The 288358-nt window shown below is 37.0% G+C and overlaps 4 protein-coding genes and 1 non-coding gene across 14 annotated transcripts; 3 read left to right on the plus strand and 2 right to left on the minus strand.

Annotated features, from left to right (window-relative positions):
• Positions 1–4361: 4361 nt before the first annotated feature.
• On the plus strand, positions 4362–119849 carry WDR17 (WD repeat domain 17). 9 transcript variants are annotated; one of them, XM_008000300.3, is made up of 31 exons: positions 4362–4601; positions 31861–31983; positions 48987–49115; positions 53524–53707; positions 57324–57554; positions 62544–62795; positions 66165–66287; positions 68659–68843; positions 71645–71813; positions 74033–74124; positions 76376–76458; positions 78582–78668; positions 82526–82690; positions 84649–84851; positions 86336–86485; positions 86570–86700; positions 86991–87116; positions 88319–88474; positions 92603–92667; positions 96427–96559; positions 97367–97458; positions 98556–98655; positions 100414–100553; positions 103658–103678; positions 105896–106007; positions 109685–109826; positions 110576–110678; positions 111624–111725; positions 113735–113833; positions 114152–114335; positions 116489–119849. In XM_008000300.3, the coding sequence occupies exons 2-31, from the start codon at positions 31918–31920 to the stop codon at positions 116606–116608; spliced, it is 3945 nt and encodes a 1314-aa protein (XP_007998491.3). In that variant the 5' UTR covers positions 4362–4601; positions 31861–31917; the 3' UTR covers positions 116609–119849. The 9 variants fall into 9 exon arrangements, with proteins under 9 accessions (XP_007998491.3, XP_007998497.3, XP_007998500.3 ...); XM_008000308.3 differs by lacking the exon at positions 4362–4601 and adding an exon at positions 32893–33052 and having other exon boundaries at positions 31904–31983; XM_008000306.3 differs by lacking the exon at positions 31861–31983.
• LOC119624058 (small nucleolar RNA SNORA51) lies at positions 33547–33678 on the plus strand. The gene has a single exon (XR_005240147.1). It is a non-coding gene; the product is annotated as a small nucleolar RNA SNORA51 (small nucleolar RNA).
• A 1623-nt stretch (positions 119850–121472) lies between the features above and the next one.
• SPATA4 (spermatogenesis associated 4) lies at positions 121473–135215 on the minus strand. Its single transcript, XM_008000316.3, has 6 exons — positions 134975–135215; positions 133010–133139; positions 132400–132518; positions 132069–132289; positions 125354–125470; positions 121473–121786 (listed from the first exon to the last, which is right to left on the minus strand). Exons 1-6 carry the CDS (start codon positions 135190–135192, stop codon positions 121674–121676), a joined length of 918 nt encoding a protein of 305 aa, XP_007998507.1. The 5' UTR covers positions 135193–135215; the 3' UTR covers positions 121473–121673.
• An 11486-nt stretch (positions 135216–146701) lies between these two features.
• Positions 146702–208271, minus strand: ASB5 (ankyrin repeat and SOCS box containing 5). 2 transcript variants are annotated; one of them, XM_073017833.1, is made up of 9 exons: positions 208177–208271; positions 207940–208059; positions 206504–206788; positions 156927–157006; positions 153921–154028; positions 153053–153203; positions 152759–152893; positions 149859–150050; positions 146702–148776 (listed from the first exon to the last, which is right to left on the minus strand). In XM_073017833.1, the coding sequence occupies exons 3-9, from the start codon at positions 206697–206699 to the stop codon at positions 148649–148651; spliced, it is 990 nt and encodes a 329-aa protein (XP_072873934.1). In that variant the 5' UTR covers positions 206700–206788; positions 207940–208059; positions 208177–208271; the 3' UTR covers positions 146702–148648. The 2 variants fall into 2 exon arrangements, with proteins under 2 accessions (XP_072873934.1, XP_072873935.1); XM_073017834.1 differs by lacking the exons at positions 206504–206788; positions 207940–208059; positions 208177–208271 and adding an exon at positions 163679–163739.
• A 51765-nt stretch (positions 208272–260036) lies between these two features.
• On the plus strand, positions 260037–272526 carry SPCS3 (signal peptidase complex subunit 3). Its single transcript, XM_008000327.3, has 5 exons — positions 260037–260408; positions 262322–262395; positions 264318–264394; positions 267465–267580; positions 268504–272526. Exons 1-5 carry the CDS (start codon positions 260266–260268, stop codon positions 268634–268636), a joined length of 543 nt encoding a protein of 180 aa, XP_007998518.1. The 5' UTR covers positions 260037–260265; the 3' UTR covers positions 268637–272526.
• Positions 272527–288358: the final 15832 nt, after the last annotated feature.

A 288358-nucleotide genomic window follows, 5' to 3' on the forward strand; every position in this document is an offset into this window, starting at 1 on the left:
CGGGAAAAGGGGTCAGGCTGGTAGGACCAAGGGAAAGGAAAGAGAAAGCAGATAAGCTATAAGCCTGCTTTTCTTAGCGATCCAGGACGCGTAGCCCTCCTGCACAAACAACTCACAACCTTTCTGTGCCCAGCTGTCACTAGACCCACAGCTGATAGAAAAATGAAAGTTAGAAACCTTGGTATTATAAGTACTGCACAAAGCCCTTTTCAGTGCACAGCACAAGCACTATTCTATAAAATCCCCAGCAAGCTTTTGTCTCCTTGAAGTCAGCTCCTCTTTTGCTGGTCTGCCCATTGCACCCTTGTGAAGTATTTTCATACCTTCTCCAATAAATCTGCCTTTTTATCTACAACTGTCTTGGTAATTTCTTCTTATCCTGATGCCACAGGCCTAGGTAGTCATTGATCACCCATGACAGTAAACACATCGACTTCAAGCTACCGATTTCAAGCTATCGGTGTGACATCACTGAATAAGTAGGAAGAAATGTACATTATTATACAGTATTTGTACCATACAGTTCCAATAAACATAAATAACCTCTAAAGCATAGATAAAACACTAGTCAATAATTAACAAGTGATATGTTTTGAGTATTTATTACCTTGATTTTAATTTAATTAGTTTAATTATACATTTATATAATTTAATTTTAAGAATAGATGTGTTTAATAACAAATGGCAAAATTCCTAAAAACTGTTAACAGTTTTCTCTCAAACCAGTGCAATCTGACTTCAGCAGATGACTGACTGAAAACACCATGCCCTTTATTACTATACATAAAATCAGTTGAACTAAAGAAAAAGGTAAGTGAAAGAGAAAATCAAAAGGATCCATTAGTATGAAACTCAGTTTGTGAAAATGGTTATACTGTCAAAGGCAAGGCATTTCTAGTTGCACAAAGGGAAACAGTGTCACAGAAACTAACAGAGTAGGGATTTGTTACTCAGAGTCAGTGGATTCTATGGGAATTTCAAAGATGATCCCTCTCAATTAATATGTGAAATTTATGTAAAGATATAAAAACATTTTCCTGGGAATAAATTAACATTCAGGGAGGTTGGGGAATTTTGCTTTTGAAAATTTGAATATTAAAATTCTTAGCTCTCAGTCAAAAATTTAATAAGCACATTTGTGGCTTAAATATAATGAGTGTAAAACTAAAACCGTAAATCTTTCGGATTCCAAATCTGAATCAGGTAACAGTAGATGAGAATTAGCCTAAGCTGAAAAATGGAACCTAAATGTCTCATATCAGGCTGGGCAGGAGCCAGGATCATCACTTTGAAACTATTTGAAGAAAAATTCATAAATTGAAATACGGTACTGAGTCATACAGAACTCAGCACAAAGGGACAAAGATTCAAACTAGGAAAAGACAAGTGATAAATACATTATGGGTAGAATTAACAACTCTCATATAGGTTCGATAAAAATTTTAGAAGTGAAAAATAGAATAAATATTTAAATATCAATTTTAAGTGTTTTTACATACAGTAATTTTTTAAAATATTTAGTTCACTATTTACTGCACATTAGTTTAAGTTTTTTTTTCTGTTATACTTGTTTCTGCTCGCTTACCATTTTTACATTAAAAATAGTGTGAGATGGCTTTTCAGTCAGGTGACTCTAAAGTCTTTTTGGCTAAATTTTTCTAAACTTTTAGTTTAAGAAGTTTTTTTCTTGTTGATTTCTCACCCAGAATATATATTAAAAGGGCATTTGCCACATTAAATTGCATTGAACACCCTTTTCAAAGCCAGTGCACTCAGAACATGTCTGTCCTTGAAGATGAATTTGACTGGAGTCATTTGGCTTCCCTAATAGCTCTGCTTTTAAATGTAATCATGAAGAACTCCAGGTACTCAGTGTTAACAACTAATGATTGCCCTGAAAATGTCAGCCTAAGTGACTGACAATTTTTTCTTTGTGAGGTGAGTATATGACATTAAATACTTGTTGAATAAAAGAATAAAAAATCAAAGTAAAGAGATCTTTGTTTTATAAATTAGATATATTGCTCCTCTAGAGCTAATCTAACTATAGTTGTGATTATTTAAATCTACTGTTCAAAAGGAATTAACTAAATTATGGTAAAGGAATAAGAGTACTGAACTGGGAGACTGGGATAATTCTATCAAAATCTGCTGGAGATTTAAATATCTTCATCTTTAAATTATGAGTGCACAACCAGATAATTTCAGTTTTCTCATTCAATTTTATGTTTCTTTCTTTTTTCTTTTCTTTTTTTTTTTGAGACGGAGTCTCACTCTTGTCCAGTGGCGCCATCTTGGCTCGCTCCGCCTCCCGGGTTCACGCCATTCTCCTGCCTCAGCCTCCGGAGTAGCTGGGACTACAGGCGCCGCCACCACGCCCGGCTAATTTTTGTATTTTTAGTAGGAACGGGGTTTCACCATGTTGGCCAGGCTGGTCTCAAACTCCTGCCCTCAGGCGATCCGCCCACCTCGGCCTTCCGAAGTGCTGGGATTACGGGCGTGAAACACCGCGCCTGGCCAGTTTTATGTTTCTTAACTGGAGAGCTGGAGCCATTATGAGCAAAATAAACAGAAAAGATTTTTTCCATCCAACCGATGGACCAAGCTAGACATTGTATCTTCAACAACATTTTCTCTTCATATACACCATTGACTATTCAGCACTGTACCTAGCAAATATCAGTCACAAATGAAAACTATAGTCTGTTTTCACAGAAATGTTTCTTGTGATTTTTCCCTCTTTGCTATTCTTATTTTCATTGTCTTAACTCAGGTCGCCAGCATCTTTTCACATGAACTACTGAATTTTTCTCCTAACAGACCATGCTCCTTATCTCCCTGCACCCCAAGTATCTCCAATGTTTCCAAGGTGTCTTTCTTAATGAAAAAGCACGGATTTTATAAACTTCAACCTCTTCCTTTGATTTAGAGGTGAAAGCCTAACCCATATATAGAAGTCTGCATCTTTCCCAATCTAGTTTTCTTATTTTTTTAGTATAGTCTTTTGCCAATTTCCATCTTCCTTCATATCTTTGAATTCACATCCCCAACTCTGGAGAAGGCAAAAACATCAAATTTAGTTACATCAGTGGTTCGTTTTTTCCCACTTTATGCTTTTGGCAATGCTGCTCCTGCTGCATAGTATACACTTTCTCCTTTTTTTAATCAGGTGAAATTCTACCTATTTATAAGTTCCTGCTCAAATACTAATTGTATTGAAAAGTTTCCCTGAATACCTTGGAAGAAAAAGTTCTGCCTCCCTCATCTGAAGTCATCTCATAGCACTTTTATGTAACCCTATTTTAGTACTTAACACATTGAGTTATATTTGGCTGTTGCCCTTATACTTTCTCTGGTAGATTATGTGCTAATTTATTTCTTTCTTTATCCATCTATCCATCAAGCATTTACTGAAGACCTGCTATTAATCAGACACTTTGTTAGAATATAGGGGACAGAGTTGTAAGAACTGAGTTTAGCTTTAACAAGTTTATTTTTTTATACGGAAATCCAACATTTAAGTAAATTTTAATTTACAATACAGGATATTGAGTGCTGTGGTAGGTAGTCGTCTCTGCAGAGAATACTTCGGAAAAAAGAACTTTAAAATTTACTGCATAGGAGGGTAGGAATTGGGTCCAAGGACTTTCTCTGGTTGAGGTCGACCATTCGTTTATTAACTATTTAGAGTGGAGTATAATTAATTCTCGATAGATGTCATTAAATACACTTTATTTCGAGTATATGGAGGCTTATTCTCTCTAGTGTGTTGGATAAAGGCCACAGGTAGTGAAGATATTTCGGAGATGTGAAGAATCCAGTAGGAATGACAACACCCAGCATTTCCATTCAACCAGATCCCACGGGGAAAATGTCAGTTTTGTGAAGGCAGATACATTAGCCACGTGCAACTCCATTAATATAAATAATCTTATCCACTGAGCTCTCCCACAGACCTTCTTGGGCCCAATCAGACAGTAATGAAGTGCAGGCGAGACAGCATTCTGTACTCACATTCCAGGCAATAGTTCAAGCCCCTCCTCTAGGTCCTCCAAGAAGGAGACAGGATGACTGACTTACTGTATATTTGACTCATTTTCCTAGAAAGTGCAGACTCGCTCTAAAATGTGTTAGGTGGTGAGAACGCTGGTGATTCACTGTTTTCCTGCACTTTCAGCCTCAATGCAAACCCTCTGCCCAAAGACTCGCTCCAGCACGGAGGAGCTGCGTCTTCAGCACACTTTCCCTGTTGCCAGGTAACCAACTCCCTCAGCCTAGTCTCCAGGGGTCACGAGCCGCTTCCACCTCCCCCTCCAGGGTGCTCCAATCAGCGACCAGTGTGGCTGTCACGTGGGCATCCAGGGCCGATCCTGGAGGGCCCGGCTCGCGGCGCCTTACACCGTGGTCCGCGCTGGGGCTTGCGGAGCCCGCTTCCCCGCCCCTCGGAGCCCGCGGGCCCGGCCGCCCCGCCCCCGGGTGCCCGGGCCGAGCAGGCGGGGAGGGCGGGGCGGGTCCGCGCGTTGGCGGTGCTAGCCCCGCAGCTGCGCCGGCCGGCTTCAGCACCTTTCTCTGTCCGCCGCTACAGCCGCCTCCTCCTCCAGGTAAGAAGCCGGTGGGGCCGCAGAGATACCAAGGCAAGCTCAGGCTTGAAGAGGGTGATGCTTGAACTGTCGCGGCGTCATGCGAGAGGGGCTCTGACCACCCTGTGGTTGCGGCCAGGGTGATGTACGTCCTGCAGGACTTTGCACACCATGGTGCCTAATGAGATAATCCCCTTGATTTTAGAGCCACACACCTGATTCTTAACAAGGCACAGCAAACAGCGAATATTTATGTATCTAAACTACCATTGCAGTGTAACTCTGGACATTTCGAGGGACATTGTTTATGGCTATTAAGTATATGTCTAGAGTCTAGATTGCTGTTCTCATCCCTCCGCCGGCCAGACACTTCTGGATAGATCATGTACGGTAACCCTTTGAAGATGGTCTTATTAGTAGGGTTGTACTAAGAGAGGTTTGAGTAAAAAGGAAATGTATTCCAGAAAAAAAAAAAAAAAAAAAAAAAAAAAAAACCGGTATTGGATGTAAGACAGGTATACTATGTATTAAGTAGATCGTAAAATAGAATCTTTGCTGTCCTCCCCTCTCCAAAAACAGACTTGTTTTGCTTGCAAAGATTGAAAGGAACAAACAATTTAAGGAGACTTTTTTACTATATTAATTAAAAGCAATTGATTTGAATGAAAAGTAAAGTCCAACCATGTATCAAAAATAAGTTATTTTGCATGTTAATATATACATATACGTACTCTATATATTTAACAAGGGTTTGAAGAGAGATATTGCATTTCTGAATCTTTCATAAATATCCTTTAGAGAAAACTATCCAAAAACACAAGTTCATTATAAAAGGATACGAAACGGCCAAAGTCCAACAATGTGAGGTTATAGTTGCCATTCTTAGCACTGTAGTAACATTTCTGCGTTGTAAAAATTAGAAAATAAATGACAATGAATTTATGAGAATTTATAAATTTGAAGTCCACAAGAATTTAAGCATTAATTTATTTGTAGATTTATGCCTTATCATTACCCTGCTTGCCAGGAGCTGATGCTGGGCGGGTGGTGATTACAAACTCTTTGGAGAAGGCACTCTTACATCCTTTTGAGATTCTGCCTCACTGGCCTAAGTGTTCAAGAAAATGGATATAGTTACATCTAACTGTTTTGAAGGCAGACATCTGAGATAGGTGGTCTGAGAGCCTTTCCCCTCCTATGATCTAAAATTAAATGTAGTTATTAAGTGCTTTTGAAAAGTTGTCAATTCATTAATATTTTGGGATACATCCTTTACTGGATTGTTTGGAGATTAATGTTACAAATGGTAGCTTTAGAGTTCCTGGGAAGTTTTAAAGCAATGACCTATTTCAAAGGGCATATATGGAAAGTAAAGCTCTTGAGTTCCACAAACTTAATTATGTAAAAATAACCGGTTGAATGTTATTGTTTACATTACTCTGGCTTTCTTTTGTGTTGATATTAATAGAACTGCTTAAAGAACTGTGGACATCTGAAGATGTTAAATATGCTTACTTGAAAGTTTTACCATTCTTTATTCTTCTTATTTCTAATGATAAATAGTAGTGTTCTAAATATTTTTAAGTTACCCATTAGTCACATAATAATCCCATAGATTAGAAAGCCATAAATTAATTTAGGCCAGAAAAACAATGCTCCCAGTATAGGGAAGACTAGGGCTAGAGCGCTTTTGTCGTCGCTGTTTTGTGTAGACTCTATCTTGTATCCTTTAGTCTGGGAAAGGAGGGGCAGGGCCAGTGGCAGTTTTTTAATTACTGGGAGAAGTTTAAGAACAGATTTCTGTTTGTTTTATTGTTTTACCCTGATGGATACTAGAAGTCCAACATGAATGATTAGGTTGTCACTATTAATGAAATGTGTAAATTCTCCAGAGTACCTAATTTTGTTGCCTAAATACTTTAATGAAGACTAAAATGTAATTCTAACAGTTTTGAAGCATTCACGTTTTCATCCTGTATTCCAGAATTTCTTTGAAATCTAACGTATGCAAGAAAGGTAACACTTGATCAGATTACTGAATTGTAATACTGAATACTTAGAGTTTACCCAGCCATTCATGATACTTACGTATATGCAAGCATCATTGCTTCTTTTGATAACTGCTGAATTATCTCATTTTACATTTTGTATATCTGTTCCATTGAACAGATGGAAGTATTAAAGTGAAGTCATGTATCTTCCAGTGTGTCTTCAGGAACAGAGATTTCATCAAAATTATATTAATTTATAGAAATCATATGAGGAGAGGCCAGGCGTGTGGGCTCATACCTGTAATCCCGGCACTTTGGGAGGCTGAGGCAGGTGGATCACCTGAGGTCAGGAGTTTGAGACCAGCCTGACCAACATGGTGAAACCCCATCTTTGTTAAAAATACAAAAATTAGCTGGGCGTGGTGGCACACGTCTGTAATCCCAGCTACTTGGGAGGCTGAGGCATGAGAATCTCTTGAACCCAGTAGTGAGCCGAGACTGTGCCTCTGCACGCCAGCCTGGGTGACAGAGCAAGACTCTGTCCAAAAAAAAAAAAAAAAAAAAAAGAGATGATATTGGATGGAATTTCTTATTAATGCGTGCTCCTTTTCTTTTGTATCAGAAACATACGAAACTCAAGATTTGATTGGTACTTTTCAATATCCAAGACTGTGCTTTATCCTCTTAAAATAATATCGTGATTATTTTTTCATTGTTGATAAAACTATTCCTTGAGATTTGTGAGCAAGAAATTAGATAGGGATACCTGAAGAGAATTTTAGAAATTCTCCCAAAGAATCTATTCTATAAGGAAACAAAACCTAGAGAAAAGCATTTTTCTTATTTGAGTTTACTTACAATGTTCACGAAGGACTTGCAACTTTGGTAATAAAAATTGGTAGAAACACTATAAAATGATCCGCTTTGTATAGTAGAAGAAAAATTCCCATCATGATTAATTAGAAAGATTTGAAAAGTTCCCACTTAAAGCATGGGTTGTCACTTTAGAAGACATAGTTCAGGTTATTTTCATCTGATTTCAGTGACTAGACAGGTAGCACTTCAGTGACTAGTCAAACATTTCAAATAGGCTAGATTTTGTAAGAAAAAAAAGAACTTGATGTTGGAGCCACAGCTGGCACGTGCCTTCCAGATGTCACATTATCAGCTACTTGAGTAAAATAATTTTTGTATATAATGATAGAAGTCTTACTTTTTATTGTGCTAAATGTACTTACAATGTGTAGTTCAGTAAACTTCTTATAAAATTCTGTAATTCTACATTCTAATTTTAAAAATCCACCATAGAAATAGACAGTAATATAAATCTATAATTAAGATAATACAGGAGGTAATTTAACAATGTTATTTGCTATGATAAGGATGATTGATAATTGTCATGTTCAGATAAATTCTAGCAAAAGTGTAAGAAATAAATTTCCATGTGTCAGTGAAGATATAACAGTCAATACTTGTTTTGTACATTCAGATGTTCTGAGATGGAGAACTCAAGGTAGAAGTCCTTAAACAATTTTTCTTGTGCTTAGGTTTATTGTTTTCTTCTTCAAGATTCTTCACATTTTTTTTTTTTTTTAGCTGTAAGCATGTGCCAGTATCCCAGGCAGACTCATTTACAGCGATGTATAGTAAGTTCAATTTCATATCACGTACACAAAAAAACTTACTTTCAAATTGGAAAGTAGAAAATAATTTTTATTACACGAAGCACTCATGTTTAATGTGCTATTAAAAAAAAAAACTCTTCATTATCCAATACAAACAGCTCCACATGAAGTCTCAAAAAATGAATAGTTGGTTAATAAGAAATAGCTAATATTTAATTATGTTTGATTTTTTAAGATAAAATATTATGGGTGGCTTTTAATGAAACGAGTTATGGACCATTTTATTTTTAAGGTAAACAGGTTTGAAAGGGTCATTTCGGAATTTATGATAGAAGGATCCTTAAGACCAGTTACTCTAACACCGTTATTTTCTTAATGAGGACACTGAACACATAAAAATTATGTTTGCAAAATTATTAAGGGAAAAACTGGCTTAGAATCTCGGACTGTGACACTCAGCTTTGTGCTCCCTCTCTAAAGAGCTACAGAATGGATCACCAACATGGTTTTCTCATGTATTATATTTTTTCAAGTGACTAAGTCAGAAGTTTAAATAATTAAAGTCTAAATCATTTTCGCATGGTTAAAATAATTCTTGTAGTTAATAAACAATATGCACGTGTTTTGGTCTCATCATATAGAAAGTTTACTTAAAATACTAGTTAAAAATTATTTTTCCAATACTTATGTAATGTATTAGTTTGCTCATTAAAATAAGATTTGCTGCAAAGTCGTTTGTGATTTGAGATCTGGTTACCTTAGAAATGTCTTATCCCAATGCACTCCATGGTACATAAGTAGCCATCACGCCTAAAATTAAACGTTAAGAATATTAGAAATAAGATGCTTTTGGAAGTTATATCTGAAGCCAAGATTATGGTTACCCTTAGGTACAACTGTAAGGTTGAATACGTTTGTTTTCTAGGCTTTCTCCCACTTTGGTACTGGATGCTACGTATAGCACTGTTACTCAAAGTGTACCTTGGACTAGCAGCATGAGCATCTCTTGGGACCTTGTTAGATATACATATCTTCAGGCCAGGTCCCTACCAGATCAGAATTTCTCAGGGAGGGGCTCAGGAATCTGTGTTTTAACAAGCCCCAAGTGATTCTTATGCAATGTGGAGTTTGAGAAGTACTGCTACAGAGTACTTTATGCCGTGCAGGTGAATGGTACATGAACATTACTGGCTCAACAGGCGATCAAGTCTCTTGGCAACTTGGTTGCCTCTTGAGATAGTAATGTTCATGTACTATTCTACTTCTGAAGCTTTACTTGGAAGTACCATAAACTACTAAGTAAATGAATTTATTCCTGAAAATATAATAGTGGATATGTTTCATTAAAATTTACATATCAATAGTGGCTTTTTGGGCATAATATCTCACCTTCGAAATTAATTCATTAGCTCATGTTTAAGGGAAATTTTATGTTGGCTAAGAGGGCAGTATTTGACTTAGGCAGACTAATATGTAGATTACCAACCTATCAGATCTGTGCCTGCACCCTGCCTTGGGTGATATAGCCCTTTACTTAGTGAATTAAAATCAGACTTATTTCAGGCCTCTGTCAATATATTATGCATATATTGAAGATGGTTTTAGTTTAGTTACTTTATGTAGACCCTTTTTTCCCATTTTTTTCACTTCTTTTTTCTTTTCTTTTTTCTTCTGAGACAGGGTCTCCTGCTGGAGTGCAGTGGTGCGATCATGACTCACTGCAGCCTCGAACTCCCAGGCTCAATTAATCCCCCCATATCAGCCTTCCGAGTAGTTGGGACTACAGGCACGTGCCACCACTCGTGGCTAATTTTTTTTTTTTTTTTTTTTTTAATTTTTGTAGAGAAGACATCTCACTATGTTGCCCAGGCTCGTCTGGAACTCCTGGGCTCAAGCGATCCACCCAACTTGGTCTGCATGAGGTTCTGTGCCTGGCCCTGTTTTTTGTTTGTTTGTTTGTTTGTTTTGATATTCAAACTTCTAAGTGCCCATTTGATTTTCTTTCCTGGTTTTCCCAAATTGACTTGCCAAAATAATTTTTAACACCTTTTCCCAGAACATGAATATGCCAGTATTAAGTGACTTTCTGCCATATGGGGAATCCTAAGTTTGATAGACAGAGAAGCATGAAGGCTCATCCTGCTTCAAAAACTCAACATGCAAAACCCAACTCACAAACCAGGTTAATTAGAAGAGGAGCGAGGGTCCTGGGGATTACATAGCAATTTATGGCAGAGGTCCTCAAGTCTTTTTTTTTTTTTTTTTTTTTAATGAGCAGTGATTCTATTTATAAAAATAGGAGTATACTTTCTTGCCACGCCCTATTGAAGAAATAATCTTATATCTTTTCTATGACAAATATTTACTTATTTCCTTTCATAGTGTTCTCTGAATGAAATATTTACTTCAAAAATTCCGAGTTTATACTTGAAAATATGTGATTTCTCCCTTTTCTTTTCTCTCTCTCTCTTTTTTTTTTTTTGAGACAGAGTCTCACTCTGTCGCCCAGACTAGAGTGCAATGGCACGATCTAGGCTCATTGCTACCTCTGCCTCCCGGATTCAAGCATTTCTCCAGCCTCAGCCTCCCAAGTACCTGTGATCACAGGCGCACGCCATTATGCCTGGCTAATTTTTGTATTTTTAGTAGAGACGGGGTTTCACCATGTTGGTCAGAGTGGTCTCGAACTTCTGACCTCGGCCCGCCTTGGCCTCCCAAAGTGCTGGGATTACAGGCATGAGCCACCACGCCCGGCCTCTCCCTTTTCTATTTTTCTTTGGATCACTCTCTCAGAATGGTCACATTGAAAGTATATGAATGAGCCTGTTGAAGTAGAGGTGGATTACTTCTTTGATCAAATCAAAAATTATTTCCATGTTGCAGCACGAAGGCTTCTGTAATCCTCTAAGCATCTGGGTAAGTCTAGTTCCAGGATTCAAATCCATATAATTTTCATTTTCATGGCTAAAATGGAGGAAAGTATAAAAATAAGTACATGGAAATAGATAATAAAGGTAACTCCATTCATCTTTCCATATCTTTGGATCAGTGTCTTGCTCTTTTGATGTTCAGTGTTTGGTCTTACATATAACTCCTGTGTTTTGTTGACCAAGATGGAATTCATACTGGTGTAGTGGTCATTTTGTGAGCCCAAACTAGAACTACCATAATGACCTTATTCTTCTCTACTTGCTACCTAATCCAGGATTTTAATGTAGGCTAATACTGTACTTGTGACCTATTTTGTCTTCTAAGCTTTTAAGAACATCATGATTTGACATATATTGGGAATGCTTAGATAACACTGCCTGCCAAGCATGTAAAACGTTAACTCAGAAATGCTCAGGCAAACTCAAGCATGTAAAAAGTAAACTAGACATTTAAGAGATTAATTTCAGTCAGTAGAAGATACCAGAGGCAGTTTTTCTGCCAACTCATCTTTATAGTCATTGAACTAGGCCAGTAGTTCTTAAGCCTTACTGTGCATTTAAATTGTCTGAGAGTGATATTGAAAAGCTCCACTCCAAGGTTCTCATTTATAAGAGTTGGGATGTGATTCACAATTCTGCATTTTTAGCAAGTGTCTGAGTCAATTCTGATGCAAAATACTTGAGAACCACACTTTGAGATACACTGATTAAGAGATTTTTGAAATCCTGTTTATCCTTAATAATGTATGATGCTATATATCACAATGATAATAATGCTCATTTAGAATTATGGATTCAGACAAGAAGAGCTCAAGTTAGTGGGCCAATGGGTGATTTTTTAAAAATTCCTTTCAGTTTTCTGCATTTTCCAGATGTTTTCCAAAGAGTAAGCACCTATGGATTATATGAGAAGACATATTTTTTGCATAGCTCTGAGCATATAGTATATTTACATTTTAACACTGATATTTCAACAACATGTTTTTAGGGTTTTATTTTTTAGTAAGAAAGGCAATACATTTCCATTACAGAAAAATTACACAATTCAGAAGTGTATAAAAGTGAGTTTAACAAAACTACCTTGAATCTCTGCATCCTGGTATAACTCTGACCTTTGAATAGACATTTTTAGGTACTTTTATTGATTTTTCTTACGATTTCTCAGACATTCCCAGAAACACATCTCAGATTCTTTATTTTTGTGCTGCCTCTTTTTAGCAAGCTTTTTTTCACCGGATATCTTTATATTTTGCTTTCCTTGAAATGTCTGCTCAGTATCACCTTTGAGGTCTTCCTATGCTATCTTTTAAAAAAATCACAATGTGAGCTCTGTCTCCAGAACTCCTTTTCCCTTTTCGCTCCATTATTTTTATTTTTCTCTATTCCACAAATTATCTTGAGAGAGGTGTGTGTGTATATATGTGTGTGTGTGTGTATATATAACTCAAGATAATTGTGATATATATTACACATATACATATATATTTACATATATATGTATAATTATTCATTTTGCTGATTTCCTTTTTTTTTTTTAACGACAGAGTCTCACTTTGTCATCCAGGTTAGAGTGCAGTGGCATGATCATAGCTCACTGCAGCCTCGATTTCCTGGGCTCACATGGTCCTCACACCTCAGCCTCCTGTGTAGCTGGGACTAGAGGTACACGCACCACGCCTGGCTAATTTTTGTGTTTTTGTAGATACAGGTTCTTGCTGTGTTGCCCAGGCTGGGCTTGAACTCCTGGCCTCAAGTGATTCTCCAACCTTATCCTCCCCAAGCCTGGGATTAAATACACGAGCCCTCGTCCTAATTTTGTGATTCCCTGCTACAAGAATAAAAGCTCTGAGCATGCAGGATTTATTTATTTTTTTTTTCAGTTCTTGCCTAGCACATAGTTATTGCTCAATAAATATTTATTGAGTGAATGAGTAAATTGTGCAGTGATTACTGAAAGTTTAAAAAGTCAATGAAATAATAAACTTCCCCGAATTTTACCGTCTCAAAATGCCAAATATTTACCTTGAACTGTATATTCTTTTAGCTTTTAATGTGTATGTGTATATATGTATATATTAATTTTTAAATGCAGAAATGTAACTCTGACATGCCTTTTAAATTAACTGTGTAGACTTTATGAAATGATTGATTTATAACTACTCTTTTCATATTAAGATGTTTTATGTATATGTTAATATTTTTCCAGTTTTTTCTTTCAATTTTATGATATATTTTAACAAAAATAGTAAAATTCAAGATTTCGTTTCATAATTTTTGTAATTTCGTGTTTTTTTAATTATAAGATGACTGTGTCAATTTCTAACATTGTGAGTAGATTTTTCCCTAAATATCAGGAAACAAATTGTGTCTATTGATTACCTTTGTTAAATGAGAAATTTACCATATCTTTGTTTTCTTCTATTCTTCTCCTCAGCTCTAGTACCTGGGAAAACGATATATGATTTTAAAGTTTTGATAATGAACATTTTAGATTATCTGTCTTCTCTTTCAGTCATTACTTTGTCATTTGCATTTTCATAGCCATATTCCAGTTTCTTTGCTTAATACATTTAAAAAATTACATTGACTTTCATATTTGAGCTGTTTGTTTTGATTCATTTTTAAAAAGACTGTAATTTTTTTCAAGTACTTTTTAAAGAAGAATACATGTGTAAATTGCCCTCTAAATCTTCCCAGTATGAGAATGTCTTTCTGTTTGTTTTCCCTTCACATATGGATGATACTTTGGCATCTTATAAAAGAGTGAGATCAGCATTTTGGGAGGCTGAGACAGGAGGGTCACTTGAGGATAGTTCAAGATCAGCTTGGGCAACATAGCGACACCCTATGTCTACGAAAAAAGAAAAAGAAAAAGAAATTAGCCAGAAGTGTTAGTGTGTGCTGTAGTCTCATTTCGGGAGGCTGAAGCAAGAAGGTCACTTGAGCTCAGGAGTTTGAGAGGGTGTGCTATGATCGGGACACTGCACCCCACCCAGCCTGAGTGATGCAGCCGGACCCGGTCTCAAAAAAGAGAAAAAATAAAAAGCCAGAACACAATAGTTCTTCAGTTTAATAAAGTTATTACATCACTGAATGGGGAATTTTGTGCAGTGGTGAAAAATGATGCCAATCTGTTTTTTTCCACTTGTATGTACTATTTTTAGAAAATTCTTAGTTCCTCATTAGAGTGTAAAGAAATAAATTAGCCTTGAATTTGCCTTAATATACTTAGGTATGGATAGTTAACTGTATGCATACATACATACATATATATATTTAAGCAAAATATGTGTACCTATATATGTAAGCAAAATATGTATATTGCTTAAAACAAAAGCACTTTTAATCTGCCTAATTAGAGTCTTTTTTTAAACCCAGTAAATGAGTTGTCGTTGTTGTTGCTGGTTTTTTTTTTTTTTTTTTTTTTTTTTTTTTGGCTACATCTCAAATTGTTGTTTTTGTTTCTGTAGTTTTACTTGTGCTTTAGCTTTTTTCTAAAAATATTTTTAATATTTTAGTTTGAAGTTTCATTCCTTGTGTACTGTGTCTTTCAATTTCTCTCTAAATTAAAAAAAAAAAGTCTATTTTCCAGTGTTTTGGAAGCGTTTTTTCACTTTGTTCTCTGAATCATTGGTATGTTTTTTTTACAATTTCAGTTCGGCTCTTTATTGTTCTTTAATGTGGATTTTTATTCTGCTATTGTCTTTTTTTTTTCATAATCATTATTTTAGCCATCTCATCCTGTAGCCTCTTTATCTCAGCTGATAGTATGCTCATTCCTACTCCAGAATGAGAGATGGCCCATATAGGCTGTTGATTACCAAAGTACAGAATGTGTAGGTTTCTGCAGGCCCCAAACATTTTCTTCTCGGATACTGGATCAGTTATATCACTATGTGATCAATATCAAATCTCCTTCTTATATCAACATTGATAGAAATCTTATGTCAATATCCTAATCTAATAGGCATTGTCTGGCAGACTTTCTATTATCTAGTAGATTCTTTTTTCCTCAATCAGTGACTCAATCAGTGGGGAAATACATGAAAAAAATAAAAATACTTTTTGCTTCCACTTATAATATATTGCTGAAGAGCTACACTTCCTTAGAGTGTAGTACTATTGTCTTACCTCACTTTTTCTCCCAATTTTTTTTTTTTTTTTTTTAAACTAGGAGCCATAGTCACTGAGTGAATATAAGGGCGGGGGTCATGGACTGAGTGAAGAAGGACAGAAAAGGTACATGATGGAAATGAGAAAGACAGTACTACAGCTCCCAGGCCATGCATGGTTTAATAGCTCTGTTACTTTCTGATTGATACTGATCTTGTTTTTCTAAATTGGGGGCATTTGATGAGGCAATGACAATGTACATTTATACATATGTCCTGGGAGAAAGGCTTCTACAATTTCTAGTAGCATTGTGGATGGTCCACCTATGACACTGTAGTTCCTTTCATGTGGTACCTATGACACCAATTATAGTACCTTAGTGTTTAGAGGAAATTCCTCTGAGATTAAAATGTTGTTGATGCTGAGACCTTATTTTATGTGTGACTGTGAGTTTTTTGGTGTATTTTTCCTGTGGTAAGTGCCAATTAGGGTTCTTCCAGCTGTAGGTAACAGAAAATATACTCACTTTACTAGCTCATGTAACTAAAAAAGAACCTAAGGATAGAGTTGGACGATTGTATGTATCATTCATAACTAGCTTCAGTGTTAAATTGATGTCATTGTGACTCAGCCCCTCTCTACTGTACTGACTTTCTTCAAGCTCCAGGTAGTAGCCACAAGCAATTCTACATACCTCCTCATGATAGTGAGATAACTTATATCCTCTCTGATTTCAGACTCTCTGTGGTTTAGTCCACAGAAGAGAAAGCTTCTTTTTCTAGTAGTGCCCATAAAAGTCCTGAATTTCAAGATTAAACACATTTGACCCAGGCAAACACTGATTGCTTTCAGTCACTAAATATTAGTTTGCATTTTCTAGAACTTTCTATAAATAGAATGATACATTGTATACTCTTTTTGTCTGTATTATTCTCAGTATAATTATCTTAATATTTATGCATTTGTTGCATGTATCACTAGTGCATTCTTTCTTATTGGTGCAGAATATTCCATTATATGGATATAGTCCTTTTTTAAATTCCTTTGCCTACTAATGGTTAGTGGGTTGTTTTCAGTTTTTGGCTATTAGAAATAAATCTGTTTGAACATTTATAGAAAAATAAATAAATAAACACATTTGAGCTATTTTCCCATCACTGAACCATTAAAATGGCTAGGGAAATGATGAGTATAAACTGGAATCACCTGCTCTAGTTCAAGGACTGGAATTTTACCTAAACCTGGACTGAAGCAGAGGAGAGGGTCATCAAATATAAATGTAGTGATTGCACAAAGAAGGGAATGGAGGTGGTGGGGAGGCAAACAACAAATCTTCAGTATGGTGTTTAAGTAGAAAGTGGGAAGAGATTCTGTCAGGATCTGCTAGAAATGCTATTTTAACCTGGAACACTTGTATGCCTCTATAGTACAGATGACTCAGGCACAGTGAACCTACAAACAAAATAGAACTTTGAATCTTGAAACTTGTGGGAACAAAATTCCTCAACTGGAATATAAATGTATAATAATTTTCAATTATAATTGTATTTTGCTGCTTATCTCTCCAATTCTCATATTTTGATTTTTGTCATGGGCTTTTTGTCATTTTTAAATTAATTAATTTTGTGATTGAAACATAGTTATATGTACTTATGGAGCACATATTTATGAGACATGCAATATAGAGTAATCAAATCAGGATAGTATATCTGTCACCGCAAATATTTATCATGTCTTGTATTGGGAACATTCAAAGTCCTCTCTTCTGGCTATTTGAAAACATGTAATAAATTATCTTTAACTATAGTCTTCTTATAGTACTTAGAACACTAGAACTTATTCCTTCTATATAGCTGTAATTTTGTACATTTAATCCATCTTTTCTTATCTCCCCTATGCTGCTACTCTTCGTGGCTTCTCATAAGCGGCATTCTACTCTTTAGTTGTATGATACCAACTTTTTTAGCTTCTGCATAAGAGTGAGAACATACGCTATTTACCTTTCTGTTCTTCGGTTATTTCACTTAACATGTCTTCCAGGCTCATCTATGTTGCCATGAATGGCAGCATTTTTTTTTTATGGTTGAATAATATTTCATTGTGTATATATACCACATTTTCTTTATCCATTCATCTGTTGATGGACTTTAAGTTTGATCCCATATTTTGGCTATAGTGCCGCCGTGCTACAGTAAACATGTGAGTGGAGATATCTTTTTGATGTACTGATTTCCTTTTGTCATGGGCTGTTTAATAAGTAAGTAAGTAATGAAATGTAAACTAATAAGAAATGTATTAGAATTGGAAAAATAAAACCCAGTTTTTTATTAGCAGTACTGCAAATAGTCTCTATTTCTTAATGCTTTTAAATATTTACACATAGTCTTTACTAAAATGTCAACATACACATACATACTCATACGTTTCTCAAATGGAATGTCTCTATCACCAGAAGGTGATTCATATTAAATCAAATTAAGGAAACATCAGTTATTCTTTATACCTAGTTGTCTTCATCCATTTTCTGTTGCTTACAAAAGAATACCTGAAACTGGGTAACTTGTAAAGAAAATAAGTTTGTTTCTTACCACTATGGAGGCTAACAAGTCCAAGATCAAGAGGCCACATCTGGTAAGAGCCTAAGAGCCTTCCTGCTGGTCGGGACTCTGAAGAGTCCAAAGGAAGTGCAGGAAATCACAAGGCGAGCAGGGTGAGTGTGCTAACATGCTTAACATGTTTATTGAGGTCTCTTCATATTCTTATAATGCCACCACTTCCCCTCCCATGATAACATACTAATCCATTGAGCCACTAATTCATTAATCCATGAATGGATTAATTCGTTCACGAGGGCAGAACCCTCATGATCTAATCACTTTTTAAAGGCCCCACCTTTCAGTGCTGCCACATTGGGGATTAAGTTTCCAACACATGAAATTTAGGGGATGCAGTCAAACCATAGCAGCAGTCGTCAGTAGCTATTTACTATAGTCAAATTGGTGGCCATTTTACTGAATTAGGAAAAAATAACTAGGAGCGTATTTTGTGGGGAACATCGTAAGTTTTTTTTTTTAATAACTTAAATGTGAGATTCTGTGTAAAATCCATGTGGGGATGTTAAACAGGAAATTATAAATATGAATTATACTCAAGATAAAAACTTGGGGGTAAGTTTATATGGTATTTAATTTCTAAAACTGGATGGGATCACCGAGAGAACGGTGTGGAGAAGAGATCCAACGACTGATCCCTAGGACGTTCTAAAGTTTGGAGTTCAGAAAGATGATGAGGAATCAAAACAAAAAGATTAAAAAAAACGAATGGAGAGAAGGCACTGAAGTAGTAGGGAAACCAAAAGAAAGCACTTTTCTAAAAGGCAAGTGAAAGAGATGTTTCCGGAGGTTGGATTCAACTGTGGTCCAACGTGGCAACTACTGCTGCTAAAGTAGCAAGTAAAATGAGGACTGATCTTTGACTAGTGGGGGTTTTACTAATTTTGCTAATTAACAACCTGTTTCTCAATCCTCAAATGCCGGATGGATACTTCAGTCTTAACTTTACTTGGCCTGTCTGAAATATTTCACCTGCTTGAGAACTTTCTCCTTTGACATTCAGCATATTATTTTCTCCATTATTTTTATTTATTGTACCTCTGCTCAGTTGTCTTTTCAGCCTCTTTTTTGTTTCCTGTACTTATCCCTCAGACATTGGTGTTGCTCAAAATTGTATATGAAATGCTTATCCAGACTTCTGTATTTTAATTTTAGGAATCTCCACCTACATGTCGCACTGACATTTTGCATTCAATATCTCTTTATAGAGCTTTACCCAGACCTGGTGCTCCTACTGAATTCTCTCTCTCAGTGAATGGGGCTAAGCTATTCAGTCAGGCAGAAGTCGACAAATCTTCCTTAAGTTCTCCCTCTCCCTTGCTTCCAGTTAGTTTATTAGTTCAACCCCCTGTCTTTGTCATCTACTTGCATATGTTTTACCACCATGTCCCCCAGAGGCCTTTTCAAAAAGGATGATATTAGTAAATCACAAAATGGGATTTTTGTGTGATTTAAAAATATCGTTAGCATGTTGAAAATGTTTCAAAGACTCCCCATCCCCTATAAAGTAAAATCCACAATTCTTACCACGATCTACATGACTTTCCATCCTTCTGTCTCTGCCTGTCTGTTCGTTCTCGTGTTCCACTACTTCTCTTTATGTGCTATTATACTTTAGGCAGAGAAAAATAATTTCTGTCTCAAAGTTCCAGCGCCACCCTTTTTTTATACAGCCTTCTTGGCCACCTAAATCATAGGCACATTTTTCTTTATGTTCCTCCAAGTATGTGTTCATTCTGTATTAAAGCAGCTATTGCATATTGTTTCATACATTTAGTTGTGTCTATTAGAAATGAAGTTGAGTGCAAATAAACAGAAAATCAGCAACTAAAACAGACTTCCTTTTTTTCATATAACAAGAGGCCTGAAGATGGTACAACAATACCGTTAAAATGGCAGCATCTCTGCAGTTTTCTTGGCCTTTCCTTCGGGGGTGCAAGACAGCTGCTGCAGCGACAGCATCACATCAGTGTTCCAGTCAGCAGGACAGGAGAATAGCATCATAGATTTCCACTCGTATCTCCTTAGCTGAAGCTGGATCAGATGCCCACACTTAGGCTTCTAATTGTCCAAGGATGATGAAATTCCTATGACTGGCATAGACCAATCATCATTCTCTTCTAGGAGGAGGTAAACAGCCTTTCCTCCCTGAGATCAGTGTAATTCCACCTGGACCAAAAGAATGTGGGACTTTGTTGGCAGGGAAAGAGACAAGTGACAATGGTTGTTGGTAGATTAGACAACATCTATGTCTGCTGTGTGTCTAGCTCTTCTGCTGTAAGTTTCTTGAAGCAGCTTTTTTTTTCTCCTTTGTTTACTTCTTGTTTATCTTTGTATCGTAAATAACTGGCTTTAGTTCCTGGCCATGATTTATACTGTGTGCCAATATGAATGAAGTAAAATGATGCAACAAATATATATGGATTAATTTTTTCACTAAATAGTATGTGATATTAATGAGATAAAAACATAGCAAATAATACATTTGGTAAGGCAAAATGACACCAATTCTGCTTATTATATTACTGTAGACAGTAGTGACTGAATTTTAATAACCATGTATGCTCGGGTGATGAAACATGGTAATCATATTTAAAGATGAGGAATTAAGAAGGCTGTAAGTAATTGACATTATTGACTAATTGAGAATTCCACTTTGTAAAATATGATTTGAAAATAGGCAACCTAAGAGTTGACCTAAGATTTGGCTGCATGACTGAGAAATGCAACATTATAGTGGCTTAAAAGTCCAAATTTTCCAGGATTGAGACATCTAACAGTTCCCGTTCTACTGTTCTTTGGTATAACCCTTGTCCTTACGATTCAAGATATTTGCTCATGTGTCAGCCTTCTTTTCCAAGTTCCAAATGGAAGAGAAAGGGTGAGCTGAAAATTGTATGCCTTTTCTCTTAATGCAAACAGTAAATCCTAATGCTTTTTGTTTTCAAAAATTTGTGGAAATGTAGTATTTAAGTAAGGCGCTTTCCATTTTAAAAATTATTTTCTCCAATGTTATATTCATCTGCATTTTACAAAATGCTTTTCATGGAATATTTTGAATTTATTTACTTTAAGTCTTAGGAAATAGCACAGATGAAGATGAATTTGAGACGGGGAAATACAAGCTTATCCAAAAATATAGATACTTTTGAACAGCTTATTATACTTTTTCTGCTGCATCAAGCCACTTTCATAAAAGAGTAAAATGTTTTTCTGTGAATTTTAATAAATACTGCATTTATATTTCTTAGAAATAAAATGTACTTAAGAAACTGCTCAATAGATTTTCTTAGAAAACCCAATTAGATTAAATAGCAATTAACTTAGAAGTCTAATTTTTACTCTAAAAATTAATAATATTTTATTCATGAGGCACTGTGACATATGTGGGACATTTTAGACTTGTTATATTACCCTAATGCAAGTGATTTTTTAATGTTTAGACTAGAACAATTGGGGATTCTGGCTAGGAATTTTGGTTAAATTTTCAGGAGATGGAGGCTGAGTAATTCATTAAAAAGAATTCATTGACTATGATGATTATGATTCATACTACACAAACATACCATCCAGAGGAAATTCTTCCCTTAGGTTGTTTTCATTTTTGTTTTTAAGCATAAATAGAACATTATCAGCACTCACTACCACCACCAAGGATACCACTAGCAGAATAGATAAATATTGTCCATTTTTGTGCTTTGTATTCATGGAATACAGTATTATTTTTATATCTGGCTTCTTTCATTATTTGTGAGTTTCATCCATAGGGTTGCATGTCGTTGTTACTTATTCATTTATTCTCATTATTATAAACTTTTCCACACAGTATGAATATACTGTATTTGTCATTGTACTATTAAAGTATACTTGAGCAGTTTATACTTTATAAATAGAAACGCTGTGAATATTCTGATACATGTCTTTTGACGAACGTTACCCATTGCTGTTGGCCATGCACTTAGGAGTGGAAATGCTGGTCATAGGGCATGTATTTGTTTGGCGTTAGAGGATTCGGCCAATGAGTTGTCCAAAGCAGTTGCTCCACACATTCCCCTGAGCAGTATATGAGTTTCAGTTACTCTGCGTTGTCGCCCATCTGTGGTATTGTGCATTTTAACCCTTCTGTTGGGAGTGTAGCAATACCTCTTTACGGTTTTACTTTGTATTTCTCTTTTTTTTTTTTTTTTTTTTTTTTGAGACGGAGTCTCGCTCTGTCGCCCAGGCTGGAGTGCAGTGGCGCAATCTCGGCTCACTGCAAGCTCCGCCTCCCGGGTTCACGCCATTCTCCTACCTCAGCCTCCCGAGTAGCTGGGACTACAGGCGCCCGCCACTGCGCCCGGCTAATTTTTTTTCTATTTTTTAGTAGAGACGGGGTTTCACCATGGTCTCGATCTCCTGACCTTGTGATCCGCCCGCCTCGGCCTCCCAAAGTGCTGGGATTACAGGCGTGAGCCACCGCGCCCGGCCTGTATTTCTCTTATGTCTAGTGATATTGAGCAACTTTTTATATGCTACTTAGTTATTTGGATGATCCAGGTTCTGACTTTATCTTCCCTTTTATACATTTTTCTATTGGTTTGCCAGTCTGTTTTGTTTTTTTGTTTTTTTGTTTTTTTTGGTTGTAAGTATCCTGTGTTGAACATAGGTGCTATAAACATTTTCTCTCTTGCTTTTCACACTTTTAATGATATCTTGATGAATGCAAGTGTGTTAGTCTGTTTGTGTTGCTATAAAGGAATGTCCAAGGCTAAGTAATCGTTAAAGAAAACAGATTTATTAAGCTTATGATTCTAATGTCTGGAAAAGTTTAAGATGGAGCATTTGGTTAAGGTCTCAGGCTGCCTCCACTCATGGTGGAAGGTGAAAGGGAGCTGGTGTGTGCAAAGAACACATAGCAAGAAAGGCAGCAAGGAGCTGGGAGTGCCAGTGTCTTTTTAACAACCAGCTTTCCTGGGAACTAGAGTGAGAACTCACCCTTTTCCTGAGAGAAGACGTTAATCTATTCATGAGAAAACTTCCCCTATGACACAAACACCTTTCCGTTACCTCCATCACACCTCCAACATTGTGATCAAATTTCAGCATGAGGTTTGAGGGAAGACAAACATCCAAATTATACCAATAAGTTTGTAACCATAATATTGTCCCATATGTCAGTGTTTTCCCTTGTGATTGCAGTTTTTGTGTCCTATTTAATGAGTCTTTTCCTATCCCTAAGATAAGATGTTATCATTAGTTTTCTTTTAAAGCTTTAATATTTTACCTTATGTATTTACTTTTACTATATATATATATACACACACACACACGCGCCACACACCCCCATATTTCCATGAGGGTATTCAATTATGCAGAATCATTTACTGAAAGGTCTGTTCTGTGCCCCACTGAATTATCACCTTCACCATAAATCACTTAACGGCATATGGAGAGATCTGTCCTGGACTCATGCTGTTCCATTAGTCAGTTTGTGTATCTTTGCATCATCACCGCCCTGTCTTAATTAAGATAGCTTTATAATGGGTAGTATAAACATTAGGCTTGTTCATATAAAACCTCAGTCTTTTTTAAGACTGTCTTACCTATTCTTGGGCATTTACATTTTCATATGCATTTTAGAATTAGCTTGGCACTTTTCATACAAAAAAATCTGCTAGATTTTTGATTAGGACTGAATTAAATCTGAAGATTAATTTTGAAAGAATTTACATTTTCACGACATTTAATCTTCTAATTCATTAACTTGATGTATCTTTACTTTGTTTAGGATTTTTATGTTTAATTTATGAGAGACATTGCTCTGTAGTTCCCTTCTTATACGTCTTTTTCAGGTTTGGGGAGGATATAAAGAAGTGAGAAGTGATTTCTTTTACTGTATTCTCAAAGAGTTTGTGTAACATTTCTTGTTGAAATATTTTAAGTAATTCTCCAGTGAAATGATCTGGGCCTGGAAGATTGTGTGTGGGAAAAGTTTTACGTGTAGACTTACATTCATATTCAGGCTAAATATTAGATTTTCTCATTCTTCGATCAACTTTGGTAACTTGTATTTCTTTTTGAAGAATGTGTGCATTCATCCAAGTTATCCAATATATTGGTGTGAAGGTGGATATAGTATTCTTTTTTTTTATGTCAGTAAGTTCTACAGTGATTTTTTTTATTATTCCTGAGAAGGATCTGATATGGATATTTGTATTTTTTCTGTATTTTTCTTGATCAATCTGTCTGCGAGTTGATCTAAGAGACGCAGTATTTTGTTTAGTTGATTTCCTTTACTGTATATTTGTGAACTATTTCGTTGCTTTCACCTGTTTTTGGAATGATTTCCTTTTCTACATTTTTTTGGGCTTGATTTGCTTTTCTTTTTCCAATTTTTAAAGATAGAAACTTAAATCTTTGACTTTTCTTCCTTCTCCTTTTCTATTAGAAAAAAGTAAAATATAATTGATGCTATAATCCTCCCCCACTCAAGCATTGATCTAGCTGCAACCCACAAATTTCTATGTTTAGACTTTGCTATTTAGTGCTAAGTATTTTCTAAATTCCATTTTTATTTCTTTTCTGATTCCAAGATTTAGAAATGCATTCTTTAATTTCTAGGTAGTTGTGGATTTCGCAGTTTTATTTATTGATTTCAGACTTAATTCTCTCCTGATTTAAAAATACACTCTGAGTGATTTCAGTGCTTTAAAGTTTGGTTAAATTTTCTTTATGACTCTGTGCACGGTTTATTTTTATAAGTAGCCCACCCATGTTTGTTTGAAAAGAATGTGAATTCTATCATTATTGGGTACAGTATCATATATATGTCAATTGAGTCCTTTTCTATATGTTGTTCAGATCCTATGGGGTTTTATCTATTTATTCTCTCAGCTATTGAGATTTATTACTTAAAATCTCCCATTATGATTATAGATTTACATAGTTTTCCTTTAATTGTGTCATTCTTTTTTTGTCATTCTTGCTTTATTTAATTGAAAACTGTGTATGTCATTTGGATGCAACCAGTTTTAGGATTATTATATATTTCAGTCTCATTGACCCCTTTATCTTTAAGCAATGTTCCTGTCTTTTCTGGTAATATTTCTTGCCTTAAAATCTATTTTATATTTGATTTACGTAAGATCTTTCTTTTGGTTAATATTTGTATAATTTATCATTTTCTGATCTTTGACTTTCAACCATTCTGTAACCTTTTATTAAAGTGTGTCCCATGTAAAGAGTTGAATTTTTAATGTAGATGTTAATTTTATTTTGATTTGTAATTTTACTTTCTCATTCAGTATATAACTGTTACAATTTTATTTGTATATACAAACTTTTTCTCATTTATAATTTTTGTTTTCTCACTTATAATTTTTAAATAGTTACACTTTCCTTCAATTAACTTGCTAACAGTATATTTATTTATTGTCCTTTTTTGTAATTGCCCTGGAGATTCCAGCATGTAAATTTGACTCATTATAGTTTACAAATGATTAATTTTACCTCTTCTTTAATGCTAATACTAACTCCATTTATCCTGCTGTCTTTTGTGTTACTGTTTTCATATAATTTAGTGCTACAAATATTTTAAATGTCATAAGACATTACAATGATCATTTTGTATAGTTAATATTCATTTATATTTATCTACATATTTTCCCTTTCTGATGATCTTCACTATCTCTAACATTTTCATGTTTCTTTTCCTTCTACCTAAAGAAAGCCCTGACATTTTTCTTTCTAGAATGGGTCTACTAGCAATGAATTTACTAGGTTTTGTTTGTATGAAAACTTACAATGAAAATATTCATATTCTTCCATTTTTAAATAATATGTTTGCCAAGTTTTTAGTTATCCTTTTCTCAGCACTTTAAAATGTAATTTCATTGCATTCTGACTTCCATTATTTCTATTGATCTTTGCTGTAACATGACCATTTTTAAGATTTAATATTTTCTTTTTGTGGTTTTTGGCGTTTATTGTGATGTGCATGAATAAGTTATCACTTTAACTTATCCTGCTTGGAGCTTGGTAGTTCAGAGATCTTAGTTTTAAAATCAGTTTCAGAAATTTCTCATTCTTTAGCTCTCTTTGGTTCCACTATATTATCCCTTTCCTCTCCTTATTCTACTCTTCCATACATGTTTAACTTTTCGGCATACCTTGTATGTCTCTTACGCTTTGTTCTGTTTCTCTTTGTCTCTATGCATTGATTTTGGCATATACCATTTATTTATGTTCCGCTGCACTAATAGTGACTTTTGGGGTATCCAATCAACTAATAAATTCATCCATTGAGATATAAATTTCAGCTATTGTGTTTTTCAGTTTTAGAGTACAGTATATTCATTTTATTTTTATTTTAATCAATTAATTTTTTTTTTGAGACGGAATCTGTGTCACCCAGGCTGGAGTGCAGTGGCGTGATCTTGGCTCACTGCAACCTCCGCCTCCCGGGTTCAAGCAATTCTTGTGCCTCAGCCTTCTGAGTAGCTGGGACTACAGGTGTGTACCACTACATCCAGCTAATTTTTATATTTTTAGTAGAGACAGGGTTTCACCATGTTGGCTAATCTGGTCTCAAACTCCTGGCCTCAAGTGATCTGCCCTCCTTGGCTTCTCAAAGTGCTGGGATTACAGGCGTAAGCCACCATGCCCGGCCTTTATTTTTATATATTCCAATTATCTGGTAAAAATACTTCATTTTTCAACTATTTTACTTTATTTTGTGTGTTACTGCACATAAAAATAGTGTATGGCCTAAGCTAAAGAGAAGCATAGTGTATACTTTGTCACTACAACCTTCAGACCCAGCCAGGAGGGTACTGTGATGCATGCTTGTAACCCCAGCTACTTAAATGGCTGAAGTGGGAGGATTGCTTGAGCCCAAAAGTTTGAGGCCAGTCTGGGTAACATGGTGAGACCCTATCTCTTTAAAAAATTTTCAAACTGGAATCACTGATAATTGGAGAGTGTTGTCAGCTGCACTCTTTTTTTCTTGTTGATAAGGGTGAGCTTGGAATGTCTGATCAAAGTATGAAATATTGAATCAGAAATATTTTTCTATGCAGATTTCTTCAGGCCTTTCAGAACATGATAGTGGAGATCTGCTCAAGTACACATTTTCTGTGGTAATAACAAGAATTAAGGACTCAGGGGACCCGTTATAGATGTGGCATGAACAGACTGAGATAATTATGGCAAAGTCGTCACATTTCCTGTCGGTATTTCTTTGGATCCCAAACACATTTCCTTGATCTAATCCATCCTCAGTTTATTTAGAAAAACTTCTGCTTTTATTCCTGCCCCATCATGGGGATTATTTATTTTTTGTTTCCGCCTTCCTCATCTGCTTGTCCCCTGACACTGCTTCTAAGAATACTTGCAGATTAGAGAAGAATTTGTACTATATCCCAGAGATAGGTTTAAGTTGATGTATGCTGAAATATTGATGGTTGGGGTTGGTGGGCAGCAAACTCTAATGGAAAAGTAGAAAGGAGAAATGAAATTGCCCAAGTGAAGTTACAAAATATAATCTAATTACACTGTATCTCTATGTGGACAAGTTAATTTCCGCATTTTTCCCCTTTTAATTTTGTTAATATTAGAAAACACTACTGTGGAGTTTTAGTATGTTAGATCATATACCTGAAAGCAGAAATTGTAATCTAGTGTTTTATAGCAGCAAAATGTACTCATCAGCATAATTAGCATAAAATAAACGTTGTAAACTCCCTAGAAATCTCCCTGAGGGCTTCTTTGAAGTTACAATTTCTGTTCCCCCCCAAAACTCTTTCACAACTTCTAATAACACAGAATTAATTTGCTTATTTGAACTTACTATAAATGGAATCATGCAATATGTATCCTTTTATCTTCGACTTTTGATTGTAATAGTTCGATCTAATTCTTTTATAGTGCCCTAATGTAGTATTATACTACAATTTTGATCCCCAGTTTATGAGAGTCTGGTTCTTAGCCAACATTTGTGAGTCTCTCCTATACCCCTAAACGCCTTTCTGTGGCAGCCAGTCTCTGCTTTGTATGTATGAGTGTTGAGTGTTGTATATATGAGTGTTGAGTATGAGAGCTTATTTTACATTTCCTCCAACAGTGGCAGATCTATGCTTTGTTTTTGTACAGAACTGGGGACTAAGATTTTTCCCAGCCTGCTCCCTTGGGTATGAGAGCTTTTGCTTCTTCCCTTTTCCTAGAACTGGTGATTTTTCCCTGGTTCCTAGGGTCAGAAAGGAGGGTTTTCTATCCCTCCTCAGAAACAAATGAGGTTTGCTTTTACTCCTTCTCTATTGTTCCTGGAAATGAAGGTGTTCCATTTATATGTAAGTGGAAACAAGCATAACTTGGAATTTCTGTATTTTTGCCTGCCTAGTCATTATTTTATTAAATGCTGATAATTTAATGTTATCTTCCTCCAGAGAGAATGTACTTTTGCTTATGGGGGGTATTAGAGTAGGGCAATGCTATAGATTGGATGTTTATCCCTGAAAATCCGTGTTGAAATTTGATCCCCAATGTTGTAGTTAGGGTATAATGAGGTGTTTGGGTCATGGAAGCAGATCCCTCATGAATTGTTTGGTGTCATCCTTGCAATAATGAGCAAGTTCTTGCTCTATTAGTTTCTATTAGAGCTGGTTGTTTAAAAAAAAAAAAAAGCCTAGCATCTCCTTCCTCTTTTCTTGCTCCCTCTCTCTTTCCATGTCATCTCTGCACACACCAACTCCTTTTCCCCTCTGCAATCAGTGGAAGTAATCTGAGGCCCTAACCAGAAGCAAATTCTGGTGTCATGCTTCCTGTACAGCCTGTAGAACCATGAGCCAAGTAAACCTCTTCACTTTATAAATTACCCAGCCTTGTAGTAAGACAAACAGGCGAAGACAGGCAGGTCACATTATTTTAGTCATTAAATGAATTTACTTAAGTTGAGCCTCAGGCTTTGTGAGAAATTGTCTGTTTCCATTTCTTCCTTATTATTAAGATATAGGCCCATATGGTCCTCACTGAAAGGACATCATTATCACCCAATGCCGAGACCAGCTCGGTCAGGGAGGCCCTAACCCAGCAGTGCTAGAGGAATTAAAGACACACACACACAAATATAGAGTGTGAAGCAGGAAATCAGGAGTCTCACAGCCTTCAGAACTCAGAGCTTTGAACAGAGATTCACCCACATATTTATTGACAGCAAGCCAGTGATAAGCATTGTTTCTATAGATTATAGATAAACTAAACTAAAAGTATTCCTTATGGGAAACAAAAGAGTGGGCTGAAATAAAGGGATGGGCTCTGACTAGTTATTTGCAGCAGGAGCATGTCCATAAGGCACAGATGGCTCACGCTGTTGTCTGTGGTTTAAGAACGCTTTAAGCGGTTTTCCGCCTTGGTTGGGCCAGGTGTTCCTCGCCCTCATTCCGGTAAACTGACAGCCTTCCAGCATGGGCGTCATGGCCATTATGAGCATGTCACAGTGCTGCAGAGATTTTGTTTATGGCCGGTTTTGGGGCCAGTTTTTGGCCAGATATGGGGGCCTATGCCCAACAACCTAGTAGATACTTTGTCCAACAGCTACAGAATATACATTTTTCTCCCCAACACATGCATCATTTGTAAGGGTGGATCATATGTTAGGCCACAGAATGTCTTAAAAAATTCAAAACAGTTGAAATCATGTGAAATATCTTTTCTGGTCACAATGGAATAAAACTAGAAATTAGTAACAAGAAAAACTTTGGAAACTATATAAACACATGGATATCAAACAATATGCTACATTTTTGATGTAGGCATTTATTGCTGTAAATGTTTTTCTTAATACTTTTCATATATCCCATAGGTTTTGGTATGTTGTGTTTCCATTTTCATTTGTCTCAAAAAATTTTCAATTTCTTTAATTTATCCATTAATCCACTGGTCATTCAAAAGAAAGAGATACTTAATTTGAGTCTTGAAAAACTTGCAAGAGCTCACTACTCACAGGAAAAGGTGAAAGGGGCAGCCTGGGCAAAACATTTAAAAGCTTTCAGGCAAAAAGCCTTGAAAGCATAGAAAGACAACATGTATTTGGGAATTATATTGAAAGAAGAGAACAGTACAGGGCAGTACAGAACAGTACAGTGCATTTTTTTAGTTTGTACAGGGCACAATGAAGGGTTTCATTAAAAGTAGTGGCATTAGTAATGAAGATAAGGCCCTTCTGAATAGACTTTTTCAAAGTGATTTAATAAGACTTGGTGATCAAATGTAGTAGTAGGAGGAGATGAGGTTGATGGAATAATCAAAGATGATTTGATATTTTCATCTCAGGTTACTATCTAGAATATAATGATAGTCATTGAAATGGAGAATGTAAGAGAAAGAATATTTGGGGTAGTAGAAAGGAAAACCTTACTTGAAAGAGATACATTAGGTTTTAAATATGTTAATATTGAGATTATCAAGTAAAGGGCTGAGAGATCTAGATTCAGCAGGTAGCTGGAAATGGAGTTTAGGAGCTTGGTATGGCCTGTAGGTTGTGTTATGGGAGACATACTGGAATCACTGAAGCAGAGACAAGGTCGGTAAAGTTGTTGGGCCCGTATTAGATAAAAGTTCAAGCTAGGGTAAAAAAAGCTGATGGCAGGACTTAGATAAATAATTGCAACTCAAAATATGATAAGCAAGAGACAACAATGAAGAGAGGACAAATACAGAGGATAGGATAAGGCAGGCGGTTAAAAACCTGAGCAGATAGGCAGAAACAATGGGCTTTGTAAACTAAAAGGGCAGGGCAGATTAGCCAAGGTAACAGATTCAAGGAAGTCATGAAATGTAAACAAATTAAGCAAGAGATTTTGCCAGTCCTGGAGCTTATTGCAGAAGCAAGAACCTATTCCCAAGCATTTTGACTTGAGGCTTCACTCAGATCTATTATTGAAAATACTTCTAAAGAGTAAGGAATCACATTAGAGATAAAGCTGTTCTCGAGTGGCTGCAGTGATAATTATATTTCATACAAGTGTATCTTCCTATGCCAGAGCAAAATCTTTCTTTCTTTTTGGATATTGAAGAATGAAACACTCAAATTACAAAAAGTGTAATTCTCTCTTTCCGCCCTCCCCTCCCCTCCTTCCTTCCCTCCTTCCTTCTTTTCCTTTGTTGCTTAATTCTCTTTTCATTATTTTACTCATTTTCTCTTTTTCTCTTCCCTTCCTTCCTTCTTTCCTTGCTTCCTACTGTCCATCCTTCATCCCTTTGTCCTTCCTTCCATTATTTTGTCTCTGTTGAAGAAAAGATCACTTAGAACCTGTTGTATGTTGAGTTAAGCATCTAAACATTTTAGAGGATATTTTGAAATCCAAATATTTTCCAGCGTAGAAAGAAATATCTTACTCATCATGGCTAGTAAATATTTCCTTCTAAAAATGAGTAAAACTAAAATTAAATTACATTCATGTGATTTTGACTTTTGAACATATCAGCACTGTATTGGTGTCTTTAAACTTTTTGATGTGGTTACATGGTTAGCAATTAGATGTGAAATGATTTAACTCTCAAGTATGGGGCTGGAAGCAAAGAGAAATATAGGATTGGCTTTATCATTGTATACCTTTTAACTTAGAAAGCTTCAGTTCCTGAGGTTGAAAATATAACTCATTTTCTGCTGCCCATTTTGTGACTTTTATGGATTCCTTATTTTTAACTTGGTAACTTTTATAAATCATTGAGCTATTTCTTATAAAAGTTAAATAACTTTTATAAATCATTGAGCTATTTCTTATAAAAGTTAAATCTAAGATTGTTTTTTAAGAATGTAAACAGAAAGGTTAATAAAATATTTGTTAATAGCATTCTCTGGTATTATCTAACATTATTATTGATTTTTTTCTTATTTTCTTATTTACTTGTAAATAATTAAAATTGTTTCAGCTGAAATATTTGTGCAGTTCTAGCCTTTTGTACTGAACATCATTTCACAAGGGAGATTTTGGTAAATCTTGTTTGGTTGAAACACATTGTTGTTACTTTAGGTGCTGACTATTCTGATGCCGAGTTTCCAATTGCCTTGATTACAGTAGAAACATTCTATGGCTTGGATGACTTACATTTCAAATTGGTTTGAGCAAGATGATTGGTATGAAGGACTGCAAAGAGTAAGATATATTTATTTGTAATTACGATTTCCTGCCATTTTTTTTTTTTCTGCTTTTCTTCTCATATAGTTCTATTTCTGCGTGATTTATATTGTGGACATTTTTGCCTTGCAAAATTCTGAGCGTAAATAAGACACTTGTTTGCTAGTTTTAAAGCAGAAGTAAGAATATAATAAGCGTAACTATATATTGAAGAAAGGGCATTTTTTTCTATCCTAATTTCAGATGAGTTTGTAATGTTTTCAAATTATCTTAGGCTTTAAATATAAAATAACATTTTATATATTGAGATTAATATATGAAAATAGCAGTAATTTCAAGCAAGTCTTTCCCGTAAAGAAAATCATTTAATGAAACAGAAGATAAATGTATGCTGATACTATTTATTATACAAATATTTTAAAAGGAAAATAAAACAATTCTGAAGAAGAGTGCCATGTTGCATGTGTTAAATTTTTAGGCAGTTAATTACATTTGAAAATAAACTGCATTGTTAGTGTGAAAACATTTACATAGTATTTTGAAAACAGTATTCTGACCTGTTATAACAATAATAGAAAAAATGCTATTTAAAATGTACCTTGTCACATGGATTTATTCTAGAATAATATATGATTTCTCTTTGATTATTTTCACTTCTTAAATTTCTTGATTATTTAAATGAAGACAATTTGTGTATTTTTATTTTATTAATTAGTGGGACAAAAAAGCCAGAGTATATGCTATTTTACTAGATTTTTCACCACTGTTGTTCAAGAGCATAGGCTGCCAAAGATATATAGTACTTTCTTTTTCTTTTTCTTGAGATTCCCATCCTAAGTACATTAATTACAGATATTTTCTCAGTATTACTTCTTTTTAGTTATAAATCCTCAACCATTTGAAGCCTTTTGTACTTTTTTTTTCCAGATACTTTTTTTGTAAGCTATGAAAAAATCCGGTAAACATTTCTGGAGCCAGTAAATATCTAACTCTGGAGAATAATCCTCATATTGTAAATCCTAAAGCATTCTTCAGAAAAGGAGTTGAGAGTTAATGAGCAGTTTGCCATCCTGAATTTCAATTTCAGGTATAAATGATGGAAATATTTTAGCTTATGAGTTTAATAGTAATACTCCAAGTCCCACTTACACACACACACAACACACACACACACACACACACACACACACACTGCTAGTATCCTTGTTTGTATTGTATGCAGGAATGGGAACTGATTTTAAGAAAAATGCTTTTTAATGAAACATGTTTCCTTTAAAATGACTTTGGAGCAGCACATGGAGATTATGAGAATTCAAAATCTTTCCCTTCTTGCCCTTTATACTACTGTGGGCCTTTATAAATGAATGCCTGGTTTTGAAAAGTATTAAAAGTACAGCTGTTATTAAAGTATAGAAATAGATTGACCCTAAAATTACTATATTATTGTGAGTTTGAGCTCCTTCTGGCTTAAGTATTGACCAGCTCTCATACGTATGTAGATGGAAATAAAAGCTCCTATTCTGAATGAAAAAAATTGACACATGAATATTGACTTTAATTTCTTTCAGAAATCCAGCTTATACCCTCCTGGTGCTTACCACAGGCTGTATGCTTACACTGAGTGTATAGAAAGAGAAGGTAGAATAAACCTACCCCATATATGCTTCAGCCCAGGACCTGTGCCTGGTCTGTATTGTGAATGGGGAAACATAGAATTGAAAAAAAATTCAGTGTATTATTTTTCATTTGTTATTTGTATATGCATATATATTTGTTATTTGTTATTTGTATATGCCTATATATTATATATAATAAGCATTCAGCATAGCAGATTTTAAAGTTGTTTTTTAAAATGTTCACAAGAAGAGATAAGTTGTGTTTTTGAGTTAAAAATTGTAAATTAGAAATGTAACGTTTGGAAAGTCACATACAAGCGTTAATTTGATCTTTAGAGCACTAAGTTGACATTTGTATTTTGACATAATTACATAATTAGTATTTATGGCATGTGACTATGTTTATACAAACACATATATATGACCTTTAGTTTTATAATTTTTGTCATGATTATTTTATATCATAATAATCTTACATATTTAAAAGTGAGTTTTATTACCTGTGCCAAACTAATGTAGATATATCCTTATCACTTTCTTTATTCACTTTGCGAAAAGCATCTTCACCATGTATTCCCTATTGAACCTAAGAATAAATTTAATATGATTTTTTTTGTGTATGTGTGTTTCATATGGTATGAGATTGAATCCAACAATACAATTTGAGTTAAACAACAACAAAAAAATATATCATTGCAAAGGCTATAGTTGCCAGACGACTGATGCTGTCAGTTCCATGTGGGGTGACACAATGCTCAGAGTTTCTTCCTAAATCCATTATAAATCTGCATTATTCAGTGAGCTACAGTGTTTAGTACTTCATTGACAAAGTGTGTGTGTTGTTTCTGGGCCAAAAAGATTGTATATTCTGAAGCAACAAATCTTTGAAATAGATACGAAAATTCTTGAGTGGTTCACATATTAATGAAACATTCTAAAGTAAGGATAATAAAGGCTTTGTAAAATATTTATCTGCAATATATTGCCTGTCTAAATATGTTTATTTACCTTTAAATGTGACATACTTTGTAGGATTATATTTAAAATATAAATTTATATTTTGAAATGGACTTTCAGTGGACCATTTTCTGTTTTTAGTAATGCAGAATCATGATTGAGTAACAATTGGTGCTGACTACAAAGATAACAAAAGGCTCTGGACATTTTGTTTTATCTCCTTGGCAATTGTAGATATAATTTAATTAAGACTGCATAATTATTGCGTATCTTTTTTAGTCCTTTTGAAAAGAAATCTAGAAATTCACATATTAGACTTTGCTTGAATACATAATTCAGATTTTCAATTCAATGATATTTATATATTCAATAATGTATGATATGCTTTTTATCTTTTATTCAGAATCATAGATTTTTAAAAATATCTATTGTTTTGAAATATCTATTTTGTTTTGAAATATCTATTCTGTTTTGTTCTATTTATTATTTTAACATCTGGTTTAGCAAGTTATTCGACTCTGAATTTCAACAGGATTTAAGTTGCTGGATTGTAAGACCTGTAAAAGCTATTTAAGATCAAAGGTACACCAAATTTTATGTCAACATAGAAATGCTTGTATTATCTAATTTTGGAAACTAAAAAATAATAAATCAAGATATACTCTTAGTTAAAGTCAAAATGTGTTGGCACAAATTTAGAACTTTATTTTTGTTTTTAATAAATAAGCAGAGAAACTGCTGGTTTCTAGTTCAGGATGAAAGCAGCTTAGAAGTTGCTACTCCATTTTAACCAGTAAAAAATTGAACAGTTTGAAAAATCAACAGCTCTTCCTAGATCCACCTGAGAAGTAAGGGCACAAGGCGAATCACTGCCTTCCAAATGATTGAGGTAGAAATGCGGTTGCAGAGAATCACAACTTACCAGAACAGAAATCAATTAGCAGAAACCAACCTGGGCTTCGCTGCCAGAGTAAGAAAATCTGAACCGTAACTGATACATTGATGGAAGCACAGTATGGTCAAGTCTGAGAGTTAAAAACTTCACAGGAACCCAGTAATGGCAGTGCTGGGGGAGCTTTTGTACGTTTTACTTCCAGGAGCTCTAAACTGGTACTCACAGTGAATATTAGAGAAGAATATCCTCTTGCTTCCAGCAGTGGGAGGGGAAAAGAAACCACTTAAATTACACTAGAGCATTCTGTTCTTTATGTTTAACCAACTTTTAAAATAATTCGTATAAAATTATGGAGTACAAGTACAATTTTGTTACATGCATAGATTGCATAGTGATCAAATCAGGGCTTTTAGGGTATCCATCACCTGAATAATGTACATTGTACCATTCAGTCATTTCTCATCATCCACCCCTCTCACTCCTTCACACTTTGGAGTCGCCCTTGTCTAACATTCCACTTTTGCGTCCATGTGTACACATTTTTTTACTACTCACTTATGAATGAGAACATGTGATATGTGACTCTTTGTGCATGGCTTGTTTCCCTTAGGATAATGACCTCCAGCTCCATCCATGTTGCTGCAAAATACATGATTTTTGATGGCTGGATAGTATTGCACTGTGTATATATACTACATTTTCGTTATCCAATCATCTGTTCATAGACACTTAAGTTGATTCTATAGCTTTGCTATTGCAAATAGTGCTGCAATAAACATATGAGCGCAGGTATCTTTTTGCTATAATGATTTATTTTCCTTTGGGTAGATACACAGTAGTAGGATTACTGGATCATATAATAGCTCTAATTTTATTTATTTGTGAAATTTCCATACTGTTTCTCATAGAAGGTGTATTAATTTACATTTGCACCAATAGTGTATGAATTCTCTTTTCCCCGCATCCTCACCAACATCTATTATTTCTGTCTTTTTAATAATAGACACTGACTGGTGGAAGATTGTATCCCATTGTGGTTTTAATTTGCATTTCTCTGATGATCAGTGATGTTGAGCATTTTTGCATATACCTCTTGGCCATTTGTATGTCTTCTTCAGAAAAATGTCTACTCATGTCCTTTGCCCAGTTTTTAATGGGATTATTTGTATTTTTGTTGTTGTCGAGTTATTTGGTTTCTTTGTATATTCTGGATATTAGTCCCTTGTTGGATGAATAGTTTGCAGATATTTCTCCTATTCTGCAGGTTGTGTGTTCTCTCTGTTGATTATTTCTTTTGTTGTGCAGGAGCTCTTTAGTTTAATTAAGTCCCATTTGTCTATTTTTGTTTTTGTTGTCTGTGCTTTTGAGGTCATAGTATACATTCCTTGCCTAGATGAATGTCCATAAGAGTTTCCCCTAGGTTTTCTTCTAGTATTTTTATAGTTTCTGATCTTGCATTTAAGTCCTTAATACATCTTGAATTTTTTTTTATATGGTGATAGATATGGGTCTAGTTTTATTCTCCTGTATATGGATGTCTAATTTTTCCAGCACTATTTATTGAAAAGGGTGTTGTTTCCCCACTCTGTGTTCTTGTTGGCCTTGTTGAAGATCAGTTCACTGTAGGTATGTGGCTTTATTTCTGGGATCTCTATTCTCTTCCATTGATCTATATGTCTATTTTTTATGCCAGTACCATGCTGTTTTGGTTACCATAGTCTTGTAATATAATTTGAAGTCAGGTAATGCATTGCCTCCAGCTTTATTCCTTTGGCTTTGGATTGCATAGGCTATTTGTGCTCGTTTGGTTCTATATGAATTTTAGGATCATGGCATTCTGTTCTTAAGACCTAACCTCAAGAGAACCTATTTGTCCAGAGTGTAACACTCTAGGGTTTTATAAGATCCTTACCTACCTGGGAGAAGGAAAATACCTAACACCAGCCCTTCCTCAGCCATCCTGTCCCACCTAAGCAGGGCTGAGGGGACTGAGAAGCACTGGTCATGGGCACATGACTGAGACCTAATCATAAGACTTTATAATGCTCACTCTACCCCCACATCTTACCACTACATTACTAAAGGCCTGTTTACAGCATTTTCTTTTTTTTTTCTCACAAAAATTTACATGATAAACAAAAAGACAAAAAAATACAGTTTGAATAGACAGATAAAACATCCGAACCAGAGTCAGATACGACAGAAATGTTGGTATTATCAGATAAGGAATTTAAAAAAAAAACTGCAATTAATTTGCTAATAGCTTTAATGGTAAAAGTAGACAACATGCAGGAACAGATTGAAGGAGAACAAAGTTGGAGAACTAACACTACCCAACTTAAAGACTTATATAGCTCCAATAAAAAAGATAGCTGTGGTATCTGCAAAAGGATAGACAAATAGATCAATGGAACAGATTAGAGAGCTTAGAAATAGACCCACATATATATACTCAACTGATATTTGATAAAGAAGCAAAGGCAATACAGTGAAACTAAGATAGTCTTTTCAACAAATGAGGCTGGAATAACTGGATATACAATGTTAAACAAAAAAGAATCTAGACACAGGCCTTATATATCTTACAAAAAATAACCCAAAATGCAACATAGGACTACATGTAAAATGGAAAACTATGAAACTCGTAGAAGGTAACAAGAGAAAACCTGGATGACTGTGGGTTTCGCTAGCACTTTTTAGATAATAAAGGTATGTTCTATGAAAGAAATAATTGATAAGCTGAACTTTATTAAAATGAAAATCTTCAATTTTAACAATATCAACAGAATAAGAAGGCAAATCACAGAATGGAAGAAAATATTTGCAAAAGACACATCTGCTAAAGATCTGTTATCCAAAATATACAAATAATTCATGTAACTCAGTAACTAGAAGATTGAACAGCCTGGTTTTAAAGTGGGCAAAAGAGCTGAACAGATACCTCACCAAAGCATATATATACATGACCAGTGAGCATGTGAAAAGATGTTCAACATCATTTGTCTTTGGGAATTGCAAATTAAATCAATTAGATACCACTACATATCTATTAGAATGGCTAATATCCAAACACCAGATGCTGGCAAGGATGTGGAGCAACAGGAACTCTCATTTCTAATGGGAATACAAAATGGCACAGACCTTATGGAAGGCAGTTTGATGGGTTCTTACAAAGCTAAACATATTCTTACTATATGGTCCAGCAAAAAAGCTGTGTCCACCCAAAAACCTGCACATGGATGTTTATAGCAGCTTTAAGCATAATTGCTAAAACATGGAAGCAACAAGTATGTCCTTCAGTATACTGGTTAATAAATAAACTGTGCTACATCTAGATAGATAAATATTATTCTGTACTAAAAAGCAATTAGCCATTAAGCCATGAAAGGCATTAGAAATCTCTCTCCCCACCTAGACAACAATTGCACCGGTACAGTCTGTCTGATGTAATTATTTTGTAATACCAGAATCTGTGAAGGCTTGCAACTTCCAGGGGAAGGCTTGGATGATAAATTGAAGTTAGTGAGTTTTAGTTCCCAGCACAGTGGCAGCTACTCATCCCTCACTTCAAGCTCCAGGGCAGACAACTGAGCATATACTCCAGAAGTATCTTGCAAGCAGCTGATTTGAACCAGGGTAGAAAAAAAAGCACTCTGTCCTTTGTATATCAGGAATCTACTGCTTCTGATCACAGACATGCAGACAAAGAGGCAGGCAGCCATTGTTTTTGCACCTCCCTCCACTGTTACAATCTCCTCCCCCTCCAGCTGAAGTGATTTCAAGGGGACTTAAAGGGCTGAATCCCTTAATTTTTTTCTTTTTACCCTTTTGGGAGCCAGCAATTAAAGCCTATGCAATTCAAAAGCAACTGCCTATACAAACAAAATTAGGAAGTTACTGTGCATGAACAGAGAAAGACAAAAGTTCAGAATAACCCTGAGAAGTACTTATGTTTATACCTGAGGATGATCCTTGGCACAGACACAGCCCACAACAATTGAAAACAAAAATAATAAGTGAAAATAAAAACAGCAAATCCTGAGGAAGGAGGAGACTCTGATTTCCAGAGTTACCATATTACTAGATTCAAGTGTCCAGTGTTCAACAGAAAGCCACAAGCCCTAAAAAGAAACAGAAAATTATGGCTCTTTCAGTGGGAAAAAAAAATAAACAGATGCTTTTTGAAAAAGACCTGATGAAAGATCTACTAGACAAAGACTTTAAAACAACTGTCTTGGGGTGCTTAAAAACTAAAGGGAGATATGGAGAAAGTCAAGAAAACAATGTTTGAACAAAATGTAAATAATAAAGAGATAGAAAACCAGAAAAAGAATTGTAGGGCTGAAAAATATAATAACTTAAGTAAAATAGAAGAATTCAAAGACATTTAAGAAGAAAATATTAGCAAATACGAAGATAAGACAATAGAAAATATTGAGTCTAAGGAACAGAAAGAGATTGAAGAGAAGTAAGCAACACCAAAGGGACATAAGGGACACTATGAAGCCCACCAATATGCACTCATGTGGGAGTACCCAAGGGGAAGAGAGAGAGATGGAAGAGAAGAAAGAATATTTGAGGAAATAATGGCAGAAAACTCCTCAAATTTGATGAAAAACATGAAGTAAATTTCCAAGAGTTTCAGCAAACTCCAAGAATTTGAACTGAAACAGACCCACAATGGAGGCACATCATAATCAAATCTTGAAAAACAGAGTGAATCTTGAAATCAATAAGAAAGAAGTGATTAACACATACATACAGGGATCGTCAATAGTATAAACAACAGATTTCTGATATGAAACTTTGGAGACTGGAAGGAAATGGGCCAATATAGTTAAAGTGCTAAAAGAAAAAAAAATGTCAACCAAGTAGCTTTTATCCTGCAAAACTGTCTTTCAGAAGTGAGGGAGAAATTAATACATTTCCCAATAAGCAAAAACTGAGGGAGTTCATTATCTTTAAACCTGCTTTGGAAGAAATGCTCAAGGAAGTTCTGCAGGGTGAAATGAAATGTCACTAGACAGTAACTCAAAGCCATATGAAAAAATAAAGATCTCAATAAAGGTAAGTACATGGACAATTGTAAGTGCTAGTATTTGGAAACAGTGGTATGGAATGCTATTGTTTGTCTTCATCATCATTTAAACAAACAAAATATTTTTAAAATTCTTAGTATACAAGTAGTATTATTGTAACTTTGGTTGGTGATTCCACATTTTGTCTTCTCTTAATTTAAGAAACTAATGTATTTTAAATAATTAATTTGTTTGTGTTTCAGGCCACACAATATATAAACATGTAATTTTTTGGCATCAACAACTTAAAGGTGTGGGGTTGGAGTTTTAAAGGAGCTCAGGTTTTGTATGTAATTGAAGCTAATTTGGAATAAATTTAAATTAGAGTCTTGTAACTTTAGCATGTTAAGTTTAATCTCCATGTAGCCACAAAGAAAATAGCTATAGGATATACACAGAAGAAAATGAGAAAGGAATTCAAGGTTTCACTGCAAAAATTAACTTTTAAACACAAAAGACAAAAGTGTTGCAGGAAATGAGAACAAAAAAGCTATGAAGCATATTGGAAATGAATAGCAAAATGACAGAAGTAAGTCCTTTATCAGTAATTACTGTAAATGTAAATGGATATTAAGCTCTTTAAACAAAAGACAGAGATTGGCAGAATTGATTTGAAAAAAGATCCATCTATTAAAGACTTAAATGTTAGACCTAAAGCCATAAAAACCCTAGAAGAAAACCTAGGCAATACCATTCAGGACATAGGCAAAGGCAAGGACTTCATGTCAAAAACACCAAAAGCAATGGTAACAAAAGCCAAAATTGACAAATGGGATCTAATTAAACTAAAGAGCTTCTGCACAGCAAAAGAAACTACCATCAGAGTGAACAGGCAACCTACAAAATGGGAGAAAATTTTTGCAATCTCCTCATCTGACAAAGGGCTAATATCCAGCATCTACCAAGAACTCAAACAAATTTACAAGAAGAAAAAACAGACAACCCCATCAAAAAGTGGGTGAAGGATATGAACAGACACTTCTAAAAAGAAGACATTTATGCAGCCAACAAACACATGAAAAAAATGCTCATCATCACTGGCCCTCAGAGAAATCCAAATCAAAACCACAATGAGATACCATCTCACACCAGTTAGAATGGCAATCATTAAAAAGTCAGGAAACAACAGGTGCTGGAGAGGATGTGGAGATATAGGAACACTTTTACACCGTTGGTGGGACTGTAAACTAGTTCAACCATTGTGGAAGACAGTGTGGCGATTCCTTAATGATCTAGAACTAGAAATACCATTTGACCCAGCCATCCCATTATGGGTATAGGATTATAAATCATGCTGCTCTAAAGACACATGCACATGTATGTTTATTGCAGCACTATTCACAATAGCAAAGACTTGGAACCAACCCAAATGTCCATCAATGATAGATTGGATTAAGAAAATGTCACACATATACACCATGGAATACTATGCAGCCATAAAAAAGGATGAGTTTGTGTCCTTTGTAGGGACATGGATGAAGCTGGAAACCATCTTTCTTAGCAAACTATCGCTAGGACAAAAAACCAAACATCGCATGTTCTCACTCATAGGTGGGAATTGAACAATGAGAACACTTGGACACAGGAAGGGGAATGTCACACACCGGGGCCTGTCACGGGGTGGGGGGAGGGGGAGGGATAGCATTAGGAGATATACCTCATGTAAATGACGAGTTAATGGGTGCAGCACACCAACATGGCACGTGTATACATATGTAACAAACCTGCACGTTGTGCACATGTACCCTAGAACTTAAAGTATAATAATAAAAAATAAAAGGTCCATCTATATGCTGTCTACAGTTGATTCACTTGAGATCCAAAGACACAAATAGATTGGAAGTAAAAGGATGGAAATTTTTTTCCCATGAACAGAGTAGCAAAAAGAAAACAGGCATGCCTATATTAATATTAGATGAAATTGATTTTTAATCAAAAAAGTTTAGAAAAGTCAAAGAAGGACACTATATATTAATAAAGTTTCAATGCAGCAAAATATAACAATTACAATCATTTATACACCCAAAAAACACCATCAAAATATATGAAGCAAAAACTAACTGAATTGAAACTAATTGAAGGGATAGATAGTTCTACAATAATAGTTGTATAATTCAGTACCCCGTTCTCAATAATGAACACATCAGACAGAAAATAAGCAAGGAAACTGAGGACTCAAACAATATATTAATCCAACTAGATCTAACAGACATATACAGAACACCCTACTCCATAGCTGCATACACATTCTTCTCAAGTGCACATGCAACATTTTCCAGGATGGGCAATATGTTTGTCCAAATATTAAGCCTCAGTAGATTTTGAAAAGTAGTTATCATGCATTGTGTCTTCTCTGAACACTGTGGGATAAAGTTAGAAATCAATAACAGAGAACTGAAAAATTCACAAATTTATGGACATTAACACACTCTCAAACAACCAATGGATGAAAGAAGAAATCACAAGGAAAAGTAGAGAACTCTTAGAGATGAGTGAAACAAAAACACAACATACCAAAACTTATGGGATGCAGTGGAATCAATAACAGAGGGAAAGTTTGTAGCCATAAATAATTTCATTAAAGCATTTATAAGATCTCAAATTAGCAACCTATTTTTACAACTTAAGGAACTAACAAAAGAATAAACTAAACTCAAAACTAGAATGAAAGATATAATATCCAAGCAGAGATAAATGAAATAGAGAATAGAAAAAAAAAAATAGAGAAAAAGATCAACAAAATTGTCAAACCTGTAGCTGGATAGACTAAGAAAAAGAGAGAAGACTCAAATTATTAAAATCACAAAAATTGGAACATCTCTACAGATTATAAAGAAATTAAAAACATTATAAGACAGTAGTAGGAACAATTGTACACTAACTAGTTTGATAACCTAGATGAAATGGGCAAATGCAAGAATTATAAAAAACCATCCTAAAATTGATATAGAAACTCAAGAGACCCTGAATAACAAAACTGAAGGACTCACTTTTTCTGATTTCAAAACTTGTTGCAATACTACAGTAATCAAAACAGTGTCATACCAGCATAAAGGCAGGTGCATATAGGCCAATGGAATAGAATAGAGACTTTAGAACTATCCCCTTACATATATGACCAAATATCATTTGACAAGAGTGGCAATACCATTCAATGCAGAAAGGCCAGTCTTAACATATGTGCTGGGAAAACGAAATATCCACATGCCAAAGAATGAAATTGGACTCTTACCTAACACCGTATAAAAAATTAAAATGGATCAAAGACACTAAATTTAAGACCAATATCTATAAAGCTTTTAGAAGAAAACAGAAGGCAAAAGCTTCACAACATTGGATTTGACAGCAATGTCTGGAATATGATACCAAAGGCACAGGCATCAAAAGCACAAAACATGCAAACTGGATTTCATGAAAATTAAAAATTCTATGCATCAAAAGAAAAACACTGGCCAGGCATGGTGACTCACATCTGTGATCCCAGCACTTCGGGAGGCTGAGGCAGGATGATCACTTGAGGCCAGGAGTTCGAGACCAACCTGTGCAGCATGGTGAGACTGTTTCAACAACAACAGAAAATAGCCAGGCATGATGGTGCATGCTTGTAGGCCTAGCTACTTGGGAGTCTGAGGCAGCAGGATCACTGGAGCCTAGGAGTTTGAGGTTGCAGTGAACTATGATCACGCCACTACACTCCAGAAAGAAACCTGTCTGTAGAAAAAGAAAAAGAAGAAGAAGAAAAGAAAAACCCTATCAACAGTAAAATGGACAGCAACCCACACAATGAAGAAAATATTTGTAAATCACATATCTGATATAGGATTAATATCACAAATATAGGAAGAACTCCTAAAACTTAACAATTACAAAGAAACGTGATTTACCTGGTTGAAAAATGGACAAGATACTTAAATAGATGTTTCACCAAAGATGTTACAGAAATGACTGATAAGCACATGAAAAGATGCTCAACATTATTAATCTTCAGGGAAATGCAAATGAAAAGAACAATAAAACACCATCTCACACCAATTAGAATGGCTACTATCAAATAACAGAAAATAGTACCTGTTGGTCAGGATATGGAGTTATCCAAACACTTGTGCCCTGTTTGTTGTAATGTAAAATGGAATTGCTGCTGTGGAAAACAGTATGGTAGTTTTGCAAAAAAGTAAAAATAAAATTATTATTTGATGTAGTATCCCACTTCTGCATGTAAACCCCCCAAAATTGAAAGCAGGGCGTGGAAGAGATATTTGTACATCCATTTTCATCGCAGCATTTTTTTGTCATAGCTCAAACATGGAAGCAATCCCGGTGACAATTCATAGACACATGGATAAGGAAATACGGCATATATGCACAACGGAATATTATTCAGCTTTAAGTCAGAAGAAAATTCTGACATACACTACAACAGGGATGAAACTTGAGGACATTATGTATTCAAGTCCTTTGCCCGTTTTTGAATCAGATAAATCATGTTTCTTTGTCACTGTTGAGTTTTGGGAATTCTCCCTATATTTGGGATATTAATCCCTTATCAGATATGCAGTTTACAGATATTTTCTCCCATTCTTTGGGTACTGTTAATAGTGTCTTTTCCTTCCTTCCTCCCTCCCTCCCTTCTTCCTCCTGCCCTCCCTGCTTGCCTCCCTCTCCCCCACCCCCGCAGACAGCGTCTCTATCACCCAGGCTGGAGTGCAGTGGCACGGTCATAGTTCACTACAACCTCACGCTCCTGGTTGCACATTATGAATTGTACATTTAAAAGTGATTAAGAAGTTATATTTTGTGTTATGCGTATTTTACCACAATAAAAAATGGAGGAAAAAAAAAGAAATGAGCTCTCACGCCATGAAAAGACATGAAGGCAAACTAAATGCAAATTACTAACTGAAAGAAGGCAGTCTGTAAAGGCTACATACTCTATGGTTCCAACTATATGACTTTGTGGGAAGGCAAAACTATGGAAACATTAAAAGAGTAGTTGTTGCCAGGAATTGGAGAAGGGGGGGATGAATAGGCAGAGCACAAAGGACTTTTTTTTTTTTTCTTTTTGAGACAGAGGTCACTCTGTTGCCCAGGCTGGAGTGCAGTGGCACAGTCTCAGCTCACTGCAACCTCTGCCTCCTGGGTTCAAGAAATTCTCTGCCTCAGCCTCCCAAGTAGCTGGGATTACAGGCACCCACCACCACACCTGGCTATTTTTAGTAGAGACGGGGTTTCACCATCTTGGCCAGGCTGGTCTTGAACTCCTGACCTCGTGATCCACCCGCCTTGGCCTCCCAAAGTGCTGGGATTACAGGCGTGAGCCACTGCGCCTGGCCAGCACAAAGGACTCTTTAGAGCAGTGAAGCTATCCTTGCCCATACTGTAATGGTGGATACATATCATTACACATTTGTGAAAACCTGTATGATGGAGAACATCAAGAATGAGCCCTAATGTAAACTGTAGGCTTTGGGTGATAGTGATGTGTCAATATAGGCTCATCAGTTTTAACGTGTGCCATCTGATGCTGAGTGTTAATAGTGGGGAAACTCGTGTTATGTGGTGGGGGGAGGCTATGAGGGGCATATGGGAACTCTCTGTACTTTTTGCTCAATTTTGCTGTTTTTCTAGGAATTGTTTGTTAATTATGAAAAATGTGAAAAAAGTTACCAAAAAGTGAAAATTTTTAAATGACTTTTATTTATGCATTTGTTTATTTGAGACTTGCTCTGTCTTCCAGGCTAGAGTGCAGTGGTGCGATCACAGTTCACTGCAACCTACACTTCTCAGGCTAAAGCAATCCTCCCACCTCAGCTTCCAAAGTAGCTAGGGCTACAAACACGCACCACCACCCCGGCTAATTTTTGTATTTTTGTAGAGATAGGATCTCCTTATGTTGCCCAGACTCGTCTTGAACTCCTGGGTTCAAGCGATCCACCCATCTTGGCCTCCCAAAGTGCTGGGGGATTACAGGCATGAGCCACTGTGCTTAGCCAAATGACTTCATTTTAATTGTGTGTTTAAAGATTTTTCTTTAATTATGTTTCTTTTCCAAATATAAACTCAATATTTGGTTAAACAGAAATCAAAAGACATTTTTACTTAGATGCAAATGTTATAAATAGTAATTTAAAAGATCTCCACATAATCTCCAAAAGTCAATTTAACTCACATTGTGGCTGAAATAATGTACATTTTCAGTGAAAGATACTGTAATATTACTAAGGGTTAAAAAAAAAAAGTATATATTTTTTATTTACCCTGAATGCTAATGTTTGAGGAAATACAGGTGTCATTAGAGGAGGAGGAAAGTTTCTGAATACATAAAAGCACTCAAGATTGGTAGCCCTGTTGCTTTATCATGCCAGCTTATACTTCAAGTAATTTATTTACTTTTTTTTTCTAAATCTATCACTAATTCTGCTCGGATAAGGGGGTTTAATGAGATGAAGACAGAAAGAATTGGAGAAGAACGGAAGAGGAGATGAAAAGAAAGTAAATCCTTTTCAGAAGTGAAAATATGAAGTAGAAAAGATAAAATGAAGAACATAGTTTTGTAAATAAATATGAGTTAGTGATCTATGGGAGAAAATTTACTAATTGCTGAGCATTAAAAGAATTGGATTAAGAGTTGGAAGGTTCAGGGTATACACTGAACAAGCATCTATAAGACTTGAGTTGTAGATCAGATGTGTATATATTTATGTGTGTAGGTTTTGCATGTGTGATATTTTACATGTTGTGGTTTTGACATTAACATTATGCGAAGCTTTTGAGCAGCGTAAACTAAATATTGACTATGCAATATATTAGTCACGTAAAATCAAATTTATTATAGCTCTCAGTTTTCTACTTAACTTTCCAAACCAAATATTTAAGATTATAATCACTACTTACATTTTTTCCTCATTTAAAGATCAGATATGAAATTGACAATAATTGAATTTGCCTGGTAAAACTTTGTAGTAGTGTAAATGGAAGATTGTCTCTCATATTAGGAGCTCCTATCTTTATTTTTAGACCAGTATTTTAGACCATATTGAAAAGATAGCTAATAATGGCTTGGATTCTACCTTTAAAAAGTATTTTTTGTCACTAATTTCGTTTTTGAATGTCATTTATTAGATAACCACATAGTTTCATACTCAGCACAGAGGTGTTTTTTTGCCTTAGTATGATTTTCTTATGAGTTTTCATTATGATCATAGACTTACAACCTCACCATTTACTGTCTGTTCTCTAGTATCTTGGAGGTATTTAGAGTTTACAGATAGATTCATAGCGTTTTTTTTTAATCTGAGAGGAATCTGACAGAAAATATAGTTCAGAAGCTGTATTTTAGATACAAGAAATGGAGACGTATGGTTTAATGCTTGACTCCAACTCACACTCTACGCCTGGTGCAAAGCTTGGTGTAATTCCTTATTTCCTGCCCAGGCCTGCTTCTGCTGCACTACTTTGTCTGCATCTTTGGGGTTGTCTATTCCAACATTCTCTGTCCTGCCACATAAACGGTTTTTATTCAGAAACTTTTCAGCTTCTTTCTGCCCCATCCTAACAGTGAACAGTATTGTTAACCCAGCTTGTATACCTGTCTTATGCACCTCAAATAGATTTTGTGAGGATGAAGAGTCGAGTAAAAACTGAAGTTCTATGACACAGGTCACAACCCTTCCGTTATTGGCCCATAGTGTTTTAAATTCAAATGGGATGCCTTGAATGAATTGCCAGTATTCAAAAAATGGATACATTTCACATAAAAATCTGGATATTTCAGTTTTTCTAGGAAGTTCTATAAATCTTGCAACATGGGATGGCCTTCTTCAGTGATACTATTAATACAGCATGTGCAATTTCTATATCACTGCTTATGCATTTCCCAGCCCTTGGCCAAATATCAGCTGTCGTTCCTTCATTATCGTATCTCCTGCTTTCTTCATTTAAATTAGTTACCTTAGGCTGGACGTGGTGGCTCACGCCTGTAATCCCAGCACTTTGGGAAGCTGAGGCAGGCGGATCACGAGGTCAGGAGATCAAGACCATCCTGGCTAACACGGTGAAACCCCATCTCTACTAAAAATAGAAAAATTAGCCAGGTGTGGTGGCGGGCACCTGTAATCACAGCTACTCAAGGAGGCTGAGAGAGGAGAATGGTGTGAACCCAGGAGGTGGAGCTTGCAGTGAGCCAAGACCGTGCCACTGCACTCCAGCCTGGGTGACAGAGCAAGACTCTGTCTCAAAAAATATATAAATAAATAAATAAATAAATACATAAACAAATAAATAAATAAGTTGCCTCGATGTCTGCAGACATTTAGGGAGTTCTACTGCTGTTCTTTAAAAATAAAAGTCAAAATTAATAGTACTAGTAAAATGTTTTCCAGGGCATAAAGGTAAGTGTTGGGGAAGACAGACATAAAACAGTGAGGAGGTTTATCAATAATGAAAATCACTGACATGTCTTCGAATTTGTTTTTCAAGGCAAACATGTCCCAGGTAAGGCAAGTGGGATTGCTGGCTGCTGGATGTCAGCCGTGGAACAAGGATGTGTGTGCTGCTGGCGGAGACAGGTTTGCGTATTGTGCGACTCTGGCTATCTATATTTATCAGGTAAAATAATAATAATTCTTTTCCATTTCTAATTATATCAGGTAAAATTAATATTTAATGAATACATATTTTAAGTCCTTGTTACATGAAAAACATAATGCTATAATTTCATTTATATTTCTATTTTTAAAGTTTTGCGATTTATACCATATAGGTTTTAAAAGTTAAACCTTTAGAAAACACATTATTAAATTATTAGTAACTTTGATATAAGAAAATTCTTTTATCAGTTGAGAAATGTGGGTAGTCCATTAGAGATCATTATAGTAAAATTAGGACAGATATATTTTGAGATATTATTGGGAGAAAAATTCATATAACTATTTTTTTCATGTCCTAGCTCTATTCAGATACCCCTTATCAGTTCATAATTTATAGAGCCAAAAACAGCCTGAATTTCTTCATATAGAAGTGCCACAAGCATGTTAAATCAAAGTCCAGTCTTTCTCCTTAAATTCAAAGTCAGTATCTCAGTGTCACCAGCTAACCATTCATCTAAACCAGAATTGTGATAGTTATCTTTGACTCCCTCTTCCACTCACATCCTGTGCCTTTGGTAGCCAAGAGTGATTCTAATATGTTCCTGATATCTTTCTCACCTGAATTATTATAATAATCTCTTAATAGTCTCTATTTTTACTTTGGCTCCCACTAATTTTTTGTTCAGTGTAATCAGTTATCTGTAATGCAAATCTAAATTTTAAAGCTTTCAGTTGCTACTCATTCCCTGATAGTAACATCTAAACCTCATAGTATGGCATTCAAATGCTTTTGTGATCTTCCTGCCTCTCTCTTACTCTGTGTTCCAGGTATACCAAACCAATTACATTTTTCTAAGACATCTCAGTCTTTCATATCTTGCCTTCGCTTACACTAATTTTTCAGTTTGCTTACATTGCCTGTCTAGAGAACACTTTCTCATCTTTCAAATCTCAGCTCCTGTATGAACTCTTTTCCATATACTATTTTCCCCTCTTTCTTAGTAGTAAAGGACCTCATAAAAAGCCTCTCTACATGCTTTCATTTATTAGAAGTGAGTCTTTCCCATCTTTTCTCAAATTTTTGCACACTTTCTGGCACTTAGAAGACATTCATTACTTGTCTTAAATGAATGGGTTTAAGGAAAGAATCTTGAAACTCCAACTTACTTCAGTTAAGACTAAGAATAACTTGTTTTATTCTAGAGCAAAAATTCTTTTCATTACTGCATATTAGTTCATTACTAATTGTATTCTGATTTATTGAAAATTTAAGAAATAATAGCATTAATGTATAAAACAATCCATTTTCCACAATATAGAGTAAGATTTTAAGTGGTCCATTTCTTAAAATGTAGAAATATCTTCAAACTTCAGTGAAACTCACACTTCTTCATTTTCACACCCTTCATACACAACACGAGCAGCAAGACTTCTAAATGCCTCTTTTGTTCTCCCATCTACCTCCTTTACACTCTTTATATAATGCCAGGCTTCTCACTCCCAAATCCCTCCTACACAATTTCTCTCCTAATCCTAAGTCCCTGTCTTGTATTTTATTTCCTCCTCAAAGAAGAGAAAGTTATCAAGCAAGTCAAACTATTCTTCTGAGGTAAGGATGGTAAAGAAACTCAGTGGGTGAAACCAAAACTTAATTTTTTCAAGTTTCTATATCTTAAATTTATGATGACATTTTATGATGAATGTTTAAAAATATTGAGATAAAATTATTAATATAAACAATGTACCTGAAAGTTGTCATGTCATTAAGGACTGAAACAAACAAAAATTATCCTAATTTAGAAGGTGATGTAAATAAACTTAGGGGACAGTTCATTACAGTGTCCACTATAAAACCTAGTTTCAAAGTATGCCAATAGAAAATTATATTATTAAATGGTGACATTAACATGAAATTTATGTTAATAAGTATTGTTTTAAATATTATCATCTCAATTAAAGTGCTTTGAAAATTATGCTACGTAAATATAACATGATACAATTATTTTCGGAGGAAATATTTATTAAATAACACCTAGCACTAATGCATAGTCAAAGTCTGATAATTGGTCACACTCTGGATAATGACACACTTGTATTATATTTTTCTGAATGATTAAATGATAATGGGAAATGGTATTAGAATTTTTCCTTAACTGTTGTTTTGTAATGCACTAATATGCTAATGTACCCTAAAAGTAGAGTAATTTATGGTCAATCTCAATGTAATAGTACAGTTTAATATTACTGAATTGTAAATATCATAAGAACGCATTAGTAGATTAATTCTTGCAAATAGTTCATTGTTCTCTAGTGTGCTCACAGTTACTATGTAGATAATTTGTATGGTAATGTCAATGAAGGTCACTCATATGCCACGTAGCTTCTTCACACATTTACTATATTAATAGATTCTTCTATTAATTTCTAACTTATATAGTAGGGCTTTTCTTTTGGATACATTAGATATCCTCACTGTATCTACCATAGGTGACTTAAATTGCTGAATAATTTGAAACTTAAAATCATATTTATTTCTAAAGGTATAGAAAACACAATTATGTATTTAAGTAAGTCAACTTAAAATTGCTATTGCTGCAGTGCTGATCAGATGAAAACTCCATTGGTAATGGGTTATCTTTAATAATGTTTTAATCCAAAGTTGTCCAAGAATAGCTGAAGTTATAGAAAGAGAGAGAAGTTATAGAATAGAAAGCTTTAGGAAATACTTATGTGATTAGTCAAAAAGTTTACATACAATGTTCACTGCAGCATTATCTGCGATGGCAAACATTAAGTTACTTAGATGTTAAACAGATCATAAGTGTTTATTCTTTCAATAGTATTAACTGAATATCTTCAATTAACCAAGCCTTACTGTGTACCAGGATTGCAACTATGAAGAAACAGGCAAAGTTTTTTGTAGAACTTATATTCTTGTAAAGTGTAAGGAAAGGTGATAAGATAAATAAGTAAACAAATAAATAGGTAAAATTTTCAGAAAAAAGTGTGTTCTACAGAGGCTGAAAAAACAGGTATAATAAGATAGAGTCATGGGATAAGTTCTCGGGAGAGTTATGAATTAAGATAACATGGTCAGAAAACATGTCTCAGAAGAGGTTCATTTAAACTCAGACCTCAATAGGAGAATGAGGCCGGGCGCGGTGGCTCACGCCTGTAATCCCAGCACTTTAGGAGGCTGAGATGGGCGGATCACGAGGTCAGGAGATCGAGACCATCCCGGCTAACACGGTGAAACCCCATCTCTACTAAAATACAAAAATCATTAGCCAGGCATGGTGGCAGGTGCCTGTAGTCCCAGCTACTCAGGAGGCTGAGGCAGCAGAATGGCGTGAACCCAGGAGGTGGAGCTTGCAGTGAGCTGAGATCACGCCACTGCACTCCAACCTGGGCGACAGAGCGAGACTCCGTCTCAAAAAAAAAAAAAAAAAAAATAGGAGAATGAATAACCATGAGCAAATCAGTGGATAGGGTGTTTAGAAGTCAAAGGAGCAGCAAGCAGAAGGCCATCAAGTGGAGGTGATTGGCTGTAAAAGAGAAACAAGAAGTTCAGAGGGATCAGGGAGGAACATGATTTCAAATTACTTTGGCTAAATAGCAGAGATTTGATCATGTAGAGATTTGAAGGCTGCTTATCAGTTAGGATTTTATTGCAAGCATATGGCTTTAAAAAGTTTGATGTAATAAATATTTAATATCATAATGATTTTTAAAACTTAGAATAGCACTGTGAAAGGCTCATTATATGCTAAAGGGGAGAAAACTATAACAAAAGGACATAAACAACATATTCCAAAACATGCTAAAAATGATAGAGATTAATTCACTAATTAATGCAGTCTCATTTACAAAAGAAATAGGAAAAAGTAGGCTGTTTATTTTTTCTATTTACATATAAAAACACAATATAATGTCCTGTCCAAAAAACAGTAAAATTAAAAGAGCGAATGACATCATTGCTCTGGAAACTTTGTACATCTTAATAGCGTAATAATGAGCAGTTGGCGTATTCAACCCAAATTTTCTTGATTCAAGTATAAGTGAAAAATTGCAGGAAAAAAAATATTCCAAAACCAAGGGTTTTTCTTCTCATAAATAGATATAGTTATGGAAAATATAATAAAGCTCTGAATTATCATGCATATTTAAATGTGAAACATTTATTTTTACTTATATTTAAAATGGATGTGTTTTTATCCTCTCAGTTTTTAATGTTTTTTTTTTTTCAGCTGGTTGAATATTCCTGAATACACTTGAATGTAGACCAAGGCTTGAAATGTGTTCATGTCTTTATTATTAGGTGAACTAATTTTCATGCATGTAGCTTTAGTTTTGTGTAACGTGACTATTAATAGTATATTATCTTAAAAAGGAGCACTAAAATATGTTATTTATATATTTTGTTTTAGTTGGATCGCCGTTATAATGAATTCAAACTTCATGCAATTATGTCTGAACATAAAAAAACAATCACAGCAATTTCTTGGTGTCCACATAATCCTGATCTGTTTGCAAGTGGCAGTACTGATAATTTAGTGATCATTTGGAATGTTGCAGAACAAAAAGTCATTGCTAAACTCGACAGTACAAAAGGTATAATTATAACTGGGATTTATTTTATGGAATAAAATATTTTTATTTCAACAAGCACTATCAATATTATTAGTTCAGGTTTTAAACTGGTATTTTCAAACTTCCTAATGGCAATCTGTATAAGAAATAAAGTTCACATAATGACTCGTGTCCATAGGTACAAAACTGAAAAAAAATTCATGAAATAATTATACTTACAACATATGACGAACTAAAAATCTAGTCAAAACCAAATAATTTTATTAATGTTTAAATATAATGTAAGAATTTCCAAAATAAATATAAAATTAGTAATCAGAAAGATGTTCTTATTGAGACAAGTAAGAAGCCTTGGCTGTTCGTTACTCTAGTCCAACCTTTAAATTACAAAGAAAGTATTATGCATATATTTGATGCATTGTTGAGCTGGTTTCATGCCTTTGTTTTTAATTTGGTCAACGTAGAACGTCCTTATCACACAAATTGGGCTTTATGAATTGGAATAATAGCATTATACTCTTTGTACTTAGAATTGGGAACTTGTGTTCAATCTTATCCCATCATAATGGTAAAGTTAAGTAATAATTATTCTGTGTTCAGTGTGACAATAATTAACTCTCTTTTTAAGCACTATATTTAGCTCAATTGATTATGGTTTTGAAAGCTACTGCTAGATATGTTTTTCAATTCAGCTTCTTCTCTAAAAAATAATTGTTATAAGTTTGAGGTATAAAACTGAGACATGAAAATCTCACCTTGTTTTGTTCAAATTTCTTTATAATATTCTAAGGCAAAAATACTGGGAATTTATAGGCAATTATCTTTGAATTTGTTTCCATAATAATAAAAAAAACTTTTTCAACTTTTAAACATATTCGATATATTCAGTATATTGGTTTGTCTTTTCAAATTTAGGTCGTTAAGAATGCTTAAAATATCAGTGTAATACTTAAATTTTATTACTCAACTGTTAAAGGTATTTGTCAAATGAAGTTATTTTTCAACTAGAAAAATATGGATCTCATTCCCAAGTTTACGTACCCTGTTTTTTTATTTTTACTTAGAACAACCAGTGTATTAGATAGTGCGTAATGTTTGCTTCAATCTCTGAAAAATATTGTAAAAAGTCAACTATCCAGTGAGCTTCCATTAATGTAATTAACAATTTTTCTTAAGGCTTTCTGTGACAAAAAAAACAAATTACTTTTGGCACTTTTGTGGTATATAAACAGTGATTGATAGCCTCAATCAAGACTTTTCATATCTCGCCATGTTTTCTAGTCGTATCTGTTTGTCTGCCAATCACAAATTCTATAGGTTACTCCATTACTGTTTTTATTGATCGATAATGCATTTCCAAGTACTTTAAATCCAACTTTGTGTGAGATTAATTTTAAATAACACAACAAATTTTTCTTGAAATTCTTTCCATCTTTTATGTGCCATAAACTAAAATGTTGCATATTATTGTTCTCATAAAGGTGTAACACAAAGTCAATGTTAGGTTATAACTGCATATAATAAACATAAATTCTAAATGTTATGCAAAAGTAATGATTATTACCTCCTAGTGTGTCCATGGTTTTATCATCAAACACTATATACATCACATCCATTCACAGGGGAAGATTTTATTTATTCATCAGCTATATGCACCATAGTTCTTTTGTTACTGGATATACAATTAAATAATACTTTCTAATTAACAGTCCCAGAATGATTAGATAATTGTGGAAAACTTTTGGCAAATTTTTCATCTTTTTCCTTTCTTTGAAAATTTTCAGCTATCAATATCTCCCTCCTCCAAATATCTTCCTAATCTGAAGATTAAAAGCTTTGATATTTTATTTGCAAAAAAATTATGACTATTTTTGGTGATTTGCATCTTAAGATAACACTTTTGAAATGTTTTCGGCTCATTTTTCTTTTTAGAATCCAGTTTAAGCAAAGTAGAAATTTGCATTAAGTGAACTTTTTTTTTCAGCTTTCAGATACAGTTGTTAAATTTGATCTCACCTCTGTATTTTTACTTCTTCCTTTTGTTTCTAATAATCTAACAATCCATTTAAAGGAAAATGCATATTAGTTTTTCCAAATGTAAAAACTGTCACCAACTTGAAAAAGTCACACTTTATCTAACAGTGGATGATAATACCACTTACCTATCTCAGAATATTGTTAGGAGAATTAAATGGCAGCGCTCATTGGAAGTGCTTGTACATGTCATTATAAAAGTGTTTTCTATTATTATTTTGTGACACTTTTTCTGGTCCCTTCACTTTCCTCGCTGTCTTTCTCTAAATATATAGTCAGAGAGCCAGTATTCTATTGTCCTTCTTCTACTGTGCTGTGTGGTTTGATCCATACAGAGTACCTCATCTCTTTTTTGGGTAAATTCTACTTCTGTTAATGTATCCTAAAACCACATCAACATTTGTATTGACTTTTTTCATGTATACATTCATTCATTCAGCAAATATTTATGGAGTCCTCATTGTGGATGAGGCCCTGAAGTAGGCATTAGGCTTTGTTTCTGCCTCTTGGAGAGCATAGACTGCTGACACAAACCGAACTTACTATCAGTCAGCGAATTTCGACTCTGTGTCTTTGTTCATATCATTTTCTCTTTCTGGGAAATACTGCTCATTCTATGTATTTAAACTCTACCCCTCCTTCTAGGTATAATTCAAATCTAATTTCTTTCTAGGACAGTAGCACAGTGGTTTCTAAACCTTTCTGCATATCAAAATCATTTGACGAAGCTTGTTAAAAATAAATTCCTTGGCTCAAACTCCATATGACCTGATATGTTATAATCCATTTCATGATTTTGATGCAGCCAGCTAGTATATCAGTGTTGGAAGATGCACGATCTCTGTCTCATAATACTTATTTTATATATGATTTATTTGATTACAATAGCAGGTATATTAACAATTAACTTTTATATTCCATCTTATCGATTAAAAGATACCTTTACATAAATGATTATATTTCCTTGACTTTCATGTGAAATAAATGGTCAGCTATTTTTATTGTTATCTCCATTTTATAGATGAGGAAACAGAAATTTAGAGAAATAAAATGACTTGTTTATCTGAGACAAGGCTTAGATTTGAATCTAAATTCCTGATAAGACATAGATTATAACATTAAGTCCATTGTGTTTAAATCCTTATAGTAGCATTTATCTTTTTATTCACTAATCCCTGTCTCCCTAACACATATTTAAAATTCTCTAAAGCAGGAATGTTATCCCACACTACCTTGTATACCTAGAATGCCTAGAGGTCTTATATACAAATACACAATAAGAATTTATTGCTCTAATCTTTAATATATAGTCTACTAAAATAAAGAAGTCTATAAATGTATTTGACTGTATGAAGCAAATGATCATGTAAGTAGTATTTCAACCTAACTAGATACATTTTCTTTCATCATGGACTTTCCCTACATATGTTCCCTGCAGTCTTATAAATCCAATTCCCAAGTAAGAAAGTAATGTGTCTTAAAAATAATAAACATGCTCTTGTATTTTAATTTGTTTTAGAAATGTAAACAGTGCAAGGAATATTTAATGGTATAATCTTGTGCCATATCTCTTTATTATGTATCTGTATTTAATTTATTCCAGGGATCCCCGCCTCTGTTAGTTGGTGCTGGAATGCAGAGGATGCGGTGGCATTTGTTTCCCACAGAGGCCCACTGTTCATTTGGACCATCTCAGGACCAGATAGTGGAGTGACTGTACACCGAGATGCTCATAGCTTCTTGTCTGATATCTGTATATTCAGATGGCATACAAACAAAAAGGGGAAAGTTGTGTTTGGTCATATTGATGGAAGTCTATCAATTTTTCATCCAGGTAAGAATTTAATTAGTGAGGTATCTTAAATAGTATGTTTTTCTTATATATAATTTTGTACTTGCTTGGTCTTTCCAGTGACCAGTCCCCATTTTGAATAAAGTCAAAAGTGACAAAATTTTCATTTTGATATTATTGTTAAAATGTTATCCAGTATTGTACTGAGTCTAAATATACATTTGACGTAAAATGTATATATATTATAATACGTTCAACACAGCTGTGAATATTTCACTTGGAATTAACCTAAATCAGTCATTTCTCCCAATTTGTATTTTTAATCAATTCTTTCTTTCTGTATATTTACTAAAAGCATCCTGAATGAACAAGGACATACAACTAGAGGATATGATGGCTTACTAATACTAAATATTTTCCCATTTGCTTGTAAAAATACCATTCTGATGCCACGGCTCCTTGGCAGAGGCTTGAAACGGGCATGAAAGAAAAATAACCCTTCGAACCCCTATTAGTTAATTGATTTGGCTTAATGAAAGGGTCTGAGAAATTAGTTTATGTTCTTACATAACTAATTTACAAAAGTAAGATTGAAAAATCAAAAATTACCTGAATTGCTTGCTTCCCCCTCAAAAATAAGTATTTTTAACATTTGGGAAAATGCTTTTAACCATTTGATATCACTGTTGATGTATGTGACTTCTGGCTGGCTAGATGGATGAATGAAAGTGCTTTCTCAGGAACACGATAACTACTTTCACAAAACAAATTACATTTAATTTGTCTGAAATTAATGTAAAATGAAATCGAAATTGAACAAATGAAATTGTGAAAATTTAAACTAATCTTTCTTTAGGAAATAATGTTTCTAAAGTTAAAAAGGATTGTGTAAAACACTGAAACATTGGGGCCATTATATTCTAAATACATTTTAAACAGGGTCTATTTTTACCTTTTAAAGAAAGATAAAAATAAATGTTCATATACTTCTTCCCCAGCTTCTATCTCAGCTCTTTGTACCTGTCCTCTGTTGTTCCTTCTGGTTGTACCAGGTTTACATGGGGACAGTTTCACTGATTTGTTGGAGATTAGGATGAGGAGGGATCAATGACTGGTGCTGCTCCTGGATTTGTTGTATCAGGTACCTGCACTGCAACTTACCTGTTCCATCCTTGCGCTGGAAGCCGATTCTGTTTTATAGTCGGTCGTTAAGGCTCCTAGTTAGGCAATAGAATTCATAGCTTTCTTTGTTTTGATCTGGTGAATACCACTTCTTTCTCTGTAACCTTTATTTCCAGCAGTCTTCCTTAGACTCAGGAATGCAATCTATAATAAACATGGCTGTATGCTGTGTGGTTCCTCCTCTTACCTCTCTGGGTTACGTAACCAAATCTCATTAGTGATATTCCTCCACTTCTTCCCTGGCCTGCACCCAAAGATTTCATCAGGGTTGTGACACTTTCTTTTCAAGCTAGATCTGAAGAAGATGTGAGCAGTGTGTTTTTATTTTATTCTAAATTGCACTCTAGATATTTTTTATATTTTATGATTTGTCATTTTTACCCTCTTGTCACTGAACTAAGGTTGTCTTTTTCTTGCTTTATTATTATTAGGCATCTTTGAACATTTCAAGCCATAGGACATTGAGACTTTTTATTGTGTATCTAAAATACAAAACATTGAGACAGTGCATGTTTATTTTGACATAGAAAGAACAGGAAAGAAAAAAGGCCACTTTTGTTTTCTCTCTCTCAGGTTTAGAAGATAGAATGTTTAATATTTGAACAATCTGAGCTATGTGCCTTCCAGAAGAGACCATTGTTTTTCAATAACCCAATCTTCCAGTTGTTAAACCGAGTGAAACCATCTATACCTAAGTCAGCGTGTGTTATTTTTCTGTTCCACCCATATATTAGTTTACTAGGGCTGATGTAAGAAAACTATAACCAACAGGATAGATTAGAACAACATAAATGTTATTATCTCACAATTCTTGAGACCGGAAGTATAAAATAAGGTGTCAAGAGGGGACCGTGCTCCCCCTGAAGGCACTAAGGAAGAGTCTGTTCCAGGCCTCTCTCCTGGCTTCCTGTTGCTTGGCGCGTGGCAGTATAACTGCAGTCTTCACATGGCACGCGGCATCCCTGCTGTGTGCATGCGTGTGTCTGTGACAAAACTTTCCCTTTTATAAAGACACAGTCATGCTGGATTAGGCGCTACCCTAAGGGCCTCATGTTAACTTTATCATCTGCGAAGGCCCTCATTCCAAATAAGATCACACTGGCAGGTACTGGGAATTAGGACTTTAACGCCTCTTTTGAGGGAGCACAGTTCAATCCATAACAACCCAGTACAGACTTGTTAACCTCATTCATTCTGCAGGATTTATTTAGCAATTAATATGCACAAAACATTACAAAAGGTACAATCCTGATAGGTATTTTCCATTTGCATATACATGAGCTAATGGATCATGAAGGAATCACTGCCTTTGAATTCTAATACTACATTCTGGATTGTGAGTTTGAAACTGTTAGCATGAATACCAGTATAGTTAGGCTTCTTACTGCTCATGAGTTGTTAACCTTATCTTCTTAATGACTTACCAGCACCACAGATGGCTCTATCCCTGTGTTACAACATAGGATTTCTGTCCTCCACGTTCTTGCAGGAACCTATGACCTCAATATCTCTGTTGTCTAGTCCTTCTCAGAAGAAACAATAAATATTCATGGAGAACTGGCCACAATAATGTAGTTCATCATTTTAAATCAGTAATTTTTAAACTATGCTTTGTATGTTTGTATACTTGTGTGTGTATTGAGGGTAGGAGAGCTTCATAGATGATCCAGCTGAGCTTTAAGACTTCTCACTTTCAGCCTGAACAGCACCATGCTATCCTGTATTACTTACTGGATTTTCTTGTAAACTTTCTCATGTGAACAGAAGATTCCAGGGCAAAAAAATTGGAAAACTGCTTTAGCTATCTCAAATGTATTCTTAGGCCACATTCATCAGAGAACCTTTTAAAAAATCTTTATTATAATCATGTTTAAATTGAATTGATTTTAGTATTACTCCATGAATGTGCCTTAATAAAATTTGCCTTCTTTTATTTTAGAAATATTGTTGATGACACTGTCTCTATATAACTGTTACTTAGTGGAAAAAACAGACTCAGTTTCTCCTGCTGTACTCTCACAACACACTTCTGATACTAGATGTGTGAGAGGCTTTCTCCACCCATTAAGCTAGTGGTCACCTCTACAGCAGACACTCGCTGGGTGTCCTCCACTTCAATTCCGACACTATCTACCTGGAGATAGAGTCACATCACACACACTCAGGGATCAGTCGCCATGACTGTCCCCTCTTATCCCAGTTGTAAGCCCCGGCTTATTTTGCCTGTGCTTCTGAATGACTGGCTATAAATTGAGGTTCCCACGCCCCCCTCCTTGGATTTGATTAGTTTGCTAGAGTAGCTCACAAAACTCAGGGAAACACTTCCTTACCTTATTATAAAGAATATTACAAGGATACAAATGAAAAGATGAAAAGGGCAAGGCATATGGGAAAGAACATGGGGCTTCCTTGCTATCTCCAGACATGCAGCCCTCCAGGAGCCTCCACGTGCTCAGCTTTCTGGAAGCTCCCAAATTCTGCTTCTTTTGGGTTTTTATAGAAGCTCTATTACATAGGCATATTGATTAAAACGTTGGCCCTTGGCGATCAGCCTAACCTTCAGTCTCTCTTCCTTCCCTGGACATTGGGAGATGAGGTTGAAGGTCCCAACTCTCTAATCAAGCCTTGGTCTTTCCGGTGACCAGTCCCCATTGTGAAGCCACCTAGTGGCCACCAGCTACCTAGTCAACTCATTAGCATACAAAAAGACACTGTAGAGATTCCAAGGATTTTAGGAGTTGTAATGCCAGGAAACAGGGATGTAAACCAAACATTTATTTCACGATATCATAGTCTCCCTTTTAGAAACACACAGGAGACATGTTTTTCTGGCCTCAATTCTGTAATTATGGGATCGCAGCAAGAGTTGTATTATCTTTCAATTGTGCTTTTTAAAAAGTAAACGCTTCCTTATGATACTCAGGACTGATTGGTACTTTCTGTTAAGGCTGTAGTCTCTTTAACTGTTGCTTCACTGCCTCTCTTGAGAATGAGAGGACTCGCTCAGTGGATTCCCATGTGGCATCTCAGCAGAATTATTATTTTTTCCATATTTCCAGTTGTGTACATAAATTACAAGGAGCAATAAGTTTGTTTGGTGATCCTTTGCTTTATTTAATTAGACTTGTTTTAATTCCATATCTTTCTGGCTTCCCTATTTGTGCCAGTAGTCGGGTGTCAATTGTAATTATGGCTGATGGTAAGATGAATGAGAAAGGAATAACAGTAAATATTAAGATGCCGTTTAAAATGTGCACCACTATTCTAAACTGTTAATCAAATTCATTTAGTCATTTTTTAAAACTCTATGAAATAAGTATTGTTATAGTCTCCGTTATTTAAAAAAAAAAAAAAAAAAAACTGAGGCACAGGGAGATTAAGTATCTGGTCTGAGGCAGCAAAGCTAGTAAGAAGCAGAAGTAGGATTGGACCCAGGCAGTCAGCCAGCTCTGACATTTCTCCTTTTAAATCACTATATGATATTCTTCGTTTCAACAAGTGTTTTCCCTATTTCTGTGCTGCTGTAACCCAGTGAAATTTGTAATTGTGGACAAGATCTGAGTATATTATTTATCTGTATATTTTCTTACCGCTTTTTGGTAACAAATGGGAGATACGTTCAAGGCACGAGAAATTGCCAAAGCAGAGTATTGAGTCTGACTTTCATCAATAGGACAAACAAATTTTTTCTGCATTCACATGTCAGTTATGCCTTCTGCATATAAACACCACGTTTGTATTTTCAGTACCCTCAGAGATAGATATTGTACAAGGAAAAAGTTGACATCATCCAAATTATTGATCTTTTTTGCAAGTTTTTCGGAAATAATTATCTCTGTATTTTAATAGGTAATAAAAATCAGAAACATGTTCTGAGACCTGAATCCCTTGAAGGGACAGACGAAGAGGATCCCGTTACAGCCTTGGAGTGGGACCCACTGTCTACCGACTATCTTCTAGTGGTTAATTTGCATTCCGGAATTCGCCTCGTAGATTCTGAATCGCTTTCTTGCATAACCACATTTAATCTTCCCAGTGCAGCAGCTTCTGTGCAGTGCTTAGCCTGGGTTCCCAGTGCTCCGGGGATGTTTGTAACTGGAGGTAAGCCAGTGCCCATCCCGCAGAGTTTTAAATATGTGTATGTATTCTTTCCTTGAATTTAGAAAATTGTCCTTTATAGGTTTATTTTGTGGAAAATTTATTAATAGCTCAATTATTATCCTTCATTGTAAATTGCTATTGTACTTTTATTTATATTGTGTGTCATTGATGATAAATAAAATGAAATGACAAATAAAAATGAAACTTAAGGTTCACTCTGCCAGGTTTCTGGAAATACCTTGGAATATATTATATATGTGCACACATGTGAGCATGTCTGTGTATGTGCAAAAGACAAAGACAGTTCAATTTCAGGCATAGTAGGATGACAGTGAAGGTGCCAACCAGAAAAACAATGACCTGATCAGAGCTTTATTAGCTTCACTGTCTTAGTCCATTTTGTGTTGCTATAACTGAATACCACAGAATATTCTGCTATAACAGAATACCACAAGCTGAGTAATCTATAAACCACAAAAGGTTTATAGTAATCTAAACTATAAGCTAGATTAGTTTAAGGCTAATCTAAGGAGGCTGGGATGCCCAAGAGCATGACACAGGCATCTGGTGAGGAACTTCGTGCTGCTGAAAGCAAGAGAGGGCAAGAGCATGAAAGCAAGAGGAGAACTAGCTCACTTTTATAACAAAGCCACTCTCACAATAAATAACCCACTCCTACACTGTCTATAGTAATCCATTCATAAGAGTAGAGCCCACATGACCTAATTGCCTCAGATTAGACCCTATCTCCTAACAATGTTGCATTGGGGATTAAGTTTATAACACAAGAATTTGTGGGAGTCATTCAAACTCTAGCACTCACTGATCCATGGGTTGAACGGATACTCCTTCATCGTTTCCTAGTCATGAGAGAATTAGCAAAGCTAAGTAGTGATAGGGGATGGGAAGATGGGGGAATTGAGGAATAATAATTAGAAACTAAATGACTCTACTTTTACCATTTAATTGTGTTCAGGGAGAGAGACCTCTGGAAAAACAGAAAATGTTCAGCTACTGTATAAATACTTCCCATATTTGCTTAATGTAAAATAATAGACAAAGACTCTTTATAGTCTCAAAATTTTAAATTCTTTACTTCTTTAACACTTAACATAATACTGATGCCACCCTGTATCTTTGGGTTCTGCATCCGTGAATTGAACCAACTGTGAACGATAAATGTTAGGGGAAAAAATTCCACAAAATTTCAAGAAGCAAAACCTGACTTTGCAGTGTGACAAGTACTACGTTGAATCCATGTGAATAATGTGATGTGTAGGCATTGGATTAGGTATAGCAAGCGATATGGCTTGACTGTGTCTCCACCAAAGATCTTATCTTGAATTGTCATTGCCATAATCCCCAACTGTCAAGGCCTGACCCAGGTGGAGCTAATTGGATCATGGGGGCCACAGTTTCCCCTATACTGTTCTCGTGATAATGAGTGAGTCTCACGAGATCTGATGGTTTTATAAGTGTCTGGCATTTCTCCTGTTTTGCCCTCACTCCATTCCACTGCCCTGTGAAGAAGGTGCCTGCTTCTCCTTTGCCTTCCACCATGATTGTAAGTTTCCTGAGGCCTCCCAAGCCATGCAGAACTGTGAGTCAATTAAACCTCTTTTCTTTATAAATTACCCAGTCTTGGGTATTTCTTTATAGCAATGTGAGAACAGACTAATACAGTAAATAATCTGGAAATGATGTAAAGTATACAAGAAAACGTGCATAGGTTATATGCAAATATTATGCCACTTTATGTAAGAGACTTGAGCATTCATGGATTTTGTTATCCGTGGGAGGTCCTGGAACCAATCTCCCATGGATAACAAGGGGCAACTGTACATGAAAGTAGATGGATTCTTAATTTATATATCTTAATTGCCTTTAACTTTTCAGGATATAATTAATAATAGGATGGAATTTTTTTTTTTTTTTAAGACAGTGTCTTGTTCTGTCATGCAGGCTGGAGTGCAGTGGTACAATCTTGGCTCACTGCAACCTCTACCTCTGGGTTCAAGTGATTCTCCTGCTTCAGCCTCCCAAGTAGCTGAGATTGCACTGTGGCACATGCCACCACACCTGGCTAATTTTTCTACTTTTAGTAGAGACGGAATTTTACCATGTTGGCCAGGCTGGTCTCAAACTCCTAACCTCAAGTGATCCACCCGCCTCAGCCTCCCAAAGTGCTGGGATTACAGGCATGAACCATCATGCCCAGCCCAATAGGCATAGAAATTTTTAATGTCTATTATTACTATTACTGAAATATCCTTCACATATAAAATTCACCATTTTTAAAGCATGCAGTTCAGTGGTCTCTGGTATATTCACAAAGCTGTGCAATTGCTACCACCGTCTAATTAAAAAACATGTCATTATTCCCCCAGCCAACCCTGTACTCATCAGCAGTTACTCTCCATTACTCCCTCACCAAAGTCCCTGATACACACATGTGCAAACATAAACTGCTCATTACTTTCTGTCTCTGTGGCCTTGCTTCTTCTGGACATTTCATGTAAATGGAACCATTCAATCTGTTGCCTTTTGATTCTGGCTTCTTTCACTTAACGTAAAGTTTTCAAGGTTCATCCATGTTATAGCATGTATCAGTACTTCATTCTTTTTATGGCTGATTAATATGTCATTATATGGATATGGCAAGTTTTGTTTATCCATTCATCTGTTGATAGACATATATATTGTTTCCACCTTTTTGCTGTTATAGATAATGATGCTATGAACATGTATGTACACGTTTTGGTGTGGACTTTTGCTTATTATTCTGTTGAGTGTTTGTCAAGGAGAGGAATTGCTGAGCCATATAGTAATTCTATATTTAATCATTTGTGGAACTGCCAGACTCTTCTCCAAAGCAGTAATTAAGGTGGGAATTTTGGAAGAAAGGAGACTGTCTGATTGGTCTTCAGGTATATCTGACAGTCCTTAATGGCTGAAAGTGGACTGTGGAGCAGTTTATAAACATTTCAAAACTAGAAGGATTGATTATTTAAGGTTAGAAATCGAGGGTTTTCTGTGGCTGGCCATTTCCTAGAACAAGTGTGTGTCCATAGGGTCTTTTTTTGTGGCTGAGTTATTATAATGATCTTTATTGGAGGAAGCTGCCAAGACAGGCAGTTTCTAACCCTATAAAAGGTTTTAGAGCAAAAAAGTAGTGAAACATGCCAAAAATTTAAAGGTTAAATAGTATTTCAGCTGTTTGGTTGTACTACTGTATGGTATTGTTATTCAAAGGATGTCAATAATTAGTCCTACAATATTTCCAGTTGAAATTTTGTTATACTTTTATGTCTAGGCATTTTAGTTTCATACAAAATTTGTTAAAATATGCTTTTTCCCTGATCTGACTAGATTCTCAAGTGGGTGTTTTACGCATTTGGAATGTTTCAAGAACAACACCTATTGATAACCTTAAATTAAAGAAAACAGGATTTCACTGCTTACATGTACTTAATTCTCCTCCAAGAAAAAAGTGTGAGTAAAAATGTTATCATTTAATTTTTAAAAAATATTGTATTTTCTATCAAATAAAATGATATAGTGATATATCAAATACTATATGCCACTGAAAAGCAATTTTTAAAAAAAGGTTTTGATAATATATGTGCTCAAGGAACCATCAAAGCTACACAAGATCTAATATTACCAAATTGAAAATATTTAGAGTCAAGTTACATTTTTAATGCTACTAAATAAGAATATTTAGATAATTTCAGATTACATGGAAAAGATGAATCAATGATATTGATGAAAATAAGTTAGAAATATTAAGAGTGATAGGATTAAATAGATTATCTGAACTGAATTTATGTTTTAAACATGGCCCGTTTAAAATCTGTACAGTTTATAACAAAAACAACCTAAATATTCAAATTATAGGATCTAGTATACATATTACATGTTTGAATACCAGTTGCCACTGGATTAGTAGTTAGTATTATGGATCTTCTGTATCTTCTTTATTTCTGTTTATATTTTCTGTATCATTCATTGCCTCTGTAATTAAGAAAAAATAAAATACACTTAATTTATAAAAAGAAAACAGCTGGAAATTTGGGGGAGGTTTAGAATTAGAACTTTTTTCAAATATAAGGGAAAAGTAATAGACTTCCAGTTACGTCTGTCACGATTGCTCTGTGTGGTTGGTAGCATTCCCGTTTTGTATAATATACCATAAAAAATATGGGGTAGGGAGTTCAGTGACGAAAAATTTACAGTGATTGTTTTCTTCTGACTCTATCTTTATAATATACTAAGTAATTAACAATGGCTATTCAAAGTCATGTCATTTTGGTGTCTAACTGGTAGGCAATGGCAAGTAGTAGAAAATCTCTGTATTTGAACCTATACCCCTTGTACAAAATTGTGAAGTACCTAATAAATCTAGAGCCTGGAAGCTGGAGAGTCTAGAAATATTAGGACTAGAGAAGTAATATGCTGGATGCTGGCTTCCTGTTTAGGGGTCTTGCAATTTTTCTGTCATTGTTAGTTCCTTTGTTTAGAAACTTTGAACTGCCATGTCATGGAATGTCTGATATACCAGATTCTTTTCTTTCACGTTTTTTCCTTACTACAAAAGTAGCCCATGTCCATTAGACAAAGTCAGAAAATATGAAGAATAACATACCAGTCTTGTCATTTTCGAGCAATTCTTTTCAGATTACCTCTTGTTTGACTTCTAGGTTTTTCCCTCAATTTTTTAATATAACAGAAAGTATGGAAAAAGAACAATTCTGAAAATGAAATTTTAAAAAGTAAACATACTGAATTCTGAAAAGCATGATTTACAAATAGATTGGTGCATAAAAGTTGTCTAACCCACCTATAATATCAATTAATTAAAGTGTTAGAAAAACCAATGATGGATTATATTAATTTTTAACCAAAATATCAACAAAATTTTAGTGAACCAAATTCATTGCTACCACATGCCTCTTTCATCATTTGTAGTTCATTCTAGTTTGGACTTTCTTTAATTCTCAGATTCTGAGAAATGAATATTATCCAGAATAAATGAACTAAGAAAAGTTGTATTTTAATTTTAAAAATACTGAGAAATATTTTCCATATTCCAGTGTATAATTTAATAGTAGATTGGTCTCATAATTTGCTGTAGGGTCATTATTTTGGATTATGTTTACGAGAAAATATTTCCATTCACATTCTAAGGAAAAGCTTTTTGGAAGAAGACAAAATATGGGATAAATAATATATAAAAATAAACACAGTGATATTTATGTAATTGAAAGTAGGAGAAATCCAAGTCTATGAACAGTAAAAAGAAAAAACAAACAAACAAACACCTAGGAAGAAGAAAGAAAATTGAGATGCCAATGCAGGTCAGATAGTGTTGTGATTCTTATTTTGTGCTAAATTAAAATGAACTATCCATAATCTCAAAAAATTATTTTCTCTGGCTTGGAAATTATTGGCAGAGAGTTACTTGTTTTAAAAGAAAAAATTATATGCATATATGTTTGTGTGTGTGGAAGGAGGGAATAAGTTATTATGTCAGGATTTTGAAAGAAGTTTATAATTCAGAAACAATCATGCTGTGCTTTAATTTATGGGGTGATAAGAAACCACATATTCACAACAGATTGTGATCCCTCAACATGCTAATTTTCATCTCTTGGCTCCATCTGTACTTTAAAATAATATCCAATTTTGTGCTTATATTTTTTGGCAATCCCAAAGAAGTGCTCATGTGGCGGAAAATATGATCATTGCCTAAAGGGTTTACTGGTACAGATTCTGGAATTTTTTTTTTGTTTAATGAAGAATCTTTCTAAATTAAGTTCTGTGGTTTTATTCCATAAGAATGTTTTCTTTCCTTCTATTTTAGTTTCAGTCCAATCTCCAACCAAAAACCATTATACATCCTCAACAAGTGAAGCAGTTCCACCCCCGACTTTGACACAGAATCAAGCATTTTCTCTTCCTCCTGGTCATGCAGTGTGTTGTTTCTTGGATGGTGGAGTTGGACTTTATGATATGGGAGCTAAGAAGTGGGATTTTCTTAGAGACTTGGTATGTATTTAGTCATTCCTTTATTATACATAACACTTTTTTGTGTAAACCCATGATCTTTACTTTTACCTGTATCTTAATATTATTTGAAATTATTTTTGTAAGTAATCATATATTAGAAATTTATTGTAGCTGGTTGAAACATTTTAGAAAATGCATAGAATGATGGATGATAGAACTACTAAAATAATTTTTAACCACTATACTTTTAAAATCTTAATGTCTACTTATATTTTATGTACAATGGAAAATTATATAGCTGTAGTATATTTTGGAAGCAAAATGAGAATAGAATGTCCTTTCAAGAGAAAAGACAAGTTGATCTCTGCCAGTTACTCAAATCCTTATGGTTCCCATTCGTTAATTGAGTAAGGTTGGATTATGTTTTCTAAGATTTGTTTCTATTGTTGAATCGATATAATACTTAAGTGATTCTATGAATTCTGTTTTTATGATAATTAAACCCCTATATAAGATAAAATACAACCTTCTCGAGATCCCACATTTTTGTCTGGTTGTGTTCGGTGGTACAGCCCCACTACCTAATATAGTATCTGCCACAGAGCAAGACTATTAAATTTTGTTGAATGAATGAATGAAGACATGCAATAATACATATTGTGTTGTAATTAATATTTGTCAAAAACCATCGTCTTTAATTTTCCCTACTTTAGAGTTTCTAAAAATGCCCCTGTCTTTTTCCACTGGTTTGAATTAGACTAATCTGGACATTTAAGAAACTTTTAAATGCTAATTATTTTCCTTTGATCTTAGAAAAAGAATCTAGAACTGTAATTGTCCTTATAACTGAAGGGAGAGAAAAAATCAGTAATATTGTATCTTTTCAAGACTTCTCATTTAATTTTATCCTCAAATGAAAAATTGATTTATAGCAAAAATATTTTTAAAATAATCTGTAGCTTAATTATTTTTAAATTTTCATTTTGTAGATATTCATTTGAGGATGATATAATTTTCTTTTCACTTTAACTTTTCTTTTCATATAAACTGTTTTCTAGTGTGGTAAACTTTTTGTGGACTTCAAATTACCATTTATTTTCAAAAAAATTTATGAAAGGGAAGGGAGAGAAACGTAAGAATACACTTAAGTCTATAAAAAGTAATGTAAGCAGAAGTCATGCAATCTAAATTCAATAAATTTTCTATGATACTTCATATTAAAGTATATTTTACTTAAAATCTGTTAATTTGTAATTCTAATAAATGCTGAATGCTAAATACTAAAAGCTGCTTGATTATAAATTATCTCAGTTGCTTTTCTGACTTTAAATTGTGTGCCAGTCAGGAGGCAGTCATTTTTTCCTTATAGTTTCAATTTTCTTAACATAGACCCAAATTTGAAATTTCTCGAAGTGTTACCAGAAGAAACCAAAACTCTGAACTGCTGTATGTATAAAGCATCTCCAAAGATTCCAGATTACATAGAATAAGAAATATATTATTAATATTTTTTAAAATCTTACATAATTTTAAAAATCTTATTAATAAACATTCCAAAAGGTGTACTTCCATGTGAATATTTGCTTCACTAAAATTAAGAAAAATGCCACAACATTTTCCTCTTCTTACCCACCTTCCTCTTGGTAAGAAGAAAACACGGAAGAAACATTTACAATTTCATTCTTGCTATGGGAATTTCATATTTCAAAAAATAAAAATTTAAGGCATAGCAGTGAAATAACATTTAAAACTGCATATAAGTCCCTGCCTTGATTATGTTCGTAACATTGGAAATGACCACGTGGGACAGCCGCAAGCAGGTGAACCAGTGACTCTAACAACATTTTTCCTTCTTGCTAACCCTTGAGACTTTTCTTTCCTTTACCTCCTCCTAAAGGAGAAACTTTACAGTACTTTTGTAGTTTCCTAACAGTTGTGATTTGTTGTATTAATGGAAGTACAGAGTTTTAAGAACTTTCTTCTCTACCCTTATTCTATTAGTTGAGGACTAGAAAACCCTGTCTTTGTACTTCAACTCCGTCTCTAGATCCCAAATGTTAGTTTCGTTTGCTTAAAGAAGAAATTTCTATTCCCATTCCCCAGCATTAGAATAGTTGTAATTCCGGCTATTTATGTTGGTCTCTTAATGGATTTTCCCAAAGGCCCACAGTAGTTAAGCACTACTTTACTGGTATATGTTTACGTGCATCTGCATATACCACTTTATAGTCTTGTGGGTGTTTGGGATCCAAATCACTGTGTAATGGGAACAAGTATTCAGGTTCCAAAGAATAGACTTGGAAAATTTTGGAACAAGGCTCATTAAAAATTGGACTTATGCCTGATTCTTTTGTTTCTGCTAAAATTATGAGGTGCTTTAGGAGCATTCGTATAAAAAAGGAATATTTGCATTAAATGACTTTTAGTTTGAGTTTCATCTTGGTCTTCTATTATAGTACCCGATGACATATGGTAACTATTACGTTAATTGCTTTATAGATTTCTAGCATAGCATTCTGGAAGTTTAATAAAAATAGAAAATATCTTTTGCACTGAATTGAAATTGAAAAGTGAGACTTCTGAACATCTTTGAGTTTAGTTGCTGATTTGAGGAACCATGGTTGACCAAAATCTAGGTCTGTACAAAATAATACAGTCATGGCACAGAGAAAATTCAGTCACCATAGTGATTCCAGTTTTCTGTTTTTCTTGCCTATATATTTTTGCATTAATATTTGGAAAACCATACTACATGTGTCGATTTGAGTATACATTGTGGTTCGTCTATTAGTAACGTGAAGTTTTCTCAATAATTATGACTCTTTATGCCATATTCCTAGGGACATGTGGAAACTATCTTTGACTGCAAATTCAAGCCTGATGATCCTAATCTTTTGGCAACAGCTTCCTTTGATGGCACTATAAAAGTCTGGGATATAAATACATTAACAGCAGTGCACACATCCCCGGGTAATGAAGGTGTTATTTATTCCCTTTCTTGGGCTCCAGGTAAGAGATATTTTATTGAAATTGGGAGTGCAATGAAATGGCTTTTTAAAGTTTTGTATTCATCTGAGTTACTTTCTTCCTCTTGATCTCATCTTGTTCTAAATGAATGTAGAGCAAATTAGTGTGAACGTATTTGTTGATTCTCTTTTTGCGAGGTTTAAGAAGAGTCTATCTGCAGAGGCACTTTGATTCCTGGTGTCCTCTATGTAACAAGTCATACAGAAAAACCACAGTAAATCAGGATTATCTTCACCCATCTAATATTAGTTGTATTTCTATAGCTACGCCTTTAAAAGTATAATACAATTTACATGATAGAAATTTTCTGGAAAATTTTAATGTAAATCCTGTTTATGGTTATATATCAAGTAACAGTTCATTTGTAACTGTGTAATTCTATATTAAGTTCACCTTTGAAATACTGAAGAACTTGTATACCATAGTAAGATCTTATCTCTGATCTTAGATGCCACCTTATACCTTGCTGTATATACAGAGGAGAGATGTCCTATGAAACCTCTGACATTGTCTCCCAAAACATTATTTTCCCATAACAAATAATTTCACACACTTAAATAAATTTTTCACTTTTAAAGTATATATAATGGTTTACTTATTTGGCCTAATAGTAATATATTAATTCAGTAACTATATGCAATGTGGATATAGCTCATCCTTATTTTTAAAATTATTTCTTCATACACAGGGATTCTTAACTTTGAATATGTGGGCCTCCAAGGGTTTTATATTTCATCAGAGAGTTTGGGAATCTCTTAGAAATTTATGAATAATTTTTAGTGTATGTGTATATATGCCTATATCTGTCAAAGAGTATCATAGTACTCAGATTTTCAGAGTTTCATGATACAAAAAAGGTTAAGGACCACTGCTTTATGTATCCTTCATCTCCTACAATGAGAAGAGTTATAGAAAAAGGTTTTACTTACAACTCTTAATGACAATGTTTGTCCTTTAAGCAGAACATAACTGAGCCTGTTATCTTGATTATTGCAGTATGCACCTCCACAGTGGGTTACCTTAGCTAGCAATATAGGAATTGCACCAGCCAGTGCAGTCACCTTGCACTAGAGCTCTTATTAGCTGAATACTCTTCATCCTACAAAAGTATTTATCTGAAACATAAAACATAAATAAAACTTGTGACTGTAAAAACTATTGTTTCAAATCATAACACAGAAGATCTAATCTGACTTATAGCATTCTTTCGCTCTCTACATTGAGAATTTGCAGCAAGAAAGTAAAAATGTTAGAAAATGGAAATTCTGTCATTTCTGTTATGTGATTACTGGTGAATCATGACTTTGAGGTAAGTGGGGATGGTGTTTAAAAGATACATGAGGGTTGACAAGGATGGAAATAGAATAGGATATAGATAATTACATAATTTCCTCTGTATCTTAGTGTAGATAGAAGATGAAAAGAAAAGAAAAGAAATTTTGAAACATATCCCCAAAAATTTAAGAACCCCAAAAGGAGAGCAGAATAAAAATGTTAGAAATATGATGAGAACATTTTAGTGTGTATAATCGTTTATCAGAAAGTAGTTTCTCCATATTTTTATTCCTAGATAGCTGATGACAGCCGCTCCTTTCTTCTGATGGAGAAAACCTCTTTCACTGTCTGCAAAAGGCACTTATTTAAGTCCTTGACCATTCACTTAGCAGTAGTTTTATTTTCACAAATATTTTTTATTTCTTAAACACGGAAAGCATTGTTTATGTTTTTATGGAGAAACTGTATTTTTCATGTGATCTGTTCGTAGAAATACTTTCATAACCACTAAAATACTACTAATCATGGAAATATGAGTACAGACTGAATATATGACAATATTGAGGAATTATTGTTAATCTCCATGAGAGTCTGGTCTTGGTCAATAAAGAAGTCCCTGTCTTTTAGACATGCATACTGAAGTTTTTAAGAATGAAATAATATGATGTCAGAGATTTACTCCAAAGAACTTCAGCAGATGCTATAGACAGAACAAGATTGGCCATATTTTGATAATTATTGAAGCTATATAATGGATACATTAATTGTATTATTTTATCTGTATTTTATGCATTTAATAATTTCCAAAAAAATTAAAGAACTAGTTCGCAAATCTCAATTCTTACATTTTCACAAGTTATGTTTGTTAAAAAGAATTACATTTGTGGGAAACATTTAGTATAATGTCTAACAAATTGTTTCCTAAGGTGGTTTAAATTGTATTGCTGGGGGAACTTCCCGAAATGGTGCTTTTATTTGGAATGTTCAAAAGGGCAAAATTATACAACGATTTAATGAGGTAAGATTTATTTATTGCTACTGAACAATATGATGTTTTATACTATTTTGTATTTTGTAAATATTTTTATTTCATAATATAATAACACTTAATATATCAGGTGGTATGTATGTTCTCTCAATTAGAAGAAAACCCTAAAGGATACTCACATACTAAAATGAATTCTGAAAATTGTAGCTGAGTCACCTAAAGTTGCATTAGAGAGTCAAAGGAATTTGGGGTCATCCTCCACAAAATCTAGGCAAATACTAAATAATAGGAAGAAGACTCAACAAGTCCCAAATTATAGTCCTGGTTCTGTTATTAATTAGCTCTTGACATAAGGGGAATCATTTTATTGCCCTAAACCTGTTTCTTCACCTAAAAAATGATGAGGGTGGATTATATAGTTTCTTAGATTTCCTTCCAGTTTTCAAATTCCATTCTTCCATGAAGAGCCTTAAAACCTGCTCTCTTATATTTGTAGCATCACAGATTTTATTTCTCCTTTGGCTTGGAGTTATATGGTCATCCTGTATTTTACTGAGTTCCATTAATGTTTGAAAAATACATGTAATCTGATCATAAAATATTAGGTATGAATCAGGAAAATGATCTAAGATTGTCTTGAAATTTCGTTTATTTTAGATGGTTACTGTTGAATCTTATTAAATATATAATTTCTTTGAAAATTGCTTCTATATTTGGGGTTTTAAAAACATCTATACAAAGAGTATTAACCCTTTGAAGATGCTCCTTAATAGTCTTGCTCCCCCACTACTTGTAGCAGTGCAGCAAATGCAGAGTTTTTAGGAAAACTTTATGGACCACTGTGAGCAATTTTGCACTCAAAAAAGGAAACTTTGACAAAGGATTCTAAAACTTACATCCTTCCCTTTCTCTACATACAACACAATACCCTCCCATCACCAAAACAACAATTTATCCCATAATAAATAGTGGATTATAAGAAGAGATGAGCCTAAAAATGAAACTTAGAGCCTAGATTCAAAAATTGTATATCTTTACTTATTAGATCTGTTGATTTTTTCTTATGGCATCTTGGCAACTTGGAATCTCACATATCTGCCCACTGATACCTAAACACTTCCAGCCTGATTCTGGAAACCCAGCATTTTAGTATCAAGGACATGTCTTTTATTTCTTTATGTCTTTCCCAGCATTCACTAGCATAGTTAACATCACTGTTGAAATTGCTTAAATCCTATGTCATGAATAAGGGAAAAATTAATAATGCCAGCTTTAAATAACTAAGCTACATGTGTTCCACAAAAAGAATTACGGGGTAGTAGAGAGTCATAAATGCAATTTTCATGGGAATAAATGAAGCTGACAGAAGGCCTCCACCTCATAAAATGAATGAATAAAGGGACTAGTCCCATTTTAAAATCTGCCTGCATAAACCTACCCTCCTTGATCCCCAAAGAGGCACAACCAGCGAACTGGAGATTGCTTTAAGAAGTTAAAGCTGTATTTACACAGCAACCTTAAGATGCAAGATAAAAAGTCACCTTAGTTTCCCCTTAATGGAAGCCACAATTTAAGTACTATATAAAGTAGAAATGTTTTAATTAAAATTTAGAAATGGGTTGATTACAACTTTTATTTACCGATCACACAGTTGATGAATGACACTCTCATGTGTCATATATTCCTTCTAGTTTTAAAAATTCTTATAATTCCAGCTATAACTATATCCCCTGGCCCTTCCTCAGTCCTAGAAAGCAGAAAATCAAGCAAATATAAAGTGATTTATTATAGGAATAACGTTAAATCTATTCTGATTTCTTTATAAAATGGAACAACTTTGGAACTTAGAGAAACAACCAATAATAACTGCTTACAACATTTCTTATACTGAGGTTGAAGTAGTGCTGTGTTTGGAAGCAGACGGATAACTGTTTTCATCACCATACTGGTATTCATGGGAAAAAGCATTAAGCAGAGCTTAAATCTACAGATAACTTAAGAAGGATATTTTGACTCTTTACCTTGTATCCAACAGAAGGAAATGGAGCCACCTGATTTATGTCTTAAAACAACAGATTGATATCTTAAAACTTTTAAATTGTGACAGCTTTAGACATTTTTAAAGTATATATTCAGGTTTCTGCTCTTGACAGTAATGCCTCTGTTAGTGTCATCTAAAGCACATTCCTAATAGAAAAGTAATACTTAGAAGAAGTAAATATATAAGAGAAAAAAAGGGGTGAATTATTTCTTATTGATAGGTATTTTACATTTTTTGAAGCATGGAACAAATGGAATATTCTGTATTGCCTGGAGTCATAAAGATTCTAAAAGAATAGCAACTTGCAGCAGTGATGGTTTCTGGTAAGTACTATGTATGATACATGATAGGAAATTACACTGTTCCCATTTGATCATTCCAGTTGTGTATCAGTGATATTTCATTTGTACAGCTCTACCAACTCTCAGAAGCATTATTTTTAAGCCCATATAGGCACATATTATATTACTATAATTTATCATCAATAAATAACAATGCAAAGGTATTTAAAATGTGTTTAATGAGCCATTCATTGCTTTCTCAATGAAAATACTACTTGAATTATTATGAAAATACTCATTTTTTTGCCTCAAAGAAACTTTAAGGACTTTTCACATAGTCTTAGTAATTATCATCACATCACATCACAAAATTTGTTTAATAAGCCATTCATTGCATTCTCAGTGAAAATACTACTTGAATTGTTATGAAAATACTCATTTATTAGCCTCAAAGAAACTTTAAGGACTTTTCACTTAGTAATTATCACAATGAGGTCACAGTAGTATTTCAGTTTTACAGGTGATTCAACAGATATAAAGTGCTGTAGAAACTTGTTTACAGTTTTGTAGATGCTGTTATTTTTAAAGGGATAAAAAGCCTTTGCAAGGAGAAATAAGGTCATGCATGTGGGAAATGTCTTTTGTTAGGAAATAACTTCACTGACCCTGTGTTTTAGAAGTATGTGCTTTCTTAATTCTTTAAGTTCCAGAAATAAGTAAGTTTCCAAATAAAAGTATGTAAGCAAACAATGGCTGGTTTAAAAAACTTTTTAAAATCAGATGCTCCTCCCCTGTAGCTATCTATGGATAAAGTCATCTTTGATAGGTGGATACGTGGTATAGACACTCGTAGTTCTTGAGAATACAGAAGTTGTTAGGTTTTGCTAAATCCACTCCAGTCTTCTCTTCCTTACTTTTTAATTTCAGTAGAAAAGACAGTAGTTACGGAAACCAAAGATCCTTACTGGGAAGTTAAAATTTTCAGAAACAAAAATATTAGTGATTTTTTTTTCCTTGAAAGAAACTGTGTGCTAATTGATAGATACCAAAATACAAAAGACCTGAGTTTTTTGATTAAGTGACACAAAATTAGTTTGACCATGTATTTCAGGGCATTATTTATTTGACAGATACCACATTCAGTGACTAAACACCTGTAAGCATAAGTCACCATCACTCCTCAGTAACCTCAAAAGTGTTGGTGGGCCTAATAACATTTAAGACAGTCTTTTCCATACACTTCTAAAACTTCATAACACATTAATTAATACATGCATTTTTCCTAGTGGAATCAATAGCTTTTGCCTTGTGGTACTGATAGAGCAGGGTAGTAGAGCTTTTATTTTTGCAGTTAAATTACATAGAATCCTTTTCTGATAGCAGAGGGTAGGGGATCATCTCTGAATTATAGTTATATTACTGATAATATGCAATGAAAAGTTATAACTTAATGTCTTGGTCTTGAGGCAATGGTACATAAAACCAGCTTTATAAATAGTTGTTTTAAATACTATAAATTTTGAACTACCTCATTTTGAAGCTAAAAATCTAACATATATGTTAGTTATATCATTATGTTTTAAAATGTATTAGACAATGTTTTCCTCAATTTAAAAAAATTCTATAAGAAGGGTGTTTGTTGTTTTTCCATCGCTCAGGCTGGAGTGCAGTGGCGCAATCCCAACTCACTGCAGCCTTCACTTCCTGGGTTCAAATGATTCTCCTGCCTCAGCCTCCTGAGAAGCTGAGACCACAGGTGTGCACCACCATGCCTGGCCACCGTTTTTGTATTTTTTGGTAGAGATGGGGTTTCACCATGTTGACCAGGCTGGTCTTAAACTCCTGACCTCAAGTGATCCACCTGCCTCGACCACCCAAAGTGCAGGGATTATAGGCATGAGCCACCGTGCCTGGCCAAGAAAATACGTTTTAAATAAAAATTTATTACTTTCTATTAATTGTAGGTTACCATAATTAATGTTAAGAGATGCAAATATACTCGTAATTGGTAATATTTACACAATACTGTCAAATGTTCCTTGTGCTTTGTAGACAAAATCTCTGTCCTGGAATATTTCTATTTGAAATTTACAATTCTGACTTTGTTTCCTTGAATAATGTATTAGAATGTTGTTTTTCTATTAACACGTTATAATTAATTCTAGCATTATTCGAACAATTGATGGTAAAGTGCTACACAAATATAAACATCCAGCTGCGGTGTTTGGTTGTGATTGGAGCCAAAACAATAAGTAAGTGGTTTTTTTCTGAAATAAATAATAACTGCATTTTGGAAATTTTAAATAACCATAAAGTTTAGTGTTATTTCCAAAGGTAATATTTATCACTCTATTTATACAATATCCCCTTTGCCTGGCAAATGAGAAACAGCTTTGTAATTGCTCATTTGTTTTAGTTATTTTTATTCCATGAAGTTTTTACATGATTTACAAATATTGATTTCTTACTCTCAAAAAAACTTTCTAATACATAGGAAAAAAAATAATGCTAACTAATGAAAAATGGAAATGAGTCCATTGCATGTATGGCTTCTGTCATAGAAATGTGGCCCTTTTTTTAATCTCACTGAGGAATCCGTGCGGTTCCAGTGTTCCACTGTGACTTTGCATTGTCCCCCACCTGATGCTAATGCCTCTGGCACTGGGTAATTTTCCACGATGTGGAACTTAAGGGCCTGGTTTTGAAAGGTTGATCTTGTTTGACAGCAGAGTTTTTATCATGTAAAAATCAGCTTAGATTTAAAATTACGTCCAAGTCAAATATCCACTAAAATTAGACCTTTAACTCATTGCATTTCTTAGAATATTGTGTTTCAAGCCTCTTTTAATGGGATATAAAATATATCTAAAAATTCAAAGTTATTTAAGATATTGTCAAAAACAATGTGAATTATGTTATTTCATATGAAATGTGGGAAATATAGATTAAGGTACTAAAGCCTAACTATACTTGTGTTCTGAGTCAAATCACACATTTTACAAAATGACAGACCTATGTGTTTCCTCCAGTAAGTGCAGAAGAATGTGTAACACACTGTTTTTTGTGGGTTTTTTTGAGACAGAGTTTCACTCTTGCTGCCCAGACTGGAGTGCAGTGGCGCGATCTCGGCTCACGGGGCTCACGGCAACCTCCGCCTCTCGGGTTCAAGCAGTTCTCCTGCCTCAGCCTCCTGAGTAACTGGGATTGCAGGCATGCGCCACCATGCCCAGCTAATTTTATATTTTTGGTAGAGACGGAGTTTCTCCATGTTAGTCAGGCTGGTCTCAAATTCCCAACCTCAGGTGATCCACCCACCTCGGCCTCCCAAAGTGCTGGGATTACAGGTGTGAGCCACCACACCCGGCCTTACACACTGTTAAAGTTATATGTAAAATAAGCTCACTATCCGCTCATCCTCAGTATTTCCTATCTCAGTGGCCAATATTGCTAACAAGAAAAACTGCTAAAGCCAGAATCCTTAGCCTTTTCTTTTACACATTTTTATGTCTCACTTTCCATTTTCAATCAGCCACCAATGCCTGTAATTTTCTCTGTCTAAATATTCATCTTGGCCGGGTATGGTGGCTCATACCTCTAATTCAAGCACTTCAGAAGCTGAGGCCAGAGCATCACTGGAGCTCAGGAGTTCAATACCAGCCTGGGCAACATAGTGAGACTTCATGTCTTAAAAAAAAATAAATGAAAAACTTAGACTGGTGGGGCACACTTGTAGTCACAGCTCCTCGGGGGGCTGAGGTGGGAGGATGGGTTGAGTCCAGGAGGTCGAGACTGCAGTAAGCCATGATTGTGCCACTGCACTGCGGCCTGGATGATAGAGCCAGACCCTGTTTCAATTTAAAAGAAAAAAATATAAATTTTTCCTATCAACCTGCCACTAAACCAATAACATTTGGGTTTTTTTGAGTCCTGCAGAAACCTTCTAAGTCAATTCTACAGTTTACACCCTTTATCATCACCTCCTCTCTCTCTCCCTCACCTCTCCATGTTGCAGTCAGAATGAACATTTAAGATACAGAACTGAGCACACCATTCTACTGCTTAAATCTTTCCATACTTTCCTATTAACTGTAGGATAAAATGAAAACTTTTTAGCAAGCACTACAAGAAGGTCCCTGACTATAATCTTTTCCCTATTTTATTAATCTCATTCCCAGGCTTGCTTTCCTTTACTTCTTGCATCCAACCACACTGGCTTTCAGTTTATTGAACTAGCCATCTGATTTTCGCCCCAAGGCTTTCACTTATACTGGCCGCCTTACCTAGGATTCTTTTTCCCATCCTACACCACACACCCTACCTGGGTGGGACATAGATAACTGCTACCCATCCTTCAGCTTTCAGCTCAAAAACCACAGAATAGTATTCCTTGACCCCGTATGAAATAAGTTTCCCATATAGTATGCCTTTGGAGCACTTAATATAGTAAAATTAAATTTTTATTTGTTGCCTAATGACTGTCTTACCCTCTGAAATGTAAGCCCTATGAGATTGCCAGGTGTGTTATCTGTGTTAAACAGCATATTCTTAGCAAAATACTCAGTTGCTGACCCTCACTATGCCTTGAAAAAAGGAGATATTCAATAAATATTTGTTAAATATGCAAATGAACAGAATTATCTTGTATCTGACTAATAGAACAGTTCCACATTCCTGTTTCTCTGTTTTATAGAGTTAATAACCCATTTAGCCAGTTGAAATAAAAGTTAGATATTAATATACTATGTTTAGTTATTTAAGAAAGCTTTATTTTCAGATGACACTGGAAGTCCTTTATTTTTAACTATTATGCTTACTACCAAGCATACCTAATACATTTCATTTTTAATTTTAAAAACTTTTAAAATGTTTTAATTGCTGTATTCATACTCCACTTAACATCTTAGTAGGTAAGTGAACCTTGAACATAACAAAGTTTATTTATAAGATATCTCTTACTGTATAATTTCGATATCTTTATGTGCATTCTCTAAATGTTTATGTTACCATTTCTAAGACTTTATATTTATATATCTGCACATACATATATAAAAAATACTCATATATACATGTAAATATATATATATGTAAAATATATTTCCCAAGTGTAGAAACTGTCTTGTTTATCAGTGGGCCTTGAGAAGATGTAATCTTATAACCCATATAATGTAATATAAGTCTTATAACCCATGTGACAAAGTCAACAGTTTGAAGTTTTGAAAGGGTTTTGATGACGGTTGAGATTCACAGTGTGTAACTGCCTTTCTTTATGTTTAGCACGTGGAGACCGTTTACGTGATGGTTAGAGTAGATGTTCCTCAAGTAGACTATTCTGGCAGGTCCGTGATTTCCACAGGTCTGCCTAGTACTCAGAATTCCTTTCCTAGCAGTATTCCAAGTTTGATCACGAAGGTACAAGCAGTTGCTTAGCTTATTCTCACTATTGTGAGAATAATGAGCAAAGAACATTAAAAGATCATATTCTATTTCCAGGGACTCCATAGTTGTATCAAACAGTTAAAACATCTTAAAGAAGGGAAGCCATCAAAAAGGAATGGAAAACTGGACTCTGACTCCCTGTCCAATGAGACAACCCTAGTCTGCAGGGAGCTTTTCCAAAAAACTTTCAGTGAGAATATTGCTGTTTATACCCATGCCACAAAAACAATCTAACAAATGGGCTAAGGCGTGTAATAATAATTTGCCCACCAGCAAGTAAGCAAATGTCATCACTCACCATTTGGGATGCTTCTTAACACCTAAGTGTTGCAAAATGTAAAGTTTGAGAAAAATTCAGAAAATTATGAGTCTGGTCATCTTGAAAAAGAACTTACAGAAATAGAAATACCATGACCTCTGACCTAAAATAAATAAAATAAAAATTCAACCAATTAAAAGGAAACACAGAAAGAAACTCTTTCCATACTGGTGCAGTTTCTGTAAATGAGTAGTAGAGTGATTATACATGATTTTTTACATGCGTAAGTTTTTAATCTAACTTCACTAAGGAAGCAAAAATTCTACTTTTAGAAATTAGAACTACGGTATACCTTTAATTATTAGTTATATATCATATTTATCCTATGTTAATATTCCATTGATGATATTTCAGAGACATGATAGCCACTGGCTGTGAAGACACAAATGTTCGTGTTTATTACGTAGCCACCAGCTCAGATGAACCATTGAAAGTATTTAGTGGGCATACAGCAAAAGTGTTTCATGTGAAATGGTCTCCTCTGAGAGAAGGAATTCTTTGCAGTGGTTCTGATGATGGGTATGTATTTTTGGATTCTAATTTTCTAGTCCTTAAAATCATAAGCTGATATTTTCCTAGAAATGTATGTATTTATAGGATCAAATTATATGTGGAAATATATATATATTTAGACAGAGTCTCCCTCTGTCACCCAGGCTGGAATACAGTGGCGTGATCTCGGCTCACTGCAACCTCCACCTCCCAGGTTTAAGTGATTCTTCTGCCTCAGCCTACCGAGTAGCTGGGAACCAAAGATTTAGTATTGAATGATTAAGCATTTTTATTGAATTTTTGGCATAAATCCAAATTTAATAAGAGAAATAATTATGAGATTTCTCTAGGTTATGACTTGAAATAAGTCAGAATGGTAGGGAAATCAGTTATACTGCTGTACTCATGACAGAACTCACAGATGCTGTGCTTCGGCCTGGAAAGCCTCAGGCACTCATTTGCAGTGGGGCCTGTAAAAGCCTTTCTTAGATTTGACCAAAAAACATGCATTGGGGCTTCAAAGCCTAACTACCTAACATGTCATAAAAGGAAAGATGCCTGTTCTAGTGGCCCCTACAATAGCATTGAATTGTTTTGATACAAGTCCCTTTAATGTATTCTTATTTATGAAAGTATATCAAATGTAAAATATTTAAATGTTAACATATATCAGAAATTAGCAACAAAAAATTTAGATTATAATATACTTTGATATATTGTCATGTTCTAGCTTAAGAGGACGAAGAAGAAATGAAACTTTTTTTTTTTTGAGACAGAGTTTTGCTCTGTCGCCAGGCTGGAGTGCAGTGGTGCGATCTCAGCTCACTGCAACCTCTGCCTCCCGGGTTCAAGCAATTCTCCTGCCTCAGCCTCCCTAGTAGCTGGGACTACAGGTGTGCACCACCACACCCAGCTAATTTTTGTATTTTTAATAGCAATGAGGGTTCGCTATGTTGGCCAGGATGGTCTTGATCTCTTGACCTCATGATCCTCCCGCCTCAGCCTTCCAAAGTGCTGGGATTACAGACATGAGCCCCTGTGCCTGGCCAAAAGGAAACTTTTTATGTAAAGCAGAAAGGGATATGCCTTAAGAAATAAGAATATATCATTTATTTCCTATGTTATATAGTGCAAAATAGTAATACTTTTGAAGTACTACTATTTTGTTGTCAGTTTGGCATTTATCTCTGACTAAAACATTATTGTGAATTGTCTAAGCAAAATTAGCAGTTGGAGGTCTTACATTGATTGTAAGTTAAATTTTAATTTCAGTAACATTTGTACAATCAATAGATACAAGTAATTTCACGAATCCAGTTATATTTAAATTCTTTAACTTGATCTAAGATTTATTCTGCACTGACCAAGCAACTTATATCACTGACAAAAACATGAAGGAATTATTTGCTGTATTGATTAAAGCATAAATATGAAGTGACATTTCAAATAATACCCATCATCATACATGTTATACTTTTATAATTTACAAATAATCTTAATATCTTAAATTATTGTATCTGTATTTTCCACTTTGGTTATATTTTCCACTTTGGTTATATCTGTTTTTGATATTTCATTTTAACAAAGCAATTTTATTCACATAAAAACTGTGAAATAATATATTTGCTACCAGTAATAAATGAAGAGTAAAAGTCAAGAAAGAAAATATGTTTAAATAAGCTAACACTAGCCTAGTTAAATATTCATTTCCATCTACTATGAAGAAAAGTGTGTGAGGGGATGAATTTGTTAATAATTAGCTTGATTTAATTATTCCACATTGTAAGCATATATCAAAATGTCACACAAATATATACAATTATTATTTTTTAAATTAAAATGAAATGAAGAGAACCTTTTATCTTGAGACATAAAATGCTTCTAGATAAGCTAATCAATAATTATTACACTCTATTAAGAATATGTTAATATTCTAGATACATTAGAACTCGAATGTTATCACACCCATAATATTCTGTTTTCAGTACTGTTCGCATCTGGGATTATACTCAAGATGCTTGCATCAGTATTCTTAGTGGACACACTGCACCTGTGAGGGGATTATTGTGGAATACTGAGATTCCGTATCTGCTCATATCTGGCAGCTGGGACTATACTATAAAAGTATGGGACACTCGAGAAGGAACTTGTGTGGACACTGTGTATGATCACGGTGCAGATGTATATGGTAAAGTGTCTTTCATTCTTTCATGTGTTTGTTATATTGACCTACTAATGGTGCTTATAATTTCTGAGGAATACAGTATTTTTGAAGAAGTTATACAGTGTTTTATTTTACAATAACATTTTTCACATTAGAAAATATACATGTTTATTATTATAATACCAGAATATACAGAAGAAAAAGTCAACAAAAATTACCGAAGATGACTGTTGGTAGCACTGTGGTGTCTTTCTCCCCCTCGCCCCGTCTGCACCCGTTTCTGTGTACACACAAACATGCACACAATGCACACATATTGCGATGGGCGTATATATATATGTCTGGCTTTTGTTTTTCTTCCTTCCTTTGACATCACTCCAGAGGTAAGTTGTTTAACAGGAAATCGGTAATAGAGTAGATACCACTTATTTAACCATTCCTCTATTCTTGGATGTTTAGTACAGTGTTTTGTTTTTGAATATAATCCCAAGTTGTTTTAATATAATTAACATAATTATGGAAAATCAGATTACTTACCATTTGCACATCTCTTCACTCTCATTCTTGTTTGTATTTATTCTCATCCTTAAACTTTGATAGGAGTAAATGGGCAGATTAAGAATCCAAAAATGATTTCTTAGAGAAAGTAACCTCAATCTAGATCAGATTCAAATCCATATGCTTAACCACAATGGCCTTTTAGCCAAGACAATGCAGGACTGAGTGTGAGAGAGAATCATATTTGTCAATATTTGAATTGAAACGTCCCCAGCTCTTCGTCTTTTAACTAGAACGTCATCTGCCCATCCATTAACTCACAGATACTATGTATGCTATTGGTTTTATAATATACTTGTTGCTGCTTAACCACACGAAATACAATTTTCACATTTTCATCCATGACCATTTGCTTTCTAATAATTTTTTCTTTTTTTCTTTCTTTCTTTCTTTCTTTTTTTTTTTTTTTTTTTTTTTTTTTGAGACAAGAGTCTCACTCTGGCTCTATTGCCCAGGGTGGTATATAGTGGCGCAAACACAGCTCACTTCAACCTTCACCCCCCAGGCTCAAGAGATCCTCCCACCTCAGCCTTCCAAGTAACTGGGATTACAATCACGTGCCACCACACCCAGCTAGTTTCTGTATTTTTGGTAGAGATGGTATTTCATCATGTTGCCCAGGCTGATCCCAAACTCCTGGGCTCAAGGGATCCACCCGCCTCAGACTCCCAGGAAAGTGCTGGGATTACAGGTGTGAGCCACCATGTCCAGCCTCTAATAGTTATTCAATTTTATATTCATGTTTATAGGATATATGAAATGATTTATTGCATTCTGTTATTATTTTCAGCCAATATATTAAATACAGATACAAGGTTGACTAAGAATCTTTCAGTTACTCATAATATTTCTACATAGCTTCAATTCTGTAGAAGTTTTATGAAGCACATATAAATAAAGAATATTTTTCAATGTTCACTTTACTTAAAATAGATTTTTATTTTCATCAGGTTTAACCTGCCATCCCAGTCGCCCCTTCACTATGGCCTCTTGCTCCCGTGACTCTACAGTGAGACTCTGGTCATTAACAGCCTTAATCACTCCTGTACAAATAAATATTCTGGCCGACAGATCTTGGGAAGAAATTATTGGGAACACTGGTATGGAATATATACATGTATTAGAGTTTATTTCTAAACGTTTTATGAGAAATCTTCTCTCACTGAATTATGTCTGTTTTTCAGATTATGCTGTAGAACCAGGCACTCCTCCTCTACTGTGTGGTAAAGTGTCAAGAGATATTAGACAAGAAATAGAAAAACTAACCGCTAATTCTCGAGTGAAAAAGCTAAGATGGTTTTCAGAATGTTTATCCGTAAGTATTACAGGAATTAAATGCGAATATTTTCCCTTTAGCCAGCATGAATCTTTACAACTATTTTCACATATTTACATGTACCATTCTAATTCATTGGGTACCTCTTACCATAATCTGTACACTATAAGAAGGCAAATGTAAAACTGGAAACAATACATGAAATAACACGTAGTTATTTTATTAATTTTTAAATTTAGATATGCCTGCATTATAATATTTTTGAAGATGTAAAATACTATGAGGTTTTTAATTCACTATTACATATTTATTTTTTATCAACTCTCTAGCCTCCAGGTGGCAGTGACAATTTATGGAACTTGGTTGCTGTGATAAAAGGACAGGATGACAGCTTACTTCCTCAGAACTACTGCAAAGGAATAATGCACGTGAAACATCTGATTAAATTTAGAACAGTGAGTAAAGTATGCAAATATGATGTACTCAAGCAAATTTTTTGCCTTTTCACTATTAAAATATAAAAATGATTTGAAAAATATGTATGATTAGATTGGTAGATTTAAATAAATGAACACTGAGGAGATCTGTCTTGGGTAAAATGAATCATGAAAGTGAATTACTTGGGAACAGATTAAGTCAATCATGGTTATCATCGGTTGAGTCTCATGAAATTCCTTCAAGGTCACTTGGAACTCCTTGAAATGCTTTATCTTTCCCCTATTAGCAGATGATTGTGACATATGGACTATTCTAATTTTAGTCTCAGAGGGCCTAATAGTCTATTCTGGGATATGTTTTATAAAAAATGATCGTATTATAGCTCTTAATGAATTTCAGTAAAAACTAGTAGTTACCTCCTCCCTGGGGCAATCTACAGTACTAACCACAAAACCCATCCTGGGACCAGAAAGAAAAAATTGCTTGTATATTTTTCTGGAATATCTACAGTTAACTGTTAAAGTATGGAGACCGTTGTGCCAGAGATGTGATCTAATGCTCATAAAGAGCAGTTTTTTCCATAATGAGGAAGTACTTTATTTAATCGCAAACTAAACACCTAATGACTGTAACTGCAAAATCTGACAGGAGAGGAGCTAATTAAAGTAAGCCAGTAACTTTTTATTTTTACTAGAGGCCTCTCTGTATTGTTGTATATTACTGTATCATTACCTTTTATCTGTTCTGTGTAACTACAACACCTGAACAGGGTTAAGGAAAATGGGATTCAGTCTCTCCCCTCCTGTGTCCCACACCCCCCCCCAAAATATTATATTTCGAAATCTATCATATTTTATGGAGAAAAATATTTTTAAAATATTGACTTTCCAGAGCTATATGCTTTTGAAGTGTATTCATGTAACGTTTATGTGCTCATTGTTATGAACTCTTGTAAAACAATTTTTAAAATTTTTAATTATTATGGATGCATAATAGTTTATGGGGTATATGTGATATTTTCATACAAGCATACAATGAGTATTGATCAAATCAGGGTAACTGAGGTATCCAGCACCTCAAGCATTTATCTTATTTTGTGTGTGAAGAACATTTCACTTCCTCTCTTTTAGTTATTTTGAAATATGCAACAAATTATTGTGATACGTACAAAACAAAATATGACAGATTTTTTTAAATTCTATTTTCTTTTTTAAACCAGTCTGAAGCTCAAGAACTAACAACAGTCAAGATGTCTAAATTTGGTGGTGGTATTGGTGTACCTACTAAGGAGGAAAGACTGAAGGAAGCTGCTGAAATCCACTTGAGATTAGGACAAATTCAGAGATACTGTGAACTTATGGTTGAACTTGGAGAGGTAATGTGCTATGAAAGTGAAACTAATGAGTTTAACATAGTAGTCTAAATATTAAGAATATACTCAATTTTAAGTATTAAAAATAAAAAGCTCAGCACTTTGGAGGCCAAGGTGGGTGGATCACTTGAGCCCAGGAGTTCGATACTAGCCTGGGCAACATGGTAAAACCCACCTCTACAAAAAACACAAAAAATTAGACAGGCATGGTGGTGCACACTTGTAATCCCAACCTTGGGAAGCTAAGATGAGAGGATCAGTTGAGCCCAGGAGGCAGAGGTTGCAGTGAGCTATGATCATACCACTACACTCCAGCCTGGGCTACAGAAAGAGACCCTGTCTCAAAAAAAAAAAAAAAAAAAAAAAAAAAAAAGGTTGGGCGCAGTGGCTCGTGCCTGTAATCGCAACACTTTGGGAGGCCAAGTTGGGTGGACCACAAGGTCAGGAGATTGAGACCATCCTGGCCAACATGGTGAAACGCTGTCTCTGCTAAAAATACAAAAAAAAAAAAAAAAAAAAAACTGGCTGGGCGTGTGGTGCACACCTCTAGTCACAGCTACTTGGGAGGCTAAGGCAGGGGGAATCGCCTGAACCCAGGAGGTAGAGGTTGCAGGAAGCCGAGATCGTGCCACAGCACTCCAGCCTGGGTGACTCCATCTCAAAAAAAAAAAAGGAAAATAAATGTATATACCCTGTGCGCTGTCTCACACCTTCACACCTGTAAGCCTACCACTTTGGGAGGCCAAGGCAGAAGGATCCCTTAAGGACAGGAGCTCGAGATCAGCCTAGCCAACACGGAGAAACCCCGCCTCTACTAAAACTACAAAAATTAACCCAGCGTGGTGGCATGTGCCTGTAATCCCAGCTACTCAGGAAGCTGAGGCGGAGAATTGCTTGAACCTGGGAGGCGGAGGTTGCAGTGAGCCGAGATCACACCATTGCACTCTAGCCTGGCGACAGAGCAAGACTCCGTCTCAAAAAAAAAAAAAAAAAAGCTTGCTTTTTTACAGATCTAATTGATTCTCTATCAATCTGATATTAAGTGTAGACGTTAGGAGAGTAGTTATCAAAGTGTTCCAGGACAGCAGCATTAGCATCGCTGGGGATCCCTATGCATGTCTCACCTCAGACCTACAGAATCGGAAACTGGGGGGTTGGAGCCCAGCCATCTTACGTTTTCATACGCTCTCCGTGTTATTCTCTTGCATTCTGAAGTTTGAGAACTACCACCTTAGGCTGGAATCTTAACTTCTTACAAACAAACATAACAAACAAAAAACTATGTTGGCTAATTAGTTCACAGTAGAATCCCCTTGCTAATACTACTTGTCATAACTAAATCCCACACTGGCCAGAAAAAGGGTTTCTGCTGAATATCATCTGATAAAGGATGATGATTGTTTAATGGAGGACTAAATCAGCAAAACTGATTTTTACAAAAAGGTTAGGATGAATTGATGCTTTTGCTACCCTTTGGTAGATGGGTAGTGACTACAATGGAACACGGGAGAATGGGGCTTCTGTTTCTTGATCCTGGGTGTTGATTACATGGGCACATTCAGTTTGTGTAAACTGATTGTACCTTTCCCTTTTCTGTATGTGCATTTTAGTTCAGTGAAAATTCTTCCTTTCCCTGCCTCACCAAAACAATGGTTAGAATGGCATGGACTTATAGCTTATCATCTTTTAAAATGTTTAAGTTAGTTAATTGTGTAGCTCCAAAGCATAATATTAAGAATACTTGCAAATAATATAAAGTAAAACTAAGCAATATGGTTACATTAAAATAAATCAAAACTAAATTTAGCTCACCTTTTTACTTTCCACATACTTCAAGAAAACAATGAATTACTGCTTGACCCCAAATAATGTGCCATTTTAAAATGTTATTGAAAAGGCATTATAAATTTAAAAGTATTTTAATTTAGGAGCAATGTAAAAATTTTCCTTGTAAAGTAGTAAATATTTAACTAAAAGTTGCTTTTTTAAAGCACCACTACTGCAGAGAAGATCTATCAAAAGTCAAGGAGAAAAGGAATTAATAAATTTTGATAGAACAGTGTAATTCTTTATCTTTCTGAGTTTTATATTTGATTAAATATAATTGAAACTGCCTTTAACTCAAAGCCTATTTCAATCAGGTATCTGTTTGTGAAGCTTAATAATTTTATTGTTATGCAGGTTCATCAATGTACTTAAAATGATCCATAAAACTGTGCAAGTTGTTAGAAATATGGGTGTCCTAAGCTGGGCATGGTGGCTCATGCCTGTAATCCCAGCACTTTGGGAGGCTGAGTCAAGTGGATCACCTGAGGTCAAGAGTTCGAGAACAGCCCTGACAACATGGTGTAACCCTGTCTCTACCAAAAATACAAAAATTAGCTGGGCGTGGTGGTGGATGCCTGTAGTCCCAGCTACTTGGGAGGCTGAGGCAGGAGAATCACTTGAATCCAGCAGGCGGAGGTTGCAGTGAGCCAGGATCATTCCATTGCACTCCAGCCTGGGTGACAAGAGTGAAACTCCATCTCAAAAGAAAAAAGAAAAGAAAAGAAAAGAAATATGGGTGACCTTAGAATTATTCGTAATCACTTCCTTAGGAATGTTTTTTATTTGTTTAAGCTTAATACTGTGGGATTAGGTAAACATTTAATTTTTTTATTTATTAGACAAGTTTCTATTGAAAGAGTTTGTGGTGAATTCAAAGTTAATTTAATCTACATTCCAACTTCTTTCTTCCGTTAGAGACAGATTTCCCCTGAAAACATATTTTAAGATACCTTTTAGGTAACATGATTTTAAATATGTAGTATTAAAAATTGCCTGTTTAAAATTTAACATACTCTTTTCTGGTTAATTACCAATATTCTAGTGATAATTACAGTAGAACCCTAGTGTTTTGAAGAGCCTTAATTAGAATGAATTTTGATTCATGTAGTGATATTTCAGAAAATTTTCTTCTCAGTTCCACTCTAGACTGGAATTCAGTGAAATCTATATTTTCATATAACAGTAACAATCAGCCTTTATTAAACAATGAGCTTCTTCAACAGAAGTCCAATTTTTAAATATGAAGACAAGTATGAGTTAAATGAAGAAATGACAATAAATAAAATCTATTAAAATGAGTAGGAAAGGATAAAAGAGACATAGATGGTATATTTGTTCATGTAAGTAGCAGTGAAATAAAAATATTAATATTTTGAACACCATAGAACAAATTACTCTGGAGTTGTATTAGAAGATGAGTCAATATATTTTTCAAAGAACATATTTTAGTTACTATTTCTTTTCTCCTCTTCCTTTCTCTCCCTCAGTCTCTCCTTCCATTTTTCTCTTTCTTTCTCTCTGGGTTTAGGACTGGATTTTCCCTAAATAGTATAATTTTACATATTTTATTTTAAAATATTTTAATGTTTTAAAAATTTGTGGAAAATGGAATTAAAAGATAACAGTAAAAAATAAATATTTTTCTCAACTTCTTCAAGCTCCATCAAGTTAAAGACACTTTTGTAAGTGATGACACCAACCATTTAGTCCTTCCCTAAGGAGCTGAGGGGTTGTTGGAATTTAACCATGTCAATACAGTCTTTTTTACTTTGTCTTTTCTTTTGTTTTGTTTTGGGTTTTTTGAGATGAAGTCTCGCTCTGTTACCCAGACTGGAGTGCAGTGATGTCATCACGACTCACTGCAGCCTCGAACCCCTGGACTCAAGCAATCCACTCCACTCCGCCTCCCAAGTAGCTAGAACTACAAGTGTGCACCACCACACCTGGCTAATTAAAAAAAAAAAAAAATGTTTTGGTAGAGATGAGGGCCTTGCTGTGTTGCCCAGGCTGGCCTCAAACTCCTAGACTCAAACAGTCCTCCCACCTCAGCCTCCCAAAGCACTGGCTTTACAGGCATCAGGCACCATGCCCAGCTTCTTTTATATTATTAAGAGGGGTAAAATTAGTGCTCTTTAAAGATTTTTTTTAAGACTATGGAACAAAAAGAAGACAGAGGGTACCAAATCAGGACTCAAGAACTCTGTAATTTCTATATTATAAACAGGAATCTTTTTTAAGTGTCTTAAGAATTATACAGAGCAACCGAAATTAATATGCTCCTGCTCTTTTTGCCTTCTATTCTAGTGGGACAAAGCCCTGTCAGTTGCACCAGGGGTCTCTGTGAAATACTGGAAGAAGTTAATGCAGAGGTAAGGCAGAGAGGGTCCATGTTAAAATAGAAGCAGTATATAAATATGCAGTAGCTCTTGAGATTTCTTATTCTTATGTTGTCTTAAATAATAACTAAATTTTGTATCTACTGATACAGTAAATGAAATGAATCAGTTACAAATAATTTTGCTGTTCTTGAATTTGATTTGGCCTCTGATGAAGATAGCAGAAGGCAAATTTCCCCATGTCAATGGAGAGAAGGACAGATCAGCAAACATACTCACTGATTAATAAATTGGTATTGAAATACAAGTGGCAAGATTTCCTGAAGGTTAGCATAGGTTCGTGAAATACTATTCTATGAATTATCCCAAAAATCTCTGTAGGCACTAATTCCTGCCATTTCTTACCTGTGGATATGAGGAAGGCACTGATGATAAAGAAGGGTCTGAGCACTGAGGAAACTTAACTAAACATTCTTGTTTTAGAATGCAGTAAACCAACAAGATTTGCTCTCAAGTGTATTAGTTTCCTGGGGTTGCCATAAAAAAAAAAAAAATTACCATAAAATTGGTGGCCTAAAACAATAGAAATTTATTTTCTCACAGTTCTGGAGGCCAGAAGTCTGAATCAAGTTGTCAGCAAAGTTGGTTTTTACTGGAGGCTCTGAGAAAGAGTTAGTTCCATGCTTCTCTCTTGATGTCTGGTCGCCTGCAGTCCTTGGCATCTTGTGGATTTTTGATGCATCACTCCAGTCTCTCCCTTATCTTCCCATGGCATTATTCCCTGTGTGTCTCTGTGCCCAAATTTCCTCTTCTTATAAGTCATGAGTCATATTGGATTGAGGCCCTACCCTAATCCAGTATGACCCATATTACTTTAACTAATTACATCGGCTAAGACCCTGTTTCCATAAATGGTTACATTCACAAGTATTGTGGGTTAGGACTTCAACATATTGTTAGAGGGACACGTTTAAACCTACAACATATGATTATTCTCTGTTCTATTTTATTCTACTCTCTTCTATGCTATTTGTTCATTTAACAAATACTTACTTAATGCCTACTCTATGCCAATCACTGTGCTAAACTTACAGAGTACTATAAGTTACCTTGCTTCTGACGTTAAAAACAGAAATTTGGATTTTTCTTTTATGGAACATGGTTTAGTGGCAAAAAATCAACTGCTTCTTACAGACACAAGTAAAGATCAATCAAAGACTAAACATAAAATTCGGAAGGATTAACACATTTGCTGTGGGAAAGTAGACTGTTCCCAAGCACCTGCTCTCCCAACAGTAAGTGAAGCAACAGGCTGATTGTAGCCATCAGATTTTAGGCTCCCTCTCCTGAGCTTTAAGAATCCCCAGTGCTCTAAGTCCCTGTACCCTCACAGCACAATTGTGAATGTTACTGCTCTCACCAAATCCTTAAAGTCAAGTTAGCAGAGGATATTTATTTCACAAAACATTATTTCAATCTCAGCAAAAACTTAATGGAATTCCATTTAAGACCAAGGTGGAGTCACTCAGTGTTAATATTGCAGAATAAAAGTAAACGTAGTTTATATTCTACGTGATTATTGACACATTTTACTAGCATCTAGTCATATTAATATGCTACTACATTACTTTCTATGCTAGCTAGGTATCTATGAATTTAAAATGTGGTGTATCCTCAGATAAATTGGAACAAAGGAAACCTGACCAAGATTGGTGCATATGAACTGAGCTATAAAGAATACGTGGGAGATAACCAAGTGAAGAGGCTAGAGGAAGCATCCTAGGCTTAGGGAGCAGAATACAGGAACTCTGTGAAAGGAGACTGCTGTAGCTAGAGTGCAAGAGCCAGGGGGAAGTGATGCCAAGGGAGAGTAGGCACAAGCTAGAGGTTTTAGGGCACTGTAAATGTAGTAAGCTTTTTTTCCTTATCCTAAGAGGAACATAAGACATTAAAGGGTTTTAATTTTAAATAGGGTAGAAACTGATGTGACCAGTTCTTCATTTAGAATGTCTGCACAAGCTGAAATATCAAGAACAGATTAGAGAAGGTCAATAGCAGATATGAGGAGGCCAGTTAGAAGGCAATTAGAGTAGCTGAGTCAGGAGACAGCAGTAGCGTGGATGCCATATGTAGTGATGCGGGCACTGAGAGTAGTAGACAAATTTGATATGTCTAGGAGTTAAAATTAACTGGATTTGGTAATAGAGATGAGGAAGGTATCACAAAAAATTTTTAGGTTTTAGGTTTGAAAAACTGGATAGGAGCTGTTGCTAATCACTGGGATTTAAAAACAAACAACTAAAACAACAACAAAAGCAAAACCATTAGGAGAGGATTTGAATCAAACAGCACAAAAAAATCATTAGTTCTCTTTGGGCATGTTGAGCTTGAAGTTCCTTGTGATTTTGTGGTATTGTTCAATAGGCAGTCTTGATTTTGTAGCCCAAATAAGAAATCTGGATAACAAGGAGGTTATTGTTGATCTTAATAAGAGCTGTTTTGGTAGAAAGAAGGAGACTGAAGCAAGATTAGAATAGATTTAGTGGGGAAGGAAAAGGAGGAGGCAAATGAGAATATACAAAACTCTTCCAATTCTGTTTCATTTATCTTTGAAAGCCAACTCCTGATTTTCTCTGCCCCTTAGCCCATGTAGCTGCCAGAAAGTAGTCTCTCCACAACTCCTGCATTTGTACTTTATAGATCCAGCCATTCATCCAGATTGGCAGTCTCTCAAGCATAGTTTCAAATGCCCAGGGAAGTAGATCATTATTTGTAACCAGCTTGTTTCTAAACAGCTATAACAAGAAAATCAAAGTCACATAGTAAAAACATAGCTGTTGAGGAATACTTCGATGACCCTATGAAATTGGAGACTGTTAACAGTGAGCTGGCAAATATCATGAAAAATATTTTCCATTTTCGGCATGAAGAATATCTGCTACCCCTACCCAAAGATTAAAAATTGAATTCTGGTTTAATGCAAATGGTAGCATAAATTAAATAGACCAGGTTATTTTTTAAACAAAACTGAGGTTAAACATTGAGGGTAGAATTAACTAGGGGGTTAGTCATTGAGAAAATACTTGAGACTTAGATGAGAAGATATATACACACATACACAGAGAGAGGGAGAGAGATTGAGAGAGAGATGGGTGCAGAGAGACAGAGGCATATATGGAAACAGACACATGTGCACCCTTCACAGTCTCTAAGATTACCGTTCCCTTTCTCCCTTCACATGTCTGGAATATTATTTTTCTGTAATCTTCCCCACTTAGGGCACTTAAAACATTCTACATGTTATTGTTAATATTTATGTTTCTATATTCTCCTTCTTAGTGATTTTTAAGCTACTTGAGCTTCAAGGTTCTCTATTCATTGTTAATGCTTCCTAAAACAATTAAAATTATCTGTCTTTAACAATGTAGATACCCAAATATTTGCTTAATCCACCTGATATCCTATCACACATATCTTGTATAAAACATATTTTTGAATAGACTAATTGCCCATTTTAATAGATAAACTACATTGATTTTAAGATCTAAAATGTTCAGGCATATTTTATGTCCTGTTCTAAGGGCAAACAAATTCCTATAGTATTTATTATTTCATGTAACTTTTATCTGTCTTCCACATGTAATTTGATTATAAAATGTCTTTTTAAAAAGTGATATGCCAAAGGGGCTTATGAAATCTGCTACAAATTTTAGCCATACTTTCAGAAAATCTCAATTCACCTAAAAACCTTCAAAAAATATATTGTTTAAAAACTTGTCCTTATTTTATTAGGAGAGCTGACCAATTAATCCAGGAAGATAAGGATGATGTCATTCCATACTGCATAGCCATTGGTGATGTGAAAAAGCTGGTCCATTTTTTCATGTCAAGAGGTCGGCTTAAAGAAGCTCTGCTTGTTGCACAGGTAAAACCATGTGATTACACAAGTCACACACATGGATGGGGGAGCATGTAGAAGGGAGAAGACTGTGTTGAGTAGCTCACCCTTACCTAATTGACAAAGTCATAAAGGGTTTGGTTTCTGCCCTCCTTCCGGGCCTTCTTTCTCATCCTTTGAGAGCTTACTATTTTTGTTCTGAACACAGTGAACTTATTTTATTTTATTTTATTTTATTTTATTTTATTTTATTTTATTTTATTTTTGAGATGGAGTCTCGCTCTGTCACCCAGGCTGGAGTGCAATGGCACGATCTCAGCTCACCACAACCTCCACCTCCCGGGTTTAAGCGATTTCTCCTGCCCCAGCCCTAGCTGGGATTACAGGCACCCACCACTATGCCCAGCTAACATTTGTATTTTTAGTGGAGATGAGGTTTCATCATGTTGGCCAGGCTGGTCTCAAACTCCTGACCTCAGGTGATCCTCCCGCCTCAGCCATCCAAAGTGCTGGGATTACAGGCATGAGCCACCACACACAGCCAAACTTATTTTAGATCTGTAAACATATAAGCATCTCTGAACTCTAAACTTTTCACATGCTGCTGAATGTTATATACCATGCATTTGAACAACTTATTTTTAGTAATAATTCACTTGAAGCTTTTTTTTGCTACACACAATAACATCTCATTTGTCCTCAAATTCTAAGATTATCTCCAAATTATAGTATAAATTTCAAACATTAAGTATACTTTGCTCAGAATAATATTCTGAAATGTGTCAATTATCAACAATTAGCTAAAGAATAATTCAATCTTTAATTAAATCCTAGGCTGCTTGTGAAGGAAATATGCAGCCCTTACATGTTTCTGTGCCTAAAGGAGCTTCATATTCTGATGATATCTACAAGGAAGACTTTAATGAGTGAGTGATTTATTTGCTCTGGGTCCATATGTTTTATGGTTGTCTTCCCTTTAGGAATTTTCAAAGCCTCTATAATTCATCCTTCTTTGTATACTGAGGACTTGACTGCCTCAACCTTTCTCACCATGATCCAGTTCCGTTACAGCATCTACTCCTAGATGAATAGGAAAATTTCAGGCATGGAGACTCCGTTTATACACATTTTATATAGCTTTCTGAAAAGCAAAATGCATTTTACTAGAGAGATGGCAAGCAAGGCACCTAAACACTTACAAACTAATCAAACCTATTGGAGAGGACCAATGATGAAAATAAGGTAGACTACTTATTCATGTTTTATTCTAAAGTTAGTGTATATAAGTGTATATAAAGTTAGTGTATATAAGTTCACAGGAATATAGTTTATAATCCCATGACCCCAATATTGGTGTCTAGAATAACATTTGGTCATCTTTCAAAGAAGAAATCCTGATAAGTTATTTTAAAAAAGAAAAGGAAATTAGAATTTTTCAGCCCTCTAACCTTTTTTAATCCAATAGTCTGCCTTCCCCCATCCTTTCTATTTGCTCCTATTATTACCTCAGAAAATAGGATATTTAAACTTTTAAGACACTCGTCGAGTAGAAGAGGATCATGAAATGTTAAGCAAATAGTGTGTTGAGAATAATGTATTCTTGCCTGTGTCTTTACTGCCATTCTCTGCCATTTCTCAACTTGACATTTGAGAAAGCTAACACATGCTAGCTGTATTTCGGATACCACCTAAATTTTGAAAAATTTCAGTTCAACCTGTAATTCTTCTACACTTAACTTTCCCTGTGGCTGAGTCATAAATTGTCCAGTGCAGGATGGTAAGCTTTTAAAATCAGGTTTCTCTTCTGACATTTGTGAGGATAGAGGAAGGGAGAGGCGTATCAGACCATATACTTGTAAAGACCACTTTCCTGATTTATTTTTTTCTAAAAACAAGTCTTTAAAGCAAGCATGACAAGTTAAATTGTATTTGGTCTTTTTATCATACCTTTGAAAAAGTATTGGTTTGCTTTTATAATGGAATACTTGTGTTTATACAGAATACATACATTTTTTCTTTCTAGACTCCTGCACAAAGTCAGTAAAGAACTGGCAGAATGGTATTTTCAAGATGGTCGAGCAGTACTAGCCGCATGTTGCCATCTTGCCGTAGATAATATTGAGGTATGACATTTAAAACTGATTTATGCGAATGAAAAGTTTTTTAGATACGTCATGGTGTTTGAGAGGAAAAGATATGGTGACTTTCTGTGTGAGATCTGGTTTTGCATGCCTTCCAATTAAGTAATTACATTCCTAATTAGCACACATAAACTATGAGCTCTTGTTTTAAGTACACATAGACTATGAACTTTTGTTTTCTTTTATTTCTACCACAGGATACCTATTTGTAACAACCTTGTTTTAAACATTTCAACATATATGAGAGGCGCCATGTAGTAAAGGGAAGAATCACTGGACGTGGACCCAAAATATCTGAGTCTTTCCTGTCACATACTGACTTTGGGCACGTCATTTAACTCTCAGAATCTCAAATGTTTTCAATTCTAAAATTAACATATTAATACCTACCTTACCTATTTCACATATAGTTGTTAGGATTATAAGAAAAAAATACAAATGAAAGCACTTATTTTCCAGTGTATTATTCACAAGTTACAGGTTTAAAGTACCTTCCATTTGACTCTAATTTAATAAGCAAATGTTAATTAAAGATATAGATTCTATTGTGCATTTATCCTTAGATATATTGACTTTAGGAAGTAATAGATAACTGTAAAATCTTGAAGAAGCTCTTACAAATTTACATTTTTTGCTCGTCATCACTGGCCATCAGAGAAATGCAAATCAAAACCACAATGAGATACCATCTCACACCAGTTAGAATGGCAATCATTAAAAAGTCAGGAAACAACAGGTGCTGGAGAGGATGTGGAGAAATAGGAACACTTTTACACTGTTGGTGGGATTGTAAACTGGTTCAACCATTGTGGAAAACAGTATGGTGATTCCTCAAGGATCTAGAACTAGAAATACCATATGACCCAGCCTTCCCATTACTGGGTATATACCCAAAGGATTATAAATCATGCTGCTATAAAGACACATGCACACGTATGTTCATTGCCGCACTATTCACAATAGCAAAGACTTGGAATCAACCCAGATGTTCATCAGTGACAGACTGGATCAAGAAAATACGGCACATATACACCATGGAATACTATGCAGCCATAAAAAAGGATGAGTTTGTGTCCTTTGTAGGAACATGGATGCAGCTGGAAACCATCATTCTCAGCAAACTATCACAAGAACAGAAAACCAAACACCGCATGTTCTCACTCATAGGTGGGAATTGAACAATGAGATCACTTGGACTCTGGAAGGGGAACATCACACACTGGGGCCTATTATGGGGAAAGGGGAGAGGGGAGGGATGGCATTGAGAGTTATACCTGATGTAAATGACGAGTTGATGGGTGCTGACGAGTTGATGGGTGCAGCACACCAACATGGCACAAGTATACATATGTAACAAACCTGCATGTTGTGCACATGTACCCTAGAACTTGAAGTATAATAGAAAAGAAAAAAAAATTTACATTTTTTTCTGATATGGAGATTGAAGGACATATTGAGAATATCATAGAGTGTTATTAATTAAGTACAAAAATAGAACTAAGGGTTCTAAACTCCTTAATTCTGACCTGATAACATTTTCTGTATGTCTCAATAACTTTTCCATCTGAAAATTGCAATTACTCTTACATGACTACTTTATAGGGCTATTACAGTCAATATTTTCTAAGAACAATTGATTTATAGGTTAATACTGCTTTATCTGCTCTATGAGCTTGGAGGGGAGTGATGAACCTACCCAGCATCTGTGCAACTGAAGAAATTATTTTCTTATTGAGCAAGCTTGCTATGGCATACCTGATTCGCGGAAATGAACTGGAGCTGGCAGTCTGTGTGGGCACAGTACTCGGAGAGTCTGCAGCACCAGCAACCCACTATGCCCTAGAATTACTGGCGAGAAAGTGCATGATGATTTCAATATGGTAAGAATTTTAAAATTCAAAGAATAATTTCATAGTGATGGAATACATTTTTAAAACATTATAAATTCCATTTGATAAGATATGCATTGGGAGGATATACGATCACCTTGTTTATAAAGGATAAGATTATGGAAGGAAACAATGATATAACAATGTCATAATGATGAGAACTACCATGGTTATATAATGAAATCTGCCATGATCCATTCTCAAGTAGCCCAGTTGTAATTCCATAATGTTTCAAGCACTTAAAGTATCATGAGACAACAAAGGTGCTCTTCTTAAGATGATCAGAACACATATTCCCACATCTTAAAATTCTGCATATCTATACTTTTTCTTGTCAGATCTTGTGTCCTATTTCAAAGTTGGACAATAAAGTCACTTTTCTAATATAAAGCAGCAAGAAAAATGGTTTTGCTGGACACTTGAAACAGGACACCTCCCCCAGACTCTGGCAATACCCAAAGAAAGAGACCCTGGGAATTACCTGGCGTAGCCCGGAAATCCAGGCCAGAGCAATTCCAGCTCGTATCTGCGGAGCCCTGGCCTTAAGTCAAACAATCCATTGTTACAGAGGCTCTATTAGGAAATATGTGATTCTGTCATTCAGTAGATGTTTATGGAATAAAGATTATTTTAGATGTTTATCTTTTCTTTTTCTCAAATACTTAAGACCTCAAGAAGTTTTTAAATGAATTTATCAGGACTGTGACCTTTCCCCATTACAAATCCCATGCACACACACAGCACCCTTGAGGTGGAGCTATACAGATGACTATAACTACTGAAAATGACAGGTGGTAGTGATAATAACTAATGCTAACTAACACTTCTATACTGCTTACTCTGTGCCAAACACAATTTTAAGTGCTTTATATGTAAAACTTCACTAGGTTCCATGTGGTAGGTTTTGATTTTCCTGAGGTCGCAGTAAGTGATAGAGCCAAGATTCAAAGCTACATAAATCAGTTCTGAAGTTTGCATTGTTATCTATCACACTACTCAGGGTGAGCATCCCTAATCCAAAAATCTAATCTCCAAAGTGCTCCAAAATCCAAAACCTTTCAGGTGTTGACATGACAACCACAAGTGGAAAATTTCACACGTAAGTACTTAACACAAAAATTTGTTTAATGCACAAATTGTTAAAAATACTGTATAAAATTACCTTCAGGCTGTGTGTATAAGGTATATATGAAACATAAATACATTTTGTATTTAGACTTGGGTCCCACCCTTTAGATATCTTATTATGTATATGCAAATATTCTAAAATCCAAAAAAGTCTGAAATCTGAAACACGTTTGGTCCCAAGCGTTTCAGATGAGGGATATCCAACCTGTACCACTTTCTTATCTGCAGCCAACTCGGGAAAAAGAACAACACTTACATTCTTCTTTTTTGTCTGAATCTGAAGGTTTTATAGTGAATCGGGAATTTCAAAGTTGTTTTGATTTTTACATATATCTTACAGTAATGTAAGAGCTCCCTCCCCCCACTAAAATGTAGTAGCACCCTTCCATCAGTTTTAGACGTCAGTGTACTTAATGGTGAGTCTCCTCTGAGAGTATCTAGTTATCCCTCTATCAAGAGCTGTAACAGTCAATTACCTAGGGACTTGCCCTCATCTCAAAGCATGAAGCCTAATTCAAATTATTTATTCACGAAGATGGCTGATTTCATGCTAAAAGTCGTCATCAGATGAAAGGGGTTTTGTTTTTAAAAAGTGAAGGTAAAAAGCAGTAAAAGGGCCGAGCCCAGTGGCTCACACCTGTAATCCCAGCACTTTGGGAGGCCAAGGTGGGTGGATCACCTGAGGTCAAGAGTTCGAGACCAGCCTAGCCAACATGGTGAAACCCTATCTCTACTAAAAATACAAAAAAATAAAAAATAAAAAAAAATTAGCCAGGCATGGTGGCAGGCACCTGTAATACCACCTACTTGGGAGGCTGAGGCAGAAGAATCACTTGAACTCAGGAGATGGAGGGTGCAGTCAGCCAAGATCATGCCACTGCACTCCAGCCTGGGCAACAGGAGCGAAACGTCGTCTCAAGAAAAAAAAGAAAAAAAAATTGGCAGCAAAAGGGAAATACGTATACAGTTGACCCTTGAACAATATGAGAGTTAGGGGTGCCAACCCCCCAAGCAGTCCAAAATCCATCTATAACTTCCAACTCCCTCAAAACTTAACTACTAATAGCCTGCTGTTGACTGGAAGCCTTACGATAACATTAACAATTAACACATATTTTGTATCCTTTGTGTATTATATACTGTATTCTTACAATAAACTGGAGAATAGAAAATGTTGTTAAGAAAATGGGCGCGGTGGCTCAAGCCTGTAATCCCAGCACTTTGGGAGGCCGAGACGGGCGAATCACGAGGTCAGGAGATCGAAACCATCCTGGCTAACCCGGTGAAACCCCGTCTCTACTAAAAAATACAAAAAACTAGCCGGGCGAGGTGGCGGGCGCCTGTAGTCCCAGCTACTCGGGAGGCTGAGGCAGGAGAATGGCGTAAACCCGGGAGGCGGAGCTTGCAGTGAGCTAAGATCTGGCCGTTGCACTGCAGCCTGGGCAACAGAGCGAGACTCCCTCTCAAAAAAAAAAAAGAAAAAGAAAAGAAAATCATAAGGAAGAGAAATCTATTTCCTATGCATTAAGTGGAAGTGGGTCATCCTAAAGGTCTTCATCTACATCGTCTTCATACTTCAAACTCGTAACATTGTATGTTACATACTATGACTAAATATTTTTCAATTAACTATATGTCTTAGTTACTTTTAAGAAAAAACAAACTTACTCCTTGTAACACCCCCACCCCAACCATTCTTTTTAATATATCCATAGATAGATGTAACAGAAACTAGGAAACAGTTTAAATGTGGTGCTGATTAGCTTTGTTTTCAGGAGAAATCTGTGATCCTCCTGGCTAGTAGTAGAGCTGCACAGATTTTAAAAAACATAGCTACATCATTTATAAAGATGCGCATAATTTTTAAGCTATAAACACCTCATGTGTTTTACATTTACTGTAAGAGTCTATTTCTTCCTGATACTCATCGTATAATCATGGTATTCATATTTAATATTTTCTTTTAGCTTTCCATCTGTTGGATACAGGTATTATCTACTTTTATTTAAGAACATGTTCATTTAAAATGTATACACTCCTTTATTTTATTATTTGAATGCTTTCTCATATTAAGAAATATTTATCAACTATTTTCACATTGTTTTATAGTATGCCAATTCACATGTATAATTTACAGCACATAAAACCTGACTACAAAGTACTGAGAAAAGTTCCTATAATCACTCATGATTTTATAATTAAAAGTTGTACAATAAATGAAATGTGACTTCCTGCAATACCAAATAATAGCTAACTCAGCTAAGCAGAATGAAATACCTGTTCTGATAGTGAAATTTTATATTTTAGATCATTCAATTGGTCTAAATCATTTTTATATGTACATTTTTCCCCATTTGTGTACTGAATTCTCAAAAAAGGGTGAATTTGATTAAACATTGAAGGAAATTAGCTGGCCTTGCTAAAATTTCACCGTATGAAGATATAATTCTACATTAAGAAAGTCAAATTTTGTAGTTCATTGAAATTTGAGCAGAATTTTAGCACAGCTATTTTATACACAGTAAAAACAAATAATTTCTATATTTTCATGGACATTATTTAAAACTGCTATTAAATTTTGATAGGAGGAAACACATGACATCATTCATACATTTTAGCAAGAACAGCTAAACTACTCTTAACATGGAACCTGCCCAGTGTAATAGAAAATGTGGCAATTTGGAAAGATATTATGTATAATTTTTAAATGGCTAGGGGAAAATAATATGAAAAATTATTGTGATCTTTTAGCAGTTCTCTTTTGATATTATCTAGAAAATTATTTATTAGTAAAATGATGAGTTATCAAAATATTTTATGTAACAAACTTCACTAAAGTTTTTCTTATTCTAAAAACATTAAAGTAAGCCTAATTTAAAATATTACTATCCTGATAGTTTGTGATATGTGTGTATTTTTTATTTTTAGTAACATTTTGGATTTCATACCAGAACTTGCCAATTATCTCTATTCCTATTATATTCTTAATTAAGCACCTCTTAAGTTTTAAAAAGGAATCAATTTACTTAAATGACTAATATAGATTTTACTGATGTCTTCGCAAAGAAGATTAAGTGGGGTTTTACTCTCAGAGGCCTCAGCACACAGCTTTATAAATTCTTATGTGAAATATCACCTAATCTAAGGTCACCTATTCTGTGTGGCTATATATCAATTTCTTAAAAACAATATCTTGAATTATTGAAAGTTAGGTGTTTTCTCAGTTATGATGCATGCATTCATTAACTCCTCACTTAGTGATCTGAAGAGGATTTTACAGAAAATATTTTGATATAAATCTTCTAAGTACATACCATTTTATATTTTTAAAACCCTCTATTGCTTTACTCCACTGATTGAATCTTTAAAAAGTAAATAGGCTGGTCTCGGCAGCTCATGCCTGTAATCCCAACACTTTGGGAGGCCAAGGTGGGTGGATCACTTGAAGCCAGGAGTCTGAGATTAGCCTGGTCAACATGGTGAAACCCCATCTCTACTAAAAATACAAAAATTGCCCAGGCATGGTGGTGCACGCCTGTAATCCCAGCTGCTCAGGAGGCTGAGGCACAAGAATTGCTTGAACCCAGGAGGCAAAGGTTGCAGTGAGCTGAGATTGTGCCACTGCACTCCAGCCTGGGAGACAGAGGAAATGAGACTACGCCTCAAAAGAAAAAAAAAAAAAAGTAAATAAGAAAACTACATTTCCATCTTTAATTTCCACTTATCATTTAAGAAATATGTGGGATACCCAAAATTATGAACTTAAAATGACTCAGTATTCTACTGGTTTCACTGAGCTGGCTAATACAATTTGTCAATATTGACAAGCGTAATAAAAGTTGACGAGAGTTAACTTTCACAATTTTTGCTTTATAATTCACTCCAAAGAACATAGTCAAAACTACTTAACTGATTAGAGAATTATTCTGTAATAATAAAATTAATTCTAAGTGTGTTAAGACTCATGTATGTAAAGTTTAGTTTTTAATATTTCGGAATTTGTAAATATGTTTGCTGTTCATAACCTTTGGTTTGGGTAATCTGCATTTAGAGTAGTTTCATAATTACCTAGGTAATTAATAATGTTTGCATAAATTGAAAAGCAAGAACGATATATTATTTGAATTTCCTTTCTTTGAGATAGTTATGAATGTTATTTTTAAATCTTTTCCTCAATGAAGTGTCCCCTTTTGTTACATTAACAGGAATTTGGCAGCCGATCTTCTCCTGATGATTCCTGATAATGAACTACATTTAATAAAACTCTGTGCTTTCTACCCAGGATGTACTGAAGAGATAAATGACCTTCATGATAAGGTATGCTGATGATGTTAAATATTCTGGTTTGGAATGCAGTGCTATGATTTAATTAATTGTAGATTCAAGCAAATAGAGATGCATGCAGAGAAACAAATATATGGTCCCTTTGGGATACATATATGTACAACAAAAATGGCAACAATAAGAAATAACATTTCCTGAACTTCTGCTATGTGCTTGGCATTCTAAATCTTTACGTATATGTGTATCTTCATTCTCATAAAACTTTGAAAAGCAGGGGATAATTATACAAAGAAAACTTGGAGAGGGTAAAGAATTTACCCAAATTAGTTAGTGGCGGAGTGAGAATTTCAACTTCAGCAAGTCTAACTCCAAATCCCAAGTGTTTTCCACTGTACACTTTGCATCTTGAAGTATGTTGTAGGATAACTTTTGAAAATAGATAACTTAGAATCCTTAAAAAATTAATGAAATATAATGAAATTTACATGCATTTTTCTAAAGTGCCTTAAAAATACTCATCTGCAGAACATAGGAATCTGTACATCAATATTATATATAAAAACAACCAAAATGTTCAATAGGAAGATTATTTATATTAATTTACAGTACTTTTCTATATTTCAGTGCGATTAATCCGTTAAAAATCATGAAGCTCTATTTTTATTGGCATGATACATGGCTATGAAACAGTTAAATAGAAAGCAGATCATAAAACTATGCATATGCCATATGATTTTGGTTTGAAAATAACTGTGAATGTACATATTTATTTATGTTTATAGCATATTTAAAAAGATACCTACAGTTTCTTGTAAGAAAATGATAAGATATAAGTACAATATTTTCTCATCTTGAACCTCTAAAACAACAAAGTTTTGTTTCAATTATTTGAACCATGATTTTTTTATCCCTAGTGGGTGAGTAGCCCTATTCATTAAGCAGATATTTTCTGGGTTTTGTATTAATACAGATTGACCAAAAGTGTGTGAATGAGAATGTGTGGGCGGATATGTGTATGTGAATGTGTTTGTGTTGAGACAGGGAAAATACTTGTGAAAGAAGAAATGTTCAAAGTTACTAGTGGGTTGTGAGATGATGGGATATTTTAACTACTTTATACACTTTGTAGTCTGTGAATTATGTTTTTTAAAAAGCTGGGCTTTGTTTTTTTAGCATGACAACTAAAAACTAATTTATTTTGAAATTCAAATGCATATGAAAGAAAGTGGGAGTTTTTAAATTATACATTAACTGGTAGTGTTTGAATGTACACTAACAGATATCCTCTGAGGTAGAAGGTACAGATGTTAATATCAAGGCTCAGAGAGGCTAAATGACTTGTCTAAGCTTTAAGACTTAAGCTAATGACCTCAGTTATTATTTTCAGATTTTAAAGATACTTTCATAAATATATGCTCTTTATTCAAATACTTTCATTTATATCATTTAGGACAACTTTAATAAGAAAACCACACTAGTAATACTAGAAAAATTTAGTATGTGTACTATGTTTTTATTCCTATAAATTTTACTAACATTGTTGTCAAATCAATTATTTTCTTATTTATTTATTTATTTATTTATTTATTTATTCATTTATTTATTTTGAGACGGAATTTCGCTCTTGTTGCCCAGACTGGAGTGCAATGGCACGAGCTTGGATCACCGCATCCTCCACCTCCTGTGTTCAAGCGATTCTCCTGCCCCAGCCTCCTGAGTAACTGGGATTACAGGCGTGCACCATCACACCCAGCTAATTTTGTATTTTCCGTAGAGATGGGGGTTTCACGATGTTGGTCAGGCTGGTCTCGAACTCCTGACCTCAGGTGATCCACCCACCTCAGCCTCCCAAAGTGTTGGGATTACAGGCATGAATCACCGTGCCCTGCCAAATCGATTATTTTCTAATACAAGATACACACAGTAGAAGAATATATGCAGTTAGCTGCAACAGCTTTTAACGATAGGGGCTAGAATATTATTTACCTCGTCTTTTCATCACACATTCTAAAAGGATATAATTAGACTTTCTGGTCATACTTAATTAATATCTTTTTAGAAAGACTAGTGAGTGTGTGTGAAGGTGTTAATAACTCTGAACAATTTCACAAGTACAGATGCTCCTCGACTTACCATGGGGTTACAGTGAGTAAACCCATCGTAAGTCAAAAATATTCTAACTCAAAAATGCATTTACAACCTAACTTACCAAACATCATAGCTTAACCTAGCCTTCCTTAAACGTGCTCAGAACACTTACATTAGGCTACAGTTGGACAAGGTCATCTAGCACAAAGCCTATTTCATAATAATATCTCATGTAATTTAATGAATACTGTACAAAAAGTAAAAAACAGAATGGTTGTGTGGGTACTCAAAGTTACAGTTTCTGCTGAATGCATGTCGCTTTTGCACTACCATAAAGTCAAAACATAAGTTGGGGACTGTCTGTAACACTGAAAACTACATATTCACATATGATGTTTACTTATATAACTTTCAGAATTGTAAAATATATAGGATAAAAATTATAAGGTGATCATCTTACTCTTCTTCTTATAGTCTAGTTAAAAATGAAATGTAAATGGGAGTGATTTTTTATTTCCTCTATGCCATGAGCATATATCAAGGTGAAGAACCTATGTCTCTAGCCAAGCCCAGTACCTACCATAGAGTAGTTGCTTAGTAAATCCTACCATAGAGTAGTTGCTTAGTAAATAACTGGCATTTCATGAATAAGGATGGGGAAACAATATGAAATGTTCAATATACGAGAGCCCTGTTAATTCAGTTTGTTGTAATTTTTTTGAGAGATTGAGATGTAAAATGTTCATTTTACCTAATTTTTAAACAAGAAATATGAAATGATTGAATGAATGTATTAATAAATAAATTGACACAAACCATGAAACTATCCACATTGTTTAGATGTAAACTTGAACATTTAAGCTTCATCTATTATAAACACATCAGAATTGGATATAAAAGGTAACTTAATGCTTACCTACATTATAAGGAAGCAGACCAACTTACTTGAGAAAGGATCAGACACTCAGTTTTAACAGAAAAAGAATATTTTTAAATGGGGAATGTGGCTTTTTATTTTATAGTAATGAAATTTCATGGATGAAAAAATACCCATTTCATGGCATTTCAAAATGTCAAAGCTAAAAACTTTTAGAGCTTCTACATTTTTTTGTGTCTCTGAAATAAGGTTGCTTTGTTTCAAAAGCCAAGTGACGTTGAATTACAGTGTAGAGGTTATGTAATAATGCACACCCTTTATGTTTGGTGCATTTAATGTAGTTTTTGACAATGGTCAATATATTTTTTCTTAATTATAATTAAATTTTCTTAATTAGTTAATTTAATTAATATATTAATTAATTTCATCATTTGGGTGCTAAATTGCATTTGTAGGTACTAATTTCAGTATCACAATCAGGACAGTTTGCTTCTATTTCTTTTTTAGGTATTTGTGTGATGAAAAACTACTAACTCATTAGCTAATATCCCCACTTACTGTTTTTAGATCTTAAAGGTATTTTCATAAATATATTCTCTTAATTCAAATGATTTCATTTACATCTATTTTAGACAACTTTAATAAGAAAACCATACTAGGAAAGTTGAAAGTATTTTGTACCTACACTATTGCCTTTATCCCTGTGAATTTTAGTAACATTGTTTTCAAATCAATTATTTTCTAGTGTAAGCTACCCACAGTGGAAGAATGTATGCAGTTAGCTGAGACAGCCCATGCAGATGACAATATATTTGAAACTGTAAAATATTACTTGTTAAGTCAAGAACCTGAAAAAGCCCTTCCTATTGGTATTAGCTTTGTTAAAGGTAAGTAATTAGTTGGTAGTATAATTTAAAATATACTCATTTATTTGATCTTCATTTTCATATTGATGATCGTTTTAATTCATTTTTGCATTGCTGTAAAGAAGTACCTGAGGCTGGGTAATTTATAAAGGAAGTAGATTTACTGGCTCATAGTTCTGCAGGCTGTACCAGAAGCATGGCACTGGTATCTGCTCAGCTTCTGTGAGGCCTCAGGAAGCTTTTCATCGTGGCAGAAAGTGATACAGGAGCAGGCATATCACTTAGTGAGAGCAGGAGCAGAGAGAAGGAATGAAGAGAAGGAGGAAGGGAGGTGCCACACTCTTAAACAACCAGATCTCTTGTGGACTCAGAACAAGAATTCACTCATCACCAAGGGGATTGCACTAAGCCATTCATGAGGAATGCACCTCCTTAATCCAAACACCTCCCCACTCCAGCACTGGGGATTACATTTCAACATGAGCTCTAGAAAGGACCAGCATCCTAACTATATCAGTGATCAGCCTTAAAACCAAGAACTAGTCATCCTCAATTTAAAAAGGAGAGTGATGCTGATGTGAAATATGGCATCTCTTCCAATTTTATGGTATGGGGACCTGAGAGAGGATGAATAGGAAAATACTTGTGATCTAGAAAACAAAGAGGTAGGTAGTACTGACTCAGAAAATTCATCATATAAGTTAAAAAATGGATGAATAAATTTTGAGACTGTTATTTAATGAATCTCTCATCTGGTTTTATTTTTCCAGAATACATCAGTAGTTCGGACTGGACTTTGGATACCATATGCCCTGTTCTTGACCTATTAAGCTATATTCGTACTGAGAAATTGCTCTTGCATACATGTACTGAGTGAGTATTTCTTTCTGCAAAATATATAAGTGAATCTATGTGATAAATTTTAAAGTGGCTCCATTGTTTTTGGTATTCAGATCAGGAAATAGGATTATCTTGGACAGATAGCTACACTTGTAGAAAGAGTAGTGTATTTGTGTTTGTTATATTTTTAAGAAAAAAAGGTAGAGGTCAACTTTAAATAGAATATTAAATTTTAGTGGTCCACTTAATATCTGGTATGCGTATGTTTTTATATGTACACACACATACCTGGTTTAAAGAAAGCAAGTTCAAAGCTTTTGGACCTCAAGTCCGTAAGAAACTCATGGTCATATTTATTAAATATCCATTGTATGCAAAGCATCATACTGAGCTTGTGGGAAAGAAGTAAAAGGCTAGAAAGTACAAAATAGACATCATCCCTGGATTCAAGTCCTATTAAAAGACATTGTTATCTATATAACTAAAGCCGTTAGAGACTCTTATATAATTTACAAGAGAAACTTCGGGCTCTACTTGTTTTAAAGCCTGTATGGAAAAAATGATGCAGAAGCCTGGGCAACTGGCTAACTCCCTGTGTAAGAACTGCAGAAGGCATTCTTTGCCCTCTCCTAGAGTCGACACAGTATTCCGGGACTCCCTCCACCTGACCAAAGGAGTTATTTAGGGATAAATTACATGAAGAAACAGCCAGGAAATAGAGAAAAACAAGCAGGCAAGAGTGAAATATTATTTAAAGACTCTTATTTTATATTATAATTCATGATACGGTATAAATATCTGAATAGGAATTAGGAACTGATGGATAATTTTCCTTAAGTTTAGAAAATTTTCTAAACATATATTGCTATAAATGTCACCTTTCAGAATATAGAGATACAAGTACATGAACTGTGTGTCAGAGTAATGTTCTATGCCTCAAATTGTGGAATTTATAAAAATAAGTATATTCTCTTTTAGAGCTCGAAATGAGTTGCTAATATTATGTGGTTACACTGGTGCATTATTGGCTATCAGAAGACAGTACCAAAGCATTGTTCCAGCACTTTATGAGTACACAAGGTAAAAAAGATTTTTTCTTCGATCGTGACATTAGAGCAATTTCTTTCACTAAGATGGATAATCTCTAAGTGGATTATATAGAAAGTATCAAATATATTATTACAAGTATCCATCTATTTACTGCGCATGTGCTTTATAATAAAGAAGCACATAAATTAGAGATGTGTTAGGCTATAAATAATAAAAATTCTAATACTAGCTTAAACTCCTAGGGTTTATTGATCTTTCACATCAAGACACTTAACACAGGCGTTCTAGGGCTTTTACTGCCTTGCAGTGATTTCTTCAAGGACCTGATACTCCCCTTCTTTCCACTGTGATATTTTTGGATTATTTCCTCTTGCTTGAGTATCCCGTGGTTACAAGATAGATGCTAGCCCTCCATGAATTACGACTACATTCTAAGCAGGAAAGAGGTAAGAGTGGAAGATAGAGACCACAAAGGACTTTCTCCTGGCAAGACCATTTTATTCAGGGAAGAAGGTCCTCCTTAGGGTTTTATGCCCACATCTCACTAAAAGAAAATAGGAGACTGAATATTGTAGCTTTTCAATCTCTACAGCAGAAAAGGCAAAGTAAAGGGAGTTTGTAAGTAGCAGGTTACTTACTATTTTAATATTTTTTATTCAGGCATAACCTGTTAGCCTTACTCCTACATTTTCTAACAACTTGTTTAACTTCAGCCCTTGTACTTAAAACTTCTTTTACTATAAAATAAAATTCACAGTGCCTTCCATGAAAAGCTACTTCCAAGTCTAGTAGTTAGCGAAATGGCTTAGTAGGTGACCGTTTTAACAAATGCAGAGGGTCTGTGGCTAAGCAGCTTTTCTGAGTTCATATGTGGCAAAAGATTCTGAGAGAAACAGGTTTTCTCATTCCTAACTTATTTTCCCTACTGTGTAGGTGAAGCACTAGCGGTCACCTAGTGCAAATAAGGAATAATACGGAATTAATATTGTCACCCTGCTTAGGGAAAAATCTCTTTCTACATAGGTAGCATAACCAAAATTGGAAAGCAACATTTAACAATATTAAAAGATATTATGGGAGCAGTAGGATATGTCACATAGATGTAAAATAATGTTTAATGAAGTATGTTCAGCTATATATAATTATAAAAGTAAAGAGAAAAATTCTTAATCAAGCAAAAAGAAAAAGAATGGTTTTTATCTGCGGGAGCAGGAGAGACTTGAGACAATGTGATTAAGTTTAGGGACTGTGTTAGCTTAGAAAGAGAAATAATTTCCTAATATTAAAGAATTTATCGTCTCTGACAATTTCATCTTTGTTATCTTGCTGCTTATCATTATTTTCCTGACCCACTAAATATGTGAGCCCCCAAAGTTCATTCTCTCCTCCTCTGCTTCCCTTTTTCCTCTTTTCCATCCCACTCTCCTCCCACAGCTCCACTCCCTTCCCTCTCCTTGCTATATGGTGTCCTTTAGAAACCTCACCACTTTTTAGCTTCACCTCTCACCTCTGAGGAGGTAACTCAGTGTCTTATACTCAGGCATAGCCTACTCTTCAAACTCCTATGTGTATATTCAGCAGCTTGCTAAACTCCAGCCTAAAAGTCAGTGTGCTCAGAATTCAAATCATCTTTCTTCTCAAATCTCCTTCTCCTATGTTCTCTTTGTGTCATTCAAGATTAAATCATCAGGGTCATGGTTAAGTGTTTTCTCTCACGGTGGCTACTATTTAACATCACTTGACTTGTCCAACCATTCTCCATACATTATGCAGTTCATTTATTCATCCGCTCACTCAGTTACTCATCCACCCAACATTTACTGAATAACTTTGACTTGCCAGGGACTCTGCTAAATATATTAAATATACAGGTGAGCATATATACACATGTACTAAAAAATATTCTATATGTATATTATATATAAGGTATAATGTCTGTATACAGAAACGTAAATCTAAAATCACATTTAAAGTTTGTTTGCTTTTTCTGATATCTTAGTTTTTGGTATCAGATGTTAATTTCCTTTTCACACATTCAGTCAGCTATTAAAACGTCGGGAGGTGTCAGTACCTTTAAAAATTGAATATCTTTCTGAGGAACTGGACGCATGGAGAGCTTGCACACAGTCCACCAGCAGGTGAGTAAATATGATATAAAAATTGGAAGGCAGAAGGTATTTGACGTTATAGACAAACTTGTTGGAAGTATGTGTTGTCTCATTAATTTTAGCAGAATTTAGCAGAATCTCGATTTGTTTGGCATATATGCAGTAATAATTTACAGTGCCATACTTTTCTGCCATTTAGTCCTTTGTTTTACTATCAATTAAGTCTAAAGGTGATTTGCCTCCGTCAATAAAGGGGAACTAAATAACCATCAGGGATAATTTCTAATCTAAACATCAAAAATTCTGTGATTCAACAAAATGAAATGTTGACATCTGTTGAAAATATAGATCATTAGAAGACTCTCCGTATACACCCCCTTCTGATTCACAAAGAATGGTTTATGCAACTTTATTAAAGAGACTAAAAGAAGAGTCACTGAAAGGAATTATTGGACCAGATTATGTGACTGGATCAAATCTTCCAAGTCATTCTGATATTCACATTTCTTGTCTTACGGGATTAAAAATCCAGGTAAAGCCTAATGTCAGATATAACATGTGCATTTCACCATTTTTATGTGTTTACTTTTTGAAATGATATCTTAAAATAAGCCTAATTTGGGTAAAAGTAGGTAATTTAGGACTGGGGCCCAATAAGAAAAATTGCCTCTAGTGCTTCCATAGTTAGTGTAAGTGGCCTCTTTCGGCTTAAAATAAATTCAGATACAGTAATTGTGCTGACTTCTTACTACAGAAGCAATTCATGTAATATGTATACTTAGTAACAGATGATATGTATACTTTGTAACAACTATGTTTGAAAATATATACAGGTCATATCCTGACGGGAATTAAATAAGGAAGACAAAGCAACAGTCAACAACAGATGATTATGTCGCAGTAGATTACATTCACTTTCTAGTCACCATCTATGATGTATAAAAGCAAAGCAATTAAAAACTGAGAGATGTATATTATATCATTAATACATTGTGCATGTTCTTACATCGAGTTACGGACCTTTTCAGCAATTAAAAATTACTGGGATCAATCGTGAGGGATGTCTAATTGCCAAGGATTGGTCCCTAATGTACAGTCAAACTAATGATGATGAATGATACCAGAGCCTCCCAATATGACCCAGGGGTGCCATTATCTCTAAGAAATAGAGAAATCTTTATTGTCTTAGAGCCAGGACTAGTTGTAGGTGTCCCCATGAAGTAAACAAAGCCAAATCCCCTGAAATACAAATGGAGACTACAGATTAGACTAAAAGATCCCCACCTCCCAATAATATACACAACTTATTGAGCAGATTCTTATGTATTTCTAATCATGTGAAAAGTCACATTTCATGCTAGGCCAATGAAGAAGGCAGGTTTTGCCATAGCGACCCAAGATAAATGAAGCAGCTGGATACTGATCTAAATCCTAACTGTAGCTTAGCTTGCCACTGCAAGCTAGTTTAGTCTCAAAACATAACCAGTATCTTCCAAAACACAGGACACATAGTTGTATGCACCTTTATTATCCATTTATGTTCAGAAATAAAGAACCAAATCAGGAAATTAAATAACTTTTAGTAAAGAGCAAGAAACATTATGAAATCTTTGCAGTATGTCATCAGTGCCATTCTCTGCGCTTTGTGTACCATTTCTAGTACTTGGTACCTTCATGTTTCTTTCCTCCTTTTCTTAAGGTTTCTTTTCTCTATCTGACCTTGACCTAAAAGGTACTATCTAAGCTCTCTGTAGCCAAGCCTACATCCAGAAAAAGAGCTACTAATTCTCTCATGTACGCTGAGGCCCACATGACTGGTATAGATGGAGTACTGTCCTGCCAGGATATTTCTATTTCATCAGAAAGTTGATGTGTTTGGGTTATAATTGTGAAATTTCTAGTGCCTACTAATAGGAAGCTGTCTACTTTACATACTCCTATGATGAGCTTTCCATTATCTAGAAATAATTTGCTACAAGTTGTATTATTTGAAATCAGACCCAAAACTCAACAACTTTAGAACCTAATTAAGAAAACATAATATGTAGTGCATCTTGTGTTTTTGAAATTATGCTTTTCCTTATCAGAGCTAGGTAATATAGATTGAAAACGCTTCGCATTCCATTCTTCATAACTACCTTGGCATATATCATAACTGATGCAACTAAATTATAAATAAGCAAGAAAATCACATGACTAAACATATTTTAAACTATGTATACAATATGGAACAATATTCTTCATCTTCTGGAGAGCACATTTAAAGTTTCTGGCTTAAATAATTTCCCCCGATGTACTGACATAGGCTACATGAGGAAAATAGTGAAATATATTTAAGTCTATTATTAGGCATATATGCTTTTATGGAATAAGTAAACTTTGCGGCAGTTACCAGATTAACAAAACGTATTTGTCATTGGCAGCACTACTGTATTTAAAGAATTTAAATTGAAAACAATTCTATTTTGACAGATATTAGGGCATAATGATGTAATGTTAGGACATTTGAAAATGTGTCTATATTTGGGTCCAACTCAAAAAAAGTAATTTTCTCATATTCTTAAATTTTTATTAGCGTTGCCTAAATATCATGTTTTTTATTGCAGTGATTCTCTTTCTGAAAGTTTAAAAATACTTCGTAAATTTATAATCTCATCTTCACTTTCCTCAACTCTCACTGCACAGGGCCCTGTGTTTTTCCTTGAAGACGGGAAATCTGCTATCTCCTTGAATGACGCTTTGATGTGGGCAAAGGTGAATCCATTCTCACCTTTAGGGACTGGAATACGACTCAATCCATTCTGATAGAAGATTTTTTTCCATGCTGGATTTTTTTTTTTTTTCTTTAAAGAAAACTTTGTGGGTTCCTATTACCTTAATCCCTGTTGTTCAAGTGCCAGAGGTTGGGAGAAGGATTGCAGTTTGGGAGAGGTGGGAAATAACAGTGAATTTATTCATTAACTTCAAAAAATAAAATATGTATATAATTTAAAAGAAAAACAGGTGCCTCTTTTATAAACAGTAACAGCTACTTTTGAGAAGGAGGAAATATTTAAATTATAAAGGACTGAATAATCTAAAAAGCATATAAAAGTTTCACACAGCATAAAAGGTATCAAAATATCATGTTGTTGAAATATTGAAACATATTAAATTGTGCAACACCTAGAAGAGTGCTGGACATACAGTAAGTACTTAATGGATATGTGAATGAATATCTTGAAATGTCAAAATGTAAGGTGTGCACAGTGATCTTCAACTTAACAAACACTTACGTTCTCCTTTATAAAATGCATAGTAAACCACTAATGTTAGCTATTTAATAAAAGTTTTCAGTTATAAGTTTAGTAAATATTAATAAATGGATACACAGTCAAAATACTTTTAAAAAAAGAAAATGTTACCAGTTTTTTATCTGAAGTTTAACTGTCCAATTGTAAAGGTGTAAGTTATATAGGCGTGAAAAAAATTGGGGAGTAAAAATCACAAAATGCAGTCGAATATATATGAAAAGCATTAGGTGATAAGGTGACTATTTTAAGAGATTCAGCATGCATGGATATTAGTTTTGATTAATGTGTATAATAATTTACACATTATACTCTAGTCAATTTATGTTAACTTTATTTAAAACACAATTTATTTGTCTGGGCACGGTGGCTCACGCCTGTAATCCCAGCACTTTGGGAGGCCAAGCCAGGTGGATCACCTGAGGTCAGGAGTTCATGACCAGCCTGGCCAGCGTGGTAAAACCCTGTCTGTACTAAAAATACAAAAATTAGCTAGACATAGTGGCAGGCGCCTGTAATTCCAGCTACTTGGCAGGCTGAGACAGGAGAATCGCTTGAACCCGGGAGGCAGAGGTTCCAGCTATCCGAGATGGCGCCACTGCACTCCAGCCTGGGTAACAAAGAGCGAAATTCCATCTCAAAAAACAAACAAAAAACACAATGTATTTGATGAAAATTAGTTTTAAGTAAATCTTTGTAAATAGATACTGGTTGAAATTTTGGACATATTAGGTTGATTTAACTTTTAAAATGTTTTTTAATAGTGTAAAGCTATGAAAAGCCTGATATGTGACTATAAATGTTTCAGTTGGACTAGAATTCTGACTTTGAAACTTATTAAATTAATGCATACTGAAAGTACTTTGATACTCAAGTTGTTTTACAAGATTTATAATATAGATGTTCTTGTTTGACTAAAGAGTAATCTCAAATAACTAGAATACTTGGGGCTTTTATTATCTTTAAACTTGTTACATTTAAAATATTTTTAAAACCTTCTTAACAAAACTTCTTAAAACTGGAAAAAATATATATTATGTGTCTATGTATCATATTTATCACATTGACCACTTTTGATTCCTCAAAAAGACATTACAGGTTTAAATTCCATTTAATAAAAAAACAAATTACCTGTAACCCCAGCACTTCGGGAGGCCGAGGTGGACGAATCATGAGGTCGGTACATGGAGACCATCCTGACCAACATGGTAAAACCCTGTCTCTACTAAAAATACAAAAATTAGCTGGGTGTGGTGACGCGTGCCTATAGTCACAGCTACTCGGGAAGCTGAGGCAGAAGAATCCCTTGAACCCAGGAAGTGGAGGTTGCAGTGAGCCGAGATCGCACCACCACACTCCAGCCTGGGCAACAGAGCAAGACCACCATCTCCAAAGGAAAAAAAAAAAAAAATATATATATATATATATATATATATATATATATATATAGTTTAATATTATGGAAGAGAATATACACAACTCAGAGATGCAATGGATAGATAATAAAAAGAGTACCTGAGAAGTATTTTTTTAAACTCTTAGTGATATCTGTAACTCAAATGTTTCTTAGGTGAGGAGGATTATTAACTGGCACATATGTACTAAAAACCCCTCACTTAAAAATGGCAGTCTCAATCCTGTCATTCTTTTTATTTTAAAATAAATAAGCCTATCTTTTTTGTGCTTACATACTTGAAAGGATGTCATTAAGTATATAAACAATCATTACTTCTGTATTTTTAATGAATGCAGGGAAATAATATTTTTATGTATAAAAGATGAGAACATTTTGCAAGTCTTTAAACACATAAATACAACAGAAGAGCAACCCGATTTCTGTCTGAAATCTAAATGGGATTCATTTGACCATCATTCCATTATCTTTGATTCCTACAATGTCTGTATCTTATGACCTATAACTGTGAATTTTTCATAGAATTATAAATGTAATTTGACTGAGTCAGTCTGTATATATTGTGCCTTAATATGAAAAACAAATTTTTAATTCATAAAAATATTTTTATTAGATTTCATATGCACGAAACCCAAGCAAATTTTATGAATTTATTTTACTATCTGGAAATGTTCGTACTACCAATAATGTGGACAAATTACTCTGCAGGTTTCAATATGCCTCTCTAAAGGAAGAGTCTCATTAGACAGTAATTTTTAAAGCATTGGAAAAAACATTTTGCCTGTAAAAGTTAGCAGTTATCAGGTGGTTCACAAAATCACAACATCAAAATAGTTACATCTTGTGAAAATATATTATTTTTATGTCAATCAAGACAAATGAAATATATATGTGTATATATATGTATATATGAAATATATATGTGTGTGTGTGTGTATATATATATATTTCTATGAAATTGTCCAGATGTGTTCAGGAACATGATTGCATTAGAGCAATGACTGTATTTTGTTGTCCTTATAACATTTATACTCTTTCGATTTTAAGCCAAAAGGTATTCTGAATATAATAAAAGCCTCAAAAATTATTTGTAAAATTCAGTGGTTCATATTTAGTATATCAGTAATATAGAAGACATCTTTATAGTCAACTCTTAATGTTTATTGTACCAAATCTTTGAGATATTTGTACCTAAATGAAATATGTACTTTCATGCTAAAATTATGTATCATGACTGTGCTATAATTTGGCATGTCATTATCTAGATTTACGTGTATGTATGTGTTTCAGGTCCTTCAAATTTTATTAAATATTACAGTTAAATCCTGATATGACATAGTTACCTGCTAAGATGAGTAGTTGTTTCTTTCCCCAAAACACCATTGAAAGACACGTGTTTCTCCATAAATGCTTGGATCAGAGTCATCAGAGGTGTCAAAGGGCTAAACTGTCCAACTGAGTTGTTACCCTACTCAGTAACCTAGGAAAATCACTTCATTGAATTGTTCCAGAGGCTGATTTTTCACTTTAGAAACACTGACTACAATATACCCCACAATTAGTATAAAAAATGGAGAAAGTGCTTACTCATTAATACAAATGCTATGTCATGGTAGGTTCTATTCCCATAAGTACTCTTTCAATTGAAAAGTTTCTATTCCTATAGCAGCTGCTGTAGTTCCTAGAAAATTTCATTGCTTCCTTCTGTCAAAGATTCTTTTTGAAGTAATGGTCTTTCTAAGATATGCCTGTAGTGTTGGCTTCTGTTGCACAATTTGTCCTCAAAAAGCTCTTGAGGTTACGCACTTTGACCATCCTTGCTATCTTCGTTTACATAATCACTATGTAATGAAGCCTACAGACTATTTCCTGTTTTCCACAATCTCTATAGGTTCCACAGGATTCTTGAGAACTTACCATAATTGGGCCATGAGTGATGAGCTCTTTCAGGAGATTGAGCACAGCACCAAGAGGATAAAGAAACTTACTATTTGACTCTACCCAAAACTAATCCTCTTCTGTGGATCTTTTTCATGACTGGGCTTCAAAGACTTGTTTCTCAAACCTTTTCCAAAGGAACTATATAGGTTAAAAATTATTCTCATAATTTTGTACTTTAGATTGTCCCATGAGAATGCAAGACAACAGACACATTACTTATAGCTAGTTAAGAGATGCATTTGACCTAGATCTCTTACCTCAGATAAAACTGGATATTGAACACATTCCCAGTAAGTTACCTGTATCATCAGGGCTTTCTTAGTCTTCTTAAATATTATCTATCTAAAAATGCAAAATTTAACAAGGAAGTCTCTGGAGGTAGAATTGCTAATAAAACAGTCTGAACTTTCAAAAATGCAGAAAAACTGGTAAGGTTAGCTGGAAATTGACATTAGTAATATTCATCTTGGAAGTCAAATGAGACTGTTAATGAGCTAGCATCAAAATATAAATAATACCAGTTGAAAATTTTTCACATATAAAATATAAAATTACCATGAATATATAAAAGATTATTAGTTTTTCAGGACATCAGTCTGCTTTTGTTTCCCTTCAGTTAAAATATGGGGCATAGCAGCAACCAGTGGGAACTTTTTAATTGAACTAAATGTATTGTTAAACACCAGAACCAAGTTCCAAGAAAAGGATGATTTTCTTTCCCCACAACTTGTTTTCAAAAGAGGGGACACCTGTCTTTTTAATGGTTTAAGTTTAGGCTGTTCTTAGAGATGATCAAGGTGTTCTATGGGCCAAAGTATAATAATCATTCAGAATAAAATTTAATTAATGAATGTGATATGTAACTATATAATAGGCAAAGCAGTAACGTTTAATTTCTAATAAGGAAAACATATTAAGAAGTAGATTCACTATTCCTACAAAATTATTAGAAAGAACTCTTATTCATCATGGTGAATTATGTTCATACCTTTAAAATTATTTTTGCTCATTCTGTATTAATTTATTTAATTTTGTATTTTCAACAGTACCTGGCATAGGAGTTTAATAAACAAATTGAATGGAAAAGAAATGTTCTTTAACACAATTATGGAAAAGACACCACTCTATTTATTATTGAAATACATTCAATACTGGGTGATTCTGTTTCTTTATTATGGCGAGAGATGATGGCATCATTTCTTCAAAGCCATTTGACAGGTGCTTTTCAAGGTTTCTTTTCCATGTTTCTGATAGGTTTCATAACAGAGTAACGAGATTGTTGTCCAGCTTGCTTCACATGTATTTCTCTATGTGAATTGCCACCATTACCTATATTTGCTGGGGCATTTAAATAAACAAAATTAAAATCAATTCATGGTTACTAAATATTTATACAAGCATCAACATATCTAATATATCAAATATATGCAAAATGATTGGCAACAGGTCGAGCACAGTTAATCTAAATGCCTGGTAAACAAGAATATTTACATCATGGATTATAGTACTCATGGATAAAAAAAAGTCTGAATGTCAGCCACTTCCAAAAGTCATCAGCCTAAAAATCTCCAGGGTTTATTTTGGTGCATCTGATACTGAATATGACCCAACTATTCTTAGATATTGCTTCAGAAAGCAGCTGAGGCAACAGTAGCACAATTTTATACTGAGATTTGACAAACGTGCATGATTCATAATACAGTTTTTGGAGCTCTGATTACACTGAGGCATTCCAGCTAGCCACCCAGACTCTCTAGGTCACTCAGTTCTAATGGGAGGGGCCAGTGGCAACTAAGACATCTATATTCCATTGGCCCATAATTTTGCTAGATACTAAATTTAGGTAAACAAGTAGAGGAACTTGAGTGTTATAAAAAGAAAAAAGCAAAGGTAATAACCTATATTATGATTAATTTTGGCCACCCTGTTTGATAATTAGAAGATTTTCAGATGAACAGCCTGTGATTTCAGTGTCATTATATGAAATCCTAGATGGTAACATAGAGTTAAGTTCCTACAGTCTAGTGTTTTTGCATCTCCTCCTTCCATTAACTATCGAACTATGGTAACTGACCTGAACTATTTACCCTCTTTTCAGAAACTGAAATGAAATCCTTTGAACAAATTTAGAAAAAAAGATTTAACACGTAATAGTTCTCATCCATATAATTACCAAAGCTGAATCCACATCATTGATTAATTTACTGTGTGCCTAGATTAAGAGAATCCAAGTATATATCTGGATTGAGACAAGTAAAAAAAATAAATGTATGTTCACCTTCCCATCCTGATCTACCTTGTCCAGTGAAGGCTTCCATAAAACCATCTCTTTTTCCAAAGAGAGCAAGACTATTGAGGTGAAAGCGAATCATAAAACAGCATCCAGAGAATCGTAAAAAAGAGCAGTAGAGAATAAAATGGGAAGAGTTATTTATGGCAGCTTATACATTATTAAAATTGTAAAAGCAAAAATGCATTTTACTTGGAATCCTGATCTGAAGTAATGATAGCATGTAGTTTTTCTAAAAACTCATATGTGAACCTTGAAGATTTTCAAAAAAGATAACAAAAATGAGAAATACTCTTTAGCAATTCAAATATCAGCAGGCATCAATTTCTGTCTCTAGTCTATTTGCATCTCTTTCTTACACAGGAAGGAAGCCGTGCTGTGACTCATCACTACTACTTTCTACCTTTCACTGCAGGTCCCAAAAGCAGGTGGCCCTGCTCTTTCCCTGCCCCAGTGAAATTCAGTCAATCATAAGGGGAATGAGGCAAGCAAGTTAAACACAAAAACAAAACTTACCTGCAGTTTCCTTTCCATACCTCCTGATCCCCTCCTCCCATGCTCACCCTACCACTGTGGCTTCACCTCCCTCCCTGCTGGAACTTTCACCACAAATGTCACCAGGTTAAGGTTAAGGCAGGCTGAAGGACAGGATATATTCCTAGAATCTAAAGGTGAAACTATGGATGCATTTTATTCATTGAAATATTTGTTTTGTTTTGTTTTTTTGAGACGGAGTCTCGCTCTGTCACCCAGGCTGGAGGGCAGTGGCGCGATCTCGGCTCACTGCAAGCTCCGCCTCCCGGGTTCACGACATTCTCCTGCCTCAGCCTCCCAAATAGCTGGGACTACAGGTGCCCGCCACCACGCCCAGCTATATTTTATTTATTTATTTTATTTTTAGTAGAGACGGGGTTTCACCGTGTTAGCCAAGATTTTCTCGATCTTCTGACCTCGTGATCCGCCCACCTTGGCCTCCCAAAGTGCTGGGATTACAGGCGTGAGCCACCGCGCCTGGCCCATTGAAACATTGTTATCCACTTCCGTTGGATTCTATTATGCTTACTATGCCTCAGGTGGATGAAGAGTTAAAGGGATTTTGATGGGCTGGCCTGATGTTGGGACATTAAAAAGTGTGCTATGAGGAACACTAGTTATACAAGACCATTAAACAAAGCAAAACCAAATAGTGATGTGTGATCAAATAGAGTTTGGAAAACACTTCATTCTGCCTCTCTTCTCTTTAGTATTTACAATGCATATTAGCATATTAAAGGTTCTGAAAAATCATAATTTTTTTTTTGTTTTTTTATTTTTGTTTTTGTTTAAAAAAAAAAAAGGAAGATTGGCAGGGCTCTCAAAGACTGTATGTAAACAAAGAACTTTTATCCCCGGTGAAATGCCTCAACAGGTCAGGAAACATAATCTGTAGCAGAGGTCCACACACATTTTCTGTAAAGGGCGGGAGAGTAAATATTTTAGGCTTCGTGGTAGGCTTGCCAGATAAAATATAGGACACCTAGTTAAATTTGAATTTCAGATAAATAGTGAATAATTTGCAGTAAAAATATGTCCTAAATATGTCCTCAAAGGTATTTGTTGCATTGTCCTGTGTTTTTATTTGCTAAATCTGGCAACTCAACTTTCTAGGCTAGACAGTCACTTTGGCAACTACTCAAACCAACTGTTGTAGTGTCAAAGCAGCCATAAGCAAGGCATAAATTGAGCAGGAGTGGCTCTGTTCCCTGTTATTTATGAGCACAGGAACTTGAATTTCATAGCATTTTTATGTGTCAGGAATTACTATTATTCTTTTGATTTTTTTTTTTTTTTTTTTTTTAACCATTAAATCCAAGCAGTTTAGGAGGCTGAGGAGGGCGGATTGCCTGAGCTCAGAAGTTCGAGACCAGCCTGGGCAACACGGTGAAACCCCATCTCTACTAAAATACAAAAAATTAGCCAGGCGTGGCAGCGTGCATTGTAGTCCCAGATACTCAGGAGGCTGAGTCAGGAGAAACGTTTGAACCCAGGAGGTGAAAGTTGCAATGGGCCGAGATCGTACCACTGCACTCCAGCCTGGGTGACAGAGTGAGACTCCATCTCCAAAAAAAAAGTAAAAACTATTTTTAACTTGTGAACTATACAAAAATAGACAACAGGCTGAATTTGGACCGTGGGCTAGAGTTTGCTGTCGTATAAATGCTTTCTGAATTAACAGGGTTTAATCAAGTGACTTCTCGTAATACAACTGATTGAGAATTCTTAGTATGCAAGTATCTATATCTGTCTCAGGACTCATGGACTCATCTTCTGACTACTAAAGAACTGAGCTTTCAAGTCTATGAGCCTGACGTTTTTTGGACTCACCTATTTAAGCATAAATCAGAACTCAAGTGGATCTGATTGTAGCAGGCTGGGGAGGGGGCAGCGACTTAGCGGACCACATGTTCCCTTCACTTACCATAAAGAACGGCATACCAATGTAATTGACAGTGTAGGACTGAAAGTTGACCTACACCAACATTTCAACTATTTAACCATTTTTTAAAACTTTAATTGAAGGAAGTCAAGCAAAAAAAAAAAAAATCAATTTTAAGAAGAAAAGAGTTAAAACTTACGTAAAACAGGGGCAACTCTTCCTCTTGTAACTTTGGAATTATATCTGTGCCCACAGGCTTGAGCAGGAAGGTGATTGAGAGTAACTTCTCCCACTGTTGGTTTCACGTCAAACCATTCTATAAAATATGAACACAGAAGTTATTTCTTAAAAAGTCATAATGGCCATTGTCAAAGTAAGATGCCATAATTCAAAAATTCAGTGAATTATTTAAATTTCTGTTTATCATATTCCTGAGTAGTGTGAATACATAGATTAATAATCCCTCCCTGCATTGCTCACAATATATTTAACACACAAAATAATTACTTTAAAGGGAATATGTTTATGTTCCTGTTAGTCTTTGGTAAGTTTCTATTCAATTATAAAGTATATACAAAAAGGTAAAGAAACAATAAGTGTAATTCACTCCCATGAATTTGTGGAGTGAATACACCGAGGGTACCATCATCCAGATCACGAAATGATATATTACCAGTACCCCAAAGCCCCCTCGTGTCTTTCCAAGACAGTATTCTAAAAGGAAAGTGCTATCCTGACTTCTATCATCGTAGGTTAATTTTATATTTGATAAAATCATATAGTATCTTTCATTTTGCAAACATTTTGTATGATAAAAATTGTGAATTAAAATTATTTCCATGTTTCCCATATTTCTTTTAAACTAATCCTGTAAGCTGAAATACTTGGGCAATTTCTTTGTGCTTCTAAAGATCACTTCCTCCTCTGCCTCCGCAGCTCCTCCTTCACTGAGGCTTGAAGAAGTTGCTAAGTTAATTCCTACTCACCAGTCATACTCTATCAACACTAAACACAACTCTAGTCAGTAACATTGCCAGAACTATAATTATCAGAATTAATTACTTTGGCCACAAATGAGAAACGTTTAAAATCAGCAGTCTCAGGAATCAAGACTGGAGAAAGAGTACTGTTCAAGATTTGGAAAGGTTGAGATGATCTGTAGCTAAAGAACAAATGTGTTCAAAAGACAACAGAGACACAGGATAGTTTTTTACAAAGATAGACTTTTAAACAAAAGTCAGTGATGTCTGATTTGTGGTGTTAAAATATAACTGGACAGAACTAAAATGCCAGACAACAAAAGAACTGAAAGGAGGTAAAGGGGTGGCAGGGAGGGATCGGTGTCATAGTGTTCTAAGGTCCTTGCAGTTTCAGGAAGAGAGTGAAGATACTAATTTTAGACTAAGATAAGTATGCATGCTAAAATGTATAGATTAGCACTAAAAAGAGTAGAGATTTAAAATGTTCAAAATTAGTGGGAAAAAAATCTTTGGAAAAAAATTTGGTCCAAAAAAGAAAAGGTAAGATGAAAACAAGAAACAGAAAAAGAGAAAAAAAAAAAAGAACTCAAAATAGTATGTTAGATATGAATACGTATAACAATGGGCAGTGTTAATAAATTCATAACAATAAAATTTACTGTGGATGAAATAGAAACAACACTTCATAGAAGAACAAATTATAAGACTTTACAAAGTATCAACACTAATTCTAAAGCAATAATAATTAAGACAAGATGCTAAAGTGACACACATGTAAACAAAGTTGAATAGAAGGCTCAGAAACAGACCCGTACATACACACCAACTGAAACAGGAGAGGGCATTACAAATAAGTGAGGAAAGGATAGACTACTCAAAACGTGGGGCTGAGACAATCGCTTCTTCATGTGGATTGCAGATGAAGTAACAGCTTACAAGTTTTCACCTTAATCAATTTAAACTTTAAAAGGTTTAAACCTTAAAAGGTTTCACTTTAATCAATTTAAACATATGAGGATATATTTATAATCTCATTATGGGAACAGTGTTAACTACGGAGTTTGCATTCAATTTTCATTCCTGCCATAACAAATTACCACAAATATCATAACTTAAAACAGCCCTTTTTATCTCACGGTACAGAAGTCTGGGTCCTCTCTTTAGAGTCTCAGAGGCTGAAAGCAAGGTATTGGCAGGGCTGCATTCCTTTCTGGAAGTTCTAGGGATGAATCTTCTCCTAGGCTCACTCAGCTCGTTGGCAGAATGCAGTTTCTTATGTTTGCAGGACTGAGGCCCCTGTTTTTTGCCTGGCTCTCAGCCCAAGGTAATTCTTTCCTCCTGGAAGCTGCACCACATACCCTCTCATGCTTTCCATGTTGTCTCTTGCAGCAATAGCAGATTGAGACCCTATCACACTCCAGATCTCCTACTTCTCCTTCTGCTACATGTGTCTGATTCCAGTTGAAGAAAGATCTCTGCTTCTAAGGGTTTATGTGATTAGATCAGGTCCGCCTGAATAAGCCAGCATACACACCCTATCTTGGGGTCCATAACTTTAATTACATCTGCAAAGTCTCTTTTGTCATGTAATGTATCATATTCACAGGTTTCAGGGATTAGGACATGGATAACAGGGCGGCTTATTCTGCCTACTACAGGGTATCATAAAATCAACTAAACTTTTGACTTAGGATTGTCTTGGAGATGCGGGCTCTTTTTTGGTTCCATATGAACTTTAAAGCAGTTTTTTCCAATTCTGTGAAGAAGCTCATTGGTAGCTTGATGGGGATGGCATTGAATCTATAAATTACCTTGGGCAGTATGGCCATTTTCACGATATTGATTCTTCCTATCCATGAGCATGGTATGTTCTTCCATTTGTTTGTGTCCTCTTTTATTTCACTGAGCAGTGGTTTGTAGTTCTCCTTGAAGAAGTCCTTTACATCCCTTGTAAGTTGGATTCCTAGGTATTTTATTCTCTTTGAAGCAATTGTGAATGGAAGTTCATTCCTGATTTGGCTCTCTGTTTGTCTGTTACTGGTGTATAAGAATGCTTGTGATTTTTGCACATTAATTTTGTATCCTGAGACTTTGCTGAAGCTGCTTATCAGCTTAAGGAGATTTTGGGCTGAGACAATGGGGTTTTCTAAATATACAATCATGTCATCTGCAAACAGGGACAATTTGACTTCTTCTTTTCCTAACTGAATCCCCTTGATTTCTTTCTCTTGCCTGATTGCCCTAGCCAGAACTTCCAACACTATGTTGAATAGGAGTGGTGAGAGAGGGCATCCCTGTCTTGTGCCAGTTTTCAAAGGGAATTTTTCCAGTTTTTGCCCATTCAGTATGATATTGGCTGTGGGTTTGTCATAAATAGCTCTTATTACTTTGAGGTACGTTCCATCAATACCAAATTTATTGAGCATTTTTAGCATGAAGGGCTGTTGAATTTTGTCAAAAGCCTTTTCTGCATCTATTGAGATAATGATGTTGTTCTTGTCTTTGGTTCTGTTTATATGCTGGATTATGTTTATTGATTTGCGAATGTTGAACCAGCCTTGCATCCCAGGGATGAAGCCCACTTGATCATGGTGGATAAGCTTTTTGATGTGTTGCTGAATCCGGTTTGCCAGTATTTTATTGAGGATTTTTGCATCGATGTTCATCAGGGATATTGGTCTAAAATTCTCTTTTTTTGTTGTGTCTCTGCCAGGCTTTGGTATCAGGATGATGTTGGCCTCATAAAATGAGTTAGGGAGGATTCCCTCTTTTTCTATTGATTGGAATAAAGCTAGAACAAAGCTGGAGGCATCACGCTACCTGACTTCAAACTATACTACAAGGCTACAGTAACCAAAACAGCATGGTACTGGTACCAAAACAGAGATATAGACCAATGGAACAGAACAGAGTCCTCAGAAATAATACCACACATCTACAGCCATCTGATCTTTGACAAACCTGAGAGAAACAAGAAATGGGGAAAGGATTCCCTATTTAATAAATGGTGCTGGGAAAATTGGCTAGCCAGAAGTAGAAAGCTGAAACTGGATCCTTTCCTTACTCCTTATACGAAAATTAATTCAAGATGGATTAGAGACTTAAATGTTAGACCTAATACCATAAAAATCCTAGAGGAAAACCTAGGTAGTACCATTCAGGACATAGGCATGGGCAAAGACTTCATGTCTAAAACACCAAAAGCAACAGCAGCAAAAGCCAAAATTGACAAATGGGATCTCATTAAACTAAAGAGCTTCTGCACAGCAAAAGAAACTACCATCAGAGTGAACAGGCAACCTACAGAATGGGAGAAAATTTTTGCAATCTACTCATCTGACAAAGGGCTAATATCCAGAACCTACAAAGAACTCAAACAAATTTACAAGAAAAAAACAAACAGCCCCATCAAAAAGTGGGCAAAGGATATGAACAGACATTTCTCAAAAGAAGACATTCATACAGCCAACAGACACATGAAAAAATGCTCATCATCACTGGCCATCAGAGAAATGCAAATCAAAACCACAATGAGATACCATCTCACACCAGTTAGAATGGCCATCATTAAAAAGTCAGGAAACAACAGGTGCTGGAGAGGATGTGGAGAAATAGGAACACTTTTACACTGTTGGTGGGATTGTAAACTGGTTCAACCATTATGGAAAACAGTATGGTGATTCCTCAAGGATCTAGAACTAGATGTACCATATGACCCAGCCATCCCATTACTGGGTATATACCCAAAGGATTATAAATTATGCTGCTATAAAGACACATGCACATGTATGTTTATTGCAGCACTATTCACAATAGCAAAGACTTGGAATCAACCCAAACGTCCATCAGTGACAGATTGGATTAAGAAAATGTGGCACATATACACCATGGAATACTATGCAGCCATAAAAAAGGATGAGTTTGTGTCCTTTGTAGGGACATGGATGCAGCTGGAAACCATCATTCTTAGCAAACTATCACAAGAACAGAAAACCAAACACCGCATGTTCTCACTCATAGGCGGGAACTGAACAATGAGATCACTTGGACTCGGGAAGGGGAACATCACACACCGGGGCCTATCATGGGGAGAGGGGAGGGGGAAGGGATTGCATTGGGAGTTATACCAGATGTAAATGACGAGTTGATGGGTGCAGCACACCAACATGGCACAAGTATACATATGTAGCAAACCTGCACGTTGTGCACATGTACCCTACAACTTAAAGTTTAATAATAATAAATAAATTTTAAAAATAAATAAATAAATAAATAAAATAAAATAAATCAACTAAACTTAAAAATATATATGAATGAAATAAAAAATAACGTAAATATTATGTATAGGTAAATGAAATAAAGAATAATATATAAATAGTAAGTATAGTTTGGTGTTTTCTTTGTTTTTTGCTTTTGTTTTTGAGATGGGGTCCCGCTCTGTCGCCCAGCCTGGAGTGCAATGGCACATTCCCGGCTCACTGCAACCTCTGCCTCCTGGGTTCAAGCCATTATCCTGCCTCAGCCTCCCCAGTAACTGGGATTATAGGCGCCCGCCACCACACCCAGCTAATTTTTGTATTTTTATTAGAGACCGGATTTCACCATGTTGGTCTGGCTGGTTGCAAATTTTTGACCTCATGATCCGCCTGCCTTAGCCTCCTGAAGTGCTGGGATTACAGGCGTGAGCCTCTGCGCCCGGCCTAGATTTTTAAATCAAGGAAATTACAAACAAAGGCAGCAGGATGGTAGTTACCCTTGGAAGGGAATGTGGAGAATGCAGTCCAAGGACATGAAGGGGAAGGTAAAGGCATTAGTAACGTTCTATTTTTTTAACCTACGTAGGGATATACAAATGTGTTTTCATCGCTAGTCATCTTCTTTAAATTGTACATATACATTATGTACTTGCATGTGTGATAAATATCACAGCGAAGTGTTAATGTTTAAAAACATGCAAAATGTTTCAAGAAAAATTCTCCTCATTAATAACCTGAATTATTTCTTTACTCACGAATTCATGAGTAAAGTCAGAGATGAGAAAAATGAAGGAAGAGAAAACAAAATATAAGACATGGAAGAATGGACAGAGTAAGGAAGGACCAAACCCAAAATATCCATCTCACAATTTTAGTACATGTTAAAATTGGTGCTTTCCTCTCTTGCTAGAAACCAGAGAGAAAATGGTTTTCGTCAGAAAAAGTTCACAGGTGAGAGAAATCCTAATGACCTACATCTGCCTCTTTTCCTGAATGTTTGGGTGCCACAGAAATGATGTGGTCTCTATAGATGTCTGGAATCAAGTAAAATCAGATTTCAATACATGAGTGGTATCCTGAGTAACTGCTAGAAAAACAAACAAACACATATAGAGCGAAAGTTCAGTTACTCTGCCGCCTGCCAGTGACTCTGGCAATGCAGATGGCAAATGCTGTGTTTGGGTACTTAGAGAATGATTTCAGTGGTATCTCTGGAAAGTTGCCATGATAGTTCCAATCTGCTCTACCATCTACATCCGAACAAGCCTACTATGGAAAGGATAACATTGTCCACACTGTAGACAGCATCCACAGTGAATCATGGGAATCCAGGCTTTTCCCAAGGGATGAGTGTCCTGCTTAACTTTTAAACTCCTTAGTTACTTGATATGTGAACTTATTTCTTGTGAAAGTTTACATGAATCTTTCATAAACATATACAATTTTCTAAAAGAAGTGTCTGTATACTATGTTAACCTATACCTTCGTCAAAAAAAATTGATTTAGAAACCACTCCCATGCTAATACATCATTTCACTGCTAGCATTAAAGAAGTCATTTCCCTTTAAACCAGTTACAGAAGATGGCAAAATGGGCCAGTGCAGACATTTCTTTCATCTGTGCTCAAGAATAGCCTGACAGAGTTGGAAGAACTCAGCTGTTTCCAAGGAAAACTTACCTGGATTCAATTTTCTGCCTAATTTTCTTTGCAACATATGTAAAAGGATGAGGAACTCTGCTTTCAGTTCGTTGCTGAGCATGTTGGGATTGCTTAGTAATTCGGATAACCTAATGTTATCTTTAATAGACTTTGAAGCTGTAGACCTGGAAACCAGGGGTAAATGCCTCTGGTAACTATAGTCCGTGAAATTCACAGAGTCATCCTGGATACTTTTAATTCTGGAAATAAAAAATAAAATACTGTTGACAAGCAACATTGTAGTAATGAGATTTATATTATCAAAAGTTTCACGTTAAATTGTATCACTAGGAAATTACAAAGAACTTACTCTCGATGTGTTAATAAAGTGTAAACCTCTTCTATCAATATTTCAGGCACTCCAGCTTTACAATGAATTGTTCCATGGATTAGTTCTTTAGGTAATTTAAATTTTTTTCTTGCCAGGAACTTTAATAGTAGAAAGAAAATGTTTTTATCATAAGAAATTCTATAAAAATCTCCAAGTACCATGAATTCACTTTAATCATCCTTTTATTTACCTATCAAGTCATTTTTTGTGTTTAATGCGTTAGTTATTAAAAGATAATATTCAGCAGGGAAACCAATCAGTATTTATCATGCTAATGGAAATCATTATGCTCAGTTTCATGGTGACTCATAACATAAACAGTTGGAATTTAATAAACTTTGTGATACACAGGAACAAGCTGCCAACTCAGTATCACACAGTCACACACACACCTGTAGAGATCCAGGAAATTAGGAGGGCACACTTTATTTTTTATTTTTATTATTTTTTTTTTTTTTGAGACGGAGTCTCGCTCTGTGGCCCAGGCTGGAGTGCAGTGGCCGGATCTCAGCTCACTGCAAGCTCCGAGGATGGCACACTTTACAACAAACATCTTAACAGTTAAAAGTGTAAATGATTGCTAACATACCTTCTCCAACTGTGCCCAGTTATCCAACTTGACTTTTAAAGAGGTCCCATTTTCAAAGGATGATAACTCAAGTTCCCAGGGGTAATATATACTGAATATTTCTGCAATTAGGAAGCCATTTGAAAAATCTCTGATCCATGGCAATTAGGAAATGAAATAAAGTGTAGTTAATTATGCAGTTTGTATTATAATTAACACTAGCCTAATATTCCATACTAAAAGTATCTTGTTAAGTGAGTGTTGTTGGATCGTTGCTCTAAGGAGAACCTACTGTGGAATTTCGCTAAGATTATGTACATTTCAAAGGCTTTGGTGTTCTTTTGATGAACCCAACCTGTTAATTTGTATTGAATCCGCATTTCAACAAGATTCCCAGGTGATTCATACGCACTTTAAAGTTTCAGAGGCATCTTTGTAAGAAATACTGAAGACAAATTAGTAAACTAGTCCCCCGCTTATCTGCAGTTTTGCTTTCTGCAGTTTCAGTTACCTGGGGTCAACCACAGTCGGAAAATATTAAACGGAAAATTCAAGAAATAATTTGTAACTTTTAAATTGTGCTCTGTTCTGGGAGTGTGATGAAATCTCCCTGCCTGCTCTGTGTTGCCTAGAATGTGACTCCTCGCTTTGTCCAGAGTCTCCACGTTGTAGACATCAGTCACCTTTTAGTTATCAGATCAGTACAGTGTGATGTGCTCGTGTGCAAGTCACTCTAATTTTGTTTCATAATGACCCCAAAGTGCAAGAGTAGTGATGCTGGTGATTCAGATATGCCACAGAGAAACCATAAAATTCTTCCTTTAGGTGAAAAGATGAAAGTTCTTGACTTAATAGAAAGTTGTAAGAATGGTTAGAATGGTAAGAATGAATCTTATATCCCTGAAATATGAAGAAAAAGAAATTCTTGATAGTTTCACCATCACACCTCAAACTGAAAAACTTTCAGCCACAGTGCGTGATAAGTGCTTAGTTAAGATTTTTTAAAAGGCATTAAATTTGTGGATGGAAGACATACACAGAAATGTGTTCCGACAGAGGGTTCTGTAGTATCCACAGTTCCAGGCATCCACTGTCGATGTTGGAACCTATGCCTCTCTGATAAGGAGAGACTAAACCAGAGTTCTGCAAAAGATTCATTGCCTTAATTTTTATAGATTTTAGTTTTGATTCCCAGAGCAAATATTAATTGCCAGTTACATACAAAGTGCCTACAATTAAGCAGCAACTTTAAAAACTTGTTGATAACTCTCAAACTAGATGCCATCTCTGACAGAGGGTAAACTGATCCTTACCAGTGTGTGTGTGTGTGTATATATATATGTATATTTGTGTATATATATACATATATATATATATATATATATATATTTTTTTTTTTTGAGACAGAGTCTTACCCTGCCACCGAGGCTGGAGTGCAGCGGCGTAATCTCAGCTCACTGCAACCTCTGCCTCCCGGGTTCAAGAACTCTCCTGCCTGCAGTCCCCCCAGTAGCTGGGATTACAGGCACCCACCACCACGCCGGGCTAATTTTTGTATTGTTAGTAGAGATCGGGTTTCAGCATGTTGGCCAGGCTGTTATTGAACTCCTGACCTCAGGTGATCCGCCTCCCTCGACTCCCAAAGTGCTGGGATTACAGTCATGAGGAACTGTGCCTGGCCATCCTTACCAGTATTAATGCCCAATGTCACTAAAGAAAAAGCTTTGACTATTTTAGTATTTTTTGTAGTCACCAAAGCATTCTATATTGTCTACAATTTAATGATTGCTTGATTGAGCAAACAAAATGTTTCTTGATATTTTGTTAAAGCCTTGCTCCCTAATAGTATTTTCGTATGTATGCGTGGGTGAGGGGTCTTGATTTGAAACATAAGCCAGGCCAGGGTAGGCAATCTGAGGCCTGGCAGGCGGCGGAAAGCAGGCGGGGCGCCCACCGAGGAGGCCTAGGCCTGGCTTACTCAAGCACCTGTTGATGTTCCTGGGGAAGAAGGTGAGATCCAGACCCTGAAGCCAACGCAGAACGGAACGAGACAGGTGGGAGTTCTTCGGGGCATGCGGATAGACCAGACACTTCTTAGGCCTCCCTCGGATGGGAGCTGCTAGCTGTGGCGAAAGTGACGGTGACTTGGCTAGGGCTGCCGCCGTCAGTGTCAAATACCCTTTTCGCCGGCCGGCGGCAGCCATGGCGCTTTCTGGGTTGCTACGGCAACAGCAGAAGGCGGGGCGGGGCCTTAGAGCTGGCGGGGCGGCCTCGTGGGGCGCGGCGGAGTCTTACGGGTCGGGACATCAGCGCCTGCGCAAGCGCTGCAGCAGCCGCCCGCGCTGCCGCTTTACTCCGACTTTGGAGCGCGGAGCCGGGTGCTGAGGGATGCAAAGCTGTGGGCCCAGTGGTTTGGCCGCGATCTGGGGAGTGTAAACCTTAGGCAGAACTTTCAGTCTCAGATTTAATTGGCCTCACTGTTAACCTATTTAGTTTTTTTTTTTTTCTTCTGTCATTGTTCATAAGTTTTATATTTTAAATATTGTTGGTTTCTGCCCAGCCAAAGGCCTATTTTCAGTCCTCTAGTTAGAGGAGTGGTGTGACAACACTCCAGAGGCCAAGATAGTTTTTGTTTGGGAATTGGAAGAGATGGGGGAAAAAAATCTTTAAAATGGAAATGAATGTCCACAAAATTTAGCATAACTATTTCCTTCATTATTGCATTAAGTATTTGTCAACAGTAATATTTGAAAACGATGTGTAGGTTAGATTTTCACACTTAATTAAAATGTCCTAGTAGGCATAATTCCTTCATTAGTTCAACGGATGTGTATTGAGTCCATATTGCGTGCCAGGCACTCATCTAGTCACTCGGGATCTATCTGAACACAAAACAACTGCAAAGTTGGCACAGGCAATTATAAATATGTAAGCATAATTATTAAAATCCATTAAAAATTTTTATAGCCAAATTTTTTTATTTTTTTATTTTTTTGCTTGGCAGGGCACAGTGGCTCATGCCTATAATCCCAGCACTTTGGGTGGCGGAGGCGGGAGGATCGTTTGAGTTCAGGAGTTCAAGACCACCCTGGGCAATACAAGGTGGAGAGACTTTTGCTTAAAAAAAAAAAAAAAAAAAAAAATAGCTGAATGTGGTGGTGCACACCTGTAGTCTCAAGTACTCCAGATGCTGAGGTGGGAGGATCACTTGAACTGAGGAACTTGAGGCTGCAGAGAGCCAGGTGACAAAATGAGGCCCTGTGGATACATACACGTGGTAAAATATGGGATAGATCTTGATAATGATATTATGTAATATTTTTAATGTTTATTCATATGCATGCCTATTAATAAAGTAAACCAATGTGTTCTGTATATGATTAAAAAAGAAAACCCAAACTGAAGCTGTATTAAGTGTTTTCTGTTAGCCTAAAAATGTTTTAATGAATGATTCATTCATTCTATAAACTTTTTTTGAGGAACTATCCTGGGGTATGTGCTAGATCTTTGCTATCCAATGTGGTAGCCACTAGCCACATGTGGCTATTTAAACTTAAATTGAAATAAATTCAGTTCCACTGGCTACGTTTCACCTGCTCGATAGCCATATGTGGCGAGTGGCTGCCATGTTGGATAGCACAGACACGGCACTTTCCATCACTACAGGAATTTTGATTGGACAGTTCTGTGCAGCAGATCATTTATAAGAGATACAGACATAGAAATATCAGTGAAAAGATTGCATACCCTGAAAAGCTCTGCCATGGTAAACATATGTTAGCACCAGAAAGGAAGCAAATCCTTTGGCCTGGGAGAGTGTAAGAAGTCGTCTCAAAAGAGATAACCATTAATTTGATCTTAGAAGGTGGTATTTTAAGCTAATTAAGATGAAAGCTTTGAATAGCCATTTCTATTGTGAAAGGAAGTTAAATCTTGGGATCCCCCCCAACTCCAAATCACTAAAGGGAAAAGTCAAAGTGGGAACCACTTAGGGCAAACCTGCCTCCTCTTCAGTCACCCCTCTGCTCACTGAGCTAAATGCATACCTGATTGCCTCCTCTGGAAAGGCCAATCAGAAACTCAACAGAATGCAATCCTTTGTCTCTTTTCTACCTATGACCTGGGAGTCCCCTCCCTGCTTGAGTTGTCCTGCCTTTGCTTCTAGTTGTCCCACCTTTCCCAGACCAAATCAGTGTTCATCTTACACATGTCGATTGATGTCTCCTGTATCCCTAAAATGTATAAAACCAAACCACTCTGCCCACCTTGGGCACATGGCAGGACCTCCTGGGGCTGTGTCATGGGTGCTCATCCTCAACCTTGGCAAAATAAACTTTCTAAATTAACTGTGACCTGTCTCAGAGTTGGGTTCACACTACCTTTTATTAGCTATATGTCTTTGGACAAGTTATTTAACATTTTTATTTGTAAAATAGGGAAATAAACAGGATACACCACAAAGTTGTAGAGATTAAATAAGTGAAATCGATAAAAAGCCTGAAACAATGGGCAGCACAAAGTGCTCAGTAAGCATAGATGACTGCTTCAAAGGTGATCTTGGAAATTTATTTGGATGATGAAGGGGGAATCTCACACAGAATGACTGATGGGAGCAATTGCATAGAAATATGAGGGGTTTTTGAAATGAGTTTTACTAAATAACGGAACTCATTAGGGTTAGAGAGAATGTTCTGGTGTTATCAACCAAAGAAACACTATCAACCAAAGGTTTAGATGATAATGGCTAGAGAAGTAGGTTAGGTCTATAGGTTGGGGTTTATTTGTTTTTGTTTTTGAGACACAGTCGTGCTGTTGCCCAGGCTGGAGTGCAGTGGCGTGCTCAGGGCTCACTGCAGCCTTGACCTCCTGGACTTAAGTGAACCTCCCGCCTCAGCCTCTCATCTCAGTCTCCCAAGTAGCTGGGACTAAAGGTGCGAACCACAATGATTGGTTGGTTTTTAAATTTTTTGTAGAGATGGGTCTTGAACTTGTTGGCTCTAGGAATCAATCCTCCAGCCTTGGCCTTCCAAAGTGCAGCAATTACAGGCATGAACCACCACGCACAGCTGGATTGGGGCTTCATTGTAAACAGTTTTGCTAAAGAGTTAGAAATCTTCCTGTAATCAATATGCCAATTGTTAAGCAAATACATCTTTGTTCCAAGTGTGACCTTTCCCTCTAGCTTGTTAGGTCCCAGGATAGGGTAAAGGAATTACCTAAGTCACTTCCATCTGATTTAACCAAAGAGGACAACTTCCCTCCGGATGGATGTTACGTACTAGTGTATGAGCTGGTGCATGCACCACAGAGTAAGACTAGCTGCGTAATTTGTAGGGCAAAGTACAAAATAAAAATGTGGGCTTATTGATCAAAAATTAAGAATTTCAAGACGATAGCGGATCCGTAAAAGCAAGCATGGGGCTCCTCTAAGTGTGGGACCTTGCAGCTGAGTCCAGCTCAGTGTTAATAAAGAGGCATGGAAAAAAAAGCATGTTGATCACGTAATTTGTCCTATACAACTCAAGAAGAAAGTTTGTGAGATTTTAAAAAATAATCCTTTTTTTTTTTTCCCCCAGAGAGAATGTGACTGAAAGGGTAAAATTACTGTCTTTCATTTCCTTAGAAAGGGACCATTTGGCTGACAATTAAATTGAGTTCTTCCTTACAAGGAGTAATGTTTTACCTTAGCCAATGTGTCATTATGTACATAATGAATATGGTTCTACAGAATAATTTGGAACATAATGATGAGAAGTGCTGACTTCACTTAGAGAGAGACGCCTAAAAAATTATAAGGTAGTTAGGAAAATATTTCTTACTGTCACACTGGCAGGGAGGTCACAAGCCCCACCAGCTTCTGAATGTCTAAGTCCAACCCAGGCTTGCGCGCCTAGTCTCTGAGGTGTGCAGACTGAGCAGCCTAGGAAGCTCCATGCCTAGAAGGGGTCCATGCTTGGAGCCAATTACAGCGTTGGTCCCATTCTGCAATGATACTGTAAATCCACACTTCCTTTAATATCCCTCTGCATACAGCAAATATGTCTTCCGGTGTTTGCATATCAAAGGAATTACATCTGTTGAAGTCACTGAAGGATTACTGTACATTGCTGGCTCTCAGTGGGGCAAATTTGCCCCCAGGGGACGTTTGATAATGTCTAGGGACACCTTGATTTTCACAACTGGAGGGAGAGGGGACAGGGCGGGGTGCTGACAACTTGGGGGAGGGAGCAGATTGTTGATATCTGGTGGGTGAAGGCCAGGGCCGCTGCTGGACATCGAGAGTGCACTGGACAGTCTCACACAATGAGAAGTACCTGGTTCCAAATGTTCACAACGTGGAGGTTAAGATATTCTGTTTTAGATTAACTCAAACTTGCCAAAGGGTGCTGCTGAGTGGGAGATGGGGACTCCGAGGTGAGGATGGTGCTGTGAGCAGACGGTGTGGGTTCCTGTGAAGTCTCCAAGGAGAACACAATGAAGGGAAGAGGGTGGCCCTCACATACCTGAAGACAGAAGGTGGGGGATGGATGGGTAATGTTAGAACTGAGCTCCACAGACACTTATCCCACCTCGGGAGGTGGAGAAAGGAGAACAAACAGCATGTGCATTTATGAATAGTGTGAACTGTGATAAGAAGCAAAGGTTGAAATTATGCAACGTTGTTGCAGACCTTATGAATATTTTACTTCCTGCTGTTACTAACCATTACTACAGCTAGACAGAGTTCATGCAAAGCTGGCCCTGCTTATCACGAACAGGTCTTAGGAGTAAGCTACTCTTCTGAATTATAAAGAGTCTCAAAAACATGCTCACTTCCCTCCTGCGTTCTGAAACAATTCTCAGATAAGACAAAAAATCAAAGCAGTTGGAAAAAACCCTCAAATCTGTCACTGATGGAGTTGTTATTTGAGAAGGTGGCTTACGTCCATGGGCAAGCGTCTTCCTAATATCAATTCCAGGTCTAGAATGAAGCCTCTCCTAGTCACAGACTCCTGGGACCTGGATTCAGGTAGAATCAGCTGCTGTCAAATGCATGGTTATAGAGAAGCAGAACAGAGCATTTGCTCCCTGTGGCAGGTCAGACCAGGTAGGGAGAGGAAGGGGTTAGACACGCTCAGTTCTCCTTCTAGTTAACCAATCCCATTCAGTCGCTCCCTCTCTTGTAAGAATGGGGACTACTGCAGGTGGCGGTTATGGAGGATGGGGCTGGGGGAGTGAGGACAGAGCCCTGGAGCGCTGTGCTAGTGGGGCTGCCTACACATGGGAGAGTACAATAGGAATGGGAGAAAGATGCCGTCCTGCCCACCTTGCAGACAGGATCAGTGTGCAGTCAGCTACTTCCTTTGGAGAGAAGGGACCCAGCTTGAGGAAACCCCTCCTTATTGTCATGAGAACAGAGGGGCATGGGGTTGAGGGAGGAGCAACTAGAAGAAAAAATCCTTGCCATATATGGAACTGCTAAGGTGCACAGGCTTCATTTTCAAAACTCCTCTTGAATAAGCAACTGAAGTTGGGGGCCCAAAAGGTGACGCATCACGTCCAGAATGCTAGCTTCATCCATTTAGGGAAAGGAAGTGGCTAAGAATCCAGCCTAAGCACAAGTATGAGAGAGGGAGAGATGGAGTCCCTGCTTCCTTCCACAATATCCCCCAGCACCTCCATAAAACCCAATTCTTTCTTTTTAAAAACCTGTCGTGGAGGGTTAATTGCGTCTTGTATATTGGTAAAGGGAGACTGGAAAACACTATTTACTACAGGTCTTATTTCCTTTGTTCTATCAGGTATGCTCACGCCATGACAAAGCAAGTCTGAAGGTCTGTCCTGCGGTGTGATATACCCTGGGCTGCTCCTGCAGGGAAGCAGCCTTAGTCCTCATTCCTCTAATTTCACATATTCTCTCCCTACACTGCTCATGTTGAATATTTTTACAGGGTCCTCCCTGTAGAAACCTGTCCTGATATCAAATATCCTGACTCACTGCCTCTTCTACCCTGGATCAATAAGGGATCCCTTTTCTGATTCTCTCGATCCTCCTGTTTGATGTCAAGTCTTATGCCCACCAAAACCCCCATCCTTTTCTTCCTTGCGTCTTTGGGAATCTTCATCGTTTAGTTCTCTAGCATGTTGTTAGTGTTCTGGCACAAAAACACTAATACCTCCGGTTTTTAGGAACTGGACTGAATCAGCTTTACTTGCTCCCCATGGGTAGCTCAGATCAGGTAGGCAGAAGACGGGGCTATGCATGTTCCCTTCTCCTTCCAGTTAACCAATTCCACTCAGCCATCCCCTCTGTTGTGAGGTGAGGGGTGCTGCAGGTGGCAATGATGGAGGACAAGGACTGGGGGAGTGAGGACAGAGCTTGAGGGTGCTGTGCTTATGGAACTCCCCTGACATGGGAGAAGAAAAATGGAAGAAAGATGCCATCCCACCCACCTTGCTAATGGAATGAATGTGCAGCCAGTCACAGCCCTTCATCACGCAGCCTGCAGGAATCCACTTAGAACAGCAATTCCACTGGATGTTTTCTTATGTATGTGTAGGGCATTTATATTCTCTAAAGTTCTCTCTTGAGCAATTCCTTTGAGAGGATATCAAAAGGAAAGATCCTGATTTATTGGCTTTAAAAATTTACATTACTGGTCTGGGCATGGTGGCTCACACCTGTAATCTCAGCACTTTGGGAGGCCAAGGTGGGTGGATCACCTAAGGTCAAGAGATCGAGACTAACCTGACCAACATGGCAAAACACCATCTCTTCTAAAAAATACAAAAATTAGCTGTACACAGTGGCAGGCACCTGTAATCCCAGCTACTCAGGAGGCTGAGTCAGGAGAAACACTTGAACCCGGGAAGTGGAGGTTGCAGTGAGCAGAGATTGTACCATTACACTCCAGCCTGGGAAACAAAGCAAGACCTGGTCTCAGGAAAAAAAAAAAAAAAAAAAAAAAAAAAAAAAAAAGTTACATCACTGGCCTGCAAGAGACAGAGATTTTAGAGCTCTGCCCTCACCAGATTCAAGCTTTTAATTGTCTTCTCTCTGGAGCTATAAAGATAATGATTGTTGGCAGTAAGAGTTACTGGGTCACCATTATTTGCATCGACTGTCCAGGCATAGGTGCCAGCTCCCTTCCTAGGGCACACAATTCACCTCAGTGCTTACTTTCCCCATCAAGACGCACTTTGGCTGCTCGGACCTATGAAACCCCTTTTAAAGATTTTAATTGCTTACTGTAAGTTGTCCTATATAACCCATAAAAGGAACCCCCATGCCAGAGCTCATGAAGCAGCTAATGAATCCCAAAATAGTGTTTGCACAATAGGAGGATGTCTTCCCTCTGGGCTATTCCTTATATATTCATGAATTTGCCTTTATAGGAAGGACCATGTGGGATTAGCACAGGAGAAAAGCATTAATTTCCTTCCCAAGACAAGTATTTCTGTAATAGGTTATATCACATTTTTATTCCTGCTTTCTCCCACCTTTAGTATGTATATTTTGGATCTGCTAAAAATGACCATCTACCCGGGCGTGGTGGCTCACTCTGTTCTTAGACCTCGTTGTCTAGGGTCCAGTCTGACAAGGACAATGATGATAGAAAGATTGAGCCTTTCCATCTCTGTTGATAACATTTTGCTGACTTAAGACCAGTTAAGCAGGTGTATCTTAGTAGGTGTATCTCAGTCTTCCACAAGGATGAAACTAGAAGTTTCAAGATCTCTTGAGGCCTCGGCTCGAAATTAACCCAACGTCACTGCTACTCCATGTCTCAGTCACAGAAAGAGACAGGACCATCCAAATGCAAGACATGGGGAATGTGCCCGCTTCTCTTGTTGGGAGGAGAAGGCAAGTGACATTGCAAAAGACTGCTTGGGAGGAATTATTGTCAGTATTTTGCAACCAATCTACTCCTGTTCCTCTGTTTCCTTCAAGTCTTAATGGAATATGATTTGGTTTGATGCGGTAATTTTTCCACAAAAATTCAAGAGAGAAGAGGGAGAAGTTACATTTGCAAGTAGAAAAGTTAGGCTTTTCTTTTGTCAGGGGATGTGTAAGTTTGTACCTCTTATCTTTTTATTTTGATTACTTGGATATTTTAGTTATCTCTTTTTGTTTCATCCGATAGAGACTCACTGATATTCTTCAGCATAATTGCAGGGAATTGGGTGTTATCTGAAGCGCCAAAGAGTTCATGTTTAGTGCTCCTCTCTTCTGGTGTCCTGCCAGCTCTGAAAGTTCCATGATTCTCCACGATTCTGAAAGTTCTGCGATCCTCCTACTTTTGCTGCTGTGGCAATTGGCCTCAGGTTGGGCTGCTTCAGACAGGTGGAAGGGCAAGCAGGTGAACAAGGAAAGTCTTTGGAAAGTCTGTCCTTAGAGACAGCAGTTCCACTTTCTATGCCATTGGCATACATTTGCGGCTCTCTGGGTCTCATTTTTTATGTCTCATATCTCTCTGTTAAGTGCTTTATGGGATATTCAATTTTTCAGCACCTCACGTCAGAGCACCTCCTTGTCCCAGCTTGTCTTTCAAACCCCTGCCACACACCACAAGTCACCTGCTGGCCTGTCGTCTGCTCTTGGGGGAAATGCCCAAGCATCTCTGAAGGGGTAGTACATGATTCACATTACATGTACTGGACTTGGCAGTGGCTGTAGGTGTAGCAGATTTTTAAGACATACTTTGTTCAGTAAAGATGAATAACTTTTGGGTGAATTTATTTTTATTAGTGTGTTTGAGAAAGCCAGTCTAGTCTGATTGTAGAATTTGGGTTGCATTCTAACCCTAAGTCCCAGATTCCACCCATTGTGGGAGGGATTGGCATCTAACATTGCCCAGTGGAGGGGGAGTGAGGGAGAGCTCTGTGGTAACTGTCCCAAAGGACCTGGATCCGGGTTCCTAACTCCGCAGATGTCTCCACTTCAGATAATAGAGCCACTGTCTTTACCCACGAAGTCTTAACTTCAAGCTTTGCAGTAGGGAGACTGATTGAGGAAGCTGAAGCTGCTGAATTCTTTTAACATCTCCTTTCTCTTGTTCCCACTCTAGGAGAAAGGGTGCTATCTTTCCGCACACAATCACACACATCCCTAGTGAGCAGAAAAGAAAAGAACTTTTGTGTTTCAAGCTAATTGAAGAAGTATGTGATGGCCTTTAAGGGGAAGGAAATGTAGATGAATGTTTGACTGATGAGGAGGGAGTTGTGAACATGACACAGCTCCACCTGCAATAAACTCAGAGCCTACACAGGAGGCAGACAAGCAAATAAAAGTTTGTCCTGTAGTACTAGGGATGTGATTAGAAGAGGCCTGCACAGGGTCCCAAAGAGAATAGATGGGTGTGCAACCCAGACTGGGGGATAGTGAGGAAGGTTTGGCTGGGAGGAGGGTGAGGAAGGTTTCTTGGAAGAGTGATTTTTTAGCTAATTATTGGTGGGAATGCAGCAGTTATTAAGATAGAGGATGGAGAAGGGTGTGTTCCAGGCAGAGGGAAGAGCATTTGCAGTGGCAAGGAAACAAAATGAGCTCTGGGAGAATCTAGTCTGTGTTTTGACTTTCACATTAGGAACTCTTTCTTTCTTTCTTTCTTTTCTCTTTCTTTCTTTCTTTCTTTCTTTCTTTCTTTCTTTCTTTCTTTCTTTCTTTCTTTCTTTCTTTTCTCTTTCTTTCTTTCTTTCTTTCTTTTCTCTTTCTTTCTTTCTTTCTTTCTTTCTTTCCTTCTTTCTTCTTTCTTTCTTTCTTCTTTCTTCCTTTCTTCTTCTTTCTTTCTCTTTCTCTTTTCTCTCGCTTCTTTCCTTTTTCTTTCTTTTCTTTCTTTTTTCCTCTTTTTTTCTTTCTCTTCTTTCTTCCTCTCTTATTTATCTATTTATTTATTTATTTATTCTTTCTTTCTTTCTTTCTTTCTTTCTTTCTTTCTTTCTTTCTTTCTTTCTTTCTTTCTTTCTTTCTTCTTTCTTTCTTTTTGAGACAGGATCTCACGCTGGAGTGCAGTGGTGTGGTCATAGCTCACTGCAGCCTCAACTCCTGGCCTCAAGTGATCCTCCTGCCTCATTCCTTCTGTGTAGCTGGGTCTACAGGTACACACCACCGCCCAGCAAGAGCTTTCTTAAATCAGTGCAAAGGTCCTTTGTGATCTGTCACCTAATCACTGCCCCATATCACCTGCCTAACTCTCCTGACACACTTGAGTCTCCCAGAGGACAGGAGCATACGCATGCTCCCACCACAAAGTGGATTTCACAGATGTCTCCTGGAACTTAGATGCCATTCCAGGAAGAAATGGCGCGGGCCGGGGGTGGGGTGGGTGCCAGGGGTGGGGGGTGGAGGGGTAGAGGTTTGAATTGACTGAAAAGTTTACCTGAAGAGACTAAGAAAGCACTGAATTGACTGAGTTTATTCAGGAATTTCCTGATTTCACTCGGTGGAAAGGAAGCTTGGAGTAAAAATTAAATTCTGTTCAGAATAATAAAACAAACTTTTTTGCAAACCTGAACATGTGATTTATAAAATTTCTCCACACAATATATTTTTCATAAACCAAAAAATAATTTTTAAAATGTATTTGAATTCCCGCATCCTTATTAAAAGACTCAATGAATTTGAACACAGAACAGAAAATGGGAAGGAAACCTATCATTTAAAAAATGTGAAAACTGGCTGGGTGCGGTGGCTGGCGCCTGCAGTCCCAGCATTTTGGGAGGCCAAGGCAGGTGGATTACTTGAGGTCAGAAGTCCAAGACCAGCCTGGTCAACACAGTGAAACCCTGTCTCTACAAAACATACAAACAATTAGCCAGGTGTGGTGACGCACACCTGTAATCCCAGCTACTCGGGAGGCTGAGGCCGGAGAACCACTTGAACCCAGGAGGCAGAGGTTGCAGTGAGCTGAGATTTGAGACTCTATCTCAAAGGAGAAAAAAAAAAAAAGCAAAAACTGAGACCTACACAGCTGAAATGAAATGATTTGCTTAAGGTCATGGGTCAGATCAGCTAGTAATGCACTGAATTTTCTTAATAAATTTTCTTACATCGATCTTGAAAGTGTAAGAAAGTTCAGTTAGGTTTTTAAGAGAAAAGACTAACCTTAAAATAAGCTAAATTCTAAATGATAATGATAGAGAAATTGAAGTAAAAAAGTGGGAATAATCCAAGGGAAAGGATGATTTTTAAGTTATTTTGTAGCTGGATCACTAGTCAGTTGAGCTCAGTCCTGTGATGGAACAATGAAAGCCTTCTGCTCTGAAGAGGCCTTTCTTTTCTACTACCATTTACTTTCTCAGACACACCAACTATATGCTGTGGTTATAAAAACAATAGGATTTAATTACTTTTTTCATCCAAAAAATTGTGTCAACAGTGTCTATCTATAGTTATTGTTTTACCACATTTCTTAAATCTTTTGTCACATAGTAACTCTTTTCTTTTACTTTGTGAAATTTTGTCCTTGAACTTTAATGTATGTGTATACATATATGTATAAAATATGAATATATGTATAATAATATATTAAATATCACATATGTATTATATGTCACATATATATATAATATGTTTTGGATTAGAAGGCCTTTGAGGTATTTGGTTTTTATTCTGTGCTACACTTTCTTAATGCTCTTGATTCAGTGATTTGGAAATAGGTGGTGAAAAAAATTAGTGCAACTGAGTCACTCCATGACCTTCATTAAAAAATAAAATAATGAGACAAACACAAAGTGTTTTATTCCAGTGAATAATAATCACACTTTAATATAATAACAAACATAAAATACATTAAAGTTAGAACACTACTTTGATAAGACAATCATACTCAAGCTGAGATACAAGGTACAGATATACTGAAATTGTAAAGTGTCTATTTTAGTGTTTGATATTTACTTCTTTTATTGGCACAAGACTAATAAGATAGATGTGTTGCATTACTCTTACAATCTAAGACTTCTCCTCTAGCTCAGGGAAAATACTGGTGGAAACCTGTTTTACCCAAAAGCAGCTTTAGTATCTGTTTAACCAGGTTATTCTGTAATAAGAACTCCATTTAATGCACATTATCCATTACAAATGTGTGAGATATTCTATACAACACACATTTAAAGGTCCTTATCCACATAGAAGACATTGCTTAGTGAATATGCTACAGCTTTATTTCTATCTTTGAAAATCTCAACAAACATTTTAAATCACAACTGCTTTTTTTTTTTTTTTTTTTTTTTTTTCCCCCGCCAAAATGCAAGCTTAGTGATCTGGGGGTCATGTACAGTCATAATTTATTTTCCCATAGTCTGGAAGTTAGCCAAGAAGTCAGAAGAAAATAAACCCTGGGTTGTTGAAAATAGTGGTCAAAATATTTACTTTATCAAAATTTAATAAATCTATAAAACTCACCCAAAGTTGCTTTTGTTTTACAAGGAATAGTATGTTGATTATCTTATTTCTAAAATCATTATAGACCCTGAATTACAAAAAAGGCATAAAATTTTATTATGTTTTCTATTGCACTCAAGTATAGTTAAAGCTGAAGAGAATAAACATAGTGTTTACCCTTGCAGAGGACTAGCTTAGGAATATCTTCTTTTATACAATACTCTCTCTTGCTATTACCTGCAAATACAGTATATTCTAAATCCTTGTTTGTGTAAAAAAAAAAATAGAAACAGTGCGATTAAGTTCTCTATATACATTTTTTTAAGGTCTCCAAATGTGTTAAATGGCACCCACTCTTTAAAAACTCCACAATTTGAGTTTTTAACTTCCAGTTTTTTCATATCCTTGGACTGATTTGATGATCCCCGGAATATGATCCAGGGCCTCTTCATCAATTCGATATGTAGTTCATTTTCTTAAGCCCAAGTATCACTAGCTGTTGACAATTTCTGACATAGAATAAGGCTGGAGTAATATGCATATAACAGCCTTGATAAGAGATCATCAGGGGCTACTCCTGAGAAGGAGGCAGTCTTCAAATAGCCTTAGAAGGTGTGTAATGTTCTAAATATCTCAGGGTGAGAGGGCAGTACTGACCTTTCATCCTATCACTTTTCTGTAACAGGTCCATGTACTATGGAGAAAAGAAGTGACTTGTGAGTCCTTTGCTGGGGGCAAGGCAGTGGGCAATTTATCTTTATGAAGTGGTCATTCTAATGACCAGTGGACATTCAACATAGTGGATTTCCTGAACGAGCATCATCTTGGTTTCAGAAAGCATATTAGTTGCTCTTTGCTCAGCCATACTCATATTTTATGTCAATATCAATAACAAGTTAGCCAATTACAATAGCCAAAATTAAAAAGTTAACCGATTAGTTGAAGAATATAGACCTTTATAAATATAATATGAATAACTTTACTAAGAGTTTTATTTCTTTCCAATCTGAAAAAAAACATACGATAGAGACTTTATTGTTTTTTTCCTAAATCAACAAGAAGGTATATTGAAATAACAAAAAATAGATATTATAAATATGCTATAATCCAAAGACAGTATCAATGATAAAACAATAGTACTAACTAGTACACTTAAAAAGAAAATTGATATTTTACTGCTTCCCTGGGTGATCTCATAGTCACTTTTATCCTATCTTTAGCATATTTTAATATGAACTATTCCTTAAGCAAAAGAAATAGAAATTTTGATTTTTCAAGGCGTTTAGAATTATTTTACTGTTTTATCGATACTGCAAGAAATTCTTCAGTAATGTTGGCAGCTGGAGCTGTGGGATAAGGTGCAATCTTGGTTTTCCTATGTAACTTCGGATACAGAGTCGGCAAAGTTGGTAAAGAGATCTTGGGGTAGCTACAAGAAGACATTAAACTATTTGTTAATTAAAATAGAAATGAATTTTTTATGTTGTAAGGGACATAACATAAAGCCATAAAAACTGTAATGCTTTGTAGTAAACCTAGGATAGTATGACCACTATACTAGGGAAATTTATGTAAGCAGTTATATTGCTTTTATTTGTAAGATATTATAATTCAGATATATTCCACATATGTTCTTTAAAACACTATAATCCTCAGGCTTAGGAAATAATTGTTGAATTTAAAGCCTCAGAAACAAAGTCAGCTGTTTGAAGGAGATATAAATAAAAAGTCCTGAGAAGTGTTACGCACTAAAAGGAGAAATTTAAAAATTAAGTTTAATATGTATGCTAAAAGAAATATTACAGTCCTTGGACCAGGCTTAAGGAATCCTATTTTAGAACAAAAGTCTTAAATGTAAAAATATTTACTAATTTTATTTCTATAATATGTCATAGAAGGTTCGTGCCCTTATAAAATGGGGCATGTTTCAAATAGAAATCAGCAGATATGATACCAGAACTACATATAATGCATCACCGAAACTAATTGAATAGATTTAACCAAAGAAATATGATAGTTTAGGTAAGAAGAGAAAATTAAAATTATCATGATATCTTTTTATTTTTCCGAGATGGAGTCTCACTCTGTTGCCAGGCTGGAGTGCAATGGCGTAATCCCGGCTCACTGCAACCTCCACCTCCCAGGTTCAAGCGATTCTCCTGCCTCAGCCTCCTGAGAAGCTGAGATTACAGGCACGTGCCACCCCGCCCAGCTGATTTTTGTATTTTTAGTAGAGACGGGGTTTCACCATGTTGGCCAGGGGGTGGTCTCGATCTCTTGACCTTGTGATCTGCCCGCCTTGGCCTCCCAAAGTGCTGGGATTACAGGTGTGAGCCACCACGCCCGGCCGATATCTTCTTTATAGATAAAACCTAAGTTAAAAATTATTTACTTTCACAAATAATATTCCACATTTTATGCCATTGTTACTTTCCATGCCAACAAAAACTCTCATCTATTTTAGGCAAATATATTTTTGTTTTTGTAAGTTTCCACATGTATTTTTCTTACCTTCATGTTGAAGCAGTATTCTTTCCACCATGCTGCTGGACGTAGCTACGTCTATAGGTCGCAGAAGCTCTGTGTTTTTGGCATTGGTATCTGCTCCAAATTCCAGCAGTAAGTTTACAATTTCTGTACTGGATTGTTGGGCAGCAGCATGTAATGGAGTATCCCAATATTTGCCTTTCTGTACATCAGCACCTACGTGTAGTAGGGAGTGAAGATAAATATACATAAAAATTATTAAATAAGCCAGTTGCCTCAGTGAGGGTAGAAAAGGAAGGGCAATAGAGGAAGGTTACTAAGGGGACTTCAGCTCTATTTGTTATGAGTTATTTCTTTATATATATATATATGTATATATACAGTATCTACATACACATGTATGCCTCATATGTACATAAACATCTATATAAACTGGGCACATCTGAATAGGAGAGGGTACATACATTTGTTATGTTACTCTCTGACACTTTTCTGTATGCTTGAACTATCATAATACAATTCTTTTTAACTTTTCAATGATCCCCAAAGTAATCATATTAACTAATATTATAAAGAGTGCACAATTGAAGTTCATTCATTTTTATTTTCATCATGGTTGATTGCTTTTAGAATTATTCAGGTGCTTATTTCTATTATTCTTTTCATTTATTTAAGGCAATGAAGCTCTTTGGTTTTCTTGGGAAACTCATGAATATGTGAGCTATTTAAGTAAAATGTATATAGATTTTCCTGCCATTTCTCACTTATGTAGTTTACATCAATAAGTATATAAAGATACTGAGCCTTTTAAATCAAAAGGCACATTGATGATAGCTGCATGAAAGGAAAGTTTTTAAAAATGTTTATGTTAAAATGCAGCCTACATGTTAAATTACCTCCCGCATACTTACTTTATCCTAGTGCAAATCCTGGCACGTGGTGGTCATTCAATGCATTTGTAATAAATAAATGCTGTTTAGTACTGTTAAAAATAACCGTCCCATTTTCTGGTACATAAACGGTTACACCACCAGAAATGTCTACCAATAAAAATGCATAAGTTCTTTTCAACTCTGTTTTCCGATACTATCTTTAAAACTAACGATGTCTTTACGAGGCAGTACATTTTAAATGTCCCTTTATGGCCCTTCTGCTCCTTTCAAATTTCAATAAATGTAATCATTTTCAATATTTTTAAAACAAATATAAAATGTTTAGTGAAAAAATTATATTCCATAACAAAATTTCCATAGAGAAAGCATAAACTTTGTTGGTTATGTCAATTTTATGGAAGAAAAGGGCCTGAAAATAACAATCAATCAACAAATACTAACAGTACTTTTTCCATATATATGTGTGTGTATATATATATATATATAGAGAGAGAGAGAGAGAGAGAGAGAGAGACGGAGTCTCATTCTGTCACTCAGGCTGGAGTGCAGTGGCGCGATCTCGGCTCACTGTTACCTCTGCCTCCTGGGTTCAAGTGATTCTCCTGCCTCAGCCTCCCAAGTAGCTGGGACTACAGGCACGTGCCACCACGCCTAGCTAATTTTTGTATTTTTAGTAGTGACAGGGTTTCACCATGTTGGCCAGGTGGGTCTCAATCTCCTGACCTCAGGTGATCCACTTGCCTAGGCCTTCCAAAGTGCTGGGATTACAGGCCCATATTTTTTAAAACCCAGTATAAAATGTTTGGCGGAAAGAATAATATTCCTAGCAAATGAACAAAAGGCTTTAAAGCAGGGATGTCCAATCATTTGGCTTCCCTTGGCCACACTGGAAGAAGAATTGTCTTGGGCCACACATATAATACACTAACACTAATGATAGCTGATGAGCTAAAAATAAAATAAAATCTTATAATGTTTTAAGAAAGTTTATGAATTTTTATTGGGCTGCATTCAAAGCCATCCTGAGCCACATGGGACCCATGGGCTGCAGGTTGGACAAGCTTGCTAGAAAGCATAAACTCTATCGATCATACAAACTTCACGGGAGAATATAGCCAAAAAATAACAATCTGTCAATGACTATTAACAGAACTCATGTCTAAGACTGAGTAGGTATAATGAGAATGAAATTGTAGATGTAGACCCTGCTTGCAAGAAGTTTCTCGGTTAGCTAAGATAATGTGAGTAGTGCATAAAAGGGCTACTAAAAATAAAGGTCAGTATATATCAGGGATCAAATGACTCTCATAAACAATAAATAGCATAGAACTCTATTTACTCATTTTATCTATCTTCTAAACATCTATCACATGAGAGGATGAGAGAGAGGAACCATGCTAGAGAAAAGAGGAATGGAAAAAAAGGTATGATCCAAATCCTAACGGGACTCTGAGTCCTATGGTGAGTGGGGCCACTATGGTCTCAATGGGTTAGAAATGTTTTTCAGGGACTAAAGCTGAACTTGAAACAAACCTTGAGGAATTGATTTCTTTCAAGTAAGTGGAAAAGGGCAGTAAGTCTTTTCAAGTAAGCAGGACAAAAAGTACAAAGTCTAGAAAAGTGCATGAGTTTTTAAGGTTAGCAGAAGATGAGCTTGTCCAAGCAGTTACCATCCTGAAAATTTCTTTTGATGGATTTGTTCCAAGATATATACATACTTGGCAACATCATATTCAATCTTGAGGATCCTAATTTTATTACCTAAAAGTAGAGCTTTCAGACTCCATTACATACCCATATGTCTGCTAATGCAGGGCATGCAAAATGCAGAGATTATGTATCTATCTGTGAGCTGGGAAGCCGATTTATCAAGAATGAGGTTCTTTTTATTGGTTCTCTATTCATGTGTGAAAATGCTTACAATAAGAACATATTTAGCAATGAGATCTAATTTTTAAAGATGCTCATTTAGAGAAATAAATAACTGCTTTTGTGTATGGACAGAACGGAAGATGTTTTAAAGGAAAATACCAGCATAAAGAAGTTTCCAGATGCAATGGAATTGCTGTGACATACAAGCTACATAGAGAGGAGTTCCCAAATGAGGAATGTCTTGGTCAACGTCTATGCCCCAGGATATCAGGATGTCAAGACATTCATGGTGACCTGCCAACACAAAGTAGAGGATTTTACTTAATGCCCATCCACCCCACACACCTCACCCCAGGCTTGCCCTGTGGTATCATTCACTGAAAGATCAACAGAGCACTGCAGGTTGCTAAAGAAACTTTCTCCCCTTGTCACTTAATCCCAGAACTAAGTTACCTTTACTGGCAGCCTCATGCGTGGGGGATGGAAGACAGGACTCCAGCTGGGCTTTGGCACCATACTCCAGAAGCAGCTCTGCACAGCTTGGACTGCCTTGGGAGCATGCATTGAATAACGGTGTCACGCCATCTATCGTGATTGCATTTACCTAAACCAAACCAAAATATCCAAAAATAAGATTCATAAGTCATACATGATTAACTGACTTAGTTATGCATTTTCAAAAGGTATGTGATCGGCTAACAGAAATACTTGGGAAAATGTGAACAGTAAATATGACGAAGTATATTTTGCTTTTACACATCAACAAGAAAAGCTGTAAAACAGACAGAAATATGATGTGGCAGATAATTCATTGGAGTGGGCATGAAACTAGCGGAAATCATGAAAAAAATGCATGCTCAAATAGCAAATAAGATCTAATTCAATGATTAGATACTTTTCAGTAAGAATAAACATGAAGAAAAAAGTGTAATGATGATGAAGTTGTAATGAAGCCACATTGCTAGTTTAAAGTGGTAAAATTGGTAATTCTATTTCTGAGACTTTATTTAAGGAAAATCATCCAAAAGATGGGCAAACATTATAGACCTAAATATGTTCATCGACTGCTATTTAGAGTCACGAAAGCAGGAAATAACCTAGAGAATAGTCTATATTACGATGCAGCATGCTACCCATTTATGCAATGATTGGAAATCCTTTTCAGAGTGCAATAAGAAGGCTAAGGAATTTGAGAGCTTTATTTTTATTCTGTTATTTTTGAAAATTACCGAGAATGAAGGGAGGAAAAGTAAAATGAGAACTCTGTTGGATTCTCTCTGTCGGTAGATGTTGAATTATTAATGTTTTGAAAGGTACTTACATTAGCTCCTGCTTCCAGCAGAGTTCTGGCACATGCCACGTGATCTCCGAGGCAGGCTTCGTGCAATGGGGTGACGTGGTCTAAGGTTACTGCATTTACATTATAACCCTAAATGTGACATAATTGTGAAAGGTGAGCAAAGAGTTATATACTTAAAAAATCATCTATATTGATGTCACTAGAGAGTGATATATTTTAGAGATTAAAGAATCTCAGGCAAACCAGTTTCCAGTTTAGCAGGATAGGCCAGTTCAAATGCCATAGGGTCAATCCGTTGTCCGGACTCCTAGCCCTATCATTGTGGCACCATCATGCCTGGACCCAATAATGCCTTAAGTATTCGGTTCAATAGATTCCGGCACATCTTCTTTAAATGTTGCTTTCTTAATAGTTTTTGTCCTTATTTTGTGCTTTATTTTGTAGAATTAAACACTCCTTTTTGTTTTGTAGAACTAAAGACTTTTTTTTCTTTTTTTTTCTTTTTTTTTTTTTTTTTTTTTTTTTTTTTTTTTTTTTTTTTTTTTGAGATGGAGCCTCGCTCTGTCGCCCAGGCTGGAGTGCAGTGGCCTGATCTCGGCTCACTGCAACCTCAGCCTCCCGGGTTCACGCCATTCTCCTGCCTCAGTCTCCCGAATAGCTGGGACTACAGGTGTCCGCCACCGCACCCGGCTAATTTTTTTGTATTTTCAGTAGAGACGGGGTTTCACCATGTCAGCCAGGATGGTCTCTATCTCCTGATCTCGTGATCCGCCCGCCTCAGCCTCCCAAAGTGCTGGGATTACAGGCGTGAGCCACCGCGCCCGGCTGACTTGTTTTGATTGAGGCTATAAAATTACAGGTCAGTCAAGAGTGGGAGAAAAATACTCTATACTATAGTAAACAGTTTTGTGAATTTTTGTCCCTAAATAGGTATGACGAAGTTGTGTGCTGGTGGTTAAGAACTCTGACTACAAAATCAATTAGACTTGGGTTTGAAGCGTGGCTCCATCATGAATAGCTTTAATTTGGACAAATACCCTAACCTCTAAATTTGAAGATTATCATGAAAATTAAATGAGATGATGCATGTAAAGCAATTATTATTATAATGCCCAGCGTATGAAAGCATTATTTTATTGCAATTATTCAATCAAAACTAAGGAAACACTTTTTCACTGTATTCCAATCAAACTCAGAATATCACACTGAAATAATTAAATACTATTAGGATGTGAGATTGTTTACCTTCTTGATATCTTTGGTATTTCATTGTCTATTGACAAGCATACTAAGTACTGTAACAGGAAGAACCTCAAAGCCAAATCCTCATAACATACTACAGATCACCAAGATCTGTAACACCAATATAGACATGAAGAATTTTTAAATGAAGGCAAGAAAATATAATCCTTTCAAAGATTTCGAGTTGGCTAGCCAGCAGTTAGACTTGGAAAGCTAATCCCACACGGCCACACACTAGAGGCACCGGATGGCAGAAGCACCCGAGAAGGCTGAGACTCCCTTTTGCATCAGGCTCTGGGGACAGCGTCTTGTGATTCTTGGCTGAACTGTCAGTGGATTAGAGACACACACTGAAAAATATCCTAAGACAGCTCTTCTTCAAAGAACCGCATGGCCCCTTCTGAGGAATTACCCTTTAGAAATTGTTGACCCCTTTTCAGTGTTTATTTTCCTCTCATCAAGTGATGAACAAAACAAAATAGTCATATGGTTATGACAGAACTGGAAGACCCTAAGGAAGTGTCTCACTCTACAGATGAGAAAAGGAGGCTCAGGTAGGTTGTGGTTCACTTCAAGTGCCAGCCTAGGATCCAGGTCTTGAGACCCAGGCAGTGCTGTTTAAATTGGGCAACACGACCTTTCCCCTTTCCCTTCCTTGTAGCCATCTGAGAATGTTCTTTCTCCTTGAGACTGGGAAACACTAGCACATGACTTCCAGATCTGGGTGTGCGTTTGATTTTTTTTTTTTTTTTTTTTTTTTTTTGAGATGGAGTCTCACTTGCTCTGTCGCCCAGGCTAGAGAACTATGGCATGAACTTGGCTCACTGCAACCTCTGCCTCCTGGGTCCAGTTGATTCTCCTGTCTCAGCCTCCCAAGTAGCTGGGATTACAGGCCCTAGCCACCATGCCCGGCTCATTTTTGTAGTTTTAGTAGAGATGGGGTTTCACCATGTTGGCCAGGCTGGTCTCAAACTCCTGACCTCAGGTGATCCACCTGCCTCCGCCTCCCAAAGTGTTGGAATTACAGGTGTAAGCCACTGTGCCCGGCTACTTTTTAAAATTTTTTTATTTTTAGTAGAGATGGGGTTTCACCATGTTGGCCAGGTTGGTCTTGAACTCCTGACCTCAGGTGATCCACCTGCCTCCACCTCCCAAAGTTCTGGAATTACAAGCATGAGCCACCGTGCCCAGCCTGGTCGTGCATTTGAAATACATCAGAAGCTTTCAACAACAACAAAAAAATACCCAAGCCAGAGTGGTTTTTTCAATAAGGATTTGTGTTTTTCATTTTTCCTCTGGTGAGTCTGCTGAGCAGGCAAGTATAGAAATGGTTGTCCTGTAGCTTTGTTAGGCAATTCCCCAGAGCATATCACAGATTACCATAATGTAAAACAAGATTGCTTTGGCATCTGATCCGATGACTTCTTTTTGGATATTTTATTACTGAACTAAGTCTGTAATTAGCTGTACAATTGTGCAGAGTTAAGCATATTTAGAAAGCTTAATCAATAACACATAAATCCAATCATTACTTCCTTAAATGTCTATCGATGAACAAATATGCTGTCTGGGAAATTTAAAATACTAAGACATACAATTATATCAAAATATTTATAAAAGAAGTTTCAAAGATAAGTGAGAAACTATTGACTTCTCCGACATGAGTTAAAATAATAGAGCAGAAGTAAAAATCAAGTAGTTTTATTATATTTGGATTGATTTATTTTGACCATGTTCTATGCACATGGAAAGGGGGTATATTTTAAACTATTTGTAATATATTACCTGTGATAATAATGTTCTCAGAGCAAGAAGGCGACCTTGACTTGCGGCTTCATGTAGTGGTGATCGATCTGCCCAGGAACCTGTCAAAAAAAAATAATAATAATAGAAAACAAAAATCTGTGAGTCAAAGTGATTACTAGTAGATACAATCAGTTCCAAGGTCACACAAATTATTCACACGCAGTTCTCAACAGGGTGACCCAGATACTTATACTGTATATTAGGAAATTTGACTCTTATTGCAGGAACCAGATAGGCAGATCCCAACATAAGCCACGATGCATGCTCTGAAATTGACCCACCCTAGACTTACTGTGCCTTTTTTTATTTTTTTTATTTTTGTTTATAGATGGAGTCTCACTCTGTTGCCCAGGCTAGAGTGCAGTGGCATGATCTCAGCTCAGTACAACCTCTGTCTCCCAGGTCAAGAGATTATCCTGCCTCAGTCTCTTGCGTAGCGGGGACTACAGGCGCACACCACCACGCCTGGATCAGTTTTGTATTTTTAGTAGAGACAGGGTTTCACCATGTTGGCCAGGCTGGTCTTGAACTCCTGACCTCAAGTGATCCACCCGCCTCGGTCTCCCAAAGTGCTGGGATTATAGGCATGAGCCACCGCGCCCGGCTTACTATGCCTTTTGAATTATCTGCACTCACTATTACCCCTAGTGAACCACTAGTAACATTTTTCTTCCAGACTTTATGCTTGGCTGGCCTAGAGGTCTTAGTTCCAGAGAAAGGAATGCTTCCGCCCAGAGATACAACAATGATTCCGTTGCCATGGAAGCTCAGAATGAGCTCCTCCCGCCTCTGAGTCAACAGGCAAAGAAGAAGGGAGTTATGGTGTTGACTGGGGTGACAGATCCAGACTTCCATGGGGAAACTGGACTAGTACCCCACAATGGAGCTAAGGAAGAGTATGTACAGAGTACAGGAGATCCTTTAGGGCATCTCTTAGTATTATCATGCCCTGTGAATAAGATCAAAGGAAAATCACAACACCCAATCCAGGCAGGACTATGAATGGCGCAGCAGGAATGAAGGTTTGGGTCATCTTGCCAGATAAAGAAGTATGACCAGCAAGGATGCTTGCTGAAGGCAAAGGGGTTACATAATGGGTAGTAGAAGAAGGTAGTTGTAAACACCAGCTATGATCACGTGATAAGTGACAGACATGAGAACTATAATTGTCATAAGTACTTTCTCCCTATTTTGTTAAGAATATGTTAACATATATTAAGCAAATTTATCTTTATTTTCATTCCCTTTTTATTTCTTTATAGGTAACATAAGATGTACTGATTTTTTAAATCGTGAGTTATCAGGAAAGGAGTAAACATCATCTCAGAACTTTACCTCTTCTTCTGGAGAAGGGATTAGTGTGTTTTCTGTTATTGTCAGGATAGTAATATTATATCTGGTGGAACCATTACCTTGTTGTTGCATTTGCTTTGGAGATTACGTGGCTTAAGGAGATGCATGTAGGAGCCACGTTGACAAGGGGTGGATTAGTGATGGTAAATTTCAGATGTCAACTTGACTGAATTAAAGAACACCTAGAGAATGGGTAAAGCACTGCTTATGAGTGTGTCTGCGAGGGTGTTTCCAGAGGAGATTGTCTTGTGAGTAGGTGGCTGCGTGGAGAAGAGCTTCTTGCAGTATGGATGGGCACTATCATATGGTTGGCGGCCTGGAAAGAACCAAAAAAAAACTCTCCTGGCGTTGGGACACTCTCTTCCTCCTGCCCTTGGACATCAGAACTCCAGGCTTTCTCTGACCTTGAGATTCCCAGGACTTTAGTGGCCCCCTGGGTTCTCAGGCCTTTGGCCTCTGACAGAGAATTACATTGGCTTTCCTGGTTCTGAGGCTTTGGTACTTGGACTGAGCCATGCTACCACATTCCAGGGTCTCCAGCTTACAGACAGCCTGTCGCTGGACTTATCAGCCTCCAGTCATGTGTGCCCATTCCCCTAATAAATCTCCTCTCATATATCTACATCTTTCTCTGTCTATGCATCTAGGTATCTAGGTATCTAGGTATCTATCTATCTATCTATCTATCTATCTATCTATCTATCTATCTATGACCTATTTGTTCCATCTCTCTGGGGAACCTTGACTAATACACCTAACAGAGAAGAGGAGAATTAGGGTCACCAGATCAGCCACAAAAAAGTTCTTTTCATGGTTTTTCACAATGAACCCCTCCTCTCAATTTTGTTTTGTCCTTTTAGCAGGAATAGCAGCTTGAATGCCCACCTCGCCACACTCCCAGCTCCTTCTACTATTTCCTGTGGTCCCCCTACCTCAGCTTGCCCAGACTCTGCGGTGCAGGGGCTGCAACATGTTGCCATGGAGGGCAAATAGCTGAGCCCCACGTCTGAAGTGAAGCATGAGCACTGCTTCTGCACCCAAACTCTCCTGAATGACTCTCAACAGTGTCCTAGTGGTTAAGCATTCTACTGCCTGTTGCTATAAAATGGGTATCACCATTGTGATAAGGAAAGACCTCCAAGGCAGCTCATTATCTCCCCTGCAGTAAAATCACTCTGCATAAATCAAAAGGCAAAACAAAGAAGACAATGCATGGTCATGCCAGTCAGGGCTAGGAGCATCAGCTCTGGAGTTAGACCATACGACTCTCTAAATCATTACATTTCATCTAGATTTCATTTCCTCGACTTGAAGATGGAAATAATAATTGTATATACCTCATGGAGATATGAGAAACTAAATTAGATAATATACATTGTGCTTAGACGAATAATTGTATATACCTCAAGGAGATATGAGAAACTAAATCAGATAATATACATTGCGCTTAGACTAGCCTATGCACATAGTAAACACCATTCAACATTACCTGCTATTACCATTACTTGTAAGTCAACAGAGAGAAGAGAGACTCTGCCTGCTCTCCCTTAGGATTTGTATTTCTGAGAAAATTCTGTAATATTACCAGACACAAAGGGATTGATAACTGGTAAATGACTTCTGCCCTCTGCCCCAGGCTGGAGTAACAATCTTAACATTGAGAAAAACCAACTTATTTAATGATAACCTGATTGCCTAAATAAAAGCAGAGAGTGCTTGCACAGTCCCCACCATAATGCCAGGTCCTGCCCTGGTTGCTGGGCATAAATTTACTTGTTTTATCCTCACCCTGATCCTTTGAGGTGGGCGCTATTATTATCTCTGTTTTCCAGGTGAAGAAACTGTGACACGCAGAAGTGAAATAACTTGCCTAAGGTCACACAGCTAGAAAGGGGTGGACGTAAAATTGAAACTGCAGCCTCCTACCTGCAGTGACAATACTTTTCACTTGTTGAGAGACAGTAATCCTATCTCGCAACACACACACACACACACTCTCTCTTTCTCTTAGGCACAGAGTATGTGAAACATTTTAGCCAATGGTAACAGCACACATCTGTCTGAGACATTTTGTTCCTGTCATTGATTTCATTACTATATTTTTTCCTTCTAACATCCCCTCCAAAATAAAACCCTTCAATCTAAATAGAAGTTTTATTTCATTGTATTCTTAGCAAAAGTAGGCTGTTGCTTGACAAGATAAAGTTTACTGAAATAAGATACCATAGCAATAGTACAGGAATGTTGTAATCCATGCTAAATTGTAAGTAAACAAATTAGGGAGGCAAAGGCTCACTTTGATTCTAAGTTTTAGCAAGATCTTTTTAATTTAGTGGGTTGAAAATTAAAAGTACTTTTCTCATTCTTGGGTTCTGTTTCTTAGATAGTCAGGGAATTTCTATTGTCTACACAGTCTTTATTAATCATCTCTTATTATTTTAAAATATAATCTGTTTCATTCTGATTCCTTTTCAGCAAATTTATTCTACTCCCTGATTTCAATAGAAAAAAAGACAATGACAATTAAGTCTTATCACATATTTATAAGAAGAAAAGCAATTCCTGGAGTATGTCCCTGAAATGATAGAACTCCCAGCCAGTTTCTTGCACTGGTGTGTATCTTGAATTACAGAATAACAACAATTGAGGTTTACAATTAAAGACGTTACAACTCCCAAAAGAAGACTAATGTATACTTTCTCTCTCAATAACAGATAGAAGTTTCCATCTAGTGTTATTTCTCACTTATCTAGAAAAGTTAGTAAGCCAGACACATAATTCTTTTGAGTTTTCATTTGCAACAAGTTACTGTGATTAGCAATACTGTGTATTACGTTTTTCTACTGTGTGACAGCTCTATTCTACATTCAAGGCAGAATTGCAATAATGCACACCAATAAACATTTTTTGGTAGGACAAAAATTGGTGGCAAAGTAATAACTTATATGAAATTGGAACATTATATTATCATTAGGTAAAATGCAAATGTCATCATCACAAATAATGTTCTTTTGGGGAAAGCATTTTGCCAGTTCCAGCTTCTAAGATGAAATCTGATGCTTTAAAAATCGTAGGCCTCTGTTTGTATCATCATTAAACAACATGATTGCAGAATGAAATTCTGCAGAGCTTCAGAACATATATCAATTTTTTGTGAATACTTAAATATTTAAGAAAATATGAAAATTATAATATGAACTTTGCAAATAGATTGCATATGTGAAGCCACTTTGTTCAGTTTAATCAGCAAAGCAATAATAAATCCATAAAAATTTTAGTATTCAATGTCTAAATGTGTTTAGATTTAAATAATCACTCATAATATTTATAATGATCAGTTTCTCTCTTCTATAATATATATTTATCCTTAATTTATCTCTTAAACACAGGTGGTGAATTATATGGTGTCGACCCAATACCCCTGCCTATGTTTCCACTGTCACCAGCTAACAGGACAATTAACCAGATGTTTTTGGGAATGGTAAAGGCCTGGAGACGCGGCCTTTGGGATTCATTCTGGAATCATTCCTTTCTAGTATATTATGATGACCTTTAAGGGGAAGTAAAGCTAACAATATTTGTAGCTGAAGGGTACTTGATGTTTCTTCCAGCCAGCTCTTCTCCCTTGCATACTAATGTGTTTGTTCATCAGAATGATTGTATTAGTCTTCTGAACAATTTCAGCATTACTTGCTGGGATTGAGAGAAAGAGAGAGAGAGAGAAGGAAAGGATTGTTTAGAAAGCAGGCCACATCAGGGACAAAATAAAGAAATGTCAGTATCCAAATCCCATACCCCAGTTTCCCCCCACGCTGTCACTTAGCTTTCTGGCCCCACTGCCATTTTCTTTATCATCCAAACTTAAGTCCATCAAGATGAGGAGAGAAAAAAAAAAAACCTGAAGCCAGATATTATGTATGTGCACTTGCTATTATTTCTATTAATAGGACCTCCTTTGGCATGAAAAAGTTGAATGTCATCGTCATCCTCAGAAACGAGTTTTGAATGTTGGATGAGGGAGCCCTTGGTCCATCTTGCAAGAACAAAGCACATGCTATCATTTCATGAACTGAGCTCTGCTCACCTGCAAAGGACCTTGCAATCTCTCACTGTTCCTTGAAGAAGGGGGATGGGAGTGGAGAGCAGAAGGAGAAGAAGAAAATAGAGAGTAGGAGGAAGTGAGAAATGGGATCGAGTGTAGGAAAAAGGCTGTGGGGCTGGGCAGGCCTGGATTGGCACCCCAGCTTAGGACAGTGGCCTTTATAAAGTCATCTAACCTCCCTGAGGTTTTGTTTCCTCATCAAATGAGAAAAGCACAATCCATGAAGCAGGATTGAGGGAGGATTAGAAACGAGCATGTTAAGTGCCTGCTCTCTAAATACACAATAAATAATAACTAACATTATTGGCTAAACATAAGCTGGTAAATGGGGGAGATTTTAATATGAGTTTTAGGGAACAATATTTCCCCCCAAGATAGGGAAACTCAAGTAATAAATAACATCATTTATTGACTAAAATATTTTTCTGCACTGTCACCTTAATTAAATGACATAAAACAATGGAGTGATTTACAAATATATATAAGCCAACAACCAACAGCTGCTGTTACATGTTTTTCTTTCTGAAATAAGAAATAAAAAATGAAGCTGTATCAATCTATTACAGAAGTAATTTCTGGAACATGTATACCACTCAATGAAAAAGAATCTTACTTGTTCTGAACTGTGTATTTATTTCCCTGTAATTTATTTTCTTGTAATTCCTTAGAAGAATTTATGTAATTAATCTAATAACATACGAGAATCAAAGGTACTACAATGTATACCACCTTCCAATTTCTGTATGAACTAAGTTTTCACACCTTGTTTTTCCCCTTCAAAATCTGAAATTTAGTACCTATAGATTTCTATTCAAATATATTTAATATTAAATATCTTATCTTTCAATATCAATATGCTTTATATCAGAGAGATTTATGAGCCATCTCAAGACCAAACAAGATATAAATATCTTTATGTACAACTACTTACTACTTTTATAATTGTGTTAGACTTTCATTGAGTGTCTAAGATAAAAGCAATGCAACCCTTACTTTAAAAAATGTGTAATTTAACTCTTTAGGATAAATTATTCAGTGTGAAATTGTTTTATAAAGTGTCTGTAACCTTCACCATGCTAATCAAATTCCTAGTTATTCTCTCTCTGTAGCTACACAGGAGGTGGCTCTGACTATATTTAGAAGCAACTCTTGTTCCCAGACATCTGGTATATAATTTACAGGGAGAGAGCCTGCCCTGTTTTGTAAACACCACATTGCTAGAGAAAAACACTCATGTTTTTATATCTATGCGATTTTGTAAGGTTTGATACCATACCTAAATCACCATCTCCCCATGGTACTTCACACCAGCCACTGTCGAGGTAAATCCGACTCATGCTTTTTTTTTTTTTTTAAATCAGCAAGAAAAGAAAAAATCACTTGTCATTTGCTAGTTCTGTTCGGCCATTTTAAGGAGCTCCAAGCTCCTTGTAATATGACCGTCAGCCTCCAAAAAGAAAAAAGCTGTTGAAAAGGTGATTTATTTTCAAAATTGCTTTTTCTTATTGATCACTCCTCTTTACTTGATAAATTTCTGGTCCTAACTTATTTTTTCTCCTTACAACATGTGCCCTGAATTGAAATAAAAGTACTACAATTAGACCTCTGTCCATGGCCATGGAAAAACCATATTATTATTAAAAATATCTTTGTGGCCGGGGCCGATGGCTTATGCCTGTAATCCCAGCTGCTCTGGAGTCTGAGGCTGAAGGATCACTTGAGCCCAGGAGTTTGAGATCAGCCTGGGCAACATCGTGAGAGAACTTGTCTCTGCAAAAAAAAAAAAAAAAGAAAAGTAAATTTAAAAAATTATCTGGGCACGGTGGTGTGTCACTGTAAGTCCCAGCTACTAGGGAAGTCTTAAGATGAGAGGATTGCTAGAGCCTGAGTTTGAGGCTGCAGTGAGCTATGTTCCCAATACTGCACTCCAGCTTGGGCAACAGAGTGAGACCCTGTCTCAAAATAAAACAAAACAAATAAACAAAAAAGCCTTTACCTGCTCCCAATCTTAGAACATCCCATCAGCAGAAGCAGGATGTGGACTCAATAGAGAGCTAGCTTAGCGATGGTGCAGAGTTTAGCCACACCCGCTCTTCCTCAGTGTTCTCAAAATAGGAAAATAAGGGAATTAATTATAAGGAGAGGGAATAAGCAATGACATTTTCATATAACATTTTCATTTCAGTAAAAAATGGCAATACCTTTTTTAGATCTCTTACTATACATAATACATACATATATATATATACACACACATATATTTTTTAGATGGAGTTTCGCTCCTGTCGCCCAGGCTGGAGTGCAATGGCACAATCTTGGCTCACTACAACCTTCATCTCCCGGGTTCCAGTGATTCCCCTGCCTCAGCCACACAAGTAGCTAGGATTACAGACATGCGCCACCACACTGGTCTAATTTTTGTATTTTTAGTAGAGATGGGGGTTTCACCATGTTAGTCAGCCTGGTCTCAAACTCCTGACCTCAGATGATCTACCCACCTCGGCCTCCCAAAGTGCTGGAATTACAGGTGTGAGCCACCGAGCCCAGCCCCTGTAAAATATTAAACCAACAATCGTCTTCACAATGGAGGTGGATTTACCATGAAGCCAGTGAAACACCTAACCTGCACAGACTCCCCTTCTAAGACTCTGTCCCTAATTTCATGTTACTTTTCTTAAAGGAGCCCCTACAGTGTATACAGTAGAAGCTTCAGACTGGACAACATCTAGCCCATCTCTACTCACAAGTTTATAAGCAAATTAAAAATCACCAGGCATTTACTAGCCTTTATTATATATTTTCAGACAACCACAGAGCCACAGAAATCCTTGAAATATGGTTTCAAGGGAAATAATGTCTGGCATTTCAATGCATTTCTAAAAGCCAACGTCTTTATCTTCAGACTAGCTATTCCTTTTTCACTTCTCTGTTGGTTTAAACAGTATTATCATTTCCCTCCATCACCTGGTAATAATCATATGGTCTCAAATTTAAGCACAATAATTTTCAAGCTACCATTTCTCTCAGTTAACTATTACTGATCACTGGTGCTACGGATAGAGAGTGCTGGATTTAAGTATAAGATAGACCTGAGTTCAAATTCCAGCATAGATATTCACTAGTTACGTGACCTTTGGCAGTTAACATCTTGAAACTCAGTTTTCTCAACTGTAAAAACAAGGGTGATTCTACCCACCTAATTGAATTGTAATGAATGTAAAGTACTTAGCACAGTACTAAATGCATTTGAAACATCACAAATACAGTCCAAATTTCATCTTAAACAATTACTTTCATATGTCTTCCCTATCAGCTTTTAACTACATCTTCCAAACAGAAGGAAGGATAACTTATTTAAGATAATGATGCTTTATCTCATCTTATTCCTCTTGCCTATGTATCCATAGGAGATAAAAATAGAGAAGTGTCAAATATTAGTACCAACTATTACATGGATATGGATTACCCTAATCTACATAGCTCCCACGCTGATCTTTCCCACAAATTTCAGTGCCACATGTTAAAATTTACTTCTGGGGATTCACCTAGACACTTTCCTGGCATCTCAATACATTTCTAAAAGCCAACACCTTTCTCTTACGATTAGCTATTCCTTTTTCATTTCTCTATTGGTTTAAACAGTGTTACCATTCCCTCCATCACCTGATAGTAATAATGTGGTCTCAAATTTAAGCACAATAATTGTCAAGGAAACTCTATATTGTGCTTCATATGCTTCTTTGAAAGGAGTCAGTTATTTTTGGCCCAGTGTTTTTTTCTGTTGTTGTTGTGGTTTCTTTCCCCACCTTGAGTCCTCACCATCCAAGCTCAGTCTTTGGATCTATCTACACTTACTCTTGAGGAGCTCCCTACTAGTGCCATGAACATAAATATTATCCACATGTTGATTACCCCAATTTTAGGTTTGGCTATTCAGCTTCTCCACTTGAATATATAAATAGGTAATTCAACTTAACATGTCCTAAACTGAACCCTTGATTCGTTACTCCTAACCTCTCCTGATCCGCAAATGGTAACTCCACTCATCCAGGTGCTTCAAGGCCAAAACCTTTGCATAATCCTTAGTTTCTATTTCTCTCGACCGCCAGGCCCACACCAGGAAGTCATTTTGCCTCTACCATTTAAATGAATCCAAACCTTGACTGTATCTCAACCTCCACCACTATACCCTAGTCCAAGCCACCATTATTCTCATCTGATGTATTGCAAAAGTCTCCTAACTAGTCAGTGTGTTTCTACCCATGCCCTTCCAGTAATCTTTACTAAACATGGGAGCCAAAGCAATCCTTTGGAAGTTAGAAAGAATCCAATGGCTTCCCTTCTCACCTGGAATAAAATCCAAAGCCTTTGTCATAACCTATGAACTCTCCAGGCTCTGATCTCGGGTTCTATGCACTTTTTCCTAGGCCCGTCATCCTCATCCAGCCATACTGGCCTCCTTGCTTTTCCTTACACAACCTTCTGTTTGCTTTTTCTGAAGTACTCCTTTCTGAGACACACATCACTTGTTCTCTGACTTTAGTGCTCCCTGAAATATCACCTTATCAGACAGGCCTTCTTGACAACCTTCTATTAAAAAGTCCTCCCTGTCCCTTCCCTAACATTCATTCTTTGTCTCCTTTCCCTGCTCTACTTTTCTTCTCAGCACTTATCACTAGAATGTTAGACCTTAGAAAGTGAGACTCAATTGATTTCATTCATTACCATATCCTCGATACCTAGCACATGAGTGAATGTTGCATGAATGAGTGCTCAGAGTCACATGATCACACCCAAATTCATTAGAACCTTGTCTGAGCGGCCATATGGAGCTTTGTAAATGAGGTTGAAATCAAGGGCTGTGAAAGGAGGCATATCCGAATTGGACTCCTGATTCTATCACATATTGGCTAACTCCGTTTCTTGACATTGCTAAGTTTCAGTTTCCTCATCTATAAAATGGGGGCAATCGTATTACATATTCTAGCTGTTCTAAGGGTTACATGGACATGAGAAGTGTCTAACACAAAGTGTGTTCTTAAAGTCAATGTTATTATTTCCATTGCATCAGGACATAGGGCAATTAAATGACTTGCCCCAAGTTCTAAACAATAACTGACAAAGCCAGGGCGCAAACTTGGTTCTTTTGAACGTCCAGTTGAAATTTTAGGGTACAATATTCTTTTCAGCCCTAGAACCCATAGGGCACTTGGTGGACTGTTAATCCATAAAGAGTCCATCATAAATATAACTAACTGACTACACAAGTGAAGAGTTACTTCAATAAAAGGAAGAACTGTGGAATTGTGTTTTCTATATTTTCATATAATAATATGTATATTTGAAATAGTAGCAAAACACAGCAATACAGTACTATTAGCTGTAATGCCATATTGACTATAAAAGTTGTACATTAAATAAATGAAATTTAAAATACACAAGAAATCATAATGCTTGTTTCTAAATACAGCCATTACAAACACTTTAGGGTGTATCTTTCCAACTTTTTTCTAAAAACACACATTTTTTAATCAAGATACAATCATACTGTTCATAATGTTTTTAACTGATTTGTTTCATTTAAGATATCTCATGGTCATTGTTCTATGTGAAAAAATATAGTTCTACCACAAGTGATTATGATATATTGATATGTATTTAATCATATAGCTAGAGCATTATGTATGTATGTATTTAATTATCTATCAAATGATGTTTAGGTGGCTTTTAGTTTTGGGAAATCAAACATTATTACTTATCTTTGTGAATAATTATCTGCTTAGGGTAAATTCCTAAAATTTTGACACATGCCATCAAATTACCTCCAGCAAGACTGATCCTATTTACATTCTCATTAATGGCACTGAGAAAATGTAAAGCTAAATCTAGTGAAAGTTTGCTAAGACTTGTCTTTTTTCTCCTTTTAAATCAAAGCATGGGGGCATTTTTTTTATTACATTTTTTTCTTCTTCTTTTTTTAAGAGACAGAATCTTGCTCTGTCATCCAGACTGCAGGGCAGTGATGTGATCAGGGCTCACTGCAGCCTTCAAATCAGACTCAAGCAATCCTCCCGCCTCAGCCTTCTGAGTCACTGGAATAACAGGTATGTGCCACTGGGCCTGGCTCTATATTTTCAGTATATTTAAGCCATGTCAAAGAAAATCATATACAAAATTAGATTTTTAACATAAAATGATAGCTTATTTTCAACTTCCTTTGGAGTCTCTATCTGCATTGAAGATATGTGAGATTCATGCAGGTGAATTAGTTTACTTAATTCTTTTTTTAATTTTTGCCATTGCCACAGTTCTATTATCTTGCTAATGCCTGTGATTTAGTGCATAGTTAGGTAATTTACCCTTCATTTAAGAAATGACGGGATTGTCTTTATTTCTATAATAATTGCATTCCTTCTGGACTCTAAGGACCACGAAATGATGACTGTTTATTGCTGCTCTCCACCTCTAGCATAGTGCCTAGCACACAGTCAGCACTGGATGGGCATTTGTTGGATTGTTGAATTGTCTTCTTTGTAGTCAACCACTTTTTTCCTTGCTGGTACATTTCTCAATTTTGTTGTTACTTATGTTTTTAAAAAGTAACAAAAAGGAAATGTGTATTGGGGTGGGGAGTAGGGATCCAGTTGCTTTCTCAATCTTTGAAAGAAATTATAGTGTTTTAATCTATTTGAAAATATGCTTTGTATGTTTGAAAAACATAATCATTTATAATAACATTCTTTGAGCTCTAGCTATTACATAGTAAATATAACTCTTACAATCTTGGGGGGCAGGAGTCATTTTATCTTGAATCTGCATTTTCAATGCTTAAATCAATCACCTATCATATTGGTGTTCTACTGAAACTTATGCAAATGTATGCATATTCCTTTTTAAAAATAATTCCTCCTCTTTGGTGCTGTGCTCATTCTCCTTTATATCTTTCATATTTTTCTATCATTATAATTAATGACTTCATGTCAGAACACTTTAAGGAAGTTGCTCTATTCATTTACTTGCCTAAATCATCCTCCTACTTGATGTCTAATTTACATGATTTAAAATTTCCAAATTGCCTGTAAACAGTCTTTTCCTGCTTAATAGCATCTTTCCTTGTTTCCATACCAACTTAGAAACACCTGCTGAAACAGAAAGGTAAACAAGCCAGAGTCTAAGAGTTTGCAGTCGTGTTTAATATACGGTCATAAAAATGAGTCAGCCAATGCAGTTTCCATACACGAAAAGGCGAGAATACAGAGCAGTCATTTGCCATGCCATACATGTACATTTCAATCCACATTCTGGAAAGCACCCGCAGTTTAAAGTTAGTATTTGCAAAACAGGCCAATATGGTTTATTTCAGGACACCGACAGTTTTGAAATGGCTGCTATACTAACCTTGACTGGTCAGAATACCCCAGCTAGCTTTTTGTTTAGAAGAACATTCCTCTCTACTCGCTAGCCTTCTTTTCGTGAGGACCTGCTGAATGTAGTTCATTTCAACAGCAATATCTGCGGACATAGTTTGGTTGACGTTTTTTGTCTGTGACAGCCAGGTGTCATAACTGCAAGTGTTCTAGCAAGAGGAAATATCAGTGTCTGGATTTCTAACTATTTTTTCCTTCCCTTCAGACTTTCACAGAGGTTCCTGTGTGCTAACCTGAGAATGTCTTCAAAATTGAACTCTATTCATAAGCACTTGGAGCAGGGCTGGTAGGTGCAATGTGGGGGATGGGCCAGAAATGCTGGAGCATTTTCTATTTTTAAAGCAGAGACATGCTGCAGCGGGAAGTCTTTAACTGTTTGTGTGATATAGAAAGTAAAAAGTGGGTATAATTGCTTTTCCTAGTCGAAACAGGATAGAAATTAGTTCTATCGTTAAAAGATAAAAGCCTATTTAAATAACCTACAAATCAATCAAATGTAAAATTGCCTGTTGATAATGACTGCAGACAGAATATTGCAGTCAGAAAGCTCAGTAGTGATCAGTGACCAGGTTAGCCTTTCTCCTTCATCCTCAGATGCAAGTATGAGATGTGCATTAGGGCTGGGCACGGTGGCTCACGCCTGTAATCCCAGCACTTTGAGAAGCCGAGGCAGGCAGAGCACCTGAAGTCAGGGGTTAGAGACCAGCCTGGCCAACGTGGTGAAACCCCGTCTCTACTAAAAATACAAAAATTAGCTGGACATGGAGACAGGGCGCTTGTAGTCCCAGCTACTTGGAAGGCTGAGACAGGAGAATCACTTGAACCTGGGAGGCAGAGATCGCGCCACTGCACTCCAGCCTGAGTGACAAGAGGGAGACTCCGTCTCAAAAAAAAAAAAAAAAAAAAAAAAAAGGCACGTTACGGTCAGCTGGTAGCCAGCTCATGTTTTCATTTTGCAAGGATCTAAGTTTAGAATTGCCTTCACTACAAAATCACAGTCCTCTTATTTATATAGGCGCAGCTCACTATTGTGATTTTTCTAGAGGTCATTTCTAAATCAAAAGACGTCAGCAGTCAATTTAAATACAGCTGAGATTGTTCACCCTAAAAGGCAGAGGAAAGGGTAGTTGGCAAGATGAGAGGAAAAACCAAACATGTGCCTGGTATTTTTTGCTGGCCTATAAAGTTGAAAAAGGCACACAGTCTATGATGGAATCAAGAGCAGTGACCGAACTATGATAGGACTCCAAGGATTAAGTGAGCTGGTGATCACGTTACAGAGTATTAACATACTGAAGTCTGTCTTGCTGAAATATGGTGACGGATTCTGTTATGTCTTTTTTCATCAGTATTTTTAAGGCTCTACCTTATTCTAGTATATAAAAGGAAAAAGAATTACTGGGGATATTGTCTTCATGTAACAAGCAAGAGAAAAAAATTACGACGATAATTCTTTCCTAGGTACTAACCTATTTGCTGCCATATTACATTGCCAATGTTTACCTCAAGTTATCACTAATGAATACCATACATATCTTTTCCTTATCTTGAATTAAGTTCTAATCCTACCAGCTGTTTGTGTGACCTGGGGCAAGTAGCTTAATGACACCAAAGTTTCCTTCTCTATAAAATGAAGAGCTTGGATGTGACCAGATTCTATGACTAACACACAAAGGGTAAGAGAGTGTGTGAGCTGTAGACATATTATATGACCACAGAAGACGCCAGATACTCCCAATGAAACTGAAACTCAGAGCCAGCTTGGCCCAGGCTATTTGTATGGGTGGCACACATTACTAGGTGAAGTTAGAAAAGATTGAAGGGGCCTATTCAGTCCAGTATATTTACATGAAGCAATTGTCATTCCCCACTGGCTCTTTGTCACCTGGTTTGTACTCATAAGGGGAGTACGGTAATCTACACAAACCATACAGTAAAAGTAAATTTTAATTTTTGTTTAAAATTAAATTAAAATTTTCAATTTTAAGCTTATGCTCATTATTCTATAACAACAAAAGCTTTATGCTTTTGAATAATGCATATTCCTACAGAATGCATAATAATGCATAATAATATTCCTACAGAATATATGTAGGAAGTTTTATCATAAGTATTGTGACAATTTTTGTCTTATCATCAGTACTGTGACAATGTTTGTTCTGAAAACAATTTTAGACACCGTGTATTATAATGATCTATTTCTCTGTCTGTCTCCCCCACTGGGTTGGGCACTGATCACAGAGACTGAGTCTATACAGCTGTTATTGCACAGGTCTAAGTACTATATCTCTTAAGCCATGGGCACTAGAAGAGTTGTTAAAGAGTAATTCGAATATGGAATTTCCTAGAATGCTTTAAGAAGGCTTTCTGTAGTCCTTAATGGTAGTAAACAAATTTCCAGGGAAGTGAGGAAAAAAGAAGCCAATGGATTTGAGCATAACTCACATTTATTGAACTGGGACATGTGCTGGGCTTCAGGAGATGCCTTAGTCCACAAATCCATCAAATGTAAAATTGCCTGTTGATAATGACTGCAGATAGAATATTGCAACCAGAAAGCTGAATTTGTGGACTAAGGAGAACCTATCAATACTTAATTCTTCTAAAAATTTAAAATGGATCAAAAGCAAAAGTAATTTTTAAAACTCACTCCATGGAATTGGAGGAAAATGGTATATGGTTAATTCACTAGAAAATGACAAGGAACAGAAGAGTGAATAGACTGAGTGTCCTCAGTGTATGTTCTGTGTGCTCAGCTGTATGGATTCATTAAAAATAAATGCACAGTGAATGAACGTGTTATGGAAAGAATTGTTTAAATGCTGGATAGCTATGTTTGTACATATAAGAGAGCACTGCGAAATCTCGAGATATCTAGAAGAACATTAAGCCCTATGAGTGGGCAGAAGTTTTAAAGAGAGCTAGTATCAGATAAAACACTAGGAAAATACTAAAAATTACATTCTATAGAAGATAATGGACTCTGAATTATTATGGCTCAGAAAAAGCATCTAAGATATACCATAGATGAGGGATGGCCTAATGTTACTACCGACAAGGACTAAAAATGTTAAACCTTGTAGGATATGAAACAAAGGCAATTCTATCCACCCGCCTCAGCCTCCCAAAGTGCTGGGATTACAGGGACTATTGTATTTCCATTTTAACCATTGCTAATGTCCCTGAAAACACGGGGACCTGTGTCTGGTTCGGTCACTAATCCTCAGTGGGAAAGTGATGTTTAAGCTGGAAAAGTTTCAAAGAAGGGCACCGGAAACCGTCAAAGACACGAAGATACTTCTGAAAAGTTTCAAAGAAGGGCACCGGAAACCGTCAAAGACATGAAGACACTTCTGAAAAGTTTCAAAGAAGGGCACCGGAAACCGTCAAAGACACGAAGATACTTCTGAAAAGTTTCAAAGAAGGGCACCGGAAACCGTCAAAGACATGAAGACACTTCTGAAAAGTTTCAAAGAAGGGCACCGGAAACCGTCAAAGACATGAAGACACTTCTGCAGCAGAGAAATCTTAAAACTTTTAGATGTTCCAAACTGGAAAGTTGAAATCTAAGAGGCGTTTGGACAGAAAGCTACATAATTATGGAAGGCGTAGTTAAAAGTGAATAAACGTTTTCAAGAAATTCTGAAAAACTGGAAAGCAAGATCACCTTCTGACAATTTTTAAAGCTAAAATATTGGGGACACAAATTTAGCTTTTCTGACTTACACAACCAATCACAAACTTAGAGAGCTCACTGCTTCCAAGAAGTGGTATTTAGACAAATTAACAAATGAGTGATCCACAGATATGGATTTTTGAGGGTATACACCTGAGTTTGGGAACTTAAAAGTAATTGTTACTCCACTGTCAGAAAAAGAACATCAGGATAAATATATTCCTGCCTGAATCTGGGTTGGCAGTTTTCCCCATTTTTTACTACAAAAATTTCAAACATATATGCATATCCATACACAGTGTCAACAATTATCAACTTACAGTTAGTCTTGTTTCATCTATAACTCACCCACTTCCCCACAAAAACTCCTAGGATTATTTTGAAGCCAATCTCAGTATATAATTTCATCCATAAATATTTTAGTATTATTTCTAAAAGATGAGTATTCTTCATAATTATAACCATAATATAATCACAAAAACAGCAATACCATAATATTAACAAATACAGGTTAATAATTTTTATTTTCTGAAGAGCAGCTCAGTTCACAAACTGCCTTCAATAATGATACGTAAGTTGATATAACTTTTAAGTCCTTTATCTCAGGGCAAAAGTCTGTGATCATCTTTTCATTTCTGAATGTCTTTTTAAAAGTGTAAGATTCCTATCCTTAGAAAAAATGAATGTTTACTCCAAAATTACTATTAAGGGCTCACTAAGTAAAAAATAAAACCTTCTCCATAAATCATCACAAAGAAATCCTAAGGTTTTCTTTTACCTGTTAGTGCCAAATTTCCACCATTGCAAAGACGCATCTGGAACGGGCCATTATTCAGTTCTCAGAGGTTGTGTTGCTTTGGGTTTCTTTACAAGGCCATGCACTCATACAACCTTTAGGAGTCATGTCTGAGCTCAGTTCTTGCTCCATTTTATTTTTTATTCTACTTTACTTTGAGTACCTAAATCTGTTGGCCTAGTGGTAGTGAGTGAGGGCAGATGAGGTCTGAGGGTAAGCCTGACATAAGCATCTTGGAAAAAAATTGAGCAGTTGTTACCCAACAGTTAACCTTTGTTTCAAGGGTCATTCATTTCTCGTATAAAGGTTGCTGGGAAACTACAGATGTCAATCTTGCAGTGTGCGATGTCTCCTCTCCTACAGGAGAGAATGGAGTGGTTAGGAAAGGTTACAAGGGTCTGAAAAAAATTACAATTAGAGAAAATATGGGTGGAAGTGAGTGGTTGGGATTGAATGGGTTAGGTAAAGGATACAACCCTCTGAAAAATCATAATTTGAGAAAATATGATTGAGATCATTGCAAAACCACACATTTACCATCAGGGCCTAAATACTGTGGTGAACAATATTTTATTAGTATGTGTGTGCAAGGCTTTGAGAATAAATGTTATAGAAGAAGGCCTTTTCAACTTTGTCAACTTTGATACAAGTAAAAACACTGTAAGCATAGTATAAAATCCAATTAAATATAGTTTAAAATAATAATGTAATATGGTTTCACGAAATATATTTTTATTATAGATCCTGAAACAAAATGATAAAAGGGCTTCTGTTGAGGAAAATATATCTGTTCCCAATATCCAGGATACTGAACCAACAATAAACATTTCTTTTCCTTTAGCTGTTACTTAAGGATGATTTCTATCCTACTCAAATGTTTATCAATATTGAGAGCTAAAGGTTCTCAAAATGTTTAAAATATCTTGTATAACGTTAGAAAAGGTATTCCTGCTTTGGGAATATTTTAAACTACCTGAATAAGATTGATGATTTTTTTAAGGCACAAATAATCCCTCCATGCATAAATAAATAATAAAGTACAATTTTAATTCAAAATATCTAAATCCTTAAATCATGAGGGACCATCACAAACTGTACCAAGGTTTATTAATTTTTATTTGTGTAATGAATGAACGAGGTGAAATGTCAGTCATTCATTTACCCATTCGCTCAATATGTATCACGTGTCTAACATGTTTTATGTCCTGGGGACACACAGGTGAAAATAGTTGCTGCCTAGTTGAACCTTAAGCTCTTGGGAGACTTTTAGAATTGCGTGAACCTTAATCAAGCCATCCTCGTAAGCCTGAGAGTTAAAGGTTCTCAGAGTCACGACAAACTTAGCAAATTCCCATAGTTAGGTTATAGGGATGACCCCCTAATTGCTAACATTGTCCATAAAATATTTGATTTACATATCGTTTTCACTGATGGTAAATAAATTGTAGGTAGCACTCTAAAACAGTGAGTCCTAAAACAGAGGGCATGACTTTATTATAGACAGTACATTTTTATACTAAGATTTTTATGAAGCACAAAAGAATTCTGTGGAAAAGGAAAGCAAAAACTGTTTTTGCTATTGTTATCCTTAACATGGTATCCTTGAAAGCCTTTGGTTGGCATGTAAACTGTGAAATTAACAAATTTTGGCCAGGTGTGGTGGCTCAGGCCTGTAATCTCAGTACTTTGGGAGGCTGAGTCAGGCAGATCACCTGAAGTCAAGAGTTTGAGACCAACCTCATCAACATGGTGAAACCCCGTCTCTACTAAAAATACAAAAAGTAGTTGGACAAGGTGGTACATGCCTGTCATCCCAGCTACTCAGGAGGCTGAGACATGCGAATTGCTTGAACCGGGAGGCAGAGGTTGCAGTGAGCTGAGATCGTGCCACTGCACTCCAGTCTGAGCGACAGAGGAAGACTCTGTCTCAAAAAAAACAAGACAATGACAACAAAACACAAAACTATTTCACGTCCTTGATATGAAAAATATTAAAAAGAAAGATGTCATTGCAAAGAAAAAAATTAAACAAGCAAAAATCTAACCAAAAATATTGATTCTATTTTTGAAAATAGGACTTGACCTTTCAGCAGATTTCTGCTGAACATACAATATTTATAAGAAAATATATACTTCCTAAAAATGCCAATTTTATTTGTAACCAAAATACACAGAAATAAAAGTAGCTCTCATTGATATCGCTCCTTACAAATTTCACCTGCATCAGCAGTTTACCTACATTTGATATAACAAATGACTTTACAGTAGAGCTACAAACAGAACTATTGATTCCTGTATAGGAGAGTTGCCAGGAGCCTCAGCCCTGCAATCATACTGCCAATGGTGGGTCCATATCCCAGCTCAGCCACATATTAAATTTGTTACCTAAAAAAATTACTCAATCTCTTTGTGCTTTAATTTCATTATCTGGAAAATCAGGTTAACAATAGCACCTACTTCACAGAATTTGTGATTAATACATAACTGCAGAATTAGTACATTAATCAGAACACTGCCTGGTACACAGCCAGTCCTCCATTAATGTTGGCTTATGCATTATTCTTATCGGTGGTATAATGTAGATATAAATGCACCATTCATGCTTTCTTCTTCTAATCTTGTCTTTCTACTGACGGGTAAAGTTAAATAGCAAATTGAAAACTTACAACTCAAAAGCACTTTAGTTATTGGTAAACCCCACAAATGTTCATGGTTCATTGTTACTTGGTGCCTGTGGTGTACACAAAACAGCATCTTGGCATACTAGAGTAAGTTTGCCCCTTTGTATGCAAAATAAAACAAAGAAGAAAACAAATAAAAGCAAGCAAACAAGCAAAAACAGCCCATGAAAATGAAACAACCACCAAAAAACCCCACAACCTGAAGAGCTGTGGACTCAAAATACATCAAACCTATATCATGGGTGTGTCTACCCATGGCAAAGAAATCAGTGCTGGTTGACATCATATAGTATAACAGACCAGCCATTTTCATGTAACAGTCAAAAAATTTAGAGAGGGAAAGTATTTAAAATAGTAGAAATAAGAAAATTAAAGAATATCGGGTCTGGAAGAAGCCACAGATTTTGAAACAGTTTATAGCAGCAGTACTCTGGAAGGACAGAACTCTCCAGAATAGCCTTCTCAACAGTCCCTGGGTTCTCAAAGGTGTTGCTGATGGTGATGAAGCCAGATGACAGTCCCTAGGTGCAAGTTTCCTGGGTTGCTGGGCTGAATGAAGCACTTTTACTTAAGTTTTTCCCTAGATTAATTCCAGATTAACAGACAAAGGACTTAGTACAGTTTTTGTTAGTTAGTTGGTTAGTTTGTTTGTTTTGAGACGGAGTGTCCCTCTGTCTCCCAGGCTGGAGTGCAGTGGCTCACTGCAAACTCCACCTCCTGGGTTCAAATGATTCTCCTGCCTCAGCCTCCTGAGTAGCTGAGATTACAGGCATATGGCACCATGCCTGGCTAATTTTTGTTATTTTTAGTAAAGACGGGGTTTCACCATGATGGCCAGGCTGGTCTGGAACTCCTGACCTCGTGATCCGCCTGCCGTGGCCTCCCAAAGTGCTGGGATTACAGGCGTGAACCACCGCGCCTGGCCAGTACAGTTCTTAAATGTATCATAATGTACTATCATGTCTTATACTGAAAATGCCTTGATAAATTAAATTGTGATTACCCCAAGGTTTTCAGATGTTGATGTGAAAGTGTGTATAATTTAATCCATTACTTCATCATATCAATGTCTCTCCAAATTTTCTTTGACAATGTCTATATTCATTTATTTCCAATACATCATACTTGAATCAAAGGCCTAGGCCAAGTTACCATTATAGTATTTCTATATAATGGTTATTACTATAACTATAATAGTTATTTTATATATAATATACGTATATATATAAAAAAACTATAAGTATAATGGTTTTTCTCTTCACATTCATTCTGGCCTTCCTCTAATCCATTCTTTCCTTATTCATTAGGTGATCTGTCTGAGATTTGCTTCAAAATAATCCCAAGGTAACTTTTACAGGTTTGATTGGGTTCTACAAAAACAACTTTGTAGCTCCTAATAGAATATTGTTTTTCTGCTCAATTAATGGGACAGGATGCTATTTAAAACAGGATACCTTACCACAACAGATTTCTTAGAAAGCTTATTTGCTGATATTTTATTTAAGATTTTGCAGCTATATTCATGAGTGAGATTGACCTATAATTTTCCTTCCTCGTAGTGACCTTTCATATTCTCGTAATGTATCAGTTAAGGTTTAATCACTCTGGATGTTACAGAACAAGAGATTTATTATACCAATTATACCTTCTACATTTGCCAAAGTTGATTAATAAGTTCCTGTGAGGCTGTTGTCTTTGTATCTGATGTTGTGCTTAAAGTCAACATAGGTTGCCTGTCTGGCAGTCAGCAATAGAGCTGACTAAGAAATGGTCTGGGGAGAGCAAAGATGATCTCGAACTTATGGGGAAAGAAATCAGGAATGTGTCTGTCTATCACCATCTTTGTCCTCAATGACATAGATGACCTAAGGAGAAAAGGGTGGCCTTCACCACAAAACTGCACATATACCTGGCCTGGGTTCTGGAAGGGTCAAAGGGTAAGATCTGGCCAGACGAGGACAAGCTTTACCTCTGTATGTTGCTAAATGACCAGTGACATGTGCAAACACCCACGGCACCTGGTACCCTACACCAAAATTCAGACTCCCAGTGGCAGCTTCCTCACACTGCCATCCAACTCTTACATTACCTTTTCTTCCAGCCAGTCTCACTCGGAACAACACAAAAAGGGAAACAGATCCAACATAACCCAGCTGACACAATACGGAGCCACCACAGATGACAGGGTTAGTTATACTTCACTTCATGACAGGAGTTGGGGACTAGTCTCTTGTTTTCTCTATTATCGTGGTTCACATACTAGAAATATTTCCATCTGTAATGCTTGGTAGAAGTCACTAGTAAAATAATCTGCTTTTGGAGTTCTTTTGAGGAATTTTAAAAACTACCTATACATATACATATTTGAATTTACAACTATTTAAGTTCTGCCTTCTAAACTCAGCTTAGATCAGTTGTGTTATTTAGAGAATTGTCCACTTTGTCTTAATATTCAAAATTATTGGCATTATGTTGTTATATAATAATCACTTATTGTAAACATCTCAGTGATATCTGCTATTATATTCTCTTCTTAAATCCAGCTGTTATTTGCACCTCTTTTACAATGACAAGTTTGGACGGAGGTTTACTAATCATACTAGTCCTTCAAAGAACCATCCTTTGGCTTTGTTGATTCTTCCTGTCTTCATTTTTCACTTTATTAATTTCTGTTTGCAGCTTTCTTGTTTTCTTCATCAATTTGTGGACAGTGATTGTTTTATTCTTTACATAACTTTGATTTCTTGACCTATGAGTTACTTTAATATTTTCTCTTAACTTCCGAATAATTTTTTTATTCTAATTACATTTTGTTAATGATTTCCCCATTAAAATTACTGAGGCCAGTTATGTGTTCCAAATCAGAGGTCAGCAAATTATGGCTCATGGACCAAATTTAGCCTATCACCTGTTTTTGTAAATAAAAGTTTTATTGTAACAGAACTAAACTCAATTGTTTGTATATTATCTCTATTTTCTTTTACATAACATCTGCAAAGCTGAGACTGTTCTCAACTAGTCCCACAAAGTTGACCCAGGAGACTAAAATATTTACTCATTAATTTTTTACAGGAAAAGTTTGCCAACCTCTGGACTTTATAATATTAGAAATTTAAAATTTACTGAGACATGCTTTATGGTCCTGTGTATACTGAACTTTTACAAATGTTCAAAACGTCCGTGAAAAGAATGAGGATATGAAGTTCCATATATCAATTAGGTCTACCTTTTTAAATTATGCTACATGTTTACATAATGAGCATGTTTGTCTGCTTAACCAATCAATGACTAAACTAATTCGACTAAAAATTTTTTCCTTAAAGCTTAGGTCAATTTTTGAATTTTATATTTTAAAGCAATTATGTGAATAAGAATTGTTACAGCTTTTTAGCAAATTCAACCTCTTATCATTATATAGTGGCATCTAGTAGTTGTTTTCCTTTATTTTTACTTTTTATTTTTTTGGAGACAGGTCCCATTCTGTTGTTGCCCAGGTTGGAGTGCAGCAGCGCGACCTCGGCTCTCGGCAACCTCCATCTCCCAGGTTCAAATGATCTTCCCACCTCAGCCTGCCAAGTAGCTGGGATTACAGGCATGCGCCACCATGCCTGGCTAATTTTTTGTATTTTTGGTAGAGATGGGGTTTCACAATGTTTTCCAGGCTGGTCTCAAACCCCTGAGCTCAAGCAATCTGCCTGCCTTGACCTCCCAAAATGCTGGAATTATAGGCATTAGCCACTGCACAGGCATTTTTTTTCCCTTAAAGTCTTATTTTTCTCATATTAATATAGTAACAGTACTTTTAGTTGGTATTTCCCTTGGGCACATCTTTCTTGATCCTTTTATTTTCAACCTTTCTGAATCTTTACGTTTTAGGCAGGTCATTTCTAAAAATATATTGCTGGATATTACAAAAATTCAATCTGAATATTGTAATCTTTTAGCTGGAAAAACCATTCAAATCGCTGATGTATTTGAATTTATTTTTCCTACATTAGTTTTGTGCTTTGTATTTGACTCACCATTTCTGTTTCTTTGCTCACTTTCTTTCGTTCTTTTAAATGTTTTTGTAATCCCATATTTCCCACTTCTACTCTGAATGACATATACTTATGATTTTCAAAACACCGTGCCTAAAATTTTATTCAGACTCAAGCATTAAGGAGAGCTGGAATAAAATCATAGCCATAATCTTGTCTACAGAAGTGACATCTTTCAAGTATAGGTTTGGGATGATACATACTTCATACACCAAAGCACAAATCCATTGATGTACCGGGCATACCACATAAACCGTATTTACATGCATAGCTACATACACCTATAGCACTGCATAAAAATACTGCTGTTTTTAATAGGCCAATTACTGCTTCAATTTCTATGTATGATTTAAATCTGGAACAGCTCTTTGAAAACACGACCTCACATCTAGTACAGGGAGGCACTGACTCTTCCTCTAACGGTGGCTATTGCTTTGATAGATCTCAATTTTATCCTTCTACCAAGTGAAAATAGCCAAACTGTAAACAGTCATTTGAGTTAAGATGACCTAGGGGCTGGGCCTGGTGGTTCACACCTGTAATCCTAATACTTTTGGAGACCGAGGAGGTGGGAGGATTGCTTGGGGCTGGCAGTTTGAGATCAGCCTGGGCAATATAGTGAGACCCCCATCTCTACAAAAAAAAAAAAAATTAAAAATTAGCTGGGCATGGTGACATGTGCCTGTAACCTCAGATACTCAGGATGTTGGGACTCATCCTGAGCAGCTGGGACTACAGGCACACTACAGGCTCAAGTCGGGAGGATCATTGAGCCCAAAAGTTCAAGGCTACAGTGAGCTATGATTGCACCACTGCACTCCCGCCTCAGCAACTGAGACCCTATCTCAACAACAACAGCACCAATAACAAAAAACATGACCCAGGCCTCACCTCAGCCACCACCCTCTTTATAATCTGTCCCCTAAACCCAGCTCTTCAGGAGTTTCCAGATAAACTTAATTATTCATTACCAGGAAGTGATGACATACATTATGAAGCTATGCAAACATAATGAAACACAAACAAATCCCCCATATGGACAAAGGGCTAATATCCAGAATCTACAAAGACCTTAAACAAATTTACGAGAAAAAAATCAAACAACCCCATCAAAAAGTGGGGAAAGGATATGAACAGACACTTTTCAAAAGAAGGCATTTATGCAGCCAACAGACACATGAAAAAACGCTCATCATCACTGGCCATCAGAGGAATCCAAATCAATCCCACAATGAGATACCATTTCACACCAGTTAGAATGGCAATCATTAAAAACTCAGGAAACAACAGGTGCTGGAGAGGATATGGAGAAATAGGAACACTTTTACACTGTTGGTGGGACTGTAAACTAGTTCAACCATTGTGGCAGACAGTGTGGCAATTCCTCAAGGATCTAGAACTAGAAATACCATATGACCCAGCCATCCCATTACTGGGTATATACCCAAAGGATTATAAATCATGCTGCTATAAAGATACATGCACAGGTATGCTGATTGCGGCACTATTCACAATAGCAAAGACTTGGAACCAACTCAAATGTCCGTCAATGATAGACTGGATTAAGGAAATGTGGCACATATACACCATGGAATACTATGCAGCCATAAAAAAGGATGAGTTCATGTCCTTTGTAGCAACATGGATGAAGCTGGAAACCATCATTCTAAGCAAATTATCGCAAGAACAGAAAACCAAACACCGCATGTTCTCACTCATAGGTAGGAATTGAACAGTGAGAACACTTGGACACAGGGTGGGGAGCATCACGCACTGGGGCCTGTCGTGGGGTGGGGGGAGGGGGGAGGGATAGCATTAGGGGATATATCTAATGTGAATGACGAGTTAATGGGTGCAGCACACCAACATCGCACATATATACATATGTAACAAACCTGCATGTTGTGCACATGTAGCCTAGAACTTAAAGTATATTAAAAAAAATTACACAGATTGAAAAAAAAGGATATCCCCCATGTTCATCTTGGTGTAAAATTAGTAATGGTTATTTAACTTAGGCTAATTAGAACTTGCTGTGTTGCCGTTAAAATGTCAGAATTGGAAGAAGTGGGGGAAATGTTTTACTGTATTTAATTTTAACCGTAAGGAGAAAGGCTTTTACAGCTACTATAAGACTATTTATGGGTCAAGAGATAATAGGGAGAAAGGAAGAAGCATGCTATTCAACGAGATTTTCTGAGGCAATCTTCTATAAAGTTTTTTTAAAATCTTAAGAAAAAGAAGAACCTTTCAGACCATCTATCAGATACATGCAGTATATGTATTCAGGAAAGATAATTTCATTTAAACCAGTATCACAGCACTAGCCATGACCACAGAGTACAAGTGTAGACAGTTCACACCACAGTGCAGTTGCTTATTTAGTGAGTTCAGGTGCTATGAACTGGTTCCCAGATATTAAAGCTGAAACATGAACTACACCAATAATGATATGGGGAATGCTTTCTAAAAAATGCATGTGCAAAGCAAACTCTCCTCCATATACTGAATGTCCAGATGTGTGCACAGCTCAAAGTGAGAAAGTTCCTTAAGAATGGTAAGAGATAGCTACAAAAACAAAACAGAAACCTTCAGAAGGCATGATGGTTAATGACAGAATGTTGAAGGCTTTCCCTCTCAACTGAAAAATAAAAATGAACACTCCCTACCACCAATCTATTCAACATCGTACAGGATGTTTTAATCCATAGAATAAAGAAAGAAGAAGCAATAAAAATGGTATAACATTTAGAAAGGAAACAAAACTCTCATTATTCACAAATAATATAACTTTCCACATAAAAAATCCCTATAGAACCTATAGATTCCTAATAGAATTAGTAAGAGAGCTTAGAAAAGTTCTTTGGTATGAAGTTAATATACAAAAATTAATGTATGTATTTCTGCCCTTGACAAAGAGGTTGAAAACATAAAAATTTATTAAGATATTATTTATGGTAGCATAAAACAATTTGTTACCTATGAATAAATTCAACAAATATATATAAGATCTCCCCGGGGATAATAAAACATTATTGGGAGACATTCAATAAAACCTATATAAATGAGAAACTATATCACATTTATGATTGAAAAGCCAAATATTACAAAGTTGTAAATTATTCTTCAAATAAATGATTTATAGGTTCAATGAATTCCAACAAAAATGCAACAAGTATTCTGCGAACCACAGAAATTACTTCTAAAATTGATACGTAGAATTTCAAATTGCCAAGAATAGCCAAAACTATGAAAAAATAGAAGAATGTGGGAGGGCTTGTTCTATGAAGACCTATTCTAAAGCTACAGAAATCAGTTTAGTATAGCATAGGTCCAGAGCAATGTAATTGATAAGAGCCCATAAACAGACTCATACATGAATAAACGCTAGACTTACACAAACTGGGCACTGCAGTGACTATAGATTATGAAATATAGAACCCACTTTACAATACATGGTGTGAATATAATTGACTATGCATTTGGTGAAAAGTGGACTTAAACCATACAAAAAATTAATTTCAAGTGGATGAATTGCAAAGGAATACTTTAAGAATACGAAAAGAAAATACTTCCATTACCTTAAGTACCAAAAGATTTTTAAGATGAATTCCACAAAAAGTCTTAATTGAAGTGGAAAAAATTTGTAAATGTGATTATTTTTAAATTAAGAGTTTCTGTTCACCAGTAGAAACACCAATAAAAATTGAAAAGTCAAGCCACAGAAGATATTTGTAAATAGTTCTTCTAAATGTTTTCATTTTCTTACAATTTTAGGATACATAATAACTTGTAATACTCAATTTTAAAAAGGGGGAAGGCAGACATCCCAATAGAATAGAAGGCAAAATATTTGGCAAGTACATCACAAAAGAAGAAGTACAAGTGGTCAACAAAAATTAAAATGGCATTATTAGTTAGGGAAATGAAAATTAAACCATAATATACTCCCACATGCCCACCATATTGGCAATTTTATTTTATTTATTTTTATTTTTTTGAGATTGAGTCACTCTGCCATGCAGGCTGGAGTGCAGTGGCGTGATCAAGGCTCACTGCAGCCTCACCCTCCCCAGGCTCTGGTGGTTCTCCCTCCTCAACCTCTCAAGTACCTGAGACTACAGGTGCACATCACCATGCCCGGCTAACTTTGGATTTTTTGTACAGATGGAGTTTTGTCATATTGCCCAAGCTGGTTTCCTGAGCTCAAGTGATCCACCCACCTCAGCCTACCAAAGAGCTGGGATTACAGGTGTGAGCCACTGTACCCAGCCCAGATTGGCAAATATTAAGAGTACTGACAATACATGAATTCTCATAACCTGCTGGGGTTTCACCACAGATACAGCCACATTGGAAAACAGGGCAACACTGTCTTAGAAATGGAGACACACAGGTCCTATGACCTGGACATTTCACTTCTAGAGCTATGAAAACTTATTTATACTAGATGTTTATAGAAATATTGTTCATAATTGCCCCAAATTGGTTATGGAATTTACATTATTGAAAATAAATGAACCTAGATTTATGTAGACAATTATATCATACTGTTCATTGTAAAAGGAAATAACAAAAGAATATTTAGAGAATGATTCAATTAATACAGGGTTCAAAAACAGGTTAAACCATGTCAATATGAGATGTATGCATAGGAGCTGAAACTAAAGAAAGGCAAGAGAACGATTACTATAAAAACTAGTCACTCTGTCTTGATGGGAGGAGAAGGTATTGTGATTGAAAAGGGATACCTGAAAGCTTCTGGGGCTCTATTTCATGACTTGAATGGTGGTTACACAGGTTTACATTTTGTTTTGTTTTGTTTTTTTGAGACAGTCTTGCTCTGTCGCCCAGGCTAGAGTGCAGCAGTGTGATCTCGGCTCCCTGAAACCTCCGCTTCCCAGGTTCCAGCAATTCTCCTGCCTCAGCCTCCCAAGTAGCTAGGATTACAGGCATGGGCCACCACACTCAACTAATTTTTGTATTTTTAGTAGAGATGGGGTTTCGCCATGTTGGCCAGGCTGGTCTTGAACTCCTCACTTAAAGTGATCTGTGTGCCTCAGTCTCCCAAAGTGTTGGGATTACAGGTGTGAGCCACCGCATCCGGCCTATACAGGTTTATGTTTTAAAATCTTGTATTAAACTCTGTAAAAGAAGTTCTGTTCCTTTTTCCCAGTTGAGGCATGTTTTGTGATCAAGAAAATACTAATTAACAAAAAGAACTCAGGTAAAAAGATTTTAAAAGAGAGGAAGAGGTTAACAGAAATGAGAAGAGAAGAGAAAGTATTTGGCTCTTCTTACCCTGCTGTTCTTTATACCAACCTGCAGCCTTACTGGGACTGTCTGCTCTCCCTCACTGGGCAGATCTGCTGAATGTCTGCTCTACCACTGAGGGCAATAAGAGACTTTAGTTCTTCTCCCATTGGTGCTGAGGAGTAACAGAGCATCCAAGATGCCGTAGGAACTTGCTCCTCATATGAAAGTGTGTTTGGTGGAGAGGATGTGAAAATATGGAGATAGACGAGTGCTCCAGAGTGCTGGGTAGAAAATTGCCAAGAGCATTCTTTAAGTGACCTTAGGCGGTCCTTAAAAGAAAGTGAGTTAAGTGAAATATCACCTGCAAGGCCACAGGAAGTGTCCTAACATAATGATCATTACACATTATTTGGTGACTCACAGCAGTTGTTCTGAGTTTGGTCAAGTACATCCATGTTCTGGAATAGGGTGACTGAGGTCATGGGCGTGAGAAATTCACAAAAGGTAACTTGGGTTCTTTGTGCTAAAAGTTTCTCTGGCAGGAAACTGGTTCACCAAAAGTCAAAATAAATGTGCATAGCATTATTTAGCATTCAGAGCTAAAAGTGGACGTAGAAATCCTTTTCTTTAGCCATTTACAAATGGCTTCAAAGAGCCCAAGGAGCTCAATAAAGCTACCTCAGAGTGTGCTGGCAAAGTGTGGGCTCTGTCTCCCATCAGGGTAGCTTCCACTCTCAGCTTTACAAAATGACCTTCCAGATCACCACAAAAGAAAGGGCCAATGGCTTTAGAAAAGATTCAAAAACCAGTGATCCTGTCCAACTCCTTCATTTTGTGGATGAAGAAACAGGTTGAGAGAGGGTAGGTGGTGTTCTCCAAGTGGCTCACAGGGCTCTCAGCAAAACAAGATAGGAACCAAGATTGTCTGCTTCCGACTTGGACTCTTTCCAATGTACTAGATTGCTAGTCAACACCACATGCGAACAAATCTAAACCAGTGAATATCAAATAAGGAACACAGAAACAGATCTCTCATCACCAGCACCTACATCATAAGGTTTTCGTAAAGATTAAATGAGTTTATAATGGTACTTGTCTAAAACAGTTCTGGCATGTACGTAAGAACTGGGCATTTACTATTCTTATAAAATGTCACTTTTCTGGTCCTTGCATTCTTTTTACCCGCTTTGTTCACACTGTTCTATCTACCCACTGCCAGCTTGAAATTTTCAAAGGGTCACAAATCCACACAAGGAATGAAATCAACAATCTGTGTTCTCTAGTCTGAGGACAACAGCTGCCGAGGGGAAAATCTGATCTGCACCATGGACAAGGACTTAATGTAAGAACCATTTTACACATAATCCTTCTCCTCCCCACGGCTCTAGCCACAGATAGTTTTATCACCACTTAACCATTTGCTCATGCTCATGGGAGGTTTAGGCTCTGACAGCAGTTAGGGTGTTTTATGTTGATACTTTTAATGAAAATCAAACATATTTGCGGAAGTATGTCTTCAGAGCAGAAAGCACAGAAAGTCAGGAGTCCCAAATGTGCTGGTCTCAACCCCAGTTTGACATGCCAAGGTGTCATCCTGTCCATGCTGGCAGCACAGCGGGTGTCCTGCAGCTACTCTGCCTTTGTCCAGCTGTCTCCAAACAGGAGACCTCATTCACTATGGGAGCTGCTTCCTTCTCTTTTCCTGGCTTTACAGTGACTGCAGGAAAATAGATTTCCCATCGCTGGAGACAGATCACCCCTCCTGTCAGAATCCTCTAGTAGCCTATGTATGAATAAGCCAGTTGTGTGCATGCGCAAAAGCAAGGTTTCTATTTTTTGTTTAACCATTCTTACCTTTGTTAACTAAAACAGATATAAAGGATTTAGGACACAAGCATCCATGCAGAGTATCTGTGAGGGTGAAGATCTAAAGTCCAGAGTGGCTGTTTTCAGCAGGTACTGATTCTCAGTTTTATATTAGTCACAGCCCTTCCTGTGACACCATCTAACACTTGATAATTTTCTGGTCTGCTTGAGACAAAAAAGACAGTAATCTCCTTGTCAGTTATAGTTCCCATATCTGGTGTCTGCGATGTTTTCTGTTTGCCACACACACTTTGAAGTACCATATTGAGCATTCAATCTTAAATACACAAAGAAACAATGTTTAATAATGTTCCGGCCAGTTGTGGTGGCTCACATCTATAATCTCTGCACTTTGGGAGGCCAAAGCAGGTGGATCACTTGAGGTCAGGAGTTTGAGACCAGCCTGGCCAACATAGCCAAACCCCGTCTCTACTAAAAATACAAAAATTAGCCGGGCGTGATGGCACGTGCCTGTAATCCCGCTACTCGGAGGCTGAGGCAGGGGAATCGCTTGAACCCAGGAAGCGGAGGTTGCAGTGAGCCGAGATCGTGCCACTGCACTCCAGCCTGGGTGACAAAGTGAGACTCTGTCTCCTTTAAAAAAAAAAAAAAAAAAAGTTTGAATATTGGCTCAGAAAGTTTAAAATATTAAGAATAAAAATGTATTCAGTTAAAAGTGGAGAATGGAAAGGTGAAAAAGCAGTGTTCTTTACTTAAAGGAAAGTGACCTTCAAGTTAATAAGACATGAAAAAGATACTTGAATACATTAGCAGCCATTAACTGATTTTAGTTAAAAAGAAACACGTAGGACCAGCATGACTGCTCACATCTGTAATCCCAACATTTTGGGAGGCGGAGGCGGGAGGATCACTTAAGCCCAGGTATTCGAGACCCTCCTGGACAAGCAACATGGCTAGACCCCATCTCCACAAAAAATACAAAAATTAGCCAGGCATGGTGGCACACACCTGTAGACCTGGCTACTCAGGAGGCTCAGGCAGGAGGATTGATTGAGTCCAGGAGCTTTAGGCTGCAGTGAGCTATGATCGCAGCACTGCACTCCAACCTGGGTGACAGAGCAAGACCTTTTCTCCAAAAAAAAAAAAAAAAGAAAAAAAATAGGGAAGCATATAAAATATTTTTATTTGGCAGAGCATGCAGGAGTGGTGTTCTAATGCCAATTTTATGAAGTTAAAAGAAATTGGGAAAAGGTGCAATACGTCTGATTAAGAAGAAGGAATGAAAGGTATTTCTTATAGATTCAACTTTGGACAGTATTGATTTTCTGTCTTCACTTGTTCTTTGAAAATTAACTCCCAGAATCAATATCCATTAACACTTATTCAGTGCACATGCACCCACAACATTCAGATAGGGACAATTAGAACAGGTAACATCCTGCATTGAAAATGGTGACAAATTCCATTCACTTAAGTTTGAGTCCCCTCACTTTCTCCCTTCCTTTTTCCTTCTTCCTTTTATTCTCCTTTCCATGACTATTCATTAAGAAACTGCCATGTGCTGGCATTTATCTAAATTCTGAAGATGAAATCAATCTGTCTTCATATGACATACAAGCTAGTAATGATATTGACTCGATGAAATGGTCAGTATTGAGTTTGTTTAGGCTGTCATGAAGATGGGGAAAAAGCCACACAGAAAATATTAAGATAATCCGCGTCTTGCTGGGGTTGGTACAAAGACTCTGAAAGACAGACTGCAACCCAATACAGATATTAGTTCTGGACAAAGGACACTGCCTGTTTCATAATATAAAGAAACAAAATCTCACAAATAGTAAGAATGCGTGATGTCAGAAGCAATGTCAGAAGACCAGGGCTCACATTTTTACTTTCCTCTAAGATCAATAACCTTGAGCAAATGCCTCTGCAGTTTAAAGCCTTTTTTCTTCTCTACAAAGGAAGCATAACATAATGCCATTACCTTATGTAGGGCACAGTTATGAGGATTATGGCATGTGTGAAAAGTTTGTGAATTATAACCAAAATATAATGTATTGTCATTACATTAAAGTGTGAGGTAGGGCATGTTCGGGTCAAAGCCTAGGAAAAGAAACCGTCAAAAGAGACTGGCTATCCACATGTATTAAGTGCAATTACAAAACTTTGAGAAACATGAGACTTACTTTATGTTGAAGAGGATGTTTACTTTTTTCCATTTCTCATTGTCTCCTGTCTTCAAATATTAACCACATAATGTATACTGGAAAAACAACTCACAGATACACTTCAATTTTAAAAAATGTAGTCTATAAAAAAATGTACATTTATAAAATACAGATTGTCTATTTCCAAAGGACAAAATTCAGTGGTTTCCTAAATGCTCTTTTATACACAATTTATAAGCACAACTGTGCACACATTATGGTAAACTTTTTGACTGGTATTTTACCAAGTTTCAAACATAGCTTTTAAAGAATCTAGGATTTAGCTAGTTTGAAAAATAGTTCATACTGAACAGGCAAAAACTGGAAGCATTCCTGCTGAGAACTGGAATAAGACAATGATGCCCACCCTCATTACTCCTATTCCTATAATATTGAAAGTCCTTGCCAGAGCAATCAGGCAAGAGAAAGAAATAAAAGGTATCCAAATAGAAGTCATCGAACTATCTCTCTTTGCTGATGATGTGCTTCTTTACTTAGAAAACCCAAGAACTCAAGCAAAGGTCTCCTGGAACCGATAAACATCTTCAGTAAAGTTTCAGGATACAAAATTAATGTATAAAAATAAGTAGCATTTATATACACCAATAACACTCAAGCTGAGAGCCCAATCAAGAACACAGTCTTGATTTACAATAGCTTGTGTTTTACATTTACAACAGCTGCAACAACAACAACAAAATACCTAGGAATATATCTAACCAAGGGGCTGAAAGATCTCTGTGAGAAGAACCACAAAACACTGCTGAAAGTCATCAGAGATGATCCAAGCAAAAAAACCCATGCTTGTGGATGGGAAAAAGCAGTATCATTAAAATGGCCATACTGCCCAAAGAAGTTTACAGATTCAGTGTTACTTCTACCAAACCAGCAACATCATTTTTCACAGAACTAGAAAAACCTATTATAAAAGTAAGATGGAACTATGGAACCAAAGAAGAGCCTGAATAGCCACAGTAATCCTAAGCAAAAAGAACAAAGCCAAGGCATCACATTACCAGAATTCAAACTATACTCTAAGACTACAGTAACTGAAACAGCATGGTAGTGGTGCAAAAACAAATACATAGACCAATGGAACAGAATAGAGAGTGCAGAAATAATGCTGCAGACCTATGGCCCTCTGATCTTCAACAAAGTTGACAAAAATAGCAATGGGGAAACAACTCCCTATTCAATAAATGGTTCTGGAATAGCTATCTAGCTATATGCAGAAAAATGAAACTAGACCCCTTCCTTACACTATATACAAAAATTAATTCAAAATAGATTAAAGATTTAAATGTAGATCCTCAAACTATAAGAATCGTAGAATAAAACCTAGGAAACACCATTCTGGACATCAGTCTTGTGAAAGAATTTATGACTAAGCCCTCAAAAGCATTTGCAAAAAAAAAAAAAAAAATGACAAATGGAACCTAAAGTTTTGCACAGCAGAAGAAACTATTAACAGAGTAAACAAGTGACCTACAGAATGGAAGAAGATATTCACAAACTTTGCATCTAACAAAAAGGTCTAATGTCCAGAATCTATAAGGAACTTAATTCAACAAGCAAAAAACAACCCCATCAGAAAATGGGCTAAAGACATAAACAGACACTTCTCAAAAGAAGACATACAAGTGGCCAACAAATATATGAAAAAATGCTCCACATCACTAATCATCAGAGAAATGCAAATCAAAACCACAATGAGGGCCAGGTGCGGTGGCTCATGTCTGTAATCCCAGCACTTTGGGAGGCTGAGGCAGGTGGGTCAAAAGGTCAGGCGTTGGAGATCAGCCTGACCAACATGGTGAAACCCCGTCTCTACTAAAAATACAAAAATTAGCCTGGCTTGATGGCACGCGTCTGTAATCCCAGCTACCCAGGAGGCTGAGGCAGGAGAATCACCTGAACCCGGGAGGTGGAGGTTGCAGTGAGCCAAGATCACGCCACTGCACTCCAGCTTGGGTAACAGAGCAAGACTCCATCTCAAAACAAACAAACAAACAAAAACAAAAACCAAAAACCAGAATGAGATACCATCTCACATTGGTCAGAAGAGTTGTTATTAAAAAGTCAAAAAACAACAGATGCTGGGGAAGCTGTGGAGAAATGGGAATGGTCATACAACGTTGGTAGAAATGTGAATTAATTCAGCTGCTGTGGAAAGCAGTTTGGAGATTTCTCAAAGAACTAAGAGTTGAACTACCATTCAACCTAGCAATCCCATTACTGGGTATATACCTAAAAGAAATTGTTCTAACAAAAAGGCACATGCACTTTGTATATTCATCACAGCACTATTCACAAGAGTAAATATGTGGATTAAACCTAGATGCCCATCAACAGTGGATTGGATAAAGAGTATATGATATATACACATCATGGAATACTACACAGCCATAAAAAAGAACAAAATTATGTCCTTTGCAGCAACATGGATGAAGCAGGAGGCCATTATCCTAAGTAACTTAATGCAGGAACAGAAAACTAAATGCTGCATGTTGTCACTTATAAGTGGGAGCTAAACAATGTGTTCTCATGGACATAAAGATGGCAGCAATAGACACTGGGGACTACTAGAGAGGGAGGCAGAGATGGGGGTATGAGTTGAAAAACTAACTACTGGGTATTATGTTCAGTACCTGGGTGATGAGATCAATTGTAACCCAAACCTCAGCATCATACAACATACCCAGGTAACAAACCTGTATCCCCTGAATCTAAAATAAAAGTTGAAATTATTTTCAAAAAGAAAGAAAAATAGCAATTCTGTTAGAATACTACTATTCTGGTATTATCACGCAGAACTGGATTTCTATAATCTCAGAGAACAAAAGGTCATTATTGTATTATTAATATTATTCCTTAAGAGTCTATTAGAGACTAGCAAGACTGAGCTATGACCTAAACATTCTAGGGGCTGTCGTATATGGCTGTGTTACTCAAAAACACTACTCTCAAGTTTGCAGTTCACCATAAGATATTCCATTTTGAGAGAGTTCTTTGTCCTTCATCATATTCCTGCCAAGCGTTGAGTAGTAAAACCTCATTTCTGACTTGAGGCTGAGATTCACACCTGCCCATACATCACATAGGAGAAAGCTAGCATCTCAGATCTTGCAACTAAGAGCATTAATTTTCCTACTCTTTTGATTATAATTTTGTTCCCGATTGTTCACATTTATGGTATAATGGTCTCATAGTGAAGAGAGAATACAAAAATCATTATTTGCATTTTATTATTTTCTCATTGGAGGCTTAGCCACCTTCAGACAGACTTTGCAATGGCCTGATAAAGGCACAAGTGTTCCTGGAAGCCTCAGTTCTAGGATGGAGACTTTGTAAACCTGTGCATAAGGCTCCAGATAATTGAAAATACAAATTCAAGTTTGAGGTCTTTCAATGATTCTGTGAGATAATCCCACATCTTTATTTCCACATATACTCTGCTTATTTTTAAATGGTTTGTTTTTCTTTTTTCTCACAAGGAAAAATACTTTCTGTAAGATATGACACGGAAAACTATGTTTTGCCAGGCGTGGTGGCTCATGCCTGTAATCCTAGCACTTGGGAGGCCGAAGCAGTTGATAGGCTTGACCTCGGGAGTCTGAGACCAGCCTGGGCAACATGGTGAAACCCGTCTCTACAAAAACTACAAAAATTAGCTGGACACGGTTGCTGAAATTGTAGTCCCAGCTACATGGGGGGCTGAGGTGGGAGGGCTGATTGAGCCTGAGGCAGAGGTTGCAGTGAGCCACGATCGCACCACTGCACTCCAAGAAAAAAAGAAAAAGAAAAAAGAGAAAAGAAAAACTATGTCTTGGTTACTTCCTGAAGAAACCAGCTGGCAGAAAGAAGCAGAGAAAATAAAGGAAGACAGGAAAATCCCTGAACTAGCTGTGACTCAGTTCTTTGTTGTGAATGTTGTCATTAGATTTTGTCTTTCCCTTTCAGCTGCCAGGGATTATGAGAAAAGAAAGTAAAAGGACAAGAGGCTTTTAAGAAGGATGGTTTGGCAGAGGACGTTACTATCTGGTGCTTTGCTGTGTGCTGGAGGTTAATGAAGCAGCTTTGACTCTTTCTATGGCACTGACTATAAGGGAGAGCCAAGAATTTGCCAAGACTTGCCATTGCTACATGCTGTCATGTAACTCATCACAGAATTCTTTCAGAGCAACCCAGGCTTTCCCACAGGACAGCCATGACTAGGTATTTGACCAAATGCGCCCAGGAAAAATTTCTGTTTGAAGAATTTCTGTCAAGAAAAGTTTCTTGGACAGAATAAGACTGTAGAATAAATTTCTGCAAGTAATTTTAAAACTCCCAACTCTGAACTAGCCTTCTCAACAGAATAAGATTGTAGAAGAAATTTCTGCAAGTAATTTTAAAACTCCCAACTCTGAGCGAGCCTTCCCAACCTTAACATTCTGCCTAGCTCCTGGTCACACTAGCCAAACTCTGCATTACTTTGCTCCAATCCTATGGAACGGCTCAGAACGTCTTACTTTCCTTTGTATCAGAGGGAGTATCTGCAAAAAACATACCTTGAGTCTTAAAGGCATAAAATAAATGGCTTATTTTTGGCAAGCTTTGTATTTTCTATCTTTTAAAATAGTTATAGTTCTACAATATCTTTCCTTTTGTATAGAAAGGGCCAGTCAACAAGGCGCATGGATGGCACAGAGACCTCACGCTATGATTTTGCCACTCACCCTGTGATTATTCAGTGAGAAAGATCATAGAGTGGAATAGGAATCTGGGTTGGAATTCTGCTTATTCAAGTTACTACCCGAAAAAAATGACAACTTACTAAGCTCTTCAGAGCTTCAATGAATTGTGATATTGCAGACAAATAAAGCTGACCTCTGAAACGATCTACCTAAAGAGCTAATATGATTCTGGCGTAGAGCACCTGCTTAGTACAAAGGTCATGGTATTATATTATGTGCTTATAGCAACTGTTTGGCAAACACAGTTAATTTATTAGAATGTTACTGTATTTTCCTATTGATGCTTTCCTGTGTTACTAAACTGCAGGCAATTCTAGCCTGTTTTTGAATTTTTTAAAAAAGTATGATATAGAAAGCTAACATCTATAGAGTGTTGACTTTACACCAGACACTGTGGTAAGTGATTAAGGTAATAAATTATATCTCATATAAGATTTCTGCTAATCCCCTCAAGTAGTATCAATACCTCCATTAAACTGAGATCTATAGATGTTAAGCGACTTTCTTGAGATCACACAGCTAGAAAAATGCTACAAACATGACAGAACAATTTATGTCTGGTTCAAACATTGTGCAGTATGCAACGGATTTTTAACCTCCATTTTCTCTTTTTTTAAGGTCTTTTATTCATTCTACAACCATTTGCTGACTTTCTTCAATATCCAAGGCAGTGTTTTTCCTGTATGCCATTGAGAGTTATTTCAAGGACCAAGTGACTTTCGTCTAGTAAATTGAAATTTTCTTCTCCATAATAAAAGCAGTTTTGACTGATCTACCTTTCTTGTAGCCCATTAAAATCCAGTCTCTAGTCAAGTACTTGGCAAAAATCACAGTTTTGTCTCACGAGCCTTAGGTTAATTATAAAGTACATAGCTTTTTTTCTTCTACTTAAAAACATTGTCTTTCAAAAGTAATAGAATATTCATTATAATGCTATAGAACCACGTTTGTAGTCATTTTGTATATGCTTTCTAAAATGGAGCTTTAAACCTACAAAATCTCAATCACTGAATTCAATTAAGTTTAATAAATACAAATAAAAATGCTTTTTCAAAAAAATACTATCATCAGTTTCAGTAGACTCCAAATACTAAGCTTACTTAAACAGATTTCTTTTCACATTCTTGGAATGTCACACCAATTAGATATGCAACTATTACTTTGGGACTTAATGTTCAGTAAAGGTTTTTTTTTCTCCAGCCAGAGCCAGTCTTGTTTTGTTGGTTTATTTGAGTAATGGTAAGTACCCAGAAAACTTAGCTCCTATACTAGATTCTACTTGAGCATTTTCATCATTACTGTGGTGGGTGGGAGAGAGAGAAGGAGAGAGATGCTTACGTTTTCATTTTACTCCTTTTCTTTTAGTTCTTGGAGTTACAATGAAGTATTTATCCTTTCCTGGATGCAACAGATCTGCGACCTGCGTATTTGAGCTCTAAAGAATTAGCACTTTTTCCTTTTCCAAATGCATGATTCTAGTTGACAGGTCAAGATGGAAGTGAGACACAAAACTTCCAAATTCAAGAATTCATTAGGTGCATCATTTCATTCTAAAAATGAACTATTACTTTTACTTGATGAATGATGGAAACACCATTTCTCTAGTGAATAAAGTAGAATTTGGAAAACATAAGTGCACATAAATCTCCTCAGTGGCTAAACAAAGATGTATTTGGTTGCTACTGAGGGGTTGAGTCACTACCAAAGTCACTGCTGTTTCCAATGTCATTAACAGTTCTTGTAGTGTGTTGAGTCTGCTTTAGAAGAAGTCTTGAGATTGCTTTAGAAGAAGGATTGCTTCCTTTCTCACTTTGGCAGCCTCACCTGATTCAGTTCACTAACAAGGAACTTTGCGGTGTTATGACGGTGAAGAGCAGATTTCCAATGGATGGGCCTTAGCTTAAATTTTATCATTGTCAGCTTTCACTTAAATCACGCTGCACACTTGACAGTTGAGGTGAGCCAGTGCTTCTATTTAAAAACACGAATGGCATTTTGGTGTTAAATTTCAGTTTGTTTGTACTCTACCCATAGTTTAAGACTATAAGCCTTCTGGAAAGAGTATATGTATTTCTGAAGGTTTCTATTTTACTCAGTGGGTACTGGTGGCATGGAAATTTTAGCCGCCCTGATAGAGAGAGGATGCCTTCCTGCCATTTCACATAGTTATGTACATGCCTGACAGGCCCCAAATGTTTGCTGCTCATCTAATCCCTAGGAAAGAATTTGGAAAGCAGACTCAGTTATGACTCATATTATCAGATGGTTAGCTTCTGTAAAGATATGTGTAACAAATAATATTTTCCATAAACTGGGACAGTCTAGTTTTAAAAATTATGTTATCCCTTTCTTTGCAGAAAAAGATTATTACTATTTTAAAGCCCAACTTAGGAAGATTTATGAAAGCCGAGTTGTACTGTTCAAAAGGGGGAAGGGGACCCATGGGGACCTTGTCCCCTCACACCACCCTAGCTTCTCAGCCCCCGAGGGTCTTCTAGAAAAATCTTAAATCTACCTTAAATATGGGATATTAATCTATCTTAAATATATAAGGCAGATTTTTAAAATCCTTTTCCATAGTAACCAATGAGGAATTGTAGGATGAGGATTGAGAAAAAAATCATCTAATATATGTTCATCTTTAACCTAAATTTCACAGAGTGGACTTGTTTAATCACAGACCACCTGGAAGATTCTTTCAGTATTAATTTAACAATTTATGAAACTCCTTAAGCCTCTCCCTCCCTGCCATGATATTCTGTGGGCAATTCCTGTCTAAAAAGCCAACGGTCTGCTTTGTAGCATTGCTGAGGGATGGCTGGAAAGAATAAATGACTTGTTCCCTATGCCGCTGATAATGCTTTGCTTTGTTGTTGTTGTTTTTGTTGTTGTTGTTTGTTTGTTTGTTTTTGAGATGGAGTCTAGCTCTGTTGCCAGGCTACAGTTCAGTGGTGCAATCTTGGCTTACTGCAACCTCTGCCTCCCAGGTTTAAGCAATTCTCCTTCCTCAGTCTCCGGAGTAGCTGGGATTACAGGCACGTGCCGCAACGCCCAGCTAATTCTTGTATTTTTAGTAGAGACGGGGTTTCACCTTGTTGGCCAAGATGGTCTCAATCTCCTGACCTCGCGATCCACCCACCTCAGCCTCCCAAAGTGCTGGGATTACAGGCGTGAGCCACTGCGCCGGCCAGAAATGAGAAAAGTTCTACATCACTCGTAAGCAAATGCTTGCTTTCTTTTGATTTTTTAAAAATTATTTGAGGGTGGCTTTGGAGGAAGAGGTGTTCCAAATACTTCACCTGCTTTTAATGACAGGGTTTATCTGTCACTGGGGATAATTGTTCTTCTCTCCTCTGCAGTTTAGAAAATGGGCTTAATTGCTAAAATTGTTGCCCAAATCCACAGAATTACCATGGATCCACTCTGAGGATGTGCGGTGCTGAGTCAGTGTTGCGGAGGTACTCCATCTTCTCTGCGATGTACTTCATGAAATACACATAATGACATACTAAACCATTATACCAAGTATTTTGTAAAATATTTATGGTGATAATTATTGCCATCATTAGCTAGCAACCCTTTTTCATATGCTGAATCCTGTAAAGGCATCAGAAAATTCCTAAAAGAACTTCTGACTTTTAGATGTATGATTTGAGATGTGTGTTTATTTTTCCCATTAGCATCAACCACTCAACTTATGTTTCTTCATCCCTCACATTTATACTTCCACCTTTGCTCCAGATGAAACAGGCTTGTTTGGCTCCACATTCTAAACTTTTCCTCTTTTTTTCTTTATATTTAGCATGGTTTCATCCCAACATCTACATAACCAAATATGTTCTGCCTTTGGATTTCTGCCTTAAGCTCTGCTTTATTTATGAAGTGCCTTACAGTCTCAGATGACCTCAATCTCTTCCTTTTCTGACTTAGAGGAGAACATCCATTGCAAAACTTGACTGTTTTCCTTTTAGCACCATATGATTTTCTACCTGCTTGCTGTTTCGGTTGTCTTACTTCTGCAGTGTTTGGCTCCACTCATCCAAGTCTTCTGCTTTTACTCATATATCACACATGGTAAACATATGCATATATATAATATAGAAATTATATACATGATATAGTATGCATTTATATTTATTATCTATTAGTTATGTATTATATATTATCGGTATTAAATACTGTATTATAGATATATTGGTATATGGGCATGCAGTACACAATATTGTGCTAGGAAGAGAGTAGATATCCCAGTATTTATTCAACTAAGCTACATTCAAAGCTATCGCAGTTATGGCAATGAATAAGAAAAATAGCTTATTTTAATAATTCACTGTCTTCTAAAAAAGATAGTAAATTGAGAAGCAGAAAGTGAAGACCTAGTTTTCATTCCTTTACTATCTTGACTATGTAAAAAATTTTAAAACGTTGACAATATCAACGTCCCCTGTCAAAGTACACAAAATCCATTTTGAAATTTTTTCATCAAAATATTTTTCAATTTTCACAAAGCATACTTGTGTCCTTCCTTTTAACAACAAAACTCTGAGTTTGAGATAAAGCTTTAGGTAAGAGATACATTAGTCCGAAATAGCAAATTGAGAAGTGAAAAAGTTGGTAGGAAGTGAAAGTGGGGAATTGGGAAGCTTTTGAGCATTGAGAATAAGGATGCATGCTTAGTTGTGTGAGAGAATGTGTATATTGTTAGTACAGCTTCTGTGTAACTGGCATATCCTAGGCAGAACTATTCTTAGCTCTACATACATTTCTCTGTATAGCACCTTCCCATAGCACCTTCTTTAATCTTGTAAAATAGCATTTTCCATGTTTTAAAATTACTTGCTTATCCATCTTTCTTCCACTAGACTGTGTACACTGTTGGGAAAGACAGTGGTTAGTTTCTGTAGTTTATCCTTAGTGTCTAGCACAATGCCTTTTGACCTGGTAGATACATAAATAAGTGTTGGGCAAGTACATTATGTTGTAAGTAATAAATGTGCAAATAATTGAATGATTAAAGGCGGGAAGAGATGAACAAAAGATATAAGAATATTCCTAGGAAATCTGATCGCTCCTAAACTATCACCACCAATATCAATTTTTTTAATTTAAAAAATTTATGCATTTCTCCAAATATAAAGTTATTAAGTGCTATGGTTTGGATATTTGTCCCCTCCAAACCTCATGTGGAAATTTGATCCTCAATGTTGGAGGTGTATAGCCTAATGGAAGATGTTTGGGTTATGGGGATGGATCCCTCATGGATACATTAATGCTTGCCCTCCCTCCCTTGGTGCTGAGTGAGTTCTCACTCTATTAGTTTCTGAAAGTTCTGGTTGTTGAAAAGCACACACACCTGACCCCACTCTCTCTCTCTTGAGTCCTCTCTTACCATGTGATCTCTGCACATGTTGGCTCCCCTTCCCTTTAGTCATGAGTGGAAACAGCCTGAGGACCTCAGCAGCCACCAGAATCATTAGCTAAATAAACCTGTTTTCCTTCCCCAGCCTCAGCTATTCCTTTATAGCAACACAAAATGAATAAGGAACAGAAGGAGAGGAAAAACATTAATACACTAAAATTTGACAAAGTCTTTTCTAAACTTGGAACTTTGTTCCCAGATTTCATTTTTAATTTGCAGGATTATAGTGGTTTCTTCCACAAAAGTGTTCAGGCATTTCTGAAAAAGTAGCGCTTGGACAAAATTAGAACCTCTTTGAAAAAAAAAAAGTAGTAGCACTTTTGAGTATAATGCCATGTATTTTGTCATACAAGAACAGTTCTATCAATTCCAGTTATTAGTCTCTGGAGTTGTTCCACCTACGCATAGAAAATGTGTCCAAAAACTTCCACATATTGAGAATATTTACCCTTATATAATAAAGATATTATTAATAAGTCATCCTACAGATTCACTACAGATTCTTTGCTGAAATTCTCAGAATGTCCCTAAGATAACTGATCTCGTGCACAGCTAACCAGCAGCACCAAAAGTCACATGAAATAAGTTGCTCCTCAGAAACAGGGATAAAGAATACTACTGCTTCTATTGCTAGCACTGGCTGTAAAGCTAAATTCCTAAAGTTGGTTTTAAACCTAGGATGGAGTTTATTTATGGAGAAAAAAAAGATATTACATCAAATTCTAGCTGCTTTTCCTATCCAGGTTACGCTATTCTCCAAAATGCTAAGTTCACCTGCCATTCAGCTTAAGGTCACACATTTATACTATGTCCTATTTCCAAGTGTCTACCACAGACTTGACAAAAAAAAATTCATGATTAATGGCAACCCTAAAATAAAACTTATGAAATCACAAGCATAAATATTCCATATGATGATTTTACATGTGTTGTGTATTCTACATAAAATCTCAACCGTGAAAGGAGCGCCTGAAGAGCTTGTGTGTCACCAGATTGTTTCTCAAGCAGCCTCACAGAGACACATTATCTTGAGGAATTTTCCACAATCCAAAATTTGGTCCATGACCTTTCAGGCTCAGAAATCTGTCAGCAAGGCTGGAGCAAATGTATGTCTCAGAAATGGACTTACAACTCCACAAACACAAAATACTATTGATTGATATCAAGATGCAAATGTATTAATTTGCAACAAGACCTACAAATGCCAGATGGACTAAAACAGTCCTGAGGGCAAGTTGGCACATTTTCTTTCTGTGGGCAGATTGAGATTGGAGCCAAGTCATAATCAGAAGGCTTGGTGCTTAAAAATATAATTTGGAACGAAAAGAATACATTAAATAAATCAAATGCAAGACTAGAAATCAGATTATAATTCTGTTACTTCCTGATTTACATTGATATTTCCCAGTAGGGATAGGTATGTAACCTACCAGACTCAGCAAGCTCTAAGGGTTCACTTTCAAGGGGTGGCCTTGGCTGGAGGCTGCAGACTTGACCTGTGTGGCTAATCAATCTTCTGATTGACATGTTAGTATCGAACTCTGGGAGAAAAAGCTATGTTAAAATGAAAAAAATAATATGTTAAAATGTTACTCTAAGGTAACATTTGCTCTTTCTGCCAATTTAAAGGCTATTTGAATGCTATTTACAGGTACCATCACATTCTTTCTTTCTTCCTTTCTTTTTCTTTGTTTATTTTTTGTTGTCATTCTTTGTTTTCTGTCCATACCACCATTACCAAACTAGTCTAGGTCCTCATCTCCACACGGCAAGGTCCTAACCGGTCAACTTATTTCAAATCTGTCTCATCCAACTCCAAAGAATATTACTATAGAAATCTACTTTAAATTATGGTTTAATACATACCCTTTTTTATTTTCCCACCTTCTTTCATACGAAAAACTTTCAATGATGCCTGCTGCCTTCAAAGTTAAGTCTGAATTGTTTAGCATGGCATTCAACTTCCTTTACATCTGGGCCCAACTTATTATTACTTTTCTACTGCATGAACTCTCCACTCCAGCCAAATCTACTGACTCCCAACAGTCCATGTGTACCCATAAATCCACGCCTCGCTCATTCCCGGAGTCACCTCAAGATCTGCCTCCTCTTTGAAGATATCTCTGAAAGTACAAATTGGAAAATGACCCATTCATTCTTTAGAGTCATTTGGCAGTGAGTATTCTGGAAAGTGACTATTATCCGTAGATATCCTATCTCCTCAATTAGAATATAAACTTAAGGATGAGAACAATACATTTTGCCTTTTATGTATACTATATCCTCAGTGTCTTGATATCAAGGGTGCTCAAAAAAATCAATGCTTAGAACTTGTCCTGTCCATTTGTGGCAAAAACTGCTAAACTTCTTCAGAGTCTAACGCAGAACTTGAAAAGTATTGCCCTTAACAGAAGAGAAGAGCTGCCTCTTGAAGTATCTTTGGGAGTCAAGTAGTTAATGGCTTCTTCTAGGCCTTTGGTATGATTTCACCAAATTAATACATTTCTCCACATCCTCATTTTCTCTGTACACTGTTTAATATTAAAATATAGCCTTCAAAGCCTGGTAGTCTCCCTGTCAGTTTCAAAGTCTAGAGTTAGCTTCAAGAATAGACTAGGCTCGCCGGGCGCGGTGGCTCAAGCCTGTAATCCCAGCACTTTGGGAGGCCAAGACGGGCGGATCACGAGGTCAGGAGATCCGAGACCATCTTGGCTAACACGGTGAAACCCCGTCTCTACTAAAAAATACAAAAAACTAGCCGGGCGAGGTGGCGGGCGCCTGTAGTCCCAGCTACTCGGGAGGCTGAGGCAGGAGAATGGCGGGAACCCGGGAGGCGGAGCTTGCAGTGAGCTGAGGTCCGGCCACTGCACTCCAGCCTGGGCGACAGAGCAAGACTCCTTCTCAAAAATAAATAAATAAATAAATAAATAAATAAAGAATAGACTAGGCCTCTGATATATAAAGACTGTAATCAGAACACTTAGCAGCAAGGATGATACGGGAGGTAGTTATACAAAAAAGCAAAGCAAAGAATAGACCCCTGCAATATGATGATGAGGATGATAAAAGTCTTTAGAGATGAAAAGATAGATTTGTAAAGTTTAATGAAAGAGCAAGGATCAAGAAGGAAATCTCTTAAGCTATTTTAGATACCATTTAGCTTTTCAGCATTCTCGTGGGTAATCATACCTTGGTCTCAAGCCTGATAGGAAAGAGCTTTAAAAACAAAACAAAACAGATATTTGTCTAATACAATCAGCTGATTGGCGATAATATCTAAGAAAGTTAACAGTTCCTTTTATTTCACACCAAAGTACTACTGCTCATGGGGAGGGCATCCAGAATGTTGTCAACAGGGTCTTCTGTGATTATGAAAGACAGGAAAATATACACACCATCTCTTATTTCACGGAATTTGGCAACTCCACATCAGAAATGTTGGGGAGCAGTCTGGTTAAGCCTTGAAAGTAGGAATGAGAAACCCAATTCAAAGGGGAATGAAGGTGATAATCTCTCCCGGGACGGAGGAAATTGCTGGATTCAACACAGATAATTAAGCCTAATTAGTGACTTATAAAGACACAAGCAGAACTTAAAAATAATTTACTTATAGTAAATAAAAGAAAAAACTATGTTAAAATGGAGAAAGTAATAATTTTCCTGGGCAAGCAAGAATGAATGCTTAGAAGTAGAAGATTAAGAAACAGTTTTATAAGGTACCTGATTTGTTCTCTTAATGTTAAAATAAAATTGGAAACAAATTATGCTTACATTGAATAAAAATTATAATACTATACTATATTGTTTCATATACAGATTAATGCATGATATTAGAGGGGAAATTTTTGTTAAATAGATCTAATGTTAAAAATAACACAAAACAAAATTTTAAAAACTTTGCTTCATTTTATATTTCCAGGAAAAGTGCCTCCCATTAATTGATATCGATTTCCTTTCTTCTTTCCTTCTTGATACAAAAAAATCCTAGAGTTCTAATTTATTTTAAAATAGAATCCTAAAAGTATATGGGAACGTGGAAACCATTGCACATATTCCCATGATTTCCCAGTGTAAGTACACTAAGATCTGTCTAATGAGGGGATGAGTGTTTCTTTTTATTTGAAAACATGTACCAAAAGGAGCTTCCATGGCCCCCTCTAAAACCCTTTTCAACCCACAAAAAGTTTCTTCTGTTTAGGCAATGTTTCATGTGTCAATGTAAAGCAATTCTCATAACACATAGACGAGATCTGATTATGAAGAAATATGCTACAGGCTGCCCGTGAGGGTAAATTTTACCACCTTACGATCATGTATGCTGTTTACTCGTATATCTGCAAATATGGCTTTTGTTTTAAAATTTAATTTTCTATGTTTGCTGTTTTGTACACAAATATTCCATTTGCCAACTAAATTTTTTAGTACAGATGAATCACATAGTGTATATGTCACATTTCAATACAGTTCAGGCCTGGCACGGAGGCTCACACCTGTAATTCCAGAGTTTTCTGAGGCTGAGGCAGGAGGATCGCTTGAGCCCAGGAGTTTGAGACCACACTTGAGGTGGACAATGTTGAGACTCTGTCTCTACAAAGAATAAAATTAGCCAGGCACGGTTGTGTGTCCTAGCTACTTAGGAGGCAAAAGCCAGATGATCCCTTGAGCCTAGGAGTTCAACGATGCAGTGAGAATTGAGCCACTACACTCTAGCCCGGGCAACAATGTGAGCCCCAGTCTCCAGGAAAATAAATACATACATAAAATATAGTTCTCTCTGTTCTAAGGCAGAGGTGGTAGGTAAAGGGTTAAATACTGCCTATTTACTTGAGATTTTATCTTCCCTATAAGAGATTCTTATGAACATTTAAATTTTCCTCATTTTGAATGAGAACATCAATTCCTCAAGTTGCAAAATTGCAATCTTCCTCAGTAAAAATGTACTCATTATCTACCTCATACACTAAAAAAGATTTTCCACCTTCACTCAACTTTCCATGTACCAATAGAGTAACCTAGATTTTAAAATGAGTCGCATCCCACATTGAAAAATGTAGGAACATGGATTTTAAGAAGGCAAGCTTTCTACTCAAGTGATTTTTCTTTCAAGTTTACATGTTTAAATTGTGTGACAGTAAATTTCAATTCTGACAATTTAAGTTGTTTTGGAGGTATTTGGGCTATAAATATTCATACATGCCTATTGATTTTCAAATCAGAAATGAATCTGAGGACTATGAGAATTTAAAAATGGCACTTTAAAGCCTGCCATATGAATCATTTTTACTTTTTAGAGTATCGATCCAATAGAACCTAAATCGTTTTACAACCTTTTGAAGTCTACGGGTAATATTGTTTCTCATTTGGCTTCATACCACAATTTCTTCTAAAGAACATGGATGCACTTGGCTGCACACATATAAAATTTATTAATTATGTTTCTATCCTTTTATAATCAAATTTTTACAAACTGAGCTGAGCAATAACAACTCCATCAGAAAAATACATACCATCAATCTTCTTTGTGTGTGTGCTTTATTTTAGAGTCAAATGGTTATCTTATTAAAGTTGTGAGAAACCAAATCTTGAAATCCCCTCTTTTTAATAACAATTATTTTACATATAACTAAAGATTTGATTTAAAATTATACAATCCAGGTACACATTAAAGGATGACTGAAGTGCAGCCAATTACTTCTAAAACTAATCTCTAATACTATGACTTGGCAAATAAAACGTTTAACGTTTTAAAACGTTTCTTAATAGGAATATATATATATATATATATATATTCCTATTATATATATAGTATGCCTCCCTTAATCTCTTTTGCAATGATACCTTGATTTTAACCCTAAACATTGACATAAAAAAAGTAATTTTCCTCTTTATAAAGCCATGAAGTGAGTTATAAGTATTTCCCTTAACAAAAGTTTATAACATATTTACCTTGAAGCGGTCTAAAAAGAAAACATGTAATTATGGATCAAATGAAAGTTAAACTCCACTTGAAACAAGAGAGGATTATCACAAACATACCTTGTCCTTGGGTTACTCCATAAAATTCAGCTGCTATCCTTGCCGCTTCCTTGCGGTTGCCTTTCACAATGTAGAAATGACTGAGGATGGCAAGGCTGATTTTCACAAAAAGCTTAAAACAGAACAGCGAAAGTATTGTAAAGTAGACATTGGATAATTGTTGAGCAAATGGCCGATTTTCTTCCAACACCGACATTGCTGCAGAAGAATCTGTGGCTGTCTTTAGTTGGATCCAAGTCTCAAATGTGCCTGGCTCTCGTCCGGGATGCTCCTGAACAGCTGGTCCTGAGGAAAGAAAATATCAGCTGGTAATGATGCCTACAGCTCAAAATATTTATACAGTCCATAAAAGTTCTTCACAAACTCCTATTGGTCTGAAAATATTCCATGGAAGCAATTGCATCACGTGTCGCAAGTCTCCTGACTTTCCATTCTCAATATAAAATGATACTCTACCTCTATGCTCCAAATTTCAAAATCCAGATATTGAAGTATATAAGCATATCCTTTCCATTTGATATATTTAGTTATCAAGAACAATTTGAAGACAGTGTATGGGGTTCCCATTGTTAATATAAATGATATTCATAACATCAGGTAAAGTTGTCTATCATTTAAGGCTTTAAAATGGCACTGTACTATTTGTAGACCATGAGCTAAATCAGTAAACAGTCCATGGCATGTATCTTAATGACCACTCATCAGATTAACCAATTATTTTGTTTTTACTATTTTAGAAATAAACATTTTTCTTACAAGTCATTACACTGGAACATCACAGATTAATAACCTAACACGGTTCCTTCATCCAATGGACAGTTTTTAAGAACTTGGTATGTGTCAAACACGTTGCTAGATTTTGAAGAGACAAAGACAAGTAGAATGGTCCCTGCCACAAGGAACTCAGATTCTAGCAGAGGAAACGGAAAAGAAATCAGGTAAATATAAAGCAGGTGAAAACAGTTATTAAGGGAGCAGAAAGAGGAAGCATGTAATCCTGGGAGGGAGGTGTCAGAAAAGACATATCCAGAAGGATTATCAGGTAAACATACACATTTCATCAAGACTGTCCAAAACCAAGGAAAACAATATACTTTTTGGGCTATAATCTTTGCTAACCCCAATATGTTTCATTCATTAATGAAATGCGTCTGTATATAGGTATCCTTAGGCAAGTCATATTTTAAAAGAGAAATAGAATAAATTATTAAGAAAATGAGATAGAACAGCAACATTTTGGCATTTAAGCCAAAAATGATATGCCAAAATACTAAATATCATTTCTTACAAGGAGTTTAGTTACATATTTCTATGACCGGGTTTGGGGCCTGTTGATTGTGGTATTTGCTGCCTAATTCATTTGAGAAGTTCCAAAAGAACAAAAAATAACAACCGTAAGAAAATAGAGGTGTCCGTTCTTGGAATAAGGAGCGTACCTATGACTGGTCATACTAGTAAGTGTTGTGTGTTTCTCTCCCTCGCTGTATCCATTTTATGCTGAGTATGTTAACTGATTGGACAGATTTGCCTGATGCATTCCAACACAGGAGAAATGGCTGTAAAATAAGTATGTCAAATAAAGCAGGCTGCTTCTTTCCCCAGTGAATGAATGGCTCTCAGAAAAAAATAATAATAATAATAATAATTAGATCTATATATTAGAAAGAAATTACCAAGCTTCTTATGAAAATGGCCCCTGGTATCATTTTCAGAGGCAGAATCTGGCTAGGCAGACACTAAGTAGACCCAGTGTGCCATTTCATATGTGCTTTGGAAACCAGTGAAAATTAACTTCAAATAGAAGATTAACAAAATGTTCCTCTCTTTCACTACCGGTAAGACTGTGTCAGTTGAGTCAATACATGCTGATGCTTCTATGGTGAGTCCTCTCTCTGGCATGGTGATGCCTGACTCCACACTAGAGAGGTATGTCTGTGGACAGCTGGGCCATCACAGTGCTCTGAGTCACTGCAGACTTCCCCTTCAATGCTTCAGGATCAGAAATAAAACCCGCCTTAGTCACGTCTTCGTGCCCATCTAAGGTTTCAGTCCTTTCTCTTTACCAGTAAGTGCTATTACAAGTAATTGTCTTTGCATGAGCTAATCAGGAGCCTGGATTCTTTGGGGTTAAGCAACATTCTCATTTCACTAAGGCTGGACTCACCAGTGCATTAAGTTTAAATATATCTAGTTTTACTAATACAAAAAACTACAGTATAATATTTAGGATTTTATGTCAAGACATCAGGTTTTGTTTTTATGAATTACTTGATTCCCATTTGTATGTTCTGTTGGTATACTTTCCCTCAGCAAATTTTACCATCTCTGAGTCTGTTAATTACTAAATAAAAATTAAGCCCAAATAAAATAACTCATAGCATATGAATTCTTCAAGTGGAAATTAGATGCTGTATTTTTCATATTATAAATCCTTCCAAATAACACTATGAACAAATCTGTTAATATTTAAAAGACACATAACCACATTAAAAGTATTGTGCATCTATTTTCCTGATTTTCATTTCCTCAGGAAAATAAAATATTGATTAGTCATTGAAGTGACTTACTGAGATAAATGTTTTTATAATATACCACGTTGAAAGACTGTGGTAGCAAGATCTAGTTGATTAGCTCAGTACGTCACAACTTTCCTGATCTTGTTAGCTTCGATGAATCAGTCAAACTAAAATGTTGAAACTGAACTCAACATTGTATTACTAGAATGGGTGATGTGAGAAAAGTTAAAACATAGGAAAAATCATTTATTGAGGGTATACTGGATGCTACATGCATATATTTATTTATGAATTTATTTCATCTTAGGGATGGATACTATTATTCACATTTTAAAGATGAGAAAAGCTGAGCTCAGAGAGCTTTAGAGACCTATAAAAGTTCATTATAAAGAACAGCACTATTTGAACATAAAATACATGCTCAAGTTGCCTCCAAAATTTTCTATTTTTAAGCACTTACAATCTGATTGAGCAAATACGACTCATACATACAGAGACTGAGACAGTCACACAGATTCACAGACGCACACACATACTGCCCCCGCCCCCGACACACACAGAAGAGGTCATAGAAGATTATATGTGATCGGGAACCCAATTACTCCAGTAAGCTGCATACATGCTACGACGATTAAATAAGACGGAACTGTGTGTGCGCTTACTAAGTGGGAATACTAAGTGGGAATAAAGAGAGAGGGGCTAATACTGTTGGACTATTCAAAGCTATGTGTTGGTGAGTGGTTTCCACTAAAACAACAGAGAGAAAGTCAAGTAAGGTAGTTGAGAGTTAGTACATTAAAAAACACTGAGTGTTCAAGGCAGGGTCCAATGATTGAGAACTATTAGGTTGGTGTAAAAGTAATTGAGGTTTTTGCAATTGCTTTTAATGGCAAAAATCGCAGTTACTTTTTCACCAACCTAATAAAAGAATGAGGATAAAGGAAAGTATGTTGAGTCTGGCCAGAAGTTCACTGATGACCTTCAACTCAGTATTTTAATAAAATAATGGAGTGGGAATCAGGACATCAGTGTTAAGGGAATGATCCTCACAGCAACTCCTGAAGAACAAGGGCTCCCTGGCTTTCCTCCTGCTGTCACCTTTCTAGGTGGCTGATCAGAGAAGAGACTGTACAGTCGACCCCTGGGACTCCCCACCTTCCTCTTTTCGAGTTTCTTGCTCACTCTTCTCTTCAGTGTCCCAGGGTACTATGTGAATTATTGCTGTGTTTTAGGGACTTAGTTTCATGTCACTCAGAAGTTGAATAGGAAAATGACTTTCAAATATTACCAGACAGCCTTTAAATTTCCATAAAAGAGCGAATTTTGCGTCTAGAGATTATGGGACTAAACTGTTTTGACTTAGCTACAGTATTGATCCAAGCTATTAGATGGAAAATATCAACGGGATATAAAAAAAAGTGCCTATTTCTAGTGCTTTCCAGTTGCTAAATCTTAACAGAGGGGAAATATAGTGACCCACCTTCGATGACTTTTTTTTTTTCTTGAGGCAGGGTCTTGCTGTGTCACCCAGACTGGAGTGCAGCGTCATGATGACAGCTCACTGCAGCCTCGACCTCCCAGGCTCAAGCAGTCCTCCCAACTCAGCCTCTGTAGTAGCTGGGACTACGGGCATGAGCCACTGGGCCCACCCTTTAAAAAAAATGTAATTTTTAATTCTCTGGTAGATATCTAAAGGCTCTAATTGACTTTTTTTATTCCTAATATTCCAAAAAACAAAACCACAGGGACACATTTCAAACAGCAAGGTTGCTAATGTTCAGCATAATGGCAGACAGGTTCCTAGCCCTAGAACAGGTTGTTGAGGATTATTTGTATGCAGTGAATACAAACTCAGAAAGGTCATTTACCCATAAATTTGAAGGCCAATGATGGCTGATGAAAGAGAAAAAATTATGCAAGTTGTCACGGTAATCTATTCACTATTGCATTTAAAACACTACTGAAAACATAATCCTCATTTTTTTGTTGTTGTTTTGTGAAATCTCATGAGAAAAAATAAAGGCAAATGAAGCCCCTAGATGTTCAGAATACATGAGAATTTGAAATGAAAACAGCAGTGTTTACACTTCAAATTGAATTCCTTAAAGGGAATGAAAAACCGAATTTAGCCTTATCTCCGTTCAGTATATCCTGTTTATCTTCACTTACCCCCAAGCTGCACTAATGGAAATAGATACTTTAAAAAGGCAAAACACATTTTCATAACTCCTGATGCAGACTTAGATATTATGACATAATGCTTTTGTCATAGACAATTAATATATTCACAGCAGAACTATAGACACTGATGTCTCAGGTTTCTATGAGATAACCATAATTATTGATGCAGGATAAGCTCTCTTAGAGATTATAATTATCAAATAATTATTATTTATAGTGTTGGCTGGGGAAAGTTTGGGTGAGAGCTATTTTGTTGGACTATCCTACTTGGGGGGAAATTCCTGTGTTTGGTCTCTTGCCATAAAAGAGTAATTTCTGCTAGCATTATGATAATCCATATAAAAGGTATTTAGCCACAAAAAGGGTCACTAACTTAGATTGCATCCAGGCTCTTTGGAAAAATTCACTAGCTTTCCCCAAAACACAGAATAGCCTTTATCCTAAAAATTGAGTTACATCAAACATCACATATTGAGATCTGCCCTAACTAGAAATTGCTTCAGGTTAAATGAGCTTTATTCATGTATATGTTGTCCAGAAAAACTTGGCTGAAAGCTGGTAGTTCTGCATATATAAGAGTTTAAAAAATAGATTTCTTAAACTCATTAAAATTCTTACTATATGCCAAGCAATTTTCTACAGAGTTTATTAGAATGAAATGTTGGGAATTTGTTTTTTTCTTTTCTTGTAAACCCAGCATTTCTTTAAAGGATCATATCTTGTCCAACATAAGTCCATGTACTTGATCTCCTGGCTCTAGAGAAAGAAGGATACTTGACCAAAACTAGCCAAGAAAGATATTTCCGGGACTTCTGCTGGAGTTTTGGAAAAAGCCCTCATCCTCTGCAGGGGAGGCTAAGATAGCAAGATCTAAGCTTAAAGATGCTGGAGGTATAATTGACAGTAAAGAAATAGCTCGCCTAGGAATTAAGCCAATAAAAAGAAAAGCACGGCTGAGATTTGGAAAGGCAGCATCACAGTACCTTCATTTGAGCACCTGGATCTAGTTAGTTAGTTGCACCTGAAGTAGCTAATCTGACAGTAATATAGATTTGACAGTAATACGAAGTAATAAAGTCATTTTTGCTGTTGTTAATCAAATCAACTTGAATTGAAGGCCTCTCTCACTTGTATGGGAAAAAAAGAAAAACCCTGGTGTATTTATATTTTCTGGAGTCCTTATAAAGAGAAATTATGAAGTGGGTATCATTATCCCTTCTGTACAACAGATGAAGAAACAGAGACTGAAAGAAGGTAAGGAATTTGCACAAGATTATACATCTTGAAGTGGAAGCACTGAGATTCCAACCCAGGTTTTTTGCCCTGCAGTGCCTCTCAGATGATTATTCAGATGCTAGTGTTGAAACATTGATAATTGCCTGGTTTAACCACTGTCCTCCGAGGTAACCACACCCTGTGATCTACAGTGTACATTTGTGCCCTGTGTGGGTTACAAATAGCCTTTGGCTAAATAGTGGAGTATGTCACTGGGCCGAAGCTGATGTCTCTCACCCAAATGTTCTGTGATTAAGAATTTGTTCTAACAATCTCATTTTAACTCACCACATATTTAAAAGACTATTGAAAGGGAAACCATTCAATGACATCATTTGGAAGATCCAAAGTATGGGACCACATTAGAAGTGAAATGATGCCACAGTGATCTTTCCAGTACTTCCAGCATAGCAATTTTGTTTGTTTGTTTGTTTGTTTGTTTTTTGAGATGGAGTCTCACTCTGTCACCCAGGCTGGAGTGCAGTGGCGCAGTGGCACTATCTGGGCTCACTGCAGCCTCCACCTCCCGGGTTCAAGTGATTCTCCTGCCTCAGCCTCCTGAGTAGCTGGGATCACAGGTGCATGCCACCATGCCTGACTAATTTTTGTGTTTTTTTAGTAGAGACAGGGTTTCACCATGTTGGCCAGGCTGGTCTCCAACTCCTAACCTCAGGTGATCCACCCGTCTCAGCCTCCCAAAGTGCTGGGATTATAGGCATAAGCCTCTGCATCAGGCCCAGCATAGCAATTTGATCAGCATTCTTATACACACGTATGAATTAATAATGATCATTTCTTCTATCAGGTAAAATATATCATTTACCCTGGAACATGGCCAATTGGCTAATAAAATTGGGATCTATGAGGACCCCATTTAGGCATCTAAGATTAGAGTTTCTTTAACAACATAAGTAGCTGACTTATGTGCATGGATTTCAAATCTATTTTAACTCCAATCATGAATTTTAGAGAAAAATTATATTTTAAACATGTTCTTATTAGACTTATAAATTTAATACTTTTTATACAACATGAGCAACACTAGTGCATAGTTCACCTTTCTCCAGCAATTTACACAGTCAACTTAGTACTCTTCATGCTTCCATGTCCCAGCTCCCTGTGATCCCATAGAATATGAGCAACGGGGAGCCTCAGCACATGTCTGCTGGGGCCGCAGGAGTCACTCCGGTGACCACCACTCAGTCTCTGGCTAGTGTCTGCTAGCCTCTGGTGCTTCTATCCTGGAGAAAGCAAGATAAGCACGAGTCATGCACTAGCTGGTAATATTCCCGTCTTCATACTTGCAGGCAATAATATAAACCTGGAAATTGGGAATTTAGCATCTGGCTGAGCCCCCTCTCCTTCATCCCCGCTGCAGCCATGCAAGCAGGCGGCAGAATTCATTCTTCCACCTGCGTACAGAAGACAGAAAATGAGCTGGGCTTCATCTTCTCCTTGTTAAGCTTAATGGGATAAAATAATATGTGAAAAGGATAGTACATATTCAACCTCGCTCTAATTTCAAATATCGTATCCAGTGTAGTAAATTATAAACTAAGTTCAAGTATTGCCTCTACCATAGATGTGTAACCTTGGACTATCTGGTAACCCTCCCCACACCTCCACTTTCTTACCTGTAAAGAGTTCCATGAAAAAGTATCCACTTCACATGTTGGGAGGTTTAAATGCAGTAATTCATATAAAGCACTCACTTGCCTGCACTGTAAGAGCTCAACAAATGTTAGTTACATTGTAATTATTACTATTACTTTGTTATTTGAGTTAAATTAGAATCTGTTGCATGCCAGGCACTGAAATTTTACTGTGTGCATGTCTAGTGAAATGTCCAACTTCCAATAACACTATACTCACTGCCTACTGTAGACATGTAGCTATATAATGGAAATCAATCAGTCCCCCTCTGGTGTTAGGAAATATGTCCATTTCTACAAACAGAATTCATAACCAACGCTATATATAAAACAAATGATGTGTTTTTTGTTCCATGGTATGAAAGATAGCTGTAACTTCTTAAGAAGTATACACATCACAAATATTCTGAGTAATTTCTTCTTCCCAGGCTCCATAACAAAGTCACTCAACAGTTTGATATATCCTGGGAAAACAGCAGATATTTTGGGTTTTAGAAATAAAACGTATCCCACACTGGCATCCATGGCTCCTGATTGAAGAAATCAAGGCTCTGGAACTGGGAACTCTTACCTGAAGATGTGATCGTGGCAATGATAATAAGAACAGTAACAGCAAATACATCTTGTTGTATATTACTGTAACCCTAATGCAACCCGTGAATTAACTGAAGTTGTACCAGTAGGGAAATGAAGACAACAAAAACTACACGGCCACCTTAAAGCCTCGACATTTGCTCTGACGAGCATCTAGCAGCTGACACGCTGTATGTCCCAGGCTAATCAGGAGAAGTCAGCAGAATGTGGTAGGCAGCCAGGGCAAGGTCTTCAGAAGAACCAGTTGCTCTAGTTATGAGCTGTTTGAACTTGGGCAAGCTCCTTAATCCCTCTAAGCCTGTTTTCTCAACTATGAAAACAGGAAAATAGTTCTATTACAGGCCCATTGGAAGGATGTGTGAGAATATGCCCTGCATTTTGTTTAATTTCCTTTTAAAGGCAGCCCCTCAACTGGTGAGCCCCTGATTTTATCCTTTTCAAAAATAATAAAGAGGCCGGGCTTGGTGGCTCACGCCTGTAATCCCAGCACTTTGAGAGGCCGAAGCGGGCAGATCACGAGGTCAGGAGATCGAGATCATCCTGGCAAACACGGTGAAACCCCGTCTCTACTGAAAAAATACAAAAAAATAAGCCGGGCCTGGTGGCGGCGCCTGTAGTCGCAGGAGACCGAGGCAGGAGAATGGCGGGAACCCGAGAGGTGGAGCTTGCAGTGAGCCGAGATCGCGCCACTGCACTCCAGCCTGGGCGCCAGAGCGAGACTCCGTCTCAAAATAAACAAACAAATAAATAAATAAAATAATAAACAAACCTGTCCCACAGTAATTTCTCTAACTCCAGCTTACTGCTACCAAATAACTGCAGCTTACTGCTCTGAGTTGCGAGTCAAGATATGGCTCCTTCATTCACACACATCTCTTGAGCGCCGTGTGCCAGGTGCTATAGGGAACACAGCAGTGTGGGGATTGCAACAGCGAGTAGGCAGGCGAGGACGGCGCTGTCATAGTGTTAAACTCATCGGCTGACACAGTCGGGACTCGCAGCCTGTAAACCGTACCCAGTTTTTCAAGCAATCGATTTTCTCTCGATTCTGCTGTTTGTTTTGCTCTTTCCTTTATCTAGTGCCAGAATCTCAAATCAATAAAAAGTCGAGTGAAGCCTGTATTTGTCCACCAACCTCCGCATTAGTTTACTGTTGATATTCTCTCCTTGTCTTTCTCACTTGGACAATTCTCAAGCCTCTATTTTGCTTTCCAGTTACATTTTGGCTTCATTTTGTGTGTGTGGTAACTGCCTCGGAGCTTGGCTGGGTCACACTTTCTACGTAGAGTTCTTTGCGGAGCTCCCCCTCCTGGCCTCTGTCTGTAATATCACCAAAGGCAGTAGTGGGCTTTGGCAGTGTTTTGCAAAGACCAACAAAGATGAATATGCATTACACTGAGGTCCATGAAACCAAGATCAGATTTTTTGTGTGTATGGCAAGGGAAGGCGGACTGACGGGACTCTTCAGCCTTTGCATATTTATCACATGAATTTGGCAACTCATACATGGAGAGAATGAAAGCTCGCTCCCCAAACAAATGAGGAAACATTCGTGAGGAACTGAATGGGGTCAACAGGTAAGCATGCTTTGCCCATATTTGACTTGTGGAGAGTCTCTTCAGTTTACCAACCTTGTCACTCAAATGAGCACATTTTATATGTACCCAATTTTTGTGCAATTGTTTACTATAAAGAACATTTGTAGCGTATTAAAGGGGTGTGGCTATTTATTCTAAGGTTATATGAGATTATGTTAGAGGCGTTCCTTACTCACATATGAACATCTCTAGAGAGCCAGCATTGCCTCAGGAGCCAGAGCACCTTGGTTTGAATCTTAACTCTCCTACTTCTCCTCCTGTGACCTCAGGAAGTTGATTAATTTCTCTATGCCTCCATTTCATAATTTGTAAAATGCAAATACTAATAACAACTATCTCAAGAGGTTGTCAGAATGATTAAATATTAAACAAGTCAGTACTTAAAAGCATTTGGAATAATGTCTAGCATATACTGTTTTATAAAAATTTGTTAAAGAAATAAATTTTGAAATAACAAAATATATGACAAGTAAAACCAATTGATGAAGACCAAGTTGGAAGATGAAGCCTGGTGTGTAGCTTGGCGTAAGAAACTCCAATAACATAGCTATATTCTAAGTTTAAATATGAATGGCCTCTCATTACCCACAAGAAATTAAAATTCAAAGGATTCTGAGCATGTTCATAAAAGATATATTCATATTAACCAAAACTGAAAACAACTCAAATTTTCATCAAGAAGAAATAAACTAACTCTGGTACATTTATATAACATAATACAGTACAGCAATAAAAGGAATAAGCTATGAATATGTACAAAATGTAGATGAATCTCAAAAACTTTGAGCAAAAGTACATTATATGATTTCTTTTATATGAAGTTTAAAGTCAACAACATAAATATATGATTACTGAAATTAAAGGACATTGCTGAGGGGGGTGGGATGAGTTGGAGATTTTACTAGAAGAGGAAATGTGGTAACTTTCCAGGAATATTGGAACATCATCTGTCCTTCAGTGATGATAATATGTGAATACACATTTGGGGGAAAAAAACCCTCATCAAATGTTCATTTAAGATGTGTGCATTCTATTCTGTGTGAATTATACTGCGATTAAATAAAAACTATACTACAAAGATAAACAAATCTTCAGTTCTGGTAATGGCAGGCTAGTTAATTCAGAACAAATCTCCCATTGGAGACAATGATTTCTAGATGAAACATTAAACCATTTTTCTAGTTGCATCTACAAGCTATAAAGAAAATGAGAAGGCATTGGACCAAGAATCCAGGACAAATAGAAAATCTGAAGAGGAGAGCACGGACTCTGGGACCATTTTTTTTTTCAGGTGCATTTTTATTTTACTTTTTCATTTTTATTATCATTATTTATTTTAAAGTCCTGGGATACAAGTGCAGAAAGTGTAGGTTTGTTACATAAGTATATGTGTGCCTCTGTGGTTTGCTGCAACTATCAACCCATCATCTAGGTTTTAAGTCCCGCATGCATTAGCTATTTGTCCTAATGCTCTCACTCCCTCACCCTCCAATCCCCCACTGGCCCTGGTGTGTGATATTCACCTCCCTGTGTCCATATGTTCACATTGTTCAACTCCCACTTATGAGTGAGAACATGTGGTGTTTGGTTTTCTGTCCCTGTCTTAGTTTGATGAAGATGATAGATTCCAGCTTCATCCATTTCCCTGCAAAGGACATTATCTCATTCCTTTTTATGGCTGTATAGTATTCCATGGAGTATATATACCACATTTTCCTTATCCAATCTACCACTGATAGGCATTTGGGTTGGTTCTATGTCTTTGCTATTGTAAATAGTGCTGCAGTAAACATACATGTGCATGTGTCTTTAAAGTAGAATGATTTATATTCCTTTGGGTATATACCCAGTAATGGGATAGCTGGGTCAAATGGTATTTCTGGTTCTAGATCCTTGAGGAATCACCCCACTGTCTTCCATAATGGTTGAACTAATTTAAATTTCCACCAACAGTGTAAAAGTGTTCCTATTTCTCCACAGCCTCATCAGCATCTATTATTTCTTGACTTTTTAATAATCACCACTCTGACTGATATGAGATGGTATCTCATTGTGATTTTGATTTGCATTTCTCTAATGATCAGTGATGTTGAACTTTTTTCATATGTTTGTTGGCCGCATAAATGTCTTCTTTTGAGAAATGTCTGTTCATATCCCTTGCCCACTTTTTGATGGGGTTGTTTTTATTCTTGTAAATTTGTTTAAGTTCCTTGTAGATGCTGGATGTTAGCCCTTTGTCAGATGGGTAGATTGCAAACATTTTCTCCCATTCTGCAGCTTGCCTGTTCACTCTGATGATAGTTTCTTTTGCTGTGCAGAAGCTTTTTAGTCTAATTAGATCCCATTAGTCAATTTTGACTTTTGTTGCAATTGTTTTTGGCATTTTGTCATGAAGTCTTTGCCCATGCCTATGTTCTAAATGGTATTGCCTAGGTTTTCTTCTAGGGTTTTTATGGTTGTGGGCTTTACATTTAAGTCTTTAATCCATCTTGAGTTGGTGTAAGGTGTAAGGAAGGGGTCCAGTTTCAGTTTTCTGTGTGTGGCTAGCCAGTTTTCCCAGCAACATTTATTAAATAGGGAATCCTTTTCCCATTGTTTGTTTTTGCTGGGACCACTTTTGCTAGGAACATTTGCTATGAGGAAGAGATGGCAGGGAGATAAAGTAATCCTCGAACAGTCTCTTCAGGAAAGCAGAAATAAAAGGTGAAGAAACAGGCCTACCAAGATTGAGGACCATGGTAAAATGGAACGCTTAGACCTGACATCCAGAAGAGCTGAAATCTAGCAGTAAGAATGAGTAAGCCAGAAGTACATGAGCCCCTTCAATGTCTGCAATCTACATGGGCAATAAAATTTTAATCCCTGAAATTGGATTAAAGTGATTCAAGATTGCTAGTGCCCATAGGCACCTAACAGAAAGAAACAATGCTCTCTGGCGGAAGGTAATGTTCTAGGGCCTAAATTTTTCTAAACATATTTTTCAAACAAGTTTAGGAGTCATTCAAAAATAATAAGGAAACAGACAGAAAGACATATCAATATGATTGAGAACTAGCACAAACAACAGATATAGACCCATAGGTATTTCAGATGGTGAAATTTCTGGAAATAAATATATCAAGTATTTTATTAAGCTCATAAAGCTAGAAGTCAAATTTTAACATTTCAGCAGAAAAGAGGAATCTTTAAAAAGAACATCACAGATTTAAAGCAAAAGAAAAAAAATGAAAATGAAAAAAAGAGAAATCCTAGAAATGAAAAACATAGTATCTAAAATTAGTAACTCAGTGTATGGGTGTATCATCAGCAGATAGATGTAACTCACAGTTAGCACCTCTGAAGATGTCAGGAGAAACTATCCAGGATGAAAGAGACAGAAGCACGAACAGGAGGAATTGAGGATATAATTAGAAAACCTAACACATATTTAACAGAGGTCATAGATTTAAAAAATGGTCAACAGCAAAATTTGCAAATGTAATGGCTGAGAATTTTGCAAATCTAATGAAAGCTATCAATCCACACATTGAAGAAGCCCAGTGACTCCCAAACAAGCTAATTAAAAATAAAAATCTGGGCCAGGCGTGGTGACTCACGCCTGTAATCCCAGCACTTTGGGAGGCCGAAGCGGAGGGATCACGAGGTCAAGAGATCGAGACCATCCTGGCCAACATGGTGAAACACCATCTCTATTTAAAAAAAAAATACAAAAATCAGCTGGGCGTGGTGGCGTGCAACTGTAGTTGCAGCTACTCCGAAGGTTGAGGCAGGAGAATCGCTTGAATCCAGGAGGCAGAGGTTGCAGCGAGCCAAGATCGTGCCACTGCACTCTAACCTGGTGAAAGAGCAAGACTCCGTCTCAAAAATAAATAAAATAAAAATAAAAGTCTGGGCTGGGCGCGGTGGCTCACTCCTGTAATCCCAGCACTTCGGGAAGCCGAGGCGGGTGGATCACGAAGTCAGGAGTTCGAGACCAGCCTGGCCAAGATCTCTACTAAAAATACAAAAATTAGCCAGGCACAGTGGCGGGCGCCTGTAATCCCAGCTACCCAGGAGGCTGAGGCAGGAGAATTGCTTGAACCTGGGAGGCAGAGGTTGCAGTGAGTAAAGATCATGCCACTGCACTGGAGCCTGGGTGACAGAGCAAGACTCTGTCTCAAAGATAAATAAATAAATAAATATCTGATATATGCTGAGGAGGCGGGGCCAAGATGGCCCACTGGAAGCAGAGGCGTTTGGAGGCTCTTATAGAGAAAAAAAATAAAACAAAGCCATAATAAGTGTATGAAGCCTTCACCGGCAACCAAGGTATCCAGGTTCTCTCATCCAAATTGACTAGATGGCTGGAGTGACCCATGGAGAGAAGGAAGAGCAGTGTGGTGCAGCGTCCACCTGAGAGCCAGGCGGGGAAGAGAAGCCCCTCCTCCCAGCCAAGGGAGGTGGTGAGTGAGCCGCTGTCTAGCTGGGGAAACTGCTTTTTCCACGGAACTGTGCAATCCACAGATCAGAAGATTCCACTCGCAAACCCATGCTACCGGAGCCTAGTGTCCCCACCCCGGAGCATCGGAGCATGCAGATTCTTTGTTTTTTTGAGACAGAGTTGTTTGTTCTTGTTGCCTAGGCTGGAGTGCAATGGCGTGATCGCAGCTCACTGCAACCTCTGCCTCCCGGGTTCGAGCGATTCTGCTGCCTCAGCCTCCCGAATAGCTGGGATTACAGGCGCCCTGCACAACACTAGGCTAATTTTTTGTATTTTTGGTAGAGATGGAATTTCACCATGTTGGTCAGGCTGGTCTTGAATTCCTGACCTCAGGTGACCCACCCGCCTTGGCCTCCCAAAGTGCTGGGATTACAGACTTGAGCCACCGCACCAGGCCACATGAAGACTCTTTTTTTTTTTTTTTTTCTGAGAGGGAGTCTCGCTCTGTCGCCCGGGAGTGCAGTGGCCTCATCTCGGCTCACTGCAAGCTCCGCCTCCCGGGTTCACACCATTCTCCTGCCTCAGCCTCCCGAGTAGCTGGGACTACAGGTGCCTGCCACCACGCCTGGCTAATTTTTTGTATTTTTAGTAGAGACGGGGTTTCACTGTGGTCTCCATCTCCTGACCTCGTGATCCGCCCGCCTTGGCCTCCTAAAGTGCTGGAATGATAGGCGTTAGCCACCACGCCCGGCCTCACGAATCTGCTTAACCCTAGGGAACTGGGGGCGGGGAGGTGTGCAGCAACCATCACCAGCTGTGGCTGCCTGCTGTCCAAGCCTTTCGAGCTCCTTGTGGGAGGAGCAGCAGCCGGCACTGGGACTCACAACTACCTAACATGCTAAGCTCCCTGGGCCGGGGAATGGCAGCACCAATTTCTATAGCTCCAGGCTATAGAAATATAAATCATTCTACTATAAAGACACATGCACATGTATGTTTATTGCAGCACTATTCACAATAGCAAATACATAGAACCAACCCAAATGCCCATCAATGATAGATTGGATAAAGAAAATATGGTACATATACACCAAGGAATACTATTCAGCCATAAAAGGGAATGAGATCATGTCCTTTGCAGAGACATGGATGAAGCTGGAAGTCATCATCCTCAGCAAAGTAACACAGGAGCAGAAAACCAAACACTGCATGTTCTCACTCATAAGTGGGAGTTAAACATTGAGAACACATGGACGCAGAAAGGGGAACAGCACCCACCAGGGCCTGTTGGGGGTTGGGGGGTGAGGGGAGGGAAGTTAGAGGACGGGTCAATAGGTGCAGCAAACCACCATGGCACCCATATACCTATGTAACAAACCTGCATACTCTGCACATGTATCCCATTTTTTAAGAAGAAATAAAGGAAAAAAACAATAAAAATCTTCCTTGTCAAGAACTGTGAAGAATGTGAGACTTTATGCTATTTGTAATCTAGTTAAGTTAGGCTGCCATAATTTTGTGGCTGTTAACAAAACACATCAGCCTCCTAGATCAGCCACTCTATTTCAAGTCACAGGACTTTATTATTCATGGCACAGCAAACAGCAAGAGTATAGTGTTTGCATCAGTTCCTCTTGCCTACAGGGCAACAACAAAGGGATGAAACTAGTGTATGTGCCGCACATGCAGTAGTTTCATGTTGTGGCTCAGGAACTCCAAGCTTTAGGAACCCAGATCTTTTATAGTGGGCAGTAAGCTGACCTACACTTTACCCTGGAGGAAGATCACTATGCTTATTACGCTGAACAGTAAACAAGCCCACCCTCTGATCCAAAGACATTTACCTCCATCTTCCAAGCTATTTGCTACACAAGTATCCTTGAAAGGACAAACCTATATAAAAAAGGCAGCAAGCCACTCTTTTTGCAAAAAAAAAGCACAGGCATACGAGACCCATGGAGAACTGTCTGCCGATCTTATTCACTCCTCATTTTTACACCATCTTGGCTTGTATAAATTTTCCCGTTATGTCCACTGATCTATCAACTTTTGTGACTAATCTGATCAACAGAAGCTAAGACCAAATACATTCAATTTGTTTCCTGCAGAACATAATGAAGACACTGTTAACAGGACTCCAAACAATAGGATGAGAGCAGCCTAGACTCTTGATTTCAACCATTCCTCCCAGAGTTCTGGACCCAATCAGCTGAACAGTTACTACAAACAAATTCTGACAAGCCTGCCTTCCAGGGCTGATGAGGTTTCATTGATCACTTTAGCTAAAGTTCGGGGCAAATTTTGCATCACCCTTTCTAATTGGAGGACTCTCATTGTAGAAATAGTTACCCTCAGATTACGCATAAATAATGAGTAAAAATTACCCTTAGAGTATGCATAAATTGCTCTAGAGAGCAATTTCAAGTAATCAAGAGTAGCTTCATTTTGGAGAGATCTTTGCAGTCATCTGAGGGATACAGGATCTATTGGTGGCATTTTTCTAAATCATTCTTTAGGTGCAATCCACTTGGTTTTCAGGAGGAAGGCAAGGTTATGCATGGCTTCCACACAAACTGTGCAACCCCATGGATTCTCATGGTGTCCTCAAAAAGTGTTGTTCGAACTGTTGGGCCACTCCAAGTGATAGGTACATTATATGGGGACGGAGGGACACAGGTTGACAGTGCCTCTAATGTGGCTTCCCATTGGCTGGTAAATCTTAGGCTTCCCAGTTTAATTTTATAATTGACTGTAGTCCTTATTTTGGAAGGGACTGCCTGAGAACAGTCAGTGCAATTCGTCCAGTTTATCCAAACCATAGCTGGTGGCATTTGCCCACTCCATGGAAAAACTGCTTGATGGTTCAGTGTGGGGAGTGCAGAAGACATCTGGAGGCATTGACAAGGAGGCAGGAACTGAGCCAACTCCTGCTGTTTCCAACAGACTCTACAATATGGTTAAGGAGAATGGTGGTCAAATTGTGGTTAGAGCCCTTAGGCTGGAGGTGTCAGACCTATTAAACTGGAAGCTGCCTAGTACAGTTTGAAAAGTCTGCAACAGGCCATTTTTCTTTTTCTTTTGCAACAGGCCTTTCCTTCATAAGGAAGGTACTCAGGGCAGATCTGAAGGGGAAAGATCATTAATGTCTCTCTCTTCCTACACTTCCCAGGGTCTAAGGTGTTCGCTCTTCATGTTTCCAGACTGCAGCTATTCCAGTAGCTCAATCTTTACCTTTTTTCCAATTATCCTCTACATACACTCAGACTTTTTATCCAGAAGGGTCTGAAGCAATAGGCAGAAAGGGATTTTTATAAAACAGGGAGACTCATTATATCTTCAAGTTTAGCCTCTGCGGGCCATTGTAGTGGGACTTGACAAGCAGTGTTCACAACGAGTCATCATTACTCTTGTCACAGTCTGATTGTGTTGCTATAATAGAATACCTAGGTAATTTATAAAGAAAAGAGATTTATTTGGCTCATGTTCTGCAGACTGTACAAGAAGTTAGCATGAGCATCTGCTTCTGCTGAGGGTCTCAGGCTGCTTCCACCCATGGCAGAGAAGAGAGGAAGCAAGAAAGGGTGTGAGATGCCAGACTCTTTTTAACAACCAGCTTTCCTGGGAACTATTAGATTGAGAACTCACTCACCCCTTTCCTCACACTCCCCGCAACCGGGAAGCCATTAATCCATTCATAAGGAAATCTGGCCTGTGACCCAAATACCTCAGGTAGGCTCCACCTCCAACACCGGGGATCAATTTCCACATGAGGTTTGGAAGGGACAAAAGTCCAAATTATAGGATTTCTCATGATCTACGAACATGCCATTCCCCCCCAAAATTAACCCATGTGGCTTAAGTTTAAATCTCCAGGAGCCCTTTTTGACTAGGCTGCCAGCAGAAAGGTATACTTACCAGGTTGGCCTGGATTGCTATTAGGGGAAAAGAAAGGTGCATTATGCCAGAAATGCTCAGGGCAGAATCCCCAGCTTTCAAAACACATCTATGTCACTCCTCACTCCTTCTGATCATTATCCAGAAGGCAGATGTGGATGTTCCTTTTCTGGGAATAGCCACATTCAGTGACCAATCTGCCTTACCACACTGGATCAGAAGGAGAGGAGGGAGATAAAGTCAGAAGTCTTTATTTATTTATTTATTTATTTATTTATTTATTTTTAATTTTAATTTATTATTTTATTATTTTAATATTTTTTTTTGAGGGAGCTGTTCCAATGTTCAACAATATCCGATGCGTGGAAGCAGGGAAGGTCTGTCAAGCACCTTGACTATACATGCACTACTGAGTAGCTTTGATAAAAAGCACACCATTGTCAGACTGAAAATAATCCAGAAAGCTGAACACAGGGCACAGTTTAGCTTCAAGGGCCACAGTGGTTAGTTGAATGGATTGTGCTATGGTTTGAATGTTTGTCCCTCCCAAAACTCATGTTGAAATTTAACTGCCAATGTAATGAGGTTAGGAGGTGAGTCCTTTCAAAGGTGATTAGGCTCCAAGGGCTCCCCGTCATTGGTGGGTTTAATGCCTTAATATGAAAGCTTTCAGGAGTAGGCACCCTCTCTTGGTCCTTGAACCTTCTGCCACGTGAGAAATAGCATTTCTCCCCTCTGGAGGAGGCAGTGTTCAAGACACAATCTTGGAAACAGAAATGGGGTATTCACCAGACACCAAACTTGCCAATGCCTTGGTCGTGAACTTCCCAGCCCCTAGAACTGTGAGATATAAATGTCTGTTCATTATAAATTACCCAGTCTGTGGTATTCTGTTGTAATAGCAAACATGGACAATGGAATAAGATAGATTGGAAAAGACATTTCACAAATAGAAAATGTTAATGGTGGTAAAGCACCACTGATAGCCCCAGGAGAGGGTCAAAGCTCTGACACAGTCTGCCAAGAGTGTGTAGGTCCATGCCCCACACCATGCAGCCTTACTTACGGAAGACAAATTAGACACCTTCTGATAGGAGTCACACGTATGAGGCAGTGGTGGCCTCTGCATGACAGTCCCCAGTCTCTGATGGCAGCAGTCTAATGTTGCTATGTTCAGTGTGATAATGAATCTAGGAAAACTGAGTGGTGCAGACTCAGTCAGCAGCTTGTGTTGGTTTCATCTTATTGGTCTCATCAGGATGGGCCCTTACAGGCATCCACATGAGTGACCCAGATAGTTCATTTGGTAATTGTGCTTTGTTTCCAAAGTTTGTGGCCCCTAAGATGAGTGTCTTTAATTTGCCAGTATGCAGTTTTCCAAGTGGCAGACCAAACAGCTAGGTTACTGGCAACAGCTCAAGAATCAGTAAAAATAGCTTCATCCAGGGGAGGGCCATCTTGGCCAGGGCTATGAGAATCTAACTGAATTATACCCACCGAATGGAGCAACCATGTTCATTTTCTGTTCTGTACCATTGGCACTGAGGCTGAACAGTCCAAGCAGCCCAATGGACACCATCTGGTTTGGGCTTAGCCAAACTGTCAGTGAACCAGGCCCAGGCACTTAGTTGATTATGAAAATAAACTATAGCTACACAAATATGACTTTTACAAACATCATGTTGAGAAAATGGCTTCCCCATACCAAAAATGAATACTATAGAATTTCATTTACAAAGTTCATATAAAGGTGAAAGTGAACCATTGTGTTTAGGGTTACATATTTTGGTGCCAAAAACCATTCTAGTGTTTACCGGGTTAGTGGTTATCTTTGGGGATCAGGAGGTATGACACGGAGGGGGCCATGTCCTATTTCTTAAACTTGAATGATCACTTTATAATAATTTGCTAAGATATATACTTGTTTTGTGCATATTTCAACATATTGTTAACTTTCAAAATTTCTTAAAGGGGATGAATCCCTTAGCATGTTAACATATAAAGGAGTTAAGAGTGCAAAATGAAATTCACTTGATCTTGTGAGTTACCAGAGTCAAATACATCTTAAGCTAAATTAAGATCCAAATATGATTTTCCTAATTTCTTATTCTGCTCAGGTTCAGTCTAAGGGATTCTCAGGAAATGGAAAGAGTTGGAATTCTTGCAGCCTTCCCAGCTTTGTCCTCATTTGCATGATTGTAATACCATTAGGGCATCAAAAGCTGCATTCGCTCAATGCCAGGTCTCTTGTGTTCCTCATTTATCAAAGTATCGAAATAGATACAGGACATATAAGATTATCAGCAGCCCTGGCCCCATACCCAACAAATGCAGAAAACAAGCCAATCCTCTGCTGATGGCAATTATCCCAGGAAAAATTACATTCCTACTACCCAGTATTAGTATTGCCAAAAGCCAAGGCAGAAACTCAATAGTATCAAGTGTAGGAGTGTGGATACACAAAAAACAAAATCTGGGTTTTATCTTCACCAGATTGTCTGTCAAAAGATGCCAAATTGTACAGCATCTACAGTTGTGAACTTAAAGAGAAGAAACTTCTCAGCAAGAGCTTAATTTGAGTACTATAAATCTACCATATCTGGAAAAGAAAGCCCACCTATACATACTCTTTCCTCTTTCAGAGAGTGATGTTTGTGACTAAAGTCTTTTTGCAGAGATTGAATGCAATGAAGATAGTTCCAGTCATCAGTCTTAAAGTTCCTTCCTTCCTCCCTCCCTCCCTCCCTCTCTCCCTTCCTTCCTTCCTTTTCTTTTCTCTTTTCTCTTTCTCTTCTTTCTTTCTCTTTTCTTTCTCCTTCCTTTCTTCCTTCCTTCACTCCCTCCCTCCCTCTCTCTCTCTCTTTCTCTCTTTCTTTTTCTTTCTCTTTCTTTCTTTTTTTTCTAGATAAGGTCTTGCTGTGTCACCCAGGCTAGAGTGGCAGTGGCCTGAACACAGCTCACTGCAGTCTTGACCTCCTGGGTGCCAGCAATCCTCTCAATTCAGTCTCCTGAGTAGCTAGGACTACAGGCATGCACCACCATGCCTGGCTAATCTTTGCATTTTTTGTAAAGACAAGGCCTCCCTATGTTGGCCAGGCTCCCTATCTTGGACTCCTGGGCTCAAGTGATCCTCCCTATGTTGGGATTACAGGCATGAGTCCCATGCCCATCTAAATATTTTACATCCCAACCAGTAAAACATCATCATTTCTATTTCCCTTTTGAGCCTCATATATCTGACACTAAAGCTTTATGTATGAGCTCTAGAAGGTAATATTGCCTCCTGAGTATCTGGTAACCAATCATTTTTAGTCTTGCGCCTCAGAAGTTCCTGCCACTGTCTTTTCTTATGGAACTGCTTAGGTCTAAGAAACTAGTATTGAGAGAAAGTGTTCACCAAGTTCTCCGCCTTCGGTTCACGTAGAAAATCACCCTCAACAAACTCCTGAACTGAAGCTGCACTGGGGAATTTTAACGCCTGTTCCCTGAGAGCCCTGGAGAGGCCTGTGTAAATTTCTCCAGCTACTGTCTTTTCACCACTTTGAATTCTACAATCATCTCAAGGATGTTCCCTCAATCTGGGTGGTGCAAGTTCGACCAGCAGCTTGGTTCATTCCATCTATGTCACTTTACAGTTTATCTATTGATTCTTCCAGTATTTTTATATTTGATCCCACAGATCAGCTGCATGAATTCAAGGTTATTGTTCCACAGTGCATCTTGCACTTCAGTGTAGAATTTGGGGCATCGCAATTTTAAGTGTGGAATCTCATTAGCGTTTGGTAGGAACAAAGCTGTCAGCTATCCTGTCCTGTAAAAGCAGCAGATACATTCTGTGTCCTAACATCTAAAAGGTCTGTATACAGAAAGACCTTCCCCTATAATGAATTCTCCTTCCCTCTCGTGTCACACTAGCACCTATTGAGGTCCTTCGATCTGGAATTGTTTGCCAAGTGTACCCTAAGGGGATGCTGTAGCAACCTGTGCCCTGAGCAACCTTGCTGACATCCTTACGGCTCTGCTTCAGAGAGATGCTGTACATGTGTTGTTCACTTAGAGCTTCTCACGCTTGTAATTTAACCTTCATTAGCAGCGGCCACTCACCCGTGGACAGAGCAGAGTGGCCATAAGGTGCATGCACCCATCAGACCAACATCCACATGAACTACTTTACTAGGGTCAGAGCAGTTAAAAGCCGACTGCACCACGGTAAATGGCTGACCAGACTAATAAAAGCCTCCACAGGCCATCAAGCAGGGATGCAGTTGTGACTTTTGTGGGCCCCGTGCACCTTTGCCTTTCAAAGCTCCTTTCATGAAAAATTCTAAGAAGCTATTAAAAAATATTAAAAGTTACATTTTACAGCTGCATTGGTATAAAGAACACACCCAAGCTGGATTACATGTATTTCTTTTCTTCAGAGTTTAAAGACATGGAAACATTTTTGTGGGCCCTAAAATTGTCATGGGCCTTAGGCACTACACCTACTGTGACTACAGATTAAGTCAGCCACAGCGCCGGGTCAACATGCCCTGCTCACATGAAAGTCTGAGCCTGAAGCCCAGGCTTTAATCACTCCACATGGAGTTTTATTCTTTCTAACCTATTTCTCAGTGATCCTGGCCAATGTAACAAAATGGTGATGGTCTGAGGGGACCGAATAAATAACACCTCAACACTCCCACAGAAAGAAGGCAAAGAAGATGATGAGAATCAAAATATCACCTTTATTACTAATAGATGCTAGGGTGAAGAATACCATCCATTTGATTCCCACATTTGTTATACAATTGGGAAGGCCAGACATGGTGGCTTATGCCTGAAATTCTAGCACTTTGGGAGGTCGAGGTGGGCAGATCACCTGAAGTCAGGAGTTCAAGACCAGCCTGGTCAACATGGTGAAACCCTGTCTACTAAAAATACAAAAAATTAGCCTAGTGTGGTGGCAGGCACCTGTAATTCTAGCTACTCGGGAGGCTGAGGCAAGAGAATTGCTTGAACCCAGGAGGTGGAGGTAGCAGTGAGCCGAGATCAAGCCACTTCACTCCAGCCTGGGCAACAAGAGTCAAATTCCACCTCAAACAAAGAAAAAAGGAATTGGGACATGTTTCCCCCAGTGGCAGGCAATGCTGGACTGAAGCAGATTGCTCCAGAAGGCATGGAAATGCTTGTTTCTGCAGAAACAGCAGAAATGCCCCTTCCTGATAAGAAGCTAGCTCCTACAAGGGACAATATGAAATGGAGAAGCTGAGGTGAGCATATCCATATTTTTCTCCAACGACTTGTCAATCAGATTAATGACTGTGTGACAGATGCACATAAGCACACCCTGAGAATGACCCTATGGTCTGAGGTAGGGAGTCTCGTGCCTTATCTATGAGGAACATTTGAATCCCTAACCCATTCCATGGAGTGCAGGCTGTACAGGAGATGGAAACCTTCTGTTTTGTGTTGAATGAAGGTTGCCAGGAGGAGACTGCTAAAGAGAGGGTGATGGGTGAAAATGCTATATAAATTGCATGCTTTTTACAAGTGGCTGCACTTCTCCTGTCCAGCCTGCCCCCACTGGGCCACCCTGTGTGTAAATACCTTCAATAAACCCTACGTCTCATTCACTGACTCTGGGTTTCTTTTTCAGTCTGTCAAACTTAGTGCTACCCCTATTGACGTCAGTGGAGATCTGGCACAAAAGTCACTTGATGGTGGGGTCAGGAAAGAGAGGAAGTCAATAAAGTAGTGGAGAGAGACACCAACTGAGTCTCTATGCCTAGGAAAAGCATCAGCTCAGAAGATGCATTCCTCTGAAAGCAGGCTATGTTAAATGATAAGAACATTTAGGGGCACGCAAATGATGGGCAGAATAGGAGAGGAATTATGTTCAACATCATTTTGACATTTCAAGTGTCTTCTACAAAAGGAAGAATGAAGGAATGAAACTAAAGTTTTATGTCTTATACTCGATAAACCAATAATATTTATTAAAATGGCTATGCCTAAATCTTATAAAAGAAAGCTGGTTAAAAATTTTGCAGTATTTTTTTTCAATACATGTACTAGAAGAATAGGCATTCATGCCTGGTAGAGTTTAGTAAACAATTATAGTACACATAAGAAGAAAATAATGCCTTGCACTTGACTTTCTGTTGATTAGCAGCACTAAAAATAAACAAAGTAGATAAAATTCTTTAATGAAATTATCCTCTACTGTTACAGAAGAATTCTGGTCTAATTCCATTCTCAAGTCTTTTTGACATTCACTATTTAGTCAAAAAATATGCATTAAGGATCTTCTATGCTTAACTGAGAATACAATGATAAGCAACAGTTTTTGTCTTCATGGGATTTACATTCCTGCATCTTAAAACAAAAGGAATTCAAAAGGCTCATACACTGAAAGGAAATTATATTCAAGTTCTTAACCCACACTTCTCCCAATGATAAGCAAAAAAACCCAAATATTTGTTTAAAAAAAAAAAAATGAGAAGACAAAGAGTAGCCTTTGAATTCCGGGAACTACAATGACCAGTAAAAATGACCTATATTGGTTAGTTATGAATCATATGCATTATTGCTAACTCATTTGTCTCTTTTACATGCTATGTGTAGATACAGAAGGAATTGCCATAATATCAGGTCTTAGTCAGCAAGAGGCAGCTTTGTTCAATGGTAGTTTAATTGGAATCCATATCGCACAACATTTGGAAACTTTCTTATGTTAAGGTCTTGAGGCTTTTTGCTTGCTCAGTTTTATCTCATGATAATCTACTTTATCAATTAACTTCCAGCTTGGCTAAGACACATTTAGTCTTAATGGAGTGTTGATTTATGTCATCAATAACCTTCTGGCGAAGTTTGCTGATGAAATTTATGTTATGGGCCTTGGATAATTGTGTGAGGTGACCTTCTAAGGTGATTATCATTTAAATTTACTTCAACCAGATATGCTTTCCAACAACCACACACTTAGGCCTTCTGTGTAATCCATTTTTTTTTTTTTTTCCAATCTTGTCCCTGAGCAACGCATTGGTACCTGTTTGATTTACCTATTATTATCATATTAATGGTAACAATGTTGTGCTTTTCCAGTAAGGCAGTTGCTGTAACAATTATTGTCCTTTTAATAACTACATTAAGCTTGCTTTGATACATTATTCATGTTAGTTATGTATTAGTATTAATTATATAATTGCCACAGTATGACCAATACATAATCAACTTGATCTATCTGAACTGGACGATCATTAAACTTCTATAATGCAAAAGCATGGTGAAGATTTTTATTACCCCATTCAATATAGACTTATCAAGCACCAACTCTGTGCTAGCACTATATTAGACATCAGAAGGACAAGTGTCAGTAAAACAGGTATCCCTTTCTTCATGGACCTTATATCCTTGTGAAGAAGTCATATAATAATGATTTGAAAGCTAAACAACGACTGATGATTGACATGTAGGAAGTAAATGCAGTGTTGTAATAAATAACAGTGCTGACCCACGATTAAGGAAGCAAGGACATATTTTTGGAGGAAGCAATATTTAAGCAGAGACCTGAAGACTCAGAGACAGAGTGCCAGCCAAATGAAGGGCTGGGGAAGAGCATTCCAGGCACAGGACAGTGCAAAGATCCTGTGACAGTAGAGGATTTGAGTTTCCTAGGAACTGACATACAGAAGGTCAGTATGCCTGAAGCGTGAGTGAGGGAAGGTGCTTGAGACGTGGGCAGGGCCCACTGTTTTGGGCCACAGGTGATCGTGTGATGTACCACCCAGATTTCCCCACAGAACTATAGCATTTATTCTCCCAGCTGCTAGTGGTGCTGCCTGCTGACTTCCTTCAGCTGTCCTCTTTGTTTTTCATGGCCCTGATCAAGCTCTCAAAGATTTCTTGAGGAACCCAAACTACAATACCACAGTTAGTACATGGGATTTTACACTAAGTTAAATGCGAGGCTATGGAAAGGCTTTCATAAAAGCAAGGGAGGATCACTTTACCAGGCATTTGTAGAATTAGAGCAGAATAGAATCAAGATGGCTGGTTAGGAAGCTGTTGCAGTAATCCCAGAGAGATGATGATGGCTGGAACTAGTGTAATGGGAGTAGAAACTGAGAAAAGTGGATAAATACAAGATACATTTAGGGGTGGAATTGGTGATTGGCTAGTGAGAGAAAGGAAGGACCAAAGAATAACACCAAAGAGATAGTGCAGTAAAATTTTAGATGTGCAGTAGCAAAAAAGGTAGGGCACCTGAATTCAATACTACTTTGTGAAGCTTGAATAAGTACTGAGAAAAGATCCATGCTTAACATTTTGTGAAATAATATTTTGGGTTCATTTTAGAAATTATCCCCAAACAAATGTGTAATCAGTATGAATTGAAAACCATGGCCACAAATGATTATGTTATATATTGTAGTTTTTTATAGTCAATGGTGTTTGAAAACAAATAATTGCAAATTCGTCACTATCTGGCACTTTGTAGCTAAGCTGAGCTTAAATATTGTAAACCGAATTAACGAATGTAAGAGAACATGGTTCATAGTTCTTATGATGCACTAGCATGGTCTCAGAAGTCAATAATGGCTTGATATTCCAGAAAACGGACTTGTACTGTTAAGTCTGAGGCCACAAAAATCATTTTTAAATAGGTATTACACAAAGTCAGCATTTGTGAATGACTGTGGAATAAAAGAGAGTAGAAATTAAATGGCTCCAGAAAAATTAGGAGTTATTTTTAGAGTAGGTTTGCACTAACCTAAGATTTAAATAAAATAAAATAAAATAAAATAAAATAAAATAAAATAAAGCTCTGGCTTAACAATTATTTTTCACTCAGATTTCTATCATATTGTGTATACTTTGCCAGTGAGTGTTACTGGTTATAGAGATTAGAATCCAAGCCTGTTACTTTAAGCAGAAAAGGATTTATTAAGAAATATTAGGAAGTTGTCCAATCACTGAAAGCACAGGTGGGGCAAACCTAGGTTGACCTAGGAACAGCTCCAAAGACCACATAATAGAAATGACCCGTTGCAGGAGAGGCTAACTCATCTGACTTTCAACTTATGCTGCCTGTACCATAATCTAGAATGAACTACTGCCACCAATGACCACCCAAACTACACTGCTTCTGCTGTGATTCCGGAAGCACTTCACTTACCCTTAAACTCAGAAACACCCATGCTTGCAAATATGGATGTCACCACACTATTTAGCCAAGCAGTTGATCAAATCAAAGGCTCATTAAGCTGTATCTGATTGATAAACTCTAAGTCACATGTCTGTACTCTAACAGTAAGTTGTGCTGGGAGATGTAGTTTTTTCAATTCTGTGTTGGGGAGGCACAATGCACAATGTGGGCAACTATCACCACATGGAGAAATCATTGAGAAAACGTCTTTCATAAATAATAGACATGAATGACAGAGGTCAGTCATAATTAATATTCCAATTTTTTTTTTTTTAAACAGAGTCTCACTCCGCTATCTCGGGTCACTGAAACCTCTGACTCCCTAGCTCAAGCAATTCTCCTGTCTCAGCCTCCCAAGTAGCTGGGATTATAGGCACGCACAACCACGCCTGGCTAATTTTTATATTTTTAGTAGAGACCAAGTTTCACCATGTTGGCCAGGATGGTCTCAATCCCCTGACCTCGTGATGTGCCTGTCTCGGCCTCTCAAAGTGCTGGGATTACAGGCGTAAGCCACCACACCTGGTCCATTCCAACATCTTCACTCATGGTTAAGTTCTATTAATATCATTAATATATCCCATTTTCCACTGGATAATAGATACTAACCTCTGAAATAATTTTTAGAAAAATGTAGGAACCAAAGAATTGTATATGCTTGATTTATAATGTTCCTCATGAAAAATGAGTATTGAAATCTGCATTAATATTTTCAGTAATGAATCAACTATCCCGCTTTTAGCAAAGTCAGATATTAAAAAGATTTTTAACAAAACTACAATTGATTATTTGCTGCTGCTTAAGAGACTTATTTATAGCATGTTAGATCTAAAACTGACTGATAATACTTTAATAATTCCACAAGGTCCCCAAATAACTCACTCCAAGATAAATCAGAGACAATGAGGAATCTTTTCATTGGATGTGCCTGGGCACCATCCATGGTCAGCAAGTTCAGTGTGCTGGAGTTCAGGGTTGTCTATTTCCTTTGCTTCTACAGTTAATTTCTTAGCATGTGAATTTTCAGAACTAGGTGGACCGGCATCTTCCAAAGCAAGTTTTTGAATAGAGTATCTACTAGAGTTTCTAGTACAAGGCTCTATTTGAATCCTTCCAATAGTCATAGAGATTTTGCCTGCTTTTGTTCAACTTTCTTTTAACAGCTTCTCTTCCTTGTTACCAAGAATCTTTGTGTTAGGCAGCAATAAAACAGATGGTGAACAAGTCTTCCTCAAAGCAATCTTTTATAGAGACAAAATCCCTCTAGCTTAACGACCCTAAATCAGATCTAAAGAAAAAATTCAATGGAAACGTCGTACCAGTGTTTTGTGGCCTACACAACAGACTCCTACTCTTTCACATGGTTGGCTTAATGGAAAAATGGTTAGTTTTTGTTTTGCCCAGTCTAATACTATTGCACTTAGGAATAATAATTCTATTAGCATATATATATTTGTTTCCAAATCACTTAAAAATACATTATCTTATTTAATTCTCGTAACACAGTGAGTGAACAAAAGCATGGCGTGGGCTGAATGTAGACTACAAATAAAAATGGCCATTCAGATTCTTATACTACATTATCTAAAAAGTTACCTTTAATCATTTGCAATCATTAAATATTTTACTTTTACTTAGGCAATAATGACAGTCCCTAACAGATAATTCTTCTTTGCAGGTCTCTACTAAATAGCTCTACTTAAAATAGCAGGGCTGAGTCAACATCTGAGAATGCATTATGAGTGTAGGCAGCAAAATGACTCACAAAATGGTAAACATATGAAGAAGCCAAACCTTCACTTTAAAAGATCAATAATAGTATATAACAAATGACAAAGTAAGCATCTATCTCTACTACCTCTTACCTGGGAGTATTTCTCTGGATTCTAAATAAGGATTCCATACAGATATTCTATAAGTTTATATTGAAGAATGTATATGCTTTGACTGTGCCTACTCTTTTTCATTGTGCCACAAAGCTGTTGAGCTTTATATAGAACTTCAGTTTAGTGCATTTATTTGTCAAGCTATAGGTGTAAAAACCAGCTATTCTAGCATTTACCTCATTTGTTCAGCTTCCTCTTCTGACCCTTTCCTTCTGAGATTTTTCTTCAACATCCTACCTCTTTTTCTTTCTTCATATACTTGGTATAAAAATGTAAATAGTTTTTCAGCTAGAAGGAACAAGAAAAGAGGTCCCCTAGGTTTCATCTTTATAGATTACTGGTAAGTTTATTACCTCTAAGAGCTAGTTCCTAACAATAGCTCTCATCTGCATAGTGAAGGGCCTCCGTACATCCCATTTCTTACATCCTTCTAGATATCCCAAAATAATTTAAACACTGTCAGTAATTCTCTCTGAAAGCTCTGTTAGCCCATATACTATAGAACCAGTCTGGGACACTCTAGTTAATGGTACGCCCATTCTGTGACTTAGATCTCCCATAGAGTGGCATGGATGCCCTCTTGCTCTGGTACCTTTTGATCATCTTCTATGTCTGCACCTGTCCCCTATGGCGCTGGCCACATCTGCCTCTAGATCTAGTCATCTGTATTCACTACTATCACCATTAAGTAGGAAAACACTTTTTCTTTCAGTGCGATTCTCGGCAAGGCAGAGTAGAGGTGATGTTGGGTTCTTAATATTTATTTTGGTTAATTCATCTTGAATGTGCACATGAGTATTCTAAATCCAAGACAGCCCTGTTGTTAATTAGTTTACAGTAAATAATAAATTATTGGGCCATTTCCCCAAAACTTACCTTGGAACAAAGGGATGAAAGCAGCTGGAAACATCTCCTTCATGAGTGGTCAGACACTCCCCAGGTAAGAAAAAGAGAACTATAGATTTTCTTCTTTTATATACTTAAGAGAGATGACCTGCCTACTCATTTCCTAAGAGGAGAGAGAAGAACAAAACCAAAATATTTGTTCCTTAGAAATAGGATGGAGGCTGGGCGTGGTGGCTCAGGCCCATAATCCCAGCACTTTGGGTGGCCGAGGTGGCAGGATCACTTGAGCCCAGGAGTTTCAAGACCAGTCTGGGAAATATAGTGAGGCCTCATATTTACAAAAAATTAAAAAAATAAGCCATGTATGGTGCCACATGCCTGTCGTCCTAGATATTTGGGAGGCTGAGATGAGAGGATCGCTTGAGCCCAGGAGGCAGAGGCTGCAGTAAGCCAAGATTGCACCACTGCATTCCTGCTTGGGTGACAGAGGGAGAACTTGAAAAAGAGAAAGAAAGAGAGAGAGAGAGAGAAGAAAGAGAGGAAGGAAGGAAGGAAGGACGGGAGGGAGGGAGGGAAGGAGGGAGGGAGGGGAAAAGAAAGAAAAAAGAAAAGAAAGAAAAAGGAAGAAAGAAAGAAGGAAAGAAAGAAAGAGAAAGAAAAAGAAAGGAAGGAAGTAAGGAAGGAAGGAAGGAAGCAAGGAAGGAAGGAAGGAAGGGAAAAAGAAAGAAAGAAAGAAAGAAAGAAGAGAGAGAGAGAGAGAGAAGAAAGAAAGAAAGAAAGAAAGAAAGAAAGAAAGAAAGAAAGAAAGAAAGAAAGAAAGAAAGAAAGAAAGAAAGAAAAGACAGAAAAAGGAAAAAAGGAAAAAGAAATGGAATTGAAAGAGTGCTGGGTTCTCACCCTAACCTTTGGGAATGTAAATGTCTTTCCAGATAAACCCAGATCCTGGCTTTTATAATCTAAAGTCATCTCCTAAATTCGGGATTCATCTCTTTTGCTATGTAAATACCTAGAAGATAGTGCTCCAGTCCTCCTGATACTTTGGGACTTTACTTAGGGACCCAGTCTAGCTGTAACCATTTGGCTCTTAGGAAGACAGGAAAAGTGTTTTCTTTTCAAATCAGAAATAGAGCTACTTCTAGTATATGAAGAGTAAAATGCTTCAGGAGAAGTCAAAGCAAACACTCCCTATCTGCATATCAAACTCATCTCCTTGCCTTAGGAAACTAGGGCTTCTTATAGGAATACTGGGAAAACCAGGAAAATGTTATTTCCACTGGAGAGTCCGTGTCCTTTTCTCGGAACGGAAATACTTGAATTGCTAGTGTGAAAGGAAAATCTTGGAACCCCAAAATTGCTAAGCTAAAGGGAAAATTCAAGCTGGGAACTGCTCAGGGCAAACCTGCCTCCCACTCTATTCAGTCATCCCTCTGCTCACTGAGACAGATGCAGATCTGGTTGCCTCCTTTGGAAAGGCTTATCAGAAAACCAAAGAATGCTACCATTTGTCTTTCACCTACTTCTGCCCCGCAAGTCCCCTCCTTGCTTCCAGTTGTCTCCTCCTTTCTGGACTGAACCAATGTACATCTTATATATATTGGTGGATGTCTCATGCCTCCCTAAAATGTATAAAACCAAGCTGTGCCCCAACCACATTGGGCACATGTTCTCAGGACCTCCTGAGGCTATCTCACGGGTGTGCATCCTCAACCTTGGCAAAACAAACTTTTTAAAGTAACTGAGACCATCTCAGATATTTGGGATTCACACTAGTAAAGATGTTTTGGTGGTGGTGGCTTGTTTTGTTTCTGGTTTTGTTTGTTTGTTTTTGAGACGGTGTCTCACTCGGTTGCCCAGGCTGGAGTGCAGTAGTGCAATCCTGGCTGACTGCAACCTTTGCCTCCCAGGTTCATGTAATTCTCCTGCCTCAGCCTTCCAAGTAGTTGGGATTACAGGCATGCACCACCACACCCGGTGAACTTTTGTGGTTTTTTTTTAGTAGAGATGGGGTTTCCATGCTGGCCAGACTGGTCTAGAACTCCTAACCTCAGGTGATTCGCCCATCTTGGCCTCCCAAAGTGCAGAGATTAGAGGCTTGAGTCACCGTACCCCACCTGTCTCTGTCATTTTTTAAAAGGCTTTCCATATCCATAGCTTTCTCCTGTCTCAGGCCAGGGTGGGAAGTGGTGGTAGTGTCTGTGCTCAGTACTTCTTCACTTAAAGTGACATTTTCTGCCCTGTCAGGATCCTTGTTCTCTCTGGCTATAACTTTCATCAACATCTTCTGTGTTCTCCTTCTTACTGTCTATAAACCACAATTATGGGCAAGATTCAAGTTCTTTTCTGTGAAATTCTTAGGTTTCAAGAAAATCAGGAGTTGTGATTAAACATGATGGAGTGCCACCTAGTTCTGCATGTTAGGTCCAGGAGCTGTTGCTCATGTTGTTACTATTTACAACCTAGAGACGATGTATAAGATGAATCTAGTTTATGATAAAATAGCAAGACTGAGTAGATCATAACTGTGTCGGCTGTGGTGAAGGTACTAAAAATTAAGTTATTTTTCTTTTCTGAATTAACAGATAATGACCATAATCACACATTATTGTATTAGATTATTCTTTCAAATATACTTAGTATTCCTTGTGTCAAAGATACTGTTTCCTTCCGAGTCATTTTGTATAAAGTAATATCCCCCTACACTCTGGCATAATAAAGCAACCAACTCATATTGCAAGTTTTTTTTTTTTTCTTGTAGACAGTTAAGATATATGCAATTTTGCTATTTTATTATAAATTATATTCATCTTATTCATCATCTTTAGGTTTTAAATAGTAGCTGCACTTGTAATATAGTTAGATGCTATTTTAATTCTCCAATGAGTATCTTATATATAGAAATAAAGAATATAAAACTCTAAAAGTGCTTTTCATGCAGTTTCTCATTTATTACTCATAATACTCTGTTATCAACTGAACTGTGTCCCCACTCCCCCCAGTTCATGTTAAAGCTCTAACCCTCAGTGTGATTGTATTTGGCGTATGGCCTATAAAAAGGTAGTATAGGTTAAGTGAGTCACAAAAGTGAGTCTTTTTTTTTCTTTTTCTTTTTTCTGAGATGGAGTCTCACTCTGTCACCCAGGCTAGAATGCAGTGGTATGATCTCGGCTGACTCCACCTCCTGGGTTCAAGCAATTCTCCTGCCTCAGCCTCCCGAGTGGCTGGGACTACAGGCACACGCCACCATGCCCAGCTAATTTTTGTATTTTTAGTCGAGATGGGGTTTCACCATGTTAGCCAGGCTGGTCTCCAACTGGCTGGTCTCGAACTCCTGACCTCGTGATCTGCCTGCCTCAGCCTCCCAAAGTCCTGGGATTATTGGCGTGAGCCACCACGCCCAGCAAGAGTGAGTCTTAATCTAGTATGACTGGTGTCCTCATAAGACAAGGAAGAGACATAAGAGGCCTCTCTCTCCCTGAGTGCACATGGAGAAAAGGCCCTCTGAGGATTCAGTGAGAAGGCAGCCCTCCACAAACCAGGAAGAGAAGCCTCACTAGAAACCAGTTCTGAGGGCATCTTGATCTTGGACTTCCAGAAATATGGCAAATTAATTTCTGTTGTTTAAGCCACTCAGTCCATGGTAGCTCAACTTTACAAATAAGAAAAGAGGCCCAGGAAAGGTTCAGAAACTTGCTCAAGGTCACAAAGCAGCTGGCAGATTTTCAGCAGACTGGATGGCTACAAGATCAGTCAAAATAAGTTAGAAAAGACTTGAAAAGAAGTGCCATAAGCAAGAATATTTAATACACAGAGCATAGTTTATAACAACATAGCAAGATTGCTTACAGCCTAATTGGATTGCTGGATGAGAAATTCAGGCAGAGAGAAGCCATCTTGTAGAGAACATCATGTGACTCAGAGAAGGCAGAAATAGGCTTTTATCTGTTCTTTTGAGGCTAGATAACCTTTGGACCCAATTCAGGAAGAACTTTCTAAGGTTCACCTAGGGAAAGAAACGAGAGAGTAGCTAGATGATAAAGTTTGAGACAATAAGATATCCGCTTTCCACACTAATACAAACTAAGGACAAAGACTACTTCCCACGGTATTCAGAATACAGTTCAAATTCCTTAACAGGGACTATCTTTGTGGTATGATGCTATAATTTATTAACCAATCCAGGACATTTTTTGAAGTGAAAGGGAGTGTGCTATTACAATTTTTCCAGGAAAATATGGTTAAACTAGGACAGTTCTGGGCAAACATGTATATACAGTTACCTTGGCGGTAAATGAAGGCCCTGTATCATCTTACCACATCTTGTTAAATTTTCCCCATTCATTGATCCTACTTTCTTTCAGTTCTTTGAACATATCCACCTCTAAGCTCATTCCTGCTCAGGGACCCAATACACACTTTCAGTCTATCTTGTTCAGCTCTTCTCTCTTTGCCTGGTTAACTAATAATCTCTGTAGTGGTCACACTCTGTAGGCCAGTTACACAGCAACCCTTCCCTACTTTTTTCTCAGTGGTACCTGGATTTTGTCCAGCCATCCCTCACACAACTTCCATCACTTAGAAACTCTGTAACTACAACCTTAGTCCAGCGAAGAATACGGACAGGAAGAAGTCGGTCAGCTGTGGCATTCCTCTGTCTACCAACAACTTTAGTTTTTAGAGACAGGGTCTCGCTCTGTTGCTCAGGTTGGCGTACAGTGGTGCCATCATAGCTCACTGCAGCCTCAAACTTGTGGGCTCAAGTGATCCGCCTGCTTCAGCCTCCGAAAGCACTGAGATTACAGGTGTGATCCACTGCACCCAGCCTTGTCTGGGCAATGACTTAAGGAAAATATATTAGTTTGGAGCTTCACATGGCAGAAAACTCTCCTAATTAGTGGTTTGAATGAAACAGAAATTCATTTCTCTCCCTCATTTAAAAGGAGATAGCCAGGGGTCGGGATGGTGTTATAGCTGTCAAGCACTCAGGGTCCATATTGCCTTGTTATCTTCACATGTGGCTGTAGATCTTCAGATCATATTCACGTTGCAGCAGCAGGAAGCAAGAAGGGACAGGGAAGGGTACACCCCTTCCTTGTAAGAATATAGCCCAGAAATCACTTCCACTTACCTCTATTACCAAAAGAGTCAAAAGGCCACACCTAGTTCTTAGGAAAGCTGGGAAATGTAATCTTTGCTCCCGGTGGCTCTGTGCCCCACTAAAAACTTAGGATCATGGATCTCAGTGCACAACTAGCAGTCCTTCTGCCACCCGAAGGGAAGGACTTAGTCCTAGCATACTCCTCTTTCCCTCTCCTGCTGGACATGAACAAGAAGACAAGAAATCCTAGTTGCAACTCTTTAAGTGAGAGAAAAACAAACACCCAATTTTTTTTAGACTTCTTATAACCATAAAAAGAGTCAGGCTTAAAAGGAAATTGATACTGTGCGCAGCAGAGCCAGCACAACCACCCAGGCACCTGATAATATGGTTTAGCCGCTGAAACCACCAACTGCAAAACCTGCTCTAGCTCTCTATGAGCTGCCGAGAGAAGAAACTTCTTTATTGCGCAGGCCACTTTGGTTCAGAGTTTCTTTTCCTTGTAGCTGAAAGCATCTTAATGAAATTCCTATAGGTGCCCTACACACTCAATCTCTGTTATAATTTATCTTAGTAACCTCTTCTTTTCCTTTATAGCCTTTATTATAATTTTGAATCATTTGTTACTTGCTTGAAGTTTATCTCCTCTGCTAGGCTGTGAGCCATGCCCTTTGGGTCTAGATTTGTTTTGTACTTTATTGTATACCTACTGAATGAGACGAAATGGCTAGCACGATGCTTGGCACACAGTAGGTGTGTAAGTAAATGGTAGCTATCATAAAAATGTTTGACTATCATATGCATGTTTGACTAATAAGCCTTGCTCATTCAAAGAGATCACTTCTCCTTAAAGGTAGCATTAAAGCCACATGAAATAATGAACGACAGCTTGGGGAGTCATTTTCTCCTTTAATCGGCAGGATTTTGTCATATACTACTCATTATTTCAACTACATCAAGATCTATTTTATAGTTTTTGTGTGACCTCAAATTTGACCTCAAAGTTGAATACTGGACTACTTAGAGCTATAGCTTGGTAAAGGAAGGACTGCAGAGCTGAGTGCCCAGGTGACAGTCAACAGCTGCAGCATAGGTGGTTGTGCTGTTGCTTTCACTCAGATATCATAGGAGTGATGACTACATAAATGTGACTAGGGTTGTTCTCAGTCTCTTCTGTTACATTACAATATTGAAGTGATGTCTTCCCAAACACTGGAGGTCTTGCCTTCTCATCTGCAGATGGCAATCCCATTCACGTCTAGCTTTTAAGCACACAGTTTTCTTCCTGAGGGCATGTTTCTTGATAAGTTTTCCTTTTTATACCCTCTTCCCAAAGCCCCAAAACCTGTCATTTTTTTAAACTTCAGGTAATAGGAAATAATTTAAATAATATGTTTATATCTACAGGTAATCTCTAAGGTCATTACATTCCATGTGGAGGTGTACTTCCGATGTCTTTTCTGTCTCATATACTGTTTGTTTATATACCTAGGACATTAAGTTTTAATTACAGTCATACGCCACAAATGTTTCAGTCAAGGACAGACTGCATATATGTAATATATAGGATAACATATATAATACTGTATTCTTACTGTACCTTTTCTATGTTTAGATATGTAGATACACAGATACTTACCATTGTGTTAGCGTTGCCTACAATATTGAGTACAGTCACATGCTGTACAGGTTTGCAACCTAGGAGCAACAGGCCAACCACATAGGCTAGATATGTTAGGCTATGCATCCAGGTTTCTGCAAGAACCCTCTATCATGTTTACACAATGATGGAATTGCCTGATGATGCAGTTGTCCTAATATATCTTTGTTGTTAACCAATGCATGACTGCATTATTTATCTCAGTTCTCCATTCTGTCTAAATGTGATTAATTACTACATAAGGTGCTTGGGAAAAAAAGTATAACCATGGCATTGATCATTGGTAAAATATATGTCTTTACTTTCAAAAACTTTGTTTAGAATTTTTTTTTTTTTACTTTTAGCAACGGTGATACTAATTAGGTATCATTTATTGAGTTCCTACACTATTCCAGGTATTATGACAGATAGTTTATATAATGCAAGCAGAAAAAGAATGCATTTAATCAGTGGGCCAAAGGTTATACTACAAGCTGCTCTATGTTATACGGAATGAATCGTTGGAATGGTTCAATAATAGGAAATTATCTGAATTTAAAACATTTTAAATTATCATTTGCATTTAGATGTTACTCATTGAATTATAGAGTAACTAAAAATTTACACACACACGATCAAAAATACATTTTTAAAATTTGATAAAAGTTCACAGAATAATTGGGAGGGTTAAAAGCAACTCATCTTTTTATTTGTATGAGTACTTTTTAGATGTATAAATATCCCTATTTTCAAAATTTTTGAGATTTAATCCACTCACCTCACCTAATCATGGATACTTTGTCTTAAAATGGAAAAAAAGTAGGCATTTAATCTCTGCCCTCCCACCCCGATATCATCTCCCCCCGGTCCTCTGTTTCCCAGCTTCTGATGGTTACGATCTATGACTTCCTGACTTCTCCCTCTAACTAAAGCTTCAATTTTTTTTTTTTTTAAATTTATTTATTATTATTAAACTTCAAGTTGTAGGGTACATGTGCACAACGTGCAGGTTTGCTACATATGTATACTTGTGCCATGTTGGTGTGCTGCACCCATCAACTTGTCATTTACATCAGGTATAACTCCCAATGCAATCCCTCCCCCCTCCCCCCTCCCCATGATAGGCCCCGGTGTGTGATGTTCCCCTTCCCGAGTCCAAGTGATCTCATTGTTCAGTTCCCACCTACGAGTGAGAACATGCGGTGTTTGGTTTTCTGTTCTTGTGATAGTTTGCTAAGAATGATGGTTTCCAGCTGCATCCATGTCCCTACAAAGGACACAAACTCATCCTTTTTTATGGCTGCATAGTATTCCATGGTGTATATGTGCCACATTTTCTTAATCCAATCTGTCACTGATGGACATTTGGGTTGATTCCAAGTCTTTGCTATTGTGAATAGTGCTGCAATAAACATACGTGTGCATGTGTCCTTATAGCAGCATAATTTATAATCCTTTGGGTATATACCCAGTAATGGGATGGCTGGGTCATATGGTACATCTAGTTCTAGATCCTTGAGGAATCGCCATACTGTTTTCCATAATGGTTGAACTAGTTTACAATCCCACCAACAGTGTAAAAGTGTTCCTATTTCTCCACATCCTCTCCAGCACCTGTTGTTTCCTGACTTTTTAATGATCGCCATTCTAATTGGTGTGAGATGGTATCTCATTGTGGTTTTGATTTGCATTTCTCTGATGGCCAGTGATGATGAGCATTTTTTCATGTGTCTGTTGGCTGTATGAATGTCTTCTTTTGAGAAATGTCTGTTCATATCCTTTGCCCACTTTTGGATGGGGTTGTTTGTTTTTTTCTTGTAAATTTGTTTGAGTTCTTTGTAGGTTCTGGATATTAGCCCTTTGTCAGATGAGTAGATTGCAAAAATTTTCTCCCATTCTGTAGGTTGCCTGTTCACTCTGATGGTAGTTTCTTTTGCTGTGCAGAAGCTCTTTAGTTTGATGAGATCCCATTTGTCAATTTTGGCTTTTGCTGCCGTTGCTTTTGGTGTTTTAGACATGAAGACTTTGCCCATGCCTATGTCCTGAATGGTACTACCTAGGTTTTCCTCTAGGATTTTTATGGTATTAGGTCTAACATTTAAGTCTCTAATCCATCTTGAATTAATTTTCGTATAAGGAGTAAGGAAAGGATCCAGTTTCAGCTTTCTACTTATGGCTAGCCAGTTTTCCCAGCACCATTTATTAAATAGGGAATCCTTTCCCCATTTCTTGTTTCTCTCAGGTTTGTCAAAGATCAGATGGCTGTAGATGTGTGGTATTATTTCTGAGGACTCTGTTCTGTTCCATTGGTCTATATCTCTGTTTTGGTACCAGTACCATGCTGTTTTGGTTACTGTAGCCTTGTAGTATAGTTTGAAGTCAGGTAGCGTGATGCCTCCAGCTTTGTTCTTTTGACTTAGGATTGTCTTGGAGATGCGGGCTCTTTTTTGGTTCCATATGAACTTTAAAGCAGTTTTTTCCAATTCTGTGAAGAAGCTCATTGGTAGCTTGATGGGGATGGCATTGAATCTATAAATTACCTTGGGCAGTATGGCCATTTTCACGATATTGATTCTTCCTATCCATGAGCATGGTATGTTCTTCCATTTGTTTGTGTCCTCTTTGATTTCACTGAGCAGTGGTTTGTAGTTCTCCTTGAAGAGCTCCTTTACATCCCTTGTAAGTTGGATTCCTAGGTATTTTATTCTCTTTGAAGCAATTGTGAATGGAAGTTCATTCCTGATTTGGCTCTCTGTTTGACTGTCACTGGTGTATAAGAATGCTTGTGATTTTTGCACATTAATTTTGTATCCTGAGACTTTGCTGAAGTTGCTGATCAGCTTAAGGAGATTTTGGGCTGAGACAATGGGGTTTTCTAAATATACAATCATGTCGTCTGCAAACAGGGACAATTTGACTTCTTCTTTTCCTAACTGAATCCCCTTGATTTCTTTCTCTTGCCTGATTGCCCTAGCCAGAACTTCCAACACTATGTTGAATAGGAGTGGTGAGAGAGGGCATCCCTGTCTTGTGCCAGTTTTCAAAGGGAATTTTTCCAGTTTTTGCCCATTCAGTATGATATTGGCTGTGGGTTTGTCATAAATAGCTCTTATGATTTTGAGGTACGTTCCATCAATACCGAATTTATTGAGCGTTTTTAGCATGAAGGGCTGTTGAATTTTGTCAAAAGCCTTTTCTGCATCTATTGAGATAATGATGTGGTTCTTGTCTTTGGTTCTGTTTATATGCTGGATTATGTTTATTGATTTGCGAATGTTGAACCAGCCTTGCATCCCAGGGATGAAGCCCACTTGATCATGGTGGATAAGCTTTTTGATGTGCTGCTGAATCCGGTTTGCCAGTATTTTATTGAGGATTTTTGCATCGATGTTCATCAGGGATATTGGTCTAAAATTCTCTTTTTTTGTTGTGTCTCTGCCAGGCTTTGGTATCAGGATGATGTTGGCCTCATAAAATGAGTTAGGGAGGATTCCCTCTTTTTCTATTGATTGGAATAGTTTCAGAAGGAATGGTACCAGCTCCTCCTTGTACCTCTGGTAGAATTCAGCTGTGAATCCATCTGGTCCTGGACTTTTTTTGGTTGGTAGGCTATTAATTACTGCCTCAATTTCAGAGCCTACTATTGGTCTATTCAGGGATTCAACTTCTTCCTGGTTTAGTCTTGGAAGAGTGTAAGTGTCCAGGAAATTATCCATTTCTTCTAGATTTTCCAGTTTATTTGCGTAGAGGTGTTTATAGTATTCTCTGATGGTAGTTTGTATTTCTGTGGGGTCGGTGGTGATATCCCCTTTATCATTTTTAATTGCGTCCATTTGATTCTTCTCTCTTTTCTTCTTTATTAGTCTTGCTAGTGGTCTGTCAATTTTGTTGATCTTTTCAAAAAACCAACTCCTGGATTCATTGATTTTTTGGAGGGTTTTTTGTGTCTCTATCTCCTTCAGTTCTGCTCTGATCTTAGTTATTTCTTGCCTTCTGCTAGCTTTCGAATGTGTTTGCTCTTGCTTCTCTAGTTCTTTTAATTGCGATGTTAGAGTGTCAATTTTAGATCTTTCCTGCTTTCTCTTGTGGGCATTTAGTGCTATAAATTTCCCTCTACACACTGCTTTAAATGTGTCCCAGAGATTCTGGTATGTTGTATCTTTGTTCTCATTGGTTTCAAAGAACATCTTTATTTCTGCCTTCATTTCGTTATGTACCCAGTAGTCATTCAGGAGCAGGTTGTTCAGTTTCCATGTAGTTGAGCGGTTTTGATTGAGTTTCTTAGTCCTGAGTTCTAATTTGATTGCACTGTGGTCTGAGAGACAGTTTGTTATAATTTCTGTTCTTGTACATTTGCTGAGGAGTGCTTTACTTCCAATTACGTGGTCAATTTTGGAGTAAGTACGATGTGGTGCTGAGAAGAATGTATATTCTGTTGATTTGGGGTGGAGAGTTCTATAGATGTCTATTAGGTCTGCTTGCTGCAGAGATGAGTTCAATTCCTGGATATCCTTGTTAACTTTCTGTCTCGTTGATCTGTCTAATGTTGACAGTGGAGTGTTGAAGTCTCCCATTATGATTGTATGGGAGTCTAAGTCTCTTTGTAAGTCTCTAAGGACTTGCTTTATGAATCTGGGTGCTCCTGTATTGGGTGCATATATATTTAGGATAGTTAGCTCTTCCTGTTGAATTGATCCCTTTACCATTATGTAATGGCCTTCTTTGTCTCTTTTGATCTTTGATGGTTTAAAGTCTGTTTTATCAGAGACTAGTATTGCAACCCCCGCTTTTTTTTGTTCTCCATTTGCTTGGTAAATCTTCCTCCATCCCTTTATTTTGAGCCTATGTATGTCTCTGCGTGTGAGATGGGTCTCCTGAATACAGCAGACTGATGGGTCTTGACTCTTTATCCAGTTTGCCAGTCTGTGTCTTTTAATTGGAGCATTTAGTCCATTTACATTTAAGGTTAAGATTGTTATGTGTGAACTTGATCCTGCCATTATGATATTAACTGGTTATTTTGCTCGTTAGTTGATGCAGTTTCTTCCTAGCCTTGATGGTCTTTACATTTTGGCATGTTTTTGCAATGGCTGGTACCGGTTGTTCCTTTCCATGTTTAGTGCTTCCTTCAGGGTCTCTTGTAAGGCAGGCCTAGTGGTGACAAAATCTCTAAGCATTTGCTTCTCTGTAAAGGATTTTATTTCTCCTTCACTTATGAAACTTAGTTTGGCTGGATATAAAATTCTGGGTTTAAAATTCTTTTCTTTAAGAATGTTGAATATTGGCCCCCACTCTCTTCTGGCTTGAAGAGTTTCTGCCGAGAGATCTGCTGTTAGTCTGATGGGCTTCCCTTTGTGGGTAACCCGACCTTTCTCTCTGGCTGCCCTTAAGATTTTTTCCTTCATTTCAACTTTGGTGAATCTGGCAATTATGTGTCTTGGAGTTGCTCTTCTCGAGGAGTATCTTTGTGGCGTTCTCTGTATTTCCTGGATTTGAATGTTGGCCTGCCCTACTAGGTTGGGGAAGTTCTCCTGGATGATATCCTGAAGAGTGTTTTCCAACTTGGTTCCATTTTCCCCCTCACTTTCAGGCACCCCAATCAGACGTAGATTTGGTCTTTTTACATAATCCCTTACTTCTTGCAGGCTTTGTTCATTTCTTTTTCTTCTTTTTTCTTTTGGTTTCTCTTCTCGCTTCATTTCATTCATTTAATCCTCCATCGCTGACATTCTTTCTTCCAGTTGATCGAGACGGTTACTGAAGCTTGTGCATTTGTCACGTATTTCTCGTGCCATGGTTTTCGTCTCTTTCATTTCGTTTGTGAGCTTCTCTGCATTAATTACTCTAGCCATCAATTCTTCCACTTTTTTTTCAAGACTTTTAGTTTCTTTGCGCTGGGTACGTAATTCCTCCTTTAGCTCTGAGAAATTTGATGGACTGAAGCCTTCTTCTCTCATCTCGTCGAAGTCATTCTCCGTCCAGCTTTGATCCGTTGCTGGCGATGAGCTGCGCTCCTTTGCCGGGGGAGATGCGCTCTTATTTTTTGAATTTCCAGCTTTTCTGCCCTGCTTTTTCCCCATCTTTGTGGTTTTATCTGCCTCTGGTCTTTGATGATGGTGATGTACTGATGGGGTTTTGGTGTAGGTGTCCTTCCTGTTTGATAGCTTTCCTTCTAACAGTCAGGATCCTCAGCTGTAGGTTGTAGCTGTAGGAGATTGCTTGAGGTCCACTCCAGACCCTGTTTGCCTGGGTATCAGCAGCAGAGGCTGCAGAAGATAGAATATTTCTGAACAGCGAGTGTACCTGTCTGATTCTTGCTTTGGAATCTTCCTCTCAGGGGTGTACTCCACCCTGTGAGGTGTGGGGTGTCAGACTGCCCCTAGTGGGGGATGTCTCCCAGTTAGGCTACTCAGGGGTCAGGGACCCACTTGAGCAGGGAGTCTGTCCCTTCTCAGATCTCAACCTCCGTGTTGGGAGATCCACTGCTCTCTTCAAAGCTGTCAGACAGAGTCGTTTGCGTCTGCAGAGCTGCTGCGTTTGTTATTATTTACTGTGCCCTGTCCCCAGAGGTGGAGTCTACAGAGACAGGCAGGTTTCCTTGAGCTGCTGTGAGCTCCACCCAGTTCAAGCTTCCCAGCAGCTTTGTTTACCTACTTAAGCCTCAGCAATGGCGGGCGCCCCTCCCCCAGCCTCGCTGCTGCCTTGCCGGTAGATCACAGACTGCTGTGCTAGCAATGAGGGAGGCTCCGTGGGTGTGGGACACTCCCGGCCAGGTGTGGGATATGATCTCCTGGTGTGCCTGTCTGCTTAAAGCGCAGTATTGGGGTGGGAGTTACCCGATTTTTCCAGGTGTTGTGTGTCTCAGTTCCCCTGGCTAGGAAAAGGGATTCCCTTCCCCCTTGCGCTTTCCAGGTGAGGCAATGCCTCGCCCTGCTTCAGCTCTCGCTGGTCGGGCTGCAGCAGCTGACCAGCACCGATCGTCTGGCACTCCCCAGTGAGATGAACCCAGTACCTCAGTTGAAAATGCAGAAATCGCCGGTCTTCTGTGTCGCTCGCGCTGGGAGTTGGAGACTGGAGCTGTTCCTATTCGGCCATCTTGCTCCGCCCCGAGTTACTTCTTTAAGTCACAATTTCTTCGTTTTATAGAAGGGTGCACCCTCACAGACGGAGCAATGGTGAGCACTAAAGCTTCAATTTTCTAGCTGTTTAGTCTATCCTGACTATAACAAGGCAGATATCAACAGCATGAATGCCCTCATGCTCTAGAGTTCAGCATAATTAATTAACGATCCTTCACTGCAATCCGGGAGCCCAGCTATGACAACTTTGCTCCTCTAGTCTCCTTAGTGAGTAGACACGTGTGCTCATAAAGTGCAACTTTTCTTTCCCATTGCTGTTATCCCCACCTTATATTGAACTGAGAGTCTGCCATGGTCTCTACTTCTAAATTCAGCCAGGTTATTCAACTTACTGCCCTGGGAGTCTTGCCCCGAATACGTACTAATACCTATACCCTGCATGGACACACATTAGGCTTCACTTGCCTAATGCCTGGATATTGTCTCTATTGTTAAGTTTCTCAACACTAGGTTCTTCTCTTGTGATCAGAAAATTCAGCCCAATCAGAGCATATAATACATCAAGGTTATATGCCTAGAAAATGCAACCTTGCAGAAAAGATTTACTAATAATGATTTCTGTAAGACTGAATGGAAATGGTCGAGATGTATTTCCAGATCTCCATCATCTATGTGTTTTATTCTAACAACTCTCTCCCTAGACCTTTAAATAACTTTATTATTATGTAACATACAAAAAAATGATTCTTGCCTTAAAAATACTGATTCTAGGCTTGGTAGAAGGACTGCAAGTAAACTCTAAGGTGTTAAACAGAGAAGTGCAAGTGTCATGTATGTACTGCTCTGTATTCGCATTGATATCCAATGGCTCAATGAACACTGAAAATGGAGAAATGTAACCGGTGGGTCAACTAAAGGTTATTTCTTCTTTATCCCTGTTTGAGAAAATAAGGAAGAAATGGTTGATTTACTGTTTTTGTTCTGAGGATAATCATGTCAAGAATCATTTGGAATCACCTCCAGGAAAACTGTCGCAAAACTGACCATCTTCTAAATATGGCAACTTACGGTGAAGCGTGTCTCACACAAATGAATGACATAAATGCAGAAAGATATCTGCAGGTTTCACGCATCACTTACCTCAGATGCTGATGACTGCCAAAATTACAACTGCCCTGCACCACTCTTGGGTACTGAGTCTTGCCTGTCTAAATGATAAAATCAGTTTGCACAAGATCATTTTCTTGGCATCTATGACCAGATTGCATGCCAGGCAATGAGTTCTTTTCTTCCCTACCCACTCACCGAAGCAGAATTTTTGCTTCAAATGGTTCAGTTTTAGTAGTATATCCATATCACTTGGATGGTACTTTTTACTTTCTTCCAATAAAAGGGTTCCCAGAGTGTAATACCGGAAAAAAAAAAAAAAAAAAAGAAAAGAAAGAAAGAGAAAACCATATTCTCCAGCACCCAGAAGCTAAAACAAATGAATGCTTTTAAAACACTTTTTTCCAGAATAGACTTTTCAAAGGAAACCATGAAACATTCGGACATTTCCTTATATTTTTTTTAAGTTACCAAATAGAACAATAGAGTTGCATACGAATTTTTAACTCTGTAGGTATTCTCAGTAATAAAAACATGTGCACAGCTCATCTAACCTGCTCTTTCATATACTGATTTTAAATTCTTTTCAGCTTTATATATATAAATAAGGAGCATGAAAGTAGCAACAGGTCCACAGAAAGAACAGACCTTCAATAGTGGATTTTGCCTGATTTATTCCCTTTACATGGAGGTCAGAAATGCTGATGAAGACACTGAGTGCCTCAATGGTTAAGAACAAGAGGTGAAAGCATTCTCCCACGCAATTCTGGGTATATGTGTGCAGGCAGAACACTGAAAATCAAGACTAAGCAGCTATTAAATAACTCAAGGTCAAGAAACTAGGGAAATGGGTCCATGTGAGTTAACATGACAGGTAGAGCCTGAGATGGTAACTGGGAACTAGAGGGCAGAGACAAGGATTCTGAGTGTCAGGTAGAATAAAACTGAGGTACAGCAGGGCAAAATGTGTGAGCAGTATAGCATCCAGAACAAAAGACTGAGATGCCTAACAGGACTTAGGATAAAAATAATAATAATAATAAAACCCCTCCCGTTACAGAAAAGAATGGGGCTAAATTTCCCTAGACTCTGCAGAAATCCTTAAGACATTCTGAATATGCAAATGTATGAAATGGGAGATAGCCCTTGTGTTTAGGGTTCTCAAGACCAACCCACCAGAAGGGCTCACAGGATTAAATATATATAATCATATTCACAGTTAGGCGTATTACAGTTAAAGGATATACAACAAAATCAGCAAAGGGAAAAGGAGCATGAGGAGAAGTTTGGAAGAAACCAGGCACACACTTCCAAGAGTCCTAATGGAGTCACACAGGATGTGCTCAGTTCCTCCAGTAACAGATATGTGTGAAGTTATCAACCAGGAGAGCTCATTAACCAGTGTTCAAGGTTTTCATTGAGGGGTGGCAACGTAAGCACCCCCTGCCTAACACATACCAAAATTCCAGACTCCGAGAAGGAAGGTAGGTGTTTAACACAAACCACATTGTTTCTACAAACAGTTTAGGCCATTCTTATCATTTAGGGAAATTTTTATATCAGTGTGGGAAACTGTTTATCAGCCAAGTTCTCCAACACCAGCCAAGGGCCAACCTTGCAAGCAGGTCTTTTTTAAGAATAGAAGTCTCAGGTGTGTTACGTTAACTCTTTCCTACATAGTTCCCACCATAATTTTCCCTCGTCGTTTCCTTTTCAGATATAGCTGCTTTTGTTTGCACATGGGAATCCAGAAACTTTCCTATCATCAAAAAAAAAAACTCAAGTAAAATAGTTAACTCATCACATAGGACCTTAATTTCTGGATCTTATTTATTCTAGAGCTCTAGTTGTCTCAATGTATCATAAATGGGGATTAGCTGCACTTCAAGTAGCAAGTATTTCCCTAAAGCCAGTGTTTTATATTGGTAGTAATTTCACAAGTCCATTAACCTCAGCTGGGACTAGTTCCTTTAGAATGAAAATGCAGTGATACAAATTAGAACCTGGGTTCTCTGGTGACCAGATGTTCATGATAGCATATTACAGATATAATTTCAGCAGTGGGTTTGTGGGTGAGTCAGAAAAGGCCAAGAAGACAGAAAAATTTACTAGCTTTGTTAACTATGAGAATGTTACATACAGACTTCACAAGGAGCCAAGCAAACTCTCTCACTTTCCTAAAAAGTATAGTTGTCCAGATAATATAAGCAGAGAAGCTGAATATCAACTGCTAAAACTATTCAAAGAATCCCAGTAACTTTTGGATGTCCTTGATTGTCTAGAGAATATGGAAGGGCTTCTTGTCCATTTTTCTTGGGAGGGTGAGGTATAGATTCTCAGAAACCAATGATCTCTGGTATCCTATCTGGTTCTGCTCTTAAGGAAGCTCAATAAATGATTCTGACACGCGCACGTGGGCCAGGCAGCTACGAATACATGAGCTAACTGCTCAAGCAAGCTCAGGGTCAAGTGCCTACAGGTGGGCTAGAAACATGGTTCAACATGTAGGTTCAAACAGCAAGTCTGAGAAAGGAGGGCCTGAGATGGGAATGAAGAACTAGAGTGAAAAGCCAAGATGCAAGAGAGTGACAGTGATGGGAGAACAAAAGTAAGGAAGAGAAGCTGCTTGGAGAAATACTATACTTAGAGGTCTGTGGCGGACAATGGGCTTTTTACAAGTTCTCCATGGTCTACTGAATGAATAAAATATTTCTGTTTGAATGAATCTGAGCTGAGTAGGCAAACTTAATATTAAAAAAAGGAAAATAAATGAAGGAAATATACTGTAATAAAAATTAAAATATATTCTTAAATTTTCTTAAGTGCCATAGGAATCATTCTTTCAAAAGCTTTCAACAGAAATAAAATGACCTGAAAGCAACCATTTTAAACTACTGCAACAGGCCTGAGATATCGATCCTTAGAAAGACCTGTAAGCAAGGTTGGCCCTTGGCTGGTGTCTGGGAACGTGACTGGTAAACAGTTACCCACACTTTCCTAAGTGATAAGACTGGTTTACTGTGACTAACTGTCCACAATGTGGTTTATGCCAAACACCTTCACACAATGTCCCAGCTTTCCTTCTGGGAGTCTGGTATTTGGGTACATGCTAGGGAAAAACTCGTTTTCCTTAGGAACTTTTTTTTTTTCATCTTTAAAGAGATTCACAAACTGGAATTTTGTGAATCTCTTTAAAGATGAAAAAAAAAAAGTTAGCACTCCTGGAATTATCACATTGGAATAGTCTACTTACCAGTCTCGAGTGATTATAAATCGTTCGATTAACCAAGCAAGTATCTTCAAAACAACAACCATCACAAAAACCTACTGCAATAACTTCTGGCCTGGTCTACAAACTGGCAGTCTCATCCCTCTCAAAGAAATTACTTATTTACTGAGAGCCTACATGGTTATGACACTCAACTGATCTAAAATCCTCAAAAGTTCATGTCTCTTGAATTATGATTAAACTTATTAGCCTGGCACTCAGGCCTTTTACAATTTGTCCTTGGCCTACATATTCAATTTAGCTTTACACTTTACCATTTTACCCATTTACACTTTAACTGTTTGTTGCCTGTGTGTGACATGTATGCTTTCCATGAGAATTCTTTCAAAAATATCATGATCTATCATTTCAAGGTATCTCAATTCAATAAGAATTGTTTTGCCCATCTACTGTGTGCACGGCTCAGTGTCCTGGGCACTGAAAGGGATAGAAAAATGAACAAGACTAGATCCCCACTCTCCATGCTGGAGAATATAATTCACAGTCGCTTTCTGAAAATCACAAGTCCTTAATGTGCTAGATCTATAACATGCTCCATTGCAGGAACTTCCTTGGGGAGCTTGGTGCTTCGTGGACTCTTTGGATATTCCCAATAACACCATATGTAATTAGAACGCTTTCATTGGCTGGGTGTGGTGGCTTATGCCTGTAATCCCAGCACTTTGGGAGGCCTTGGCGGGCAGATCACCTGAGGTCAGGAGTTCAAGACCAGCCTGGCCAACAAGTTGAAACTCTATCTCCACAAAAAATACAAAAAAATAGCTGGGCGTGGTGGCAGGTGCCTGTAATCCCAGCTACTTGGGAGGCTGAGGCAGGAGAATCGCTTGAACCTGGGAGGCGGAGGTTGCAGGAAGACGAGATCCTGCCATTGCACTCCAGCCCAGGCAACAAGAGTGAAATTCTGTCTCAAAAAAAAAGAAGGCTTTTATTATATCTTTTAAGTTTATCCCCTTTTTAAACAGCATTATCTGTCCATGTGCACACAGCTTTATTTAAAGATTTCCTCATAAAGTGATTTGTTGTTCTTACCTCTTCCTAGCTTGATGTTACAGTGAGAGAAGAGAGACAGACCCTATCATATTGTTTTATACTGAGAAAAGGAAAGAGAAGTGAAACTAAAGGCAGGTAGCCTGGCGCCTAGGGACCAGACCCAAAACCAAGGAACCAGACTGAAACCAGGCCTGGGCCTGCCTGACCTAAGCCTGGTAGTTAAAGATTGACCCCTGACCGCATTGTAAAACTTCCGGTCTGTTCTCACTGACCACCGGTGCACGCAGCCCCTGTCACATACCCCCTGCTTGCTCAATCGATCACTACCCTCTCACGTGGACCCCCTTAAAGAGTTGTGAGCCCTTAAAAGGGACAGGAATTGCTCACTTGGAGAGCTCGGCTCTTGAGACAGGAGTCTTGCCGACGCTCCCGGCCAAATAAACTCCTTCCTTCTTTAACTGGGTGTCTGAGGAGTTTTTGTCAGTGGCTCATTCTGCTACAACAGAAGAATAATTATTTGCAAATATGAAGATCAAAACTTCACATTTATTCTAGGTTTCTTTCTATCCTTTGGAAATACAGTTAGCCATGTCTTCCCCAACTGGTCACTATTTACTCAAGTGCTGACAAAGCATGCCAATTGCTCCCCCCATTACTGCCATTAGGTTCTGAGTTGAAATCATTAAAGAGTACAAGACATTTAGTTTAAAAATGCTATGTATTAATTTAAGGTCTGTAATACTATTTAAGATAAACAACAGCCTCAGTTTCCTTCAGTACACCCTCAGTGTTTGACTAGTAGTATTTGCATCAAAAAGCATTAAAAATAAAACAACACGTTATAATGTTGAAGACTACCATTCATAATGAAAATGTACCTATTATTAGTACTTGCTTACCAAATAATATATCAACAATTTTTGTAAAGGAGAAACTATAGGAGATGTGAGAATAAACAGACAAAACACATTAATACTGGAGATTTTTAACAGATCTCTCAGAATCCAAGAAAATGAAGATAACTAATATTACTACAGATGTGAAAGACATAAATAACCTAATCAATAAGGCAGATCTCATAGATACCTATCAAATTCTATATACTATTAAGAAGAAATACCTTCTTTCAAGTTGCATGTTGAATTTTTACAAAAGTGACATTTTAGGCCACAAAGAAGACCTCAATAATCCAAAGAATAGAAATATACAAACAGCATTCTCTGACTACATAATTTAAAATCAGACATTAATTTAAAGCAATCAAAAGTAAAAAGGGCACTTTCTCTTGGAAATTCATAGTCAGAAATTTTAGGATACAGCTAAAGCAGTTACCATAACAATAAACATGAAAAATATAACAACTAAATATCCAATTTCCAAAGCTAATAAACAAAAAAAGTGGAATGAAAAAAGTTGATAATGTTAAAAACAAAAATTAATGAGTTAGAAAACAGAACAGTAGGGTTAATTAGTAAATGCAGAAGTTAAAAACCAACAAAGAAAAATACTAATTAAAACAATACATGAAAAAGGTAGAAAGCACAAGTATACATAGAATTAACAATAAAAATAGAAGAATAGACTCCCTTGGGAATTTCTACCAAATTTTTAAAGACCAGATCCAAATGCTACTTAAAATATCCCAGTGCATAGAAAACTAAGGAAAACTTTTTTTCTTTGTTATATTAGAAATATATATTTTCTAATTTGAGTATATTACAATCAAAAAAGAAAAACACATCAGTTTCACTATGAATTTTGATGACAAAAACTAAAAAAAAAAAAAAAAAAACCAAAATTAACAAAGAAAGTCCAAGAGCATATTAAAAACGGATTCATCATGACCAAGTAGGGCTTATTCCAGGAATGCTTAGTGGGTCAATATTATAAAATCTATTCATATAAGCCATTAAATAAGTAGAGGAGAAAAATTATATTACCATCTTCAAAGATAGGGAAAATGCATCTGAAAACAATTTAGCACTTGTTTATATTTTCTAAAATTTCCCAATATAATAGGAATAGATATTTCCTATCAATATGCAATATATATTATATAACGATACATGTATACACACATACACACACACACACACACAAATTTCCATCTCAAAGCCAACATCTTACTTGATGGAGAAATGAAAGACAATTTCCTGCTTAAATCAGGAACAAAAAGACATCAGTTGTCCCCGTCTGACTGAATATCATGTTGGAAATATTAGCAATTGAAATGAATAAACAATTGGAAATATAATAATTGGAAAAGAAAAGGCAAAATGATATCTAACATAGGTGATATGATTAAATGTCTAGAAAATCTAAAGAAACACTTGGAAAAAGACAACACAATAAGAAAATTCCCTATCCCATCCTTATCCTGCTCTTTTTGTGGACTTTTATGTGTTTTTAGCACTACCAGTAAGTCAAGTTAAAAACTATGGTGTCATAATAATAATACTAATTTCATTTGTGTGTTCACAATCTGCATTCACTCTATGCTTTGCAGACCCCCACTCTTATTTAGGCAGTTGCTAAGCTACATGGGGTTTGTTTCTGAAATACCCCTCCTATCAGTCTTCCTTTTGGGGTCCACTCACTCACTCTCCACATATAGCTGGTAAATGGTTGTCTGTAGCAATGCTTGTTTTATATGTAATTTCTCTGATATAAAGTCAACTTCTTGACCTAGTTTTCTACCATAATTTACCTTTCCAGGCTTATTTCTGCCTACTCTTTTATACATGCATTGTTTATCAGGACCAGCCTTCTGAGTATCTCTTAGATATACCCGTACTTGCAGTTCGACAACAAGAATTATTTCCCTAAAACATGCTACAATAATAACGTGTATTGTTGAGGCTTTGTGTTAAATAACTTGCACACTGTGTTGTCCCACATTACCACAGCTGTGATTCCTTCCTCCTTTGCTATGTAACTGCCCACGGTATTTTTTTGTTTTACATTTCAGATTTCTGTTTTCATTGTATTAACTCTACCTGATTATATACTTTGAGTGTAGAAAGTGATTAGTACAATCTCTGTACCACTTGCAGTATAGATGGCATTCAATACAAATCCTTTTTTTTTTTTTTTTTTTTAATAGACTGTGCCAGACTGGAAGTTAAAAACTAAGATTTTAAACGCAACTAAGGATCTCTCTTTAGTCTCTATTTTATCGATTTTTCATTAGTTGGCTCTATTCCATTTGAGCAGGGAGTTTGCCTTATTAGTGCTGTATTCTCAAGACTTAGAACTATTCTTGGTACACGGTAGGCACTTAGTAATAATCCTACCTGTATGGTTATACAAAAATTAATTGAATGGTAATGAATAATGCAAAGAAGTGAAAGCTTAACAAGAGACAACATAAACCAGTATCAAGATCAAATCTTCACAATTTTCTGGTTTGTTCCTGATGATATTCTAGGACAGATGTTTTTGTTTTGGTTTATGGACCGAAATTTTTAAAAAAATTTATTTCAGCAGACCCTCTGAATCCATTTTTACAAAAATCCTTAGCTGTGAAAGGAACGAAGGTTTTGGCAGACAGTATAATCAGAGTCAGGATTGGCTCGGTTTGAACCCTAATGCCCTTCAGGATATTGAAAATGTGATAAAATAATTGCATTATTTATTAATGACCTAACGAAATTCGAATACATTATGCTGTAGAGCAATTCTGCAGCCATTATATCCTTTGCTCCCAAGAACCCAGAAAGGTTATCCTTTTATTTATCAGAAATCACCATGTTAAAATTAAAATACTTCGGATTGGTAGCCTCAACCCTTCTACAACATCTTTAGCTATCCATAGGAAGCAAAGCATTAATAGGAATTGGACTGACGTTGGAGATGGAAATACTGTTGCACGTGACAGCTGTAAGGACTTGGGCGGCCAATTCCCCACTCCCCATTCCTCCCCAGATCCTCCAAAAAAAGCTCAAGTCCTAACTTTGACCAGGTTTGACAAAGAAGGGAGAGGCAGAGGCGTTTTGTGAAGTGCTGCTTCCAAACGCCACTCATCAGGACAGATTCTAAACCACCTTAACTTGCTGCCAGTTTCAACTGAAAATAAATAGTACATAGTAATCAAGAAGTCGCCGTCCCAGACCTCTGATCAAAGAACCGAAAAACGACAGCGAACGACCCGTTCCCGATTCTCTGAACCGAAGAGTAGGAGAAGCTGTTTAGGAGGGGGTGGGTCTTCCACGACAAACCCCGCCCCTCCCTGGCTCGTCGCTGATTGGTGGCGGCGTTAGGCCGCGACGGAGGGGCGGGCTCCCGGCTGGGTCGCTCCCTTTCCGCGCGGTCCCGTGCGCGCTGTGGGTGTGTCTTGGGAAGCGGGCGCGCGCGCGCTCGCGTCGGAGGACCGGAAAGGAGGCGGGGCCGGGGCGGCGCGCGCTCCCGGATCGCGCGCACCGCAGACGGCGCGGATCGCAGGGAGCCGATCCGCCGCCGGAACGGGAGCGTGAGTGTGCGTGTGGAGCCTGGGCTCGTGGGAGACGGTCGCGATGAACACGGTGTTGTCGCGGGCGAACTCGCTGTTCGCCTTCTCGCTGAGCGTGATGGCGGCGCTCACCTTCGGCTGCTTCATCACCACCGCCTTCAAAGACAGGAGCGTCCCGGTGCGGCTGCACGTCTCGCGGATCATGCTGTGAGTGCGGCCGAGGCCGGGCCGGCGGTGCAGAACGCCGGGACCGGGCCGGGGCGGAAGCCGAAGCCGGGCCGCCGCGCCGGGGCTGCCGTGCCGGGGCTGCCGTGCCGGGGCCGCAGGCTGGGCGTCCGGGTCGCCCTCCTGAGCGGCCGTTCGCCCCCGAGGGCGGTCGTCAGGGGTGGATGTCGTGGGCTTTTCCGGCGTCCCCTCGGAACTTGCACCCCTCCACAGTAAATTCCCGGGCTTGCTCTTAAATTTTAATTTTGAGCGTTCCTCAGGTCGGTGCCTCCGCTTGCTTCCTGTTCCTCACTTCCCTCCACCCACGCCTGGCCAATGAGGGAGCAACACAACAGCAGAGCCGGCGCCGCCGCCCGCCCGGGGCCGCTCGTGGTCCGCACGCGAGGCCCGCCAGGCGCTGCCCCCACGCTCTGGGTCGGGCTTCCGTGGGGTTTCCCGGCGGCTCTGGAGGCCGCAGGACGGGGTTGTCTTTGTGTCATTCATCACCCGAGTTTGCCCTGTTTGACATTCTCTTTACAGTTGTTGCCTTTGCATCTTCAGAAGGCAGTAAACACTTGCAGCTGCTTTGAAGTTGGCCAGAGATATTGGGCACTGAGGGAATTAAGCATCTTAGCCATCTGATACAGCGGGATTTTTGTTCCGTTGGGTTTCTTTTTTTCTTTTCTTTCTTTTTTTTCTTTTCTTTTTTGGCCAACCACTTGAAGAAATCTGCGAAAACGCCAAAAAATGCAATTCGAAATGACAGGGCCATTTCGCTATTGCCTGTTTTGTCCTTGATTTTATTCTCTGGCACTTTTGTGTTTAATTGTATTTTTTCTCCTCTTGTTCTCATACCCTTCTCGATTCCATCTTCCAACAAGTTCTTTAACCTTAGTTTATTTCTTTGTCAGAATCGCCAAGAAGCCAGTCATCAAATAGCCAGCCTTCTCCCCCACCTCTTTTTTTTTTTTTTTTTTTTTAATTACTGTACTGATGTTTGTTATTGTTCGAATAGACCTGGGGTGGAAATCAGCACTGCCACTGTCAGCCCTGTGAGGTTAGAAGAGCTTGGTGCATATTAAACACTGAACAGATGTTAACTTGTCTTGAGCAAGTTTCTTACCATTCTGGGACTTAATTTCTTTTTAAGATGGAAGTAATACCTAATTGGTGGGTTGTGAGAATTATTTGAAATGTGAAAAATATTATCAGTGGGTCTGACCCGTAGTAAACAGTAAATAGCAGCTGGTTACAGTAGTATCCCCTTAATGGGGTAGGTATACGTTCCAAGACCCCCAGTGGATGCCTGAAACCACGGATAGCACCAAATCCTAGTATACTTGGTTTTTTCCTATGATAAAACTTACGAATTAAGCACAATAAGAGATTAACAATAACAGAACAACTGTAACAATATACTTAATAAAAGTTATGTGAATATGATCTCTTTCCCTTTCTCTCAAAATAACTTATTTTACTGTACTCACCTATTTTCACACTGGGTTGACCGCGGATAATTGAAACTGAAAAGTGAAATCTCGGATAAGGGGGTGATTACTGTATCATCCTTTAATATGCCATCTGTTAGTATTCCATATCACCTTGTAGTCATGTGTAGTTTCTTCTACCCATTATGCACAATTGTTTTACATCAAGTATTTACTATTTTTAGCAGTTTTTATCTCCCTCTGAGTTTTGTTAGGGATTCTCTTAAGTTACATGCAATTAGCTGAAGACTTACTTTCATATTGGATTAGAATGTTTCTCCTGTTTTCACGCTTACAGGTTTCTCTGGTGTTTGTTTCTTTGTGGGATTGCTGTTTCACCTGTGCACACACCTGTATTCTTTCTCTTTAAGAAGTTACGTGAATTTTGTATGTTCTGTTGGATGGTAAAACTTTTATCTTTACTTCTAGAAAAAATGTAGAAGATTTCACTGGACCTAGAGAAAGAAGTGATCTGGGATTTATCACATTTGATATAACTGCTGATATCCTTTAAGAAAATATTTCATTACTTTTTCTATAGTTTTATAATGAGATACGTGTTTAATGATTTGGATGACTATCTCATGGAATCAGCCAAACCTTGGAAATTCCTGTGCCTTTTTCATCAGTAAAATACTGTTAATACCTCCCCATCACGCTTTGAGAAAACTTCATAGATTCATGAGTAGTTGTGTGAACATACTTTAAATTCTTAATCGAAACGTTAAATTGAAAGCTGCCTAAGAAAGTTTGAATCTGTTTTTTAGAAAGAAAAAAATAAAATTAGATCTTTTGGATAAGAAGGAAAAATATTACCAGTGCTCAACCTGCCTATAGATATTTCGTGTACAATTTCAAATAATATATCCATATCTTATTATAGCAGAGAGAAGCATATGTTTAAAAGTGAATTACGTCTGTTATGAATTGAAAGGGTCATATCAAAATTATTGGTAAACTGGTTGCTTTTTGCCGTTTTAACTCTTTTTATAAGGAATTCTATAAAAGTCAGAAATTAACAATTGTAAGAGTTTCTTTGGTGGTGATATTTAAATGTTTTCTCTTGACATTGAATTTCTGTCTTTTGACAACTTTGATCATTTTGGCCAGGCTAGTCTTTTTTAGGGTCTTAGGTTAATGTCTTGGCAGTGTTCTCTGCAATTTCTAGCCTGATCTCACCTGCCTTTTTAATACCCCATGATTTAAATGGTTGTGGAGATTGAACAGTCTGAACTTGTGTGAAAGTACCTGTCTGAACAGTTAAAGCTGATCATATACTTGGGGAATTTCTCTAATTTGCCTTTCTACGACCATGAAATTTACTTTCAGCTTAAGTTTTAACAATTGTCGGATTTAGAAATAGGCTAAGAATTAGTTTTGTAGGTACCTTTCTAAAGTGTACCATCGGAAGAGTCTTATGCTAAATTTCATGTGTGTTTTTAAGTCTGTGTGATTTTTAAAAATTTGCTCAAGGGAATTTAGTTCTACTGTGAGAGTAGTAATTTTGTGTATCCAGAGAAGTATAGTGAAATTTCCTGGTATCTATAGTATTTATATATTACCAATCTCATTATTTGTAGTTTCTTCAGATTTTCTTAATGCTGCTGCTACTAGTACTTGAAATTGTACCTGTTCTTGTAAACAGCAGTCCTAGACTTAGTTCTAAAGGAGTGATTCTTAGTGGTTACACATAATTAATAATGGAATGCAACAAATGTGTTACTAACAGTGTGGAAACTCATATAGTAAAATGAGTTAACTTAACAATTAACATAATACTTAAAAATCCAAACATTAACTCCGCTTATTTCTTGGTATTGGCACCAGTCTTGTTAATTCTGGTGATGTTCTTGTCCTCTTTGGGAAACTGAATTGAGCCACATTGATGACATTTGCATCTTTGAGAGACATTTTAATGTCTACTTGCATGTGACCAAAAGTGACATGTACAATTTATTATACTTGGTTAATTATTGAGCCTTGTTTATGTTTGCATATTGTTAAATTTAAATAGTGGTGATTGTTTATACTTTAGAGCACCAGTGGAATTGTATTTGCTTGAAATATCAAGCGCTCTTTTATTTTATTTTATTTTATTTTTAAACTTAGTTGATGTTACAGAAATCAAATTTTGGATTTGTTCTTTTCTTCCTAGTCAAAGTATCTCAGCTGGTAATCCTTGGAGGAGTATGGGAGGATGCCAGTAATCTCACACTGAGGTTTTTTTGTTTTGGAATAAGCTGGATTTCACAATGTATTTATCTTCTGCATATTTTTATTAAATTAGTGGCACGTTACATTTCTGGGCCACCTCTCTCTTTTCTACTTCAGTATTACTGTTATGGATAAATAACCTAAGAATAATTAAGATCTATTTAAAAGTGATATACTGCTCATAAATTTATATTTTCCTTAATTTACTTACATCTAGAGAATATATTTGATTGGAATGTTAAGCAGTTGTTTCTTTATTTATCAGCAGAATATTCAACAAAAAATAATGTAAGTATATCTAATTAGAAGTATTTTAATAGCTATTTAAAGCCTTATTCTTTATGAAAGAATACATATTTTATGTATTTAAAATACCTGACCTGAGTTACCTAGCAAAAAATCACAAGCCTGTGGACGTAACTCTGTTATAAAAACATTAGCTCTTTTGGGAGCCTCTTTTTGTTTTTGTTTTTGTTTTTCTGTTTGTTCTATATAGCTCTCTAGCATTGGGGTCTCCAGAATGGGGTCCATGCAAAGAAATATATGTATGTAAGGAAAACAGTTAGAAGCTTCTATTAGTATATTAATTTAAAGTAAAAACAGTTAAGCTTTACTAATACTTGCTATATGAACTGATGTTAATACTCGTATTCAGCCCTTAAGTCAGATAAATGGGCACGTGCCTTCTACAATATGCAGGTATTCCGGAGGAAAGGAGGAATTCTGTAGGTCAAGAAGTTCACCATGTTACCTAGCATTTATTCATTTGTTTTCAGCATGTTGCAAAATATTGCAGTATATGCAATACATAAGTGGATTCTATTATCTAATTTTAGCTAATTCTTTCAAAATGGAAAAGTGACTTAAAAAGATTTCTGCAAAGAAATCACAGATTGAAGATGATGCTAATAATCCATACATATGTAAACAGTAGGAAAATGGTGAAGCTCATACTTGTATTCTTCTTCTGAGCTGCTCTGTCACACTGAAGGATAAAAAAACACAAAGACAACCTAAATAGATCTGATAAGTTGGCTGAGACACTGTCAATGGTATTAATTAATAATAGTACATATGTAGTACCTACATAATTTATAATAACACATATTTTGAGGATTTGTGATCCAAAAACTATTGGAGACCACTTTCTATAGTAAGATCAGAAAGATATTGCTGAACTATCAGCTAGGAAATGGAGCGGGTTGCCAGTAGTATTGCCACTCAGCTGTTTACTCTTCTTGTTTTTTTTTGAGACGAAGTCCCGCTCTTGTAGCCCAGGCTGGAGTGCAGTGGAGCCATTGATCTCAGCTCACTGCAGCTTCCGCCTCCTATATTCAAGCAGTTCTCCTGCCTCAGCCTACCAAGTAGCTGCGATTACAGGCGCCTGCCACCATGCCCAGCTAATTTTTGTATTTTTAGTACAGACAGGGTTTCACCATGTTGGCCAGGCTGGTCTTGAACTCCTAACCTCAGGTAATCCGCATGGCTCGTCCTTCCAAAGTGCGGGGATTACAGGCATGAGCTACCGTGCCCGGCTGTTGTTTACTCTGTAAGCTAAAATATTCTTTCTCCACAGCTACAGTTAGAGAGCTGCATGGTGACTTACTTGAATCAACAGAATTTGAGACCTGTGATTATAATTCTCATTATGAAGATATATAATCAAAAGCTGTAAAGACTGTTAATAATTTTTTAACCTTCTGAGATTATTTTAAAATCCATCTTAGTACCAGATTTTTAATAACTTTTTAACCTTCTGAGATGATTTTAAAATCCATCTTAGTACCAGATACCTTTCTTTAAAAAAAAAAACATGGTGTGAACTGTTTTGGTAGTCTTATTAAGCCATATAGCTACAATTAATTAATATCCCTACCTATTGAGAACAGTTTGCCTTTGTTTTGGGGTTGTATGGGATTCATTAATCTGAGTATCTGAGTACTTGAACTGTTTTTTTTTGTTTTGTTTTTGACGCAGAGTTTCACTCTTGTTGCCCAGGCTGGAGTACGGTAGTATGATCTTGGCTCACTGCATCCTCCACCTCCTGGGTTCAAGTGATTCCCCTGCCTCAGCCCCGCAAGTAGCTGGGATTACAGGCACCCGCCACCTTGCTAATAACTTTCAGTCATAAACTAATAGTTTTAATAGGTTTTGATATAATAGTTTAATAGCTTTTAATTATAAAACTTACTATGAATTATAATTTGTGATTTAAAAAACTAGCTCAGGCCAGGCGCAGTGGCTCACACCTGTAATCCCAGCACTTTGGGAGGCTGAGGCAGGGGGACCATCTGAGGTCAGGAGTTTGAGACCAGCCTGGCCAACATGGTGAAACCCTATCTCTACTAAAAATACAAAAAATTAGCCGGGCATGGTAGTGCGTGCCTGTAATCCCAGCTACTCCGGAGGCTGAGGCAGGAGAATCTCATGAACCTGGGAGGTGGAGGTTGCAGTGAGCTGAGATTGTGCCATTGTACTCCAGCCTTGGTGACAGAGCAAGACTGTCTCAAAAAAAAAAAAAAAAAACCTGCTCCACATTTCTTTTTAGTTAATGTAGTCATCATATACTGAGTAATTGCCCTTACAAGCTAATAGATGCTAACTTAATAAGAACAAATTCCTTGGGATTTAGTAGTGGCCATAAATTTTTTTTATTTCTATCTCACACTTTTAATTTTCTAAACAGAACTTGTTTGTAATGTGTTGAAAGAGTGGCTTAAAAGAATTGTCTGACCTCTAGAATTTTGCCTTGATGAGACAATGCATGTATTTTTTTTAATTAAAGGGAAAAAAGATCTTTAAAAGGCTTCATTTTTTTAGTGATTTCTTCAAGATTTTGTAAAGAAATCTTGGAGAAGATTTCTTATAAATTTTCGTGACATAATTAATCAGTAGTAAACCGTATTAGCAGTGTGATGGAACAGGGATTGGCTCTGTTTTCCTGGTACCGTTTAGGATCCATGCTGAGCTGGAGGGTCTTAGAAATTTTAAGGGAAAAGTGATTTAACAGAAGACTTCCCTTCTAGGGATTTAATTCATCTGTTCCTCCAAAGGCCTCACTTTTTGGAGATCTTATAGATCAAAAACCTTGCATTAAGTTGTGAAGGCCCTAAGTAATACAGTTGAGTTAGCAAAAGGAATGAATTCCTTCAGGGAATTATCATTCTTCTCTCCAAGAAAAATTTGCTTCTTTTTGTATCTGTCTCTTTGCTGCTATTTGTATGCCTTAAGATTCCAGCAAGCTCCTCAAAGTTGAATTCATTAACATGTCAAACTGTTTGCTTACTAATAGTTTTAATTTGAAGTGATAAGATGGTATTTCTGATGAGTTATCTAATTAATTTTCATTTCAATATAGGCTCTGAACCAAGTTGTCCTGTGGGACAAGATTGTTCTGAGAGGTGATAATCCGAAGCTGCTGCTGAAAGATATGAAAACAAAATATTTTTTCTTTGACGATGGAAATGGTCTCAAGTGAGCAATTCTTGGTCATTTTTTTACATTTAATAAGAGTTGAAAGAGAGAGAAAGATACATTTTTATTTTAAAGAAAAATACTTGAGAGTAAAAGGAGAAAAATTGAGAGAGAAGTATTTACACATATCTGAACTGAAAAATTGGGTGGAAATGCAAAGTGGGATCTAAGATAAGCAATTCTCTTGCAGTTTGTGAAATGTCATAGTCAAACTAATAAAGCGTCTGTCTTCAGTGTACCAGGAATATGGGCTTGTTGAGATGTGGTAGGGCTGTGGTTGTCAAATTAAAGGGCTCCTTACTGAGCGGGAGTCGGGAAACCTTAGAAGCAGCGTGTTGGGTCTAGGAGTTGATAATAGTTAAGAGAAGGGCTATTGGTTCTCCAGACGTAACTTCTGTAAAGCTCAGTTGACTCAGAGTGACTGCTCTCTCAGGGTATTTTTACCTCTTAGACTCTAGTGGCAAACATTGGAAATAATTTTAGGAGAAAGCTATTTTGACCAAGCCAAATCTCTGTATTTGCAATGAAAATTTCAGAACATGATAATTTTTTTAAGGTTTGTCCATCTAGGTAATTGACAAGAGTTAGGTTTCAACTCATTGCTCTGATTCTTAGCTTGTCTCTTTTTACATTTCCTGTTTGAATCATTTAAACTTTTTGGTTGAGAGTTCTATTAACTGCAGCTGTGAGTTTCTATGGGTCATCCTGGGACATCAGTAAATGTAGTCCCGGTATCTTCTAGCATTGTCCTTGGATTTTAAGTGACATGAGAAAGTAGTTCTTTTTGCAGATTAGCATATTAGGATTTCTGTTAGGAATAGATGGTTATAAATAAAGTATTTAACATCTCAGTGTTTGACTTAAAAATTTTTTTTGATCGACTAGTGTTTCTGATGATTTGTGTTTATTGTATCTTTTTATAGGGGAAACAGGAATGTCACTTTGACCCTGTCTTGGAACGTCGTACCAAATGCTGGAATTCTACCTCTTGTGACAGGATCAGGACACGTATCTGTCCCATTTCCAGATACATATGAAATAACGAAGAGTTATTAAATTATTCTGAATTTGAAACGACATATTTTTATACTTAATGAATTGTATCTCATTAATCTCTTCCCTTATATCTTCATTTATTGTTGGTTTGGTTTTTTTTGTTTGTTTTTTTATTTGGTATAAGAACTAACATCAAAAGGCCTGTTTGAAGGGAAAGGTTAATGGGCTACTTAATGTTACAAACAAAAAAACAAGGCTGCCACAGTGGAGTGTTACCTTACAAGAATAAGAACTACATAAAATGGATTTGTAAAAAATACATATTTGAAGTATTCCCTGTATTTCTATTATTCTCTATGGAATATAAAGTGAGCATGAAAGGTAGTTAAAACTTTCAGGTGCCTGTAGAGTCATAACAACTCTGTATTTTATGCCTTTTGCATTCACGCAAGTTCATGTTGGATGTGATTTAAAAGTAGACATTCTCTTTTATCTCTTTTAGGATATGTTCGATTACTGGAAAATTAATACGGTTATTTGTTAGAGGTCTGGTTTATAAAAAAGTGATGGAATTTTATTCCATTTGTCTTAGGAAGGCCCATAATACTTGTTTTTCTTACATGTGACTAGCAACTTTCTCCACTTAAAGACTAAATACCTCTTTATATGCTGTAAATTATTCTAATTAATTTTAAAATCTTTTAGGTAAACCAAATGTGTGTCTTCAGTACTTTCTCTAAGAACGTTCCTTTATAGCTTTTTACTTTTTTTTAGCGTTGCCATTGAAAGTTAAAATGTTTGCATGGTTTACCCTCTGAGTTACATTTCTTCTAGGGCACATGCCTACTGTCACTAAGTGAATTATTTACTACTTTTTGTAGGTCTACATTTTAATAATTATTGGGATAATAACTGTGGTATGCTTTCCCATTTACAAACCACTCATAGACTTTATGTCATCCTCAATAATCTAATGAGGTAAGTAGTGTGTTAGCTCTTTGCAGATAAGAAACTGAAACCCAGAAGTTTATCGAATTGCTCCATGGTTACCTAGGGAGCAAGAAGTAGAGTTAAAACTTGAACTCAGATCTTCTAATTTTCTGAGTTCATCCTTTCTCTTTTACCTCAGATTGCAGACTAATCAAATTTCACTTAAAACCTTCCTGATATTTTTGTCACTCTGGACACCCTTTCTATTCTAGAAAAGGTTTCCCGTTTTATATGGAAGTGACTAATTTTCAAGCTGCCAACGACGTATGTCAAGGTAATATTTTATTTTCTGAATAAATTCATTTCACTTATATTAAAAGCATAAAGAAATCTACATGTATGTAGAAATAACTTAGAAATTCAGTACATAATACATGATTGAATACATGATCGTATTTAACATGATTTTTTTTTTCTGCAGTGGATAAACAAACATCCCCAAAGCAGCAACTGCAAATCAGTTACCCTTAGAAAAGCAAGACCAAACACTGTAGTTACACTATTAGCAGTAACCAAAAAGGGCTAATATTTTCTAAGAATTGGGCTAATATTTTCTAAGAATAGTTTAAATTATAAACATTTGTTATATTTACCTTATGGGAAATACATCACTATTTAATTACATTAATTTTGACATCTGTTGTATGGAGTTGTATAGTTCATGCAAAAGCCTGTGGGTATGGGTTTTTCAAATCAGCAGAAAGGTCAAAGATACCATGAATGCTAAACTGCTGGGCTCCCAGCCTTTTCATTAAACTTTTCAGGGTCTTGGTTTCTTTATCTGTAAAGTGACAGAGTTGGACTAGTTAACTTTAATGGCGATCCTTTTACTCCACACAAGTCTATAAAATTTATCTATTCAGCAAAGAGATTGAACAAAAAAGCACGTTAGTAATATGAAGACAGGAAAATGAGTGAAAGTCTTAACACATAACTCATATTGATCTACTTTATTTCTGTTAGATTTTACACTCAGAAAATGTAACCTCATTTACTTTGTACAAAACTAGACATGGAAACTTAAAATGTGCAGGTGTCAAAGCTTAAAAATCAGGTGTGTCCTCTTTAAAGAAAGTATTCGCAATAAGCCTGCAGTCTTAACCAGACCTGGTGCCAGTTTAACAGTTCGTTATACTTCTGTGATGAGTGGATCTGAGTCTGGTAGAGATTAGTGTTGAAATTTACTTGAATTACAATTTTATAAGCCCACTTTTTTTGGAGTTTGGTGAGGAAGAGAAGTAGAAATGCCCAACTAGCACGGCATGGAGAAAGTTTTCTGTTGGCTTGACTAAGGGAAATTGCTCAGAACAAGAATGCTCCAACGTGGGAATAAGGACCCTCAGTCTCAGGAACTCATTTTTGGGTGCAGTTTCTACATTTAAAAAATTGACTTGTGTTCAGTTTGATAACCGTTTCATTTGCTTTAGTCTCAGTGTTTTAGAGAAGTCTCATAATGTTCTACAAAGACACAAAGCTTTAGGCTTATACAAAACTGAGTATGATTAGAAATATCTGAGCCCAGAAATGATTCTGAGAAAAGAGAATGATTTCAAGACACTTATTTAAAAGTAATTATGGTTAGAAATGAATTAATTTAAAAATGTGCTCACATATCCCTTTCTCTAACAGTTTAACTAGGCAACCATCTGTATCAGTGTGTTTTTATTCCCCTAATGGATTACATTTGGTTTCTTTATTCTGAAAGGAAAATAACAAAAACTTCAGAAATTCCTAAGGGTGTAATAGGAAAGTGAGTTTTGAGTTTCCTTTCCTGGAATTATTTTATAGTTCTTTGGTGGGTCTCGTCAGCCAATTCATAGCTGGGCTTTAAGATTATCATCTTAGAGATGATAGATGGGCTTTTTGGAAGATTTCGTCTTAGAGATGAAAAGCTGGGCTTTTTCTCTAAGATGATAAGCTTAAAGCCCAGCTATTGATAATGAACATTTTTCACTATTTTTTTTTCTATCTGAAGCTTAGAGATCTAAAGCTTTGGATCTTTGGGGTATCTGTCAATGGAGGTATTATTTTATAATACTTTGTATTGACATGAAGTGGGTTCATGGGGGAAGAACCATAAGCTGTGAACATTGGTAGCAAACAAACATATATTCATTTCAAAGCTTTCCTTGCTTTTAGCAGAGAGAAGCCTGTGTACCTTACATGTGTGACTTTCAGTAGTTTAAAGAGATGTTTCAAAAAGTTATTGCATGTTTTTGATGCAATTTGAGAAATTGTTTACTTCACAATGTAGTCATTCATAAAAAAATTCATGAAAATACTGAATATATGTTTGAGGATTTTTCTTTTTTTTTTTTTTCCGAGACGGAGGTTTGCTCTTACGCCCAGGCTAGAGTGAAATGGCGCAATCTTGGCTCACTGCAACCTCCACCCCCCAGGTTCAAGCGATTCTCCTGCCTCAGCCTCCGGTGTAGCTGGGATTACAGGTGCCCGCCACCACGCCGGGCTAACTTTTGTATTTTCAGTAGAGAGGGGATTTCGCTGTGTTGGCCAGGCTGGTCTCGAACTCCTGACCTCAAGTGATCCACCTGTGTCGGCCTCCCAAAGTGCTAGGATAGCAGGTGTGAGCCACTGTGCCCAGCCGAAGATTTTTCTTAATTGCAATAAATATTCAGCATTTTTTGTAATGAAAATGAATTTTGTTTACGAGTAGAAGTATGCATTTTAAAAGACTTTCAGATTTATGCTTTTTATGTGAAGCTGCTAAACTAAAAGTAAATGGAAGAAACCAAGTCTAGTAGGTTTTTTCTTTTTTTGGTGGGGGTGGGATGGGGGAGGTTAGCTACACTTAAAATATCTTCTCCAGAGACTGTATGCTCCTATACTAGACTGTAAGCTCTTTGAGAGCAGTCTATCAGATTTATCTTTGTATCTTCCCCAGCGCCTAGCATAGTGCCTTGCACATAATAGGCACCCAATAAATACTGATGAAGAATGAAGGCGTTGTGTTTCTAATGTGACCAAACCATGGGGATTCTTTGTCATTAATACTGTCCTCCTCTGTAAGTGCTGTTTTTCTTTTTTTCTTGAGTTCCTAATGAGATTAGATCTTACCAAGTTCAGTTGGACAATTCAGTAAAGGTAAATGCTGCTCTTGATCTAGTTGCTGTGACCTGTGTTCTTTCTGACTTTTGCTGAGAGAGCCAAGTGATAGTGGCTAGTGATAAGATTGATACATAAATTGCTTTACTTTAAAATAACACTAGAAAACCCTACTGTAGACCTGACCGCCGCCCCCCCCCCCCCGCTGCAAAAAAAAAAAAAAAAAAAAAAAATCTCAGGATGCATGTTTCAAGTACAGCTCAGGAAGAAATGGGTTAAAACAAATAGCTGACTCTTTGAAAGGCCGGGATGTTGGCTGATCCTCCACCAGCTTCTTGGGCACATTGGCTGGTTTGGCTCACTAAGGGAACATTTATTTACCAGTGAATTCAGGCAATCAAAACAGAAATACTCCCTCAAAACAACAGAAATTGCATTTAGAGGGTAAGGGTTTTTAACCTAAGTGTATGTTACCAGGAATGATAAAAGAGGTCAACTACATTTTACTTTGTTTTCTCCCAACGTGGGCAAGTGTATACCAGAACTTTCACTTTTTAAACGTTTTTCCTCATACTCCCTTGTCCATTTCCCTCTCTCCCAGTGAAGTGTTAAGCAAGAATTCTGAGTTCAGTAGATTGTTGCCTGATTAATGAGTTGTCATGGCCAAAAGAAAACAACGTTAATAAGTATACTTTTATATCCAAATAAACCTCTAGCCTGAAGGAGCTTTGAAGTATTCCCTTTCTATGTACATAATTTATACACATTCCACTTGTGTATCTGTTGAGTATAGTTGGAAATAGGCACCTAAGAGTTGAGAAGTACATAGACTGATCAGTACTATACTGTAGAAAAAGCCTCAGTGCATTTCTTCTGAAAGCTACCATGTTCGTGCTCCTGAGCTCTATGCTTGCTTGTGAGTGGCTTGGAATGGCTGCAAGCTCCCTGGTGAGGGAGTACAAAGGGTGGGAAGGAATCTAACAGATGTGAGTGGGGAGGAAGTGGGTTCTGACACGCGCTGAGGAATCTGAAAGAAATTCATCTTAGAAGTCTGCTCAAGGTTGTGTGGGTCTCGCTCAAATTTATTTGAGAAGTCCATGGCTTGTCCAACTACTGCAGCCTCTGCTGCTGCTTTAAGAATCTCTACGTGCTGTTAGTTCTCTGCACGTGCAATGACAACCAAGGATGACTAAAAGTCTAACTGGGAATCACACTTAATTGAGATTAAGAGAGAGAGTGATTGCTACCTGACTCTTGCTCTCATGTCAACATTTGAAAGCCTGATTTAAGCCCTCTGTTAGTTAAAATAACACCAAGTGCTATGATAGGTAACATCAAAATTTTGGTAGCATAAGAAAAAGTTCGGCTGGGCATGGTGGCTCACACCTGTAATCCTAGCACTTTGGGAGTCTGAGGGGGCCAGATCACGAGGTCAGGAGTTCAAAACTAGCCTGGCCAACATGGTGAAATCCCGTCTACTAAAAATACAAAAATTAGCTGGGCATGGTGGCGCGTGCCTGTAATCCCAGCTACTGGGGAGGGTGAGGCAGGAGAATTGCTTGAATCGGAACCCAGGTGGCGGAGGTTGCAAGATAGCACCACTGCACTAGATAGCGCCACTGCACTCCAGCCTGGGCTACAGAGTGAGACTCCGTCTCAAAAGAAAACAAAAGTTTATTTCTTGTTTTTACAAGGAACCAGTGTGGGTGTTGAGGCAGTTTTCCACATGGTGTGACTGAAGGACCCAGGTGTCTTCCAGCTTGTGACTGTCATCCCAGGATTGACAAGACTTCACTTGAAGTTGGCAGTCTGGGGTTGAGGAAAAGAGTGGAGAAGGCCCACCTGCTTAATTAGCTTTGCCCAGAGTATCACACCACCAACTCGCATTCCAAGGGTGAAAACAAATTGTACGCCCCTGTGTAGATAAGCAAGGGGCGTCTGGGAAGTACAATCTTTGGTTGGGTAATCACTTCTCAGAAACAACTGTATGGTGGATGGGAAGCATAAATCTTTCTCGCCTAGCTAGTCACTCACTTTCTGCTTATGCTCACCAGCTTAAGCTGACCCGCCCCTGTTATACCCCAGCAGGGAATACCAGTTGATTATAGTCAACATTTTATTTTTTGTGTCTTGTCTGTAGTGCATTGAGGATTTTCTGAAAGTGAGCATATTAGATTTTAAAGGTTAGATTTTAAAGCACTTACCAGGCATGAGTTACCTGATCTAATCTCTAGCCTAATCATCTAGTACTTAATTTTTTATATTAGTTCCTGGAACATTATTTCCTTACTTTGCAGCAGCATTTATAGCTCTTGCTGCCCCTTGGGAATATATATATATGTGTGTGTGTGTATATATGTATACACACATTAATATATATGTATGTTTCATGTTTGTTAGTTTCATGAGCAAGAAGGCTATGTTTATCTTGTTCACTTTACTATAAGACACTACATATTTGCTGAGTAAATTGAATTAATAAAAAGCAAAAAATGAGTGTGATTAATAAATTTTAGTTATATTGGCTTACACAGGTGTTTTGTCTCATGTAAGAGAGGCATTTCAGGACATTCCATGACAAATTTTCAGAGGATAAACGAACTGGGTTTTTACTGTAAACTGTTATCTCCTAGTTGTATCTCAGTGATAAATGTTTAACATTAATTGTAAAGGGAGGCATATGGAGTAGTTTATATTTGAAAAGTGTTAGGCTAAGGAAAATCATAAGTCCTTATGGATTAATGTCTTTTGCCATTTTTTACATTTGTAATGGACAAAAGGAAATGTGGAAAAGTTTATGAGATATTTGTATATAGTTTACTGAATAATATAAAGCATGTGCCTCTGTAACTACTACTCAGATCAGCAGTTGGAACAATACCATTACTGCATGCTTCCTCCCTATACTTCTTCTGGATCACAACCTGTTACCTTTCCACTGTCTTCACTTTTGTGTTAGCCATTTTCTTGCCTTTTTTGAAAATTTTACTACCTGTGTTGCATCCTGTCAGCTTTACTGCCATCATGGACAATAGAAACATCTCAGTGGCTTACAAAAACAAATGTGTATTTCTTGCATCAATAGGGGCTTAGGATATACTCCTCACATCTCTTCATTCCAGATTCCAGGTTGAGAGAACAGTTCCTTTTGGGATGCCAAAGGGCAGTTAGAACTGTTGGGAACTCTTGCAGCCTCTGATTGAAGGTGACAAGCATCATGTCTACTCCTTTAATTGACTCAAGCAAGTTACATGGCAAAGCCAAGAAGTTGAAGGATTGGGGAGCTAGATTCCATAGGGAAAGAGCACAAGTCACATGGCACTTAGTAATACTCTTACAGGAAAGGAGGAGGGAATTCTTGGAAATACAAGTTATCACACATTCCTAAGCGATATAGTTTAGTTTGGTTTGGTTATGAACATAAGTATAATCTTATCATAAGAATTTTTGGTCTTCCTGCTTTGGCTCAGCATTAACTTTAAGAGTTTCATTTATGTTTTTGTGTGAAGGTGTAGTTCATTTTCATTGTTTAGCAGTTTTCATTGTAGTATAGTCATCCATAGTAGGCATCTGGAGTAGGCATAATTTATTTACCTGTTCTGTTGACAGACATGTGCTCTGAATATTCTTGTACAGGTAACCTGGTGTATGTGTTTCTCTAGGAAAGGGATCTTCACATTTTGTTGCTTGCATAGCACATCAAAGATTTTTTTTTTAAACTTTCTTAAATACTGAAAAATTTTCATCTTGTTATAGAATGTAATTTTTGGTACATTGCAAATATTAACATTTTAAAGTACAAACTGCACCTTACTTTTTTGCATTACTTTAAAAATGTATCTAAATGTATCCAGTAGAATATAGTATTTATATGATTTGGTACAATCATTCTTTCTCTAATGAACAAATTCTTCCTTAATGGTCAAAGTTCTTATTTCTTTTTCAAATCATATTTACATGTCTCTAGCAAAATTTTGTCCTAATGGGTAATACTCTAGAGAGTGCTATTTTCAAGTCTTTTATTGATAACTCTGCCACATTTCTTTGTAACAATACTGTGCATGTAAATTGAAATTGATCTTTTACAACTTCCTCTGACTCCAATATTCTAAGTTCTAAGGGTTTAAAAGTTATTCTGGAGTAAGTTAATTCTGTGATTATCAATAGTACACAGTTGATCAAAACAAGTATATTAGAAATGTGATAGATAATCATAACTCTTGATGAGATGGAATTAGATATGGGAGGGGATAATTTATGTTGCTTTTATTAAGGGAATTATTAAATTATTTATTTGTCCCCAAGGTTTGATGCCTTGTGGCAACGCACCATAGCAAGATTCTGGATGAGGTGAGGCTTTCTATTGTGAAAGGGGTGATGGAAGGAAAGAACCTCAAGCCTGGGTGCATTACCAGCCAGATCACTTTAGAAGTACGCATGAGAGCAGAGCTGATTTCCGTACAGCTCTCTGTCACCATGCACAAAGTTCCATGTTCCTCCTAATCAAAGACCACTGCTCTAGCATACACATCTAAGATTGGAAATTCCTAAGTCTTATGAAATTCATATCAACGTCTTTATATTACCAAACTTTCCCAAAGTGGTTTTTCTTTTTTTTTTTTTTTCTTTCTTTTTTTTTTTTTTTAATTATTATTATACTGTAAGTTCTAGGGTACATGTGCATAACATGCAGGTTTGTTACATATGTATACTTGTGCCATGTTGCTGTGCTACACCCATCAACTCATCAGCACCCATCAACTCGTCATTTACATCAGGTATAACTCCCAATGCAGTCCCTCCCCCCTCCCCCCTCCCCATGATAGGCCCCGGTGTGTGATGTTCCCCTTCCCGAGTCCAAGTGATCTCATTGTTCAGTTCCCACCTATGAGTGAGAACATGCGGTGTTTGGTTTTCTGTTCTTGTGATAGTTTGCTAAGAATGATGGTTTCCAGCTGCATCCATGTCCCTACAAAGGACACGAACTCATCCTTTTTTATGGCTGCATAGTATTCCATGGTGTATATGTGCCACATTTTCTTAATCCAGTCTGTCACTGATGGACATTTGGGTTGATTCCAAGTCTTTGCTATTGTGAATAGTGCCGCAATAAACATACATGTGCATGTGTCTTTATAGTAGCATGATTTATAATCCTTTGGGTATATACCCAGTAATGGGATGGCTGGGTCATATGGTACATCTAGTTCTAGATCCTTGAGGAATCACCATACTGTTTTCCATAATGGTTGAACTAGTTTACAATCCCACCAACAGTGTAAAAGTGTTCCTATTTCTCCACATCCTCTCCAGCACCAGTTGTTTCCTGACTTTTTAATGATTGCCATTCTAACTGGTGTGAGATGGTATCTCATTGTGGTTTTGATTTGCATTTCTCTGATGGCCAGTGATGATGAGCATTTTTTCATGTGTCTGTTGGCTGTATGAATATCTTCTTTTGAGAAATGTCTTTTCATATCCTTTGCCCACTTTTTGATGGGGTTGTTTGTTTTTCTCTTGTAAATTTGTTTGAGTTCTTTGTAGGTTCTGGTTATTAGCCCTTTGTCAGATGAGTAGATTGCAAAAATTTTCTCCCACTCTGTAGGTTGCCTGTTCACTCTGATCGTAGTTTCTTTTGCTGTGCAGAAGCTCTTTAGTTTAATGAGATCCCATTTGTCAATTTTGGCTTTTGCTGCCGTTGCTTTTGGTGTTTTAGACATGAAGTCTTTGCCCATGCCTATGTCCTGAATGGTATTACCTAGGTTTTCCTCTAGGATTTTTATGGTATTAGGTCTAACATTTAAGTCTCTAATCCATCTTGAATTAATTTTCGTATAAGGAGTAAGGAAAGGATCCAGTTTCAGCTTTCTACTTATGGCTAGCCAGTTTTCCCAGCACCATTTATTAAATAGGGAATCCTTTCCCCATTTCTTGTTTCTCTCAGGTTTGTCAAAGATCAGATGGCTGTAGATGTGTGGTATTATTTCTGAGGACTCTGTTCTGTTCCATTGGTCTATATCTCTGTTTTGGTACCAGTACCATGCTGTTTTGGTTACTGTAGCCTTGTAGTATAGTTTGAAAGTGGTTTTTCGAAGTATGAGTTCTCTTTGCCTCAATTTGGGTTTGCAGACTTTAGTTTTGGCTTGCCAAACTGGTGAATATCCAGTGGTATCTTATTTTGGTTGTAACTTATATTTCTCTGTTTGCAAAAATGAGAAACTTCTACTCATGTTTATTGTTCATTTGAGTTTCTTTTTTAGGTGCCTGTTCAAGTTTTGCCCATTTTCTATTTGTCTTATTGATTTGTAGGATTTCTTTATATACTCTCAGTTTGAGTCTTCTAGCTTACCCTTTCACTTTTTCATGGTTCCTTTTGATCGATCAAGCTTCTTAATATAATCAAATGTATCAGGCTTCTTTTCTTTTATTTAATAATGCTCTTTTAACCATTCTCCCAGCTATCTATGGTATTATGAAACAGAAGATCTCTTAGTTTTGAAGTCAGTAATATCTGGGTTTGGATTCTGGTATGGACACTTTCTAGCTATGTGAAATTGGCTAAGCAATGCTCACTAGAGTGTTGTCTAAGCCTTATGTTTGATATTAATTGTTTGTGCCTGGCATTATTATGTGTGCTTTGCATATATTAAACTCAATGCTCACAACAACCCTATGAGGTAGGTACTATTATCATTCCCATTTTAAGGAAAAAGAAGCTGAGATCAAGATAGGTGAGTAACTTGCTCCATGTCAGTGTGGTAGGTAGTGATAAAGCCAATATTCAAAGCCTGGCACCTGCACTAGAGCCTGAACTCTCCTCCATACAGACTGTGCTTCTTCCTCAGAAACATGGGCATGAGAATACCTTTCTTTTGGAATTGCTGTGAGCAAAAAAATATGCATGGGAAAGGACCTCGCAGCATTTTTAGTACATAGCAGGTTTTTGTTATTTCTGTGAAATGTAGGGGAGTTGAGGAAACAGAACCGAACAGAACACAAACATTAAAGTCTCTTTGAAAAGTCATATGTATTTTTTTAACAGATAATTGTAGAGCAAATTGAATACTACTTTTACCTTGTTCAAACCAATGAGTCTTTCTTCAGTATCTTTAATGTAGGAGACAGATGTTCTCTGAACAACAGACTTAGTATTTTTCTGGTAAGAATGGAAAAAAATCAATTTCTTAGCTCAATCATGTAGATTAATTTCTTAATGATCTTGAAAAGTATAGGAAAACATACCCTCATTTTAACCATGTGGCCTAAAAAGGGCCAGAGAAAACAAATAATAAAGCTTTGAATGGAAGTTGGTGTGAAAGACAAAATTCACCAGACAATAAAGATAATTTTACTCTGGATATTACAATAGGGAGAATTTTCATTTCCGCAGCAGAATGTGTCAAAGAAATGAAGGAGGCCTGGGGTTTTATAGAGGCAGGTAAACAAGGGAGTCAAGGGGAAGGATGCGGGGGCTCAGTTCTTGGATATGCCAAGGGAGGTGGTTCCTTGAAGTTAAACTGTTTCTCATAACATAAAAGGTGGGGGATTTTTTAATTTTTTTTTTTAACAGTTGCTTTTTCCTGGGAGCACAGGGCTCTGGAAATTTTCAACATTGTCACTGCCTTTAGGAAAGCTAAGAAAAACGCAGAATCCTCTACTGTAACAGCAAGACTATGGGTCAGTATCCAGGCAGTCACAATGGTCAAAGCAAATGTGTAACAAACCTAATCAAGAGCCTAATCCCCCAAAGAGAAGAGGAACCCAAAATCTGAAGTGATTTATAACTTTAACTTAAAGATTGATAGTTCAGTGGCCACCTCCCCCGCTCTTTGCACTTGCTTGTAAATCAAGAAATTCAATTAAATATTTGCACAGCATGTTTTTTTTCTAGCAAGTTCTGTATTTTAATTTTAATTTGAAATCAGTGCATTATATTAATAACTCCATTGGTCGTTTGTCTACTTAACAATCTTTGATGATCTTTCCAATAGTGAAATGATCCTATAAAACCATTGACAGGTTCTAAGATTGTCTACCCATCCCTACTAACTAGAAATACATTTCTGGGAAATAATCTAACAATAATTTCAGTTTTGAAAAGGGTGTTGGATGGTAAGGAGACTATATTGTTTAAAGGCCTTTATTGATCTTTTTATAGATTTACTGGAAGTTGAAAACTAGCACAAAGAGGTCCCCTGTAACCTTCACCTAGTTCTCCCTCATGGTGACATCTTACTAACTATAGTTCAATATCAAAACATAGACATTAACATTGGTACAGTTAATAGACTATTCAGATTTCATCCATTTTACGTTGTTCATTTATGTGTGTTAGTATCTTTAATAGGCCGACACTGCTTATACTCTGGAATGGGGTGTGGTAATACAGCCAGTTCTTCAAAACACTTTGCACTTTCTTGGGAGGTTTTTGTTTTGTAGTTTGGCCTCAATTCTCAGCCCTGCCTTTAAGATTTCTCCATTTGTCTTAGAGAGTCAAGAATTAAAGTATTGTCACTGCAGTGATTATTAATTAAAGAATAAATATATTAAAGTGGGTTGGAGGCAGGGGGATAACATGTCGCTTGTCACATTGAGCCAGCTAGTTAGAATTCTCCAGATGGATGCAAAGGCCTAGGAAGCTTAAGTTCCTAGATAGCAGAGAATCTTTGCCATGCGTGAAAACAATAAGGAACATCACTACCTGGTTGGAATTGCCAAATTTGGCCAGGGGGATCAATCCTTTCAAATCTAAGTCTCTGTGTTGGTCATTTTCCTTCTAGCAAGGAAGATCCATTATTTAAGAGGTATACGATCTCCAGGAAAACCTATGAAAGATCTGTCAGTATCTTTTGTGCTTTTATAACACACTCATTACACACACATAAAATTACAAATAAGTTTCACAAAATACAATTATGGGGATATGCTCATTTATTCTTTCATATCATTTTTTAAAAAAATTGGTGGTCATTACCTGGTAAATCAATTTCAGGACCCTTGTTTAAAATAAAAGTCAGTTCAAACAGTAGTAATAATTGTTATGTTGGTGCAAAAGTAACTGCGGCTTTTGCCATTAAAAGTAATGATAATAAGAGCCTAAAAGTTTTCGTAATAAGAGCTGCAATTTACTGGCTACCTATTATGTGGTAGGTGATTTTCCAAGAAAATGACCAGTCATAACATTCTTGGGATTCATTCAGTATTCAACACGTAGTTATTGTGCTCCTATTTGCTAGGCATTGTTCTAGTAGACAGAGCAGTGACCAAAGCAGGAAAAAAAAATTGTCTAATGGAATTTACAGTCTAGTAGGGAGAATATTTAACAGACACGTGAGAAAGTAAAGCATATTTCATGTCATAGGATGTAAGTACTATGAAGAGAAATAATTAGGGAAGGGAGATAAGGAGTACTGGGATGCTAGCTTAAGTAAGGTGGTCATGGCAGACTTCTTTAACAAGGTGATATCTGAAGGAGATGAGAGATGAGAGAGAAAACTGCAGGGATATTGGGTGGAAGAGAAATCATGGCTGAAGGAATAGCAAGAGCCAGACCTTGAGGCAAGACACATACTAGAGAATTCAAAGACTCTCTTGCTCTAAATATTTGATGGCCATCTAACGTTTTCTGGTTAAGTAAAGGAGTCAAATTGCCCTTGCTAGAAATCACATTTTAAAGGAAACTGTCAACAAAAGAAAGACACTCGGGACTACAAACTTTTCAAAGATTAGTAAGAGGCAAATATGTCTAGTTCATTACTGTTTCAATTAATTAAATGATTAGTGAGATAGCACTGGAGAATCAATTTCTCTATAAATGAAATATTTTTAACCTAGTGTAAGCAATAAAGTCACTAGAGAGGAAAGTAATTTTTCCAGTTTCTTGCTTTAAAAATTTCTTTATTTATGATAAAAAGTGATAGTGCCAGAGAGTCTTTGGCATGGCACTATGCACTGTGTAGACCCCATACCCTGAAGCTTTGTATTTCATGTTACCTTTATGAGGTGGAACTTCTTCACACTGGCAAGATAAGTGCTTGTGAAAAGGTTGGAGAAAAACAGTATAATCATTATAGTGGTTTTTTCCCAAATGGGTTTTTGTTTGTTTATTTATTTAGTTAGTTAGTTTTGCTCATAACTGGTCCTTTGGTGCCCTCTGGTGATATAGCTGATGAAAACAAGTACTAGATCTCTCATTCTCTCTCACACACTATATAGTATTACCATCTAATGTACACAATTTACAACACCAAAATGCATAAAGAAAAATTACCCACAAGAATAATTGTACACTTATCAGTTTATTCAGGCTTGCCTCACATAAAAATTGCTAAAAGTTTTGAGTTGAGAGTGGTAATGTAAGAGAAAGCAATCTCTAAATTTGTGGGGGTTTTTTTGTATGTATATTTTTACTTTTTGAGACAGCTTTTCACTCTGTCACCCAGCCTGCAGTGCAGTGATGCAATCTGCACTCAGTCCGGCCTGGACCTTCCAGGCTCCAGTGATCCTCACATCTCAGCTCCTTGAGTAGCTGGGAACACAGGAATGCGCCGCCCCACCCTGCTAATTTTTGTATTTGTAGAGATGAGATTTCACTGTGTTGCCTGGGCTGGTCTTGAACTCCTGAGCTCAAGTGACCCACCCACCTCAACCTCCCAAAGTGCTGGGTTTACAGATGTGATCCACTGCACCCAGCAGCAATGTCTAACTTCATAAACTGACACTACGCTAAAAAATCCGTGGCAAGGAAAAAAAAATTTAAATCTCTAATAGACTAACAGAAATAAATCAGTCTTACCACTTCTCTGTGCATATTGCCAGTAAATCTCCTTTCATTGAAACAAGGCAAGTAAATTAAAAATGGTGAATAACCCACTGACCGAAAGCAAGGTATTTTTTCTGGGCAATCTGAACTACAAACTGGTTGACAACAGGAAACAGTATGGCCCTACACTACGTGATTTTCCATCATTAAAACTATGGAAATCTTTTCCTTGTCCTCATGTGTTAGATATTTCTCTTTTACATAGTGTAGAGCTGGATTTTAAAAATCCAATCTGGTAAGCTATTTAAATTGGTGGTTATAGTGATTAATAATGTATTTGGGCTTGTTTTGGCCCTCTTATTTGCATATAATGCATTTTTTGTACTTGTTCATCTTGTTTTATTTTTAATTGAATCTTTGTTTTTATTTTATTATTTTGTATTCAATGATTTAAAAATTTTTATGTTAACCTTGAAATATTGTCATGCAGATTTAACCAATTCTTAAGCTAATGATTCTTACTAGTTAAAAATGTAAAGTATTAAGAATGTGAGCTCCATTAGAGCTGGGATTTTTGACTTTGTCCACTGCTGTATTCCCAGAGTCACAGGATCCTTGGAGTGTCGCTTTTCCAGCCAGAAAACTCTGTGGCTGGTGGTGCCTTTGCCCGAGTTTTGCTCAGGCCTGCTGGGCTCATTCCGCCCACTTGGCCTGGCAGGCTGTGCTTGACTCACATTGCTGGCCTGGATCCCTCACCTGCCAAGGGCAACCCAGGCCCAGAGTATTGAGTGGTGTGTGAGCAAGCCATGGGATATAGTCACTGTGCATACTGAGGTATGCCAGCTGCAGTAGCATGGATAGCTCCAGGTGCTGGCAAGGGTCCTGGCTCCTTGCAAGACTGTGGCTGAATGAGGCATACCACAAGCATCTTCCATGGCTGGCACTGGGGAACATGGTGGTATTCGCAAGCTTGGAGATGCCAGGAAATGCAGAGCCCCGATGACGGCCTCACAGCCCTGGCTTGAGAGCTCCTAGATCTGGGCTCCTTGAAAGGCTGCAGTTCTTCTCTTTTTCTCTCTTCTTTCCTTCTTGTTGCCTGCAACGTGGTGAGCAGGGGGCATGTTTCAGCCCCACTTGTGTTACAGCTCTTTCAGCCCTGCCATATTTGGTGGTTCCTGAGTTCTTGTCCCAGGTCCAGAAAGAATAAGGTGTGTGAACAAGTGGAGAGTGAGCAAGGCAAAGAGGTGCTTAATTGAGTGACAGAACAGCTCAGAGGAGACTGCAAAGGTAGCTCCTCTCTGTAGGCAGGTCAGCCTGTTGTCTGCAGCCTTCAGTGGAGAGGAGGCCCAGAGTTGGTAGCTCCTATCCACAGGCAAGTTGTCCCATCCTCTACCCAAGCCTGGCTGAGTCTGGGGTTTTTATGGGCTTTAGAGGGGAGGAATTGCAAGCTGACTGGTCCATGGGCAGCCATGGGCAGGCCCAGAAAAAGCACCATAAGTTCTGTATCCAGTCTGCAGAACTGATAATCTGGCCCCCAGGCTTCAGTCTATCCCTGGCTTGAAGGTGTGGCTTCACTGGGAGGCCTGCTTCTTTGTGCCCAGGAGGTTGTCTACCTCCTGCCACCATCAACCTGCCATCCACAGTGCCCACAGTGCCCAGGCTGTGCCAAGGGGCACCTGCAGGCCCTGTGCTGAACTGCCCTCAGCCCCCCTAAGCCTCCCTCCTGTGCTTGTCAGTGCCCAAAGTCAGGAGGGGACTGAGGTGGCAGGGGGCTGGCATGTCAGCATTGCCTCAAGCACACACACACCCATCTGGGTTGTAACAGCACCCAGGCTTATCCGCAACTTTACTACAAAATAGGAGAAGGCACCAGAAGCAGGGAGAGGCCAGGCATTGGGAGCAGCAGTTCCAACCTGCAGGAGCAGGAGGGTTTCCTGGGCTCTGGAGAGCAAGGTGTTGAGAATAGGCCCCCAAAATCTGGCCATAAACTGGCCTCAAAACTGGCTATAAACAAAATCTCTGTGGCACTGTGACATGTTTGTGATGGCCATGATGCCCATGCTGAAGGTGTGGGTTTACTGGAATGAGGGCAAGGGACACCTCGCCCACCAAGGACGGAAAACTGCTTAAAAGCATTCATAAGCCACAAATGATAGCATGAGTGATCTGTGCTTTGAGGGCATGTTCATGCTGCAGATAACTGGCCAGACCCATCCCTTTATTTCGGCCCATTCCTTTGTTTCCCATAAGGAATACTTTCAGTTAATCTATAATCTATGGAAACAATGTTTATCACTGGCTTGCTGTCAATAAATATGTGGGTAAATCTCTGTTCAAGGCTGTCAGCTCTGAAGGCTGTGAGACCCCTGATTTCCCACTCTACATGCTATATTTCTGTGTGTGTGTCTTTAATTCCTCTAGCGCCACTGGGTTAGGGTCTCCAAGACTGAGCTGGTCTCAGCAAGTGGCGCCCAACGTGGAGGCTCGAACCCAAGTTGAAGGGTCACCGGAGCGACGGTTGGAGAACATGGAACTAAGTTGGAGGACACCTGAGTACTCTTAAGCAATCCCCATGGTGAGTAAGAAGGGGAGCTTGGAAGCATCAGGGTAACAATGGGACAAGTGTGGGCTCTGGTTCGTTCCACCTTGGAACCTTTCCACACTGATGAGGAGGAAGAAGAGTGTAATGAAGTAACAGAAGAAGTATCAGAGCAGGTTTGTTTGCCAGCTAAACCTAAAGTGGCAAAGGAGGGAGAGGTTCATCCCTACCCTTCTGCACCCCCTCATTATTTTGAAGAAAAAGAGTGGCCTGACCCTCCAGATCTTTCTTTTCCAGAGGACACTGGGCAAAAAGTGGTTGCCCCAGTGACTGTTCAAGCAGTGCCCCAAGCAATTGCTCTCAGTTCTATTCAGGTGGGAATTCAGCAAGCTAGAAGAGAGGGTGATTTAGAGGCTTGGCAGTTCCCTGTTGGAATACACCCCCGAGATCAACAGGGAAATATAGCTACATTGAAGTCTTTTCCTTTTAAATTACTCAAAGAATCTAAACAAGCTATTAATCAATATGGACCAGGTTCTCCTTTTGTAATGGGACTGTTAAAGAATGTTGTTGTTTCCAGTCAGATGATTCCTACTGACTGGTATGCTCTTGCTCCAGCTTGTGTAACTCCTGCTGAGTTCTTACAATTTAAAACTTGGTGGGCAGATGAAGCTCCCAACGTCTAGGCCCAACCTCAAATTAATATAACTGCAGACCAGCTTTTCGGGGTTGGTGACTGGGCTGGTTTAGATGCACAAGTGGTCATGCAGGATGATGCCATAGAGCAGCTTAGAGGAGTGTGCATTAGAGCCTCGGAAAAAATCACTTCAAGGGAGAAAAATACCCTCCCTTTAGTGCTGTCAAATAGCGACCAAAAGAACCATATGTGGATTATATAGCTCGGTTACAGGAGTCTCTTAAAAAGGTGACTGCAGATTCAGTTGCTCAGGATACAGTGTTGGAGTTATTAGCTTTTGATAATGCTAATCCCGAGTGCCATGCTGCTCTGTGACCTATTAGAGGGAAAGCACATTTAGTTGATTGTATCAAGGCCTGTGATGGTATCAGAGGTAATCTACATAAAGCTACTCTGCTAACCCAGGCAATGGCAGGACTGAGAGTGGATAAAGGAAATACTCTGTTTCCTAGAACTTGTTTTAACTATGGGAAGCATGGTCATACTAAAAAAGAATGTAGAAAAAATCAGTGAGTCAGGCTGCCAGATAGGGGAAGAAACAAAACTGCTGAGCCTGAAATATGTCCAAAATGTAAAAGAGGAAAACACTGGCCTAATCAGCGTCACTCTAAATTTGATAAAGATGGGAACCCGATTTCAGGAAATGCCATGAGAGGCCCATCCCAGGCCCTGTTCCAAACCGGGGCATTTCTGGCTCAGGCCATTCCCTCACCCATGTACAATGTCTGTTCCCCACCACAGCCCGTAGTGCTGCAGTAGATTTATGCTGCACAAAAACTGTGGGTCTTCTGCTGCAGGAACCCCTGCAAAAAGTTACAACAGGGGTATGTGGACCCTTGCCAGAGGGGACAATAGGATTACTTCTAGGCAGGTCTAGTTTATTTTTATTTTATTTTTATTTTTAATTTTATTTTTGTTTTTGTTTTTTTTTTGAGATGGAGTCTCGCTCTGTCGCCCAGGCTGGAGTGCAGTGGCTGGATCTCAGCTCACTGCAAGCTCCGCCTCCCGGGTTTATGCCATTCTCCTGCCTCAGCCTCCCGAGTAGCTGGGACTACAGGTGCTCGCCACCGCACCCGGCTAGTTTTTTGTATTTTTTAGTAGACACAGGGTGGCAGGTCTAGTTTAAATTTAAAAGGGGTACAAGTACAAACAGGAGTCATTGATTCAGATTACAATGGGAAAATTCAAATTGTCATACCTACTTCTGTTCCCTGGAAAGCAGATCCAGGAGAGCATATAGCACAGCTCCTGATTGTGCCCTATGTGGAAATGGGGAAAAGTGAAATTAAATGAACAGGAGCATTTGGAAGCACAAATAAACAAGGCAAAGCAGCTTATTGGGTAAATCAAATTAATGGTAAATGTCCTACCTGTGAAATAACTATTCAGGGAAAGAAATTTAAAGGTTTGGTAGATACAGGAGCGGACATTTCAATTATTTCTCTACAGCACTGGCTGTCTGCATGGCCAATTCCACCCACTCAGTTTAACATAGTTGGAGTTGGTAAAGCCCCTGAAGTATATCAAAGTAGTTATATTTTGCATTGTGAAGGGCCCCATGGACAACCTGGGACTATTCAACCAATTATAACTTCTGTACCTATACATTTATGGGGAAGAGATTTATTACAACAATGGGGAGCACAAGTTCTAATTCCAGAACAATTATATAGCCCTCAAAGTCAATATATGATGCATGAAATGGGGTATGTCCCTGGTATGGGACTAGGA

The sequence above is a fragment of the Chlorocebus sabaeus genome, chromosome 7, assembly GCF_047675955.1.
Source record: "Chlorocebus sabaeus isolate Y175 chromosome 7, mChlSab1.0.hap1, whole genome shotgun sequence".
NCBI lineage: Eukaryota > Metazoa > Chordata > Mammalia > Primates > Cercopithecidae > Chlorocebus > Chlorocebus sabaeus.

Excerpts from the sequence above, each read along its gene's own strand:
- WDR17 (XM_008000300.3), top strand. The coding sequence starts at position 31,918 with ATGGCTTGGATGACTTACATTTCAAATTGGTTTGAGCAAGATGATTGG. Across the intron at positions 62,796-66,164 it reads GGGGATGTTTGTAACTGGAG|ATTCTCAAGTGGGTGTTTTA; the intron begins GTAAGCCAGTGC and ends TGATCTGACTAG. Across the intron at positions 84,852-86,335 it reads TCACGGTGCAGATGTATATG|GTTTAACCTGCCATCCCAGT; the intron begins GTAAAGTGTCTT and ends TATTTTCATCAG.
- SPATA4 (XM_008000316.3), bottom strand. The coding sequence starts at position 135,192 with ATGGCTGCCGCCGGCCGGCGAAAAGGGTATTTGACACTGACGGCGGCA. Across the intron at positions 133,140-134,974 it reads TTCCCCAGGAACATCAACAG|AGATTTTTCAAATGGCTTCC; the intron begins GTGCTTGAGTAA and ends GCCATGGATCAG. Across the intron at positions 132,290-132,399 it reads ACTTTATTAACACATCGAGA|AATTAAAAGTATCCAGGATG; the intron begins GTAAGTTCTTTG and ends TTTTATTTCCAG.
- ASB5 (XM_073017833.1), bottom strand. The coding sequence starts at position 206,699 with ATGTCGGTGTTGGAAGAAAATCGGCCATTTGCTCAACAATTATCCAAT. Across the intron at positions 154,029-156,926 it reads TGAGAACATTATTATCACAG|GGTTATAATGTAAATGCAGT; the intron begins GTAATATATTAC and ends TGTCACATTTAG. Across the intron at positions 148,777-149,858 it reads AATACTGCTTCAACATGAAG|CTACCCCAAGATCTCTTTAC; the intron begins GTAAGAAAAATA and ends GTCTTCTTGTAG.
- SPCS3 (XM_008000327.3), top strand. The coding sequence starts at position 260,266 with ATGAACACGGTGTTGTCGCGGGCGAACTCGCTGTTCGCCTTCTCGCTG. Across the intron at positions 260,409-262,321 it reads CACGTCTCGCGGATCATGCT|AAAAAATGTAGAAGATTTCA; the intron begins GTGAGTGCGGCC and ends CTTTACTTCTAG. Across the intron at positions 262,396-264,317 it reads CACATTTGATATAACTGCTG|ATCTAGAGAATATATTTGAT; the intron begins ATATCCTTTAAG and ends TAATTTACTTAC.